The sequence below is a fragment of the Scyliorhinus canicula genome, chromosome 26, assembly GCF_902713615.1.
Source record: "Scyliorhinus canicula chromosome 26, sScyCan1.1, whole genome shotgun sequence".
Classification (NCBI taxonomy): Eukaryota; Metazoa; Chordata; class Chondrichthyes; order Carcharhiniformes; family Scyliorhinidae; genus Scyliorhinus; species Scyliorhinus canicula.
In genome coordinates, this window is record NC_052171.1 from 23,102,866 (window position 1) to 23,361,653 (window position 258,788).

The window sequence follows — 258,788 nt, forward strand, 5'->3', positions numbered from 1 at the left end:
TGTGAGGCCCTGTCAGCAGAGAAACAGGAGTCAGGCTCAGGCACAAATTGAGGAGCACTGGAACGTCCCTCACAGCGACTGATCATCACCCTCCTGCCTTGTACAGTGACCCGCTGACCATGTCCACACAGGCCCATCACCCTGGGGTGATGTCACACAGACCCTTGGGAGGGATGAACAGGGTGATTGGGGAGGGGGCGGTGTGACGGTAGGTGAGGGAATGGGAGAGGGGAAGGGGTTGGTGGGGGAGACTGGGGGAGGGAGGGAAATGCGGGCGTGTGGTTGAGCTGACAGATGCAGCCTCGTCCTCGGAGAATCTGGAGACGATGAAGGCCGCCCTGGTCCTCCTCGCATGTCGGACCCTCGCTGCTGCCTCTCCCCCATCTTCCGGCTCCTCCTCGGACTCATCCTCCAGCCCCTCCTGCACGGTCTCATCCTTCTCATCCTCAAACAAGGTTGCATGTTCCTCCTCCGCCTCCAGCGTATCGAACCGCTGCTGTGCCAGGTTCTGGCGGACACACCAGACCACCACAGAATGGGAGACCCTCTGTGGGGTGTATTGCAGGGCACCACCAGGGCGGCTACATCTTCAGCAGCCTGATGCACTGCTCAATAACAGCCCGGGGGGGGGGGGGGGGGGGCAGCGTGGGCCTGATCATAGCGGGTCTCCAGCTCGGTCTCAGGCCTCTGCACCTTGGCATCGTTAGCCATGACCCCAGGGTGGCTGTCATGTAGCTGCCAGGGCAGTGCGGACACAGGACACACATGTGCATGATCCAGTGGGTGTGGTCGCACACACAACTGAGGGGGTCGGTAGCGTAGTGGTGTTGTCACTGGATTAGTAACCCAGAGACCCAGGGTGATGATCTGGGGACAGGGGTTCCAATCCCACCACGGCAGCTGGTGGAATTTAAACTCAATAAAATATCTGGCATTAAAAGTCCAATGATGACCAGGAAACCGTTGTCGACTGTCGTAAAAACCCATCTGGTTCACCAATGTCCTTTAGGGAAGGAAATCTGCCGGCTTTACCCTGTCTGGCCTACATGTGACTCCAGACCCACAGCAATGTGGTTAACTCTGAAATGGCCGAGCGAGACACTACGCAAACACAATAAAAAAGGAAAGAAACTGGCCGGACCGCCCGGCATCGGAAACGACAACGACGAACCCAGCCCTGCCGACCCTGCAAAGTCCTCCTTACTGAATCTGGGGGCTTGAGCCAACGTTGGGAGAGCTGTCTCACAGACTAGCCAATAACAGCCTGACATAGTCATACTCACAGAATCATACTTTACAGACAATGTCCCAGACACCCCTATCACCATTCCTGGGTATGTCCTGTCTCACCGGCAGGACAGACCCAGCAGAGGTGGCAGCTCAGTGGGATACAGTCGGGAGAGAGTTGCCCTGAGAGTCCCCAACATAGACTCTGGACCCCATGAAGTCTCACAGCTTCAGGTCAAACATGGGCAAGGAAACCTCCTGCTGATCACCACGTACCAGCCACCATCAGCTGGTGAATCAATACTCCTCCATGTTGAACACCACTGGGAGGAAGCACTGAGGGTGGCAAAGGCACAGAATGTATTCTGGGTGTGGGGACTTCAATGTCCATCACCAATAGTGGTTTGGTAGCATCACCACAGACCGAGCTGGCCGGGTCCTAAAGGACAATCACTGCTAAACTGGGACTGCAGCAGGTAGTGAGGGGACCAAAAGGAGGGAAAAACATACTTGACCTCATCCTCACCAACCTGCCTGCTGCAGATACATCTGTCCATGACAGTGTCGGTATAAATAATGACCACACAATCCTTGTGGAGACAAAATCCCGTCTTCACATTGCAGATACCCTCCATCGTGTTGTGTGACCACCGTGCTAAATGGGATAGACTTCAAACAGACCCAGTAACTCCAGGCTGGGCATCCATGAGGCAGAATTCGACCCAATCACAATCTGCAACCTCATGGCCTGGCATATCCCCCACTCTACCATTACCGTCACCCACGCCTCCGCCACCCTTGGGTGTTCTGCCCTCTCTCAGAGTGGCATCCAGCAAGCCAGTAGTGCTGGCAAACCTCACCCTGCACACTCACCCCCCCCCCGGTAAGGGAGCCCCTGGACCCCAGTCTCTGCCGGGAACATTAGGGAGGCCGTGCTCAGCTATCCTCCGCTCAGCCATACACTCACCCATTGGCCGTGAGAGGGCCCACAGTGCTGAAGCCCTGCTCTTTACTGTTTGATTGTTGGCAGCTGCCTCTATGGTGCTGACGCTACGAGAGCTCAGGCGCCAAAGTCTGCCGGACATGCCGTGCGCTAATCATCCTCTGAAACAAGGCACCTGTTCCTTCCAGGAGGAAGGTTGAGAGTTGTGGAGCGTGGTGTCCCACAATGAACAAGGCTACTTCCTCATTTCCAATGGCCTTCAGCTGTGAAGCTGGAGGCTGCTCACAGTCAAAGGGAGTGAAGCTGAATTTCAGGATAGAAGCCACAGCCGAGCTCTGTCCTGGTGGGGGGGGGGGGGGGGGGGGGGTTGGTTGAACAGACAGACTGGACCTGCGGGTGCCCCGTTAGGGGTCTCCACAATATCTAAAGATGGCTTCACGGACACAAAGCCCCTCACCGCCCCCCCAGCCCAGGGACGACTCCTGACCTGAATCTGATTTTTCCCTCTCCCTTTGTTCACCCAGCCTATCCCAATCCGCGGCGGGTTCAACGCAGTTGCTGAATCCCCCCCCCCCCGGCTCGGGCAGCGAGGAAGGGAGTGTGTGTTCACTTTGGTCAGAATTGCCCTTGTCCTCACCGGAATGGTTGAGGTGCCGAGAAGGGGCCTCAGGAAGAGATGCCGGTGAAATGTGAGGGAATGACGTGTCAGCCACACTGGGTAGCGAGTTCCTGGGTTCAAGTCCCAGTTCACCGGCCCGGACAGATAATCAAGGCCATCATTCCCCTGTCCATTTATCTGCGGGATCACAGCCTGCGTTACTGTCCTGTAAATGGAAATGCTTTATCATTCCCGGCACATTGCGTGATAGCTCCGTTAAACAGCTGCGCCTGTTCAGTTATTAAAAAGCTGATGAAAATCAGAGCCTCCCTCCCCCACTTTATCACGCTGGGCCCTATCCCCCCCCCCCCCCCCCCCCCCCCCCCCCCACAGAGTGACGGCTCACTCCTAAACCATTCTCAGCACTCAGAGTTCAATTGTAAAAATAAAAAAACGCAAAGCAGAAGGATATTTTTCTCCCGGCCCGAGTGGACGGCCAGTTGAGTTTTATTGGGAACAATCGGCATGTTCTAATCCCCCCCCCCCCCCCCCCCCCTCCGGCCTACCTGCTGCATTACTGCCTGGCCTTTTGAATATTTCAAATATTCCCTACCCTCCCTCAGCCTGGGCCCCTGACTTAATTCAAACCACATTGGCTCCACCGAGATGTGATTTTTCACTCAGGAAAGCCTGTGTAGCAGTTTGGGCCCAGCGCTTTCTTCCCCGGACAGTTACATTCCGACACCTATTACTCCCGGCCCAGGGAGATTTACCAGCGCCATTTGAGAGCGCCTCTTTTACCACATGTCCTGTTAAAGTGTACCCTGTGAATGCATCATCTGAATCGTGCTCCTTTTTTTATAATAAACATTTTATTGAGTTTTTTTTGGCATTGTAACAGCAGCAATATAAACAATGTACATGAAAATATAAACATAGTGCAAATACCACCTCCCTCCCCAACAGGTCCCAAATTCTACGCTAACCTCACCCCCCCCCCCCCCCCCACTCTGCTGATGATTAATTCTCTACGAAGAAGTTGATGAACGGTTGCCACCTCCGGGAGAACCCTAACAGTGACCCTCTCATGGCAAACTTAATTTTCTCCAGGCAGAGAAAGCCAGCCATGTCCGATAGCCAGGTCTCCGACTTCGGGGGGCTTTGAGTCCCTCCAAGCTAATAGTATCCGTCTCCGGGCTAGCAGGGAAGCAAAGGCCAGCATGTCTGCCTCTTTCTCCTCCTGGATCCCGGATCCTGCGACACCCCGAAAATCGCCACCTCCGAACAAAGAACATACAGTGCAGAAGGAGGCCATTCAGCCCATCGAGTCTGCACCAACCCACTTAGGCCCTCACTTCCACCCTATCCCTATAACCCAATAACCCCTCCGAACCTTTTTGGACACTAAGGGCAATTTATCACAGCCAATCCACCTAATCTGCACGTCTTTGGACTGTGTGAGGAAACCGGAGCATCCGGAGGAAACCCACGCAGACACGGGAGAACATGCAGACTCCGCACAGACAGTGACCCAGCGGGGAATCGAACCTGGGACCCTGGAGCTGTGAAGCCACAGTGCTACCCACTTGTGCTACCAAGCTGCCCTCTGGACTCAGTGCTACCCTTGTATTTAATACCTTGGACATGACATCTGCAAACCCCTGCCAAAATCCCCTCAGCTTTCTGAATCGTGCTCCTTAACCCTTCCTACGCCTCTCAGCTACCTCAGTCAGAAGGTCCATGTGTGAGTCCTTCTACATTGATTCACGCAGCTAACCCAGCCCTTCGGAACTGAGGGAGTGCTGATTAAAGCCAGACTCCCATCTTCTCTCTCATGGTTTATAACAGTGTTTCCCTACCTGTGACCTGAGAGTATAGCAGGTGGACAGTGGGAAAAAGAATCAATTACGGGTACCTTATATATATCATAATCGATGTGGCATTATTATTCACAATGAAATTTCCTTCATAAACATCCCTATGTAATACATTCCACAATGTGAGTGAGCATTATAAACTATTAGAAAGAGCTGTGTTTTTAATACCCTTTGATACAGAAGTTTGACTCCAGCCAGCCATTGGCTTTGCAGCAAGTAATGTTTAAAATGGCTTGCGTACGCGGTAGTCTTCAGAAGCTTTGAATGATCATCTATGGTTCGCATAAGGGAAAATGTTGGGACCTGCTGGTTTAAGTGATCACTGTTTGAAGGAAAGGGGAGTTTCCACAGGGCTCCTGCAGCTCACGTCAATCCCTCCCATGACTACAACACACCTAGGTTCAGAGACGATGGGCAGAATGGTCTCCTTCTGAGTCTGTCACAACAGTGCCTACAAATCGGAAGCCCTTCATTGGTCAGAAAGCACTTTGGGTCATGTCCCGAGGTTGTACAGAAATCAAATGTAACTTTTGAATAAATCAGTTAGGAAATAGAAGCTGATTGTCCCACTTTCTCAATGCAATCCTCCAAACGTGGGAGAGGGTAAGAGTCTGTTCTTGTAACTACATTCACCTTTCGATAGTCCACACCGAACCGTTGGGTACCGTCTGGTTTAGGTACCATCACAATGGGTGAGCTCCATTGGCTGCAACCACCTTCAATTATGCCATTTTTAAGCATACTCTCAATCTGTTTGTTAATCTGTGCCAATTTTAAATGGTTAAGTCTGTATGGATGTTGTTTGATTGGAACAGCATTTTCCACATCTACATCATGTCTGGCCATTTTAGTACTTCCCAATTTAATCTCTACAAACTTGCCCATGTGATATCAATAACTCTTTCAGGTCAATTTGTTTTTGCTCTGGAAAGTAAAGCAATAATTTATCCCAATTTTTAAGAACATCCCCGTTTTCCAATTTAATTTGAGGTATGTCAAATTCATTTGGATTTGCTTTGTCACTTTGAGTTAGAATCATTAAAACCTCCTTTTTCTCTCCTTCCCATTCAAAGTACCTTTTAAGCAGATTCACATGACACACTCGGTGAGTCTTCCTTCTATCTGGTGTTTTTACCACATAATTCACCTCACTTAATTTCCTTTCAATCTGATACGGTCCACAAAACCTAGCTTTTAAAGGCTCCCCTACCACTGGTAACAAAACTAAAACTTTATCTCCACTGACAAAACTGCAGACTTTGGATTTCTTGTCCACTACCCGTTTCATCACATTTTGTGCAACTTTTAAATGTTGCAATTCACCTGCTCTATTTAATCGTTCCCTAAAATTTGACACGTAATCCAACAGTGTAATTTCCGATTTCTCACCCAACAATTTTTCCTTAATCAATTTAAGTGGCCCTCTTACCTCATGACCAAAAATTAGTTCAAAAGGACTGAATTTGGTAGATTCATTAGGTGCATCCCTAATTGCAAACAATACAAATGGAATTCCTTTATCCCAATCTGGATAATCTTGACAATACGCCCTCAACATTGTCTTTAATGTCTGATGCCACATTTCTAATGCTCCCTGCGATTCTGGAGGGTACCCAGTTGATTTAAATTGTTTTAATCCTAAGCTATCCATAACTTCTTTGAATAACCTTGAGGTAAAATTTGATCCTTGATCCGATTGAATTTCTGTGGTTAGTCCATATCTAGTAAAGAACTTAAGTAACTCCTCCACAATCTTTTTAGCTGTAATATTACGTACTGGAATGGCCTCTGGAAACCTAGTAGACACATCCATTATAGTCAAAAGATATTGATTCCCACTTTTTGTTTTAGGAAGCGGTCCTACGCACTCAATTAGGACCCTTGTAAAAGGTTCCTCAAATGCTGGAATGGGTATTAAGGGCGCTGGTTTTATCACTGCTTGAGGTTTCCTTATCACTTGACATCAGTTTTATTTCTATATCCTTTTGTTGTAACTGCCAATTTTCCTGAACTAAAAATATCCGCCTCATCCTCCACCTGTTCTTATTCTTTTTCAACCATCTGATCAAAAATCATTTCTGATAATTGCCCTTCAAAACAAAGAACAAAGAAAAGTGCAGCACAGGAACAGGCCCTTTGGCCCTCCAGGCCCGTGCCAACCATGCTGCCCGTCTAAACTAAAATCTTCTCCACTTCCGGGGTCCGAATCCCTCTATTCCCATCCTATTCATGTATTTGTCAAGATGCCCCTTAAATGTCACTATCGTCCCTACTTCCACCACCTCCTCCGACAGCGAGTTCCAGGCACCCTCTGTGTAAAAAACATGCCTCGTTCATCGCCTCTAAACCTTGCCCCTCGCATCTTAAACCTGTGCCCCCTAGTAATTGACCCCTCTACCCTGGGAAAAAGCCTCTGACTATCCACTCTGTCTATGCCCCTCATAATTTTGTAGACCTCTATCAGGTCGCCCCTCAACCTCCGTCGTTCCAGTGAGAACAAATCGAGTTTATTCAACCGCTCCTCATAGCTAATGCCCTCCATACCAGGCAACATCCTGGTCAATCTCTTCTGCACCCTCTCTAAAGCCTCCACATCCTTCTGGTAGTGTGGTGACCAGAATTGAACACTATACTCCAAGTGTGGCCTAACTAAGGTTCTATACAGCTACAACATGGCTTGCCAATTCTTATACTCAATGCCCCGGCCAATGAAGGGAAGCATGCCGTAAGCCTTCTTGACTAACTTCTCCACCTGTGTTGCCCCTTTCAGTGACCTGTGGACCTGTACACCTAGATCTCTCTGACTTTCAATACTCTTGAGGGTTCTACCATTCACTGTATATTCCCGACCTGCATTAGACCTTCCAAAATGCATTACTTCACATTTGTCCGGATTAAACTCCATCTGACATCTCGTCGCCCAAGTCTCCAAACGATTTAAATCCTGCTGTATCCTCTGACAGTCCTCATCGCTGTCCGCAATTCCACCAACTTTTGTGTCGTCTGCAAACTTACTAATCAGACCAGTTACATTTTCCTCCAAATCATTTATATATGCTATGAACAGCAAAGGTCCCAGCACTGATCCCTGTGGAACACCACTCGTCACAGCCCTCCAATCAGAAAAGCATCCTTCCTATGCTACTCTCTGCCTTCTATGACCTAGCCAGTTCTGTATCCACCTTGCCAGCTCACCCTGATCCCGTGTGACTTCACCTTTTGTACCAGTCTGCCATGAGAGACCTTGTCAAAGGCCTTACTGAAGTCCATATAGACAACATCCACTGCCCTACCTGCATCAGTCATCATTGTGATCTCTTCGAAAAACTCTGTCAAGTTAGTGAGGCACGACCTCCCCTTCACAAAACCATGCTGCCACTCGCTAATACGTCCATTTGCTTCCAAATGGGAGTAGATCCTGTCTCGAAGAATTCTCTCCAGTAATTTCCCTACCACTGACCTAAGGCTCACTGGCCTATAGTTCCCTGGATTATCCTTGCTACCCTTCTTAAACAAAGGGACAACACTGGCTATTCTCCAGTCCTCCAGGACATCACCTGAAGACAGTGAGGATCCAAAGATTTTTGTCAAGGCCTCAGCAAATTCCTCTCTTGCCTCCTTCAGTATTCTGGGGTAGATCCCATCAGGCCCTGGGGACTTATCTACCTTATATTTTTCAAGACGCCCAACACTTCATCTTTTTGGATCTCAATGTGAACCAGGCTATCTGCACATCTTCACTCTTTGATTTCTCCTCTTGTCTTAACCTGTGACTTTGTGACCTTATTACTACACAATCCAGAAAGATCCCTGGATATTCGTCCTTCAACGCTTCAGTTGTCTGATTTTCCACTGGCTTATCAACCACAGTAGGCATCACTCCCACCTGCGATTCAGCTATATCATTACCCAAGATAAACTGTATTTCTGGACAAGATAGTTTCTCTATTACTCTTACTGCCACTTCACCACTCTTCACTGGACTTTCCAACCTTACCTTATATAATGGAACACTACTCCTCTCACCCTGAATTCCACATATTACCACCTTTTCTGGCAACATTCTTCCCAACCTACATAACTCCTCATCTCTTACCTTTAAAGATTGACTAGCTCCCGTACCTCTTAAAATTGTGACTTCTTTACCTGCTCCTCCTGATACACATGAGTAAACTTTACCCACACAAATAAATTCTTTACAGAGATCTGGCACCTTCTTATCAATCACCTCTTAATCAGGCTGTACAATCTTTTGCACCTCCTTTACCACTCTAACAAACCCCACTGTCTTATCCTGATTTACCACATCAGCCTTCCCAGTGCTTTTCTTCAACCACCAACACTGTGACTTTACATGGCCTAGTTTATTACAGTGAAAACATTTGAAACTTTTCATCTCTTTTCCACCCTCCTGGATTTCCTTTTTAATCTGAGGTACACTCTCCTTATTATCTCCCATCAGATCACCTTTACCTTTACCACTTGAGTATTTCTCATGTCCCCAGTTTCTATCCCTCACCGGCTGACACTGATGTTGGAAAGCAAGCTTTGATTTATGAACCAATTCAGAATCGTCTGCCATTTCTGCTGCTAATCTCACAGTTTTAATCCTCTGTTCTTCCACATGAGTTCTCACTACATCAGGAATTGCATTTTTAAACTCCTCCAAAAGTATAATTTCTCTGAGAGCTTCATACGTTTGGTCTATTTTCAAAGCCCTTATCCACCTATCAAAATTATTCTGTTTGATCCTTTCAAACTCCATGTATGTTTGACCAAATTCTTTCCTTAAATGTCTAAACCTTTGTCTGTAGGCTTGAGGCACTAGTTCATTTTTTCATCTCCTCATACGTCCCAGATACCTCCTCCAGTAGGGATGCAAACACTTCACTAGCCCTACCTACCAGCTTTGTTTGAATCAGTAATACCCACATGTCCTGTGGCCATTTCATTTGTTTAGCTACCTTCTCAAATGAAATGAAAAAGGCTTCTACCTCCTTCTCGGCAAACCTTGGCAATGCTTGGACATATTTAATTAGATCCCCAACAAGCCTTTGACTATGATGCTCTTTCTCACTATCCTCATCACTATCATCCAACTGTACGTTTCCCTTTATGTCTGCCAATTTTAACTGACTGTCATGTTTCATGGCCATTTTCTGAAGTTCAAACTCTCTCTCTTTATCTTTTTCCCTGATCTGTATCGCCCTTTCTCTTTCGTTTTGTTCTGCTAGGGCTATTCTTTCTGCTTTCCTTTCTTCTCTCTCTTTTTCCTCTCTCTCTTTCTATCTCCTTTTCTTTTCCCTCTCTATCTCTTTCCGCTCTCTCTCTTTCTTTTTCCTCTCTTTCTTATTCAAGCTGCTTTAATTATTTCTCATGTTCAAGTTGCTTAATCTGCAACTGGCTCTTTGCCATTTCTCATGAGTCAGACTGTGTCTCAGGCAACTTTAAATGCTTAGCCACCGCTATAATTACCTCATCTTTTCACATTTTGTCAGGTAATGTTAACTGCAATGTTTTTGCCAAATCTAACAGTCTGCTTTTAGTCTCTGTCCATAAGGTACTGTGTGTGACCATCTCCACCCCCAAAAACTTCACAGCCTCTGAACGAGCCATTGTCCACATCACACTCCCTACTTAAACTAGAATACCACACCTGAAAAGCAACCACAATATGTTTATCCCTCACTGTCTTTGTTCACAAAGCCAGTCCAACAGATAGACTTTTATCCCGGACGAGCCCCCAATTTGTTATGGGCCAGGGTTTAGAGAACCCCAAAGTGCATCATGGAGTTCACCTGACCCACAACTTTAAATAGATTGTGATATGGGGAGCACACGGCCCACTCTACAGGTGTGGCACAGCAGAAATGGAAAAGTTTTTAAAGCAAAACAATGTTTATTCTATGAACTCAAGTTAACCTTTTTAAAACATACAGTGAACATCTTAGCAAACATTAATTAAAATACAACCCCCAAAGAGTACAACACTAAGTAATCCTTAATAACTTCCCAAACAACATCCAGAAGACAAAAGAAACACCTTTTAACAGAAGCACATTAGGTTTACATTCACTACTGAGAACATTTATAATTCTGAATTCACCAAATGATCAAGAGATAGTCTTTTGATGGCAGAGAGAACAGCAGTACAGCTCCTTTGTCTGGCTTCAGCTCCAACACTGAAAACGAAACTAAAACACACCCTGCAGCAGACAGCCTAAAACGAAAGTAAAAAGCCGACAGACAGTCCAGCTCCACCCACTCTCTGACATCACTGCAGTAGTAAACACCCATTTCTTAAAGGTAATCTTAAAATTCTGCTTCCTGGAATTTCCTTTTTCTGAAGGAGAAGCACCTCTCAGTTCGCGAGGCTGTGAACAGAGACCCAGAGGTGTTTGGTACACTCAGAGTGACTAGTGAAAGGCAGGGAGCCCACATCATAATGCACAGCATTCGCAAATAATAGTCTCATAAACTCACAACTCATGTGGAACATCAGGCAAAGATACAGAAACTAGTCTTAAACATGCAAATTAAAAGTGATTGGATTGAGAAGATACAACCTCTTCCCAGGGGCATATTTTGTATAAAACGCATTAAACACGACTGCAAGCAAGTTTCCGACATCTTTCAAAACATCTTTCACTGACCTAAAGTCCCCTCTGTTGTTAATGACCTGTTCGGCCTGACAGTACGTTGCAGATGTGTCCAGAACCACAATGTCCACTTTCCTGGATGCGTTGCCCCGTGACGTTGTGATGACACATTCCCACTCTCCACTGGCAAGTAGGTAAATGTTTGAGAGGATCAGTTCGCTGCAAGGCAAGGTCAATGGTCAGTTGCATCAGATGATTACCTTACAAAGACAGGCAAGTTTATTTCAGCTAGTCTGCATTCTCACTAGTTACAGATTGGACTAAGACGGGGGTCAATGGAGTTGGAGGCGAAGGCAGGGCGGGTGAATGGAAGGACTGATCCCCGGTGGGAGTTGGCTTTCCCAGTCACTGATGAGTAATGAGCTGGTGTGTCCCGTACCTGGTCTGTGGAGGGAGTTTCGTGTCCATTGTGTAGTTGGTGTTCTGAGTATCTGCTCCATTAGAGATCGTGTGCTGAGATGATGCCTTTTGAGGACAGAAGGAGCAGGAGTGGCCGTTCAGCCCCTCGAGCCCCCTCCGCCATTCAATACGATCATGGCTCATCTCATCCTGGCCTCAACTCCACCGTCCGGCCCGTTCTCCGTAACCCTTCAACCCATTACTAATTAAAAATCTGTCTAACCCCTCCTTAAATTTACTCTCTGTCCCAGCATCCACCGCACTCTGAGGTAGCAAATTCCACAGATTCACAACCCTTTGGGAGGAGTAATTTTTGCCTATCTCTGTTCTAAACCTGCTGCAACCCCCCCCTCTCTTCACCCCTCCCCTTCCCTTATCCTGAAAGATATGCTGGGAATACCTGGATATCAGGGTGCAGTCGTGAATCAGGCTGTCCACAATGATCAGGCCGCCCTTTTCCTCTGACTCCATGAGGATGCTGTTGTGGTACCAGAGGACCCTGGTGCTGTTGTCCAGGTAGGTCGCAGTGCACAGGAAGGGCAGCCGGTCACCCTGGAAAACCACTTGCCGAAGGGAAGGAATCAGCTGCAGAATCGGCAGCTCCAACGGCCCGTCTACAACACAAACAGACTTCAGCAATTCATTCACCTGTCACACATTGTCATCTTCTGTCTGCACAGCTGGAACATCTTCCAGCACAGTCAGTCAGTTCATTGTACCATTAAACACACACTCTCTCACTGCTCCTCCCCACCTTCTCTCTGCCAAGTCCCTCCTTCCCGGTGCCGTTCTGGTGAATCTCCTCTGCACCTCAGTGTCCGGCCCTGAATTGGCCGAATTAACGATCTGTCAAAGTTCAACCTAACTTGCTTCTGAACTCTGTGCCCCTATTCACAAGGACAAGGGTCTCATTCTGTTCCCAAGTTCTCTCTTAAACTCCTGGCCAAGATGCAAACAGGAGCTTCTTATCGGTTAGGCAAACCTCACTCAGAAAGTTTCCTCTCCGTCCAAATTCATAGAATCACAGAATTTACAGTGCAGAAGGAGACCATTCGGCCCATCGAGTTTGCACCGGCCCTTGGAAAGAGCACCCTACTTAAGGACATGCCTCCATCCTATCCTCGTAACCCCACCTCACCTGTGTGGACATTAAGAGCAATTTAGCACGGCCAATCCACCTAACTTGCACGTCTTTGGACTGTGGGAGGAAACCGGAGCACCCGGAGGAAACCCACGCACACACGGGGAGGACGTGCAGACTCCGCACAGATAGTGACCCAAGCCGGAATCGAACCTGGGACCCTGGAGCTGTGAAGTAACTGTGCTAACCACTGTGCTACCGTGCTGCCCATAATTGATGTTCCCGGCCACTTTGTACATCCTGCCCCAGGCTGCAGATGATGAACTCGATCAACCACGTCGCTGAGTTTTATTTTCACGGGGTGGGGGGATGTGAAACAGGCAACCCCTTGAGATGCAATGGTTTGAAGTCAAAATGCAAGGTTACTTTCAGAAAGCTTGCACAGGGTCAATGGGCCAAATGGCCTTCGTCTGTTCTGTGTGTTTCTTATATTTCAATAACTGGACAGGTTGCGTCACAAACAGTTTGCTGATAAATTGCCATCAATGGTCACTTGATAACTGGAAGTTTCGGATATTTCTGCGACAATTGGCAAGACAGCCAAAGCACGTCTCATGGTGCCATCCGGTGGACAGAGCCTGCATCTGCACCGTGACAGTTGACGTGGCATTATTCAAAACAGAAAATGCCGACGCCGCAATTTACAACGGGAACTGCACCATTTAGTGTCAGGGGAAATCCTAACCAATCCTGTGGTGGACAGGAAGCATGCTTCATTTCATCTTAGCAATGATTGTGGAGAAATTGCAGACAGCATTAAACAGGCCTTTGGCCCAGTCAACCCATACCCTCCATGTGAGCAAACATTGAGCTCAGAATCCAGACTGACACTCCCAGGTACTGAGGGACTGCTGTGCTGTTTCCTCCCACAGCCCAAAGATGTGCCGGTTGGAACGGTTGGCCGTGTTAAATTGCCCCTTAGTGTCCAAAGGTTAGGTGGAGGTACAGGGATAGGGCGGGGAGTGGACCTAGGTAGGGTGCTCTTTCCAAGGGCCGGTGCAGACTCGATGGGCCGAATGGCCTCCTTCTGCACTGTAAGGATTCTATGACATGGGATGTCCCCTCTGCCCTTTCAGACGGGCGTCAAGGATCCCAGGGACACTGTGTCAGAGAAAGGCAGACTAGGTCTCCCTGGCCAATACCTGTTCTTCAATCAATATTGCTAAAAAAAAGGTTGACCATTCCTTTATTCCATGGCTGTTTTTGGGATCTTGCTGTGCAGATGTTAGAACATAGAACATTACAGCACAGTACAGGCCCTTCGGCCCTCGATGTTGCGCCGACCTGTGAAACCCCTCTAACGCCCATCTACACTATTCCCTTATCGTCCATATGCCTATCCAATGACCATTTGAATGCGTTTAGTGTTGGCGAGTCCACTGTTGTTGCAGGCAGGGCATTCCACACCCTTACTACTCTCTGAGTAAAGAATCTACCTCTGACATCTGTCCTATATCTATCTCCCCTCAATTTAAAGCTATGTCCCCTCGTGCTGGACATCACCATCCGAGGAAAAAGGCTCTCACTGTCCACCCTATCTAATCCTCTGATCATCTTGCTGCTTTTCCCCACAGTGGCAATAGTGGCTAGAGTTTAACTTGCGATGCATTTTAGGACGTCCCGAGATGATCATTTCCTTCTTTCTCCAATACTGCTGATCAAACTCAGAAGACAACAGACCCTCTACCGACCCTCTTTCCTGTTGCCTCGCTGGACTGCAGATTCGGCAAAAACCATGGAAATCGCCCAGGAAAATCTCGTCTGGAAGTATCAAACTTGGGCTTCAAGGTTAATGGCTCCTTTGAGGCTCTTACAGAGGGCAAAGCAAGAGTTACTGGTAGGTGACTAACTGCTCTTGTGGTTTCCCTGTGCCTCTGACAGACCAACAATACCAGAAAATGACTTCCAGGAGCTTTGAACTGGCCTCGAAACATCTGCATTTTAACAGACGGCAGGGGAATGGTCTGAGATGAAAACGTTTTGAGAAACATGCATTTTGCCAAAAGTGGGAGCCAATCTCGAACCAGCATTCGTCAAAGGCTGGACTGTGAAAAAGCAATCGTTCAGGATCTTATCCCAACATCCGAATCATATTTACAGCCCTCACCATTTCCACTCATTGCGTTTTGCTTTCTGTTCCTCCCAAGACGGATCTGAATCATTTGAGTCTGAACTGTTACTCACCCGAGTCAGAGAAAGTTCCAGGAAATAATTCTTCTCAAACCTGAATCGGTGCTCCTCCATATAACTAATCCACTCCAATCAGAGTCTCCAACCCTGTCTCCCCGCACCCTTTAATATCCCACCCAGTCTAATCCCACTCTCCCCCTCACTCCCCGCACCCTTTAATATCCCACCCAGTCTAATCCCACTCTCCCCCTCACTCCCCACACCCTTTAATATCCCACCCAGTCTAATCCCACTCCCCCCTCACTCCCCACACCCTTTAATATCCCACCCAGTCTAATCCCACTCTCCCCTCCCCACACCCTTTAATATCCCACCCAGTCTAATCCCACTCTCCCCCTCACTCCCCGCACCCTTTAATATCCCACCCAGTCTAATCCCACTCTCCCCTCCACACACCCTTTAATATCCCACCCACTCTAATCCCACTCTCCCCCTTACTCCCGCATCCTTTAATATCCCACCCAGTCTAATCCCACTCTCCCCCCTCACTCCCGCATCCTTTAATATCCCACCCTGTCTAATCCCACTCTCCCCCCTCACTCCCGCATCCTTTAATATCCCACCCAGTCTAATCCCACACTCCCCCTCACTCCCGCATCCTTTAATATCCCACCCTGTCTAATCCCACTCTCTCCCTCCCTTTCCGCACACTTTAATATCCCACCCAGTCTAATCCCACACTCCCCCCTCACTCCCCGCACCCTTTAATATCCCACCCAGCCTAATGCCAACTCTCCCCCTCACTCCCCGCACCCTTTAATATGCCACCCAGTCTAATCCCACTCTCTCCCTCACTCCAAGCACCCTTTAATATCCCACCCAGTCTAATCCCACTCTCCCCCTCACTCCCCACACCCTTTAATATCCCACCCAGTCTAATCCTACTCCCCCCTCACTCCCCGCACCCTTTAATATCCCACCCAGTCTAATCCCACACTCCCCCCTCACTTCCCACACCCTTTAATATCCCACCCAGTCTAATCCCCCTCACTCCCCACACCCTTTAATATCCCACCCAGTCTAATCCCACTCTCCCCCTCACTCCACGCATCCTTTAATATCCCACCCAGTCTAATCCCACTCTCCCCCTCACTCCCCGCACCCTTTAATATCCCACCCAGTCTAATCACACTCTCCCCTCACCCGCACCCTTTAATATCCCACCCAGTCTAATCCCACTCTCCCCCTCACTCCCCACACCCTTTAATATCCCACCCAGTCTAATCCCACTCTCCCCTCCCCACACCCTTTAATATCCCACCCAGTCTAATCCCACTCTCCCCCTCACTCCCCGCACCCTTTAATATCCCACCCAGTCTAATCCCACTCTCCCCTCCACACACCCTTTAATATCCCACCCACTCTAATCCCACTCTCCCCCTTACTCCCGCATCCTTTAATATCCCACCCAGTCTAATCCCACTCTCCCCCCTCACTCCCGCATCCTTTAATATCCCACCCTGTCTAATCCCACTCTCCCCCCTCACTCCCGCATCCTTTAATATCCCACCCAGTCTAATCGCACACTCCCCCTCACTCCCGCATCCTTTAATATCCCACCCTGTCTAATCCCACTCTCTCCCTCCCTTTCCGCACACTTTAATATCCCACCCAGTCTAATCCCACACTCCCCCCTCACTCCCCGCACCCTTTAATATCCCACCCAGCCTAATGCCAACTCTCCCCCTCACTCCCCACACCCTTTAATATCCCACCCAGTCTAATCCCACTCTCTCCCTCACTCCAAGCACCCTTTAATATCCCACCCAGTCTAATCCCACTCTCCCCCTCACTCCCCACACCCTTTAATATCCCACCCAGCCTAATCCTACTCCCCCCTCACTCCCCGCACCCTTTAATATCCCACCCAGTCTAATCCCACACTCCCCCCTCACTTCCCACACCCTTTAATATCCCACCCAGTCTAATCCCCCTCACTCCCCACACCCTTTAATATCCCACCCAGTCTAATCCCACTCTCCCCCTCACTCCACGCATCCTTTAATATCCCACCCAGTCTAATCCCACTCTCCCCCTCACTCCCCGCACCCTTTAATATCCCACCCAGTCTAATCACACTCTCCCCTCACCCGCACCCTTTAATATCCCACCCAGTCTAATCCCACTCTCCCCCTCACTCCCCGCACCCTTTAATATCCCACCCAGTCTAATCTCACTCCCCCCTCACTCCCTGCACCCTTTAATATCCCACCCAGTCTAATCCCACTCTCCCCTCATTTCCCGCACCCTTTAGTATCCCACCCAGTCTAATCCCACTCTCCGCCCTCACTCCCTGCACCCTTTAATATCCCACCCAGTCTAATCCCACTGCCCCTCACTCCCTGCACCCTTTAATATCCCACCCAGTCTAATCCCACTCTCCCCCACTCCCCACACCCTTTAATATCCCACCCAGTCTAATCCCACTCCCCCCCTCTCTCCCCACACCCTTTAATATCCCACCCAGTCTAATCCCACTCTCCCCCTCACTCCCCGCACCCTTTAATATCCCACCCAGTCTAATCCCACTCTCCCCCTCACTCCCCGCACCCTTTAATATCCCACCCAGTCTAACCCCACTCTCCCTTCACTCCCCACACCCTTTAATATCCCACCCAGTCTAATCCCACTCTCCCCCTCACTCCCCGCACCCTTTAATATCCCACCCAGTCTAACCCCACTCTCCCCTCACTCCCCACACCCTTTAATATCCCACCCAGTCTAATCCCAATCTCCCCTCACTCCCCACACCCTTTAATATCCCACCCTGTCTACTCCCCCTCACTCCCCGCACCATTTAATATCCCACCCAGTCTAATCCCACTCTCCCCTCACTCCCCACACCCTTTAATATCCCACCCAGTCTAATCCCACTCTCCCCCTCACCCTTTAATATCCCACCCAGTCTAATCCCACTCTCCCCCTCACTCCCCACACCTTTAATATCCCACCCAGCCTAATCCCACTCTCCCCCTCACTCCCCGCTCCCTTTAATATCCCACCCAGTCTAATCCCACTCTCCCTCTCACTCCCCACACCCTTTAAAATCCCACCCAGTCTAATCCCCTCACCCTTTAAAATCCCACCCAGTCTAATCCCCCTCGCCCCTCACTCCCCTCTCACCCTTTAATATCCCACCCAGTATAATCCCACTCTCCCCCCTCACTCCCGCACCCTTTAATATCCCACCCAGTCTAATCCCACTCTCCCCCTCACTCCCCGCTCCCTTTAATATCCCACCCAGTCTAATCCCACTCTCCCCCTCACTCCCCGCATCCTTTAATATCCCACCCAGTCTAATCCCACTCTCCCCCTCACTCCCCGCATCCTTTAATATCCCACCCAGTCTAATCCCACTCTCCCCCCTCACTCCCCGCTCCCTTTAATATCCCACCCAGTCTAATCCCACTCTCCCCCTCACTCCCCGCTCCCTTTAATATCCCACCCAGTCTAATCCCACTCTCCCCCTCACTCCCCGCATCCTTTAATATCCCACCCAGTCTAATCCCACTCTCCCCCTCCCCTTTAATATCCCACCCAGTCTAACCCCACTCTCCCCCCTCACTCCCCCCACCCTTTAATATCCCACCCAGTCTAGTCCCAGCCAGTCTGGGGGACACAGTACTACCACTAGACTAATCTAGATGTCCGGGCTAATGCTCTGGGAACACGGGTTCAAATCCTTCTACAGCAGCTGGTGAAACCTAAATGTGGAAAATGAAGTGTATTTCAGTCATGCTGACCATGACTGGTTTGTCCATTGTTGTAAAAACCCATCTGGTTCATAATGTCCTTTAATGCGGGAAATCTGCCCTCCTTACCCGGTCTGGCCGACATGTGACTCCAGACCCACAGCATCTCTGAAATGCACCATTCAGCAAAGGGGTAATTAGGGATGCACAGCAAACACAGGGCCTGCTGTCGCACTGTGTCAATGCAAGTTGTTGTTATACTCACCACAGACCAATTGGCCTTCCTTCAAGTCTTTGAACAATTGTCCCCTCAGTGTCTTCGGATAAGCGCAGACGGTCTCCTCTGTGATTCGGACAGAGGTATTCCTCCTCCACTTCAGCACCCACTGCATGTTACAGTCACATATGAGGAACTCAGAGTTGAAGTCGCTGTAATGAAAGCACAGTGAAGTTGGAATCGGAGCTGAAAAGGTCATCAGCTGGGGTTGGCAAAGGGGATTGAGGAAGGATTATCCCAAGGGGCAGGGGCAATATCAAATTTGAAAATTAATATATGGCAGGTCAGAGGATTGGACAGAAGCTACAGAACAGCAAAGAATGACAATGATTAACAGGGAGGGTAATATTGCAGTCCGAGACAAAGCGAGCTAGAAATATAAAGACAGATAGGAAGAGTTTCTGTAGAGATTTAACAAAGAAAGGAATTAATAAAATGAGCTTTGTTCTTGTTGAAAGTGAGTCTGGGGAATGGATAATAAGGAGGGGGCAGATGAATTGAGCGGGTATTTTGCATCGGTCTTCACTTTCGAGATTACAATGAACACCCCAGGAATAGCTGGAAATCAGGAAACGGAAGGGAGGGAGGAACTCAGCCACCTGGGTACTGAGCAATGTGTTGGGCTGACCAATCCCCTGTAGCTGACGAATAGCTGACAGCTCCGAGGTGCAGAGGGATCTGGGTGTCACAGTGCATGAATCACAATTGGAAAATTATACAGGTACTGAAAGCCATGAGGAAAACCCCGTAAATATTCTCATTCATTGTGGGGGGGAATTGAGTGCACAAGTTGGGAGGTTCAGTTGTACAGGACATTGGTGAGACCACATCTGGAGTAATGTGCACAGTGTTGGTCTCCTTATTGAAGGAAAGATGTAAATGAGTTGGAAGCAGTTCAGAGAAGGTTTACCGGACTAATACCAGGAATGGTTATCTTCTGAGGAAATGTTGGACAGGCTCGGCTTGTTTCCACTGGAGTTTGGAAGAGTAAGAGAATACCCTGAAGGGTTTTGACAGGGTGGATGTGGGGAGGATGTTACCTTGTGTCGGAGATTGTAAAATTCCCATTTCAGACGGAGACGAGGAGAATCTCTCTCTCAGAGGGTGGAGGGTCTCGGGAACTCTCTTCCTCAAAGGGCAGGGGAAGCAGAGTCTGGGAATAGTTTTAAGGCAGAGCTGGAGAGATTGTTGATGAACAAGGGGGTGAAAGGTTATCGGGGGTCAGAGGGGATGTGGAGTTGGGATCAGCCATGATCTTATTGAATGGCTCGAATGGACCACTCCCAATTCATATGTTTGTACGTTTAGGGGCTGACCTTTCACCTCTGTGTTTGAACCCAATGATGGGGTCATGGTTCCTTCTGTTGACTATTAGGATCCGGTGTGAAATGAGTTGGGCAGCATCAATAGTTACTCTCGGGCACAAAACACCCTCTAACCTGGTGCCAACCTGGGTCATCGCACTCACACCACAATGTCTGATGTGGCATTGGAGTAACGTTCTCCCCAGACATGCGGCTGGGGCAGAGGGTGAGAGACTAATCTGTCTCCGATGGTGACCTACACGGTCTGGGAGTGCTCAGTGACAGTGGCTTCACCAGTGAATGGTGCCCATTACTCTTGGGAATCTGTCGAGTATATTGGGTTAGATTCACAGCAATGTTCCCTCTGCTTGGTCCGTGCACTGGAGCTGCCCACTGGGGACGCTCGACAGTCACAAAATACACACTCAGCCTGACTTCAAATCGGTTTGTGTTCACGTTCCTCCATGGACTTGCCCCCTCCCTCTCTCTCTCAAGATTAACAACTGGATTAAGTCAGCATCTTTGAGGCACAGATTTATACCCGCTGGGAGCTTAATAAAATTCAAAACTTAACTCAAACCCAACGAGAGACAGGGAGGGAGGGGGAGAGAGAGAGAGAGAGAGAGGGGGGGGGGGGGGGGAGAGGGGGGGACAGAGACAGAGATAGACAGAGAGAGAGAGACAGAGAGGGAGAGAAAGAGAGACAGAGAGAGAGAAAGAGGGGGAGAGGGAGAGAGAGAGAGCGACAGAGAGAGGGACAGAAAGAGAGACATAGAGAGAGAGAGGGAGAGGGAGAGAGAGAGAGAGACAGAGAGAGAGACAGAGAGAGGGAGAGAGAGACAGTGAGAGGGCGAGAAAGAGAGAGACAGAGAGAAAGAGAGGGAGAGAGAGAGAGAAAGAGGGAGAGAGTTAGAGAGACAGAGAGAGAGACAGGGAGAGAGAGATAGATAGATAGAGAGAGAGAGAGAGAGAGAGAGAGAGAGAGAGATAGATAGATAGATAGATAGATAGAGAGACAGAGAGAAAGAACGAACGGACAAGAACACACATGGGGAAGTATTTCTGATCTGATTTTAGATTTTATACTTTCTCTCTCTGACAGATTTCCTGCCCTGTTGCCCAGTATCACTTTCCCAGTTTATTGCTGCTCAGAGCTGTGTCTCACTGTAACCCACACTCTCTGACAGGCTAGCTGAGCCAGGAAGCTCACTGAATTCAGGGCATTGCTCTGAAAACTTTTATCAAAAGTTTTCCGTAATAAACATAATCATACAAAACAATTCACCAAAGTTACACAATAGAAGAACGGGATGAACAATTAATAGCACAAATTAACTTAACCCCACAGAACTAAACTGAACCCCCTCACAGCTGCCGGTGACCAGCTCCTTAAAGCAGGAAGTGAATGGCTGCCATGAGGTAGAATCCTCCTCCCCACTCCCTGATGGTGAACTTCACCTTCTCCAAATGTAAGAATGACGAGGTCACCCAACCAGGCCGAGGCACTGGGCAGAGTAGGAGACCTCCTTCCCAGGGGAACCCGTCTCCAGGCTATCAACGAGGTGAAGGCGAGGACATTCCCCCTTCACTCCGTCTGCAGCCCCGGTCAGTCTGACTCCCCGAAAATGGAAGCGAGCTCCTGCACGGTTTCCAGCCTTGGTGCCATAGTAACCACATCGTTGCCTTTCTCTCCGGGAAGCTTTCCCTGAATCCAGTGGTGGTGTCCACCCTGAGAATTTGGAAACAGATCAGGCAGCATTTTAAGCTCTGTTCCCTGCCTTCACTAGCCCCCCATCTGCAACCACCTTTCCCTGCCAGCCGGTTTACACTCGACGTTTAAGTCGTGGAGGGGAAGGGTTTGCAGAGGTTTGGAGACCTGTTTGTGGAGGGGAAGGTTTACCACTTTTAAGGAGCTGCCGGAGAAATTCCAAGTGCCTGGTTCCAGTCTTTTCAGATACCTTCAGATTCCCAAATTTTATTGTGCAGTACGATACTGTTTTGATATTACTACGAGTTATAGTAAAATACAGGCCGATTTGAAAGCACAGTGGAGTTGGAGAAAAGGCATGAACATAGAACAGTACAGCGCAGAACAGGCCCTTCGGCCCTCGATGTTGTGCCGAGCTTTATCCAAAACCAAGGTAAAGCTATCCCACTCCCTGTCATTCTGGTGTGCTCCATGCGCCGGAATGTGGTGACTAGGGGCTTTTCACAGTAACTTCATTGAAGCCTACTCGTGACAATAAAGAGATTTTCATTTCATTTTCATTCTAGTGCACTCCATGTGACTATCCAATAACCGCTTGAAAGTTCCCAAAGTGTCCGACTCCACTATCACAGCAGGCAGTCCATTCCACACCCTAACCAATCTCTGAGTAAAGAACCTACCTCGGACATCCCTCCTATATCTCCCACCCTGAACCTTATAGTTATGCTCCCTTGTAACAGCTACATCCACCTGAGGAAATAGTCTCTGAACGTCCACTCTATCTATCCCTCTCATCATCTTATAAACCTCTATTAAGTCGCCTCTCATCCTCCTCCGCTCCAAAGAGAAAAGCCCTAGCTCCCTCAACCTTTCCTCATAAGACCTATCCTGCAAACCAGGTAGCATCCTGGTAAATCTCCTTTGCACCCTTTCCAATGCTTCCACATCCTTCCCATAGTGAGATGACCAGAACTGCACCCAATACTCCAAATGTGGTCTCACCAGGGTCATGTATAGTTGCAGCATAACCCCGCGGCTCTTAAACTCAAGCCCCCTGTTAATAAACGCTAATACACTATAGGCCTTCTTCACAGCTCTATCCACTTGAGTGGCAACCTTCAGAGATCTGTGGACATGAACCCCAAGATCTCTCTGTTCCTCCACATTCCTCAGAACCCTGCCGTTGACCCTGAAATCCACATTCAAATTTCTTCTACCAAAATGAATCACCTCTCACTTATCAGGGTTAAACTCCATCTGCCTTTTTTTGGCCCAGCTCTGCATCCTGTCAATGTCTCTTTGCAGCCTAAACAGCACTGCACCTCATCCACTACTCCACTGACCTTGGTGTCATCAGCAAATTTACTGACCCACCCTTCAGCCCCCTCCTCCAAGTCATTGATAAAAATCACAAATAGCAGAGGACCCAGCACTGATCCCTGTGGTACACCGCTGGTAACTGGTCTCCAGTCTGAAAATTTTCCATCCACCACCACCCTCTGTCTTCAATGAGATAGCCAGTTAGTGATCCAATTGGCCAAATTTCCCTCGATCCCACACCTCCTTACTTTCTTCATGAGCCGACCATGGGGAACCTTATCAAACGCCTTACTAAAATCCATGCCTTGGTGGAGGGGGAGAAACAGTGGTGCGATAGCGTCATCACTGGAGGGAGGGCGTAATTACATTGTGACAGGTTTACATAGGCAATTCCCATTATTAATATGGGCTCAGGAATTTCTCACGGAAAGAGGTCGCTACAAACCCATTACAACAGGAATGAAGGTTTCATTGACAGCAAATGCACACAGAGGTAAGATTATTAACATATCAGAGATAGTTTTAAGCATCTATTCAAACCGTGAATGGAGAATGTTGTTCAACTGCAGGATATTTTTGTGGGTTCTGTAGGGGAGCAGTCACATTGAGCTTGTTCATTTGGGATTTACACTCTGCCTTGATAATCTCCATAAACAACAGCATGAGAGTTGTACCCGGATTTAGCACAATGCAGTAGGACCTGTACCTCTGGAGGCAGGAGGGAAAGTTACATTGGTTCCAGCAGCAAAGGAAGGAGAGTGAAAGGAGAGCACCATCATACTCACACAGCTTTAAGAGAAACCAAGGCAACGAAGAGTTCTGGGGAGAGGGTGGAGAAGATGTTCCCCGACAGATTCCTGTGTAAATAATCAGCTGTTAGAAATTCCCAGACCAATGCGCGAAACGCTGACCACTTAACAACAGAAATATTGATAACGCAGTGCAGGGTCCACCCCACTCCAAGCAGTTCCAACCCTCATCCCTGTTAGCTTTGCCTCTCCCTATCTCTGTAAACTCCACCAGCCCTTCAATCCCCTGAGATCTCTGCGTGCCCCCAGTTCTTGTGCATGCCCAGTTTTAATTGGCGGCTGTGTCTTCAGCTCCGGAATTCCAGAATTCCCAGCCCAAACCTCTCCTCAGACATTCCTCAGCACCAAACTTTTTAATCATCCTTTGGTCCAGAGGCCCTATCTTCTCATGTGGCACTGTCTCTAATTTTGCTTCCTAAGGTTCCTGAGTAGCACCTTGGCTTAAACGTTCTATATAAATACAAGTTATTGCTGTTGCTACTCAATACAATAGTCCGTTTTGAAGGGGATGTTTATTCTGTTGAGGAGGAGACAGAATAAGCTATTATTTTTCGTGCAGTGACAGAAGCAACAGGATGTACCAAGCTTGCGATACAGTAGCTATGACCGTACTCTGTGCAGACAACCAGAGTGGGTTCCCCCCCCCCCCCCCCCCCCTCCCCCCCCCCCCCCCCCCCCCTCCCCCTATGTTCCTCACTGGGCTGGAGATTGTTGTCTGTAAACAATGACGACACAGAGAGAGGGGGGACCTAAAGCGGTGGCAAAGATCAAACGTCGTCTCTTGCTCAGATTTAACTCGATCTGTCCACCAGGCCCGTTCAGCCGAGGTGAGAAATCGTAACGGTCAGGAGTCACATGTGGGAGCGGTTTATAGGCCCCCGACCAGTATCCACACCCCGGGACATGGTATCAAGGAAAAATTAATGGGGGGGCTTGTGAAAAACGCCGATAATCCTGGGCGATTTTAATCTGTGGGTTGGACAAATCAGATTGGCAAAGGGAGCATTGATGATGAGCTCGTGGCGTGTTTCCAGGATAGATTCCTGGAGCAGCTGATTTAGCACCAACCAGAGAGCAGGCTGTGCCAGATCTGGTCATGTGTAAAATTAATCAATGACCCATAGTGAAGGCTCCCTGGGTAGCAGTGATCAGAAGATGATTGAATTCCACATTCAATCTGAGCGAGGGAGGAGTGGATTTAAGACTAGCGTTTTAAACTTAATAAAAGGCAATCATGAGGACATGACAACGCAGCTGGCTAAAGTGAACTGGGAGATTAGGTTAAGGGACAAATCAGTAGAGATAAAGTATCAGACGTTGAAGGGGATATTTCAGATGATTCAGAAAGATACATTCATGTGAGAAAGAGAGACTCTATTGGAAGGACATATCTCTGGCTAACTAAAGAAGTTAAAGATACCATTAAATTGGGAGGAAAAGCATATAATTCTGCAAAGTGGCATGATGGTTAGCACTGCTGCCTCACAGCGCCAGGGTCCCGGGTTCAATTCCGGCCTCAGGTGACTGTGTGGAGTCTGCACATTCACCCCGGGTCTGTGTGGGTTTCCTCCGGGTGCTCCGGTTTCCTCCCACAGTCCAAAAATGCGCAGGTTGGGGCGATTGACACTGATCAATGCACAGGATTACGGGAATGGGCCAAGAAAGACTGGCTCTTTCAGAGGGTGGGTGCTTACTCGATGGGCCGAATGGCCTCCTTCTGCACTGTAGGGATTCTCTGGATTTACTGCAGAGGATACAAATAACATCCCAGAAATATGTCTGCTTCAAGAGGTGAAAGGGGGAGAGGAATTTAAAACAATTACAATTAGCAGGGAAAGGGGACTGAAAAAGTGATTTGGACCCCGAGGTAGCAGATCCACTGGTTTTAATTCTCCCAAATTCCCTCGATTCTGGGACAGTCCCATCGGATTGCATCACAGCCAATTTGACTCCTCGATTCAAGAAAGGAAGCAGACAGAGAGCAGGGGACGACAGGCCAGTTAGCTGAACATCTGTCACAGGGAAATTGCTGGATTGTGTAACGAAGGAAGTAATCACAATGGAATCAGGCAGGGTCAACATGGTTTTGTGAAAGGGAAATCATTTCGAATTTACTGGAGATCTAGCAACAAGGATAAAGGGGAACCTGCGAATGTGCTGTACCTAGATTTCCAGGAGGCATTTGGCAAATGCGTCAAGGATTACCACACAAAATAAGAGGTCATGGCGTTGGGGGTAACATGTTAGAGTGGATAGAGGATTGGTTAGCCATGAGGAAGCAGAGGGTCAGCATAAATGGGTCATTTCAGATTGGCAGGATGTGTTGAGTGGAGTGCTACAGGGATCAGCGCTGGGGCCTTGACCATTCACAGTTTCTTACCCATGACTTGGAGAAAGGGCCAAATTGTATTGGTTGCTAAAGTTTCTGATCAGGTAGGAGAGTAAAGGGGACATAAGGAGTCTGCAATGAAACAGACAGGTTGAAGTGAGTGGGCAGAAATGTGGAGTATAATGGAAATCGTTCGTTTCGGCAGGAATAATAGAAAGACGGATACTGTTTAAACAGAGAGAGTGCAGAACTCAGCGCTGCGGAGCGCCCTGGATGTGATGGTACTGAAAAATAAAAGGTTAGTCTGCAGGTAGATTGCTGGTGTTTCAAGCAAGGGGAATGGAATCTAAAATTAGGGATGTTTGGCTGCAGTTGTATAGGGTAAGACCACGTCTGGTGTATTGTGCACAGATTTGGTCTCCTTATTTAAGGAAGGATTTAGAATTTAGAACAGTACAGCACAGAACAGGCCCTTCGGCCCTCGATGTTGTGCCGAGCAATGATCACCCTACTCAAACCCACATATTCACCCTATACCCGTAACCCAACAACCCCCCCTTAACCTTACATTTATTAGGACACTACGGGCAATTTAGCATGGCCAATCCACCTAACCCGCACATCTTTGGACTGTGGGAGGAAACCGGAGCACCCGGAGGAAACCCGCGCACACACGGGGAGGACATGCAGACTCCACACAGACAGTGACCCAGCCGGGAATCGAACCTGGGACCCTGGAGCTGTGAAGCATTGATGCTAACCACTATGCTACCGTGCTTCCCGTGATTACATTGGAGACAGTTCAGAGAAGGTTAGCTGGACTGACACTGGGATTTGGGGGCGGAGGGAAAGGAAAAGGAAATGGAAAGGCTAGACAGGTTGGGCCTGTGCCCATTGGGGTTTAGAGGAAGGAGAGGTGATGAAACATCGAAGATTGTGAGGGGCTTTGACAGGGTGGATGTGGGGAGGAAGCTTCTCCTCGTAGGGCAGGCAACGGGGGGACACGGGTTCAAAAGAAGATGATGCCCAATTCAAGACAGAGTGACGTTGTTCTCTCAGAGGATTGCAAATCTTTGGCACGCTCTTCGCTGGACTGTCATGGAGGCAGGGTCACTGAGTGTTTTTAAAGCAGAGGTCGAGAGATTCCTGACTGACAAGGGAGCCAAAGGTTGTTCTAAGTGGGCAGAATGTGGGGCTGAGGTTACAATCAGATCTTATTGAATGGCGGAGCAGGCTGGAGGGGCCGAGTGGCCTCATTCTGCTCCTAATTGCTATGTGGGTATGAAGGTCAAAGGTCCCACTGTTAAATGGCCCACTGAGGGTGACCGCTTACCCAGAAACGTACCCTCTCTGAAGGTAAACACACAAAGAGCACTGCCTGAATAACGTCAGGGTGCCGGTATATCCCTGGTCATAACAGCTTGTTGGCTAAATCTTTTCCTCATCCCGTCGCCGGTCCCTTTGCCAATAAACTTCAATCTGGGGTGTCCTCTGCTTTACTGCCCCACCTGTCACCTGCAACAGTCCCTCACTCACTGCAGCAAAACCATTCAATTGGTTGAACTGCTGAATGGAATCTCCACCTGACAGTGTCAACTCTGAGAGGGACGAGCCCGTCACGGACACAGACCGGGGCTGCAAGTCAGCTCAAAGGGTACAAATACTCACAATTTAGTCAGACTCGTTAGGCTCTGGAACATAGCAGGATGCAGACATCCAATTCTGTTATTGGAAAGGTCCCTGCCATTAAAAACAGCAAGACAATTCATAAAAACCTGGCACGTGTGCAGAAGGAAATGTGTCCAATCACATCACAAAGGCTGACTCGCATCCCACGCCAACTTTACACCCCTGTCAACCAATCGGGTCAATCGTCAGCAAGTTTCCCGAGTGTATCTTATGGAGAAAGTGAATTCTTACAGTTCAAGGCAAGAGTTCATGGACGGCACAGCAGCACAGTGGTTAGCTCTGTTGCTTCACAGCGCCAGGGTCCCGGGTTCTATTCCAGCCTTGGGTGACTGTGCGGAGTCTGCACGTTGTCCCCGTGTCTGCGTGGGTTTCCTCCGGATGCTCCGGTTTCCTCCCACAAGTCCCGAAAGCCGTGTGACGGGGTTCTCCCATTCCGCGGCAGAGTGTTCACGCGGTCAGACACGCCGTCGCGTGTGACGATGGCGTGAACTGGCCGCTGGGAGTACCGATTCTGACCCCCTGCAGGGTGCTGGAGCGGTTCGTGCCGCTCCAGCCTCCCATCCCGGTGCCAACTGGGTGCCCTGGAACCCGCGCATGCGCGGTGGCCACCCTCAATGCGCCGGCCCCGACGTAACGTGGTGCAGGGATTGAGGGGCCGGCGGGCAGGAAGATAGGCCGGGGGAGCGAGAGGTAGGCCCGCCGATTGATGGGCCCTGATTGAAGCCCCTCACACCCGGGACCCTGCCTGCAGAGTTCCTGCCGACTGCGACCAGGTGTGGCCGACACTGGCGGGACTCTGCCTTTCTGGAGCGGCCACTCGGCCCACCTGGGCCGGAGAATTGGCGGGACAGCCGGGAGCAGAGGCCCGCAACCGGGGCCGCGCCAAATGCGGCGGCGACAATGGCGCCAATTCTCTGCCGGCGTCGGGGCGTCCTGGCCCGGTTGCGGGGGTTCTCCGGCCCGGCCCGGTTGCGGGGGTTCTCCGGCCCGGCCCGGTTGCGGGGGTTTCTCCGGTCGGGCCCGGTTGCGGGGATTCTCCGGCCCGGTTGCGGGGATTCTCCGGCCCGGTTGCGGGGATTCTCCGGCCCGGCCCGGTTGCGGGGGTTCTCCGGTCGGCCCGGTTGCGGGGGTTCTCCGGCCCGGCCCGGTTGCGGGGGTTCTCCGGCCCGGCCCGGTTGCGGGGGTTCTCCGGTCGGGCCCGGTTGCGGGGATTCTCCGGCCCGGTTGCGGGGGTTCTCCGGCCCGGTTGCGGGGATTCTCCGGCCCGGCCCGGTTGCGGGGGTTCTCCGGTCGGGCCCGGTTGCGGGGGGTTCTCTGGCCGGGCCGGTTACGGGGGGTCTCCGGCTGGGCCCGGTTGCGGGGGTTCTCTGGTCGGGCCCGGTTGCGGGGGTTCTCTGGTCGGGCCCGGTTGCGGGGGTTCTCTGGTCGGGCCCGGTTGCGGGGGTTCTCCGGCTGGGCCCGGTTGCGGGGGTTCTCCGGCCGGGCCCGGTTGCGGGGGGTCTCCGGCTGGGCCCGGTTGCGGGGGTTCTCCAGGTGGGCCCGGTTGCGGGGGTTCTCCGGGTGGGCCCGGTTGCGGGGGTTCTCTGGTCGGGCCCGGTTGCGGGGGTTCTCTGGTCGGGCCCGGTTGCCAGGGTTCTCCGGCCCGGTTGCGGGGTTCTCCGGCCCGGCCCGGTTACGGGGGGTTCTCCGGCCGGGCCCGGTTGCGGGGGTTCTCCGGGTGGGCCCGGTTGCGGGGGTTCTCTGGTCGGGCCCGGTTGCGGGGGTTCTCCGGTCGGGCCCGGTTGCCGGGGATTCTCCGGCCCGGTTGCGGGGGTTCTCCGGGTGGGCCCGGTTGCCGGGGTTCTCTGGTCGGGCCCGGTTGCCGGGGTTCTCCGGCCGGGCCCGGTTGCCGGGGTTCTCTGGTCGGGCCCGGTTGCTGGGGTTCTCCGGCCGGGCCCGGTTGCGGGGGTTCTCCGGCCCGGCCCGGTTGCGGGGGTTCTCCGGCCCGGCCCGGTTGCGGGGGTTCTCCGGCCCGGCCCGGTTGCGGGGGTTCTCTGGCCGGGCCCGGTTGCCGGGGTTCTCTGGCCGGGCCCGGTTGCGGGGGTCTCTGGTCGGGCCCGGTTGCGGGGGTTCTCCGGCCCGGTTGCCGGGGTTCTCTGGCCGGGCCCGGTTGCGGGGGGTCTCTGGTCGGGCCCGGTTGCGGGGGTTCTCCGGCTGGGCCCGGTTGCCGGGGTCTCTGGTCGGGCCCGGTTGCGGGGGTCTCCGGCCGGGCCCGGTTGCGGGGGGTCTTCGGGTGGGCCCGGTTGCGGGGGTTCTCCGGGTGGGCCCGGTTGCCGGGGGTTCTCCGGCCCGGCCCGGTTGCGGGGGTTCTCCGGCTGGGCCCGGTTGCCGGGGTTCTCCGGCTGGGCCCGGTTGCCGGGGGTTCTCCGGCCCGGCCCGGTTGCCGGGGTTCTCTGCCCGGCCCCGGTTGCGGGGATTCTCCGGCCGGGCCCGGTTGCCGGGGTTCTCTGGCCGGGCCCGGTTGCGGGGGTCTCTGGTCGGGCCCGGTTGCGGGGGTTCTCCGGCCCGGTTGCCGGGGTTCTCTGGCCGGGCCCGGTTGCGGGGGGTCTCTGGCCGGGCCCGGTTGCGGGGGTTCTCCGGCCGGGCCCGGTTGCCGGGGTCTCTGGTCGGGCCCGGTTGCGGGGGTCTCCGGCCGGGCCCGGTTGCGGGGGGTCTTCGGGTGGGCCCGGTTGCGGGGGTTCTCCGGGTGGGCCCGGTTGCCGGGGGTTCTCCGGCCCGGCCCGGTTGCGGGGGGTTCTCCGGCTGGGCCCGGTTGCCGGGGTTCTCCGGCTGGGCCCGGTTGCCGGGGGTTCTCCGGCCCGGCCCGGTTGCCGGGGTTCTCTGCCCGGCCCCGGTTGCGGGGATTCTCCGGCCGGGCCCGGTTGCCGGGGTTCTCTGGTCGGGCCCGGTTGCGGGGGTTCTCTGGCCCGGCCCGGTTGCAGGGGTTCTCTGGCCCGGCCCGGTTGCCGGGGTTCTCTGGCCCGGCCCGGTTGCCGGGGTTCTCCGGCCAGGCCCGGTTGCGGGGGTTCTCCGGCCCGGTTGCCGGGGGTCTCCGGCCCGGCCCGGTTGCCGGGGTTCTCCGGCTGGGCCCGGTTGCGGGGGTTCTCCGGCCCGGTTGCCGGGGGTCTCCGGCCCGGCCCGGTTGCCGGGGTTCTCTGGTCGGGCCCGGTTGCCGGGGTTCTCCGGCTGGGCCCGGTTGCCGGGTTCTCTGGCCCGGCCCGGTTGCGGGGGTTCTCTGCCCGGCCCGGTTGCGGGGGTTCTCTGCCCGGCCCCGGTTGCGGGGGTTCTCCAGCCGGGCACAGTTGTGGGGATTCTCCGGGTGGGCCCGGTTGCGGGGGGTTCTCTGGCCCGGCCCGGTTGCGGGGGTCTCCGGGTGGGCCCGGTTGCGGGGGTTCTCCGGCCGGGCCCGGTTGCGGGGGTTCTCCGGCTGGGCCCGGTTGCGGGGATTCTCCGGGTGGGCCCGGTTGCGGGGGTTCTCCGGCCCGGCCCGGTTGCGGGGGTTCTCCGGCCGGGCCCGGTTGCGGGGGGTCTCCGGCCCGGCCCGGTTGCGGGGGTTCTCTGGCCGGGCCCGGTTGCGGGGGTTCTCTGGTCAGGCCCGGTTGCGGGGGGTCTCCGGCTGGGCCCGGTTGCGGGGGTTCTCCGGCTGGGCCCGGTTGCCGGGGTCTCTGGTCGGGCCCGGTTGCGGGGGTCTCCGGCCGGGCCCGGTTGCGGGGGTTCTCCGGGTGGGCCCGGTTGCGGGGGTTCTCTGGGTGGGCCCGGTTGCCGGGGGTTCTCCGGCCCGGCCCGGTTGCGGGGGTTCTCCGGCTGGGCCCGGTTGCCGGGGTTCTCCGGCTGGGCCCGGTTGCCGGGGGTTCTCCGGCCCGGCCCGGTTGCGGGGGTTCTCTGCCCGGCCCCGGTTGCGGGGATTCTCCGGCCGGGCCCGGTTGCCGGGGTTCTCTGGTCGGGCCCGGTTGCGGGGGTTCTCTGGCCCGGCCCGGTTGCCGGGGTTCTCCGGCCCGGCCCGGTTGCGGGGGTTCTCCGGCCCGGTTGCCGGGGTTCTCTGGCCGGGCCCGGTTGCGGGGGTTCTCTGGCCCGGCCCGGTTGCCGGGGTTCTCCGGCCCGGCCCGGTTGCGGGGGTTCTCCGGCCCGGTTGCCGGGGGTCTCCGGCCCGGCCCGGTTGCCGGGGTTCTCCGGCTGGGCCCGGTTGCGGGGTTCTCTGGCCGGGCCCGGTTGCCGGGGTTCTCTGGTCGGGCCCGGTTGCCGGGGTTCTCCGGCTGGGCCCGGTTGCGGGGGTTCTCCGGCTGGGCCCGGTTGCGGGGATTCTCCGGGTGGGCCCGGTTGCCGGGGTTCTCTGGCCCGGCCCGGTTGCGGGGGTTCTCTGCCCGGCCCGGTTGCGGGGGTTCTCTGCCCGGCCCGGTTGCGGGGGTTCTCTGCCCGGCCCGGTTGCCGGGGTTCTCTGGCCCGGCCCGGTTGCGGGGGTTCTCTGCCCGGCCCGGTTGCGGGGGTTCTCTGCCCGGCCCGGTTGCGGGGGTTCTCCGGCTGGGCCCGGTTGCGGGGATTCTCCGGGTGGGCCCGGTTGCGGGGGTTCTCCGGCCCGGCCCGGTTGCGGGGGTTCTCCGGGTGGGCCCGGTTGCGGGGGTTCTCCGGCTGGGCCCGGTTGCGGGGGTTCTCCGGCTGGGCCCGGTTGCGGGGGTCTCCGGCTGGGCCCGGTTGCCGGGGTTCTCTGGCCGGGCCCGGTTGCCGGGGTTCTCTGGTCGGCCCCGAGCTGGCAGAATCCGGCCCGTGCTGAATTGGACATTCTGAATTCTCTCTCTGTGAACCCGAACATGAAAGTGGCGACTAGGGGCTTTTCACAGTCACTTCATTGCAGTGTTAATGGACAATAATAAAGATCATTACAATACGCGAGGTACAGCCGGTGGGCAGGTGACAAAGAGATGCTGCACAAAGTCAGCAGAGTTTCTGGGTAAATGACCATCCATGATGGAAACATGTCCGTGGGTTTTGAAATGCCACGAAGTAGGACTGGTCGTAAATCAAAGGAAAGGTCGGTGTAATAATATAATAATATTTGTTATGTGTGGGATTGGGGAGTGTGGGGTTGGGGAGTGTGGGGTTGGGGAGTGTGGGGTTGGGGAGTGTGGGGTTGGGGAGTGTGGGGTCCACGGGGAGTGTGGGGCTGGGGAGTGTGGAGTCCATTGGGAGTGTGGGGTTGGGGAGTGTGGGGTCCACGGGGAGTGTGGGGTTGGGGTGTGGGGTTGGGGAGTGTGGGGTCCATGGGGAGTGATGGGCTGGGGAGTGTGGAGTCCATTGGGAGTGTGGGGCTGGGGAGTGTGGAGTCCATTGGGAGTGTGGGGTTGGGGAGTGTGGGGTCCATGGGGAGTGTGGGGTTGGGGAGTGTGGGGTCCATGGGGAGTGTGGGGTTGGGGAGTGTGGGGTTGGGAAGTTGGGGTTGGGGAATGTGGGGTTGGGGAGTGTGGGGTTGGGGAGTGTGGGGTCCATGGGGAGTGTGGGGTTGGGGAATGTGGGGTTGGGGAGTGTGGGGTCCATGGGGAGTGTGGGGTCCATGGGGAGTGTGGGGTCCATGGGGAGTGTGGGGTTGGGGAGTGTGGGGTCCATGGGCAGTGTGGGGTTGGGGAATGTGGGGTCCATGGGGAGTGTGGGGTTGGGGAGTGTGGGGTTGGGGAGTGTGGGGTTGGGGTGTGGGGTCAATGGGGAGTGTGGGGTTGGTCCATGGGGAGTGTGGGGTTGGGGAGTGTGGGGTTGGAGAGTGTGGGGTCCATGGGGAGTGTGGGGTCCATGGGGAGTGTGGGGTTGGGGAGTGTGGGGTCCATTGCGAGTGTGGGGTTGGGGAGTGTGGGGTCCATGGGGAGTGTGGAGTCCATGGGGAGTGTGGGGTTGGGGAGTGTGGGGTTGGGGAATGTGGGGTTGGGGAGTGTGGGGTTGGGGAGTGTGGGGTCCATGGGGAGTGTGGGGTTGGGGAGTGTGGGGTTGGGGAGTTTTGGGTCCATGGGGAGTGTGGGGTTGGGGAGTGTGTGATTGGGGAGTGTGGGGTTGGTCCATGGGGAGTGTGGGGGTGGGGAGTGTGGTGTCCATGGGGAGTGTGGGGTTGGGGAGTGTGGGGTTGGTCCATGGGGAGTGTGGGGTTGGGAGTGTGGGGTTAGTCCATGGGGAGTGTGGGGTTGGGGAGTGTGGGGTTGGTCCATGGGGAGTGTGGGGTCCATGGGGAGTGTGGGGTCCATGGGGAGTGTGGGGTCCATGGGGACTGTGGGGTTGGGGAGTGTGGGGTTGGGGAGTGTGGGGTTGGGGAGTGTGGGGTTGGTCCATGGGGAGTGTGGGGTTGGGAGTGTGGGGTTAGTCCATGGGGAGTGTGGGGTTGGGGAGTGTGGGGTTGGTCCATGGGGAGTGTGGGGTCCATGGGGAGTGTGGGGTCCATGGGGACTGTGGGGTTGGGGAGTGTGGGGTTGTGGAGTTGGGGAGTGTGGGGTTGGGGAGTGTGGGGTTGGGGAGTGTGGGGTTGGGGTGTGGGGTTGCGGAGTGTGGGGTTGGGGTGTGGGGTCCATGGGGAGTGTGGGGGTGGGGAGTGTGGGGTCCATGGGGAGTGTGGGGTTGGGGAGTGTGCAGTTGGGGAGTGTGGGGTCCATGGGGAGTGTGGGGTTGGTCCATGGGGAGTGTGGGGTCCATGGGGAGTGTGGGGTCCATGGGGAGTGTGGGGTCCATGGGGAGTGTGGGGTTGGGGAGTGTGGGGTTGGTCCATGGGGAGTGTGGGGTTGGGAGTGTGGGGTTAGTCCATGGGGAGTGTGGGGTTGGGGAGTGTGGGGTTGGTCCATGGGGAGTGTGGGGTCCATGGGGAGTGTGGGGTCCATGGGGAGTGTGGGGTCCATGGGGACTGTGGGGTTGGGGAGTGTGGGGTTGGGGAGTGTGGGGTTGGGGAGTGTGGGGTTGGGGAGTGTGGGGTTGGGGAGTGTGGGGTTGGGGTGTGTGGTTGCGGAGTGTGGGGTTGGGGTGAGGGGTCCATGGGGAGTGTGGGGGTGGGGAGTGTGGGATCCATGGGGAGTGTGGGGTTGGGGAGTGTGCAGTTGGGGAGTGTGGGGTCCATGGGGAGTGTGGGGTTGGTCCATGGGGAGTGTGGGGTCCATGGGGAGTGTGGGGTCCATGGGGAGTGTGGGGTCCATGGGGAGTGTGGGGTTGGGGAGTGTGGGGTTGGGGAGTGTGGGGTTGGGGAGTGTGGGGTTGGGGAGTGTGGGATCCATGGGGAGTGTGGGGTTGGGGAGTGTGCGGTTGGGGAGTGTGGGGTTGGTCCATGGGGAGTGTGGTGTTGGGGAATGTGTGGTTGGGGAGTGTGGGGTTGGGGAGTGTAGGGTCCATGGGAAGTGTGGGGTCCATGGGGAGTGTGCGGTTGGGGAGTGTAGGGTCCATGGGGAGTGTGGGGTTGGGGAGTGTGGGGTCCATGGGGAGTGTGCGGTTGGTCCATGGGGAGTGTGGGGTTGGGGAGTGTGGGGTCCATGGGAAGTGTGGGGTCCATGGGGAGTGTGGGGTCCATGGGGAGTGTGGGGTTGGGGAGTGTGGGGTCCATGGCGAATGTGGGGTCCATGGGGAGTGTGGGGTTGGGGAGTGTCGGGTCCATGGGAAGTGGGGGTTGGGGAGTGTGGGTTGGTCCATGGGGAGTGTGGGGTTGGTCCATGGGGATTGTGGGGTTGGGGAGTGTGGGGTCCATGGGGTGTGGGGTTGGTCCATGGGGAGTGTGGGGTTGGGGAGTGTGGGATTGGGGAGTGTGGGGTCCATGGGGAGCATGGGGTTGGTCCATGTGGAGTGTGGGGTTGGGGAGTGTGGGGTCCATGGGGAGCGTGGGGTTGGTCCATGGGGAGTGTGGAGTTGGGGAGTGTGGGGTCCATGGGGAGTGTGGGGTTGGGGAGTGTGGGGTCCATGGGAAGTGTGGGGTCCATGGGGAGTGTGGGGTCCATGGGGAGTGTTGGGTTGGGGAGTGTGGGGTCCATGGGGAGTGTGGGGTCCATGGGGAGTGTGGGGTTGGGGAGTGTCGGGTCCATGGGGAGTGGGGGTTGGGGAGTGTGGGGTTGGTCCATGGGGAGTGTGGGGTTGGTCCATGGGGATTGTGGGGTTGGGGAGTGTGGGGTCCATGGGGTGTGGGGTTGGTCCATGGGGAGTGTGGGGTTGGGGAGTGTGGGGTTGGGGAATGTGGGGTCCATGGGGAGCATGGGGTTGGTCCATGTGGAGTGTGGGGTTGGGGAGTGTGGGGTCCATGGGGAGCGTGGGGTTGGTCCATGGGGAGTGTGGGGTTGGGGAGTGTGGGGTTGGGGAGTGTGGGGTTGGGGAATGTGGGGTCCATGGGGAGTGTGGGGTTGGTCCATGGGGAGTGTGGGGTTGGGGAGTGTGGGGTTGGGGAGTGTGGAGTTGGGGAGTGTGGGGTCCATGGGGAGTATGGGGTTGGTCCATGGGGAGTGTGGGGTTGGGGAGTATGGGGTTGGGGAGTGTGGGGCTGGGGTGTGTGGGGTCCATGGGGAGTGTGGGGTTGGGGAGTGTGGTGTTGGTCCATGGGGAGTGTGGGGTTGGGGAGTGTGCGGTTGGGGAGTGTGGGGTTAGTCCATGGGGAGTGTGGGGTTGGGGAGTGTGCGGTTGGGGAGTGTGGGGTTAGTCCATGGGGAGTGTGGGGTTGGGGAGTGTGCGGTTGGGGAGTGTGGGGTTAGTCCATGGGGAGTGTGGGGTTGGGGAGTGTGCGGTTGGGGAGTGTGCGGTTGGGAGTGTGGGGTTGGGGAGTGTAGGGTTGGGGAGTCTGGGGTTGGGGAGTGTGCGGTTGGGGAGTGTGGGGTCCATGGGGAGTGTGGGGTTGGTCCATGGGGAGTGTGGGGTTGGGGAGTGTGGGGTTGGGGAGTGTGGGGTTGGGGAGTGTGGGGTCCATGGGGAGTGTGGGGTTGGTCCATGGGGAGTGTGGGGTTGGGGAGTGTGGGGTTGGGGAGTGTGGGGTTGGGGAGTGTGGGGTTGGGGTGTGTGGGGTTGAGGAGTGTGCGGTTGGGGAGTGTGGGGTTGAGGAGTGTGGGGTTGGGGAGTGTGCGGTTGGGGAGTGTGGGGTTGGGGAGTGTAGGGTTGGGGAGTGTGGGGTTGGGGAGTGTGGGGTTGGGGAGTGTGGGGTTGGAGAGTGTGGGGTCCATGGGGAGTGTGGGGTTGGTCCATGGGGAGTGTGGGGTTGGGGAGTGTGGGGTTGGGGAGTGTGGGGTTGGGGAGTGTGGGGTTGGGGAGTGTGGGGTTGGGGAGTGTGCGGTTGGGGAGTGTGGGGTTGGGGAGTGTGGGGTTGGGGTGTGGGGTTGCGGAGTGTGGGGTTGGGGTGTGGGGTCCATGGGGAGTGTGGGGGTGGGGAGTGTGGGGTCCATGGGGAGTGTGGGGTTGGGGAGTGTGCAGTTGGGGAGTGTGGGGTCCATGGGGAGTGTGGGGTTGGTCCATGGGGAGTGTGGGGTTGGTCCATGGGGAGTGTGGGGTCCATGGGGAGTGTGGGGTCCATGGGGAGTGTGGGGTCCATGGGGAGTGTGGGGTTGGGGAGTGTGGGGTTGGGGAGTGTGGGGTTGGGGAGTGTGGGGTTGGGGAGTGTGGGGTTGGGGAGTGTGGGGTTGGGGAGTGTGCGGTTGGGGAGTGTGGGGTTGGGGAGTGTAGGGTTGGGGAGTCTGGGGTTGGGGAGTGTGCGGTTGGGGAGTGTGGGGTTGGGGAGTGTGGGGTCCATGGGGAGTGTGGGGTTGGTCCATGGGGAGTGTGGGGTTGGGGAGTGCGGGGTTGGGGAGTGTGGGGTTGGGGAGTGTGGGGTTGGGGAGTGTGGGGTTGGGGAGTGTGGGATAGGTCCATGGGGAGTGTGGGGTTGGGGAGTGTGGGGTTGGGGAGTGTGGGGTCCATGGGGAGTGTGGGGTTGGTCCATGGGGAGTGTGGGGTTGGGGAGTGTGGGGTTGGGGAGTGTGGGGTTGGGGAGTGTGGGGTTGGGGAGTGTGGGGTTGGGGAGTGTGGGGTTGGGGAGTGTGGGGGTTGGGGAGTGTGGGGTTGGGGAGTGTGGGGTCCATGGGGAGTGTGGGGTTGGTCCATGGGGAGTGTGGGGTTGGGGAGTGTGGGGTTGGGGAGTGTGGGTTGGGGAGTGTGGGGTTGGGGAGTGTGGGGTTGGGGTGTGGGTTTGGGGAGTGTGCGGTTGGGGAGTGTGGGGTTGGGGAGTGTGCGGTTGGGGAGTGTGGGGTTGAGGAGTGTGCGGTTGGGGAGTGTGGGGTTGGGGAGTGTGGGGTTGGGGAGTGTGCGGTTGGGGAGTGTGGGGTTGGGGAGTGTGGGGTTGGTCCATGGGGAGTGTGCGGTTGGGGAGTGTGGGGTTGGGGAGTGTGCGGTTGGGGAGTGTGGGGAGGGGGAGTGTGGGGTAGGTCCATGGGGAGTGTGGGGTTGGGGTGTGCGGATGGGGAGTGTGGTGTTCGGGAGTGTGGTATTGGGGAGTGTGGGGTTGGGGAGTGTGGGGTAGGTCCATGGGGAGTGTGGGGTTGGGGAGTGTGGGGTTGGGCCATGGGAGTGTGGGGTTGGGGAGTGTGGGGTTGGGGAGTGTGGGGTCCATGGGGAGTGTGGGGTTGGTCCATGGGGAGTGTGGGGTTGGGGAGTGTGGGGTTGGGGAGTGTGGGGTTGGTCCATGGGGAGTGTGGGTCCATGGGGAGTGTGGGGTTGGTCCATGGGGAGTGTGGGGTTGGGGAGTGTGGGGTCGATGGGGAGTGTGGGGTTGGTCCATGGGGAGTGTGGGGTTGGGGAGTGTGGGGTCCATGGGGAGTGTGGGGTTGGTCCATGGGGAGTGTGGGGTTTGGGAGTGTGGGGTTGGGAGTGTGGGGTTGGGGAGTGTGGGGTAGGTCCATGGGGAGTGTGGGGCTGGGGAGTGTGGGGTAGGTCCATGGGGAGGGTGGGGTTGGTCCATGGGGAGTGTGGGGTTGGGGAGTGTGGGGTTGGGGAGTGTGGGGTCCATGTGTGGGGTTGGTCCATGGGTTGTGTGGGGTTGGGGAGTGTGGGGTTGGGGAGTGTGGGGTTGGGGTGTGAGGTTTGGGAGTGTGTGGTTGGGGAGTGTGGGGTCCATGGGGAGTGTGGGGTTGGGGAGTGTGGGGTTGGGGAGTGTGGGGTAGGTCCATGGGGAGTGTGCGGTGGGGAGTGTGCGGTTGGGGAGTGTGGGGTTGGGGAGTGTGCGGTTGGGGAGTGTGGGGAGGGGGAGTGTGGGGTAGGTCCATGGGGAGTGTGGGGTTGGGGAGTGTGGGGTTGGTCCATGGGGAGTGTGGGGTTGGGAAGTGTGCGGTTGGGAAGTGTGCGGTTGGGGAGTGTGGTATTGGGGAGTGTGCGGTTGGGGAGTGTGGGGTCCATGGGGAGTGTGGGGTCCATGGGGAGTGTGGGGTTGGGGAGTGTGGGGTTGGGGAGTGTGGGGTTGGGGAGTGTGCGGTTGGGGAGTGTGGGGTCCATGGGGAGTGTGGGGTCCATGGGGAGTGTGGGGTTGGGGAGTGTGCGGTTGGGGAGTGTGGGGTTGGGGAGTGTAGGGTTGGGGAGTCTGGGGTTGGGGAGTGTGCGGTTGGGGAGTGTGGGGTCCATGGGGAGTGTGGGGTCCATGGGGAGTGTGGGGTTGGGGAGTGTGCGGTGGGGAGTGTGGGGTTGGGGAGTGTGGGGTTGGGGAGTGTGGGGTTGGGGAGTGTGGGGTAGGTCCATGGGGAGTGTGGGGTTGGGGAGTGGGGGGTTGGTCCATGGGGAGTGTGGGGTTGGGAAGTGTGCGGTTGGGGAGTGTGGGGTTGGGGTGTGGGGTTGGGGAGTGTGGGGTTGGGGAGTGTGGGGTTGGGGAGTGTGGGGTAGGTCCATGGGGAGTGTGGGGTTGGGGAGTGTGGGGTTGGTCCATGGGGAGTGTGGGGTTGGTCCATGGGAGTGTGGGGTTGGTCCATGGGGAGTGTGGGGTTGGGGAGTGTGCAGTTGGGGAGTGTGGGGTAGGTCCATGGGGAGTGTGGGGTTGGGGAGTGTGGGGTAGGTCCATGAGGAGTGTGGGGTAGGTCCATGGGGAGTGTGGGGTCCATGGGGAGTGTGGGGTTGGGGAGTGTGGGGTTGGGGAGTGTGGGGTAGGTCCATGGGGAGTGTGCGGTGGGGAGTGTGCGGTTGGGGAGTGTGGGGTTGGGGAGTGTGCGGTTGGGGAGTGTGGGGCGGGGGAGTGTGGGGTAGGTCCATGGGGAGTGTGGGGTTGGGGAGTGTGGGGTTGGTCCATGGGGAGTGTGGGGTTGGGAAGTGTGCGGTTGGGGAGTGTGGGGTTGGGGAGTGTGGGGTTGGGGATTGTGGGGTTGGGGAGTGTGGGGTTGGTCCATGGGGAGTGTGGGGTTGGTCCATGGGGAGTGTGGGGTTGGGGCATGGGGAGTGTGGGGTTGGGGAGTGTGCAGTTGGGGAGTGTGGGGTAGGTCCATGGGGAGTGTGGGGCTGGGGAGTGTGGGGTAGGTCCATGAGGAGTGTGGGGTAGGTCCATGGGGAGTGTGGGGTTGGGGAGTGTGGGGTAGGTCCATGAGGAGTGTGGGGTTGGTCCATGGGGAGTGTGAGGTCCATGGGGAGTGTGGGGTCCATGGGGAGTGTGGGGTTGGGGAGTGTGCAGTTGGGGAGTGTGCAGTTGGGGAGTGTGGGGTTGGGGAGTGTGGGGTTGGGGAGTGTGGGGTCCATGGGGAGTGTGGGGTTGGGGAGTGTGGGGTTGGGGAGTGTGGGGTCCATGGGGAGTGTGGGGTTGGGGAGTGTGGGGTCCATGGGGAGTGTGGGGTCCATGGGGAGTGTGGGGTCCATGGGGAGTGTGGGGTTGGGGAGTGTGCAGTTGGGGAGTGTGGCGTTAAGGAGTGTGGGGTTGGGGAGTGTGGGGTTGGGGAGTGTGGGGTCAATGGGGAGTGTGGGGTTGGGGAGTGTGCAGTTGGGGAGTGTGGGGTTAAGGAGTGTGGGGTTGGGGAGTGTGGGGTCCATGGGGAGTGTGGGGTCAATGGGGAGTGTGGGGTTGGGGAGTGTGGGGTTGGGGAGTGTGCAGTTGGGGAGTGTGGGGTTGGTCCATGGGGAGTGCAGGGTGAGGGGTTCAGCACTGCCATAATACCCACTCTCCAGTACAATGAGAATCACTCACAGTCGTTTGAGTGCCGGAAGGCCGTGGAACGCCCCGGGTTGGATGGTGCTGATCAGATTATTCTTCAGGTCCCTGCAGAAAGAAAAGACACGGAACAAATCAGCTGTGACCCTTCGCAAACCCAGCAGCTATCATCAAGCCACCTGCACCAGGAACTCAAATATCTGCTTCCTGCTTCGGTGTCAGATTCTCCTCTTTATGCTTCTCCAGCCCCTTGCTTTATGTGTTAAAACTGCTGTCGTTGGGCGAGATTGGAAAGGAACTGGAATAAATGTCTGGCTGTAAAACAGCAAGCCGGTACAGGTTATTAATTCCCCGTCACTTCAGCAGGATGTGATTTATCTTCAGTGTTTTCCTCTGGCCTCCACATTCTCATTGCCAATGAGGACAGATTGCTGGAGATTCCTTCACATCATTCCTCCTCCCCAGCCGCTCAAACAGCCCTTTATCTTCCCCTCAATTTTATTGGAATGAATGAGGAGTCTTCAAGCTAAAAAGACAGTTTTTGGATTGATTTTTGCTCACAGCCGTTTCCTACAGATTCATTTCTGGAAGTTGCAGGATAACACTGGACAGTTGGAAAGCCCAAGAATCTCTCTCCTGACAGCAGAACCCACGTTTTCTCTCACATGTCAACTGAGGCCTTCGCCTCTTTCAGTATTCACAGCATGCTTTACTTTCAGTCGATCGCTTATGTACTTAACCTAACCTGACCTCCGCCTGCACTCCGGGACTGCTTAACCTCTGACCCGCTGACCTCTCCAGCTACTGCAGCGCGGTGTCATCAGGATCTGCTCCTGTGTGTGTGTGTGTGTGTGTGTGTGCGCCGAGCTCCATGATCGCCAACACAAGCCCTGGACAGTAAGTCAGCTGACTGACATTGCTGCGTGACGATCTCACTGTGCAATCTGCTGCTACAGCTCCGAAGCCGACAGGTCACTTTGTGTCAAACCCTGACCGTAAACAGTGGGGCCGGAGGTCACCAGACGCTGGGGACTGGCTCTTGAGGGACAAGCCCATGTCTCCCAGTTCGCCCCAGTCTCTGAGGCACGGGATTCTTCAAGAATGATGCGATAGAATCTCCGGCAATCTGTCCAACCTGCAGCTGCTCTTTTGAGAAGAAAAGCAGGTGAATTCTCCAGCGTCCTGACCAATATTTAACCCTTAGATTATCCGGCCATTACCTCATTGGAGTAAATACGGTAGCACAGTGGTTAGCACTGTTGCTTCACAGCGCCAGGGTCCCAGGTTCGATTCCCGGTTTCGGTCGCTGTCTGTGCGGAGTCTGCACGTTCTCCCCGTGTCTGCGTGGGTTTCCTCCGGGTGCTCCGGTTTCCTCCCACTAATCCCGAAAGACGTGCTGTTGGGTGAATTGGACATTCTGAATTCTCCCTCTGTGTACCCGAACAGGCGCCGAAATGTGGTGACTAGGGGCTTTTCACAGAAACGTCATTGCAGAGTTAATGTAAGCCGACTTGTGGCAATGATAAAGATGATTATCATTGCTGTTTGTGAGACCTTGTTGTGCATTTCTGATATTACAGCGGCGACCACGCTTTAGAAAGTATTTAATTGTCTGACAACTCGCTCGGGTTACCCCGAGGTCGTGAATTGATAAAAATGCGACTTGTTTATTTCTGAATGACTCAAAGGGAATATTTTTCAAACAGGGGATACTGATGGTGTGAGTTGCCATCGATAGGCTAGCCCCCACTTTTGGAAGGTTTCAGGAGAGAGGTCTTCCTGCTGGGCCGGACTAGCAGACCAACAGGTGAGCGGCAAAGTTGATGTTCACAGCAGGAGGCTGGTGATGGAGGGGCTGGGGGCATAAGTTAAGAAATCCATTGTCCACGGAAAGCAGATATCCAGATAATGGCAGGGAGGGCCCCTGTTTCCCGACAGCCTGCTGATCACTCAGTGGTTCTGCAGAGCCGTCTCCCATTACAACACATGTCCCCACCAGCGTTTCAGCGAGGAGCTAGGGAGAGGGTGGGGCAGTGCCCTCTGTTCCGTAACCATAAGACCATAAGATATAGGAGCAGAATTAGGCCACTTGGCCCATCGAGTCTGCTCCACCATTCAATCACGGCTGATATTTTTCTCATCCCCATTCGCCTGCCTTCTCCCCATAACCCCTGACCCCCTGATTGATCAAGCAACCAACTCCATCCTCTGGGGAGGAGAGAGGCAAAAGGTTCCTGTTTATCCTCCATCACAGTAAGTGCCTTTCAAATGCAGTCACTGCCGAGATTCAGGAAACGCAGCAGCAAATCTGTGCACAGCAAGATCTCATGGACAGCAATATGATCATACCCAGAGAAACGTTATCAGAGGGGTGAATCGTCACAAGGACATGGAGCAGGAATCCCCCGCCCTTCTTCAAACCACGGGCCACGGGATGTGAGAGACCATCGCAGCTCTGACAGTGCAGCCCCCCCCCCCCCCCCCCCCCCCCCCCCCCCCCCCAACACAGTGTCAGCCCAGACGCCACACACAAGCCCCTGGAGAGTGTGACTGAACCTTCCCACTCCCAGCTGAAGGGACTTCCCACCAGCGGGCAGCATAAAGCAGCCACTGAATTAACCTGTTAAATGTCCAATGTTCCCGCAATGTCGGGTGTTTTTGTAACAGTGTCTGGGGGAGCAGGCAGCGGAGTGTTTGGGAGGTTGCTGAGGGTCATGATTGCTCCTTTTCCCCTCTCACTTCCTGACACAGATTGTTAATGCTGAGCAGAAACAGGACACCCTTTAAAAGCCAGACTCGCCAGCCCTTTAAAGACCAGTTTCAATGACTTCCAATTAAATTTAATGGTCACATTTTCATTGCTATTTCCCCCATGGGATTTATACATTATTAAACAGTGAAAGCACCTCGAACACTCACAGGTCCTGAGCAACAGTGTGAGGGAGTTGGATTAATATCAGTAGAGATACAGTCAGTAACACAGGGTGCTGGGGGAGAGGGGCCACTGAGTGACAGTGTGAGGGAGCTGGATTAACATCAGTAGAGATACAGTCAGTAACACAGGGTGCTGGGTGAGAGGGGTTACTGAGTGACAGTGTGAGGGAGCTGGATTAACATCAGTAGAGATACAGTCAGTAACACAGGGTGCTGGGGGAGAGGGGCCACTGAGTGACAGTGTGAGGGAGCTGGATTAACATCAGTAGAGATACAGTCAGTAACACAGGGTGCTGGGTGAGAGGGGTTACTGAGTGACAGTGTAAGGGAGCTGGGAGAGAGGGGTTACTGAGTGACAGTGTGAGGGAGCTGGATTAACATCAGTAGAGATACAGTCAGTAACACAGGGTGCTGGGGGAGAGGGGTTACTGAGTGACAGTGTGAGGGAGCTGGATTAACATCAGTAGAGATACAGTCAGTAACACAGGGTGCTGGGGGAGAGGGGTTACTGAGTGACAGTGTGAGGGGGCTGGGGGAGAGGGGTTACTGAGTGACAGTATGAGGGAGCTGGATTAACATCAGTAGAGATACAGTCAGTAACACGGTGCTGGGGGAGAGGGGTTACTGAGTGACAGTGTGAGGGAGCTGGATTAACATCAGTAGAGATACAGTCAGTAACACAGGGAGCTGGGGGAGAGGGGTTACTGAGTGACAGTGTGAGGGAGCTGGATTAACATCAGTAGAGATAAAGTCAGTAACACAGGGTGCTGGGGGAGAGGGGTTACTGAGTGACAGTGTGAGGGGGCTGGGGGAGAGGGGTTACTGAGTGACAGTGTGAGGGAGCTGGATTAACATCAGTAGAGATACAGTCAGTAACACAGGGTGCTGGGAGAGAGGGGTTACTGAGTGACAGTGTGAGGGAGCTGGATTAACATCAGTAGAGATACAGTCAGTAACACAGGGTGCTGGGGGAGAGGGGTTACTGAGTGACAGTGAGAGGGAGCTGGATTAACATCAGTAGATATACAGTCAGTAACACAGGGTGCTGGGGGAGAGGGGTTACTGAGTGACAGTGTGAGGGAGCTGGATTAATATCAGTACAGATACAGTCAGTAACACAGGGTGCTGGGGGAGAGGGGTGTGGTGAATGTGATTCACACCGGATTGTAATCTGTATATACATGTGTCTGTATTGTAAGTGCAGTTGCACTACCTGTCCTCCAGGGGGAGTAGCTCTGGGAATGCTCGAGGTGTACGGGGCTTCTCCCTTGGCTCTGCCCAGGACTCCTCCCCCGGAAGCTGCTGTATAAAGATCAGTGCCACATGGTCAGCCGGCCAGTTCACCGAAAGTTCAATGGCTAATAGATTGGCTCTGTTGTGAGTATATTAAAACCGCTATTCTAATCCTACAAGCACGTGTCCGTAGAATTGTTGGTTCCAACAATTTAATCTACTCAGGAAACAGTCGAAGAAATCATGGAAGCAGCCCTCAAGCCCGGACGCCTAGAACTCGACCCGCAGGATGCAGAGGCTAAGGAAATTTTTTCCCACTGGCTGAGATGTTTTAAAGCCTACCTGGCAGAAGCCAGCACCGCCGGAACAATGGAGGAACAAAAACTCAGCCTACTGCACGCGAGGGTAAGCCACAGAATCTCCACACAGCTAAATCCGACCGGTTCTTACACCGCAGCGCTGGCAATATTGGACAAAATGTACGTTAGGCCCATTAACGAGGTTTATGCACGCCACGTGTTTACGACTCGCCGTCAGCGGCCTACAGAAACGAGTTTGTAAGGGAATTGAACGATCTTTCCAATGACTGTAATTATCAAGCCGTTACCGCGGCTGAACATAGGGAGCTTGCTGTGCGGGGCGTTTTCGTGGCGGGCCTTAGGTCTAACTATGTGCGCCAAAGACGGCTAGAAAAGGTGGGCCCAGGACTTAGACACTACTGTGGAGGCTGCTACCACTATGGAAGTTTCCTTCCGCAGCCTCACCTCGTTTCCCGCGGACCCCGCGACCTCATCGTGGATCCCCGACCAACAGTCCCCCTGTGCCTGTGCCGCACAGCCCCCCAGCTACCGCGCTGCCAAAGCCAGTTACTCTGCTGCCCCAGCCAGTTACTCTGCTGCCCCAGCCAGCTACTCTGCTGCCCCAGCCACCTACTCTGCTGCCCCAGCCAGTTACTCTGCTGCCCCAGCCAGTTACCCTGATGCCCCAGCCAGCTACTCTGCTGCCCCAGCCAGTTACTCTGCTGCCCCAGCCAGTTACTCTGCTGCCCCAGCCAGTTACTCTGCTGCCCCAGCCAGTTACTCTGCTGCCCCAGCCAGTTACTCTGCTGCCCCAGCCAGTTACTCTGCTGCCCCAGCCAGTTACTCTGCTGCTCCAGCCAGTTACTCTGCTGCCCCAGCCAGCTACTCTGCTGCCCCAGCCAGTTACTATGCTGCCCCAGCCAGTTACTCTGCTGCTCCAGCCAGTTACTCAGCTGCCCCAGCCTGTCACTCTGCTGCCCCAGCCAGTCACTCTGCTGCCCCAGCCAGTCACTCTGCTGCCCCAGCCAGTCACTCTGCTGCCCCAGCCAGTCACTCTGCTGCCCCAGCCAGTCACTCTGCTGCCCCAGCCAGTCACTCTGCTGCCCCAGCCAGTCACTCTGCTGCTCCAGCCAGTTACTCTGCTGCTCCAGCCAGTTACTCTGCTGCCCCAGCCAGTTACTCTGCTGCCCCAGCCAGTTACTCAGCTGCCCCAGCCAGTTACTCTGCTGCCCCAGCCAGTTCCTCTGCTGCCCCAGCCAGTTACTCTGCTACCCCAGCCAGTTACTCTGCTGCCCCAGCCAGTTACTCTGCTGCCCCAGCCAGTTACTCTGCTGCCCCAGCCAGCTACTCTGCTGCTCCAGCCAGCTACTCTGCTGCCCCAGCCAGCTACTCTGCTGCCCCAGCCAGTTACTCTGCTGCCCCAGCCAGTTACTCTGCTGCTCCAGCCAGTTACTCTGCTGCTCCAGCCAGTTACTCTGCTGCCCCAGCCAGCTACTCTGCTGCCCCAGCCAGCTACTCTGCTGCCCCAGCCAGCTACTCTGCTGCCCCAGCCAGCTACTCTGCTGCCCCAGCCAGCTACTCTGCTGCCCCAGCCAGCTACTCTGCTGCCCCAGCCAGCTACTCAGCTGCCCCAGCCAGTTACTCTGCTGCTCCAGCCAGTTACTCTGCTGCCCCAGCCAGTTACTCTGCTGCCCCAGTCAGCTACTCTGCTGCTCCAGCCAGTTACTCTGCTGCCCCAGCCAGTTACTCTGCTGCCCCAGCCAGCTACTCAGCTGCCCCAGCCAGTTACTCTGCTGCCCCAGCCAGCTACTCGGCTGCTCCAGCCAGTTACTCTGCTGCCCCAGCCAGTTACTCTGCTGCCCCAGCCAGTTACTCTGCTGCTCCAGCCAGTTACTCTGCTGCCCCAGCCAGTTACTCTGCTACCCCAGCCAGTTACTCTGCTGCCCCAGCCAGTTACTCTGCTGCCCCAGCCAGTTACTCTGCTGCCCCAGCCAGTTACTCTGCTGCCCCAGCCAGTTCCTCTGCTGCCCCAGCCAGTTACTCTGCTGCCCCAGCCAGTTACTCTGCTGCCCCAGCCAGTTACTCTGCTGCCCCAGCCAGTTACTCTGCTGCCCCAGCCAGCTACTCTGCTGCTCCAGCCAGCTACTCTGCTGCCCCAGCCAGCTACTCTGCTGCCCCAGCCAGTTACTCTGCTGCCCCAGCCAGTTACTCTGCTGCTCCAGCCAGTTACTCTGCTGCTCCAGCCAGTTACTCTGCTGCCCCAGCCAGCTACTCTGCTGCCCCAGCCAGCTACTCTGCTGCCCCAGCCAGCTACTCTGCTGCCCCAGCCAGCTACTCTGCTGCCCCAGCCAGCTACTCTGCTGCCCCAGCCAGCTACTCTGCTGCCCCAGCCAGCTACTCAGCTGCCCCAGCCAGTTACTCTGCTGCTCCAGCCAGTTACTCTGCTGCCCCAGCCAGTTACTCTGCTGCCCCAGTCAGCTACTCTGCTGCTCCAGCCAGTTACTCTGCTGCCCCAGCCAGTTACTCTGCTGCCCCAGCCAGCTACTCAGCTGCCCCAGCCAGTTACTCTGCTGCCCCAGCCAGCTACTCGGCTGCTCCAGCCAGTTACTCTGCTGCCCCAGCCAGTTACTCTGCTGCCCCAGCCAGTTACTCTGCTGCTCCAGCCAGTTACTCTGCTGCCCCAGCCAGTTACTCTGCTACCCCAGCCAGCTACTTGGCTGCCCCAGCCAGTTACTCTGCTGCCCCAGCCAGTTACTTGGCTGCTCCAGCCTGCCATTTCTGTGGCCAACCCCAGCACCTGCGGCAGCACTGCCCGGCCCGTAACGCGACCTGCAGCAGCTGCGGGCGAAAAGGACACTATGCCAGAGTGTGTCTGGCGAAGAAAGCCCCAGCCTCTAACCCTCCCACAGCTCAAAGCACCCGTTCCCTGAATTCACAGGCCTGCAGGCCCCGAAATGCTGCAGCCTGTATGCCGACTCCGCCCCCACCTGACATAGGTGACGCATGGGGGCGGCCATCTTGGCAATCCTCCTCCATGCGGCCGGCCATGTGCGACTCATGGGGGCGGCCATCTTGGGATCCATCCCCTTCAAACTCTGAAACTCACCTCGACGACTACGAACTCAGAGGGCAATCATCACGGGGCCACTCCAGCACAGCTGATCGAGCCGCCGACTACCCGCAACTCAGCGCAGTCACCCTGGATCAATCCCGTCCCTTTATACATCCAGAGCTGGTAAGACGCTGTTCGCTTTCTATTTTTCCGGTGAGCCAAACTATCGCCCTCGCTTCGGGCTCCCACTCAGTCCAAATCCAAGGACGCACCGTCGCTACGCTCACAATTCGAGGCGCTAGTTATTCTAAATTTAAACTTTATGTCCTGCCTGACCTCTGCGTGCCACTCTTATTAGGCCTGGATTTCCAGTGCAACCTCAAGAGCCTCACCCTCAGCTTCGGCGGGCCCCTGCCCCCACTCACTATCTGCAGCCTAACCACGCTGCGCATCTCCCCCCTCCGCTCTTTGTCAATCTCACTCCAGATTGCAAACCAGTAGCCACCCGCAGCAGGTGGTACAGCCTGCAGGATAGGGTATTTATCCGATCGGAGTTCCGACGGCTGCTCAGTGAGGGGATCATAGAGGCCAGTAATAGTCCCTGGAGAGCTCAGGTGGTGGTCGTCAAGACCCGGGAAAAATTTTGCACGGTCGTCGACTATAGCCAGACCATCAATCGCTTTACGCTCCTAGACGCGTATCCCCTCCTCAGAATTGCAGACATGGTTAATCAGATCGCCCAATATCGGCTATTTTCCACGGTGGATCTGAAGCCTGCATACCACCAGCTCTCAATCCGCCCGGAGGACCGCCACTACACGGTGTTCGAGGCCGATGGCCACCTCTTCCATTTCCTCTGGGTTCCCTTCCAAATGATGACAGTAATAAAGATTATTATTATTTAGCACCATCACCGAGGACTACACCTATTCTTATCCATGAGTACCTTACACTTACTGAATTATGGTCACTGTTCCCCAAATGCTCCACTACAGATACTTCGACCACCTGGCCAGGCTCATTCCCCAATACCAGGTCCAGTACAGCCCCTTCCCTCGTTGGACTATCAACATATTATTTCAAGAAGCCCTCCTGGATGCTCCTTACAAACTCTGCCCTATCCTAGCCCCTCGCACTAAGTGAGTCCCAGTCAATATTGGGGAAGTTACCACAACAACCCTGTTGCTTTTACAGCTTGCCAAAATTTGCCCACATATCTGCTCCTCTACCTCCCGCTGGCTGTTAGGGGGTCTGCAGTGAACCCCCAACATTGTGTCTGCACCCTTCCTATTCCTGAGCTGTACCCATATAGCCTCGTCACACTCCCCGCCTGCTCGTCCTCTTGGTCCTACCAGCTTTAATGTCTAGCTCTCCCTCGGTTATTTCACCTGTTGGCATACATAGAACAAACATAGAACAGTACAGCACAGAACAGGCCCTTCGGCCCTCGATGTTGTGCCGAACAATGATCACCCTACTTAAACCCACGTAACCCGTATACCCATAACCCAACAATCCCCCCATTAACCTTACACTACGGGCAATTTAGCATGGCCAATCCACCTAACCCGCACATCTTTGGACTGTGGGAGGAAACCGGAGCACCCGGAGGAAACCCACGCACACACGGGGAGGACGTGCAGACTCCACACAGACAGTGACCCAGCCGGGAATCGAACCTGGGACCCTGGAGCTGTGAAGCATTGATGCTAACCACCATGCTACCGTGAGGCCCCCTGCTACCGTGAGGCCCCCTGGTTCTACCCTGGTTCCTACCAGCTCAGGAACAGGCAGTACTGATGGTTAACCTGCATCAACAATGATCTTGTGAAGTATTTCAGAAAGAAAATTGCCTGTTGCTCGATGACAATCTGATGTCATGTTGCAAGGGTGACTGAACTTCAGAACGATGTGATTGGACCTAAAGCACTTTGTCAAATCCTGGGGTTGGGAAAGGCGCTACAGAAATGCAAGTTCCTTCTTGCAGACTGGTTAAAAGCCTCACCACAGCAGCCAGGAGCACTGTGAGCGGACTAGGCAGCTTTCAGAAGCTTCACGTGTTTGGCAATGAGCAGCAAGTGCCTGCAATCTGCGAGCTCTACTCCCAACATCAAGAAGCGAAAGGCACAAAACAATTGGAAACATTTTATTGGGTGAAAGTTTAATGGAAAGCAGCTGCTTAGTCTAGCAGAAGATGTGTAAAGCTGCCTTGGCACGATGCACTCAAGGCAAGGGGAGTGGAGGCCATTCAGCCCATTTAACCTGTTGTATCGGAAGTAGAGAAGGCCCTTCATAATGATAATAATCTTTATCAGTGTCACAAGTAGGGTTACATTAACACTGTGATGAAGTTACTGTGAAAAGCCCCTAGTCGCCACATTCCGGCGCCTGTTTGGGTACACAGAGGGAGAATTCAGAATGTCCAATTCACCTAACAGCACGTCTTTCAGGACTTGTGGGAGGAAACCGGAGCACCCGGAGGGAACCCACGCAGACACGGGGAGGACGTGCAGACTCCGCACAGACAGTGACCCAGCCGGGAATCGAACCAGGGACCCTGGAGCTGTGAAGCCACATTGCTAACCATTGTGCTGCCGTGCCGCCCTTCTAGCCCCTTCCCTGTTGTGCATTCACTTTGATCAAGGCTCTGGCCCTCACCCCTTTTCTGCCGTTGGCCTATTTCCCTCGATACCCTCAGACAATAAAACTTTTCCAATGGCAGGACTGAGCAATAATTGACCCTGAGCCTCCACACCTTTTATTGATGGGGAGATGCGGGGAGAGGTGCTTCCTGACATTGTCCCACGGACCGGCCTTGTTGCAATTGTAAAGGTCCCCCTACCCCCCACGGCCAGAGTTTATCATGACCGACCCACTCCCCCGGCTTTTTAAACATCTCAGTTCCAACCCTACCCCTCAAAGCCCGTAAACTCAAAAGCAGGCACTCTTCACAGCCGTGTTAAATAAATCGCTGCCCCGAAGCGCTTTATGAGGCTTGAGATAACATCTGGAATACGCTGGTGTGAACTGACGTCCCTTCAACAAAACAAGGGGGCCTGCGGAAGGGAGGTGGGACGGTCTTCGTGCCGTCTTCCCGGTGCCTGCACGCAGTACGGATTTTGACAAAAAACAATCCTGTCTATGAAGAGCATCTGCGCCGAAAGCTTCCTGACAGTGGGGAGCAGGAGCCCTCTTTTCGGGATAAGTCTGGAATGAACAGCAAAGTTGTGCCCCAAGACAGCAAGGCCTTGTTGTCCTGGTAACAGAGATGGCGGGACATAATTGTGAGAGCCTCTTGTTTCCAGTCCCCACTCCCGTGTCAGGTGAGGCCTGCCATTACTCTGTGAGAACCCGGTCCGCCATCGATACTTTCCCTGTTGGATTAATGGGAAAAGCAGGAGTCCTGAAGTCGCCTTGGCCGGGGCCTAATCTCCCTCATTCCTGCTGTTGCCAGCCATCGTTAGAGGCCAAGATTAGCCTCCCATCAATGAGCCAGCCTGGCCTTGCATCCCCAGCCATTAAAGATGACAAGGTGTCAGGGATCTGGACTCCCCGTCACTGAGTGCTGCCAAACACAGGCAGAGAGAGGACACACACTGTCAGCTGCTGCCCACTGCATCTTCAGAGGGGCCTACAGACCGCTGCAGGGGCTCCCCTACTGTACAAACCACACACATATAAACACAGGGAGAAACCACCCCACATCCACATTCATAGATACATGGATACGTACACCACCAAAACACACACACACCAATAAACCGACAAACACATCCTTGTACACAGGCTGCATTCCCTGTTCGGGGAATACGTTCTCCCGCTGGAGGGGGGCCCAGGAGTGATTCGCTCTCCCTTACCATGCAGGGAACTCGGGCAATTCCATCGGAATACCGCTGTAGGACCGCCATATTCAATGTGCGGCCGGAAGCCGAGATTCAATGGTTGGCCACCCTCCCCGACAATGCAAATCCTGACCCCCTCCCCCTCCTGCTGGCAAGTAGGGGCACTCCCATCAGCTCACATCATCAGACCCCCAATCGAGAAGGCCGGCACGGCGGTGCAGTGGGTTAGCACTGCTGCCTCACGGCACTGAGAACCCGGGTTCGATCCCGGCTCTGGGTCGCTGTCCGTGTGGAGCTTGCACCTTCTCCCCGTGTCTGCGTGGGTTTCACCCCCACAACCTAAAGATGTACAGGGTAGGTGGATTGGCCACGCTAAATTTTGGTCGCCACACTACCAGAAGGATGTGGAGGCTTTAGAGAGGGCGCAGAAGAGATTTACCAGGATGTTGCCTGGTATGGAGGGCATTAGCTATGAGGAGCGGTTGAATAAACTCGGTTTGTTCTCACTGGAACGACGGGGGTTGAGGGGCGACCTGATAGAGGGCTACAAAATTATGAGGGGCATAGACAGAGTGGATAGTCAGAGGCTTTTCCCCAGGGTACAGGGGTCAATTACTAGGGGGCATAGGTTTAAGGTGCGAGGGGAAGGTTTAGAGGAGATGTACGAGGCAAGTTTTTTACACAGAGGGTAGTGGGTGCCTGGAACTCGCTGCTGGAGGAGGTGGTGGAAGCAGGGACAATAGTGACATTTAAGGGGCATCTTGAGAAATACATGAATAGGATGGGAATAGAGGGATACGGACCCAGGAAGTGTAGAAGATTTTAGTTTAGACGGGCAGCATGGTCAGCACGGGCTTGGAGGGCCGAAGGGCCTGTTCCTGTGCTGCACTTTTCTTTGTTCTTCGTTCTTAATTGCCCCTTAATTGGAAAAAAATAATTGGGTACTCTAAATCCAGTCACACCTCCTTGCAGACTTACACCAGCACAGTGATGGCCAGACACACAGTCACTGACGTGAACGGGGGTCTAGTTTCATGGCGATAATGTTTGGGTGTCAGAGGGGCAGTGAACGTTACATGCTGCATTGTAAATCCTTCATTTGTCTCAATGTCGGAACCGGGTCGGAAATCCTGGATTCAGGAAGCAGGAAAGTGGGCAGGAAGGCCCAATCAGAAAGGGTGCGGGGTGGCTGAATATTTCACCGAGCGGCTTGAGGTAGGCGAGGGGGGAAGGGAGGGGGGGGGGGGAAGGGACAGGGAGGAAACACACCTCATGAAGCTCCCGTCACTTCAAGATGGGTCAGCTCCTTGGGGGGGGGTATACTGACTGTGGGAATTTGAACTGCTTTGTGACTGCAGTTTGCCCCGTGCACTGCCCTCCTCCTGGTTTAGCATAGTGGGCCAAACAGCTGGCTTGTAATGCAGAACAAGGCCAGCAGCGCGAGTTCAATTCCCGTACTAGCCTCCCCGAACAGGCGCCGGAATGTGGCAACTAGGGGCTTTTCACAGTAACTTCATTTGAAGCCTACTCGTGACAATAAGCGATTTTCATTTTTCACTTTACCTCCTGCCCCCTCGTGGTCCCTCACCATTCCTCCGACAACCGCAACGAGCATTGAGAACAGTGTCACCAATGTGGAAAGGTACCTAAAGGGGCACATTGGCTATTGAGTCAAAGAGGGAGAAAGTCTCAGGAATTAACCAAATCTTACTCAGGGAGAGAGAGAGAGAGAGAGGTGAAGAGATTCAGAGAGGAGAGAGGGAGTGAATCCGCTCGGCTGAAGATATGTCAGCCATCCTGATACAGAGGGAAGAATGTCACGGAGAGTCTGGGTGAGGATGAATGGAGGGGGCAATCGTGTTGGTCAGGGGTCTGGTTATAGATCGTACACAATCATTCGTAAAACAAGGAACGACAATCGGGAGGGTGAAAAATCCGAGGTATTGTCAGAATGTGGAGTGCTCTTTTCACTCGCCTCTTCCTTGCTGTGGTGACACTTCCTGGTCAGGGGACAGGCTGCTGCATTGAGGTGGGGCAGTCATTAACACAATGCAGCAGGGGCCCATTCAGAAATCCCTTTTGTGGTTACATTCTCCCCAAGTGCGCTCGGCAAATCGCCGTCTACAACAGACACACTTATTACTGTGACAGCAACAGGCTCCCCACTAATCATTGACATCTGCTCCAAGTATTTCACTCCAACTTCTTTTACAAAACACACACAGAACCTTGTTAAAGAGGCAGTGGCCCCAGGGTGAAGCAGATTTAGTGCAGAGAATTTGCCCGGTGTTTGTGGATTTGTGGACTGCGGGGAATGAGGAAGCTCCTCCAATTTGTTTGATTCACGTTTCCAAACCTGGAATTGGAATTTGCCATGTGTAAATGTGCATGCGTGTGTGTATGCATGCGAGTGTGCGTGTGCATGTATGGATGTGTGTTTGTATGCATGAGAGATTGAGAGTGTGTGAGAGGGGAGGGAGTGCGTGTGTGGAGGATATGGATTCATTGCGAGTTTAGCATGCCCAGGAGGAACCAGGGACTTTGGAGTAATTGTTCGTAAAGTTCTCCTGGGAGATTTCCTGACCTCATTGGAATGAGAGAGGGGCTGAAGAGAGAGGGAGGGGGAGAGAGAGAGAAAGAGAGAGAGAGTATTGCAGTGGAAACTAAGAAAGTTAGATGGTGTACAGCGTGTATGTGACCAGTCCCTTCACATTAACCAGCGATGGGTCTGCAGTTACTGGGTTACAGGGATAGGCTGGAGGCTTGGGGTAAGTAGGGTGCTCTTTCCAAGAGCCACTGCAGACTCGATGGGCTGAATGGCTTCCTGTACTGTAAATGCGATGATGGGCAATGTGGGCTGGTGAGTGGGCCACATCAGCGTCCCTCCCTCCATTAAATATGTTTAATACATGCCAAATATTTCATAATGAGTCAGAGAAAATGCTGAATTATTTAGATATTGATAGAACCGTCATCAACTTCAAATGGTGAAAACAAAATTAATATTTCCACTTTGGACACAGGGGGAGCGCACGGCTCTCACGGTCAATGTTGTGAGCAATCAGCACACACCTCACTCCACTCACCCTCCCTTTGTCTGTGAATCAGTCAAACCGGCAGGAAAAACACGGCACGGACGGGAATCAGCGGAATTTGGCGATCCTGAGCACAGGTTCCTCCTGTACGGTCAACAACGTGTCTTGTGGGCCGCACTCAGAAATCAGATGGGAGGCAGGTTGACCAGCAGTGACCCTCACTGTCCCACATCCAACCCCCACCCTCTCTCACACACACACACACACACAATTCAGCAAAGCCCTTACTGGGAACTTCTCTCTCCATTTCCATCCACCGTCCCTTTCCATCAAGCACCTATCTACACTCAGCTGTGATGTTTCAACTGCTCAACTCTTAAATGTGAGCGCTCCCATCTCTGCCATCCCTTCAGGCAGCGAGTTCCAGATTCCCCACCACCCTCAAATCCCCCTCAGCCTCCTACCTCTTCCCTTAAATCCATGCCCCCTGTTTATTCAGCCCTCTACTTAGGGGAAGGTTCCTGCCGATGCACCCGACCCAGGTCCCTCATCATCTCCCAGGCCTCGATGAGTGACATCCCCATTAGGACTGCCCGTAATACTGCAGACAAAGAGGAAGAATCCCAGCCCCATTTGAAAGGTCCAGAGGACCCCAGCAGCGGGAACAGGGCAACACTCGGCAACACTCATTTCAGCTCAATGCTGATTCCATTCCAGATGCCACAGATCCGTCATTGCAAACAAACCCCTGCCCGCTCCAATCCATGTCTCAATCCGGTGACTCTAATTTGACACAAAGTTTTCTTTATGTCCCATCTGAAACCATTCTCCCTTCAGATAGAATCTCGCCTGGAATCACCAAGCTTCCTGCTGACATTGATTGAAATTCCAACTCCATCTCCAGATTCACCCCAATTCTCAAATAGCCCCTCAAGAAAGTCAGGATCTCCCATTAAATCTATAATCAGGGGCCTCCGTATAGTCCCAATCAAACACACCCAGGCCAGTACTGAGGGAGTGCTGCACTGTTAGACGGTCAGTACTGAGGGAGTGCCACACTGTCAGAGGGTCAGTACTGAGGGAGTGCCGCACTGTCAGAGGGTCAGTACTGAGGGAGTGCTGCACTGTTAGACGGTCAGTACTGAGGGAGTGCTGTACTGTCAGAGGGTCAGTACTGAGGGAGTTTGGCACTGTCAGAGGGTCAGTACTGAGGGAGTGCCGCACTGTCAGAGGGTCAGTACTGAGGGAGTGCCGCACTGTCAGAGGGTCAGTACTGAGGGAGTGCCGCACTGTCAGAGGGTCAGTACTGAGGGCGTGCTGCACTGTCAGAGGGTCAGTACTGAGGGAGTGCTGCACTGTCAGAGGGTCGGTACTGAGGGAGTGCTGCACTGTCAGAGGGTCAGTACTGAGGGAGTGCCGCACTGTCAGAGGGTCGGTACTGAGGGAGTGCCGCACTGTCAGAGGGTCAGTACTGAGGGAGTGCCGCACTGTCAGAGGGTCAGTACTGAGGGAGTGCTGCACTGTCAGAGGGTCAGTACTGAGGGAGTGCTGCACTGTCAGAGAGTCGGTACTGAGGGAGTGCTCCACTGTCAGAGAGTCAGTACTGAGGGAGTGCCGCACTGTCAGAGGGTCAGTACTGAGGGAGTGCTGCACTGTCAGAGGGTCAGTACTGAGGGAGTGCCGCACTGTCAGAGGGTCAGTACTGAGGGAGTGCCGCACTGTCAGAGGGTCAGTACTGAGGGAGTACTGCACTGTCAGAGGGTCAATGCTGAGGGAGTGCTGTACTTTCAGAGGGTCAGTACTGAGGGAGTGCCGCACTGTCAGAGGGTCAGTACTGAGGGAGTGCTGCACTGTCAGAGGGTCAGTACTGAGGGAGTGCCGCACTGTCAGAGGGTCAGTACTGAGGGAGTGCCGCACTGTCAGAGGGTCAGTACTGAGGGAGTGCTGCACTGTCAGAGGGTCAGTACTGAGGGAGTGCCGCACTGTCAGAGGGTCAGTACTGAGGGAGTGCTGCACTGTCAGAGAGTCAGTACTGAGGGAGTGCTGCACTGTCAGAGGGTCAGTACTGAGGGAGTGCTGCACTGTCAGAGGGTCAGTACTGAGGGAGCGCCGCACTGCCTGAGGGTCAGTACTGAGGGAGTGCCGCACTGTCAGAGGGTCAGTACTGAGGGAGTGCCGCACTGTCAGACGGTCAGTACTGAGGGAGTGCCGCACTGTCAGAGGGTCAGTACTGAGGGAGTGCCGCACTGTCAGAGGGTCAGTACTGAGGGAGTGCCGCACTGTCAGAGGGTCAGTACTGAGGGAGTGCCGCACTGTCAGAGGGTCAGTACTGAGGGAGTGCCGCACTGTCAGAGGGTCAGTGCTGAGGGAGTGCCGCACTGTCAGAGGGTCAGTACTGAGGGAGTGCCCCACTGTGGGAGGGTCAGTATTGTGGGTACTACGTACTGTTGGAACAAATAAATAAACCTATTCATTAGGAACAGGAGTAGGCCACTCGGCCCCTTGAGTCTGCTCTGCCATTCAGACCACTGATCTGATTGTAACCTCAGCCCCACATTGCTGCTGACCCACCGACAACCTATCACCCCCTTGTGAACCAACAATCTATCCACCTCTGCCTGAAAAATATTCAAAGGCTCTGTTTCCACTGCCCTTTGAGAAAAACTTCTTCACTTCTGTTTTAAATGGACGACCCCTTATTTTTCAACAGTTAACCCCTGATTCTCGATTAGAACATAGAACATAGAACAGTACAGCACAGAACAGGCCCTTCGGCCCTCGATGTTGTGCCGAACAATGATCACCCTACTTAAACCCACGTAACCCGTATACCCGTAACCCAACAATCCCCCCATTAACCTTACACTCTGGGCAATTTCGCATGGCTAATTCGGATTATTCCGGACGAGGAAGCAGCCTGTCCACATGCGCCCTGCTAAGGTTGCTGAGGATCCGAGGCGGATTGCCAATGACACAGCGCCGCATGTGGGGCTCCGTACACAGAGGTGACTGTGGTGTGGGACCACCAATCACAGCCCTGGTAGCTCTGAATTTGCCCATCAGCAGGCAGTACAGAACAATATCCAGCCCCGATTGGTGGTCCGCCCTTCCGAGCGGGATGACACTTTTCCGGGCTTTGAGAGGTGGCGGAGACTGGGAACCCTTTAGACAGGGAGTGAAGCCACTGATCTCTCACTGAGTCATGCAGCAGCCATGTCTCTCAGATCATAGATCATAGAATTTACAGTGCAGAAGGAGGCCATTCAGACCATCGAGTCTGCACCGGCTCCTGGAAAGAGCACCCTACCAAGGTTAACACCTCCACCCTATCCCCATAACTCAGTAACCCCACCCAACTACTAAGGGCAATTTTGGACACTAAGGGCAATTTATCACGGCTAATCCACCTAACCTGCACGTCTTTGGACTGAGAGAGGAAACCGGAGCCCCCGGAGGAAACCCACGCACACACGGGGGGAACGTGCAGACTCCGCACAGACAGTGACCCAAGCCGGAATCGAACCCGGGACCCTGGAGCTGTGAAGCGATTGTGCTATCCACAATGCTACCGTGCTGCCCTGATGGCCGACCTCACTGCGGGGTGCGAGCCAGCGAAGCCTCCAGCGGGGCGAGGGGGAAGCGCAGGGCCAGCAGCCATCGAGGGGAGCGGGGGGGTGGGGCGACTCTCGGCCAGTCCTGAGGAAGGCGGGCAGCCAGGACCCCGATCGAGCGAAGGGCGTGAGCCGTCGGGAGGTGCGACAGCCATGCAGGCACCGACCTTGTGGTTTTCAGAGAGCAGAGGGGGAAACCCAACCGGGAGGCCGGGCTGAGAGTGAAAGGGCTGGGCGCGAACCGGCGGCGCTTGGGAACATCGACCAGGAATTCAGTTAATTCAACACAAGGTCCAGTTGTTACTGTCCGCAAAGCAGCAGCTTCGCCCATTCTGTGATCCAACTCCTGGTGGGATCCCAGATGGAACTGCAGATTGACCTCCTCAGAGAAACCATCATGACTTCACACACATTGGAGGATCTTCATCACTGTGTCACGGTAGAATGCCAGTGATGAAGATCTTCCAATGTGTGTGAAGTCGTGATGGTTTCTCTGAGGAGGTCAATCTGCAGTTCCATCTGCTGGGGATTAACCACCTCAGACATTCAGGGCGGTTTAGTTACAGAAACATTGAAAAGTAGAGAATAGGAGCAGGAGTAGGCCACTCGGCCCTCCCAGCCTGCTCCACCATTCAATATGATCATGGCTGATCATGCAAATTCCGTATCCCGCTCCCGCGAGAGAAGAGGAGCTGGAGGACACGGCTGAGGGATACCATTCCTGATCCGGCACGTTTATGATTGGCTGTTCAATCTTTTTGACCCAGAGGGTGGTGCGAGTCTGGAACATGCTACCCGAAAGGGTGGTGGAGGCAGAGATAGAACATAGAACAGTACAGCACAGAACAGGCCCTTCGGCCCTCGCTGTTGTGCCGAGCAATGATCACCCTACTCAAACCCACGTATCCACCCTATACCCGTAACCCAACAACGCCGCCCCCCCCCCCCCCCCCTCCCTCCCCTTGACCTTACTTTTTTTTAGGACACTACGGGCAATTTAGCATGGCCAATCCACCTAACCCCGCACATCTTTGGACTGTGGGAGGAAACCGGAGCACCCGGAGGAAACCCACGCACACACGGGGAGGACGTGCAGCCTCCGCACAGACAGTGACCCAGCGGGGAATCGAACCTGGGACCCTGGAGCTGTGAAGCATTTATGCTAACCACCATGCTGCCGTGCTGCCTTGCTATAACATTTCAGAAGTACTCCGATGTGCACTTGCGATCCCGGGGCAGACACGGCTACGGGGTCAAGTGCTGGGAAATGGGGTTAGAATAGTCAGGTGGTTGTTTTTGACCGGCGCTGAGACGATGGGCCGAAGGGCCTTTTCTGCGCTGTAAGACTTGAAATATCAAATCCCTCAATCACCTCAAAACCACTTGCGTGCTTGGCAAGGGCGATGTATTGTGAGGCCTCCAGGTTTATCGATCACTGGCACACACTCCTGCGTCCGTTTCATTTCCCAATCTGAAAGCTGATGACAAAGTCAGCCTTTTATTGTTGAAAGCCGTGGTGGAAAGAGTGGAGGTGAGCTGTGCGGATTATTTTTCTGGGTATTCCCCCCCCCCCCCTCTCTGGGCTGTGCCGAAACAAAAAGGGCAGCGGTGAATTCTTGGCGAGAGGAAGGACAAGCCAAGCGAGCTGGATGGTGGTGTAATGAAGAATCCATTTCTCATTCTCAGGCAGTGTGCACGGAATACCATCAAGCTGTCGACAGGCTCTTGCTCTGTGTGTGTGTGTGTTTTGGCATGAGATGAAAAGGGGCTCGTGTCTTTGAACTCGCAAACGAGGGAAAATGTTGGCCAGGAGCATCGCTGGGATGAATCCATCGCTGGAAAACATATAAAAATCTGCTGGAATCCATCAAGGAATAGTCTGATAACAGCTGTGAATCCAAGGGTTGCAAAACCACCGAGGAGGCACTCACACAAGAACTCGAGGAGGGCGGACCTGCCAGATGGTGGAGTGCGGCGCAGTGCTTTCAAAGGGCTAGCAGGGGCAAGGCAGGACAAATGGCCTCTGCCTGGGTTGTAAGGTTCCATGAAGTAGGCGGAGTCCCAGCATTTACACTGCCTCCTCTCAGAGACCAGGCAAGCTATATGATGCACTGTCAATTCCGACGAGACAAGAGTAGAGGGTAATTGAGGCTTTATTACGCAGAGATGTGTGACCCAATGCAGCTGCTCCCAGAATGGGAGCAGCTCGGTGTGCACACATATTTATACTCCGCCCAGTACCAGCAGGCAGGGATCTACCCCCATGCCTGTAGTACAGGGGCCTTACCGTATTACCTCCATTATACAATCAGTGGTGACTACCGCAGAAGCTCAGCATTCCGATCGCACCTTCAGGGGGGTGTTCAAAAGCATTTTACAGATAATGAAATCCTCTGGGAAACGCTTTTGTGACCTTGTGTCACACCAGGAACGCAGCAGGCAAGCACAGCAGGATCCCACAAAATCAACCCCGCTGATTGAGAGATATCAGCGCAGGATGGGACATTACTCGTCGACCTCACTGTGTCGGCAGTGTTTTGGTTTAACTCAAAGGCAGCGAGTCCCTCTGACAGTGCAGAATATCACTGGGACTATCAGACAAGATCATGTGCTCAAGTGGTGGAGTGGGCTTTCCACCCACAACCTTCTGAGCCATTGGTGTGAGTGTTCCCTCCTGTTCCCCGTATGCTTCACCCCAATATTTCATCTGTTTACCCAATGCCTGAGCCGATGTATTTACTGTGTATCTATTGCCTGGCCTCTGCTTTCTCATGTACAGAATGCTCTGGCTGGACTGTAGGCAGAACAATACTTTTCACTGTGGCTCGGTACACGTGACACTAAACTTAAATCTACTGTGCCAAGGCCCCATTATCAGGGTGCAGTGATCAGGCCTGGATCCGTGTATGGATGCTCTGAACTCCAAGGGGACGGGTAGCCTTGGGCAGGTGACCAGAGGAAGAGGTCCCCATCTCTCCCCAGCCCCCTCCCCAGGAACTCGAATACTACCCCGGTTCCAGAAGGGCCAGTCAGTCACTTTGTGCCGGCCTCGCCAGTTACACTCACAGATTTGTGAAATAAGGAGAGCAGGATGTGGGCCTGGAGTCCGGGAGAAGGAGGAAAGATGTGAATGACCATTTGATCATCATTCCTATCTGGTGCCATTCAGCAGTTTGTTGTTCAGCGCGGTTTCACAACTTGGTGCTAGGTGGGTGTGAACTGCGACCACCTCTACACTGCAAGGCCCGGAGCCTAACCCAATAATATACCCCATAATATACCCGATAATATACCCGATAATATACCCTAAATACCCGATAATATACCCTATAATATACCCGATAATATACCCAATAATATACCCGATAATATACCCGATAATATACCCTAAATACCCGATAATATACCCTATAATATACCCGATAACATACTCAATAATATACCCTATAATATACCCCATAATATACCCTATAATATACCCGATAATATACCCGATAATATACCCTAAATACCCGATAATATACCCTATAATATACCCGATAACATACTCAATAATATACCCTATAATATACCCGATAATATACCCTATAATATACCCGATAATATACCCGATAATATACCCTAAATACCCGATAATATACCCTATAATATACCCGATAACATACTCAATAATATACCCTATAATATACCCTATAACATACCCAATAATATACCCGATAATATACCCTAAATACCCGATAATATACCCTATAATATACCCGATAACATACCCAATAATATACCCTATAATATACCCTATAATATACCCTATAATATACCCTATAATATACCCGATAATATACCCTATACTATACCCGATAATATACCCGATACTATACCCGATAATATACCCGATAATATACCCTATAATATACCTGATAATATACCCGATACTATACCTGATATTATACCCGATAATATACCCTATAACAGGGGTGGGCAAACTTTTCCGTGCAAGGGCCACATTCAGAAATTCACAATTCACAAAGGGCCGCATAGTATATTAAGTAAAATAATTACTTTACCCGGTTATGATTCTGGGCGCCTCATATAGAACATAGAACAGTACAGCACAGAACAGGCCCTTCGGCCCTCGATGTTGTGCCGAGCAATGATCACCCTACTCAAGTCAACGTATCCACCCTATACCAGTAAGTAACCCAACAGCACCCCCCCCCTCCCCATTAACCTTAAAAATAATTTAAAAAAAAAAAAAAAAATTTTTTTTAAATGTTTTTTTTTAATGACTTGGTGGGTCGCAGAAATACCTTTGGCGGGCCGCATGCGGCCCGCGGGCCGTAGTTTGCCCACACCTGCCCTATAACATACCCTATAACATACCCGATAACATACCCGGTAATATACCCGATAGCATACCCGATAGCATACCCTATAATATACCCTATAATATACCCGATAATATACCCGATAACATACCCGATAACATACCCGATAACATACCCGATAACATACCCTATAATATACCCGATAACATACCCGATAATATACACGATAATATACCCGATAATATACACGATAATATACCCGATAATATACCCGATAACATACCCGATAATATACCCGATAACATACCCGATAGCATACCCTATAATATACCCTATAATATACCCGATAATATACCCGATAACATACCCGATAACATACCCGATAACATACCCTATAACATACCCGATAACATACCCGATAATATACCCGATAATATACCCGATAACATACCCGATAACATACCCTATAATATACCCGATAATATACCCTATAACATACCCGATAACATACCCTATAATATACCGATAACATACCCGATAATATATCCGATATATATCCTATAATATACCCTATAACATACCCGATAACATACCCGATAACATGCCCTATAACATACCCTATAATATACCCGATAATATAGCCGATAATATACCCTATAATATACCCGATAACATACCCGATAACATACCCGATAATATACCCTATAATATACCCGATAATATACCCGATAACATACCCTATAACATACCCTATAATATACCCTGTAATATACCCAATAATATACCCTATAATATACCCGATAACATACCCGTTAACATACCCGATAACATACCCTATAATATACCCTATAATATACCCGATAATATAGCCGATAATATACCCTATAATATACCCGATAACATGCCCTATAACATACACTATAACATACCCTATAATATACCCGATAATATACCCGATAACATACCCGATAACATACCCGATAACATACCCGATAACATACCCGATAACATACCCTATAATATACCCGATAACATACCCGATAACATACCCGATAACATACCCGATAACATACCCGATAACATACCCTATAATATACCCGATAACATACCCGATAACATACCCGATAATATACCCGATAATATAGCCGATAACATACCCTATAATATACCCGATAATATACCCGATAACATACCCGATAATATACCCTATAATATACCCGATAATATACCCGATAATATACCCGATAACATACCCTCTAATATACCCTATAACATACCCGATAATATACCCGATAATATACCCGATAATATACCCTATAATATACCCGATAACATACCCGATAATATACCCTATAATATATCCTACAATATACCCTATAACATACCCTATAATATACCCTATACTATACCCGATAATATACCTAATAATATACCCGATAATATACCCGATAATATAACCCTATAATATACCCTACCATATACTCTATAATATACCCTATAACATACCCTATAATATACCCTATAGTATACCCTACAATATACCCTATAATATACCCTATAACATACCCTATAACATACCCTATAATATACCCTATAATATACCCTGTGATATACCCTGTAATATACCCGATAATATGCCCTATGATATACCCTATAATATACCCTATAACATACCCTATAGTATACCCTACAATATACCCTATAACATACCCTATAATATACTCTATAATATACCCGATAATTTACCCTATATTATACCCGATAATATACCCTATAATATAACACTATAATATACCTGATAATATACCCTATAATATATCCTGTAACATACCCGATAATATACCCTATAACACCTTATAACATACCCTATAATATACCCTACAATATACCCTACAATATACCCTATAATATACCCTATAATATACCCTATAACATACCCTATTATATACCCTATAATATACCTGATAATATACCCTATAATATACGCTATAACATACCCTATTATATACCCGATAATATTCCCGATAATATACCCTATAATATTCCCGATAATATTCCCGATAATATTCCCGATAATATACCCTATATAACCCTACAATATACCTTGACACAAATGTCCTTCTCAGCGTGACTCTTTAAGACAGGGGTGGGCAAACTACGGCCCGCGGGCCGCATGCGGCCCGCCAAAGGTATTTCTGCGGCCCACCAAGTCATTAAAAAAAAAAAAAAAAAATTTTTTTTAAAAGTTTTTTTTTAAATTTTTTTTTAAGGTTAATGGGGGGGGGGGGCTGTTGGGTTACTTACTGGTATAGGGTGGATACGTTGACTTGAGTAGGGTGATCATTGCTCGGCACAACGTCGAGGGCCGAAGGGCCTGTTCTGTGCTGTACTGTTCTATGTTCTATATGAGGCGCCCAGAATCATAACCGGGTGAAGTAATTATTTTACTTAATATACTATGCGGCCCTTTGTGAATTGTGAATTTCTGAATGTGGCCCTTGCACGGAAAAGTTTGCCCACCCCTGCTTTAAGATATCCCTTTCCATGGAAACTGTTGTCAGGTAGTCCCTATGGGGCAGCGCTCGAAGTCAGCACACAGGTCAATCACAGGCTAATGGTTGTTGTCGGAAGTGTCTCTTTACTGAGCATTCCCTGGGACACAGGCCGGGGAGCTGAGCAGAAGCAGCAATGAAGCACGGCCTTTTGTCACAAGGGTCCAGTTAGATGGGAATAAATCCCAGTTACAGGTCTGTGTTTGGGACTAACAGCAGCGACAACACAGGCATAGCCAAGGTGCAACACAGGAAATATAAACAAAGGTCAACTCCGACCCATGAAGACATGACAGGAGAGCAGGAGGGGGGGGGGAGGGAGAGGGGGTGGAGGAGGAGGTGGGGGAGGAGGAGGAGGTGGGAGAGGAGGGGAGGGGAGAGTTGAGGAATTAGAAAGGGATAGAGAGAAACCTGAGGGTTCAGACAGCAAAAGGCACAGCCACGATTGGAAGGCTGACAGCGACAGGGAGGGGTGTAGGGGTGGAGGATGTCTTGTTATGCTCCTGGCATAGCATAAGCTGCTTCCTTGATGTTCACTCTGACAAAGGAAGGTTCAGACGTGGAGATAACTTCAACACGTTTATTAAACTATTTACAATTCTCCTACTTGGATTTGACTCTCCCGTTAATCCTGCTACAGCTACTCAGACTGACGAACCAGTCTGCTACAGTCCACGTTGTGGGTGTGATGTGTTTCAAATCAACCCTGTGTACTCACTAAGGGCGCGATTCTCCGCCCCCCCATGATGGGTCGGAGAATAGCGGGAGGGCCTTCCCGACATTTTTCCCGCCCTCCCGCTATTCTCCCCCCCCCCGCCCAACTCCCGACACGAATCGCTGCCGCCGTTTTTTTACGGCCGGCAGCGATTCACAGCTGATAGATGGGCCGAAGTCCCAGCCCTTTACGCTGTTTTTACGAACGGCAAACACACCTGGTCTGGCCGTTCGTAAAAACGGCGTCACAAACTCGCTTTTTATAACCATGGCACCGATTGGCACGGCAGTACCACGGCCGTGCCAAGGGTGCCATGGGCCCGCGATCGGTGCCCACCGATCGCGGGCAGCGGGCCCGATGCCCGCGCACTATTTCTCCTTCCGCCGCCCTGCAGTATCCATTCGCGGGGCGGCTGAGGGGCATCCCGGCCCGCGCATGCACGGGTTCCGCGCAAATACGCGATGACGTCATCCGCGCATGCGCGGGTTGGAGTCTTCCAATCCGCGCATGCGCGGCTGAAGTCATATGACGCGTCAGCCGGCGCTAACTCCGGCAAGCGGGCTTAACGAAATTCGTTAAGCCCGTGATGCCGGAGCTTACGGCGTCGGGCTGCTAGCCCCGACCGGGGACCAGAATCGGTTCCCGGTCGGGAAGGGGGGGGGCTGGCGTCAAACCCGCCTGGGTTTGACGCCAGCCTTACGATTTCTCCCGTTTTGGGAGAATCGCGCCCTCAGTGTCTCCACTGGAAAGAGGAAGATCATGTGTGCTGTGTCCTTTTATATGGGTTGGTGTAATGCCCTCCTGTGGTGGTGTCACCTCTGTGTGTATCGTGAATGCCCATTGGTCGTGTCCTGGTTTAGCTCACTTAGCTAAATCGCTGGCTTTTAAAGCAGGCCAAGCAGGCCAGCAGCACAGTTCGATTCCCGTACCAGCCTCCCCGGACAGGCGCCGGAATGTGGTGACTAGGGGCTTTTCACAGTAACTTCATTGAAGCCTACTCGTGACAATAAGCGATTTTCATTTCATTTCATCTTACTGACCTGTGATGCATATCACCACAGAGGAGGTTACAGAGAATGGAGGGTTGTAGGGGCTGGAGAAGGTTACAGAGATAGGGAGGGTTGTAGGGACTGAAGGAGGTTACAGAGATAGGGAGGGTTGTAGGGTGATGGAGGTTACAGATAGGGAGGGTTGTAGGGGGCTGGAGGAGGTTACAGGGATAGGGAAGGTTGTAGGGTGCTGGAGGAGGTTACAGATAGGGAGGGTTATCAGGACTGGAGCAGGTTATACATGGATTTCAAACTCAATTAATTACACAGCTAATTTAAATTGGAATTGAATTGAAAAATAATCTGTATCTCAGAGCTGACTGGTACTGCCCCTACCGAGTAAACAAAAAGCTCAATTTCTCTCAGATTGCAAAGGGAAAGCGAACCAGGCCCTTTGCCAAGTTGGAGACATCTTTACTGAACCTCAAGACCGTCGGCACATTCTTCTTGTTCCAGATTGTGGTAGACCTACACCCTGCCACACCCATCACAGACCCGCCCTGTGCCAACCCAACTACATTTACACAGTATCTCCAACGTGATGTTCTGCATTGCCCGTCCGTCTGACTCTACACCGTTTGTTCTGTGAGAATTACTGATAAAAGACGGACTCTTGAAGCTTTTACATTTCACAGGAATATTAGTGCTAAAGAGAGCCAGATGAGAGGTGTGGGGGGGGGGGGGGGGGGGGGGGGGGGGGGGGGCAGTGAATCACGCGCACACGTTTTGTGGTTGTGATAAATTGGGAAGATTCTGGGCGGGAGTGTTCGCGGTCTTAGCCAGGATAGTGGAGGAGGGAGTGGACCCGGAACCTTTGGTGGCGATATTTGGGGTTTCAGAGAAGCTGGAGCCCATGGAGAGGAGGAAGGCCGATGTCTTGGCCTTCGCCTCTCTGATTGCCCGGCGACGGATGTTGCTGGAGTGGCGGTCGGCATCGCCACCGGGGGTAGCAGCATGGTTGGGTGACCTGTACGACTTCCTGCGGTTAGAGAAGATAAAGTCTGAGTTAAGGGGCTCAGCAGGGGGGATTGAGGAAAGGTGGGGGATGTTTGTGAACGTGTTTGAGGGGCTGTTCGTCGCAGGGGGGCGGGGGGGGGGTGAAAATGGGGTAAAATCTGTACAGACTGTATAGCCGATTGTAGGGAAGTATGTTTCCCGGGGTGTCTGTTCGTTGTAACCTGTTTTGATACATGTTTGCAATAAAATACATTTTTTTTAAAACTAAAGGGAACAACGGTTGATATTGCATGGAAAGAGTACGGATTGGTTGACAAATGGACTGTGATTGGTCGAACCGTTGCCACGGGGAATGCACTTGAGAACGGTTACCTGCCAAGGTTTTGTTAAAATTCAAACCAGGCCAGACAACTGTGATTGCTGAAGGTATTTCCATAGGGAATGAACCAGGGAATGGCTGCCCCCCCCCCCCCCCCCCCCCCCCCCCACCCCACTGAAACAGGAGCAATGTGTTGACATGCTCTTTCTGTCTGCCAAGGACAGGACCCTGTGCATGAATATATGTCACTTCTAGCAAGGTTGAGCGAGCCACACCGTGAGCCCAACGGATGATCTTAACTTGCTTTTCATCGTAATTCTGAGCCCAAGCAGGATTAATTAGCAAGCGTTGTCCAAATTCAGAATCACCATTGCTGTTGGACTTTGTTTTGCTCGTCGGATGCGCCCTATTTCAGCATCAAGCTTCCACGGGGGGCAAATGGCCCTATTTACAAGATGGTTGATAAGGTCATTCTCATACCGTGTGGAACAGTAAGAACCCCAGCCTGTACACTCACCAGTGACGTTCAGCCTGCGGTTCATACATCAAGGAAGAGCCCATTTGATTGCTCCATTTAAGAACCTCCTTACACACCTTAATAACGCTGAAATAGGTGCATCAAAGCCATCCAGCCACCCTGCTCGAATCAGTGCTCGCTGCATATCGCTCATGAACGGACCTGAGGCCGTCACTTTCGGCCCTGAACCACGCACAGTCTACCTTTCATTGCCCCAGAAGGGTAAAGCTTCAGCAACAGGTGAAGCTGGTCATTTCACACTGTTACCATGCAACAGCAACAGTGTTCTCCGCTAATGGGATGCTGCCGCCAAGCCGGCAGGGTAGCACAGTGGTTAGCCCAGTTGCCTCGCGGAGCCAGTGTCCCAGGTACAATTCCCGGCTTGGGTCACTGTGTGTGCGGAGTCTGCACATCCTCCCCGTGTCTGGGTGGGTTTCCTCCGGGTGCTCCGGTTTCCTCCCACAGTCCAGAGATGCGCAGGTTAGATGGATTCACAGCGATAAATTGCCCCGAGTGTCGAAAAAAAAGGTGAGGTGGGGTTACTGTGATAGGGTGGAGGTGTGGACTTAAGTAGGGTGCTCTTTCCAAGGGCCGGTGCAGACTCGCTGGGCCAAATGGCCTCCTTCTGTACTGTAAATTCTATGAGGCCAAATAGACACTCTGCCTGGCACACAGATGAGTACTGTGGTATATGAATGTCAATGCCTGTTTGATGCCAGCAAAGTAGGCTGTACATTCCAACAACCGGCTGATCCTATCAAACAGCACGTAACTTCGGCTGTTTTCAACTGGCAAGGTACTGACCGCGTCCAACCAGCCCCCGCTTGGAAAACTCAAAACACAGTGTCCAATATTAGATGTGATTTTGTGATTGGATAACACTTGCTGAATAATCCTGATTGTGTTGCAAATTGCAGTGAAAACCAAGTTAAGATAATCAGTCGAGCTCGCAGTGTGGTTCACAAGCTGGAAGCTTATACACGGAGCACCGTCCTTCGCAGGCAGAAGGGCCACCCCCACACCTTGTGGCTTTTTCAACCAAACAAAGACTTGAGGGTCAGCCATTCCCTGGTTCGTTCTCCGTTGTAAAGCCCTGACCAATCAGAGTTGACCGGCCTGGTTTGAATTTGAACTTGGCAGTTAACAGTCCCCTGGTGCATTCTCCATGGCAACACCACCACCAATCAGAGTCTACTTGCCAAACAATCAGCCGTCTTCTCCTGTAAATTGTTGATTTTGATGAGTGCATGATGTCGCCAGAATGTCAATTTCCCAGCGATACTCAGGTGTGTTAGTTTTCTAACTAATTTTACACTCCCTCTGCAATGCGATGTTTTGTGTTTTTCATAGTGCTTTGCTGACAATCTTCACCAACATCCTTGATGCTGTGTCGAGTGATGGTAATGTTGTTGGTCACACGTGTAGATAAGAAGGATTCTTCATTGAACCCCCTGAAGGGTCGGTCAATAACCTTGTGAAACCGCAGCGAGATTCAAATTCTTTCCTTTGCTCCCAAAGCAATATTCTCCTGCACGTTCAGTCCAGACTCTGTTCCTCACACTCCGATTCTGGAAATGATCTCCCATTATCAAGCCAGGGCCACGGGAAGCGTGTCTTCACCAATAGTGGGGAGCCTTGGTGAGGAGTCCGAAGCTGCTTCCTGGGAACATTCCCACTCGATTCTCTTTCCCAATCGGAGTCAGGGGTGTGCGGTTTGGCTACTTGTGACATCCCGCCTTCCCTCGTCTGGCCTCCACCATATTTAACGCCAAGACATTGTTGTTCACCGCACCCCCTCCAACGCCCAACAGCATCGATATGGTCTCCCAGGCTTTCGGCCGATTCAAAACCAACTTCCAATGGATCAGGATTTAATTCATCCATACTTTATCTCAGTCACATTTGACAAATGTGAGGTAACGCAGTCCAGATGGATTATACTTCGTTTCAAATCGTTTTAAAAAATGGTTAATCTTGATTTGATATAGTACAGCTCGCGTAAACCTGGATTTAATGAAACCCACATTTCACAAAAATGCATCAACAAAGCCCAGAGTTTTATCACTGAAACCCGATTCGTGTTCAAATCTACCGTTTATTAACCTGAAATCCAGATTTCATCTTTTACATTCAATAAATCACCATTAATCAGGGCGACTCTTGCTGGTTCTGGCAGTGATAAAACTCAGGCCGTGTTCGAAAAGATTCAAATTTTCGCTATTCCTCTGTTGATCTGCGTCACCACCTCCCGTATTTACGGACCCACTTTAAGCTCTTGGTGCAGCTACCTCTCAAAGACAGAATTCTCATCTTTGGTTCCAAAGTTCTCCATTGCCTCACACAGCAGCCCCCCTCCCCGCCCCCCTCCCGGTGCCGGCCCCCCCCGCAGACAATCCCCATCCTGACCAACTCTTCAAGATCTGAGCATTCCTTCCTCTGGGGGATCTGTAACTGCGGATCCACTCTGCGACACACCCTGAGCATCTGAGCCATCGGGAACATTGACGGGCAGAGATTGGCTCAGTGCAGGGCATCGGGAGGAATGCAGGGCAGGATTGTGCAGTGTGCAAACCTGATGATAATCACAGAGCTGGTGTTACAATACCCTCAACAGGGTTAACGCGCAACGCTTCCTCCTGTCATTGTCATTCAAAAGATCCAAACCCAAAAAACTCAGCAATGGATCAGACTGCAAGGTGCCACCGATCAGATTGTGGGCAGGTTAAGGCGGTCCTGTTAGAATCCCGTAGGCCGCAACCTGACGCACAGCAACAAGAATTGGCCACCTCGAAACTGACATCGACGCCAATTAGTACCTTGAGAAAAATTTCACATCGATATTCCCGAAGAAAACCCAGTGATCCCGGTCTGGGGGAAACGGGAGTGATCCCGGTCAGGGGGAAACGGGAGTGATCCCGGTCTCAGGGAAACGGGAGTGATTCCGGTCTGGGGGAAATGGGAGTGATTCCGGTGTGGGGGAAACGGGAGTGATCCTGGTCTGGGGGAAACGGGGGTGATTCCGGTCTGGGGGAAACGGGAGTGATTCCTGTCTCAGGGAAACGGGAGTGATTCCGGACTGGGGGAAACGGGAGAGTTCCCGGTCTCAGGGAAACGGGAGTGATCCCGGTCTGGGAGAAACGGGAGTGATCCCGGTCTCGGGGAAACGGGAGTGATCCCGGTCTGGGGGAAACGGGAGTGATCCCGGTCTCAGGGAAACGGGAGTGATTCCAGTCTGGCTGAAACGGGAGTGATTCCGGTCTGGCTGAAACGGGAGTGATCCCGGTCTGGGACAAATGGGAGTGATCCCGGTCTGGGGGAAACGGGAGTGATTCCGGTCTGGGGGAAACGGGAGTGATCCCGGTCTCAGGGAAACGGGAGGGATTCCGGTCTGGGGGAAACGGGAGTGATCCCGGTCTGGGGGAAACGGGAGTGATTCCGGTCTGGGGGAAACGGGAGTGATCCCGGTCTGGGGGAAACGGGAGTGATCCCGTCTGGGGAAACGGGAGTTGTCCCGGTCTGGGGGAAACGGGAGTGATCCCGGTCTGGGGGAAACGGGAGTGATCCCGGTCTGGGGAAACGGGAGTGATCCCGGTCTGGGGGAAACGGGAGTGATCCCGGTCTCAGGGAAACGTGAGTGATTCCGGTCTCAGGGAAACGGGAGTGATCCCGGACTGGGGGAAATGGGAGTGATCCCGGTCTGGGGAAAACGGGAGTGATCCCGGTCTCAGGGAAACGGGAGTGATTCCGGCCTGGGGGAAACGGGAGTGATCCCGGTCTCAGGGAAACGGGAGGGCTTCCGGTCTGGGGGAAACGGGAGTGATCCCGGTCTGGGGGAAACGGGAGTGATCTCGTCTGGGGAAACGGGAGTTGTCCCGGTCTGGGGGAAACGGGAGTGATCCCGGTCTGGGGGAAACGGGAGTGATCCCAGTCTGGGGAAACGGGAGTGATCCCGGTCTGGGGAAACGGGAGTGATCCCGGTCTCAGGGAAACGGGAGGGATTCCGGTCTGGGGGAAACGGGAGTGATCCCGGTCTGGGGAAACGGGAGTGATCCCGGTCTGGGGGAAACGGGAGTGATCCTGGTCTGGGGGAAACGGGAGTGATCCCGGTCTCAGGGAGACGGGAGGGATTCCGGTCTGGGGGAAACGGGAGTGATCCCAGTCTGGGGGAAACGGGAGTGATCCCGGTCTGGGGGAAACGGGAGTGATCCCGGTCTCAGGGAGACGGGAGGGATTCCGGTCTGGGGGAAACGGGAGTGATCCCAGTCTGGGGGAAACGGGAGTGATCCCGGTCTGGGGAAACGGGAGTGATCCCGGTCTGGGGAAACGGGAGTGATCCTGGTCTGGGGGAAACGGGAGTGATCCCGGTCTCAGGGAGACGGGAGGGATTCCGGTCTGGGGGAAACGGGAGTGATCCCAGTCTGGGGGAAACGGGAGTGATTCCGGTCTGGGGAAACGGGAGTGATCCCGGTCTGGGGGAAACGGGAGTGATCCCGGTCTCGGGGAAACGGGAGGGATCCCGGTCTGGGGGAAACGGGAGTGATCCCGGTCTGGGGGAAACGGGAGGGATCCCGGTCTGGGGGAAACGGGAGGGATCCCGGTCTGGGGGAAACGGGAGTGATCCCGGTCTGGGGGAAACGGGAGTGATCCCGGTCTGGGGGAAACGGGAGTGATCCCGGTCTCAGGGAAACGGGAGGGATTCCGGTCTGGGGGAAACGGGAGTGATCCCGGTCTGGGGGAAACGGGAGTGATCCCGGTCTGGGGGAAACGGGAGTGATCCCGGTCTGGGGGAAACGGGAGTGATCCCGGTCTGGCTGAAATGGGAGTGATCCCGGTCTGGGGGAAACGGGAGTGATCCCGGTCTGGGGGAAACAGGAGTGATTCCGGTCTCAAGGAAACGGGAGTGATTCCGGTCTCAAGGAAACGGGAGTGATTCCAGTTTTTGAGAAATAGGAGTGATCCCGGTCTCAGGGAAACGTGAGTGATTCCGGACTGGGGGAAACGGGAGTGATCCCGGTCTGGGGGAAACGGGAGTGATCCCGGTCTGGGGGAAACGGGGGTGATTCCGGTCTGGGGGAAACGGGAGTGATCCCGGTCTGGGGGAAACGGGAGTGATCCCGGTCTCAGGGAAACGGGAGTGATCCCGGTCTGGGGGAAACGGGAGTGATCCCGGTCTGGGGGAAACGGGAGTGACTCCGGACAGGGGAAACGGGAGTGATTCCGGACTGGGGGAAACGGGAGTGATTCCGGACAGGGGGAAACGGGAGTGATTCCGGACAGGGGGAAACGGGAATGATCCCGGTCTGGGGGAAACGGGAGTGATTCCGGACTGGGGGAAACGGGAGTGATCCCGGAGTCGGGGAAACGGGAGTGATCCCGGTCTGGGGGAAACGGGAGTGATTCCGGTCTGGGGGAAACGGGAGTGATTCCGGTCTGGGGGAAATGGGAGTGATCCCGGTCTGGGGGAAACGGGAGTGATTCCGGTCTCAGGGAAACGGGAGTGATCCCGGTCTGTGGGAAACGGGAGTGATCCCGGTCTGGGGGAAACAGGAGTGATCCCGGTCTGGGGGAAACGGGAGTGATTCCGGTCTGGGGGAAACGGGAGTGATTCCGGTCTCAGGGAAACGGGAGTGATTCCGGTCTGGGGGAAACAGGAGTGATTCCGGTCTGGGGGAAATGGGAGTGATTCCGTTCTGGGAGAAACGGGAGTGATTCCGGAGTCGGGGAAACGGGAGTGATTCCGGTCTCGGGGAAACGGGAGTGATTCCAGTCTGGGGGAAACGGGAGTGATCCTGGTCTGGGAGAAATGGGAGTGATCCCGGTCTGGGGGAAACGGGAGGGATTCCGGAGTCGGGGAAACAGAAGGGATCCCGGACTCGGGGAAATGGGAGTGATTCCGGACTGGGGGAAATGGGAGTGATCCCGGTGTGGGTGAAACGGGAGTGATCCTGGCCTGGGGGAAATGGGACTGATCCTGGTCTGGGAGAAAGGGGTGATTCCGGAGTCGGGGAAACGGGAGTGATTCCGGACTCGGGGAAATGGGAGTGATTCCGGAGTCGGGGAAACGGGAGTGATCCTGGTCTGGGGAAAACGGGATTGATTCCGGTGTGGGGGAAACGGGAGTGATTCCAGAGTCGGGGAAATGGGAGTGATCCCGGACTCGGGGAAATGGGAGTGATTCCGGACTCGGGGAAATGGGAGTGATTCCGGACTCGGGGAAACCTGAGTGATTCCGGTGTGGGGGAAACGGGAGTGATTCCGGAGTCGGGGAAATGGGAGTGATCCCGGACTCGGGGAAATGGGAGTGATTCCGGACTCGGGGAAATGGGAGTGATTCCGGACTCGGGGAAATGGGAGTGATTCCGGACTCGGGGAAACCTGAGTGATTCCGGTGTGGGGGAAACGGGAGTGATTCCGGAGTCGGGGAAATGGGAGTGATCCCGGAGTCGGGGAAATGGGAGTGATTCCGGAGTCGGGGAAATGGGAGTGATTCCGGAGTCGGGGAAATGGGAGTGATGTTTGTGTCTGTCACCACAGATTTATATTGGTTCATCATTAGGTTTGTTTGATTGATGGTTTGAGCATTTGCTGAGGAGATTGCTGTACAATCTCGAACTGAAGGTGTCCCAGATCAGCAAGGCCTCAAACTCCTGGTTTCCTGTCAGCCACTGGCCTCATTCCTCTGCCCAGACGTTGCATTTTCCATCTGCTGAAAATTAGACTCAAGAGGCGATTTGTTGACCTCAGGACATCCTGTGACAGTTTGCAGCTCGACCAGCTTTCCAGGGCATTTATTGGCTGTGAGAGGGACAGTGACTCAATCAGAGCCTGACCAACCGTATTCTGTACAGCATCGGCCAGAGCTGAACGGTCAGTTCACTGTCCAGCCCATCATCACATCTGACTGGGAAGAGAAATGTCCCTCCTCCCACTCACTCGGCCGCTCTCTCATCTCTGACTCACACGGATGCGGGTCTGAGTCTTGCTCCAGATACTCGCCATGCCCGGCCTGAGGGAGTGCCGCACTGTCAGAGGGTCAGTACTGAGGGAGTGCCGCACTGTCAGAGGGTCAGTACTGAGGGAGTGCCGCACTGTCAGAGGGTCAGTACTGAGGGAGCTCCGCACTGTCAGAGGGTCAGTACTGAGGGAGCGCCGCACTGTCAGAGGGTCAGCACTGAGGGAGTGCTGCACTGTCAGAGGGTCAGCACTGAGGGAGTGCCGCACTGTCAGAGGGTCAGTACTGAGGGAGTGCCGCACTGTCAGAGGGTCAGTACTGAGGGAGTGCCGCACTGTCAGAGGGTCAGTACTGAGGGAGTGCTGCACTGTCAGAGGGTCAGTACTGAGGGAGTGCCGCACTGTCAGAGGGTCAGTACTGAGGGAGCTCCGCACTGTCAGAGGGTCAGTACTGAGGGAGTGCCGCACTGTCAGAGGGTCAGTACTGAGGGAGTGCCGCACTGTCAGAGGGTCAGTACTGAGGGAGTGCCGCGCTGTCAGAGGGTCAGTACTGAGGGAGTGCCGCTCTGTCAGAGGGTCAGTACTGAGGGAGTGCTGCACTGGCAGAGGGTCAGTACTGAGGGAGTGCTGCACTGTCAGAGGGTCAGTACTGAGGGAGTGCCGCACTGTCAGAGGGTCAGTACTGAGGGAGTGCCGCACTGTCAGAGGGTCAGTACTGAGGGAGTGCCTCACTGTCAGAGGGTCAGTACTGAGGGAGTGCCGCACTGTCAGAGGGTCACTACTGAGGGAGTGCTGCACTGTCAGAGGGTCAGTGCTGAGGGAGTGCTGCACTGTCAGAGGGTCAGTGCTGAGGGAGTGCTGCACCGTCAGAGGGTCAGTACTGAGGGAGTGCTGCACTGTCCGAGGGTCAGTACTGAGGGAGTGCCGCACTGTCAGAGGGTCAGTACTGAGGGAGTGCCGCACTGTCAGAGGGTCAGTACTGAGGGAGTGCTGCACTGGCAGAGGGTCAGTACTGAGGGAATGCCGCACTGTCAGAGGGTCAGTACTGAGGGAATGCCGCACTGTCAGAGGGTCAGTGCTGAGGGAGCGCCGCACTGTCAGAGGGTCAGTACTGAGGGAGTGCCGCACTGTCAGAGGGTCAGTACTGAGGGCGTGCTGCACTGTCAGAGGGTCAGTGCTGAGGGAGTGCTGCACTGTCAGAGGGTCAGTGCTGAGGGAGTGCCGCAGTGTCAGAGGGTCAGTACTGAGGGAGTGCCGCACTGTCAGAGGGTCAGTGCTGAGGGAGCGCCGCACTGTCAGAGGGTCAGTACTGAGGGAGTGCCGCACTGTCAGAGGGTCAGTACTGAGGGCATGCTGCACTGTCAGAGGGTCAGTGCTGAGGGAGTGCTGCACTGTCAGAGGGTCAGTACTGAGGGAGTGCCGCACTGTCAGAGGGTCAGTACTGAGGGAGTGCTGCACTGTCAGAGGGTCAGTACTAAGGGAGTGCCGCACTGTCAGAGGGTCAGTACTGAGGGAGTGCCGCACTGTCAGAGGGTCAGTACTGAGGGAGTGCTGCACTGTCAGAGGGTCAGTACTGAGGGAGTGCCGCACTGTCAGAGGGTCAGTACTGAGGGAGAGCCGCACTGTCAGAGGGTCAGTACTGAGTGGATAGCACTGGGACTGCGGCGCTGAGAACCCAGGTTCGATCCCGGCTCTGGGTCACTGTCCGTGTGGAGTTTGCACATTCTCCCCATGTCGTCGTGGGTTTCACCCCCACAACCCAAAGATGTGCAGGGTAGGTGGATTGCCCCTCAATTGGAAAAATAAATAATTGGGTACTCAAAATTTTTTTTAAAGGGGGGTATTGTATCACAATCTATTTTTTTCATGTTTAATTTTTTTTAAATTCTTGTGAAAACCAATTAGCCGTCCTGTGATTCTGTTCCTCCATATTTTCACATTTTATTTTTAAATAAAGTGAAAGATGCGATCTTTTGAATCAGGGTTCCATTCTGGGATCTTCCGCTCCAGTTGTAACAACAACTGGGAAGGTAACAGGTGATATATTGAATTCTCTCTCTGGATTGCAGGATGTGTGGGTGGTGGGGCACTGAGCAGGAGGCAACGTTATCTCTGCTCTATAAAGTATTGTCATTTTCTGTCTAGTCTTTTATTTTTTTTTATTTTTTTATTTTAGATTACCCAATTATTTTTTCCAATGAAGGGGCAATTTAGCGTGGCCAATCCACCTACTCTGCACATCTTTGGGTTGTGGGGGTGAAACCCACGCAGACACGGGGAGAATGTGCAAACTCCACACGGACAGTGACCCAGAGCCGGGATCGAACCTGGGACCTCGGCGCCGTGAGGCGGTTGTGCTAACCACTAGGCCACCGTGCTGCCCCGCGACTATACATATTAAACACCTGTTCATTTGTGTCCTCTAGCAGTGTGCTCACAGTTCAAGTCATGTGACAGACAAGTGAGAAGAAAACTGCGAAATAGTACAAATTAAAACTGATGTTAAATTCATATTAAACACCACAATCAGACTGCGCCTCAATTTGGACTGCGGAAGGTTAAGACTGATGGATTTTGGTTCTGTGCGGATATCAAGGTTTAAGGAACTAAAGATGGGTCGATGGAGCTTTAAGGGCAGCCATGATCTAACAGGAAGGTAAACAGCTTGGAGGGACTGGATTTGTAATTCTTGGCATTTGTATGACCCAACCCCAATGGCCTTTGAGAAGGTGGCCTCTTCCTTTTCCGATATAGCAAGTTCACCAGTAGAATACCTGGTCATCCACATGTGAAGGTTTCTGATTGATCTCTGAGCAATTGATTGGATGTACACACACTAGAGAAAAAATGAAATGAAATGAAAATCGCTTATTGTCACGAGTAGGCTTCAATGAAGTTACTGTGAAAAGCCCCTAGTCGCCACATTCCGGCGCCTGTCCGGGGAGGCTGGTACGGGAATCGAACCGTGCTGCTGGCCTGCCTTGGTCTGCTTTAAAAGCCAGCGATTTAGCCCGGTGAGCTAAACCAGAGGTGGTGTGAACACCCACTGCCCACAGCAAGGGGGGATGCCTCTGAGGAACTCTGATTAACGCTCCCAGTCTCTTTTTGCTCCACAGCCCAGAAGGTACAGAAGTCTGAAGATCCCACACATTGAGACACAGGAACAGCTTCTTCCCCACAGCTACTAGACTCCTCAACGACTCCCCCTCGGACTGATCTGTTCCCTGTAAGAACACTATTCACGACGCCCTATGCTGCTCTTGCTCATGTATTTGCTTTGTTTGGCCCCTTGTTCCGCACTGTAACCAATCACTGTTTGTCGATGTACCATTTGTCAATGTACTGTGTCGATTATTCTTTTTGTCTACTATGTCTGTACTGTGTACATTCCCTCGGCCGCAGAAAAATACTTGTCACTGTACTGCCGTACATGTGACAATAAATCAATCAATCAATCCTTCCCCACCCTCTACGCTTCTTAAAACCAAGTCTCTTCTCACCTTGGCCCTGACTCATTCTAACACTGAAACTGTGGAGCTCCTCGTTCCAGCTTTCCCACCTCCCACAATCCGCAGGTTTTTAAATCATGCCCGGCCACCCTCAATCCCAATATCCTGGTTGACCTCCTCAGAACTGGCATACATGGAACCTCCAGCGCACACACCGGCCATTCGGTCCATTCCTCACAAACAACGGTTAGAATATAGAACATAGAACATAGAACAGTACAGCACAGAACAGGCCCTTCGGCCCTCAATGTTATGCCGAGCAATGATCACCCTCCTCAAACCCACGTATCCACCCTATACCCGTAACCCAACAACCCCCCCTTAACCTTACTTTTTAGGACACTACGGGCAATTTAGCACGGCCAATCCACCTAACCCGCACATCTTTGGACTGTGGGAGGAAACCGGAGCACCCGGAGGAAACCCACGCACACACGGGGAGGACGTGCAGACTCCGCACAGACAGTGACCCAGCCGGGAATCGAACCTGGGACCCTGGAGCTGTGAAGCATTGATGCTAACCACCATGCTACCCTGCTGCCCAATATCTTGGAGCTGAAACAAGGGATGGGTCAGGAAGCAAAACAACATCAAACCTGTGTTGAGGCAACGCCTTTCACAATCCCAGGACATCACAGAGCACTTTCTGGCCAATGTAGTAGTGCTGGAATGTGGAAACATGGCTACAATAAAGTCTGGAACTGTTTCATTCCCACCGCCAGTAGTTGCAGGATGAAACTGGAGCCAATCTTGAGACAGTTTAGATTTAGTCACAAAGTGAAACACGACAAGTATATCCTTCCTAACACGACTGCACCACTGTTAGTTAAGCGTCTCCACAGCTGACACCTAAGTAACATCACTAATGACGGGCAGACCACCTGCTTTGATTCATGTCACAGCTGAGGATAAACGTCAGGCAAGCTGATTGTTACAAGTAGGCTTCAATGAAGTTACTGTGAAAAGCCCCTAGTTGCCACACTGTCCTCAGTTTAATGTCATGGCATTTTTTGAGTTTAATTGAGAGAGTAGACAGGGCCTGGATTTCAAATTCAATCTGTAACAATGCCCCTCGCACAGTGCAGTACTCCTTCAGTCCGACACTGGGACTGTTTGCCTGGACCACCTGCTTAACTCAACGGAATGGAGATCAAACTCAGAACCTCGCAAATCGGAGAGTTCAAGTGCTGGTCAGAATTGAAGAGGAGGGGGCCAATCCTGAGAAGGAGGGAGCCAATATAAACTCTCCGTTTGCAAATCTCTAAGCCCATTACAAGATTCAACCAGAGCAAATCCTCAGAGCAGTTTAAATGAGAAGCAATACCTACCGAATGGTGAGGTGCTACATTCACATTCCTGGGCGTAGCTATGGCCACCATATACTTTGGCTCGACTACATTTGGATTATTACACGTGTTTCCTTCAATGTAGTTCACTCCTCACAATATCATCGCCACGACACTGGGAGGCTGCGTATGCAACACCCCTGTCCTTCTCTGACCTCTGCCTCCTTCACTACTCCAATGAGACACAATGGAAGCTCAGGGAACACAATTTCACCTTTCCCTGAAGCATTTCACCACCTTTCCAACTCAACATCAAGCTGAGCAGTTTCAGATCAGAAAGTCTGCTCACATCTCTGTTTTCAGGTACGACCGCAGGGTTGATAGCCCAGAGACATTAACTCTTATTTCCTTCTCCAGAGAGGTTGCCTGGCCTGCTGGCTGACTCTCACATTGGATTGGATTGGATTGGATTGGATTTGTCTATTGTCACGTGTACCGAGGTACAGTGAAAAGTATTTTTCTGCAAGCAGCTCATTCAGTACATGGAAGAAAAGGGAATTAAACAAAATTCAAGAAAATACATGAGAATACATAATAGGGTAACACAAGATATTCCTGATTCCTGATAACTCTGCGTAACATTGGTCTCTGAATCACAGGTCTTAGTGTGTGTGAGTGTCAGAGTGTGAGTGTGATCGTGTGTATGTGTGTAGCATGGTGGTTAGCATAAATGCTTCACAGCTCCAGGGTCCCAGGTTCGATTCCCGGCTGGGTCACTGTCTGTGTGGAGTCTGCACGTCCTCCCCCTGTGTGCGTGGGTTTCCTCCGGGTGCTCCGGTTTCCTCCCACAGTCCAAAGATGTGCGGGTTAGGTGGATTGGCCATGCTAAATTGCCCGTAGTGTCCTAATAAATGTAAGGTTAAGGGGGAGGGTGTTGGGTTACGGGTATAGGGTGGATATGTGGGTTTGAGTAGGGTGATCATGGCTCGGCACAACATTGAGGGCCGAAGGGCCTGTTCTGTGCTGTACTGTTCTATGTTCTATGTGTGAATGTGTGTAAGTGTGTGAATGTGTGAATGTGTGTAAGTGTGTGAATAATAATAATAATCGCTTATTGTCACAAGTAGGCTTCAATGAAGTTACTGTGAATAGCCCCTAGTCGCCACATTCTGGCGCCTGTTCGGGGAGGCTGTTACGGGAATTGAACCCACGCTGCTGCCAATATGTGTGAATGGGTGTAAGTGTGTGTAAGTGTGTGCATGTGCATGCGTGTGTGGAAGTACATTGTGTGTATGAGTGTATAGGGCTTCATTGTGGGTGTGAGAGAGTATGAGCGTATGTGTGAATCTGGGTTTGTGCACGAGTGTGTAAGTGTGTGTGAGAGTGAGTGAGTGAGTATCCGAGTGAGTGACAGTGTGAGTGAGTGTACGAGTGAGCGATTGAGCGTACGAGTAACTAAGTGTACGAGTGTATGGGTGAGTGAGTGAGTGACTGGGTGAGTGAGTGAGTGTGAGTGAGTGAATGCGTGAGTGAATGTGTGAGTGAGTGAATGTGTGAGTGAATGTGTGAGTGAGTGAGTGAATGTGTGAGTGAGTGTGTGCGTGAGTGATGTGTCATGTGAGAGTACCTTTATGAAATGGGTGCTTCAGAAATGTACCTTTGAGAAATGGGTGTTTATCAGTGATATCAGAGTGTGGGTGGAGCTGGGCTGTCTGTCAGCTTTTTACTTTCGCTTTTAGGCTGTTTGCTGCAGGGTGTGTTTTAGTTTTGTTTTCAGTGTTGGAGCTGAAGCCAGACAGAGCAGGTGTACTGTTGATCTCTCTGCCATGAAAAGCCTATCTCTTGATCATTTGGTGAATTCAGAATTATAAATGTTCTCAGTAGTGAATGTAAACCTGATGTGCTTCTGTTAAAAGGTGTTTCTTCTGTCTTCTGGATGTTGTTTGGGAAGTTATTAAGGATTACTTAGTGTTGTATTCTTTAGGGGTTGTATTTGAATTGATGGTTGCTAAGATGTTCACTGTATATTTTAAAAAGGTTCACTTGAGTTCATAGAATAAACATTGTTTTGCTTTAAAAAATACGTTTCCATTTCTGCTGTACCACACCTGTAGAGTGGGCCGTGTGCTCCTCAAAACAATATCTATTAAAAGTTTTAAAAAAATAATTTTTATTCAAATTTTTCACCAACAAATTTTCTCCCAACAGTAAAGTAAACAAGGTGTAGAGATAAACAGAAAGAGAAACACCCCCCCCCCCCAGTACACAGCGATAAATTAATAACTTAATAATACAAAAAAGAAGAAAATAGCAAACACACCGTCGCAAAAACAAACCCCTTATCCCCCCCCAGGTTGCTGCTGAGACTGATCACCCTCTAACCCTCCGCCAGGAAATCGAGAAAGGGCTGCCACCACCGGAAGAACCCTTGTACCGACCCCCTCAGGGCAAACTTAACCTTCTCCAGCCTGATGAACCCGGCCATGTCATTGATCCAGGCCTCCGAACTCGGGGGCTTCGCGTCCCTCCACTGTCAGAGACTCCTACGCAGGACTACTAGAGACGCAAAGGCCAGGGTACCGGCCTCTCTCGCCTCCTGCACTCCTGGCTCCGATGCTACCCCAAAGATCGCGAGCCCCCAGCCCGGCTCCACCTTGGACTAAGTCCCCGCCCCCTTCCAAAACCCCTCCAAGGCCGGACATGCCCAGAACATGTGGGTGTGGTCGCCGGGCCTCCCACACCTGTCCTCTCCCCCAAAGAACCGGGTCATCCTGACCCCCGTCATGTGCGCCCTGTGCAGCACCTTCAGCTGAATTAAGCTGAGCTGTGCGCAAGAAGAGGACGAGTTCACCCTCCCCAGGGCGTTCGTCCACGTCCCATTGTCGATCTCTTCCCCTAGCTCCTCCTCCCACTTTGCTTTCAGCTCTTCCACCGAGCCCTCCTCCTCCTGCATCACCTGATAAATCGCCGAGTTCCTGCCCTCACCGACCCACGTCCCCGAGAGCACCCTATCCTGCACCCCTCTAGGCGGCAGAAGCGGGAACTCCGCCACCTGCCGTTTAACAAACGCCCTAATCTGCATATACCTGAAAGCATTCCCAGGGGGGAGGCCCCACTTCCCCTCCAACTCCTCTAAAGTCGCAAACTTCCCATCGAGGAAAAGGTCCCCCATCCGCCTGATGCCTGCCCGATGCCAACTCAAAAACCCACCATCTATTCTCCCTGGTGCAAACCAGTGATTGCCCCGTATCGGGGCCCACACTGAGGCCTTCACTTCCCCCCCAATGCCCCCAAACATGTACCCACACAGGACGCCACCTCCAACCTCTTCCATGCGGCACCCTCCCCCTCCATCACCCACCTGCGAATCATTGCCACGTTCGCAGCCCAGTAATACCCACACAAGTTGGGCAACGCCAAGCCGCCTACCTCCCTGCCTCGCTCCGGGAATACCCTCCTCACTCTCGGGGCCTTCCGCGCCCACACGAACCCCAGAATACTCTTGTTAACCCTCTTAAAAAAGGCCTTCGGAATCAATATGGGGAGGCACTGGAAAAGAAACAAAAACCTCGGGAGCACCGTCATCTTAACTGACTGGACCCTGCCCGCCAAAGAGAGTGGCAGCGCGTCCCACCTCCTGAACTCCTCCTCCATCTGTTCCACCAGCCTCGAAAAGTTTAGCCTGCGCAGGGCCCCCCAGCTCCTAGATATCTGCACCCCAAGATATCTAAAGCTCCTCTCCGCCCTCTTCAACTGGAGCTCTCCTATCTCCCTCTCCTGGTCCCCCAGGTGCAGCACAAACACAGCTCACTCTTCCCCATGTTGAGCTTATAGCCCGAAAAACCCTCAAACTCCCCCAGTATCTTCAACACCTCTGGCATCCCCCCCCCGCCGGGTCCACGATGTACAACAGCAAATCATCTGCGTACAGCGACAACCAGTGCTCCTCCCCCCTCCCCCGCACAATCCCCCTCTAGTTCTTCGAATCCCTCAGCGCCATGGCCAAGGGCTCAATCGCTAACGCGAAGAGCAGGGGAGACAAGGGGCACACCGCCTCGTCCCCCGGGACAACCGAAAGTCCTCCGACCTCCTCCCATTCATCACCACACTCGCCACCAGGGAGCTGTACAGCAACCTCACCCAGCTAATGAATCCCTCACCAAACCCAAACCTCCTCAGCACTTCCCACAGGTAGCTCCACCCCACCCTGTCAAAAGCTTTCTCCGCATCCACCGATGCTACTATTTCCGCCTCCCCAGCCGCCGACGCCATCATCATAACATTAAGAAGCCGTCGCACATTAACATTCAGCTGCCTCCCCTTCACAAACCCCGTTTGATCCTCATGGATAACCATCGGGACCACATCATCCACCCTCCTGGACAGTATCTTAGCCAGCAGCTTCGCGTCCATGTTGAGGAGCAAAATCGGCCTGTAAGACCCACGCTGGAGGGGGTCCTTATCCCGCTTCAGGATCAGTGAGATTATTGCTCTAGACATCATCAGGGGCAGAGCCCCCCCTCCCTCGCCTCATTCAGGGTCCTCACTAGCAGCGGGCCCAGCAGATCTGAAAACTTCTTATAAAACTCCACCGGGAACCCGTCAGGTACCGGTGCTTTCCCTGTCTGCATGCTTCCCAGCGCCTCCATCAGCTCCTCCAACTCGATTGGGGCCCCAAGACCCTCCACCTTCTCATCCTCTACACTTGGGAACTCCAGCTTATCCAGAAAGCGGTCCATCCCACCCACCTCCCTAGGGGGCACCGCCCAGTACAGCCCCTCGTAAAAGGATCTGAACACCCCATTAATGTCCCTGCCACTCCGCACTAGGTTCCCTCCTGCATCTGTGACTCCCCCTATCTCCCTCGCTGCCTCCCGCTTCCGGAGCTGGTGGGCCTTCTCCCCATACTCATATACCGCCCCCTGCACCCTCCCATATCTATGACAACTTGTGGGTCAGGTGAACTCCATGATACATTTTGGGGTTCTCTAAACCCTGGCCCATAACAGATGTGTTATGCTCCTCGCTGGTCGTGTCGGTGAAGGGGTTAACACTTTCCACACAGAAATGTGAGTCGGGATGGGCTTGTTCTATGAGTCTATGATGTATAGGTAGATTCCGGGATGACTGAATTGGAGACATTCCCGTCACCCAGACGCTGTTCCTCAGGGAGATGAGTAAGGAGAAGTAACTGGCAGGAGCTGGGAGCTGGGGAGTGACACGGTTTGGAAATCAGGTCAGAACACAGCACACAGGAAAGCTGGGGATAAGACAGGGATAAGACGGGGATAAGACGGGGATAAGACGGGGATAAGACAGGGATAAGAGGCGACTTTCCAAACCCCACACTCGGTTCTGAGTGTGCGGTTCGGCTCAGCTGTGCTCACTGCAAACTTGCTATTCGCTGTTGGCCTTCAAATGTCACTCCTGCTAAGTGGTCCTTACCCCTCCCTCCCCTCAATTGCCCTCGGCTGTCTCTCACGCCTGTTAGACAACAGACATCCCCATAAACCACTTCATTTCTCGCATTGTGCCCAGGTGCAGAGAGCCTACAACGCACAAACAGGCCATTGGGCCCATCGAGTCGTTGGCTGCCTTCCCACTGAATCCACCCCACACCATCGATAAATCCTTCCAACTCCTTTCTCCCCTTCCGGCAACGTCCCAATAAATATTTCCAAACCCTTCAGCTCTGTTCTGGAGTTGCGGAGGAATTTGGGATTGGGGGGGGGGGGCTGTAAGCGAGGGTGGGGCATTGTTTGGGGTAGTATGAACGGGCAGGAGGGGAGGGAGAATGCCACCCTTACCCTGTGGTCTTGCTCCTGTCTCCCACTGGGCAAAGTGGCAGGTGCAGTTGGGAAACCTGCTTCTGAAACACAGCACAGAGCAACTCCAAACTGATCCACACTCTTCAGACAGAACCGAGAAATTCTAACCAGCTGCAAATTCTACACCAGCCCTTAGCACTGCTGCTGTGCTGGGGCCATCGCCCCTCATTGCCTCGCTGCCTCTGCCTCGCACCCTCACTGCCTCGTACCCTCACTGCCTCACTGCCTCGCCCCCCTCGCTCCCTCACTGCCTCGCTCCCTCACTGCCTCGCACCCTCACTGCCTCGTACCCTCACTGCCTCGCCCCCCTCGCTCCCTCACTGCCTCGCTCCCTCACTGCCTCGCACCCTCACTGCCTCGCCCCCCTCGCTCCCTCACTGCCTCGCTCCCTCACTGCGTCGCTCCCTCACTGCCTCAGCCCCTCACTGCCTCGCTCCCTCACTGCCTCGTGCCCTCACTGCCTCGCCCCCTCGCTCCCTCACTGCCTCGCTGCCTCTGCCTCGCTCCCTCACTGCCTCGCTGCCTCTGCCTCGCACCCTCACTGCCTCGTACCCTCACTGCCTCACTGCCTCGCCCCCTCGCTGCCTCGCCCCCTCGCTGCCTCGCCCCCTCGCTGCCTCGCCCCCTCACTGCCTCGCCCCCCCTGCCTCGCTGCCTCTGCCTCGCACCCTCACTGCCTCACTGCCTCGCCCCCCTCGCTCCCTCACTGCCTCGCTCCCTCACTGCCTCGCCCCCCTCACTGCCTCGCCCCCTCACTGCCTCGCCCCCTCACTGCCTCGCCCCCTCACTGCCTCACTGCCTCGCTCCCTCACTGCCTCGCCCCCTCACTGCCTCGTACCCTCACTGCCTCGCCCCCTCACTGCCTCGCCCCCTCACTGCCTCGTACCCTCACTGCCTCGTACCCTCACTGCCTCGCCCCCTCACTGCCTCACCCCCTCACTGCCTCACCCCCTCACTGCATCGCCCCCTCACCGCCTCGCCCCCTCACTGCCTCCCCCCTCACTGCCTCGCCCCCTCACTGCCTCGCCCCCTCACTGCCTCGCTCCCTCACTGCCTCGCCCCCTCACTGCCTCGTACCCTCACTGCCTCGCCCCCTCACCGCCTCGCCCCCTCACCGCCTCGCCCCCTCACTGCCTCGCACCCTCACTGCCTCACCCCCTCGCTGCCTCGCCCCCTCACTGCCTCGTACCCTCACTGCCTCACTGCCTCACTGCCTCGCCCCATCACCGCCTCGCCCCCTCGCTGCCTCGCACCCTCACTGCCTCACCCCCTCACTGCCTCACCCCCTCACTGCCTCACTGCCTCGCCCCATCACCGCCTCGCCCCCTCACTGCCTCGCACCCTCACTGCCTCACCCCTCACTGCCTCACCCCCTCACTGCCTCACCCCCTCACTGCCTCACTGCCTCGCCCCATCACCGCCTCGCCCCCTCACTGCCTCGCACCCTCACTGCCTCACCCCCTCACTGCCTCACCCCCTCACTGCCTCACCCCCTCACTGCCTCACTGCCTCGCCCCATCACCCGCCTCGCCCCCTCACTGCCTCGCACCCTCACTGCCTCACCCCCTCACTGCCTCACTGCCTCGCCCCATCACCCGCCTCGCCCCCTCACTGCCTCGCACCCTCACTGCCTCACCCCCTCGCTGCCTCGCCCCCTCACTGCCTCGTACCCTCACTGCCTCGTACGCTCACTGCCTCGCCCCCTCACTGCCTCGTACCCTCACTGCCTCGTACCCTCACTGCCTCGTACCCTCACTGCCTCACTGCCTCACTGCCTCGCCCCATCACCGCCTCGCCCCCTCACTGCCTCACCCCCTCACTGCCTCACCCCCTCGCCCCCTCACTGCCTCACCCCCTCACTGCCTCACCCCCTCACTGCCTCGCCCCCTCACTGCCTCACCCCCTCACTGCCTCACCCCCTCACTGCCTCACCCCCTCGCCCCCTCACTGCCTCGCCCCCTCACTGCCTCACCCCCTCACTGCCTCGCCCCATCACCGCCTCGCCCCCTCACCCCCTCGCCCCCTCACTGCCACACTGCCTCGCCCCCTCACAGCCTCACCCCCTCACTGCCTCACCCCCTCACTGCCTCGCCCCCTCACAGCCTCACCCCCTCACTGCCTCACTGCCGCCTCTGCCTCACCCCCTCACCCCCTCGCCCCCTCACTGCCTCGCCCCCTCACTGCCTCACTGCCTCGCCCCCTCACAGCCTCACCCCCTCACTGCCTCACCCCCTCACTGCCTCGCCCCCTCACAGCCTCACCCCCTCACTGCCTCACTGCCTCGCCCCCTCACTGCCTCGCCCCCTCACTGCCTCGCCCCCTCACTGCCTCTCCCCCTCACTGCCTCACTGCCGCCTCTGCCTCACTGCCTCGCACCCTCACTGCCTCAGCCCCTCGCTGCCTCGCCCCCTCGCTGCCTCGCCTCCTCACTGCCTCACCCCCTCACTGCCTCACCCCCACACTCACTCATGCCCTCACCCCCTCGCAGCCTCTCTCCCTCCCTCCCACACTAACAGCTCAGGATGCTGCTGTCTCACAATCGGTCACTCAGCAACAAGATCCCCACCAACAAATCTGAAAACAGCTTCCGAACAATACAGAACCCATACTTCCCAAAGCTTCACATAATGTTCAACAGGAAAACACACAGACACCCATCCCCAAACTTCCCAAGTAACTTACACCCTATCCAACAGTACAGTACTCCCTCAGTACTGACCCTCTGACAGTGCGGCACTCCCTCAGTACTGACCCTCTGACAGTGCGGCACTCCCTCAGTACTGACCCTCTGACAGTGCAGCACTCCCTCAGTACTGACCCTCTGACAGTGCGGCACTCCCTCAGTACTGACCCTCTGACAGTGCGGCACTCCCTCAGTACTGACCCTCTGACAGTGCGGCACTCCCTCAGTACTGACGCTCTGACAGTGCGGCACTCCCTCAGTACTGACCCTCTGACAGTGCGGCACTCCCTCAGTACTGACCCTCTGACAGTGCGGCACTCCCTCAGTACTGACCCTCTGACAGTGCAGCACTCCCTCAGTACTGACCCTCTGACAGTGCGGCACTCCCTCAGTACTGACCCTCTGACAGTGCGGCATCCCTCAGTACTCACCCTCTGACAGTGCAGCACTCCCTCAGTACTGACCCTCTGACAGTGCGGCACTCCCTCAGTACTGACCCTCTGACAGTGCAGCACTCCCTCAGTACTGACCCTCTGACAGTGCAGCACTCCTTCAGTACTGACCCTCTGACAGTGCAGCACTCCCTCAGTACTGACCCTCTGACAGTGCGGCACTCCCTCAGTACTGACCCTCTGACAGTGCGGTGCTCCCTCAGTACTGACCCTCTGACAGTGCAGCACTCCCTCAGTACTGACCCTCTGACAGTGCGGCACTCCCTCAGTATTGACCCTCTGACAGTGCGGCTCTCCCTCAGTATTGACCCTCAGACAGTGCGGCACTCCCTCAGTACTGACCCTCTGACAGTGCGGCACTCCCTCAGTACTGACCCTCTGACAGTGCGGCACTCCCTCAGTACTGACCCTCTGACAGTGCAGCACTCCCTCAGTACTGACCCTCTGACAGTGCGGCACTCCCTCAGTACTGACCCTCTGACAGTGCGGCACTCCCTCAGTACTGACCCTCTGACAGTGCAGCACTCCCTCAGTACTGACCCTCTGACAGTGCGGCACTCCCTCAGTACTGACCCTCTGACAGTGCGGCACTCCCTCAGTACTGACCCTCTGACAGTGCGGCACTCCCTCAGTACTGACCCTCTGACAGTGCGGCACTCCCTCAACACTGACCCTCTGACAGTCCGGCACTCCCTCAGTACTGACCCTCTGACAGTGCGGGGCTCCCTCAGTACGGACCCTGGAACAGTGCACTCCACTGCTCCTCAATGTGCTCTGTGAGGTATAAGTTTTCACCTGACCTGGAAAAACAAGGACAACAGCTACCTGGAACAACATCACCTTCAAATTCCCATCCAGGTCAGCCAGTTGGATATAGGCTCCTGTTTAAACAGCCTCTCCGACAGCAGCACTTTGTAAAGATACTTTCAGTATGTGCTCTGCTACTGTGCCGCCTTCTCCACTCAGGACAGAGTGTCCACTCAGAATGTTGGCCGTATTGTCTTTCTATCGGTCTGCGCAAACAGGAATAGAGCTGCGTGTGTTTCAGCACTGATGTGGAGATGCCGGTGTTGGACTGGGGTGGGCACAGTAAGAAGTCTTCCAACACCAGGTTAAAGTTCAACAGGATTGTTTCGAATCACTAGCTTTCGGAGCGCTGCTCCTTCCTCAGGTGAGTGAAGACTTCTTACTGGCGGGGAAATAACTTTCAAGGAGCTTGAATTTCAGCAGCCCGGGTATTTGTCTCTTGCTTTGCAGAGGACGCTGGGCAGACTGCAGCTGGGAGCTTGGTGCTGGTGAATTGTCAGTCAGCATACCGTCAGCTAGCCTTTGTTTCCCGCAGGCTGTGTGGTGATATGATCTGCATACTCGTCTGCCATTGGGCCAGAACGTCGGCTTACCATTGGCCCTGGTCGGTCATGTGCCTCTCGACCGATTGGCCGAGAGGCTGAGTTAACCACGCCTCTATTAACGAGGTATAAATGCTCAGACGCCTGACGATCGTCCCTTTCCACTGTAGACGATCGCAGAGCTGTGTTCTAGTCAATTAAAGCCAGACTTTGGTAAATCACTCGCCTCGCGTACAATCGATGGTCCATCAGGCTGATAGTTAGATAATGCTAACCAGTGCTAGTTACAGCGAGTGAACGCTGGGAGTGATTGGACAGCTTGTCCAACAGCCTCCTGCTGCACCATTCACTGGGGAAAAACTATCCCCACTGGATTTCACAGCACTACCTTCCTCGCCCCAATTTCCTGGACACTTCCAGCTGAAACTGCAGGTTGTGTGGGAGCCAGATCCTGATCAGGAGTGAATGATGGGAATTCTGGGACACACTTGTACACAGCACATTCACCTCTGCTCTGTGCCTGAATACAGAGCCCCTGTTAAATCTACAGCATAAATCATTCCTCACAAGGCGAGGGAGAGGAGGTGGGGGGAAAAGTGCTGAATAAACCGTGTGGAGCCTGGTGAAATGATGCAGTGTGCAGAGACCCAATCGCAGCCCCCGTTGCTTCTGAAAGCAGCTCTCTATTTTCTTAATTAGTGTATATTTATAGACTGTCTAGTCACCAGGACTAATGCTTCAGCTTCCTGTACGCCACTTTCAACTCCAAACAAACAAAAATATTCTCTGGGAATTGATAGAAAGTAGTTTCGCTGCTGACAGGGGAATGAAGGGGGGGATAGGTGTTTTGACTTTGTCAAGGCCACGGTTAGTAACAGGATCTATAGGGAGCTGCGTTGTCGCTTTTATCCACACTGTCTCCAAGTTGTTTTTCTTTCTTTCTCACTTGTGCAGATCTCCAGACATCCTGGCTGCCCCTGAGCAGCTGGGGAAGGGAAAGGGTTCCAGTGAGGCGCGGGTCACTAACTCTGCCAGGCCGGCAGAGCCACACTGGGCAGCGCAGAGCCTCCAGCTCCAGGCCCCGGGGTAGGCTCACTCTCATCGATTAAACAGGTCCGGGGTGCCTGACAATCAGGAATGCCACTCCCCCAGGAATTATCCAGGAATTATCGATTCACCTCCAAGAGAGTCAAACACGATCGATGTGCCCTCCCCACGCCCCCTGTGCTCTGGTCGCCCAACACACTCATCAATATGATGCCCTGGGGAGTGGAAACTATTCCCCCATCACCGTCAATCCCAGTGTGTTGTGTAACACAGCACGAGACTGAATAAAGCACGCTCTCTTTCACACCGCGATGGCTTTTCCACCTCGACCTGCCCACAGTAACGTCCTTGAGATTCACCTTGCAGACCTTAAAGACTGGCCGGGAACTTCGAGGGGTTGGTAACTCTGAAGAAAATTCCTTTTCCAAACAAAATAAAAATGTTTGTGTTAATTTCAGGAGAGTGTTGGCAGGGACTGGGGGGCGAGAGAGAGAGAGTTGGGCACATGTAATATTTCAGTGTTGATTTAATTCCGCTAACAGACAGTTTATGTTCCCCCAGCTCTTTAATCCACACAGGGCACATACTGCAACCTTTATGCACTGGATTCTGTGCTGTGTTTATCCAGCGTCCCCTTCCATTTACTACACAAACCATTCTTGGACCTCGGCACACCCACTCCATTCAAACCTCCCGATAAACCATAATATTTAGAATGGTTTTGAAACTTTGCGTGAGGAATGAGTGGGGTTTCAGATGTGGCTGGACGCATTTTAATATTGCCTCTCTGGAACCCCTTGCATGGGCCATCCATGCATTCAGAGTGCCTCACCACATCCTTCCTGAACTGAGAGGCGAGCATTGCTTAACACAGCTCCCTGTACTTAGTGCGCAGGAACCGTCCAAAATATTTCTCCGTTCCCCCCCAATCAATGCTGTTTCTCAAACTCGCATCACGAAGGGAACCTATTTCAGGGACCTCGAGGGCACCATTGATCTCACCGTTGTCAAAAAAATAGTTTTATTTTCCTCCTTCTTCACTTTTTCTCCCAAATTTACACCCACTAACAATTAACAATAATCAGTAACGAATGTAATGTCAAGTCCCATATCAATAACAACAATTTCATCCTCCCACCAAACCCCCAGACATTAGCCCGCATGTTAACATAAATCAGGAATCACCCATAGTCACCATTAACACATAGAATCTCCCTCCTCCCAACCCTTCCAGCCCCCAATCCCCCTAATGTTCGATGTGGTCCAATTCTCGAAAGTGCATCATGAATAACCATCCATGAATGGTAGAACCCCTCCATCCTTCCCCTCAGTTCAAATTTGACCTTCTCAAGGGTCAAGAATTCGTAACAGGTCCCCCCACCACGCCAGGGCACAGGGTGGAGTGGTTGATCTCTATCCCAACAGGATCCACCTTCGGGCGATCAACAAGGCGAAGGCTAAACATCTGCCTCCGCGCCCATTTCCAACCCCGGCTGGTCCGACACCCCGAATATGGCCTCCCGGGGGCCCAGGTCCAGTTTCACGTGCACCACTTTAGAGATTACCCTAAACACCTCCTTCCAGCAATCCTCCAGCTTTGGACAGGACCAAAACATATGAACGTGGTTTACGGGGGCCCGCCTGCAACATTCACACACATCTTCTACCCCCTCAAAGTGCCGGCTCATCCTCGCCCTTGTGAGGTGCTCTCTATACACCACCTTCAGCTGTATCAGCCCCAACCTCGCACACGAGGTGGAGGCATTCACTCTCCGGAGCACCTCACACCAAAACCCCTCCTCCATATCCTCTCCCAACTCTTCCTCCCACTTTGCTTTGATCTCCCAGCGGTGCCTTCCCCTCTTCCAAAATAGTCCCATAAGCCGCCGACACTACCCCCTTCTCCAGTCCCACTGTTGTCAGCACCTCCTCCAGCAATGTGGAAGCCGGCTCCACCGGGAAGCTCTGTATCTCCTTTCTGGCAAAGCCTCAAACCTGCATGTATCTAAACATTTCCCCCCCCGCTCCAGCCCATACTTCGCTTCCAGCTCCTTCAATCCCGCAAACCGACCCCCAAGAAACAAATCTTTTACAGTCTTAATGCCCTTCTCCTCCCAACTCCGAAAATTTCCATCCCACTTCCCTGGCTCAAATCTGTGGTTCCCCCGAATCGGTGTTTCCCTTGTCCCTGCCCCCAACCCGAAGTGTTGGCGAAACTGCCTCCAGGTTCTCAATGAAGCTATTATTGCCAGACTCCGTGAGTATTACCCGGAGCTATCGGGAGCGGCGCTGTTGCGCGTGCTTTCAATCCCGACCCCCTACCCAAACTCTCCTCCATTCTGACCCACTGGGAGTCAACCCCTCTGACCCAGCTCCGTACCTTCTCCACATTCGCCGCCCAGTAATAATACATCAGGTTCGGAAGACCCAAACAAGAAGGATATGGATTTTCATCCCGTCTTTCACAACCTCAGGATGTCCCAAAAGGATTTCCGACCAATCCTGTTGTCAGAGCGCGGTGGTGCAGTGGTTAGCATTGCGGTCTCACGGCGCCGAAGACCCGGGTTCAATCCCGGCTCCCAATCACTATCCGTGTGGAGTTTCCATTCTCCCCGTGTCTGCGTGGGTTTGGCCCCCACAACCCAAACATGTGCAGGGTAGCTGGATTGAACAAGCTAAATTGCCCCATAATTGGAAAAATTAATTGGGTACTTGTGGTAGTCACCACTGATGTATTGTACTGTATGGGTTTTATGGTAAGGCCCCTGTACTACAGTACGGGGGTAGATCCCTGCCTGCTGGCTCCGCCCAGTAGGCGGAGTATAAATATGTGTGCTCCCCGTACAGCAGCCATTTCACCAGCTGCTGTAGGAGGCTACACATTTCAGTGTAATAAAGCCTCAATTACATTCTACTCTCGTCTCATCGTAATTGATAGTGCATCAATTTATTACACAGAGACGTGTGGCCTCCTACAGCAGCCGCAATGCACGCGGTCGACGAGACGCTCCCCTTCCAAGTCGAGAGCGATGCATCAGACGTCGCTCTGTCCCCCACCCTCAATCAGGCCTGCAGACCCATGACATTCTTTTCACGCACCCTCCATGCCTCCGAAATTCGGCACTCCTCTGTCGAAAAGGAGGCCCAAGCGATTGTTGACGCTGTGCGACGTTGGAGGCATTACCTGGCCGGCAGGAGATTCACTCTCCTCACTGACCAATGGTCGGTTGCCTTCATGTTCAACAACACGCAGCGGGGCAAGATCAAAATGATACAATCTTGAGGTGGAGGATCGAGCTCTCCTCCTTCAATTACGAGATTTTGTATCGCCCCGGTAAGCTCAATGAGCCCCCCCCCGATGCCCTATCCCGAGGTACATGTGCCAGCGCACAAGTGGACTGACTCCGGACCCTGCACGACAATCTTTGTCACCCAGGAGTCACCCGTTTTTAACTCTTCATTAAGGCCCGCAATCTGCCCTACTCCATCGAGGATGTCAGGGCTATCACCAGAGACTGCCAGGTCTGCGCGGAGTGCAAATCGCACTTCTACCAGCCAGACCGTGCGCGCCTGGTGAAGGGCTCCTGCCCCTTTGAACGTCTCAGTGTGGATTTCAAAGGGCCCCTCCCCTCCACCGACCGAAACACGTACTTTCTCAATGTGGTCGACGAATATTCCCGATTCCCCTTCACCATCCCATGCCCCGATATGATGTCTGCCACCGTCATCAAAGCCCTCAACACCATCTTCGCTCTGTTCGGTTTCCCAGCCTACATCCACAGCGACCGGGGATCCTCATTCATGAGCGATGAGCTGCGCCAGTTCCTGCTCAGCAGGGGCATCGCCTCGAGCAGGACGACCAGCTACACCCCCGGGGTAACGGGCAGGTAGAGAGGGAGAACGGGACGGTATGGAGAGCCGTCCAGCTGGCCCTATTGTCCAGAAATCTCCCGGCCTCCCGCTGGCAGGAGGTCCTCCCTGACGCACTCCACTCCATTCGCTCGCTCCTGTGCACCGCGACTCATGAAACTCCCCATGAACGTCTCTTTGCCTTCCCCAGGAAAGCCACATCCGGGGTATCGCTCCCGACGTGGCTGGCAGCTCCAGGACCCGTTCTCCATAAACACGTGCGACTCCACAAGGCGGACCCGTCGGTTGAGAGGGTACAGCTACTCCACGCCAACCCGCAGTACGCTTACGTAGCGTACCCCGACGGCCGTCAAGACACAGTCTCCCTCAGGGACCTGGCACCAGCTGGTTCCCCACACACACATCCCCCCCCCCCCCTCTCCCACCCCCCCCTCCCCCCCCCTCCCCCCTCCCACCTCTGCCCCGGCACCACCCTCCCTTCCCCCGGCGCAGCCCCCTCTCCAGGACAATCCGTCCTTCCCTTGGTCCCACCCGGGGATGAAGAGGATTTCGACACGCTCCCGGAGTCACCGAAGACCAAGCCGACGCTGGATTCGCCACCAGCACTGCGGCGCTCCCGACAACAGATCAAGGCACTGGACCGCCTAAATTTGTAACATTCTCTGTGATTTTTGAAAGCAATTTGCATGTATATAGCTCTCCACTTCCCTGCCTGCTGGCTCCGCCCAGTAAGCGGAGTATAAGTATGTGTGCTCTCCATACAGCAGCCATTTCATCAGCTGCTGTAGGAGGCCACATATCTCAGTGTAATAAAGCCTCAATTACATTCTACTCTCGTCTCATCGTAATTGATAGTGCATCAATACTCTAAATTTTTTTTTTTTAAAGCAGAAACTGCAGCCTGCACACAGCACGATGCCACTGACATCAATGTGACAATCACCACATCATCTGCTTTAGTCAAGCAGGTTGAACCTGGACATCAGGGAGCACTCGCCTGCTCACTTCCGAAAGTGGCCTTGCCATTTATCTGAGAGGAGAGTCAGGGACCCTGATCAAAGCCTCAACCGAGACACAGCAGCTCTGACGGTGGAGTACTGCCAGCCGGGACTGCCCGGCAATCCGACAGTTCTTAGCCATGTCGGTGGCAAGGAGGTGGGAGGCTGGGTCTCGGGCAGGGTCTCGACACGGGAAGCAGAGGGGCCCCAGACAGGGCAGATTCTGTTCATGCCTTCCTCACACAGGGGGGGGGGGGGGGAACCTTTCACCCCGTGTCACTTCGTGTACAGAATGGCTCGCAGACAGAGCTGGTGAAAAACCAATTAGGACAGCTGTCAGCCAGCATTACCTTCCAAACTCCCCTCCCAGTCGGCCAGTCGAACAGGAACGGCAGCACTGGCTAAAACGTGACTCAAACCTGCCACCTTCGACAGGTCCAGCTTTGAATGCACTTTAAAGATTGGCTCTTTATGCACCGTCAGCTGTGAATTAGGGGCAAAAAACCCTTTGACCTCTCGATCAGACCCATTTCAGAGTCTTCGATCAATACTCCTGTTGCAGTAAGCAAGGCAAATGTTAGTTTTTAAATGAGGCAGTTAACTCAAATCACCAGAAGACAAGATCTGGTCATTCTCACGTTGCTGTTTTTGGGAGCTAGCTGTTTTTCGACATTCCAACGCTGGAAAGGTTTGCTGGGCACTTTGGGATGTCCTGGTCGTAAGGGAGGTGTATATAAATGCAAGTTCATTCTTACCTTCAAGCTACATTTTCCCCACACTGACTGATTATTGTGCAATATGTTTGAGAACTGGAGCAGAGTTTACAGCGTCAGCTACTCCTGATTAAAGAAAGCAATCACAACCTTGTTCTTCCCAGGGTGTGTGGCTGGTGAGGTGTTATATACTCTGGGATAACACAGGCTGCAACTGGATGCAGCTTTAACCAAAAGATACTCCCGACCTTGAAGTTAGTTCAATCTGATTTATTGAACCTGTAGCACAGTTAGCACAGTTCTCTGTGAGTTCAACTCTCTGCTAACCTAAATGTGGCTGCTCTGTCTGACTGAACCAGACTAGCCCTTAGCCACGTGCTGGAGGTGTGATCCTGTACATGCACCCTGACTCGCTCTGTCGATGTTCATCAGTGGAAAGAGGCGGAGTGTGAGGGCCTCGTGCCTTTTATAGTCAGATACCACCCCTGAGTGTCCTGCCTGCTCATTGGTCATGTCCTGTTCTCTGTGTTCATTAGCTGCCTGTCTGGATATCATTATGTGCATGTTTGCATACCATGTCAGCTTGCTGTACTTTCCCTTCCTGCATGGTGACCAGGCTGTACAGGCGGTGCAGGGGGCTCGAGGAGACGGTTCTGGGCAGATTCTGCAGCTTACAAGCAAGCTTGCCAAATCCGATTGAACATGTGATCAGAGCTTTAATCACATGATCTTCCCCCACACACCCTTGGCGTTGGTCAGCTGACATGTCAATCTTTGTCAGGCTCCGCCTTCACACCCTGACTGGAAACTGACAAGACTCTTTATTGCCGAATTGGATGATTTCTGATTCTTGCTCAGTCTTAGTTTGTCTACTGTGTACGTACATTCCCCCGGCCACAGAAAAATACTTTTCACTGTACTACGGTACATGTGACAATAAATCAAATCAAATCAAATCTGTTCCCCCCCCCCCCCCCCCCCCCCCAAAGTCAATCCCATTCCATGATTTTCCAACTAAGCCCAATAAACTAAACAATCCAGATTGTTCCATTCATTAATGGGCTAGGGTCTGGCAGATGGAATACAATGTTGACAAATGTGAGGTTATCCATTTTGGTAGGAATAACAGCAAACGGGATTATTATTTAAACGATAAAATATTAAAGCATGCCGCTGTGCAGAGAGACCTGGGTGTGCTAGTGCATGAGTCACAGAAAGTTGGTTTACAGGTGCAACAGGTGATTAAGAAGGCAAATGGAATTTTGTCCTTCATTGCTAGAGGGATGGAGTTTAAGACTAGGGAGGTTATGTTGCAATTGTATAAGGTGTTAGTGAGGCCACACTTGGAGTATTGTGTTCAGTTTTGGTCTCCTTACTTGAGAAAGAACGTACTGGCATTGGAGGGTGTGCAGAGGAGATTCACTAGGTTAATCCCAGAGCTGAAAGTGTTGGATTATGAGGAGAGGTTGAGTAGACTGGGACTGTACTCGTTGGAATTTAGAAGGATGAGGGGGATCTTAAAGAAACATTTAAAATTATGAAGGGAATAGATAGGATAGATGTGGGCAGGTTGTTTCCACTGGCAGGTGACAGCAGAACTAGGGGACATAGCCTCAAAATAAGGGGAAGTAGATTTAGGACTGAGTTTAGGAGGAACTTCTTCACCCAAAGGGTTGTGAATCTATGGAATTCCTTGCCCAGTGAAGCAGTTGAGGCTCCTTCATTACATGTTTTTAAGGTAAAGATAGATAGTTTTTTGAAGAATAAAGGGATTAAGGGCTATGGTGTTCGGAAAGTGGAGCTGAGTCCTCAAAAGATCAGCCATGATCTCATTGAATGGCGGAGCAGGCTCGAGGGGCCAGATGGCCTACTCCTGCTCCTAGTTCTTATGTTCTTATGTTCTTATTAAGACTATTTCAGGACATCTCAAAGTGTTTGACAGTCAGCGAATGACTTTGAAAGTCTGGTCTCTGGTATCCTCTTGGAGTTAGAGGGGTGCGGGACAGAGCAATGGGCTGTCAGTACCTGGCCCTGGCACCCTCTCCCTCCCACTGACTGTGTGCTTGAACCCATCTGGGGGAGCGTATCAACTCTGGGTCCACTCAGATGCTGGGAGGGGGAAGTGGTGAAGTATTTCTGTAGCTCTGGAAATGACTTCCACACAGGGATGAGAGGGAGGAGGTGACAGAATCTATTCGAGTGGAGGCCCAGAGTGTGCTGTTTATAGCCGTTAATGAGTGTAAGTAACAGGAGGAGTCAGATAGCTCTGCTGCCTGAACAGAGCCAAGTGTGTCCTCCAATTAGCTACTTGAGAACTGTAGCAGAGGCACGGCAATGAGGGATATTTGGCCGATTGGATCAGGAGCTGGCTATCACATAGAAGGGTGGTGGTAGATGGAAAATGTTCATCCTGGAGCCCAGTTACCAGCGATGTACCACAGGGATCAGTGCTGGGTCCTCTGCTATTTGTGATTTTTATCAATGACGTGGAGGAGGGGGGCTGAAGGGTGGGTCAGTAAATTTGCTGATGACACCAAGAGCGGTGGAGTAGTGGATGAGGTGCAGGGCTGTTGTAGGCTGCAAAGAGACATTGATCGGATGCAGAGCTGGGCCGAAAAATGGCAGATGGAGTTTAACCCTGATAAGTGAGAGGTGATTCATTTTGGGAGGGAAAATTTGAATGCGGATTGCAGGGTCAACGGCAGGGTTCTGAGGAATGTGGAGGAACAGAGAGATCTCGGAGTTCATGTCCATAGATCTCTGAAAGTTGCCACCCAAGTGGATAAAGCTGTGAAGAAAGCCTATAGTGTGCTAGCATTTATTAACAGGGGGATTGAGTTTAAGAGTCGTAAGGTTTATGCTGCAACTGTACAGGACCTTGGTTAGACCACATTTGGAGTATTGTGTGCAGTTCTGGTCATCTCATTATAGGAAGGATGTGGAAGCATTGGAAAGGGTGCAAAGGAGATTTACCAGGATGCTGCCTGGTTTGCAGGATAGGTCTTATGAGGAAAGGTTGAGGGAGCTAGGGCTTTTCTCTTTGGAGCGGAGGAGGATGAGAGGCGACTTAATAGAGGTGTATAAGATGATGAGGGGGATAGATAGAGTGGACGTTCAGAGACTATTTCCTCGGGTGGATGTAGCTGTTACAAGGGGGCATAACTATAAGATTCAGGGTGGGAGATATAGGAGGGATGTCCGAGGTAGGTTCTTTACTCAGAGAGTGGTTAGGGTGTGGAATGGACTGCCTGCTGTGATAGTGGAGTCGAACACTTTAGGAACTTTCAAGCGGTTATTGTATAGGCACATGGAGTGCACTAGAATGAAAATGAAATGAAAATCTCTTTATTGTCACGAGTAGGCTTCAATGAAGTTACTGTGAAAAGCCCCTAGTCGCCACATTCCGGTGCCTGTCCGGGGAGGCTAGTATGGGAGTAGGTTGATTTGATCTTAGTTTCAGACTAGCTCGGCACAACATCGTGGGCCGAAGGGCCTGTACTGTGCTGTACAGTTCTATATTCTACTTCTAGGCCAGCCTGCTGGTCACCAGATACTTGCTCTGATGATACATAGAACATACAGTGCAAAAGGTGGCCATTCGGCCCATCGAGTCTGCACCGACCCAGTTAAGCCCTCACTTCCACCCTATCCCCGTAACCCAAAAACCCCTCCTAACCTTTTTTGGTCACTAAGGGCAATCGATCATGGCCAATCCACCTAACCTACACATCTTTGGACTGTGGGAGGAAACCGGAGCACCCGGAGGAAACCCCACGCAGACACGGGGAGAACATGCAGACTCCGCACAGAAGGCAGCCTCTCCCACGCCCTACCTTCACCGTCTCTCCTGCCCACAGCCCCCATTCCGGGCACAGCCACTGTGCTTCCAACCCTCATCCTGTCAACTCCCACTGACCTTTCAAACCCTTCTGCCCAAGTCACTGTCCCCCCCTCCCCACCCACTTCCCAACTCCTCGCAGGAGTACAAGAAGCTCAGGAATTCCTTTCCCCTCCTGTCATTCCATGATTAACGAGCAGACGTTGGCCAGGTCTGGATGCCACCCCTCCGAATACCCATTCCAACACACAGCAACACTCACAGTTTCTCGAGTGCCCGGAGTCCAGAGAATGCCCCCGTCTTCAGCTTCACAATCTTGTTGTTGCTCAGAATTCTGTGGGATGACAAAAGAACAGAAATCCGCAGGTGAGGCCAGTTACGTGGGATGTGGAAAAATCAGAGCAGCTTCCTGCAAACTGGGTTTGTGAGATCAGATGGGCGGAGATTCATTCCCCACGTCAACGGCAAATATCATTCCGGTCTAAACGTCCCAAATTATCACTCGGTAAAGGAGAGCTGTCAGAGAGATTGTGAGAGAGGGAGTGAGAGAGGGAGAGAGCAAAAGAGAGAGGGGGGAGTGGGGGGGGGGGGGGGGGGGGGGGGGGGGGGGGGGGGGGGGGGGAGGGGGGGAGGAGAGATAGAGAAAGTGTGACAGAGAGAGGGAGAGTGTGAGAGAGAGTGATAGAGTGTGTGAGAGAGAGTGAGAGAGAGAGTGAGTGTGAGAGTGACTGGGAGAGAGAGAAAAAAGGAAAGGTACGGAGGGAAGTTGAGGTGGGAGACCGGCAGCTCAGAATAATAATCCCAAATATCCCATTGAAGTCTCCCAATTGCACCTGTGGAAGCAGATTCTGAAACGTCCTTAACCTGGAATATTCAAAGCTCAGCTTTCACATCTCCACTCTCCATACAGTGCTTCCACCTTCTGTTCATCAGGCTAGAGAATAATACACCCAGAGTGCCCCCGGGGTATATCACACACTCCCCCCCCCCCCCCCCCCAACCCCCAACCCCCCGGGGTATATCACACTCCCCCCCCCCCCCAACCCCCGGGTATATCACACTCCCCCCCCCCAACCCCCGGGTATATCACACACTCCCCCCCCCCCCAGGGTATATCACACTCCTCCCCCCCCTTCCCTCCAGGGTATATCACACACTCCTCCCCCCCCCCCCCCGCCCCCCCCCCCCCCAAGGTATATCACACACTCCCCCCCCCCAACCCCCGGGTATATCACACTCCCCCCCCCAACCCCCGGGTATATCACACACTCCCCCCCCCCCCAGGGTATATCACACTCCTCCCCCCCCTTCCCTCCAGGGTATATCACACACTCCTCCCCCCCCCCCCCGCCCCCCCCCCCCCCCCCAAGGTATATCACACACTCCCCCCCCCCAGGGTATATCACACTCCTCCCCCCCCCCCCCCGGGTATATCGCACACTCCTCCCCCCCCCGGGGTATATAACATACTCCACCCCCCCCAACCCCCGGGGTATATCACACACTCCCCCCCCCAGGGTATATCACACACACCTCCCCCCCAACCCCCCCCCCGGGTATATCACACTCCTACCCCCCCCCCCCCCGGGTATATAACATACTCCCCCCCCCCAACCCCCGGGTATATCACACCTCCCCCCCCCCCCCGGGGTATATAACATACTCCCCCCCCCAACCCCCGGGTATATCACACTCCTCCCCCCCCAGGGTATATCACCCCCCCCCTCCCCCCGGGTATATCACACTCCCCCCCCCCCCCCCGGGTATATCACACTCCTCCCCCCCCCCGGGTATTTCACATACTCCCCCCCCCCCCAACCCCAGGGTATATCACCCCCCCCCCCCGTATATCACAACCCCCCCTCCCTGGGGTATATCACACACTCCCCCCACCCCCCCAGGTATATCACACGCAACCCCCCCATCCCCCCAGCTTGTCTTCATATTCTATTGAATAGCAGAGCAGGTTTGAGGGGCCGAATGGCCTTATTCCTGATTCCCGGGTCGATCTGCAGCAATCCCACCGGCCCGCCGCAAACCCCCAGGGAAAGCCACAACAACAAATACTTTGGCCAAAGAGGATGCAAACCAGGAGATCCAGTCCCCAAGCTGCTGTCAGGACTAACACACAGGACCAGCAGGAGGCCATTCTGCCCCTTCACCTCCCACGGCTATGACCAATCCACACCTTAACCCCCTTTCCTTTTCCATTCCCAGCTGGCAGAGTGGGAGGAATGTGGAACTTAGAGCTGGAAACTCTGCCATTCCCAAAGGCGCTATTTCAATGAAGGTTGTTACAGTCGAATATCTGCAGTCCATTCACAAGCTCCTTAAAACAATGGAATCTGAGATTTTATATTTTAAACAAATCGACTACTGCAATATTTCCTCTTTTGATATCCTCCATTCTACATCAGAAGCCTGGACCATCCAAGTGCTGGAACAGTTAACGGGCAGGGGTATGATTCAGTGACGCTCTATTGGCACACTACGAGGATTGTGTAATCCCATCAACCTGCAAGTGTAGCTCGGGATTTAATAAAGTGCTCCTGTAACCAAGGTAACTAATGGCCTCCTGGGCTCCCCGTACTGTGATGTCCCCTCGGTCTCTGGCAGTAGGTGAGATGCGTCACTTTGGACACTGCCAATGTTAACCGCACCATTTACTGACAATTACTCTGTTCAACTTCCTCCATCGTTCTCTCCGGAATCTCATCCAGCCCGAGGATCCGGAGTTCTGCTAATTCCAGCCTCCCGCGGTGCATCCCTAATTTTCAGTGCTCCGCAGCTGCCGCCCGAGAGCTCCGGATTTCCTTCCCCGAACCCCTCTCCCTCCCGAAAAGCTAACTGTGAGAAAGCTTGAGCATCGCACCGTGCGCCCGTGCCACGTCCTATTTGTTAATGCCCCTGAAAACCTTGCTGGGCCATCGCGCCGGAGGACAGGCACTAAATAAATGGCAGCTCTTGCTGTCCGATACCTGTTCTCCCCTCTCCTTGCACACCTTGGCAACAGGGTTAGTGATGATGGGAGGGCTGTGTTGGGGGTGTGATGGAGCTGACACTTCCAGTGACTCACCAAGGGAGTGCTGCACTGTCACAGGCCAAGACGTTATAAATGCAGGGCCTGTCTTTTCAAGCTGACGGTAAAGGTTGTGGAGCAGAAGGTTTTGCCTTGGCTCAATAATACCTCCCTAACTAATACAGTCAAAACAAACCAGGAGAACTGATCATTTGAGGAAAGGCTGATGGACTTGAGGTTGTTTTTGTTAGAGAGAAGAAGGTTAAGAGGTGACTTAATAGAGGCATACAAAATGATCAGAGGGTTAGATAGGGTGGACAGCGAGAGCCTTCTCCCGCGGATGGAGGTGGCTAGCACGAGGGGACATAGCCTTAAATTGAGGGGTAATAGATATAGGACAGAGGTCAGAGGTGGGTTTTTTACGCAAAGAGTGGTGAGGCCGTGGAATGCCCTACCTACAACAGTAGTGAACTCGCCAACATTGAGGGCATTTAAAAGTTTATTGGATAGGCATATGGATGATAAGGGCATAGTGTAGGTTAGATGGCCTTTAGTTTTTTTCCATGTCGGTGCAACATCGTGGGCCGAAGGGCCTGTACTGCGCTGTATCGTTCTATGTTCTATGTTCTATTTGAACTGATTGATATTTGCGGGAGTTTGCTGGGAGCAAAAGGGGACAGTGACGATATTCCAGCTTGCTGACTACGTTGTGCTTTCAGTCATCGTGCAAGGCCGGGTACGGTATGGTGTAGCTTAATGTTCCTTCTTTGAGCTCTGGTCTGTCCCCACAACAGTGGCTGGCTGTTTGCTTTCAGAATGGGGTGGGGCAGGAGGAAGGGAAGGCGAAAGGGTCCTTTGTGGGCTCGAGGGATAAGGAATCCTGGGAGTACAAGCCTGGCCCACCTCCGACCCATCCTTCAAGGACCAGACAGGGTTCCTGCACTTGACTCCCGTCGTCTCCTCCTGCAAGGAAGATCAGAATCAAACCAGTCGTCAGCTCCGCAGGACCGTCCCGTAGTCTCCGGGAATTTGAAGACTAATCTCAACTAGGCTGTGGACGAAGATGGGGAGAAACGGGTCACAGCAGCGATCAGGAAGCCGCCAGAGGAAGCCCTCTGTCGCTGACACCCCCCTGAATAAGATGGCACAGATCAATCCTTCTGCAGAGTGATTTGGATAGTTTGTGAATGGGCTAGGGTCTGGCAGATGGAATACAATGTTGACAAATTTCAGGTTATCCATTTTGGTAGGAATAACAGCAAACGGGATTATTATTTAAACGATAAAATATTAAAGCATGCCGCTGTGCAGAGAGACCTGGGTGTGCTAGTGCATGAACCGCAAAAAGTTGATTTACAGGTACAACAGGTGATTAAGAAGGCAAATGGAATTTTGTCCTTCATTGCTAGAGGGATGGAGTTTAAGACTAGGGAGGTTATGCTGCAATTGTATAAGGTGTTAGTGAGGCCACACCTGGAGTATTATGTCCAGTTTACTTACTTGAGAAAGGACGTACTGGCACTGGAGGGTGTGCAGAGGAGATTCGCTAGGTTAATCCCAGAGCTGAAGGGGTTGGATTAGGAGGAGAGATTGAGTAGACTGGGACTGTACTCGTTGGAATTTAGAAGGATGAGGGGGGATCTTACAGAAACATAGAAAATTATTAAGGGAATAGATAGGATAGATGCGGGCAGGTTGTTTCCACTGGCGGGTGACAGCAGAACTAGGGGACATAGCCTCAAAATAAGGGGAAGTAGATTTAGGACTGAGTTTAGGAGGATCTTCTTCACCCAAAGGGTTGTGAATCTATGGAATTCCTTGCCCAGTGAAGCAGTTGAGGCTCCTTCATTACATGTTTTTAAGGTAAAGATAGATAGTTTTTTGAAGAATAAAGGGATTAAGGGTTATGGTGTTCGGGCCGGAAAGTGGAGCTGAGTCCACAAAAGATCAGCCATGATCTAATTGAATGGCGGAGCAGGCTCGAGGGGCCAGATGGTCTACTCCTGCTCCTAGTTCTTATGTTCTTATGAACAATGGTGTCCTTTGGAAATTTCAGGGTTGTTCACCGGGAAAAAGGATTTTCCAATCGGGGGAATGTGAAATGGATTGAGTTGACAATAATGAGGGGAGTGAGGAGAGATAAGAGTGTTGGGTTAACCGAGGAAGAGGGCAGCTGAAGCCACTCCGCCCAGGAGTGACAGCTCCCAAGCTGCTGGTAACATGTCCTCCCCTCTCTGAGCATTTGTCACCAATCTGAACCATGGGGCCTCCCTCGGCCTGAAGTTGTTAATGTTTCCTGAGCGGATCCCCTCACAGTCTCTGATTAGCACAGGACAAGCTTTAGCTGCAAAATCAAACTCAGGCCCTAATTGGCCATAAAGACCCACTGCATGAAAGACATCATTAGTTAAAGGCAGGATTTACCGTTCTATTTATCGCCGCCGCCTGCTGCAAAGGGGCCTGGAGGCACATGGGATTAATTTCCTCCTTTCAATTAATTCATTTACTCCACCACCCACCCCCCCCCACCCCCGGCCCCCACACATGTTTCAAGGGGCAATTGGGTCGAATGCCTCCCCAGCACATTTGCCGTGGCCTTCCTCATTTTCAGCCAAGCTGCCCTGCTCACTTGTAGGCCCCACGGTACAGGAGGGGACCATTCTGCCTCTGCTAACCCCAGGTCCCACACTGCAGAGAATCCCCTTGCCTATTGACGGGTCCTGCGGAATCTCCTTCCACAGCTCGGCCAGCGCAGGTCATGTAACAAAATGAGGCCCACTAGCCGTCGCGGCTGTTGGTGCATCGCAGGACGCCCCGAGATTCTGCCCTCGGCCCTGGGACCATTCTGGCAAACATGCTCTCCACGCCCTCTGGAAAATCGATGAATCTGGCGCCGCTGATTTCCTACTGCTGCCCCTTTCGCTCCTCCCATCAGGTCTCCTTCCATCTCACAGAATCAAATCCCCCCCCACTCGGGGGCATATGCTCATGTCTCCCAAACGTCTCTACGTTCCCCTCAAAGCGCAGGAAGCCAAGGGTGCGTTTGACTGGGGTGCTGGAAATGACGAGGGGTTTGGATGGGATTAATGAGGAGGAAGTGTTTCCCAGAGGGAGCGTCAAACTGAGGGAGAAGGAGGAGAGGTGAGAGGAGGGAAAACGCTTTTTACACAGCCAGCGGTTGGGATCTGGGAAGCTTTGCCTGGAAGAGCCCCGGAAGCAGATTCAACAACTTTAAAAATGAACTGGAAAAGAATAAAATTTCAGAGATTAAAGAGGAGGGGTGGGAGGGAGGGGAGAATCCTACTGAGCTGGCCCAGCTATGATGGGCCTCCTGTGTGATTATTCCTCCCGCTGGACACAAAGGGACAATGTTGGGAAAGCTCCCCTTGCTAACTCCCCACCCCTTCCATCATCCGAACAACTACCTTGGGAAGCAATCTGCTGAATGGAATTTATTCCCCAAAGAACTTCCGGGGCAGGCAAGATGCCTCATTAACCAACTCCAGCTGCTTGACCCCAAGCGTGGAGCTCTGACCCTCGGCAGCTGCCAGCACTAAAGGCTTGGGTAAACGACTAATTGCCCGCCTGCCCCCCCCCCCCCCCCCCCCCCCTTTCAATGCTGAAAGTGGCAGCCTCGACAGTATTTAATCATTCTTGTTGTTGAGAAAGATGAGCTTCACTGCATTCGTTCCAAAGCCACTGGAGTATTTTGTTGCTCCTCGAGCAAGGATGTTATCACATCTCTGTCAGTCTCGCTCATTTCCAGGACATTGGGGACAAGATTAGGCCGCTTGGCCCCTGTGATGACTTTGCCCCACCAGCTGGATATCAAACAGCTGAGATTTATTGACAACACACTGTCTTAGTCTCTCAGCCTCGTGGCTGACAGTCACTGCCCAGAATCGACCTGAGGCAAAAGCCCAGGCGTGCTGGGGTGAATCGCCCCGGATTGGGGCGTACAACCAGTCCTGAAGGGACCAGACACCACATCCCTCCAATGATAACCCACGACCACCACCATCGAGAAGGACAAGGGCAGCAGATACCTGGGAACCCCGCCACCTGGAGGTTCCCCTCCAAGTCGCTCACCACCCTGACTGGGAAATATATCGGCCGCTCCTTCACTGTCGCTGGGACACCATCCTGGAACTCCCTCCCTAACAGCACAGTGGGTGGACCTACACCACAGGTTCAAGAACAGTAAGAAGCCTTACAACACCAGGTTAAAGTCCAACAGGTTTGCTTCAAACACCAGCTTTCGGAACACTGCTCATTCACCTGAGGAAGGAGCTGCGCTCCGAAAGCTAGTGATTGAAACTATTGGACTTTATCCTGGCGTTGTTAGACTTCTCATCCCAGTCCAACGCCGGCAGCTCCACATCATGGCGGTTCAAGAAGGCAGCTCACCACCACCTTCTGAAGGGGCAATTAGGGCTGGGCAATAAATACTGCCCCAACCAGTGATGCCCACATCCTATAAAGGTATTAAAACAAAGTTAAGCTCTACATGAAGGGCAGCACGGTAGCATGGTGGTTAGCATAAATGCTTCACAGCTCCAGGGTCCCAGGTTCGATTCCCGGCTGGGTCACTGTCTGTGAGGAGTCTGCATGTCCTCCCCGTGCCTGCGTGGGTTTCCTCCGGGTGCTCCGGTTTCCTCCCACAGTCCAAAGATGTGCGGGTTAGGTGGATTGGCCATGATAAATTGCCCGTAGTGTACGGTTAATGGGGGGATTGTTGGGTTACGGGTATAGGGTGGATACGTGGGTTTGAGTAGGGTGATCATGGCTCGGCACAACATCGAGGGCCGAAGGGCCTGTTCTGTGCTGTACTGTTCTATGTTCTATGTTCTACATTCTCCAACAAATTGACCATTTAACCCATTCAGCCAGTCCACCATAGATTTAGTCTCTCCGGAGGTGTCTGCTTTCTGGCAGAGCGGCGTAACTCCAGCGACTTGGGAACCTTGTGCAGAAGCTCCTGCGGTCTCCTCAGGCCCTGGCAACGCGGCCTCACCCGTCTCCGTGGTGACGGCCGGTCCTCCTGTCACAGCCTGACTCCATGCTTCACTGCTCAGAAAGCCAACAACGTCTCCTGCTGGCCACCGGGTTTCAGGGTTGCGAGGACAACTCTCCTTCACGCAAGTGGTCCACCTGCTCCCTGAAAATCCCAACTGTACAGCCACTTGATAAAACAGCAATGCTGTCTTGGCGGAAACTCCTCCTGGGACCCAGCTTGGTCCACTTCGGAAATTTCAGAGACAAACTGGCTCAGTTACTGCAATCGGCCTTGCTGCTTTGCCTGGACTGCAGCTTGTCTCCTGACTGGCCTCTCTCAGGCGTAGCCTCGTCCGAAGACGTGGGCCCATCAATCATTCCACTGGCGCCACTCCTGATGTAGAATGCCGCCTGGTCCGGTATCGCATCAGAGATTCAGATGTTCTTCTTTCCAGAGTCGCACCTGACTGCTTTTTAAGACCTGCCTTGAAGGTTTGTCCTGCTTGTTGCGCCGGTCCATTGGAGGCCGGATCCGGATCCGCTTCATACCATTTGTGGAGGTGAAATTCGGCCATGTTGAAGGCCGTTCCATTATCCGATGCAATCACTTCAGGTATCGCAAAACACTGACCCAATTTCTCAACCGAGACACGCGATATCGTGGACGTCATTTGGAATACTTCCACCCTCTTCGAATGTGCTTTCAGCAGGAGCGAACCCATCGTACCCAAAAACGGTCCCACAGAGGCAACGTGGACACGCACCCAAGGCCGAGCAGTCCATTGCCAAGGATGCACAGGGGCAGTAACAGGCAGCTGGTGGAGAAACCGGCGCTGGTCGCAATGCTTCACTAACCTGTCAATGTCAGCATTACACCAGGCCACCAAACATAACTCCCGAGGGGCACCTTCATTTCGACACACCCCGATGGGAGTATGTAATTCAGCCAAGTTCACCTCCCTTCCTGGGGCAGGGGAAACTACGCTTGCTCCCCAGAGCATAATGCCGTCTTCACAACTTAACTCATCTTCCCGAAGACAACGTGGCTTCCATCCTCTTCAGACACTGGTTGGGTGGTCCATCCCGTTAATATTCTCTGCTTCTCTCTGGGGTCTCTGCTAGTAACGAATCCGAGAGGTTTAGAGGCAGCACTATTCCCTCTGGCACGGGGGGGGGCTACACTCTCGGGCAATGGCAGACGGCTCAGTGGAACCACATGCGCTGCCCGTGCTCCAGGCCGGTGTTTGGCACGGTTACTCGTTTGCTGCTCAGGTGAATGCCCAATGCTGAATCCTCACTGATGCGATTGCTGGATCAGTCCGGTCTGCTTGACAAAGACCCGAGAGTGGTTAAGTGGATAATTACAGAGGGAAAATGCCCTTTGAACCGCTTTGCTCCAAACACTCCACCCAACACTTTGTTTTCAGTCTGTCAGCTCTGAGAGGGTTCTGCAGACATGTCCTCTTGGTCTTTCTGGCCCATCACCCATTCTCGGAGACAAAACTGCTCCCACACCATGAGGAGAGACGCCACAATTTAATACCCATTTCCTGGGTGGGTCGAAGTGCTCCAACAAACAAGGTGACTGTAATAACTGATATTCTTTGTTAAAGCTTCTCTCGGAGGGTTCCTGAAAAACCAACACTGATCCTTGTTCCATAACACAGGTATGGGAGCCAAGAACGTCGTCAAATTCAGTGCCCCGTGAATAAACACGTTTGTTTATTTCATTTGTCAGGAAATCCTCTACACTGTGTACTGGCGATATTCTGCTGCCTTTAGCACTGAGCAAGCATGGCTTGTCTTACGTTTGACAGTACCTGTCAATCCGGTGCTTCAACTGCCCCTTCCTGTGGGGTGAATAACATAGAACATAGAACAGTACAGCACAGAACAGGCCCTTCGGCCCTCGATGTTGTGCCGAGCCATGATCACCCTACTCAAACCCACGTATCCGCCCTATACCCGTAACCCAACAACCCCCCCTTAACGTTACTTTTATTAGGACACTACGGGCAATTTAGCATGGCCAATCCACCTAACCCGCACATCTTTGGACTGTGGGAGGAAACCGGAGCACCCGGAGGAGACCCACGCACACACGGGGAGGACGTGCAGACTCCGCACAGACAGTGACCCAAGCCGGGAACCGAACCTGGGACCCTGGAGCTGTGAAGCATTTATGCTAACCACCATGCTACCGTGCTGCCCCCTACATTCAGCCTCCTGGTCTGGCAAGTTATTACCCCCCCCTCCCCCGCACCAGTAACACTCTGCTCCATCCTTACTGTTGCATTCACTCTCCTATATCTGCTTCCCGTTGAAAACAAGACTTCTGGCACCTCTGCTGACGGCAGATTCTCGCTATAACAGATTAACGGTGCCAACATTTTGTGCACCTTGAATCTCCTGTGCACCCCTCCAAACATTGTCCACCTCAGCGCTATCTCCAGCACCTATTCAAAATGATATCTGGTATACGATAAGAACAAACTACTTTCAGGGAGCCCCAGTTGACACCTCTCCCAAACATCCACCACTCGATCACGCGGCGGAAAAACAGGAAAATAGCAAACCATGGGGAGAAATTCAGAGAGGGTATTCGGGACAGATCCATAGAACAGCGGCCGTGTAACTGTGTCACTTGGGTCAGATAACCTATCATCAGTGTCAAGGTTACACCGTATTGTCAATGCCAGGGTAACCGTATTGTCAATGCCAGAGTAACCGTATTGTCAATGCCAGGGTAACCGTATTGTCAATGCCAGGGTAACCGTATTGTCAGCCCCAGGGTAACCGTATTGTCAATGCCAGAGTAACCGTATTGTCAATGCCAGGGTAACCGTATTGTCAGCCCCAGGGTAACCGTATTGTCAATGCCAGAGTAACCGTATTGTCAATGCCAGGGTAACCGTATTGTCAGCCCCAGGGTAACCGTATTGTCAATGCCAGAGTAACCGTATTGTCAATGCCAGGGTAACCGTATTGTCAATGCCAGAGTAACCGTATTGTCAATGCCAGGGTAACCGTATTGTCAATGCCAGAGTAACCGTATTGTCAATGCCAGAGTAACCGTATTGTCAATGCCAGAGTAACCGTATTGTCAATGCCAGGGTAACCGTATTGTCAATGCCAGAGTAACCGTATTGTCAATGCCAGGGTAACCGTATTGTCAATGCCAGGGTAACCGTATTGTCAATGCCAGAGTAACCGTATTGTCAATGCCAGGGTAACCGTATTGTCAGCCCCAGGGTAACCGTATTGTCAATGCCAGGGTAACCGTATTGTCAATGCCAGAGTAACCGTATTGTCAATGCCAGGGTAACCGTATTGTCAATGCCAGGGTAACCGTATTGTCAATGCCAGGGTAACCGTATTGTCAGCCCCAGGGTAACCGTATTGTCAATGCCAGAGTAACCGTATTGTCAGTGCCAGAGTAACCGTATTGTCAATGCCAGAGTAACCGTATTGTCAATGCCAGGGTAACCGTATTGTCAATGCCAGAGTAACCGTATTGTCAATGCCAGGGTAACCGTATTGTCAATGCCAGAGTAACCGTATTGTCAATGCCAGGGTAACCGTATTGTCAGCCCCAGGGTAACCGTATTGTCAATGCCAGGGTAACCGTATTGTCAATGCCAGAGTAACCGTATTGTCAATGCCAGAGTAACCGTATTGTCAATGCCAGGGTAACCGTATTGTCAATGCCAGAGTAACCGTATTGTCAATGCCAGGGTAACCGTATTGTCAATGCCAGAGTAACCGTATTGTCAATGCCAGGGTAACCGTATTGTCAATGCCAGAGTAACCGTATTGTCAATGCCAGAGTAACCGTATTGTCAATGCCAGGGTAACCGTATTGTCAATGCCAGAGTAACCGTATTGTCAATGCCAGAGTAACCGTATTGTCAATGCCAGAGTAACCGTATTGTCAATGCCAGAGTAACCGTATTGTCAATGCCAGGGTAACCGTATTGTCAATGCCAGGGTAACCGTATTGTCAGCCCCAGAGTAACCGTATTGTCAATGCCAGAGTAACCGTATTGTCAGTGCCAGAGTAACCGTATTGTCAATGCCAGAGTAACCGTATTGTCAGTGCCAGAGTAACCGTATTGTCAATGCCAGAGTAACCGTATTGTCAATGCCAGAGTAACCGTATTGTCAATGCCAGGGTAACCGTATTGTCAATGTCAGGGTAACCGTATTGTCAATGCCAGAGTAACCGTATTGTCAGCCCCAGGGTAACCGTATTGTCAATGCCAGGGTAACCGTACTGTCAGCCCCAGGGTAACCGTATTGTCAATGCCAGAGTAACCGTATTGTCAATGCCAGGGTAACCGTATTGTCAATGCCAGAGTAACCGTATTGTCAATGCCAGGGTAACCGTATTGTCAATGCCAGAGTAACCGTATTGTCAATGCCAGATTAACCGTATTGTCAATGCCAGAGTAACCGTATTGTCAATGCCAGAGTAACCGTATTGTCAATGCCAGGGTAACCGTATTGTCAATGCCAGGGTAACCGTATTGTCAATGCCAGGGTAACCGTATTGTCAATGCCAGAGTAACCGTATTGTCAATGCCAGGGTAACCGTATTGTCAATGCCAGGGTAACCGTATTGTCAATGCCAGGGTAACCGTATTGTCAATGCCAGAGAAACCGTATTGTCAATGCCAGGGTAACCGTATTGTCAATGCCAGAGTAACCGTATTGTCAATGCCAGAGTAACCGTATTGTCAATGCCAGGGTAACCGTATTGTCAATGCCAGGGTAACCGTATTGTCAATGCCAGGGTAACCGTATTGTCAATGCCAGGGTAACCGTATTGTCAATGCCAGAGTAACCGTATTGTCAATGCCAGAGTAACCGTATTGTCAATGCCAGGGTAACCGTATTGTCAATGCCAGAGTAACCGTATTGTCAATGCCAGGGTAACCGTATTGTCAATGCCAGAGTAACCGTATTGTCAATGCCAGAGTAACCGTATTGTCAATGCCAGGGTAACCGTATTGTCAATGCCAGAGTAACCGTATTGTCAATGCCAGAGTAACCGTATTGTCAATGCCAGAGTAACCGTATTGTCAATGCCAGAGTAACCGTATTGTCAATGCCAGAGTAACCGTATTGTCAATGCCAGGGTAACCGTATTGTCAATGCCAGAGTAACCGTATTGTCAATGCCAGAGTAACCGTATTGTCAATGCCAGAGTAACCGTATTGTCAATGCCAGGGTAACCGTATTGTCAGCCCCAGAGTAACCGTATTGTCAATGCCAGAGTAACCGTATTGTCAATGCCAGGGTAACCGTATTGTCAATGCCAGAGTAACCGTATTGTCAATGCCAGAGTAACCGTATTGTCAATGCCAGGGTAACCGTATTGTCAGCCCCAGGGTAACCGTATTGTCAATGCCAGGGTAACCGTATTGTCAATGCCAGGGTAACCGTATTGTCAATGCCAGGGTAACCGTATTGTCAATGCCAGGGTAACCGTATTGTCAGCCCCAGGGTAACCGTATTGTCAATGCCAGAGTAACCGTATTGTCAATGCCAGGGTAACCGTATTGTCAATGCCAGGGTAACCGTATTGTCAATGCCAGGGTAACCGTATTGTCAATGCCAGAGTAACCGTATTGTCAATGCCAGAGTAACCGTATTGTCAATGCCAGGGTAACCGTATTGTCAATGCCAGGGTAACCGTATTGTCAATGCCAGAGTAACCGTATTGTCAATGCCAGAGTAACCGTATTGTCAGCCCCAGGGTAACCGTATTGTCAATGCCAGGGTAACCGTATTGTCAATGCCAGGGTAACCGTATTGTCAATGCCAGGGTAACCGTATTGTCAATGCCAGAGTAACCGTATTGTCAATGCCAGAGTAACCGTATTGTCAGCCCCAGGGTAACCGTATTGTCAATGCCAGAGTAACCGTATTGTCAATGCCAGAGTAACCGTATTGTCAATGCCAGGGTAACCGTATTGTCAATGCCAGAGTAACCGTATTGTCAATGCCAGAGTAACCGTATTGTCAATGCCAGAGTAACCGTATTGTCAATGCCAGGGTAACCGTATTGTCAATGCCAGAGTAACCGTATTGTCAATGCCAGAGTAACCGTATTGTCAATGCCAGGGTAACCGTATTGTCAATGCCAGAGTAACCGTATTGTCAGCCCCAGAGTAACCGTATTGTCAATGCCAGAGTAACCGTATTGTCAGCCCCAGAGTAACCGTATTGTCAATGCCAGGGTAACCGTATTGTCAATGCCAGAGTAACCGTATTGTCAATGCCAGAGTAACCGTATTGGCAATGCCAGAGTAACCGTATTGTCAGCCCCAGGGTAACCGTATTGTCAATGCCAGGGTAACCGTATTGTCAATGCCAGAGTAACCGTATTGTCAATGCCAGGGTAACCGTATTGTCAATGCCAGGGTAACCGTATTGTCAATGCCAGGGTAACCGTATTGTCAATGCCAGGGTAACCGTATTGTCAATGCCAGGGTAACCGTATTGTCAATGCCAGGGTAACCGTATTGTCAATGCCAGAGTAACCGTATTGTCAATGCCAGGGTAACCGTATTGTCAATGCCAGAGTAACCGTATTGTCAATGCCAGAGTAACCGTATTGTCAATGCCAGGGTAACCGTATTGTCAATGCCAGAGTAACCGTATTGTCAATGCCAGGGTAACCGTATTGTCAATGCCAGAGTAACCGTATTGTCAATGCCAGAGTAACCGTATTGTCAATGCCAGAGTAACCGTATTGTCAATGCCAGGGTAACCGTATTGTCAATGCCAGAGTAACCGTATTGTCAATGCCAGGGTAACCGTATTGTCAATGCCAGAGTAACCGTATTGTCAATGCCAGAGTAACCGTATTGTCAATGCCAGAGTAACCGTATTGTCAATGCCAGAGTAACCGTATTGTCAATGCCAGGGTAACCGTATTGTCAATGCCAGAGTAACCGTATTGTCAATGCCAGGGTAACCGTATTGTCAATGCCAGAGTAACCGTATTGTCAATGCCAGAGTAACCGTATTGTCAATGCCAGAGTAACCGTATTGTCAATGCCAGGGTAACCGTATTGTCAATGCCAGAGTAACCGTATTGTCAATGCCAGGGTAACCGTATTGTCAATGCCAGGGTAACCGTATTGTCAGCCCCAGGGTAACCGTATTGTCAATGCCAGGGTAACCGTATTGTCAATGCCAGGGTAACCGTATTGTCAATGCCAGAGTAACCGTATTGTCAATGCCAGAGTAACCGTATTGTCAATGCCAGGGTAACCGTATTGTCAGCCCCAGGGTAACCGTATTGTCAATGCCAGGGTAACCGTATTGTCAATGCCAGGGTAACCGTATTGTCAATGCCAGAGTAACCGTATTGTCAATGCCAGGGTAACCGTATTGTCAATGCCAGGGTAACCGTATTGTCAATGCCAGAGTAACCGTATTGTCAATGCCAGGGTAACCGTATTGTCAATGCCAGAGTAACCGTATTGTCAATGCCAGGGTAACCGTATTGTCAATGCCAGAGTAACCGTATTGTCAATGCCAGGGTAACCGTATTGTCAATGCCAGGGTAACCGTATTGTCAGCCCCAGGGTAACCGTATTGTCAATGCCAGGGTAACCGTATTGTCAATGCCAGGGTAACCGTATTGTCAATGCCAGAGTAACCGTATTGTCAATGCCAGAGTAACCGTATTGTCAATGCCAGGGTAACCGTATTGTCAGCCCCAGGGTAACCGTATTGTCAATGCCAGGGTAACCGTATTGTCAATGCCAGGGTAACCGTATTGTCAATGCCAGAGTAACCGTATTGTCAATGCCAGGGTAACCGTATTGTCAATGCCAGAGTAACCGTATTGTCAATGCCAGGGTAACCGTATTGTCAATGCCAGGGTAACCGTATTGTCAATGCCAGAGTAACCGTATTGTCAATGCCAGGGTAACCGTATTGTCAATGCCAGGGTAACCGTATTGTCAATGCCAGGGTAACCGTATTGTCAATGCCAGGGTAACCGTATTGTCAATGCCAGAGTAACCGTATTGTCAATGCCAGGGTAACCGTATTGTCAATGCCAGGGTAACCGTATTGTCAATGCCAGAGTAACCGTATTGTCAATGCCAGGGTAACCGTATTGTCAATGCCAGAGTAACCGTATTGTCAATGCCAGGGTAACCGTATTGTCAATGCCAGAGTAACCGTATTGTCAATGCCAGAGTAACCGTATTGTCAATGCCAGAGTAACCGTATTGTCAATGCCAGAGTAACCGTATTGTCAATGCCAGAGTAACCGTATTGTCAATGCCAGGGTAACCGTATTGTCAATGCCAGAGTAACCGTATTGTCAATGCCAGAGTAACCGTATTGTCAATGCCAGGGTAACCGTATTGTCAGCCCCAGAGTAACCGTATTGTCAATGCCAGAGTAACCGTATTGTCAATGCCAGGGTAACCGTATTGTCAGCCCCAGGGTAACCGTATTGTCAATGCCAGAGTAACCGTATTGTCAATGCCAGGGTAACCGTATTGTCAATGCCAGAGTAACCGTATTGTCAATGCCAGAGTAACCGTATTGTCAATGCCAGAGTAACCGTATTGTCAATGCCAGAGTAACCGTATTGTCAATGCCAGGGTAACCGTATTGTCAATGCCAGAGTAACCGTATTGTCAATGCCAGAGTAACCGTATTGTCAATGCCAGAGTAACCGCATTGTCAATGCCAGGGTAACCGTATTGTCAATGCCAGAGTAACCGTATTGTCAGCCCCAGGGTAACCGTATTGTCAATGCCAGAGTAACCGTATTGTCAATGCCAGAGTAACCGTATTGTCAGCCCCAGGGTAACCGTATTGTCAATGCCAGAGTAACCGTATTGTCAATGCCAGAGTAACCGTATTGTCAGCCCCAGAGTAACCGTATTGTCAATGCCAGGGTAACCGTATTGTCAATGCCAGAGTAACCGTATTGTCAATGCCAGAGTAACCGTATTGTCAATGCCAGAGTAACCGTATTGTCAATGCCAGGGTAACCGTATTGTCAATGCCAGAGTAACCGTATTGTCAATGCCAGAGTAACCGTATTGTCAATGCCAGAGTAACCGCATTGTCAATGCCAGGGTAACCGTATTGTCAATGCCAGAGTAACCGTATTGTCAGCCCCAGAGTAACCGTATTGTCAATGCCAGGGTAACCGTATTGTCAGCCCCAGAGTAACCGTATTGTCAATGCCAGGGTAACCGTATTGTCAGCCCCAGAGTAACCGTATTGTCAATGCCAGGGTAACCGTATAGTCAATGCCAGGGTAACCGTATTGTCAATGCCAGAGTAACCGTATTGTCAATGCCAGAGTAACCGTATTGTCAATGCCAGAGTAACCGTATTGTCAATGCCAGGGTAACCGTATTGTCAATGCCAGGGTAACCGTATTGTCAATGCCAGGGTAACTGTACTGTCAGCCCCAGAGTAACCGTATTGTCAATGCCAGAGTAACCGTATTGTCAATGCCAGGGTAACCGTATTGTCAATGCCAGGGTAACCGTATTGTCAATGCCAGAGTAACCGTATTGTCAATGCCAGGGTAACCGTATTGTCAATGCCAGGGTAACCGTATTGTCAATGCCAGAGTAACCGTATTGTCAATGCCAGGGTAACTGTATTGTCAGCCCCAGAGTAACCGTATTGTCAATGCCAGAGTAACCGTATTGTCAATGCCAGGGTAACCGTATTGTCAATGCCAGAGTAACCGTATTGTCAGTGCCAGAGTAACCGTATTGTCAATGCCAGAGTAACCGTATTGTCAATGCCAGAGTAACCGTATTGTCAATGCCAGAGTAACCGTATTGTCAATGCCAGAGTAACCGTATTGTCAATGCCAGAGTAACCGTATTGTCAATGCCAGAGTAACCGTATTGTCAGCCCCAGGGTAACCGTATTGTCAATGCCAGAGTAACCGTATTGTCAGTGCCAGGGTAACCGTATTGTCAATGCCAGAGTAACCGTATTGTCAATGCCAGGGTAACCGTATTGTCAATGCCAGAGTAACCGTATTGTCAATGCCAGGGTAACCGTATTGTCAATGCCAGGGTAACCGTATTGTCAATGCCAGGGTAACCGTATTGTCAATGCCAGGGTAACCGTATTGTCAATGCCAGAGTAACCGTATTGTCAATGCCAGGGTAACCATATTGTCAATGCCAGGGTAACCGTATTGTCAATGCCAGAGTAACCGTATTGTCAATGCCAGGGTAACTGTATTGTCAGCCCCAGAGTAACCGTATTGTCAATGCCAGAGTAACCGTATTGTCAGCCCCAGGGTAACCGTATTGTCAATGCCAGAGTAACCGTATTGTCAGTGCCAGAGTAACCGTATTGTCAGTGCCAGAGTAACCGTATTGTCAGTGCCAGAGTAACCGTATTGTCAGTGCCAGGGTAACCGTATTGTCAATGCCAGGGTAACCGTATTGTCAATGCCAGGGTAACCGTATTGTCAATGCCAGGGTAACCGTATTGTCAATGCCAGAGTAACCGTATTGTCAGCCCCAGGGTAACCGTATTGTCAATGCCAGGGTAACCGTATTGTCAATGCCAGGGTAACCGTATTGTCAATGCCAGAGTAACCGTATTGTCAATGCCAGGGTAACCATATTGTCAATGCCAGGGTAACCGTATTGTCAATGCCAGAGTAACCGTATTGTCAATGCCAGGGTAACTGTATTGTCAGCCCCAGAGTAACCGTATTGTCAATGCCAGAGTAACCGTATTGTCAGCCCCAGAGTAACCGTATTGTCAATGCCAGGGTAACCGTATTGTCAATGCCAGGGTAACCGTATTGTCAATGCCAGGGTAACCGTATTGTCAATGCCAGGGTAACCGTATTGTCAATGCCAGAGTAACCGTATTGTCAATGCCAGGGTAACCGTATTGTCAATGCCAGGGTAACCGTATTGTCAATGCCAGGGTAACCGTATTGTCAATGCCAGAGTAACCGTATTGTCAATGCCAGAGTAACCGTATTGTCAATGCCAGGGTAACCGTATTGTCAATGCCAGGGTAACCGTATTGTCAATGCCAGAGTAACCGTATTGTCAATGCCAGGGTAACCGTATTGTCAATGCCAGAGTAACCGTATTGTCAATGCCAGAGTAACCGTATTGTCAATGCCAGAGTAACCGTATTGTCAATGCCAGGGTAACCGTATTGTCAATGCCAGGGTAACCGTATTGTCAATGCCAGGGTAACTGTATTGTCAATGCCAGAGTAACCGTATTGTCAATGCCAGGGTAACCGTATTGTCAATGCCAGGGTAACCGTATTGTCAATGCCAGGGTAACCGTATTGTCAATGCCAGAGTAACCGTATTGTCAATGCCAGAGTAACCGTATTGTCAATGCCAGGGTAACCGTATTGTCAATGCCAGGGTAACCGTATTGTCAATGCCAGAGTAACCGTATTGTCAATGCCAGGGTAACCGTATTGTCAATGCCAGGGTAACCGTATTGTCAATGCCAGAGTAACCGTATTGTCAATGCCAGGGTAACCGTATTGTCAATGCCAGAGTAACCGTATTGTCAATGCCAGAGTAACCGTATTGTCAATGCCAGAGTAACCGTATTGTCAATGCCAGAGTAACCGTATTGTCAATGCCAGAGTAACCGTATTGTCAATGCCAGGGTAACCGTATTGTCAATGCCAGGGTAACCGTATTGTCAATGCCAGAGTAACCGTATTGTCAATGCCAGAGTAACCGTATTGTCAATGCCAGGGTAACCGTATTGTCAATGCCAGGGTAACCGTATTGTCAATGCCAGAGTAACCGTATTGTCAATGCCAGAGTAACCGTATTGTCAGCCCCAGGGTAACCGTATTGTCAATGCCAGAGTAACCGTATTGTCAATGCCAGAGTAACCGTATTGTCAATGCCAGAGTAACCGTATTGTCAATGCCAGGGTAACCGTATTGTCAATGCCAGAGTAACCGTATTGTCAGCCCCAGGGTAACCGTATTGTCAATGCCAGAGTAACCGTATTGTCAATGCCAGAGTAACCGTATTGTCAATGCCAGAGTAACCGTATTGTCAATGCCAGGGTAACCGTATTGTCAATGCCAGAGTAACCGTATTGTCAATGCCAGGGTAACCGTATTGTCAATGCCAGAGTAACCGTATTGTCAGCCCCAGGGTAACCGTATTGTCAATGCCAGAGTAACCGTATTGTCAATGCCAGGGTAACCGTATTGTCAATGCCAGAGTAACCGTATTGTCAATGCCAGGGTAACCGTATTGTCAATGCCAGGGTAACCGTATTGTCAATGCCAGGGTAACCGTATTGTCAATGCCAGAGTAACCGTATTGTCAATGCCAGGGTAACCGTATTGTCAATGCCAGGGTAACCGTATTGTCAATGCCAGAGTAACCGTATTGTCAATGCCAGGGTAACCGTATTGTCAATGCCAGGGTAACCGTATTGTCAATGCCAGAGTAACCGTATTGTCAATGCCAGAGTAACCGTATTGTCAATGCCAGAGTAACCGTATTGTCAATGCCAGGGTAACCGTATTGTCAATGCCAGGGTAACCGTATTGTCAATGCCAGGGTAACCGTATTGTCAATGCCAGAGTAACCGTATTGTCAATGCCAGGGTAACCGTATTGTCAATGCCAGAGTAACCGTATTGTCAGCCCCAGGGTAACCGTATTGTCAATGCCAGAGTAACCGTATTGTCAGCCCCAGGGTAACCGTATTGTCAATGCCAGGGTAACCGTATTGTCAATGCCAGGGTAACCGTATTGTCAATGCCAGGGTAACCGTATTGTCAATGCCAGAGTAACCGTATTGTCAGCCCCAGGGTAACCGTATTGTCAATGCCAGAGTAACCGTATTGTCAGCCCCAGGGTAACCGTATTGTCAGCCCCAGGGTAACCGTATTGTCAATGCCAGGGTAACCGTATTGTCAGCCCCAGGGTAACCGTATTGTCAATGCCAGAGTAACCGTATTGTCAATGCCAGGGTAACCGTATTGTCAGCCCCAGGGTAACCGTATTGTCAATGCCAGAGTAACCGTATTGTCAGCCCCAGGGTAACCGTATTGTCAATGCCAGAGTAACCGTATTGTCAATGCCAGGGTAACCGTATTGTCAGCCCCAGGGTAACCGTATTGTCAATGCCAGAGTAACCGTATTGTCAATGCCAGAGTAACCGTATTGTCAATGCCAGAGTAACCGTATTGTCAATGCCAGAGTAACCGTATTGTCAATGCCAGAGTAACCGTATTGTCAATGCCAGAGTAACCGTATTGTCAATGCCAGAGTAACCGTATTGTCAGCCCCAGGGTAACCGTATTGTCAATGCCAGGGTAACCGTATTGTCAATGCCAGGGTAACCGTATTGTCAATGCCAGAGTAACCGTATTGTCAATGCCAGGGTAACCGTATTGTCAATGCCAGAGTAACCGTATTGTCAATGCCAGAGTAACCGTATTGTCAATGCCAGAGTAACCGTATTGTCAGCCCCAGAGTAACCGTATTGTCAATGCCAGGGTAACCGTATTGTCAATGCCAGAGTAACCGTATTGTCAATGCCAGGGTAACCGTATTGTCAATGCCAGAGTAACCGTATTGTCAATGCCAGGGTAACCGTATTGTCAATGCCAGAGTAACCGTATTGTCAATGCCAGAGTAACCGTATTGTCAATGCCAGGGTAACCGTATTGTCAATGCCAGGGTAACCGTATTGTCAATGCCAGGGTAACCGTATTGTCAATGCCAGAGTAACCGTATTGTCAATGCCAGGGTAACCGTATTGTCAATGCCAGAGTAACCGTATTGTCAATGCCAGAGTAACCGTATTGTCAATGCCAGAGTAACCGTATTGTCAATGCCAGGGTAACCGTATTGTCAATGCCAGAGTAACCGTATTGTCAATGCCAGGGTAACCGTATTGTCAATGCCAGAGTAACCGTATTGTCAATGCCAGAGTAACCGTATTGTCAATGCCAGAGTAACCGTATTGTCAATGCCAGGGTAACCGTATTGTCAATGCCAGAGTAACCGTATTGTCAATGCCAGAGTAACCGTATTGTCAGCCCCAGGGTAACCGTATTGTCAATGCCAGGGTAACCGTATTGTCAATGCCAGAGTAACCGTATTGTCAATTCCAGAGTAACCGTATTGTCAATGCCAGAGTAACCGTATTGTCAATGCCAGAGTAACCGTATTGTCAATGCCAGAGTAACCGTATTGTCAATGCCAGGGTAACCGTATTGTCAATGCCAGAGTAACCGTATTGTCAATGCCAGAGTAACCGTATTGTCAATGCCAGGGTAACCGTATTGTCAGCCCCAGGGTAACCGTATTGTCAATGCCAGAGTAACCGTATTGTCAATGCCAGGGTAACCGTATTGTCAATGCCAGGGTAACCGTATTGTCAATGCCAGAGTAACCGTATTGTCAGCCCCAGGGTAACCGTATTGTCAATGCCAGAGTAACCGTATTGTCAATGCCAGGGTAACCGTATTGTCAATGCCAGAGTAACCGTATTGTCAATGCCAGAGTAACCGTATTGTCAATGCCAGGGTAACCGTATTGTCAATGCCAGAGTAACCGTATTGTCAATGCCAGGGTAACCGTATTGTCAATGCCAGAGTAACCGTATTGTCAATGCCAGAGTAACCGTATTGTCAATGCCAGGGTAACCGTATTGTCAATGCCAGGGTAACCGTATTGTCAATGCCAGAGTAACCGTATTGTCAATGCCAGAGTAACCGTATTGTCAATGCCAGAGTAACCGTATTGTCAATGCCAGGGTAACCGTATTGTCAATGCCAGAGTAACCGTATTGTCAATGCCAGAGTAACCGTATTGTCAATGCCAGAGTAACCGTATTGTCAATGCCAGGGTAACCGTATTGTCAGCCCCAGAGTAACCGTATTGTCAATGCCAGAGTAACCGTATTGTCAATGCCAGAGTAACCGTATTGTCAATGCCAGGGTAACCGTATTGTCAATGCCAGAGTAACCGTATTGTCAATGCCAGGGTAACCGTATTGTCAATGCCAGAGTAACCGTATTGTCAATACCAGGGTAACCGTATTGTCAATGCCAGAGTAACCGTATTGTCAATGCCAGAGTAACCGTATTGTCAGCCCCAGGGTAACCGTATTGTCAATGCCAGGGTAACCGTATTGTCAGCCCCAGGGTAACCGTATTGTCAATGCCAGAGTAACCGTATTGTCAGCCCCAGGGTAACCGTATTGTCAGCCCCAGGGTAACCGTATTGTCAGCCCCAGGGTAACCGTATTGTCAATGCCAGAGTAACCGTATTGTCAGCCCCAGGGTAACCGTATTGTCAATGCCAGAGTAACCGTATTGTCAATGCCAGGGTAACCGTATTGTCAATGCCAGGGTAACCGTATTATCAATGCCAGAGTAACCGTATTGTCAATGCCAGGGTAACCGTATTATCAATGCCAGGGTAACCGTATTGTCAATGCCAGGGTAACCGTATTGTCAGCCCCAGGGTAACCGTATTGTCAATGCCAGAGTAACCGTATTGTCAATGCCAGAGTAACCGTATTGTCAGCCCCAGGGTAACCGTATTGTCAATGCCAGGGTAACCGTATTGTCAATGCCAGGGTAACCGTATTGTCAATGCCAGAGTAACCGTATTGTCAATGCCAGGGTAACCGTATTGTCAATGCCAGAGTAACCGTATTGTCAATACCAGGGTAACCGTATTGTCAATGCCAGGGTAACCGTATTGTCAGCCCCAGGGTAACCGTATTGTCAATGCCAGAGTAACCGTATTGTCAATGCCAGGGTAACCGTATTGTCAATGCCAGGGTAACCGTATTGTCAATGCCAGAGTAACCGTATTGTCAATGCCAGGGTAACCGTATTGTCAGCCCCAGGGTAACCGTATTGTCAATGCCAGGGTAACCGTATTGTCAATGCCAGAGTAACCGTATTGTCAATGCCAGAGTAACCGTATTGTCAATGCCAGGGTAACCGTATTGTCAATGCCAGGGTAACCGTATTGTCAATGCCAGGGTAACCGTATTGTCAATGCCAGAGTAACCGTATTGTCAATGCCAGAGTAACCGTATTGTCAATGCCAGGGTAACCGTATTGTCAATGCCAGGGTAACCGTATTGTCAATGCCAGGGTAACCGTATTGTCAATGCCAGAGTAACCGTATTGTCAATGCCAGGGTAACCGTATTGTCAATGCCAGAGTAACCGTATTGTCAATGCCAGGGTAACCGTATTGTCAATGCCAGAGTAACCGTATTGTCAATGCCAGGGTAACCGTATTGTCAATGCCAGAGTAACCGTATTGTCAATGCCAGAGTAACCGTATTGTCAATGCCAGAGTAACCGTATTGTCAATGCCAGAGTAACCGTATTGTCAATGCCAGGGTAACCGTATTGTCAATGCCAGAGTAACCGTATTGTCAATGCCAGAGTAACCGTATTGTCAATGCCAGGGTAACCGTATTGTCAATGCCAGGGTAACCGTATTGTCAATGCCAGAGTAACCGTATTGTCAATGCCAGGGTAACCGTATTGTCAATGCCAGAGTAACCGTATTGTCAATGCCAGAGTAACCGTATTGTCAATGCCAGAGTAACCGTATTGTCAATGCCAGAGTAACCGTATTGTCAATGCCAGAGTAACCGTATTGTCAACGCCAGGGTAACCGTATTGTCAATGCCAGAGTAACCGTATTGTCAATGCCAGGGTAACCGTATTGTCAATGCCAGGGTAACCGTATTGTCAGCCCCAGGGTAACCGTATTGTCAATGCCAGGGTAACCGTATTGTCAATGCCAGAGTAACCGTATTGTCAGCCCCAGGGTAACCGTATTGTCAATGCCAGGGTAACCGTATTGTCAATGCCAGGGTAACCGTATTGTCAGCCCCAGAGTAACCGTATTGTCAATGCCAGGGTAACCGTATTGTCAATGCCAGGGTAACCGTATTGTCAATGCCAGGGGAACCGTATTGTCAATGCCAGAGTAACCGTATTGTCAATGCCAGGGTAACCGTATTGTCAATGCCAGGGTAACCGTATTGTCAATGCCAGAGTAACCGTATTGTCAATGCCAGAGTAACCGTATTGTCAATGCCAGAGTAACCGTATTGTCAATGCCAGGGTAACCGTATTGTCAATGCCAGAGTAACCGTATTGTCAGTGCCAGAGTAACCGTATTGTCAATGCCAGAGTAACCGTATTGTCAATGCCAGGGTAACCGTATTGTCAATGCCAGGGTAACCGTATTGTCAATGCCAGAGTAACCGTATTGTCAATGCCAGAGTAACCGTATTGTCAATGCCAGAGTAACCGTATTGTCAATGCCAGGGTAACCGTATTGTCAATGCCAGAGTAACCGTATTGTCAGTGCCAGAGTAACCGTATTGTCAATGCCAGAGTAACCGTATTGTCAATGCCAGAGTAACCGTATTGTCAATGCCAGAGTAACCGTATTGTCAATGCCAGAGTAACCGTATTGTCAATGCCAGGGTAACCGTATTGTCAATGCCAGAGTAACCGTATTGTCAATGCCAGAGTAACCGTATTGTCAGCCCCAGGGTAACCGTATTGTCAGCCCCAGGGTAACCGTATTGTCAATGCCAGGGTAACCGTATTGTCAATGCCAGGGTAACCGTATTGTCAGCCCCAGGGTAACCGTATTGTCAGCCCCAGGGTAACCGTATTGTCAATGCCAGGGTAACCGTATTGTCAATGCCAGGGTAACCGTATTGTCAATGCCAGAGTAACCGTATTGTCAATGCCAGGGTAACCGTATTGTCAATGCCAGGGTAACCGTATTGTCAATGCCAGAGTAACCGTATTGTCAATGCCAGGGTAACCGTATTGTCAATGCCAGGGTAACCGTATTGTCAATGCCAGGGTAACCGTATTGTCAATGCCAGGGTAACCGTATTGTCAATGCCAGGGTAACCGTATTGTCAATGCCAGGGTAACCGTATTGTCAATGCCAGGGTAACCGTATTGTCAATGCCAGGGTAACCGTATTGTCAATGCCAGGGTAACCGTATTGTCAGCCCCAGGGTAACCGTATTGTCAGCCCCAGAGTAACCGTATTGTCAATGCCAGGGTAACCGTATTGTCAATGCCAGGGTAACCGTATTGTCAGCCCCAGGGTAACCGTATTGTCAATGCCAGGGTAACCGTATTGTCAGCCCCAGGGTAACCGTATTGTCAGCCCCAGAGTAACCGTATTGTCAATGCCAGGGGAACCGTATTGTCAATGCCAGAGTAACCGTATTGTCAATGCCAGAGTAACCGTATTGTCAATGCCAGAGTAACCGTATTGTCAGCCCCAGGGTAACCGTATTGTCAATGCCAGAGTAACCGTATTGTCAGTGCCAGAGTAACCGTATTGTCAATGCCAGAGTAACCGTATTGTCAATGCCAGAGTAACCGTATTGTCAGCCCCAGGGTAACCGTATTGTCAATGCCAGGGTAACCGTATTGTCAGTGCCAGAGTAACCGTATTGTCAGCCCCAGGGTAACCGTATTGTCAATGCCAGAGTAACCGTATTGTCAGTGCCAGAGTAACCGTATTGTCAATGCCAGGGTAACCGTATTGTCAATGCCAGAGTAACCGTATTGTCAATGCCAGAGTAACCGTATTGTCAATGCCAGAGTAACCGTATTGTCAATGCCAGGGTAACCGTATTGTCAATGCCAGGGTAACCGTATTGTCAATGCCAGGGTAACTGTATTGTCAATGCCAGGGTAACCGTATTGTCAATGCCAGAGTAACCGTATTGTCAATGCCAGAGTAACCGTATTGTCAATGCCAGAGTAACCGTATTGTCAATGCCAGGGTAACCGTATTGTCAATGCCAGAGTAACCGTATTGTCAATGCCAGGGTAACCGTATTGTCAATGCCAGGGTAACCGTATTGTCAATGCCAGGGTAACTGTATTGTCAATGCCAGAGTAACCGTATTGTCAATGCCAGGGTAACCGTATTGTCAATGCCAGGGTAACCGTATTGTCAATGCCAGGGTAACCGTATTGTCAATGCCAGGGTAACCGTATTGTCAATGCCAGGGTAACCGTATTGTCAATGCCAGAGTAACCGTATTGTCAATGCCAGAGTAACCGTATTGTCAATGCCAGAGTAACCGTATTGTCAGCCCCAGAGTAACCGTATTGTCAATGCCAGAGTAACCGTATTGTCAATGCCAGGGTAACCGTATTGTCAGCCCCAGAGTAACCGTATTGTCAATGCCAGGGTAACCGTATTGTCAATGCCAGGGTAACCGTATTGTCAATGCCAGAGTAACCGTATTGTCAATGCCAGAGTAACCGTATTGTCAATGCCAGAGTAACCGTATTGTCAGTGCCAGAGTAACCGTATTGTCAATGCCAGAGTAACCGTATTGTCAATGCCAGAGTAACCGTATTGTCAATGCCAGAGTAACCGTATTGTCAATGCCAGAGTAACCGTATTGTCAATGCCAGGGTAACCGTATTGTCAATGCCAGAGTAACCGTATTGTCAATGCCAGAGTAACCGTATTGTCAATGCCAGGGTAACCGTATTGTCAATGCCAGAGTAACCGTATTGTCAATGCCAGAGTAACCGTATTGTCAATGCCAGAGTAACCGTATTGTCAATGCCAGAGTAACCGTATTGTCAATGCCAGAGTAACCGTATTGTCAGTGCCAGAGTAACCGTATTGTCAATGCCAGGGTAACCGTATTGTCAATGCCAGAGTAACCGTATTGTCAATGCCAGAGTAACCGTATTGTCAATGCCAGGGTAACCGTATTGTCAATGCCAGGGTAACCGTATTGTCAATGCCAGAGTAACCGTATTGTCAATGCCAGGGTAACCGTATTGTCAATGCCAGGGTAACCGTATTGTCAATGCCAGAGTAACCGTATTGTCAATGCCAGAGTAACCGTATTGTCAATGCCAGGGTAACCGTATTGTCAATGCCAGGGTAACCGTATTGTCAATGCCAGAGTAACCGTATTGTCAATGCCAGAGTAACCGTATTGTCAATGCCAGGGTAACCGTATTGTCAATGCCAGGGTAACCGTATTGTCAATGCCAGAGTAACCGTATTGTCAATGCCAGGGTAACCGTATTGTCAGCCCCAGAGTAACCGTATTGTCAATGCCAGGGTAACCGTATTGTCAATGCCAGAGTAACCGTATTGTCAGCCCCAGGGTAACCGTATTGTCAGCCCCAGGGTAACCGTATTGTCAATGCCAGAGTAACCGTATTGTCAGCCCCAGGGTAACCGTATTGTCAGCCCCAGGGTAACCGTATTGTCAGCCCCAGGGTAACCGTATTGTCAATGCCAGAGTAACCGTATTGTCAATGCCAGAGTAACCGTATTGTCAATGCCAGGGTAACCGTATTGTCAATGCCAGGGTAACCGTATTGTCAATGCCAGGGTAACCGTATTGTCAATGCCAGAGTAACCGTATTGTCAATGCCAGAGTAACCGTATTGTCAATGCCAGGGTAACCGTATTGTCAATGCCAGGGTAACCGTATTGTCAGCCCCAGAGTAACCGTATTGTCAATGCCAGGGTAACCGTATTGTCAGCCCCAGGGTAACCGTATTGTCAATGCCAGGGTAACCGTATTGTCAATGCCAGGGTAACCGTATTGTCAATGCCAGGGTAACCGTATTGTCAATGCCAGGGTAACCGTATTGTCAATGCCAGAGTAACCGTATTGTCAATGCCAGGGTAACCGTATTGTCAATGCCAGGGTAACCGTATTGTCAGCCCCAGGGTAACCGTATTGTCAATGCCAGAGTAACCGTATTGTCAATGCCAGAGTAACCGTATTGTCAATGCCAGGGTAACCGTATTGTCAGCCCCAGAGTAACCGTATTGTCAATGCCAGGGTAACCGTATTGTCAATGCCAGGGTAACCGTATTGTCAGCCCCAGGGTAACCGTATTGTCAATGCCAGAGTAACCGTATTGTCAGTGCCAGAGTAACCGTATTGTCAATGCCAGAGTAACCGTATTGTCAATGCCAGAGTAACCGTATTGTCAGCCCCAGGGTAACCGTATTGTCAATGCCAGGGTAACCGTATTGTCAGTGCCAGAGTAACCGTATTGTCAGCCCCAGGGTAACCGTATTGTCAATGCCAGAGTAACCGTATTATCAGTGCCAGAGTAACCGTATTGTCAATGCCAGGGTAACCGTATTGTCAATGCCAGAGTAACCGTATTGTCAATGCCAGAGTAACCGTATTGTCAATGCCAGAGTAACCGTATTGTCAATGCCAGGGTAACCGTATTGTCAATGCCAGGGTAACCGTATTGTCAATGCCAGGGTAACTGTATTGTCAATGCCAGGGTAACCGTATTGTCAATGCCAGGGTAACCGTATTGTCAATGCCAGAGTAACCGTATTGTCAATGCCAGAGTAACCGTATTGTCAATGCCAGGGTAACCGTATTGTCAATGCCAGGGTAACCGTATTGTCAATGCCAGGGTAACCGTATTGTCAATGCCAGGGTAACCGTATTGTCAATGCCAGAGTAACCGTATTGTCAATGCCAGAGTAACCGTATTGTCAATGCCAGAGTAACCGTATTGTCAATGCCAGAGTAACCGTATTGTCAGTGCCAGAGTAACCGTATTGTCAATGCCAGAGTAACCGTATTGTCAATGCCAGAGTAACCGTATTGTCAATGCCAGGGTAACCGTATTGTCAATGCCAGGGTAACCGTATTGTCAATGCCAGAGTAACCGTATTGTCAATGCCAGAGTAACCGTATTGTCAATGCCAGGGTAACCGTATTGTCAATGCCAGAGTAACCGTATTGTCAATGCCAGAGTAACCGTATTGTCAATGCCAGAGTAACCGTATTGTCAATGCCAGAGTAACCGTATTGTCAATGCCAGAGTAACCGTATTGTCAGTGCCAGAGTAACCGTATTGTCAATGCCAGGGTAACCGTATTGTCAATGCCAGGGTAACCGTATTGTCAATGCCAGAGTAACCGTATTGTCAATGCCAGAGTAACCGTATTGTCAGCCCCAGGGTAACCGTATTGTCAATGCCAGAGTAACCGTATTGTCAATGCCAGAGTAACCGTATTGTCAATGCCAGGGTAACCGTATTGTCAATGCCAGGGTAACCGTATTGTCAATGCCAGAGTAACCGTATTGTCAATGCCAGAGTAACCGTATTGTCAATGCCAGGGTAACCGTATTGTCAATGCCAGAGTAACCGTATTGTCAATGCCAGGGTAACCGTATTGTCAGCCCCAGGGTAACCGTATTGTCAATGCCAGAGTAACCGTATTGTCAATGCCAGGGTAACCGTATTGTCAGCCCCAGGGTAACCGTATTGTCAATGCCAGAGTAACCGTATTGTCAGTGCCAGAGTAACCGTATTGTCAATGCCAGGGTAACCGTATTGTCAATGCCAGAGTAACCGTATTGTCAATGCCAGGGTAACCGTATTGTCAATGCCAGGGTAACCGTATTGTCAATGCCAGAGTAACCGTATTGTCAATGCCAGAGTAACCGTATTGTCAATGCCAGGGTAACCGTATTGTCAATGCCAGGGTAACCGTATTGTCAATGCCAGAGTAACCGTATTGTCAATGCCAGGGTAACTGTATTGTCAATGCCAGGGTAACCGTATTGTCAATGCCAGGGTAACCGTATTGTCAATGCCAGAGTAACCGTATTGTCAATGCCAGAGTAACCGTATTGTCAATGCCAGGGTAACCGTATTGTCAATGCCAGAGTAACCGTATTGTCAATGCCAGAGTAACCGTATTGTCAATGCCAGGGTAACCGTATTGTCAATGCCAGAGTAACCGTATTGTCAGCCCCAGGGTAACCGTATTGTCAATGCCAGGGTAACCGTATTGTCAGCCGCAGGGTAACCGTATTGTCAATGCCAGGGTAACCGTATTGTCAATGCCAGAGTAACCGTATTGTCAATGCCAGGGTAACCGTATTGTCAATGCCAGGGTAACCGTATTGTCAATGCCAGAGTAACCGTATTGTCAATGCCAGGGTAACCGTATTGTCAGCCCCAGGGTAACCGTATTGTCAGCCCCAGAGTAACCGTATTGTCAATGCCAGAGTAACCGTATTGTCAATGCCAGGGTAACCGTATTGTCAGCCCCAGGGTAACCGTATTGTCAATGCCAGGGTAACCGTATTGTCAATGCCAGGGTAACCGTATTGTCAATGCCAGGGTAACCGTATTGTCAATGCCAGGGTAACCGTATTGTCAATGCCAGAGTAACCGTATTGTCAATGCCAGGGTAACCGTATTGTCAGCCCCAGGGTAACCGTATTGTCAATGCCAGAGTAACCGTATTGTCAGCCCCAGAGTAACCGTATTGTCAGCCCCAGGGTAACCGTATTGTCAATGCCAGAGTAACCGTATTGTCAATGCCAGAGTAACCGTATTGTCAATGCCAGAGTAACCGTATTGTCAATGCCAGAGTAACCGTATTGTCAATGCCAGAGTAACCGTATTGTCAATGCCAGAGTAACCGTATTGTCAATGCCAGAGTAACCGTATTGTCAATGCCAGAGTAACCGTATTGTCAATGCCAGAGTAACCGTATTGTCAATGCCAGAGTAACCGTATTGTCAATGCCAGGGTAACCGTATTGTCAATGCCAGGGTAACCGTATTGTCAATGCCAGGGTAACCGTATTGTCAATGCCAGAGTAACCGTATTGTCAATGCCAGAGTAACCGTATTGTCAATGCCAGGGTAACCGTATTGTCAATGCCAGGGTAACCGTATTGTCAATGCCAGAGTAACCGTATTGTCAATGCCAGGGTAACCGTATTGTCAATGCCAGAGTAACCGTATTGTCAATGCCAGAGTAACCGTATTGTCAATGCCAGGGTAACCGTATTGTCAATGCCAGAGTAACCGTATTGTCAATGCCAGGGTAACCGTATTGTCAGCCCCAGAGTAACCGTATTGTCAGCCCCAGAGTAACCGTATTGTCAATGCCAGAGTAACCGTATTGTCAATGCCAGGGTAACCGTATTGTCAATGCTAGGGTAACCGTATTGTCAATGCCAGGGTAACCGTATTGTCAATGCCAGGGTAACCGTATTGTCAATGCCAGGGTAACCGTATTGTCAATGCCAGAGTAACCGTATTGTCAATGCCAGGGTAACCGTATTGTCAATGCCAGAGTAACCGTATTGTCAATGCCAGGGTAACCGTATTGTCAATGCCAGGGTAACCGTATTGTCAATGCCAGGGTAACCGTATTGTCAGCCCCAGAGTAACCGTATTGTCAGCCCCAGAGTAACCGTATTGTCAGCCCCAGAGTAACCGTATTGTCAATGCCAGAGTAACCGTATTGTCAATGCCAGAGTAACCGTATTGTCAGCCCCAGAGTAACCGTATTGTCAGCCCCAGAGTAACCGTATTGTCAATGCCAGAGTAACCGTATTGTCAATGCCAGAGTAACCGTATTGTCAGCCCCAGAGTAACCGTATTGTCAGCCCCAGAGTAACCGTATTGTCAATGCCAGAGTAACCGTATTGTCAATGCCAGAGTAACCGTATTGTCAATGCCAGAGTAACCATATTGTCAATGCCAGAGTAACCGTATTGTCAATGCCAGGGTATCAATCCCTAAACTATTCTCACTGCCCCACTCTCTCCCCATAGCCCTGTATCAATCCCCAATCTAATCCCAGTGCCGCGCTCTCACTCCATCCAGTCTGGTATTTTACTGTTTCGAATACCGATCCAATCGTCTGAGCCTCTGATTTGGAGATGGATTTTCAGGGAACACGGTGCCGGATTCCCCCAGGGAACACGGTTACGGATTCTCCCAGGGAACACGGTGCCGGATTCTCCCCGGGAACACGATGCCGGATTCTCCCAGGGAACACGGTGCCGGATTCTCCCAGGGAACACGGTGCCGGATTCTCCCAGGGAACACGGTGCCGGATTCTCCCCGGGAACACGATGCCGGATTCTCCCAGGGAACACGGTGCCGGATTCTCCCAGGGAACACGGTGCCGGATTCTCCCAGGGAACACGGTGCCGGATTCTCCCAGGGAACACGGTGCCGGATTCCCCCAGGGAACACGGTACCGGATTCTCCCAGGGAACACGGTGCCGGATTCTCCCAGGGAACGCGGTGCCGGATTCTCCCAGGGAACACGGTGCCGGATTCTCCCAGGGAACACGGTGCCCGATTCTCCCAGGGAACACGGTACCGGATTCTCCCCGGGAACACGGTACCGGATTCTCCCAGGGAACACGGTGCCGGATTCTCCCAGGGAACACGGTGCCGGATTCTCCCAGGGAACACGGTACCGGATTCTCCCAGGGAACACGGTGCCGGATTCTCCCAGGGAACACGGTACCGGATTCTCCCAGGGAACACGGTGCCGGATTCTCCCAGGGAACACGGTGCCGGATTCTCCCAGGGAACACGGTACCGGATTCTCCCAGGGAACACGGTGCCGGATTCTCCCTGGGAACACGGTACCGGATTCACCCAGGGAACACGGTACCGGATTCCCCCAGGGAACACGGTGCCGGATTCTCCCCGGGAACACGATGCCGGATTCTCCCAGGGAACACGGTACCGGATTCTCCCCGGGAACACGGTACCGGATTCTCCCCGGGAACACGGTACCGGATTCCCCCAGGGAACACGATGCCGGATTCTCCCAGGGAACACGGTGCCGGATTCTCCCAGGGAACACGACGCCGGATTCTCCCAGGGAACACGATGCCGGATTCTCCCAGGGAACACGGTACCGGATTCCCCCAGGGAACACGATGCCGGATTCTCCCAGGGAACACGGTGCCGGATTCTCCCAGGGAACGCGACGCCGGATTCTCCCAGGGAACACGATGCCGGATTCCACCAGGGAACACGATGCTGGATTCTCCCAGGGAACACGATGCCGGATTCCACCAGGGAACACGGTACCGGATTCTCCCAGGGAACACGATGCCGGATTCTCCCAGGGAACACGGTGCCGGATTCTCCCAGGGAACACGGTGCCGGATTCTCCCAGGGAACACGGTTCCAGATTCTCCCAGGGAACACAGTTCCGGATTCTCCCAGGGAACGCGGTGCCGGATTCTCCCAGGGAACGCGGTGCCGGATTCTCCCAGGGAACACTGTACCGGATTCTCCCAGGGAACACGGTGCCGGATTCTCCCAGGGAACACGGTGCCGGATTCCACCAGGGAACACGATGCTGGATTCTCCCAGGGAACACGGTATCGGATTCTCCCCGGGAACACGGTACCGGATTCTCCCCGGGAACACGGTGCCGGATTCTCCCAGGGAACACGATGCCGGATTCCACCAGGGAACACGATGCTGGATTCTCCCAGGGAACACGATGCCGGATTCCCCCAGGGAACACGATGCCGGATTCTCCCAGGGAACACGATGCCGGATTCCACCAGGGAACACGGTGCCGGATTCTCCCAGGGAACGCGGTGCCGGATTCTCCCAGGGAACACGATGCCGGATTCCACCAGGGAACACGGTGCCGGATTCTCCCCGGGAACACGGTACCGGATTCTCCCCGGGAACACGGTGCCGGATTCTCCCAGGGAACACGATGCCGGATTCCCCCAGGGAACACGATGCCGGATTCTCCCTGTATCAGTGATGCTCCCTCTACCACAAGGCAGCCAGAACCAAGCATGGCTATCACATTTAGACATGCCACAAGATGGTAACTGGGGGCAGGAACCCTGTCTAAACTTCTCCCTCTTCAACCCAGGGGGCGAAATGTCTCTTCCCTCGGCTCCCTCCCCAGTGTAGCCAAGACTTTCCTCGCTTGTTTGGTCAGAACCAATCCTCAGAGGTGCACACAACCACTGAGCCCTTGAGGCAATGTGGAAATGGAAAGGCAGCAAAGTAGATGCACGATGCAAAAAACAAATATGCCAAAAAGACATTTGAAGTCGTGGAGTTAATTTGAACATCTCAATTCAAGCCACTTTCTGCTCTATTTTCACTTGACACTTTGTTTTGCTGGTTACTAAATAGCCAGTGTGTGTTGAATACTGTGAAAGATTTGGAGATGAGGGGTAGAAGCTTCTGAAGATGTTGGTGAGGGGCCGGAGCACTGAAACTGGGTTCTTCCTGCTGACCCCGTGACCCTGCCTGTTGCTATTTCCCAGCTCTCTCTCTCTCCAAAGTGTTCCCAAGGACGCCCACGTCAGACTGTTATTTCAGTCAATTCCAGCTAATTGTTCCAAAAATTAAACGCCACCATGTTTTGGTTTTAACGCAAAGTGGATTCAGGGAAGCCGGAAGTTTGGCTCCCTGTTTGAGGCAGGGGTGGGGAGCAAACTCAAATCTCCACCCGTGGCGGGGTGGGGGGGTAACCAGGTCAGTGATCCCTCCTGTGAGAGAGCTTGCATTTCACCAGCTGTTATTCACATCTAACAGGCATCCCAAAGCGCTTCATTATCAATGAAGTATTGTAGGGCAGCACGGTGGTTGGAACTGCTGCCCCACAGCACCAGGGACCTGGGTTCTCCCCGTGTCTGAGTGGCTTTCCTCCGGGTGCTCCGGTTTCCTCCCACAGTCCAAAGACGTGCAGGTTAGGTGGATTGGCCGTGGTAATTCGTCCCTTAGTGTCAAAGAAGGTTAGATGGGGTTACTGGGTTACGGGGTTAGGGTGGTGTGGGCTTGGGTAGGGTGCTCTTTCCGAGGGCCGGTGCGGACTCGATGGGTCGAGTGGCCTCCTTCTGCGCTGTAAATTCTATGAACACACAACCCTTTGCCTCGACCGCCAAGGTGCTGCCCAGAGAGGCGGGGGGGGGGGGGGGGGGGGGGGGGTGGTCAGGAGGGGTTAGCTGACGAGGAGGAACGGCTGGAAGTTCGGAAGAATAAGGGGAGTCCTGGCAGGGTGGGTACTGAGAGGATATTTCCTTCATGGGAGACGAGAGGCAGGGGACATGGTTTAAAAAGGAGCGGGCTCCCACTTCAGTTGGAGATGGGAAGAATATTTTTCTTTAGAACCCTCTTCCGCAGAGCGTAGTGGGGGCAGATAGCGAAGTTCTGAAGACAGAGTAAGGTAAATTCTTGACTAACAAAGGAATCCAAAGCTATCAGGAGTAGGTGGAACGTGGAGTTCAGTCCGAATCAGACCCAGCTTTACTGGACGGTGGAGTAGGCCCGAGCGGCCTAGAGGGTGGGCAGACCATACTCCGAACTCGGATAGTCTTTGTTGGTCTAACTTTCAAGTCCTGGCAACGCAGTCCACAAGCCCATGGAAGTTAGCCCGACGTGGGCCAGGGCTGTCCTGGAGTTACCGGGAACTGGGAATTAACATCCAGGCTACGAGACCACTCCCAGCGACAGCTAACTCGGCCTTTTAAACGGCCGCTCGTCATTTCAAATTATATTTTGAAGCGTTGCCGTCTGGGGGAAGGAAAACAGCTATTTGGCTGACAGCGAAGAATCATCCAATTGGGAACAAGAGTGTGTTAGATTTTCAGTTGCCATGGGAACAGAGGCACCATGACGATAGGCCTGTCAGGGCCCAAAGTGGGAGAGTTCAGGGAGGGCGATGACAGCTCAAGATCATGTGGTCAAACCTCCAAGAATATGTCCAACAAACAGGAACTGAATGCAGATCCCTCACACGAGGGATCCCTGACCTGGATGAAGATCCCTCACACAAGGGATCCCTGACCTGGATGAAGATCCCTCACACAAGGGATCCCTGACCTGGATGAAGATCCCTCACACGAGGGATTCCTGACCTGGATGAACATCCCTCACACGAGGGATCCCTGACCTGGATGAAGATCCCACACACGAGGAACCCCTGACCTGGATGAAGATTCCTCGCACGAGGGATCCCTGACCTTAATGAAGATCCCTCACACGAGGGATCCCTGACCTTAATGAAGATCCCTCACACGAGGGATCCCTGACCTGGATGAAGATCCCTCACACGAGGGATCCCTGACCTGGATGAAGATCCCTCACACGAGGGATCCCTGACCTGGATGAGGATTCCTCACACGAGGGATCCCTGACCTGGATGAAGATTCCTCACATGAGAGATCCCTGACATAAATTAAAATTCCCTACACGAGGAATCCCTGACCTGGATGAAGATTCCTCGCACGAGGAATCCCGGACCTGGATGAAGATTCCTCACACGAGGGATCCCTGACCTGGATGAACATCCCTCACACGAGGGATCCCTGACCTGGATGAAGATCCCACACGAGGAACCCCTGACCTGGATGAAGATTCCTCGCACGAGGGATCCCTGACCTGGATGAAGATTCCTCACACGAGGGATCCCTGACCTGGATGAAGATTCCTCACATGAGAGATCCCTGACATAAATTAAAATTCCCTACACGAGGAATCTCTGACCTGGATGAAGATTCCTCGCACGAGGAATCCCGGACCTGGATGAAGATGTCACCTCAGCTACTTCCTCATTGGTGGAGAATTTCAAAAGCATGACACACTTCAAAGTGTACATTGGTTTGATCATTTTATAAATTGTTCTTATAAGCTCGGCCAGTATTATGACTTCAATTTAAAAATTCTCATCCCTGTCTTCAAAGCCATTCACGGGCTTGCCTCATCCTTGCTCTGTCACCTCCTCTTGCCCTGCTACTCTTTCAGATAGTTTCCCAACCCTCCCATCCTGCTCTCTAGTGCATCCCAATTTTCCTGACCCACAGTTGGCTGCCTGGGCCCGAAGCTCGGAAATTTGTGCTCTCAGCATCCGTTCCCTTTTACAAGATGCTCCATCCACCTCCCTCAGCCACTCTAACATGGTGGGCTGTCATATTGCTGCTGCTCAAGGCCCTGTGATCGTTTGGGGACATTTCCCGATGCTCTCGGTCTTGTAAATGCAGTGCTGTGAGCATTGTAATTGTTCCCTCCTGCAAGCCCGGAGTAATTACCGTGCGTTTACGGGGAGGGGAGGTAGCTTCTGTTCCAAATGTGGGCCTTCCAGCCCGACAGAGAGACACACAAACTACTCCATGCACGTCAGAGCGAGGATTGATTTTGCAGCCTGTGGGATCGACCTGTGCGTAGTCCTGTTTGCTTGGGGGACATGTGGGTGTGTGTCAGAGCAGAGGGTTTAGTCACGCTGTGATCAATCACCCACATCTTCCAAAGCAGCCGTCCCACAGCCGAAATCTGCTCGAAGAGCACACCCCCCCCCCCCCCCCCCCCCCCCCCCCCCGCCCCCAGAGCAAGCAGCCTGCAGCCCAGCTCTGTGCCTGCCATGCAGCAGTGGAACAAGCTGTGTGTGTGACGTCCCTCTCTGTAGACTGGGGCTGTTCAATTACTGTAAACAGGAAACGGTAGCTTTGCCAAGTCAATTATTTTCGCTGCAGTGTAGTTTGCACAGACAGCCTGTGAGACACACACCCAGGTACAGATTCACAGGCTGCTGAACTCCGATACAGTCAGAGAGGGCTGTTCCCGACACACTCACTGGGCCTGTGCCACATCTCTCATCCCATCGAGGTTGCACACACCGTCACGTGGCCCCAGTGGGTTACAGGCTGGACTCTAAGCAAGGGGGTGTGGCTGGGTTACAACCAGATTGATAGATACCCAGGGGCGAGTTACAGGCTGGAATATCAATGGTACCCATTTCGCCAACAGCCCCGCGTATCAATAAATTCTCTTCAACTCTCTCCTCAGCCCGCCATTGATCATTTCATGATCACAACCTCCTTCGTCACTTTGCTCAATGTATCTGATCACCGACATTATCAGAAAAACCTTTATTCAAATATTCTTGAATTGTTAGGGCATTGGGCATCAATACTAAGGCCAACAATTATTGCCCATCACTAACTGCCCCTCGAGAAGGTGGTGGTGAGCTACCTTCTTGAGCCGCTGCAACCCATGGGGCGTAGGTACACCCACTGTGCTGTTAGGGAGGGAGTTCCAGGATGTTGCCCCAGCGACAGTGAAGGAACGGCCGATACATTTCCAAGTCGGGGTGGTGAGTGACTTGGAGGGGAACCTCCAGGTGGCGGGGTTCCCAGGTATCTGCTGCTCTTGTCCTTCTAGATGGTAGAGGTCGTGGGTTTGGAAGGTGCTGTCTAAGGAACGTTGGTGAGTTCCTGCGGGTGCATCTTGTAGACGGTACACACGGCTGCCGCTGTGCGTCGGTGGTGGAGGGAGTGAATGTTTGTGGAAGGGGGAGCAATCAAACGGGGCTGCTTTGTCCTGGATGGTGTCGAGCTTCTTGAATGTTGTTGGAGCTGCGCTCATCCAGGCAAATGAATTTGTCGACACTTTACTTCAAGCAAAGTGAAGTCTCCACAGTCCCAGATTATCACTGCCTTCCCCTGCGTGGCGAGGGGAGCTGACTGGTGGTGATTTAACCTGGGAGTCACCACACCTCAGGCGAGGGGCAAGGTGGAGAGGGCGGTGCCTTCATGAGTAACCTCAGCCGGTACGGGGAATTGAACCCGTACTGCTGGTCTCGCTCTGCATCATGAACAGGCTGGCCAGCCCACTGAGCTAAACCCGGTCAACACCCTCATTAACAATGTCACTGTCAACATGAAGTGTGAAAAGCTGTTATCAATTTTCAAAAGAGAACTGGATATATATATATCTAAAATATCAAAAGTTTGCAGTGATATGAGAGAGTCAGCAGGGAGAATTTCCAATGAGCTAGCACAGCATTAATGGGCCAAATAGCCTCCGCCTGTGCTGTTTAATTCTCCCATTTCAAAACAGCCATTCACACATTTAGGAGGTCGCCAAGTGAATCAGTTAATGAATCGCTTTCTTGTAGCATGGCAAAATTTGTACAGAGCAAGATCCCAATGAGGTGGAGGGCCAGTTTATCTTTCAGTGGGGTTAACTGGCGGGAAGGTCTCCAGAGGCAGTGCAACCCCCCCATCCCAGTGCGAGAGGACCAGAGGCTGACGTAGCCAAAAGCTTTGGGCTTCGGAGGTAGTCAGAATCCGGAGGGGTCCGGACAGATCAGAAAGGAGGAACCTGTTTGAACAGCGAGAGAGTCAACAACAGGACGGCGCAGATTTAAAGTAATTGATAAAAGGCCGGGAGTGCGGCAGAGGACAGGCCCAACGAGCATCCAACAGGGAACTGGATGTTGTCGGTCGGGAAAATGGTGGGAGTGGAGCAAAGTGCATTGCTCATCCAGAGAGCTGGTGCAGGCATGATGGGACGAATGGCCTCAGTACATTCTAACAATTCTGTGATTCTGATCACTGACAGTGCGGCGCTCCCTCAGTACTGACCCTCTGACAGTGCAGCACTCCCTCAGAACTGACCCTCTGACAGTGCGGCACTCCCTCAGTACTGACCCTCTGACAGTGCGGCACTCCCTCAGTACTGACCCTCTGACAGTGCGGCACTCCCTCAGTACTGACCCTCTGACAGTGCGGCACTCCCTCAGTACTGACCCTCTGACAGTGCGGCACTCCCTCAGTACTGACCCTCTGACAGTGCGGCACTCCCTCAGTACTGACCCTCTGACAGTGCAGCACTCCCTCAGTACTGACCCTCTGACAGTGCAGCACTCCCTCAGTACTGACCCTCTGACAGTGCTGCACTCCCTCAGTACTGACCCTCTGACAGTGCTGCACTCCCTCAGCACTGACCCTCTGACAGTGCGGCACTCCCTCAGTACTGACCCTCTGACAGTGCAGCACTCCCTCAGTACTGACCCTCTGACAGTGCGGCACTCCCTCAGTACTGACCCTCTGACAGTGCAGCACTCCCTCAGTACTGACCCTCTGACAGTGCCGCACTCCCTCAGTACTGACCCTCTGACAGTGCAGCACTCCCTCAGTACTGACCCTCTGACAGTGCAGCACTCCCTCAGTACTGACCCTCTGACAGTGCAGCACGCCCTCAGTACTGAATCTCTGACAGTGCGGCACTCCCTCAGTACTGACCCTCTGACAGTACAGCACTCCCTCAGTACTGACCCTCTGACAGTGCGGCACTCCCACAGTACTGACCCTCTGACAGTGCAGCACTCCCTCAGTACTGACCCTCTGACAATGCGGCACTCCCTCAGTACTGACCCTCTGACAGTGCAGCACTCCCTCAGAACTGACCCTCTGACAGTGCGGCACTCCCTCAGTACTGACCCTCTGACAGTGCGGCACTCCCTCAGTACTGACCCTCTGACAGTGCGGCACTCCCTCAGTACTGACCCTCTGACAGTGCGGCACTCCCTCAGTACTGACCCTCTGACAGTGCGGCACTCCCTCAGTACTGACCCTCTGACAGTGCGGCACTCCCTCAGTACTGACCCTCTGACAGTGCAGCACTCCCTCAGTACTGACCCTCTGACAGTGCAGCACTCCCTCAGTACTGACCCTCTGACAGTGCTGCACTCCCTCAGTACTGACCCTCTGACAGTGCTGCACTCCCTCAGCACTGACCCTCTGACAGTGCGGCACTCCCTCAGTACTGACCCTCTGACAGTGCAGCACTCCCTCAGTACTGACCCTCTGACAGTGCGGCACTCCCTCAGTACTGACCCTCTGACAGTGCAGCACTCCCTCAGTACTGACCCTCTGACAGTGCCGCACTCCCTCAGTACTGACCCTCTGACAGTGCAGCACTCCCTCAGTACTGACCCTCTGACAGTGCAGCACTCCCTCAGTACTGACCCTCTGACAGTGCAGCACGCCCTCAGTACTGAATCTCTGACAGTGCGGCACTCCCTCAGTACTGACCCTCTGACAGTACAGCACTCCCTCAGTACTGACCCTCTGACAGTGCGGCACTCCCACAGTACTGACCCTCTGACAGTGCAGCACTCCCTCAGTACTGACCCTCTGACAATGCGGCACTCCCTCAGCACTGACCCTCTGACAGTGCAGCACCCCCTCTGATCCTCTGACAGTGCGGCACTCCCTCACTACTGACCCTCTGGCAGTGCGGCACTCCCTCAGCACTGTCCCTCTGGCAGTGCGGCACTCCCTCAGTACTGACCCTCTGACAGTGCAGCACTCCCTCAGTACTGACCCTCTGACAGTGCAGCACTCCCTCAGCACGGACCCTCTGACAGTGCAGCACTCACTCAGTACTGACCCTTTCACAGTGCAGCATTCCCTCAGTACTGATCCTCTGACAGTGCAGCACTCCCTCAGTACTGACCCTCTGACAGTGTGGCACTCCCTCAGTACTGACCCTCTGACAGTGCAGCACTCCCTCAGTACTGACCCTCTGACAGTGAGGCCCTCCCTCAGTACTGACCCTCTGACAGTGCGGCGCTCCCTCACTTCTGACCCTTTGACAGTGCAGCACTCCCTCAGTACTGACCCTCTGACAGTGCAGCACTCCCTCAGTACTCACCCTTTCACAGTTACAGCATTCCCTCAGTACTGACCCTCTGACAGTGTAGCACTCCGTCAGTACTGACCCTCTGACAGTGCGGCACTCCCTCAGTACTGACCCTCTGACAGTGCGGCACTCCCTCAGTACTGACCCTCTGACAGTGCGGCACTCCTTCAGTACTGACCCTCTGACAGTGCGGCACTCCCTCTGTACTGACCCTCTGACAGTGCAGCACTCCCTCAGTACTGACCCTCTGACAGTGCGGAGCTCACTCAGTACAGACCCTCTGACAGTGCGGCACTCCCTCAGTACTGACCCTCTGACAGTGCAGCACTCCCTCAGTACTGACCCTCTGACAGTGCAGCGCTCCCTCACTTCTGACCCTTTGACAGTGCAGCACTCCCTCAGTACTGACCCTTTCACAGTGCAGCATTCCCTCAGTACTGATCCTCTGACAGTGCAGCACTCCCTCAGTACTGACCCTCTGACAATGCAGCACTCCCTCAGTACTGACCCTCTGACAGTGCGGCACTCCCTCAGTACTGACCCTCTGACAGTGTAGCACTCCGTCAGTACTGACCCTCTGACAGTGCGGCACTCCCTCAGTACTGACCCTCTGACAGTGCGGCACTCCCTCAGTACTGACCCTCTGACAGTGCGGCACTCCTTCAGTACTGACCCTCTGACAATGCAGCACTCCCTCAGTACTGACTGACAGTGCGGCACTCCCTCAGTACTGACCCTCTGACAGTGCGGCACTCCCTCAGTACTGACCCTCTGACAGTGCGGCACTCCCTCAGTACTGACCCTCTGACAGTGCGGCACTCCCTCTGTACTGACCCTCTGGCAGTGCGGCACTCCCTCTGTACTGACCCTCTGACAGTGCGGCACTCCCTCAGTACTGACCCTCTGACAGTGCGGAGCTCACTCAGTACAGACCCTCTGACAGTGCGGCACTCCCTCAGTACTGACCCTCTGACAGTGCGGCACTCCCTCAGTACTGACCCTCTGACAGTGCGGCACTCCCTCTGTACTGCACAGGATGTGTCCGCCTGGAGTTTGTTGTCTTATCTCTGCAGTGAAGTTGGAATTGTGTGTCTTCTGATTCTGAGGTCACAGTGATACCCACAGAATGACGGCTGATTAAGCCACACCATACCCCAGCTGGGCGTGGACTGAGCCCTCACACACTTGTATGACATTCCTGCCCTTTCAATCTGTTTTAAATGGCGGAGAGAGAAATCTCGCGCCCAGATGTTAAATCTCCTCGTTCACCAACCTCACCGGCGGTCAGCTTCACATCGGGGTGTGAGTAAACACAAACTGATTCTGCTCAACACTGTGGGCTGATGATGCAGATTACCATTCTCCAAGAAGAGAGAATTAACATGGTGAGGGTGAAAGAGCAGGAGGGAAGGCCAGGGTGAATGGGCCGAATGGACGCTGTGATTTCCCCGTCCCACTCGAGGAACCAGGCGCGTCTCATCCTGCAGTCGTGAACATTTGCACGGGAACAAAATGTGGGACATGTCCCTTCTGAGGTGATGTATCTCTTTCTCTGTTTATGTATAAAGTCATCTATATGACCTCCGACCAGCAGGTGGCGATCGAGATCCAACATGTGACTTTGGAGATGGGGCAGTTGGTAGTAACGCGTACTGGAGGACAGTCACACGAGAAGTAACTCCAGGAGAATTCACTTATTAGTTACCGTTTGCATTGTAGTTCGTCAGTTATCGTTCCACATGTTCATTTTGTTAATAAACTATTACTAGTCAAAGAACTAAACGTTCATGTGCATCTTTACCATGGGCACAACACAGAGCATAACACTTATTCACATCCCATACCCAGGAGCCTTCACCATCACTGATGCAGCTCGGTTCTGGGACCTGAGGTTTCTAACCCTCTGTGTTAGTGGTTCGAAAGTTTGAAGGGCAGTGCTGGGCATCAAGCAAGGAGAGATGCTGCTACAACATGAACTGCAATGGCCAGTCTGGAGACTGGACCCACAATGCTGCTGTCATTCCACATCACACTCCAGCCATGGAGCCAACCAAGGTAACCTAGCCCCCGGTGAGGAGCCACGGACAAACAACAATCCCTCTCACCAGTATCCAACTCCCCAGTGGAGCCTGGGAAAGTTATAGAATTTACAGTGCAGAAGGAGGCCATTCGGCCCATCAAGCCCGTACCAGCTCCTGGAAAGAGCACCCCACCTAAGGTCCACATCTCCATCCTACCCCCATAACCCAGTAACACCACCCAACACTAAGGGCAATTTTGGACACGAAGGGGCAATTTATCACGGCCAATCCACCTAACCTGCACATCTTTGAACTGTGGTAGGAAACCGGAGCACCTGGAGGAAACCCACGCACACACGGGGAGGATGTGCAGACTCCGCACAGACAGTGACCCAAGCCGGGAATCGAACCTGAGACCTGGAGCTGTGAAGCAATTGTGCTATCTGCAATGCTACCGTGCTGCTTTGTGGATTCAGCACCTCAATTGTCAGTCATCTCCTACAGGAATTAAGGTAAATCACTGCCCTTTAGAGAGACCTGAATACATAAACCAGTCACTGAGGGCAGCATGCTGTTGCAGCCGCCGTTATTTTGCTGCTTCATTTCCCCGTCCAGCTGAAAGAGGGAAAAAGACACTCGCATGAAGCAACGGGCAGAACCTAGAAAGAAAGGCGAAGGAATGCTCTTGTTTATCACTCGCCTCTCTCAGTCACCCCATTGAAATGTAAACACGGAGAAGTTACGATCATGCTGCAGTTCACATCTTCCTGCCGAACACAAACAAGGCTTCAGGGAGAAACTGTGAGGAGGAAAATGGCAATTTTCCTCGGATTTCTGCAAAGGCAGAATCTGACCGAAGTTGGTGTGAGCAGGCAATCCAGGTCTAACAGCCGTGTTTGTCACAGTGGCTGGAATGAATCTCAGAATTGCTCCACGCACTGTGAAACATTCCATAGTGAGAGTGTCAGTCTCACAGTGACCCAAAGCCAGTGACGAGTGTTACGCCTCCTGTGGACAGCGGGTACCCACCAAGGGCAGCTCCATAACAACGCTTTATTTTTCCGACATCAATCGAGTGCTAAATGTTGGCCAGGTTACTGGCAGTGGGTCAGATTTAAAAGCATTGGCTAAACGTCACAATCAAAAGATACCAGCTCTGGCATTTCATTGTACTCAGTACTGACCCTCTGACAGTGCGGCACTCCCTCAGTACTGACCCTCTGACAGTGCAGCACTCCCTCAGTACTGACCCTCTGACAGTGCAGCACTCCCTCAGTACTGACCCTCTGACAGTGCGGCACTCCCTCAGTACTGACCCTCTGACAGTGCGGCACTCCCTCAGTACTGACCCTCTGACAGTGCGGCACTCCCTCAGCACTGACCCTCTGACAGTGCGGCTCCCTCAGTACTGACCCTCTGACCGTGCAGCACTCCCTCAGTACTGACCCTCTGACAGTGCAGCACTCCCTCAGTACTGACCCTCTGACAGTGCAGCACTCCCTCAGTACTGACCCTCTGACAGTGCAGCACTCCCTCAGTACTGACCCTCTGACAGTGCAGCACTCCCTCAGTACTGACCCTCTGACAGTGCGGCACTCCCTCAGTACTGACCCTCTGACAGTGCGGCACTCCCTCAGTACTGACCCTCTGACAGTGCGGGGCTCCCTCAGTACTGACCCTCTGACAGTGCGGGGCTCCCTCAGTACTGACCCTCTGACAGTGCGGCACTCCCTCAGTACTGACGCTCTGACAGTGCGGCACTCCCTCAGTACTGACCCTCTGACAGTGCAGCACTCCCTCAGTACTGACCCTCTGACAGTGCGGCACTCCCTCAGTACTGACCCTCTGACAGTGCGGGGCTCCCTCAGTACTGACCCTCTGACAGTGCAGCACTCTCTCAGTACTGACCCTCTGACAGTGCGGCACTCCCTCAGTACTGACGCTCTGACAGTGCGGCACTCCCTCAGTACTGACCCTCTGACAGTGCAGCACTCCCTCAGTACTGACCCTCTGACAGTGCAGCCCTCCCTCAGTACTGACCCTCTGACAGTGCGGCGCTCCCTCAGTACTGACCGTCTGACAGTGCGGCACTCCCTCAGTACAGACCCTCTGACAGTGCGGCACTCCCTCAGTACTGACGCTCTGACAGTGCGGCACTCCCTCAGTACTGACCCTCTGACAGTGCAGCACTCCCTCAGTACTGACCCTCTGACAGTGCAGCCCTCCCTCAGTACTGACCCTCTGACAGTGCGGCGCTCCCTCAGTACTGACCGTCTGACAGTGCGGCACTCCCTCAGTACAGACCCTCTGACAGTGCGGCACTCCCTCAGTACTGACCCTCTGACAGTGCGGCACACCCTCAGTACTGACCCTCTGACAGTGCAGCCCTCCCTCAGTACTGACCCTCTGACAGTGCGGCGCTCCCTCAGTACTGACCGTCTGACAGTGCGGCACTCCCTCAGTACAGACCCTCTGACAGTGCGGCACTCCCTCAGTACTGACCCTCTGACAGTGCAGCACTCCCTCAGTACTGACTCCCTCAGTACTGACACTCTGACAGTGCAGCATTCCCTCAGTACTGACCCTCTGACTGCAGCACTCCCTCAGTACTGACCCTCTGACAGTGCGGCACTCCATCAGTACTGACCCTCTGACAGTGCGGCACTCCCTCAGTACTGACCCTCTGACAGTGCAGCACTCCCTCAATACTGACCATCTGACAGTGCGGCATTCCCTCAGTACTGAACCTCTGATAGTGCGGCCCTCCCTCAGTACTGACTGACAGTGCAGCACTCCCTCAGTACTGACCCTCTGACAGTGCAGCACTCCCTCAGTACTGACCCTCTGACAGTGCAGCACTCCCTCAGTACTGAACCTCTGACAGTGCAGCACTCCCTCAGTACTGACCCTCTGACAGTGCAGCACTCCCTCAGGACTGACCCTCTGACAGTGCAGCACTCCCTCACTACTGAACCTCTGACAGTGCAGCACTCCCTCAGTAGTGACCCTCTGACAGTGCAGCTCTCCCTCAGTACTGACCCTCTGACAGTGCTGCACTCCCTCAGTACTGACCCTCTGACAGTGCTGCATTCCCTCAGTACTGACCCTGTGACAGTGCGGCACACCCTCAGTACTGACCCTCTGACAGTGCAGCGCTCCCTCAGTACTGACCCTCTGACAGTGCGGCACTCCCTCAGTACTGACCCTCTGACAGTGCAGCACTCCCTCAGTACTGACCCTCTGACAGTGCGGCACTCCCTCAGTACTGACCCTCTGACAGTGCAGCACTCCCTCAGTACTGACCCTCTGACAGTGCGGCACTCCCTCAGTACTGACCCTCTGACAGGGCAGCACTCCCTCAGTACTGACCCTCTGACAGTGCAGCACTCCCTCAGTACTGACCCTCTGACAGTGCGGCACTCCCTCAGTACTGACCCTCTGACAGTGCGGCACTCCCTCAGTACTGACCCTCTGACTGCAGCACTCCCTCAGTACTGACCCTCTGACTGCAGCACTCCCTCAATACTGACCCTCTGACAGTGCGGCATTCCCTCAGTACTGACCCTCTGACAGTGCGGCACTCCCTCAGCACTGACTGACAGTGCGGCACTCCCTCAGTACTGACCCTCTGACAGTGCAGCACTCCCTCAGTACTGACCCTCTGACAGTGCGGCACTCCCTCAGTACTGACCCTCTGACAGTGCAGCACTCCCTCAGTATTGACCCTCTGACAGTGCAGCACTCCCTCAGTACTGACCCTCTGACAGTGCAGCACTCCCTCAGTACTGACCCTCTGACAGTGCAGCACTCCCTCAGTACTGAACCTCTGACAGTGCAGCACTCCCTCAGTAGTGACCCTCTGACAGTGCAGCTCTCCCTCAGTACTGACCCTCTGACAGTGCAGCACTCCCTCAGTATTGACCCTCTGACAGTGCAGCATTCCCTCAGTACTGACCCTCTGACAGTGCAGCACTCCCTCAGTACTGACCCTCTGACAGTGCGGCACTCCCTCAGTACTGACCCTCTGACAGTGCAGCACTCCCTCAGTACTGACCCTCTGACAGTGCAGCACTCCCTCAGTACTGACCCTCTGACAGTGCGGCACTCCCTTAGTACTGAACCTCTGACAGTGCAGCACTCCCTCAGTAGTGACCCTCTGACAGTGCAGCTCTCCCTCAGTACTGACCCTCTGACAGTGCAGCACTCCCTCAGTATTGACCCTCTGACAGTGCAGCATTCCCTCAGTACTGACCCTCTGACAGTGCAGCACTCCCTCAGTACTGACCCTCTGACAGTGCGGCACTCCCTCAGTACTGACCCTCTGACAGTGCAGCACTCCCTCAGTACTGACCCTCTGACAGTGCGGCACTCCCTCAGGACTGACCCTCTGACAGTGCGGCACTCCCTCAGTACTGACCCTCTGACAGTGCAGCACTCCCTCAGTACTGACCCTCTGACAGTGCAGCATTCTCTCAGTATTGACCCTCTGACAGTGCGGCACTCCCTCAGTACTGACCCTCTGACAGTGCGGCACTCCCTCAGTATTGACCCTCTGACAGTGCGGCACTCCCTCAGTACTGACCCTCTGACAGTGCAGCACTCCCTCTGTACTGACCCGCTGACAGTGCGGCACTCCCTCAGTACTGACCCTCTGACAGTGCGACACTCCCTCAGTACTGACCATCTGACAGTGCTGCACTCCCTCAGTACTGACCCTCTGACAGTGCAGCACTCCCTCAGTACTGACCCTCTGACAGTGCGGCACTCCCTCAGTACTGACCCTCTGACAGTGCGGCACTCCCTCAGTACTGACCCTCTGACAGTGCAGCACTCCCTCAGTACTGACCCTCTGACAGTGCAGCACTCCCTCAGTACTGACCCTCTGACAGTGCTGCACTCCCTCAGTACTGACCCTCTGACAGTGCGGCACTCCCTCAGTACTGACCCTCTGACAGTGCAGCACTCCCTCAGTACTGACCCTCTGTCAATGCGGTGCTCCCTCAAATTTCCCTTTGCAAATGAACATCCTGGAGGTTACCATTGATCAGAAACTGAACTGGACTAGCAACATTAATACTGTGGCTACCAGAGCAGGTCAAAGGCTAGGAATCCTATGGGGAGTAACTCACCTCCTGACTCCCCAAAGCCTGTCCACCATCTACAAGGCACAAGTCAGGAGTGTGATGGAATACTCTCCACTTGCCTGGATGAGCGCAGCTCCAACAACACTCAAGAAGCTCAACACCATCCAGGACAAAGCAGCCCCGTTTGATTGGCACCCCATCTACAAAATTTCAAATCCTACACCACCGACGCACAGTGGCAGCCGTGTGTACCATCTACAAGATGCTCTGCAGTAACTCACCAAGGCTCCTTAGACAGCACCTTCCAAACCCACGGCCTCTACCATCTAGAAGGACAAGAGCAGCAGATACCTGGGAACCCCACCACCTGGAGGTTCCCCTCCAAGTCACTCACCACCCTGACTGGGAAATATATCGCCGCTCCTTCACTGTCGCTGGGGCAACATCCTGGAACTCCCTTCCTAACAGCACAGTGGGTGTACCTACACCTCGGGGACTGCAGCAGTTCAGGAAGGCAGCTCAATCCCACCTGCTCAAGGGGCAACTCGGGATGGGCATTAAATACTGATCTAACCAGCGACACACACATCCCGTAAACAAACTTAACATTTTTTAAAGATGCCTCCTTACAGACAGCACGTTTCAGATTAGAACTCTCTCGGTTAAAAGAATTCTCCGGTTTGCTCTGATCCATCACCAATATGGCCTCTGCTGGAGACCCTCCAGAACAGGGGCCCTCCCTTTGAGGGTATACTGTGTGGGGATCTGTAACGCCAGCAGCAATCAGAGACCCTCCACTCGCGATCTGCAAAGGTGGGTTCCAATTCCACCCAGGCAGCTGCAGTTTTGAAATATCGTTCAGTGAATAAAGCCAAATTAAAAAGTTAATTCTTTTGAACCCCCTGGAGGAAACCTCTCCTCGCCCTTCCCCGATTGAAGGAGAACGGGGCCCCTCCCCTCGATTCTCCCCCTCTCCAAGAAAACAAAGTCCCTCATCCTTGGAAACATTCTGACAAACCTTCTCTGCGTGGATTTGACATCCTTCCTGAAGTCTGGAGCCCAGATGCCAATCCTCCCCTCCACTGGGAAGAGTTTGAAGTTATAGTAGCTTGCTCTCAGTGCGGAGATATCGTCAGCGATACTGTACAGAGTGGCAACCCTTTGCATTGGGAACTCCTGGCTGACAGATAAACATGACACCGGCTCCACCCTCACCCTCTATTTTAACTTGGCCTGAGTCGAAACGTGGCTGACATCCACAAACATTGAGACCTCTTTCAACACAAGGATTACAATCAATCTTTCAACATCTGATAAACTCACACAGCGGGAAAAGGGAGGAGGATCAAAATTACTGTCAACTGCTGCTATCCTGTAACAGCTCAATGGGCCATCAAACACTTCCTTCCAGAGACATTACCCACAGGAGGCCATTCAGCCCCTCTCCAGCCTGTTACACAGGGACAGGAGGAGGCCATTCAGCCCCTCTCCAGCCTGTTACACAGGGACAGGAGGAGGACCATTCAGCCCCTCTCCAGCCTGTTACACAGGGACAGGAGGAGCCCATTCAGCCCCGCTCCAGCCTGTTACACAGGAACAGGAGCCCATTCAGCCCCTCTCCAGCCTGTTACACAGGGACAGGAGGAGGACCATTCAGCCCCTCTCCAGCCTGTTACACAGGGACAGGAGGAGGCCCATTCAGCCCCTCTCCAGCCTGTTACACAGGAACAGGAGGAGGCCCATTCAGCCCCTCTCCAGCCTGTTACACAGAAACAGGAGGCCATTCAGCCCCTCTCCAGCCTGTTACACAGGAACAGGAGGAGGCCCATTAAGCCCCCTCCTTGAGCCTGTTACACAGGAACAGGCCATTCAGCCCCTCTCCAGTCTGTTACACAGGAACAGGAGGAGGCTCATTCAGCCCCTCTCCAGCCTGTTACACAGGGACAGGAGACCCATTCAGCCCCTCTCCAGCCTGTTACACAGGAACAAGAGCTCATTCAGCCCCTCTCCAGCCTGTTACACAGGGACAGGAGGAGCCCATTCAGCCCCTCTCCAGGCTGTTACACAGAAACAGGAGGAGGCCCATTCAGCCCCTCTCCAGCCTGTTACACAGGGACAGGAGGAGCCCATTCAGCCCCTCTCCAGCCAGTTACATAGAAACAGGAGGAGGCCCATTCAGCCCCTCTCCAGCCTGTTACACAGGGACAGGAGGAGGCCCATTCAGCCCCTCTCCAGCCTGTTACACAGGGACAGGAGGAGCCCATTCAGCCCCTCTCCAGCCAGTTACATAGAAACAGGAGGAGGCCCATTCAGCCCCTCTCCAGCCTGTTACACAGGGACAGGGGGAGGACCATTCAGCCCCTCTCCAGCCTGTTACACAGGAACAGGAGGAGGACCATTCAGCCCCTCTCCAGCCTGTTACACAGGAACAGGAGGAGGCCAATCAGCCCCTCTCCAGCCTGTTACACAGGAACAGGAGCCCATTCAGCCCCTCTCCAGCCTGTAACACAGGAACAAGAGCTCATTCAGCCCCTCTCCAGCCTGTTACACAGGGACAGGAGGAGCCCATTCAGCCCCTCTCCAGCCTGTTACATAGAAACAGGAGGAGGCCCATTCAGCCCCTCTCCAGCCTGTTACACAGGGACAGGAGGAGGACCATTCAGCCCCTCTCCAGCCTGTTACACAGGAACAGGAGGAGGCCCATTCAGCCCCTCTCCAGCCTGTTACACAGGGACAGAAGGAGGACCATTCAGCCCCTCTCCAGCCTGTTACACAGGAACAGGAGGAGGACCATTTGCCCCTCTCCAGCCTGTTACACAGGAACAGGAGGAGGCCCATTAAGCCCCCTCCTTGAGCCTGTTACACAGGAACAGGCCATTCAGCCCCTCTCCAGTCTGTTACACAGGAACAGGAGGCCCATTCAGCCCCTCTCCAGCCTGTTACACAGGGACAGGAGACCCATTCAGCCCCTCTCCAGCCTGTTACACAGGAACAGGAGACCCATTCAGACACTCTCCAGCCTGTTACACAGGGACAGGAGGCCCATTCAGCCCCTCTCCAGCCTGTTACACAGGAACAGGAGGCGGCCCATTCAGCCCCTCTCCAGCCTGTTACACAGGAACAGGAGGAGCCCATTCAGCCCCTCTCCAGCCTGTAACACAGGAACAAGAGCTCATTCAGCCCCTTCTCCAGCCTGTTACACAGGGACAGGAGGCCTGTTCAGCCCCTCTCCAGCCTGTTACACAGGAACAGGAGGAGGCGAATCAGCCCCTCTCCAGCCTGTTACACAGGAACAGGAGGAGCCCATTCAGCCCCTCTCCAGCCTGTAACACAGGAACAAGAGCTCATTCAGCCCCTTCTCCAGCCTGTTACACAGGAACAGGAGGAGCCCATTCAGCCCCTCTCCAGCCTGTAACACAGGAACAAGAGCTCATTCAGCCCCTTCTCCAGCCTGTTACACAGGAACAGGAGGCCCATTCAGCCCCTCTCCAGCCTGTTACACAGAAACAGGAGTAGCCCATTCAGCCCCTCTCCAGCCTGTTACACAGGAACAGGAGCCCATTCAGCCCCTCTCCAGCCTGTAACACAGGAACAAGAGCTCATTCAGCCCCTCTCCAGCCTGTTACACAGAAACAGGAGGAGCCCATTCAGCCCCTCTCCAGCCTGTTACACAGGAACAGGAGGCCCATTCAGCCCCTCTCCAGCCTGTTACACAGAAACAGGAGGCCCCATTCAGCCCCTTCTCCAGCCTGTTACACAGGAACAGGAGGAGCCCATTCAGCCCCTCACCAGCCTGTTACACAGGAACAGGAGGCCATTCAGCCCCTCTCCAGCCTGTTACACAGGAACAGGAGAAGCCCATTCAGCCCCTCTCAAGCCTGAACAGGAGGAGGCCATTCAGTCCCTCTCCAGCCTGTTACACAGGGACAGGAGGAGGCCATTCAGCCCCTCAATCCTGCCTCCACTATTCAGGTTATGATTGATGTATTCCTTGATTCAATTTCCATGCCTTTGTTCTATCCCTTGGTCCTCTTCACTGCTCACTATCTGGCAGCCATACCTATTACCAGGTAGCAAATAATGATTTGCAAATCTCTAGATTCACAGTGAGTACTGATCTGTTTGGCTACATTCGTTTTAAATGAGTTGGAGAAGAGTTTGGGGTAGCACAGTGGGTTCGCACTGCTGCCTCACAGCTCCTGGGTTCCATTCCGGCCTCGGGTGTCTGTGCGGAGTCTGCACATCCTCCCCGTGTGTATGTGGGTTTCCTCCGGGTGCTCCGGTTTCCTCCCACAGTCCAAAGATGTGCAGGTTAGGGGGACTGGCCATGATACATTGTCCCTTAGTGTCCAAAAGGTGAGGTGGGGTTTCTGGGTACAGGGATAGGGTGGAGGCGTGGGCTTAAGCAGGGTGCTCTTTCCAAGATCCAGTGCAGACTCGATGGGCCGAATGGCCTCCTTCTGCACTGTAGGAATTCGGTGGTTCGAATGTGGAGGAGCAGAGAGATCTTGGGGTCTATGTTCATAGATCTTTGAAAGTTGCCACTCAACTGGATAGAGCTGTGAAGAAGGCCTATGGTGTGCTAGTGTTCATTAGCAGAGGGATTGAATTTAAGAGCCGTGAGGTGATGATGCAGCTGTACAAAACCTTGGCTAGGCCACATTTGGAGTACTGTGTGCAGTTCTGGTCGCCTCATTTTAGGAAGGATGTGGAAGCTTTGGAAAAGGTGCAAAGGAGATTTACCAGGATGTTGCCTGGAATGGAGAGTAGGTCTTACGAGGAAAGGTTGAGGGTGCTAGGCCTTTTCTCATTAGAACGGAGAAGGATGAGGGGCGACTTGATAGAGGTTTATAAGATGATTAGGGGAATAGGTAGAGTAGACAGTCAGAGACTTTTTCCCCGGGTGGAACACACCATTACAAGGGGACATAAATTTAAGATAAATGGTGGAAGATATAGAGGGGATGTCAGAGGTAGGTTCTTTACCCAGAGAGTAGTGGGGGCATGGAATGCACTGCCTGTGGAAGTAGTTGAGTCGGAAACGTTAGGGACCTTCAAGCGGCTATTGGATAGGTACATGGATTAGGGTAGAATAATGGAGTGTAGGTTAACTTCTTAAGGGCAGCACGGTAGCATTGTGGATAGCACAATTGCTTCACAGCTCCAGGGTCCCAAGTTCGATTTCGACTTGGGTCGCTGTCTGTGTGGAGTCTGCACATCCTCCCCGTGACTGCGTGGGTTTCCTCCGGGTGCTCCGGTTTCCTCCCACAGTCCAAAGATGTGCAGGTTGAGTGGATTGGCCATGAAAAATTGTCCAAAATTCTTTGATTAACCTAGGACAAAAGTTCGGCGCAACATCGTGGGCCGAAGGGCCTGTTCTGTGCTGTATTTCTCTATCTATCTATCTAAGAGAGGACCAAGTTTCACGGAAAAGTGACTATGGGATGTCCTGTTTTAGCTGGTGAATTTCAGATAAATTACAGTCGCTGCTGTTATGCCGGTAACTGCTTCATTTTCACATTCTCCAAATGTCATACATTATCATTGAAAGGAATTTCTCTGCTCCTTTACCCAGAGTGAAGGAAGAGGCTGGAGGAAGCTACCACACAAAAAAGCTGATGTCAATAATGTCAATGTACGGGAAGGGAAGCTGGATAAGCATCTGAAGGAGAAATGAAAAGAAGGATATGTTATCAGTGACCACAACATGTGGGAGCAGATGTGGGCCATTCAGCCCATCATGTCTGTTCAATGATATCATGGCTGATCTGATCCTCAACTCCTCTTTCCCACCTTCGCCCCATAACCCTCGATTCCCTTACAGAATAAAAATCTGTCTCAGCCTTGAACACACTTAACGCTCCGGCCTCTCCAGCTCTCTGCGGTGAAGAATTCCACAGATTCACTCCCCTCGGAGAGAAGAGATTCCTCCTCATCTCTGTCTGAAATGGGGCGACCCCCTCACTCTGAGATTCTGCCCTCTGGTCCTAGACTCTCCCACAGGGGGAAACAACCTCTCAGCATCGACTCTGTCAAACTCACCCTGAATCCGATATGTCTCAATAAGGTCGCCTCTCATTCTTCTGAGCACAGACCCAACCTACTCAACCTCTCCTCATGAGAAAATCCCTCCACACCCGGAGTGAACCTTCTCTGGACGGCCTCCAATGCCGGTATATCTTTCCTTAGATAAGTGGATCAAAGCTGTTCACAGCATTCCAGGTACGGTCTAACCCTATCCCTATCCCCTTGCCTTCAGCAAGTCTTCCCTATTTTTAGACTCCATTCCCTTTGCAATAAAGGCCAACATACCAGTTGCCTTCCCCATTACCTGCTGAACTTGCAAACCAGCTTTTTGTGATTTATGCAGGACAATCCCCAAATCCCTCTGTGCTGCTGCTTTCTGCCGTCTCTCCATTTAAGTAATATTCAGCTCCTTTATTCTTCCCAGCAAAGTGCAGAACTTCCCATTTTCCCACTTTGTATTCCATCTGCCGAGTTCTTGCCCATTCCCCTAACCTGTCAATATCCCTCTGTAGACTCTGTGTGCCACCCTCGCCACTTCCTTCCCACCTATTCTTGTGTCACCCGCAAAGTTGGCAACAGTGCGTCCACTTCCCTCGTCTAAGTATTAATGCCAGGAAAAGCTTTTATTGGTCTACCTCACCAAAATCATTTCATCATAGAATATCATAGAATTTACAGTGCAGAAGGAGGCCATTCGGCCCATCGAGTCTGCACCGGCTCTTGGAAAGAGCACCCTACCCAAGGTCAACACCTCCACCCTATCCCCATAACCCAGTAACCCCACCCAACACTAAGGGCCATTTTGGACGCCAAGGGCAATTTATCACGGCCATTCCACCTAACCTGCACATCTTTGGACTGTGGGAGGAAACCGGAGCACCCGGAGGAAACCCACGCACACACGTGGAGGATGTGCAGACTCCGCACAGACAGTGACCCAGCCGGGAATCGAACCTGAGACCCTGGAGCTGTGAAGCAATTGTGCTATCCACCATGCTACCCTGCTGCCCCTTAACAACTTGATCAGATTTCTCGTAACAACTTGATCAGATCTCCCCTCAGCCGCAATTCTCCAGCCTCCAGTTTCTCCAATCTAACCGTGCTGCTAACCCCCTATCCATGCTATCAAGTCAGTATTTCCTCTCCCCAATCCTTCTGGCATCCTCTCCTACTTCTCGGTATTAAATTCGACCTGTCGAGTGTCTGCCCATGCCCCTTTAGCCATGTCCTGCTGCAGTGGGTGAGGAGCATTCTCACTTTCTGCTCCACCTCCAAGCTTGGCATCATCAATAAATTTTGTAATTTTAGGGGCAGCATGGTGGTGCAGTGGTTAGCACTGCTGCCTCACGGCGCTGAGGTCCCAGGTTCGATCCCGTCTCTGGGTCACTGTCCGTGTGGAGTTTGCGCATTCTCCCCGTGTCTGCGTGGGTTTCGCCCCCACAACCCAAAGATGTGTAGGTTAGGTAGATTGGCCATGCTAAATTGCCCCTTAATTGCAAAAAATTAATTGGGTACTTTAAATTTTTTTGTAATTTTTGAAATTTGACTCTATTCCGATATCCAAGTCATTCCCTTGCACAGAGCCTAGCAGACTCTGCCTGTCCTCCATCCACCTATCTGAAAAAGTAACCATTTTCCACCACTCCCTTTCTTACTGTCCTGAATTTTATTTTAAATTCAACCTCACATTGCCCCTCCTATCCTATCCATTGGCTTCGATTTTGTAAGGTGCTCCCCTGCTCCATTTTCAAAGTTTCATCTGCCTGAGAGAGAGCAGGCATGCTTAACAACTGACGCTCAGAGCATCCGGCTGTGCGGCACTCCCTCTGCACTGGAGGTTACAGTCCGATATGTGGCAATGTCTCTGGAGCAGGTACTGAATGTAGAAACTTCTCACAAGCTATCCACTGAGCCAGGCTGCCAGAGTTATTATAAAGATCTACGGAAATCAGTTCCAAAATGCCCCAAGTTAGAGGCGGTGGAATTGGTCAGAGTTGCTGTTGCTTGTGATGACTGTTGCCAAGTGCAGCAGTGTGAGAGTGTCCGGCAGTGATGGGAAAGCTGGGCTGGAGAGTGGGTCGCAGGACTGGCTCTCCCTCCTTCATCTCAGTGGGCTACAAGAACATCAGAACATAAGAGCCAGGAGTGGGCAATTCAGCCCCTCGAACCTGCACTGTCATTCATTATGATCATGACTGATATCCTCCTGGCCCCAACTCCACCGTCTGGCCCGTTCTCCATAACCCTTCAACCCATTACCAATTAAAAATCTGTCTAACTGCTCCTGAAATTTACTCACTGTCCCAGCATCCACTGCACTCTGGGGTAGCGAATTCCACAGATTCACAACCCTTTGGGAGAAGTAGTTTCTCCTCAAATCTGTTTTAAATCTGCTCCCCCTTGCCCTAAAACTATGACTTTTCGTTCTAGACTGCCCCACAAGAGGAAGCATCCGCTCCACGTCTACTTTATCCAGACCTTTTATCATCTTATATACCTCAATTTGATCTCCCCTCATTCTTCTAAACTCCAGAGAGTATCGGCCTAAACTGCTCAATCTCTCCTCATACGACAAATCCCTCATCTCTCGTCAACCTCCTCTGAACTGCCTCCAATACAACTACATCCCCCTCCAATAAGGGGACAAAACTGTGCACAATACTCCCGGTGGGGTCTCACCAATGACCTGTACAGTTGCACCAACACTTCCCGATATTTATACTCTGTTCCTGTAGCTATAAAGGCCAAAATTCCCTCTGCCTTCCTTATTAGCTGCTGTACCTAGTTTTCTGTGATTCATACACAAGGACCCCCAGATCTCTCTACACCGACGCACTCTGAAGCCTGTCTCCATTTCGATAATAATGGATAACCACCCAGAATGGACGACCTCACAATTATACACGTTAAACTCCATCTGCCACATTTTGGCCCACTCACTGAACCTATCTATTCGTAAATTCCTTACTTCCTCGGTGCAACTTTCTGTCCCACCTATTTTAGTATCATCTACAAATTCGGCTCCAAAGCCTTCTATCCCTGCATCCAAGTCACTAATATAGATTGTAAATAGTTGGGGCGAAGGGCTGAACTCTGTGTGTCCCCCCCTCCAGTTACATCCTGACAACCAGAAAAGTCCCCATTTATCCCAGGTTCGATTCCCGGCTGGGTCACTGTCTGTGTGGAGTCTGCACGTCCTCCCCCTGTGTGCGTGGGTTTCCTCCGGGTGCTCCGGTTTCCTCCCACAGTCCAAAGATGTGCGGGTTAGGTGGATTGGCCATGCTAAATTGCCCGTAGTGTCCTAATAAAAGTAAGGTTAAGGGGGGGGGGGGGGGGGGCGGGGGGAGGGGTTGTTGGGTTACGGGTATAGTGTGGATACGTGGGTTTGAGTAGGGTGATCATGGCTCGGCACAACATTGAGGGTCGAAGGGCCTATTCTGTGCTGTACTGTTCTATGTTCTATGTTCTATCCCACTCTGTACTTTCTGTTGGCCAATCCTCGATCCAAGCTAATAAATCACCCTTGATATTGAAATTGGGCTTGTTCACTAACTGTGAACCTTCAATAAGATTGACATTTAAGTGGCATTTAATACATGGATTATTTCATGACAAGTTATAGAAAATGCTGAATCATTTATATATTAATAGAACTGTCATCAACTTCAAATGGTAAAAACAAAACAAATCTTTACACAGAGGGAGCGCATGGCTCTCACAGTCAATATTGTGAACAATCAGCACACTCCTCAATTCACTCCCCCTCACTTTATAATAATCTATAATCTTTATTGTCACAAGTCGGCTTACATTAACACTGCAGTGAAGCTATTGTGAAAAGCCCCTAGTCGCCACATTCCGGCGCCTGTTCGGGTACACAGAGGGAGAATTCAGAATGTCCGATTCACCTAACAAGCACGTCTTTCGGGACTTGTGGGAGGAAACCGGAGCACCCGGAGGAAACCCACGCAGACACGGGGGAGAACGTGCAGACTCCACACAGACAGTGACCCAAGCCGGGAATCGAACCTGGGGCTGTGAATTAACAGTGCTAACCACTGTGCTCCTGCGTGAATCAGACAAGCCGGTCAGGAAAACATCTATAGGAATGTGGCAATTCTGCGCGTGGAGAACAGTCAGCAAAACGTCTCGTGGGCCGCACTCAAATGGGCTATACAGATGTACATCGAAAGCTGGACAGGAGGTTTGCTGCTTCCTATGGCTGAATAGCGCACCGACATAAAGGGTTCAGCACTTGGGGAGAACTCAACTTTCCTGAATTTAAAGGGAGAAAGTACAAATGGACCTGATGTTCAGGGAGCTGGTGACCCTGGGGCTGGGTCTGAATAAAAACCTTCCACAGTGGATTCTGGCTCGAAAGACTGACTGCTAGAGTTTCCCCTTCAGGTCAGTTGGTGCCTTGGGACAGATCTCCAGTTGGAGCGGCTTAGTGAGCGGATATCTTGTCTTCCTGTCAGAAGGCTGCAGGGTCAAGTTCAACCCCAGAGCACTGCCCCATGACAGTAAGTGAGAGCTGCACCCTCACTGACTCTGTCCTTTTGAAGGAGACATTACATCGGGGCCCCGTTTGCTCTCTCTCTCTCTCAGCTTGCTGCACTTCTCCCCAGTGTCTTGACCGATATTCATGCCCCATCCAACACCGATCACCTTGGTGTTGCCTAATTCTGCTGTGAGCTTTCGTCTACACATTGACGACTGTTCTATAGGCCTTAATACAAATTGTTCAGCTGCGTCTCTGGGGCAGTCAGACTGGGGGAGGGGGGAGGGGGGCTGTGAGATGGGGTACCGTTTCCTCCGGTTCCCTACCCTGGTAACCTTTAGCCCTCCCACAGCTTGCTTGACCAATTGCTGTAAGGGGCAGTCACAGTCATGGGAGCCAATCTCTGAATTGAACACAAATTGTGATATTCTACAATTCAGCCTGAAGTGTAAAGGAATTCTGAGTCTATCAAACACTACTGTGTGCACCCCCACCCACCCCACCCCCATCACCCGCCCCACCCCCATCACCCACCCCACCCCCATCACCCACCCCATCACCCACCCCACCCCACCCCACCCCCATCACCCACCCTCACCCCCATCACCCACCCCCATCACCCACCCCACCCCCATCACCCACCCCACCCCCATCACCCACCCCACCCCCACCCCCATCACCCACCCCACCCCCATCACCCACCCCACCCCCATCACCCACCCCACCCCCATCACCCACCCTCACCCCCATCACCCACCCCACCCCCATCACCCACCCTCACCCTCTGTTCAAATTCTGCCTCTTTCTTCCTATTTAAATCACATTTTGAATTCTTTGTTGATTTAATGCTATGGGCGTTAATTATTTTGTTACTTTATTCTGAACACAGTGCAGCACTGGCGTTGCGATGCAGGATCAGCCATGGCCGTATTGAACAGAATGGGTTTGATGGGCCGAATGGACTCCGGTTCGCATTCTCTGTGTCTCTCTTGACGTTCAATTGGGATCTAATTGCTGATTTTATATTTTCAGCTTGTGTGTCCTCCTCAATGTCTGCATTTGCTCAATTGGTTTGTTGGGGATTGACACGGCCTGTATTTACTCCGGACGTTTCTGGATTTATTTATTGTCTCTGTTGGATGGGTAATTATTTTCCTGACTCGGTCCTTGCTGGTTTTATTCTCACTTTTATTCGCCCCTTGCAGTCCCATTAACTGGGAGCCCACGGCCAAACAACAAGGAACTGAGTGACTGACAAGCTGACAGCATGTCCCTCACAGACACACACACACAGACACAGACATACACAGACAGACAGACACACACACACAGACACAGACATACACACACACACACACAGACAGGCACACACACACAGATAGATACAGACACACACACACTGACAGACAGACACACACACACAGATAGATACAGACACACACACACTGACAGACAGACAGACACACACACACACACACAGATAGATATACACACACACACAGATAGACACACTGACACACACACACTTACACGCACAGATAGATACAGACACACAGTCAGCCACACACACACACACAGCAACACACACATAGACACACACAGACACTGACACATACAGACACAGACGCTGACACATACAGACACACACACACAGACAGACACACACAGACCGGCAGACACACAGATGGCCACACACACAGACAGACACACCAAGACAGACACACAACACAGGCAGACACCCCCACACACAGACAGACACACGCACGCAGACACCCCCACACACAGACAGACACAAACAGACACCCACACACTATTTTAGCATCCTTCCCTGGGACAGAAGAATAAAAAGCAGGCAGTAGTGACTCACAGATGCACAGTCCTGTTGGGCAGAAGGCTGGGCTGTGGGGTATCCACCAGCTCCTGTTTGCTGCACAGCACCCTCCTCCTGATGTGAGGGTAGGTGGGTCCCTTGGACCTGTCCTCAATGCAGACACAAGTGTTGGTGAGGAGCTCTGGGCAGCAGTGTGTGTGACAGGCCAGCAGAAGCAGGCAGCCCAGTAGCAGGATCATGGTGAAGTGTTCACTGCAAAAAGCTGCACATCCTCCACACTTCCCCTCGACACAGCAGCCAAGAAAACTTCTCCAAACTTTCCCCCCCCCCCCCCCTGTCACAAAGTTTGTGGGAGTGGGGAAGTGGGTTGCAACATGTTGCTGCTGCTCCCCTGTCGGCTCAGTCCATGTTTGCTGTTCAGTTCAGGCAATCTGCGTCCCGTTACTCTGCTCCACATCCAGCCCGGAGTCAGGCTCCTCCAGTCCGCCCCATTCCCCTGTCAGCCCCGCAACCCAAACAGACCCTTCTCCACCAAACAGGCGCAAATCCCCAAGCTGTGCTGAACTTTTCCAAACGCCCAAAAAGTGCCAGAATGCAGGAGCTCTTGCAGATTGCCTGTCAGTCCCAGATCTCACAGAGAGAGGCAGGACTACCCCCACCATTCCCAATCCCATTCCCATCCCGGGTCCTAGAGACAACATCTTCCACAGCATACTCACAGCAAACTCCCTACTCCACGCCAGTCAGAAACTTTTCTCTCCTTTCCAAACTTCAGGGAGTCGAGTAAAGAACATGTCAAAGGTGGAGAGGAAGGAGACTGGATTTAAAGGAACACTTTGCACCAGACAGGATTCTCTGGAAAGGTTCCACAAACATAAAAAATAAAAGCAAAATAATGTTTATTACTGTCACCAATCGGCTGACATTAACACTGCAATGAAGTTACTGTGAAAAGCCCCTAGTCGCCACTTTCCGGCGCCTGTTCGGGTCACAGAGGGAGAATTCGGAATGTCCAATTCACCTAACAGCACGTCTTTCGGGACTTGTGGGAGGAAACCGGAGCACCCGGAGGGAACCCACGCAGACACGGGGAGAACGTGCAGACTCCGCACAGACAGTGACCCAAGACTGGAATTGGACCCGGGAGCTGTGAAGCCACAGTGCTAGCCACTGTGCCGCCCCTGGTGTTTGAGAGATACTGCATGCAGAATTCCCTGAGGAGGTAGCTGAGGCATTCTGACTGAGCAGCACAGCCGCCTTCGCTGGGGAAAGTGTGGCAAAGTCTATTCCCCTTCATCGTAAAGCCTGAGGAAGGATATTTGCAGCTGACTGGGCAATGGGAGTGCAGAATTTGTTTTTTCAAAATCCCCCATTTTCCCAAAGCAATCCAACAGGGGGAGGGGGAGAGGATAGAAGGGCAGCATGGTAAGTGTGGGACGGTGGTACAATGACTAGCACTGCTGCTTCATATCACCGGGGATCCATGTTCAATGGAACGATCTGCCTGGACTGTACGCAGAACAATACTCTTCACTGTACCTCGGTACACGTGACAATAAATCAAATCAATTCCGATCTCAAATAACTGTCTGTGCGGAGTCTGCACGTTCTCCCCATGTCTGCGTGGGTTTCCTCCGGGTGCTCCGGTTTCCTCCCACAGTCCAAAGATGTGTAGGTCAGGTGGATTGGCCATGCTAAATTGCCCCCATGCGTTCAGGGATGTGCAGGTTAGATTATGGGGTTAGGGGGATAGGGTGAGGTGGACCGGTGAGTGGACAGGGGTCGAGTGCTCTTTCCAAGTTGAGAGTTGATGGGCCGAATGGCCTCCTTCTGCACTGTGGGGATTCTATGATTTGCTGGGAGACTGAGATGAAGAGGGATTGGAGGAGGCATTAACACCAGATGGACCATGTCAGCTGGCCTGCTTACTTCCTGTACAATCCGAGTAATCTCAACAGCTCCAACAACACTCAAGAAGCTCAACACCATCCAGGACAAAGCAGCCACAAACATAAGGGAATAGTGTAGAGGGACTTTAGAAGGGTATCACAGGACGGTGCAACATCGTGGGCCGAAGGGCCTGTACTGCGCTGTAATGTTCTATGTTCTATTCACTCCCTCCAGCACCGACAAACAGTGGCAGCCGTGTGTACCATCTACAAGATGCACTGCAGCAACTCACCAAGGATCCTCAGGCAGCACCTTCCAAACCCACGACCACTACCCTCTAGAAGGTCAAGAGCAGCAGATACCTGGGAACCCCACCACCTGGAGGTTCCCCTCCAAGTCACTCACCACCCTGACTTGAAATGAAATGAAAATTGCTTATTGTCACGAGTAGGCTTCAATGAAGTTACTGTGAAAAGCCCCTAGTCGCCACATTCCGGCGCCTGTCCGGGGAGGCTGGTACGGGAATCGAACCGTGCTGCTGGCCTGCTTGAAAAGCCAGCGGTTTAGCCCAGTGAGCTAAACCAGCCCCTACCAGACTTCCTGACTTGGAAATATATCGGCCATTCCTTCAGTCGCTGGGGCAACATCCTGGAACTCCCTCCCTGACAGCACAGTGGGTGTACCTACACCCCATGGACTGCAGCGGCTCAAGAAGGCAGCTCACCACCACCGCAACTGTACAAGGCATTGGTGAGACCCCATCTGCAGTACTGGGCACAGTTTTGGTCTCCTTATTTGAGGAGGGATGTAGTGGCAGTGGAGGCAGTTCAGAGGAGGTTCACTAGGTTGATTCCAGAGATGGTGGGTTTGTCGTATGAGGAGAGACTGAAGAGTTTAGAAGAATGAGGGGAGATCTAATCGAGATGTACAAGATGATGAAAGGTATGGATAAAGTAGACGTGGAGCTGATGCTTCCTCTTGTGGGGCAGTCTAGAACGAGAGGTCATAGTTTTAGGAGCAGAGGCAGCAGAACAGACATTGAGGAGAAACGACTTCTCCCAAAGGGTTGTGAATCTGTGGAATTCGCTACCCCAGAGTGTCACTGGGACAATGAGTAAATTTAAGAAGGAGTTAGACAGATTTTTAATCGGTAATGGGGGTGAAGGGTTATGGAGAACAGGCCGGACGGTGGAGTTGAGGCCAGGAGGGGATCAGCCATGATCGAATGGCGGAGCAGACTCGAGGGGCCGAATGGCCTAATTCTGCTCCTAAAGCTGATTAGACAGGGGCCGATAAAGCCCCTTCCTGAAAGAACACCAATCAATTAGTTGTAACAATCCAACAGCTCAATGGTCCCTCGGACTGACGTCAGATTTTTATTTACAGATTCTTAAAAGATAAATGGAAAATGCTGCCAAAGTTCATGCTGTGTGCTGGATGTGGTCCCAGGATTGTCTGTCCTGCTCTGTTCCTATTATTCTGCATGTGACAGAATCAATCCACTCGTTCCACAGCGAAACACCGACTGCCCAGGGGAGATCCTGCAGCGCTGCATTCTCTCCAGCAGGGCAGCTGGATTATTATTTCTTTATTAACCTGCGATATGTGGGCTGGGCCAGCACATTATCGCCCATCCCTGACTGCCCTTCAGAAGCTGGTGGGAGATTCTGGAAAAAAAACAATCCTACCTGCCGCCTCACTGGGTCAAATCAGTCAGCTGAAAACGTCCTTCTTGAGCCGCTGTTGTCCTTCAAGTGTAGGTACACCCACTGTGCTGTTAGGGAGGGAGTTCCAGGATGTTGCCCCAGCGACAGTGAAGGAACGGCCGATATATTTCCCAGTCAGGGTGGGGAGTGACTGGGAGGGGAACCTCCAGGTGGTGGGGTTCCCAGGTATCTGCTGCCCTTGTCCTTCCAGATGGTAGATGTTGAGAGTTGGGTGTGTGTTGTTGATGCCTCAGCAAAGGTTTGCAAAGCACCAGTGTGTCCGAGGTGGAGGAAGTGATGTTTTAGGCGACTGTAGCCATGTAATAGCGTGTAAATAACAAATTCTGTCGGCCCACTTTGAGAACTCATCCAGTGTTATGAGTACAGATCGTTAATCACTATCCCTGCCCACCTCAAAACGTGCACTGTGAAAGGAGATATTCTCAATGACATACTGCCTGACTCTGGGCAGCAACGTTAGACAACACATCATTCTCACACGCTGACACATCATTCTCACACGCTGACACATCATTCTCACACGCTGACACATCATTCTCACACGCTGACACATCATTCTCACACGCTGACACATCATTCTCACACGCTGACACATCATTCTCACACGCTGACACATCATTCTCACACGCTGACACATCATTCTCACACGCTGACACATCATTCTCACACGCCGACACATCATTCTCACACGCCGACGCATCATTCTCACACGCCGACGCATCATTCTCACACGCCGACGCATCATTCTCACACGCCGACGCATCATTCTCACACGCCGACGCATCATTCTCACACGCCGACGCATCATTCTCACACGCCGACGCATCATTCTCACACGCCGACGCATCATTCTCACACGCCGACGCATCATTCTCACACGCCGACGCATCATTCTCCCACGCCGACGCATTATTCTCCCACGCCGACGCATCATTCTCACACGCCGACGCATCATTCTCACACGCCGACGCATCATTCTCACACGCCGACGCATCATTCTCACACGCCGACACATCATTCTCACACGCCGACACATCATTCTCACACGCCGACACATCATTCTCACACGCCGACACATCATTCTCACACGCCGACACATCATTCTCACACGCCGACACATCATTCTCACACGCCGACACATCATTCTCACATGCCGACACATCATTCTCACACGCTGACACATCATTCTCACACGCTGACACATCATTCTCACACGCTGACACATCATTCTCACACGCTGACACATCATTCTCACACGCTGACACATCATTCTCACACGCTGACACATCATTCTCACACGCTGACACATCATTCTCACACGCTGACACATCATTCTCACACGCTGACACATCATTCTCACACGCTGACACATCATTCTCACACGCTGACACATCATTCTCACACGCTGACACATCATTCTCACACGCTGACACATCATTCTCACACGCTGACACATCATTCTCCCACGCTGACACATCATTCTCACACGCTGACACATCATTCTCACACGCTGACACATCATTCTCACACGCTGACACATCATTCTCACACGCCGACACATCATTCTCACACGCCGACACATCATTCTCACACGCCGACACATCATTCTCACACGCCGACACATCATTCTCACACGCCGACACATCATTCTCACACGCCGACACATCATTCTCACACGCCGACACATCATTCTCACACGCCGACACATCATTCTCACACGCCGACACATCATTCTCACACGCTGACACATCATTCTCACACGCTGACACATCATTCTCACACGCTGACACATCATTCTCACACGCTGACACATCATTCTCACACGCTGACACATCATTCTCACACGCTGACACATCATTCTCACACTCTGACACATCATTCTCACACGCTGACACATCATTCTCACACGCTGACACATCATTCTCACACGCTGACACATCATTCTCACACGCTGACACATCATTCTCACACGCTGACACATCATTCTCCCACGCTGACACATCATTCTCACACGCTGACACATCATTCTCACACGCTGACACATCATTCTCACACGCTGACACATCATTCTCACACGCTGACACATCATTCTCACACGCCGACACATCATTCTCACACGCCGACACATCATTCTCACACGCCGACACATCATTCTCACACGCCGACACATCATTCTCACACGCCGACACATCATTCTCACACGCTGACACATCATTCTCACACGCTGACACATCATTCTCACACGCTGACACATCATTCTCACACGCTGACACATCATTCTCACACGCTGACACATCATTCTCACACGCTGACACGGGTAGAATAGGTTCATGTCAGTCACACTGATGTTCAAAATAAAGAAAGTGTTTTGGAAAAGCAGGACATCAGGGAAGATGCGAGCTCAATGGAACTGTTTCAGTCCCTTATTCCTCCAGACTCCGCTGGCAGACAGGAGCTTTTAGCAAATCAGCCTGGCCTGGAGTCTGAGCCAGATCAGAATAATCTAAACCCACTCCATCACACATTCCCCCTCGACAGCAAGCTGCCTCCATCTCCTTGTATCATCACTTCGGAAAAATGTGAAAACATTGGCATTATTCTAAACACGTGACGGGAGGTGAAGCTTCCTTCAGCAGCGGGAACATCTCACTCTGACTCCATCCCATATCACTCCAAACCAATCCTGAAGGAGCACTTCAATGCTGAGGGTAGATCAGTACTGAGGGAGTGCCGCACTGTCAGAGGGTCAGTGCTGAGGGAGTGCCGCACTGTCAGAGGGTCAGTACTGAGGGAGTGCTACACTGTCAGAGGGTCAGTACTGAGGGAGTGCTGCACTGTCAGAGGGTCAGTACTGAGGGAGTGCCGCACTGTCAGAGGGTCAGTACTGAGGGAGTGCTGCACTGTCAGAGGGTCAGTACTGAGGGAGTGCCGCACTGTCAGAGGGTCAGTACTGAGGGAGTGCCGCACTGTCAGAGGGTCAGTACTGAGGGCGTGCTGCACTGTCAGAGGGTCAGTACTGAGGGAGTGCTGCACTGTCAGAGGGTCAGTACTGAGGGAGTGCCGCACTGTCAGAGGGTCAGTACTGAGGGAGTGCCGCACTGTCAGAGGGTCAGTACTGAGGGAGTGCTGCACTGTCTGAGGGTCAGTACTGAGGGAGTGCTGCACTGTCAGAGGGTCAGTACTGAGGGAGTGCCGCACTGTCAGAGGGTCAGTACTGAGGGTGCTGCACTGTCAGAGGGTCAGTACTGAGAGAGTGCTGCACTGTCAGAGGGTCAGTGCTGAAGGAGTGCCGCACTGTCAGAGGGTCAGTACTGAGAGAGTGCTGCATTGTCAGAGGGTCAGTACTGAGGGAGTGCCGCACTGTCAGAGGGTCAGTACTGAGGGAGTGCCGCACTGTCAGAGGGTCAGTACTGAGGGAGTGCCGCACTGTCAGAGGGTCAGTACTGAGGGAGTGCTGCACTGTCAGAGGGTCAGTACTGAGGGAGTGCCGCACTGTCAGAGGGTCAGTACTGAGGGAGTGCTGCACTGTCAGAGGGTCAGTACTGAGGGAGTGCCGCACTGTGGGAGGGTCAGTACTGAGGGAGTGCCGCACTGTCAGAGGGTCAGTACTGAGGGAGTGCCGCACTGTCAGAGGGTCAGTACTGAGGGAGTGCCGCACTGTCAGAGGGTCAGTACTGAGGGTGCTGCACTGTCAGAGGGTCAGTACTGAGGGAGTGCCGCACTGTCAGAGGGTCAGTACTGAGGGAGTGCTGCACTGTCAGAGGGTCAGTACTGAGGGAGTGCCGCACTGTCAGAGGGTCAGTACTGAGGGAGTGCCGCACTGTCAGAGGGTCAGTACTGAGGGAGTGCCGCACTGTCACAGGGTCAGTACTGAGGGAGTGCCGCACTGTCAGAGGGTCAGTACTGAGTGAGTGCTACACTGTCAGAGGGTCAGTACTGAGGGAGTGCTGCACTGTCAGAGGGTCAGTACTGAGGGAGTGCCGCACTGTCAGAGGGTCAGTACTGAGGATGTGCTGCACTGTCAGAGGGTCAGTACTGAGGGAGTGCTGCAGTGTTGGAGGTGTCATCATTAGAAAGATAACATAGAACATACAGTACAGAATGAGGCCATTCAGCCCATTGAGTCTGCATCGACCCACATTAAGCCCTCACGTCCACCCTATCCCCATAACCCCTCTTCACCTTTGCGGACACTAAGGGCAATTTATCATGTCCAATCCAATTAACCTGCACGTCTTGGGACTATGGGAGGAAACCGGAGCACCCGGAGGAAACCCATGCAGACACGGGGAGGACGTGCAGACTCCGCACAGACAGTGACCCAAGCCGGAATCGAACCTGGGACCCTAGGGTTGTGAAGCCACAGTGCTATCCGCTTGTGCGACCGTGCTGACCAAAGTTGAGGACCTATCAGATAGATATTAAAGGATCCAATGCCACAATTTGAAGAGAAGCAGGGGATTTCTGTCTGGCCACAATCAACATCACTGAAACAGATCATCTTTCATTAGCACATCACTGTTTATGGAAACGTGCTCGGCTCAAAATTGCTGCCATTTCTTCCATGATAACAGTAATAGCCGGGGCGGAGTGGGACAGAGGTCTGGATCTTTCTCAAAGACTCAGAGGTGTTAAACCCCGCACCTTCACCAGTCCCCCCCCCCCCCCCCCCCCCACCCCGTCCCACCAAGAGTGCAGCATTTTAATACCAAATCTCAGGTTACAAACAGCACTGGGAATCTCTATGGGCCGTTTGTGTGCGAGCTCCTCCCAGGGTCCACTTTTACAACAGTGCTTCTCAGGAAAACAGCGTTGTGCTCAAAGGATTTTCTGTTTTTATAACGGCTGCCATCAAATAAAAGATTGAAATGCCAGTCATAAATAATCGGAGCTTTTTGCAGCGCGGAGCACATCTGTAAAACATTTCCTCTAGACCGACTGCTCAACTGGTGGTGTTAACTCAATGCAGGAAAATTTCACGTCCTTCACAAAGGGCCTCTCTGAGCAGAGGGAAATGTGACAATCGTCAATCACAGGTTTACAATCTTCATATACACACTAATTATACACGTCTGTGTATATAATAAACACACGTCCAGGTACATGGTGTGCAGACAGACGCAGGGATATCAATGTACATGAATTTTTAATATACAAAACAAATTTAAAAATCACTTCCCGTTGTATTTGGCCTCAATTCCCCAATTTGAAATCCCATGGTCCAGATTTATGCTGGAAACGGCCTATGTAAACATGTCACGCTGCAGTGCTGTCAGTGGCAGGAGAGTGTAATTACAGCTCAATGCATTATCATTTCCACAATGCACGCGGAGATATGTATGTCTGTGTTTCACACATGCCGCCTCCCATCTGACCTTATTGACATAGTCCATATATCCGGCTCATCCTCCGTCCTTGTAGGATCTCCAACATCCATTTCAATGCATCTTATGACTCACTTTATACACCCCCTGTGACAGCGAGTGCCATGACCTGACCATTACACTCCATGATCCAAGCACACTATTAAATCAATAACGGTAACTCAGTAACACAGGTTGCTGAGGGGAGAGGGGTTACTGAATGACAGTGTGAGGGAGCTGGATTAACATCAGTAGAGATACAGTCAGTAACACAGGGTGCTGGGGGAGAGGGGTTACTGAGTGACAGTGTGAGGGAGCTGGATTAACATCAGTAGAGATACAGTCAGTAACACAGGGTGCTGGGGGAGAGGGGTTACTGAGTGACAGTGTGAGGGGGCTGGATTAACATCAGTAGAGATACAGTCAGTAACACAGGGTGCTGGGGGAGAGGGATTACTGAGTGACAGTGTGAGGGAGCTGGGGGAGAAGGGTTACTGAGTGACAGTGTGAGGGAGCTGGATTAACATCAGTAGAGATACAGTCAGTAACACAGGGTGCTGGGGGAGAGGGGTTACTGAGTGACAGTGTGAGGGTGCTGGGGGAGAGGGGTTACTGAGTGACAGTGTGAGGGAGCGGGATTAACATCAGTTGAGATACAGTCAGTAACACAGGGTGCTGGGGGGAGAGGGGTTACTGAGTGACAGTGTGAGGGAGCTGGATTAACATCAGTAGAGATACAGTCAGTAACACAGGGCGCTGGGGAGAGGGGTTACTGAGTGACAGTGTGAGGGGGCTGGGGGAGAGGGGTTACTGAGTGACAGTGTGAGGGAGCTGGATTAACATCAGTAGAGATACAGTCAGTAACACAGGGTGCTGGGGGAGAGGGGTTACTGAGTGACAGTGTGAGGGAGCTGGATTAATATCAGCAGAGATACAGTCAGTAACACAGGGTGCTGGTGGAGAGGGGTTACTGAGTGACAGTGTGAGGGAGCTGGATTAATATCAGTAGAGATAGTCAGTAACACAGGGCGCTGGGGAGAGGGGTTACTGAGTGACAGTGTGAGGGGGCTGGGGGAGAGGGGTTACTGAGTGACAGTGTGAGGGAGCTGGATTAACATCAGTAGAGATACAGTCAGTAACACAGGGTGCTGGGAGGAGAGGGGTTACTGAGTGACAGTGTGAGGGAGCTGGATTAATATCAGCAGAGATACAGTCAGTAACACAGGGTGCTGGTGGAGAGAGGTTACTGAGTGACAGTGTGAGGGAGCTGGATTAATATCAGTAGAGATAGTCAGTAACACAGGATGCTGGATGAAATTAACGCCTCATCTCTGAAACTGCACATATCTATATACATACACACACAGACACACTTGGCAACAGAACAAATATTTAACTGTACCTGTGTGAAATCAGCAAACAGCCATTGTAATACACCATCTTTCCTTAGTTTTATTTTTCTCTTCACACAAAACAAACTGCTGGGATTTTGATCTGATGCCAGCGGTAACAGCAATTTTCTCCCAAGTATTTTCACTGACATATTGAAATATGTCAGCCATTGATTGTAATTTGACTGTGGCAATGTCTGGCTCGCTTTGTGAGTCACTGCTGCCACCTGCTGGTGCTTCACAGTACACCAAGAGCCCAACATTCCTCAGCCAACATTAAAGTCACATTGTATACACACACACACACACACGCAGGGCACTTACTCTACAACAATGGAAAGAATCTGCAACATTCCCCAGTGGTGAATCTTGGGCCTGTATTACAGCTCGAAAACTCATTCACCCACCGACCTCCCTGAATCAAATGCCACAGCAGAGGCAGGAGTACAGGTCTGGCCTGACACCCCCATGGCAGTGCTGAGGGAGTGCTGGCCTGTTTGGAGGCACCAATTGTTGTAAAATGGGGACGGCTAGCCTTGCCCTCTCAGCTAGCTGAACACTATTCCAAGAAGAGCCTCCCTGGGAGATACAGGGAACGGTCTCCCTGCTACCCTGGGGCCAGCATTCAATGCTCAACGTGCTAGAGGACTGGAGGAAAGCAAATGTGGTCCCTTTGTTCAAGAAAGGGAGTAGAGATAACCCCGGTAACTATAGCCCTGTGAGCCTCACATCTGTTGTGGGTAAAGTCTTGGAGAGGATTATAAGAGATACGATTTATAATCATCTAGATAGGAATAATATGATTAGGGACAGTCAGCATGGTTTTGTGAAGGGTAGGTCATGCCTCACAAACCTTATCGAGTTCATTGAGAAGGTGACTGAACAGGTAGACGAGGGTAGAGCAGTTGATGTGGTGTATATGGATTTCAGTAAAGCGTTTGATAAGGTTCCCCACGGTCGGCTATTGCAGAAAATACGGAGGCTGGGGATTGAGGGTGATTTAGAGATGTGGATCAGAAATTGGCTAGTTGCAAGAAGACAGAGGGTGGTAGTTGATGGGAAATGTTCAGAATGGAGTTCAGTTACGAGTGGCGTACCACAAGGATCTGTTCTGGGGCCGTTGCTGTTTGTCATTTTTATAAATGACCTAGAGGAGGGAGCAGAAGGACGGGTGAGTAAATTTGCAGACGACACTAAAGTCGGTGGAGTTGTAGACAGTGTGGAAGGATGTTGCAGGTTACAGAGGGACATAGATAAGCTGCAGAGTTGGGCTGAGAGGTGGCAAATGGAGTTTAATGTAGAGAAGTGTGAGGTGATTCACTTTGGAAAGAAAAACAGGAATGCGGAATATTTGGCTAATGGTAAAATTCTTGGCAGTGTGGATGAGCAGAGGGATCTCGGTGTCCATGTACATAGACCCCTGAAAGTTGCCACCCAGATTGATAGAGTTGTGAAGAAGGCCTATGGTGTGTTGGCCTTTATTGGTAGAGGGATTGAGTTCCGGAGCCATGAGGTCATGTTGCAGCTGTACAAAACTCTGGTACGGCCGCATTTGGAGTATTGCGTACAGTTCTGGTCGCCTCATTATAGGAAGGACGTGGAAGCTTTGGAACGGGTGCAGAGGAGATTTACCAGGATGTTGCCTGGTATGGAGGGAAAATCTTATGAGGAAAGGCTGATGGACTTGAGGCTGTTTTCGTTAGAGAAGAAGGTTAAGAGGTGACTTAATAGAGGCATACAAAATGATCAGAGGGTTAGATAGGGTGGACAGTGAGAGCCTTCTCCCGCGGATGGAGGTGGCTAGCACGAGGGGACATAGCCTTAAATTGAGGGGTAATAGATATAGGACAGACGTCAGAGGTAGGTTTTTTACGCAAAGAGTGGTGAGGCCGTGGAATGCCCTACCTGCAACAGTAGTGAACTCGCCAACATTGAGGGCATTTAAAAGTTTATTGGATAAGCATATGGATGATAATGGCATAGTGTAGGTTAGATGGCCTTTAGTTTTTGACTTCCCATGTCGGTGCAACATCGAGGGCCGAAGGGCCTGTACTGCGCTGTATCGTTCTATGTGTAAAGAGATGGTCCAGTCGTCTCCTGTGGAAACTGGCTGCAGTCTTTCCAATAATACAACACAGTTTTGAGCCGTGAAGTGCTTTGGGAAGTCTCGTTAATGCGAAAGGCACAACACAATTTAACCTTTTTCTTTGGGACAGGTCACACAGGATGGTACGGAGGCGCAGTGGTTAGCACTGCTGCCTCACGGCACTGAGGACCCGGGTCACCATCCGTGTGGAGTTTGCACATTCTCCCCGTGTTTGCGTGGGTTTCATCCCAACCCAAAGATGTGGAAGTAGGTGATTGGCCACGCTAAATTGCCCCTTAATTGGAAAAAATGAATTGGGTACTCTTAAATTTTTTTTTTAAAAGTGTGACAGGTCACATTTCCCCCCCCGCCCTCTATTATTTGAAGGAGATGCATACACCTTCTGTCAAAATCATTTGAAGAGGTCAGAACTGGTACAAACTCACCGTCTCCTTCTCGCCCAGTCTCCTCCCGAGAATGAGCACTGGTTTCACATTCCCCCCCCCCCCACACTCCCTCCCAGCCACAATGGGGCTGAGATTGCCTGGGATGGTGCCGTGGAGAGGGGGTTGGGCGGGAGGGAGACAGCAGTCCATTCGGGATGCTGGCGGTGGAGGTGAGGGGGAAGATGTGTTTCGTTGTCGCACCCTGCTGAAGTTGGTGGAAATGGCGAACTTGATCCTCCAAATGTGGAGGCTCGTGGGGTGAAAAGTGGGATCCGATCATGGTTCCCGGAGGCAGAGGAAGGAGTGAGGGCAGAAGGTGTGGGAGCATCAAACACTCCCCGGACAGGTACAGCATGGGGCTAGATACAGAGTAAAGCTCCCTCTACACTGTCCCCATCAAACACTCCCAGGACAGGTACAGCACGGGGTTAGATACAGAGTAAAGCTCCCTCTACACTGTCCCCATCAAACACTCCGAGGGCACATACAGCACGGGGTTAGATACAGAGTAAAGCTCCCTCTACACTGTCCCCATCAGACACTCCCAGGACAGGTACAGCACGGGGTTAGATACAGAGTAAAGCTCCCTCTACACTGTCCCCATCAAACACTCCCAGGACAGGTACAGCACGGGGTTAGATACAGAGTAAAGCTCCCTCTACACTGTCCCCATCAGACACTCCCAGGACAGGTACAGCACGGGGTTAGATACAGAGTAAAGCTCCCTCTACACTGTCCCCATCAAACACTCCCAGGACAGGTACAGCACGGGGTTAGATACAGAGTAAATACAGCTTTATCGGGCAAGCTTCATCCTTTAACCTGTGCTACACAGAATAGGGGAATAGGCTGAGCCCGTGCCCCAACTGATCTCTCAATTCTTCTACTTTTAGAGACAAATCTTTTGTATTGGCTGAGCCTCGAACTAATGGGACCGGATGACAGGGTGATAGTAAAACCCATTGTGTGTTTGGATAGGCTCACCGGAGTTGGGGTATCGATATACAAAATTCCTTCACATAAACACAGAATGTACAGCACAGAAAGAGGCCAGTCATCCCAATGGACGAGCGCCTCCTGCTCACACGCTGATGTATTGTTTCCGATCTGTGAATGAACGAGATGGTCTCAGTACATTTCACTGCAGAGCCTCTTACCCAGTCATACAGAAACAGGAGGGAAAGTTTAGCCTTGCTAAAGGTGGCCAGTGAATGTCACTTTTTGAAGCAGAACTTGATCTACTTTATTCCTTTTAAACAATGCTCATGTCACTTTGAATCACCAGTAAAACAACATTCATTGAGCAGTGCGAGCCGAGAACTGTAGACGTTATGGTTAATCTGTGCTGCTGCGGACTGAGAAAGACCGAGCACCGAATGAAGTGCGTTCGACTGTCTCATACTCTCCGAGACACGGCGACGGTTCAGAAAATGCCAAGTTCCTCAGTGCACTGCTGGGGTGTGGGAAAGTTGTAGAACCCAACCTCTCCAACTCGATACAGCAGTGAGCCCTCACTGTGCACGCTCTCAAATATCCTGCCGTTGGCAGCTGAATCGCTTATTCCTCTATCCGAGACTTGACACACCAAACATTAATAGTTCTTTTATTCAACTTGCATTTGTACAAAGCGGTTAGCAGAGCAAAACGTCCCGAGGAGTTTAAAAAGTTCAGAGTTAGCTAAATCTCGACACGGAGCCACGAAAGGAGATATTCGGACAAGTGACCAACAGCAAGCTCCAAGCCTAGGCTTCCAGCAGCGCTTTGTAAAGACGAGAAGGGGCAGAGGGATTGTAGAGAGGGATCAAGTCAGAGCTGAGGGTGCAGGCAGCTGTCAGCATCGCTGCCAGTGATGAGGCAAAGGAAGCTGGGGATGCAGGACGCCAGGCCTGGTGGAGTGCGGAGTGCTCGGAAGGTTGTGGAGTGGGAAGGTGAGAGAGATTGGGAGGGTTGAGGCTGATAAAGAATTTGAGGACAGGGCTGAGAATTTTAAAGTTGAGGCAGTGTCAGACTCGAAGTGAACCTCTGTTAGCAAACACAGTGCTGCTGGGTGAACGGGCTGGTTCTAACTTCTATATCGGATAATATATTCTCCGATATTTTCTACATTCAGCTATTTTCAATCGCACCCTTTTCAGGTGAGGAAGTAATGGACTGCGGGCGTGCTGACATCTACTTTATAAGGATCCGATTAAGTGCAAGACTGTTGTGCCCACTCTCCTCTCAAACTGGACGTCAGTGAACTAGATGGGTCTTTACACCAATCGTGGGGTGGTCACCACGACAGAGACGAGCTTTTCAATTCCAGATTTTATTCACCGAATTTGAATTGCAACCAGCTGCCGGGTTGGGATTTGAACTCGGGCCCCGAGGAGCACTGGCCTGGGCCTCTGGGTTAGGAGTCCCGTGCCGTCACCGCTACGTCACCGCCATCCCCAGCCTCTGCTCCAGCAGATGCTTCAGACTAACATCAGCCCCGGCAACACAGGCTAAAATCAGGAGGGCGCACGGTTTGGGTGGGGTACTTGGAGCTGGTAATCCAACATACCCGCTACCCCGTCCTTCTAACTGGTGGTAGGTGCCACTCTGATCATCTCAATGCTTCACACGGGTTGTCAGAATCGGAGGGACTAAGATTTTGTTTCTAAAATCACTTTTGCAATGCGGACATTGGGGCTAAGATTCATTTCCCATCTCCAGCGTTCCCGTGAGAAGGGGATGGTGATACAATGGGGAGGCTTGCTAGGCTGTGTGCTGGTGTGGACTCACACATCAACCCCAGTTAGACAACAGATCTCCTCTCCTCAAGGAAGTTCAGTAATTAGCTCAGTTTCTCAGACAATCTGACAGATTCAGTCACTGAGACCATCGTTTCTAAACTTTGATGGATGTTTTTGGAAGCACGCTGAACTGAAATTCACAGCCTGGCAAGATGGGGGCGGAAGATGTTCTCGGGCTTGAGGAAATGAGGAGATGCAGTTTGCCCTTGGAGAGGGAAAGTTACTGAGACACAGATTGCCAGTGATCTGGAACAGAATTGCCCAAAAGGGCGCTGAAGCAGATTGAGAATTGGAAAGAGAAGTGCCAGTGAGAAAGGACAAGAGGGAGGATTCATGGGCGAGCCCTTCCAGAGGCAGCATAGACAACTGGCCGAATGGTCTCCGACTGCACTGAATCAATGTGAATTTATTAGTTCTAACCTTTGATTAGTAATATAACTTCTGCATTAGGCCGATTACAGCAACGACACAATTACATTGACATCCGACAGACATGGCAGGAAAAAAGGCAAATTCCTCTGGCAGAAATGATTGAAAGATTCCGCGGGTCGCTGAGTGGGTCAATTAAAGGACACAATCCCAATGTGATTTCAGCAGTCGACCAGGATCCAGGTGCTCTCTCTTCTGTCCAGCCTCGGAGTCAAAGTGCCTTTGCAGTTACTCCCGCTAGCTCACCCACCTCCTTCGAGCTCTCGTCCGAGCCCTGCTTGGCCGGGTACGTCCGTTCTCCAAAAATGGTGCTGCCAACCCTCACGTTAGTAGCCCCCACTTCGATCTGCCAGTAAAAGAAACAGTGTACAGTGTCCTGTGCTCGATAGGCTGAGGACCGGCTGCTCAGTGACCGACCGCCTTCCCGCCCATTAAAATGTGCTCAAGCTCTTTCCCACAGGCCCCAGCACCAAACAGTGGTCTTCACACAGAGCCCTGCAAAACAGCCCCAACATTTGCGTCAGGACTGTCTGCCCTGTTGAAGTACACTCGCTAATAAAGAAACCGCAGAGATGTCCATCGTTAACAGGAAAGGCTAACATATCGGACCATATTCAACGATTGCACAGCTCGGAGAAGACTGCCCAGCAGATCATGACTGAGATCAACTCCAACTAATTTCACATCCACGACCCCTTCTCCGCCCAATACCAATGCCATTGCCCCCTTTTCAAATAATCATCATTGAAGCTGCTTCCACTGCCTTTTCAGGCAGGCTCCCCAGATCACAACAACATCGACAGTTCCCGTCTCGGTTTCTGTTAATTAATAGAAAGCAAAGAGTTGGGATTAATGGGTGCTTCTCTGGTTGGCAATCAGTAGCTAGTGGTGTCCCTCAGGGATCCGTGTTGGGCCCACAATTGTTCACAATTTACATAGATGATTTGGAGTTGGGGACCAAGGGCAATGTGTCCAAGTTTGCAGATGACACTAAGATGAACATAGAACATAGAACAGTACAGCACAGAACAGGCCCTTCGGCCCTCGATGTTGTGCCGAGCAATGATCACCCTACTTAAACCCACGTAACCAGTATACCCATAACCCAACAATCCCCCCATTAACCTTACACTACGGGCAATTTAGCATGGCCAATCCACCTAACCCGCACATCTTTGGACTGTGGGAGGAAACCGGAGCACCCGGAGGAAACCCACGCACACACGGGGAGGACGTGCAGACTCCACACAGACAGTGACCCAGCCGGGAATCGAACCTGGGACCCTGGAGCTGTGAAGCATTGATGCTAACCACCATGCTACCGTGAGGCCCCTATGAGTGGTAAAGCGAAAAGTGCAGAGGATACTGGAAGTCTGCAGAGGGATTTGGATAGGTTAAGTGAATGGGCTAGGGTCTGGCAGATGGAATACAATGTTGACAAATGTGAGGTTATCGATTTTGGTAGGAATAATTTCAAAAAGGATTATTATTTAAATGATAAAATATTAAAGCATGCTGCTGTGCAGAGAGACCTGGGTGTGCTCGTGCATGAGTCACAGAAAGTTGGTTTACAGATCCATCAGGTGATTAAGAAGGCAAATGGAATTTTGTCCTTCATTGCTAGAGGGATGGAGTTTAAGACTAGGGAGGTTATGCTGCAATTGTGTAAGGTGTTAGTACGGCCACACCTGGTGCATTGTGTTCAGTTTGGGTCTCCTTACCTGTGAAAGGACGTACTGGCATTGGAGGATGTGCAGAGGAGATTCACTAGGTTAATCCCAGAGCTGAAGGGGTTGGATTACGAGAAGAGGTTGAGTAGACTGGGACTATACCCGTTGGAATTTAGAAGGATGCCGGGGGGGGGATCTTATAGAAACATATAAAATTATGAAGGGAATAGATAGGATAGATGCGGGCAGGTTGTTTCCACTGGCGGGTGAAAGCAGAACTAGGTGGCATAGCCTCAAAATAAGGGGAAGTAGATTTAGGACTGAGTTTAGGAGGAACTTCTGCACCCAAAGGGTTGTGAATCTATGGAATTCCTTGCCCAGTGAAGCAGTTGAGGCTCCTTCATTAAAAATGTTTTTAAAGATAAAGATAGATAGTTTTTTGAAGAATAAAGGGATTAAGGGTTATGGTGTTCGGGCCGGAAAGTGGAGCCGAGTCCACAAAAGATCGGCCATGATCTCATTGAATGGCGGAGCAGGCTCGAGGGGCCAGATGGCCTACTCCTGCTCCTAGTTCTTATGTTCTTGCGACGACAATAAGCGAAACAGTGAAATATTTTAACTGGGGGACAGCAAGGGGGTGAAATCTCACCGTCGGACTGACAGGGATTCCCAGGCCAAGGTTCAGCACTGGCATCGAAAGGCTACTCTGGCAACAGGGAGACCACTTAAAGGGAAGGAGTGGAAGGTCGGGTCAGATCTCAATCTTAGACCGGGAAAGTGAGAGATGGACATTCAAAGTTGCCCTGGTTTAGGTTACAGACGCAGGAAAATATTTTTAATGCTGCGGTTTGTGGGATCTTGCTTTGTACACACTGGCTGCTGTTTTTTTGATTACATTACAACAATGACTACACTTTAGGAGCACAGCATTTAATTGATTGTAAAGCACATTGGGTCGTCCAAAGTAAGTATGACGGTGCAAGTTGTCTTGTTTCTGCAACAGAAGGTCAGGAATTTGAGGACGGAGTCACAGTCACACTTTAAGAGCAGCCAGCTGGGACAGCACGGTGGCACAGTGGGTTAGCACTGCTGCCTCACAGCGCCGAGGCCCCAGGTTCGATCCCGGCCCTGGGTCACTGTCCATGTGGAGTTTGCACATTCTCCCCGTGTCTGCGTGGGTTTCGCCCCCACAACCCAAAGATGTGCAGGGTAGGCCACGCTAAATTGCCCCTTAATTGGAAAAAAAATAATTGGGCACTCTAAATTTGATAAAAAAGGAGCCAGCCCCACTACCCCACTCTGGGCTTTCTGAGCTGCAGGGATTAAGGAAAATGGCGTGCCCGCCACTCAGAGATCAGCTGTCACGGCATAGGATCTGGGAAGCATTGAAGTCAAAACTAAAAATATTTATTTGTGCGAGGTAACGGGAGGTTAGAAACCCACTGCGCAGGATATGGGGGGGGGGGGGGGGACCCAGAACAATTAGAGACTTACAGCGTGCTCGTAGTCTGTGGACATCCCCATGCTGAGTTCCACCGATTCCACAGGCAGGTTTAACTGATTGCACAGTTCCTCACGACGTGCTGCCAGTACCTGAATTAGAAAAGAAACGAAACGATGGTCAAGAGCTGGGCCCAACCAACGCTCTCGATGGTAACCAGTGAGCACCAATCACCCCTATGATACTCGAGCAACCACCCAAACGCCACCAGTTCCAGTTACCGCAGTGGCAATTTGACAGCCTGAAGGCAGAAAACCGGGAGTTAAAAACTGGTTTCAGTAAACGCTGAGCCAGGCTGACTCTCCTTCAGCAGCGAGAGGGTGCTGCACTGCCAGAGGCGCAGCTTTCCAATGGATCATTTGAAGAGGCCCCGTCTATTCCCCCGAGTAGATAGAACTGACCCCATGACACGGCTTGAAGATCACCGGAGGCTCTCCCTCCGGTTACCTGATCACGATCACAGTGGGATCTTACTGTGCATAAATGGGCTGCCACCTCTCCTATATTACAAAAGAAGAAACAATTCAAAAATACTTGGCTGGCTTTTTTGGGGATGTCATGCAAATTAGGAGTAAGGCCATTCGGCCCCTCGAGTCTGATCTGCCATTCAATAAGATCGCGGCCGATCTGATTGTAACCTCGACCCCACATTCCTACTGACCCCCCGATAACCTTTCACCCCCTTGTTAATCAAGAATCTCCCCACCTCTGCCTGAAAAATATTCACAGACTCTTCCTGAAAAGGCAGTGGAGCAGAGAGTTCCAGAGACTCTCCACCCTGCGGGGAAATGTTTTTCTCAACTGTTTTACATAGCAATCCCTCTAAACAGTGACCCTCTAGTTCGAGACTCGCCGTATCTGGAAATCCAGCTGTACCGCAGCCACTGTTCCCTGTTCTCCATCGCACTCGCAATATCCTCAAAGAACTCTCATTAATTGGTTAAACAGGATTTCCCGTTCACAAAACTGGCCTGTAGCTTCCTGCTCTCTGTCTCCCTCCCTTTCAGAATAAAGGAGTTACATTTGGTATTTTCCATTCTAATGGAACCTTCCCTGGATCTAGGGCGTTTGGGAAAATTAAAACCAACGCATCAACTATCTCATTTGCCATTTCTTTCCAGACCTCAAGAGTGAAGTCCATGCGGACCAGGGGGTTTTATCCTGAGGCTGCAGAGGCGCTACGTCAATGCAAGTCGGTGGTTTATTTACCTGGAAGTCAGGATTGGGCCCCAGACTCGTGTCGAAGCCGTATCGCCCGATGGTCATCAGCCCAACAAACTCCAGGTTGGGACAGCTGCTGAGGATGTGCCTGACCATCTCCACCGTCTCCTCCACAGACAGCCCGTGCTTGCCTGAGGAAGCAAAACAGAAATACCATCAGGCCAATGGGAAGGCGGTTCCTGCACCTGCACAACGTGGTGCTACCCGTATCATAACCTGTTCCCCATCACCCCCTGTGCTCGATCAGCTGCACCATCAAATCCAACATTCCACTTCTCACCTTCATTTCCCTCACCCCTGCCGATCGTGGGAATGTCCTCCAGCCCCGATCGACCCGGTCATTTCTACACTCGTCCAATACGTGGGGGCCTCACGGTAGCATGGTGGTTAGCATCAATGCTTCACAGCTCCAGTGGTCCCAGGTTCGATTCCCGGCTGGGTCACTGTCTGTGCGGAGTCTGCACGTCCTCCCCGTGTGTGCGTGGGTTTACTCCGGGTGCTCTGGTTTCCTCCCATAGTCCAAAGATGTGCGGGTTAGGTGGATTGGCCATGCTAAATTGCCCGTAGTGTAAGGTTAATGGGGGGATTGTTGGGTTACGGGTATACGGGTTACGTGGGTTTAAGTAGGGTGATCATTGCTCGGCACAACACCGAGGGCCGAAGGGCCTGTTCTGTGCTGTACTGTTCTATGTTCTATAATACTGACCTCTTCAGCCTCTCCCATTTCAACTGCTCCATCTTTAGCAGTTGCACCTTCAGCTGATTGGACCCCAAGGTCTGAAATTCCCCCCAAAACCTCTCCGCATCTCTCTCCTCCTTTAAGTCACACCCTGACACCTTCATAGGTTCGTAAGATCTGGGAGCAGAATTAGGCCATTTGGCCCATCGAGTCTGCTCCGCCATTCGATCATGGCTGATGCCATCTTGGCCGTTCTCCATAACCCTTCAACCCATTACCAATGAGGTATGAAACCCGACATCTCCTCTGTTGACCTACTCCAAGAACGGCAGAGCCACACTTATCCTTCAACTAATATCACAGAAAATGATTACCACACCGCTATTTGTGGCAGCTCGCTGTGCTCACGGCAGCCACCTTGGTTCCCCCCCGACACTGTCTAAACGGGGCTGAATTGACGGCGAACTGCTGACATCTTGAGGACGGGAAGGGCGCTATAGAAACACAAGTTCTTTCCTTGCTTCGAGAACTGCAGTTTTCAATTCTCCTGAAATTAAACATTCGGAGGGCCCTGCAAGCACACTCGACCCCACTTCACAAACAAACACTGACAAATCTCAAAGAGCCAGTGGGAAGTTTGAGACAGCGGAGGGAAAAAAGGACCCACACACACCTTCCTTTCTCCAGGGAGATTGCAAGCCTGGTCACTCATTGTGACCCCGTACTTACTGTCCTCTTCACTGGTGTTGACTTGTACCATGACCTTCAGCTTCTGTGAAGTTTTCTTCTTCTGCCAGGACAGGTTGATCTTGTCAGCTAGTTTTATAGAGTCGATGGTCTCGATCATGAACAGGTTGGGGGCAACTGTCGAGGCAGATGTATATAAAAAAAAAGGAGAAGAAATAACACTGTCAACAGAGTGATTTTTGGAAAGATTTTTGCACTCAGTAGCAGTGTGAGGCTCGCTCGTGACGAAAGCTGCACAATTTCCCCCTAACTGCTTGTACAAATTAAACGGAGCTGCTCAGTAATGTCACGGAGCAGGCGCTGTGTGTGTTGTTGGGGGTGTCGCTGTGTGTGTGGGTGGGAGTGTCGCTGTGTGTGTGGGTGGGAGTGTCGCTGTGTGTGTGGGTGGGAGTGTCGCTGTGTGTGTGGGTGGGAGTGTCGCTGTGTGTGGGGGTGGGAGTGTCGCTGTGTGTGTGGGTGGGAGTGTCGCTGTGTGTGTGGGTGGGAGTGTCGCTGTGTGTGTGGGTGGGAGTGTCGCTGTGTGTGTGGGTGGGAGTGTCGCTGTGTGTGTGGGTGGGAGTGTCGCTGTGTGTGTGGGTGGGAGTGTCGCTGTGTGTGTGGGTGGGAGTGTCGCAGTGTGTGGGGGTGGGAGTGTCGCAGTGTGTGTGGGTGGGAGTGTCGCTGTGTGTGTGTGGGTGGGAGTGTCGCTGTGTGTGTGGGTGGGGAGTGTCGCTGTGTGTGTGGGTGGGGGAGTGTCGCTGTGTGTGTGGGTGGGGAGTGTCGCTGTGTGTGTGGGTGGGAGTGTCGCTGTGTGTGTGGGTGGGGGTGTCGCTGTGTGTGTGGGTGGGAGTGTCGCTGTGTGTGTGGGTGGGAGTGTCGCTGTGTGTGTGGGTGGGAGTGTCGCTGTGTGTGTGGGTGGGAGTGTCGCTGTGTGTGTGGGTGGGGGTGTCGCTGTGTGTGTGGGTGGGGGTGTCGCTGTGTGTGTGGGTGGGAGTGTCGCTGTGTGTGTGGGTGGGAGTGTCGCTGTGTGTGTGGGTGGGAGTGTCGCTGTGTGTGTGTGTGGGTGGGAGTGTCACTGTGTGTGTGGGTGGGGGAGTGTCGCTGTGTGTGTGGGTGGGGGTGTCGCTGTGTGTGTGGGTGGGAGTGTCGCTGTGTGTGTGGGTGGGAGTGTCGGTGTGTGTGTGGGTGGGAGTGTCGCTGTGTGTGTGGGTGGGAGTGTCGCTGTGTGTGTGGGTGGGAGTGTCGCTGTGTGTGTGGGTGGGAGTGTCGCTGTGTGTGTGGGTGGGAGTGTCGCTGTGTGTGTGTGTGGGTGGGAGTGAGTGTCGCTGTGTGTGTGGGTGGGGGAGTGTCGCTGTGTGTGTGGGTGGGTGGGAGTGTCGCTGTGTGTGTGGGTGGGAGTGTCGCTGTGTGTTGGGGTGGGAGTGTCACTGTGTGTGTGGGTGGGGGAGTGTCGCTGTGTGTGTGGGTGGGAGTGTCGCTGTGTGTGTGGGTGGGAGTGTCGCTGTGTGCGTGGGTGGGAGTGTCGCTGTGTGTGTGGGTGGGAGTGTCGCTGTGTGTGTGGGTGGGGGTGTCGCTGTGTGTGTGGGTGGGGGTGTCGCTGTGTGTGTGGGTGGGAGTGTCGCTGTGTGTGTGGGTGGGAGTGTCGCTGTGTGTGTGGGTGGGAGTGTCGCTGTGTGTGTGTGTGGGTGGGAGTGTCACTGTGTGTGTGGGTGGGGGAGTGTCGCTGTGTGTGTGGGTGGGGGTGTCGCTGTGTGTGTGGGTGGGAGTGTCGCTGTGTGTGTGGGTGGGAGTGTCGGTGTGTGTGTGGGTGGGAGTGTCGCTGTGTGTGTGGGTGGGGAGTGTCGCTGTGTGTGTGGGTGGGAGTGTCGCTGTGTGTGTGGGTGGGGAGTGTCGCTGTGTGTGTGGGTGGGAGTGTCGCTGTGTGTGTGGGTGGGAGTGTCGCTGTGTGTCTAAATCAGCTGCTGTGTTTCCCGAGCGAGTGGTGCTTTGTGCTGCGCTGCTGGACCATTACCCATCAGCTTGTTGACATTGTTCTTTTGCAAGTGCCCAATGAAGTGCCACTTGATGTCGGGGCAAGTGGAGAGAATCTGTAACCAGAAAGAGATAGAGGGGTTTCGATAAACTGACCAGGGCAGCGGCTTTGTACATCAAATATTCCTGAACCGCCGAGAAGACCGAGGGAAGTAAGCGGACATTAACAACATCCTCATTTGGAAATGTCAGTTTTCCCTCCACTGTCGTGGGGTAAAAATCCCAGAACTCCTTCCCGAACCGACACAGCGAGAGCACCTTCACCGTGCACGGCAGTGCTTCAATAAGACAACTTACCGCCAGATTCCCATCAGCATTTAGGGGTGGGCATTGAACAATGCCAACCATGCCCACATACCAAATTATTCTTTTCAATTACAAACGTTAGCATATCGAAATACATGCCAAGATCTGGGGAGACTTTGTAATGTTGATCGGGGATGTTGGGATGAGCTCTTGCTCTAGACTTGAGATCCCAGGGGGTTTTGGGGTGGGGGGGGTGGGGATTTTCAGTTTCTGCACCACACCACATGAATGATCTGATATTTCTGCCCCCGTCCCTCCCAAACCAGATAGGTTTGTGGCCAAACACCGTCTCCCCCACCCCGTACCACCACAGTGAAACTGTGTTGAGCAGAAATATCTCAAGTTTGTGCACTGCTCTGCTGTCAACGCAATTAGCCAAAGAGTGGGAAAACGATATGCTGACCAGGGTGGGTGGGGGAGCAAGGGGGGAACTGGGTTGCTGGGGATGAAACAAACGGGGTACGCCAATGCCTGGAGAGTGACTAAGAACGGATTTACTGTACCTGACTGTCAGAGGCTTTCTCCACCAGCTCTTGCACCTGTGAACATGAAAAGCAGGTTTGAACAGAGATCATCATGAAGCTCGACAGCAGCCAGGACACAGCAGCTAACTCTTTGCCCATCCACTCCCTCTCCCACCTAGAAGGCCACAGGCAGCAGATGCATTGGGAACATCACCAACTCCCAAGTTCCCTCCAAAGTCACACACTTGGACCCGGACCGAAATTGGACAGAGACGGCAGATCCCCAACAGGCAGACCGGGGAGCACGGTAACACAGTGGTTAGTGCAATTGCTTCATAGTTCCAGGGTCCCAGGTTCGATTCCCGGCTTGGGTCACTGTGTGGAGTTTGCACCTTCTCCCCGTGTGTGCCTGGGTTTCCTCCGGGTTCCTCCCACAGTCCAAAGATGTGCAGGTTAGGTGAATTGGCCGTGATAAATTGCACTTAGTGTCCAAAATTGCCCTTAGTGTTGGGTGGGGTGACTGGGTTATGGGGATAGGGTGGAGGTGTTGACCTTGGGTAGGGTGCTCTTTCCTAGAGCCGGTGCAGATTCGATGGGCCGAATGGCCTCCTTCTGCACTGTAAATTCTATTAAATCTATGAACATGAAAACCAAAGCAAAATGTAGCGGGTTCTGGGAACCCGAAGCTGAAACGCTGGAAAAAAACATTTTGCATCGGGAAATTTTTTGTTATTTAATCGTTCTTGGCCTTCATTCTATCACACACGCTTACCCTTTGTTCTTCCTGTCCCTTCCCATGGCTTAAAAACTCTTGACATTCCCATCTTTTATCAGTTCTGATGCAGGGCCTTCACCCTGAAATGTTAACTGTTCCTCTCCACAGACACCGCCTGACATGGGTTTTTATTATTCCCCCACAGCAGAAGGGGAGCCACTTTGCCAGCAGCAGTTTAAGGCGGCCCGTCACCACCACCAATTTACTCTGACTCCCGTCAAGCATCTCTCCGATCTCCAGGCCAGAGAGCAAGAGCCTCAGATATTCTCAACTCCCCTCTCAGTACAAACTGGTCACGGATAGATCCTGAACCCAAATAAACTGCGAGATTCAGGAGTGCAACCGTTAAATATTTAATACAATTACCGTATTCGGCAGATCACGGTTTGGTTTAATTATTCAAATTATAGATAATTAAGTTTGAAAGCTTGTCACTTTGCTTAAATATATAAATGATGTGGAGATGCTGGCATTGGATTGGGGTGGGCACAGTAAGATACTTACAACATCAGGTTAAAGTCTAATAGGACAAACCTGTTGGACTTTAACCTGATGTTGTAAAACTTCTTACTGTACATAGAACATAGAACAGTACAGCACAGAACAGGCCCTTCGGCCCTCGATGTTGTGCCGAGCCATGATCACCCTACTCAAACCCACGTATCCACCCTATACCCGTAACCCAACAACCCCCCCCCCCCCCCCCCCCCCCCCATTAACCTTACTTTTTTTAGGACACTACGGGCAATTTAGCATGGCCAATCCACCTAACCCGCACATCTTTGGACTGTGGGAGGAAACCGGAGCACCCGGAGGAAACCCACGCACACACGGGGAGGACGTGCAGACTCCACACAGACAGTGACCCAGCCGGGAATCGAACCTGGGACCCTGGAGCTGTGAAGCATTGATGCTAACCACCATGCTACCCTGCTGCCCCCAATGTAAAAATTTTGTAAAAATACAAAAACTGCTATCCATTCGTAAGGCAGTTAACAAACGACACTGAATTGTGCTAATTATGGCCGGGAAGGGGGGGGCCCCACTAATTTGTTAAGCGGAGCTTTGTGTTAACCGAGAAGAGACATTTCCCACATGAATGCATTTCTTGTGGGGTGGCACAGTGGTTAGCACTGCTGTCTCACAGCTCCAGGTTCCCGGGTTCGATTCCCAGTTGGGTCACTGTCTGTGCGGAGTCTGCACGTCCTCCCCGTGTGTGCGTGGGTATCCACCCGGTGCTCCGGTATCCTCCCACAAGTCCAAAGATGCACAGGTTAGGTGGATTGGCCATGCTAAATTACCCCTTTGTGTCATTGTGTGGCGTTACTGGGATAGGGCGGAGAAGTGGCCCTGGGCCGAGTGCTCTTTGAGGGTCAGTGCTGACTCGATGGGCTGAATGGCCTCCTCCTGCATTGTGCGATTGAGAACCGTGGGTGCGCCAACTCCACAGCTCCGCTGCTCCTTCTCGGGAGAGGAGGGAAAGGGCCGGATACTCACGTAATTTTCCCCAAAGTGCCGCTGGCCATGGCGGTAAGCTTCGATCAGCAGGGCTGGCGGCTTGGTTTTACCCACAGCGACGAGGCGAGGGGAGATGTCAGGGAGAGCCTGAGGGACACAGAGAGAGGGTTAGAGAGAATAACACACATCACACCTCCCTCCTCGCACGCACTCGCCCCACATGGGGAGGGAAGGCCATTCGGCCCCTCAGCCTGAGGGACACAGAGAGAGGGTTAGAGAGAATAACACACATCACACCTCCCTCCTCGCACGCACTCTCCCCATGGGGAGGGGAGGCCATTCAGCCTCTAAGCCTGAGGGACAGAGAGGGTTAGAGAGAATAACACACATCACACCTCCCTCCTTGCACGCACTCGCCCACGGGGAGGGAAGGCCATTCGGCCCCTCAGCCTGAGGGACACAGAGAGAGGGTTAGAGAGAATAACACACATCACACCTCCCTCCTCGCACGCACTCTCCCCATGGGGAGGGGAGGCCATTCGGCCCCTCAGCTCCAGTCTATCCCCGGCTGAGAGGGCGGCCACTCGGCCCGCCGGCTCGGTGCCACTCGGCCCGCCGGCTCGGTGCCCCCCGCCCCCCGGGTCTCCCTCCCCCGGGCGGGGCTCGGCCTCCCCCCTCTCCCGGGCTCCCCCGGGCCTCGGCCTCACCGCCGGTCTCCTGGCCGCTGCGCCCCGGATTTTCTCGCTGACGCTCCGGAGACTGCGGCCCACATCCACCGCCATCCTCACCCACCAATCAGAGCCCCGCTCGGCCTGGACCAATCGCAGCCCACGCTCGGCCTGGACCAACCGTTTCGCCGCTCTGCCCCGGCCGGACCAATCACGCAACCGCCGAGCCCGGACCAATCACAGCTCACTGCCGAGGCCAATCAAAACGCCGCTCGGTCTAGACCAATCACAGCGCCTCTTCGATCGGACCAATCACAATGCCGCTCCTCCAGAACTGGCCAATCACAGCCCCGCTTGGCCCCAACCAATCACCGCTCCGCTCGGACCAATCAGAGCACCGCTCCTCTCGGGACAATCACAGCGCCAACCCTCCCGGACCAATCACAGCGCCGCACCGACCGGGTGGACCAATCACAGCGCCGGGCGACAGCTGCCAATCAGAGCACGGGAACCGGATTCAAACAATTCGGCCCGAAGGCACCTGAACCAATCAGAGCGCGACAGGAGTGAGGGGGCGGATCCCCGGGTTGATTGGCAGCTGCTCAGGGGAGGGGCAGGAGGCGGGGGGGGGGGGGGGGGGGGAGTGGTTGGTGTGGGGGAGGGGCTGAGCAGGGCGATGCCAGGCAGGGGAGGGGCTCCAGGTGGGGGGAGGGGCTCCAGGTGGGGGGAGGGGGCTCCAGGTGGGGGAGGGGGCAATGCCCAGTGGGGGAGGGGTGGTGTTTGGGGGGATGCCAGGCGGGGAGGGGGTGATGCCAGTCGTGGGCGGGATGGGGTTTGGGGGGGATGCCAGTCGTGGGAGGAGTGGGGTTTGGGGGATGCCAGGCGGGGGAGGGGTGGGGTTCGGGGGGGCGATGCCAGGCGGGGGAGGGGCTCCAGGTGGGGGCGGGGGCAATGCCAGGCTGGGAGGGGTGGGGTTCGGGGGGCGATGCCAGGCGGGGGGGGGGTGATGCCAGTCGTGGGCGGGATGGGGTTTGGGGGGGATGCCAGTCGTGGGAGGAGTGGGGTTTGGGGGATGCCAGGCGGGGGAGGGGTGGGGTTCGGGGGGGCGATGCCAGGCGGGGGAGGGGCTCCAGGTGGGGGCGGGGGCAATGCCAGGCTGGGAGGGGTGGGGTTCGGGGGGCGATGCCAGGCGGGGAGGGGGTGATGCCAGTCGTGGGCGGGATGGGGTTTGGGGGGGATGCCAGTCGTGGGAGGGGTGGGGTTCGGGGGGGGCGATGCCAGGCGAGGGAGGGGTTGATGGCCGATGCCAGGCTCAGGCACAGATGTGGTATTCGTGGGGATCCGGGGCAGGGGGGGGGGGGGGAGGGGTGGGTGAGGAGCTGGTTTTGGGGGTGGGGGAGATTTGGGAGCCTGGAGGAGTTGAAGGAGCCTGGAGTTTCCAATAATCCCGGTGGTGCCACCGTCCTCGTTGGTGCAGAGGGTCCCGTCACTGGCAGGGGTGGAGGGGACGTCTGGGATTGAGTGTAGGATTATGGAGGAGGCCGCAGTGTCGATGGAGAGGGTTAAATGGGAGGAGGAGCTGGGGGAGCTGGAGGATGGGGTGTGGAGCGAAGCCATGTGGACAGTGAACGCTACATCATCACGTGCGAGGTTAGGGTTGGTGCACAGGGCCCATTTGACCAAGTCCAGGATGAACAGGTTGTTTGCGGGGGTTGAGGATGAGTGAGGGGTGGGGGAAGGACCCAGCTAACCACGTCCACACGCTCTGGCCGTCCTCGGCTCGTGGGCTCTGGGTCTCCTTTAGCACCATGTCGGGGCTCCTACAAATTGACAGGAAGCCCTTAGGGTCATGTTTGGGGCGGCGGACCTCGGAGCTGCAGACTGGGGTGGGGGCCGACGTTCCGGCCTTCACCTTGCTGATTGCTCGAAGGCGGGGGCTGATGGGGTGGAGGGCAGCCTCTCCACCCAGTGCCTCAGCGTGGGAGGGTCTTATTGGAATTTTTATATCTCGAGGGAGTTAAGTACACCATGAGGGGGGGCAATTGAGAGGTTTTAATGGAGATGGTGGCTGTTTATCCTGTACTGTTAGGTGTTCAGTGGAGGAGGGGGGAGGTCTGTGGGGGTTGTCCCGCACGAGGGTCAGAGGGTCTGTACTGAAATAAATAGCACCAGACACATGAAGGGGAACCTGGATAATTATTTGAGAAAGGCAGAAGTAAATAGAACGGGAGGGAGCTCACCTAAAGCCGGTGTTACTGTGTCCCGGAACGGTCAACTTCTCATTTCAAATTTCCAGCTGATTGGAGGCTGGTGGAGTTGGAGCTGCAGCACCGCCGATCGCCAGGAGGGGGTGGCGCTGAGACAGGTCGTCTGCCCTGAATACTGCCAGATGAGCAGTCACCTCGCTAGCGGGGCTGTGCAACAAGTCTCTTCACCCACAAAGCATTTCAGAATGGCCTTCTCCAGACCAGGTCGTGGGGTGGGGATTTACCATTCTTTAGTTGGATGGACTGCGTCTCTAGTCCTCAGTCTGAGGGAGCACTGGATTGCCGGAGGGGCAGTACTGCACCCTCTAGTGTTTTAGTCGGTGCCATATCACCAGGGGAGGGGTCTCCCTGACGTCCTGGGTTCAATCTTCATCTGGCAGCCAGCAACAGTGAAAAACCCTCAGATAATTTGGTTTGATTTGATTTATTGTCACACGTACTGAAGTACAGTGAAAAGTATTTTTCTGCGGCCGAGGGAACGTACACAGTACGGACATAGCAGACACAAGAATAATCAGAGAACATTGACAAATGGTACATCGACAAAGTGATTGGTTACAGTGCAGAACACGGGGCCAAACAAAGCAAATACATGAGCAAGAGCAGCATAGGGCATCGTGAATAGTGCTCTTTTTATTTTTAATATTTTTATTCTCCATTTTCACATTTTCTCCCGAATTTACACCCACCAACAATAAACAATAATCAGCAACAAATATGTCAATCCCCATAACAATAACAACGATCCCATCCTCCCACCAACTCCCAAACATCAGCCCGCATGTTAACATAAACAAATGACAAAAAGGAATCTGGGATTACTCATAGTCCTCCTTAATATACACAGCCCCCCTCCCCCAGTGAATAGTGTTCTTACAGGGAACAGATCAATCTGAGGGGGAGTCGTTGAGGAGTCTAGTAGCTGTGGGGAAGAAGCTGTTCCTGTGTCTGGATGTGCGAGTCTTCAGACTTCTGTACCTTCTGCCTGATGGAAGGGTCTGGAAGAAGGCAATGCCTGGGTGGGAGGGGTCTCTGACAATGCTGTCTGCCTTCCTGAGGCAGCGGGAGGTGTAGACAGAATCAATGGGAGGATGGCAAGCTTGTGTGATGCATTGGGCTGAGTTCACCACACTCTGCAGATTCTTGCTTACTTGGGCCGAGCAGTTGCCATACCAAGCTGTGAAGCACCCGGATAGGATGCTCTCTGTGGCACATCTGCAGAAGTTTGAGAGAGTTGTTACAGACATGCCAAATTTCTCTAGCTTCCGTAGGAAGTAGAGACGTTGTTGGGCTTTCTTGACTGTTGCATCAACGTGAATGGACCAGGACAGACTGTTTGGTGATGGTGACCCCCAGGAACTTCATTAGGATGTAGTTGTTGGTGGGAACTTGCTGCACACTGATTGCCATGACGACAGTAACTGCACCTCGAAGGGTTGGCTTTGGAAAAGCGAGGTGGTGAAAGGGAGTTCTTTCATTTCACACTTGCCCTATTTTCACTGAATCTCTTGTGAGGCTGTTGAAGTCGCGTTGACTCAGGTGAATATGCCACGAGGTGGTAAACGGGGGCACTGTCGCTGTATTCCTGCTGGTTAAAAACAGCTTGAAAACTGGGATCAAGAGATTTTCTTGGGTTCAGATGTGAAGAGAAATGGCTGAAAAAAATGAGATAGAGCTCAGCGCTGCACTAGACAGTCGAATAGCTTTGAGGGGTCGTCGCCCGTTCCTAATCTTCCTTCCGAAGCACAGAGGTCGTAACCTCTGGGGCTGGAATGAATCTTTACAGACAAAGAACAAAAATATCCTTTTGAAACTCATCCAAATGAAAACTCCGAGAAACGAGGAACATTATGAGACTTGAACTAAACACATTCAATGCCAACAAAGCTCACAACAGACTGGGCTTTCTTTGTCAACAAGCTGTTTCCCATTACTGTTCCTGAAAAAAATCTTTCCTGTAAAATCATTGTATCCCTGATGTGGCCGGAGCATGTCGCAAAATAGTAGCCTGGAAAAATTATCCATTGGACTGTGTGACGACTGGAAGACATTGGGTTCCAAATAGTGGGCATATTGAGGGTTGAGAGCCTGGGGTTAAAGTGTGTTTGACTGCAGTGGGCATGTTTTTAAAAAGTAATAATTCTGTTTTGCAGGGTCTGGGTGCTTTTAGCAGCCAGAAAGTGAAATTGACAAAGGAATGTGTTTTTCGGTCTGGGATAATGGACTGTGGTTTGACTGGGAGAGTCCCTGGGAGTTTTTTGGAATATTTTTATTCTCCTTTTTCACAATTTTTCTCCCGAATTTACACCCACCAACAACAAACAATAACCAACAACAAGTATCTCAAACCCCATAACAATAACAACGGTTCCATCCTCCCACCTACCCCCCAGACTTCAGCCCGCATGTTAACATAAACAAATGACAAAGAAAAAAGGAATCAGGGATTACCCATACCCATAGCCCCCCTCCCCCACAACCCACCCACTCATCCCCCTCCAACTAATGTTCGATGTTATCCAGTTCTTGAAAGTGCATAATAAATAGTGCCCATGACTTGTAGAATCCCTCCGAGCTTCCCCTCAGTTCTAACTTAACCTTCTCAAGGGTCAAGTATTCCAACAGGTCTCCTCGCCACGCCAGGGCACAGGGTGGAGAGGCCGCTCTCCATCCCAGCAGGATCTGCCGTCGGGCAATCAACGAGGCGAAGGCTACAACATCTGCCTCCTTACCCGTTTCCAACCCCGGCTGGTCCGACACCCCGAATATGGCCTCTGGGGACCCAGGTTCAGCTTCACATGCACCACCTTGGAAATTACCCTAAAAACCTCCTTCCAGTACTCCCCTAGCTTTGGACAGGACCAAAACATATGAATGTGATTAACGGGGGGCCCCTGCAACGCTCACACACATCTTCTACCCCTTCAAAGAATCGGCTCATCCTCGCCCTCATGAGGTGCACCCTGTACACCACCTTCAGCTGTATCAGCCCCAACCTCGCACACGAGGTGGAGGCATTCACTCTCTGGAACACCTCACACCAGACCCCCTCCTCTATAACCTCTCCCAACTCTTCCTCCCACTTCGCTTTGATCCCCTCCAGTGGTGCCTTATCCTTTTCCAACAGAGCTCCGTATACCGCTGACACTACCCCTTCTCCATTCCCCTTGTCGTCAGCACCTCCTCCAACAATGTGGAAACTGGTTCCTCCGGGAAACTCTATCTCCTTCCTGGCAAAGTCCCGAACCTGCATATATCTAAACACTTCTCCCTGCTCCAGCCCATACTTCGCTTCCAGCTCCCTCAATCCTGCAAATCGACAAGTCCCTGGGGAGTTAATGAGCTTTGCAGCCTGCAGAGGTCATTTGTTTTTCAGCTTGGGGAGATGAGGTTATTGCTGGGTGGAGCCAGGGAAGGCAGAGAGACATGTTGAGAAGCTGTGGCGAGAGGCAGTTTTGAAGAAAAAGCTTTTGGAAGTCTGATATGGCAACTCTTGTCTTGTAAATGCAATTTTCTTTCCTAGTAAGAGAGTTTAAAAACAAAAGAGTAATAGTATTTTAAAGCATAGTAGTGTTGTCTGAAGACAAGGAAGCGACTGAAACAATCCAGTCGAGGCAACTATTTGAAGATAATCAGCCAGAGTCTGAAGGGGTTCCAACCAGAGTCAAATCTGTTTTATAAAGCAAGTATTATTCTCTACCATGCTGATTTTATTATTGATTGAGAGCTGTATGTTTGTTTTCTTGTTGTTTAATGGGAAATTGCATTGCTGTGTTAAGGGTTAATTGTAAAGTGTTATTTTTGGGTGTGAAGTTATAGAGTTTAATATTGTATTCATAATAAAATTCTCTTTTGGAAATACCCAATCCCTATTTTTTTACTGCAATCTCTCCTGGGGCAAATCATTCTTCCCGCGCAGTCTGAGAAAATAAACTAAAAGGTGGGATTTGGGTCCAGTATCGGAGCCACTGTTGGGGTCTGGTCTGGCATCGTATTAACTCTCATCCATCCCACTCATAAATTCAGCTTTGATACCGAACCCCCCAGTGGGCAGCTGTGACACAGCTCGAGAAAGTTTTAACCTCGGCACAGAGGCTATCACTTCGTTCACCAGGGATAGCTTCTCAGAATTCCCACGAATTACTGGACTGGAGTCACTTGGCTTTGGGACGCCAGTGATTAGAAACCATGGACCTGCCGGTTAAAGCCGAGACATGTTGCATTGTCAACTCTATAGCAGGGTCCCGGAATTGAAGGCCGATTGCCCCCCACGTTGGTCGGAAACTGCGGGGTCGAAAATACCGCATAAAACAGGAGTGAAGAAAAGTCTGCTCCATTCGATGGATATGAATCAGTTTGAGTGGGATGAGAGGGTTCAGTTAACCACAGTCACTTAGGAAGTCATGTGTGAACTGTGGGAGCCAGGAAGAGGCGGTGCTGGATTTGGGAGGCAGCTTCAGGTGAATATACCATTCCAACACAGTATTCCACCCTCTCGCCAGACTACCAAGCAGGCTTGGGGTCGGGAGGTTACCCAGCAGACACCTCAGCCCCGCCTCGATGGCCAGGTGCAAGTGAGTCCCTGGTTGGATATATTTCTGGCAAGTTAATCAGATGAACTCACGCCTTCACCTGATCCAAAAAGAAACAATTACCCCGCAATCTTCAACATTTCATGAACGAAAGAGTTAGGATGTTGATAAGATTGTGTCGTCTGCCTGTCATCAAGCCAGGGTGGTCTGGTTGTTAGAGATTAAAGGAAGCAATTTAATTGGGAAGAAGGTGTAAGATGTTTACCCCGAGAGACAATGGCACAAGTCTGTGCACAAACAGTGGATAAACTGTGAGTCTCCAAAGTCTCAGAAAGTGTTGGGTTGTAAATATTTGTGCTTTATCCTGTCTATTTACTTCCAAGATAGAATGGGGGTCTCAAGGGTATTTCTACCTGGATACAAGGCTCATGTGATTCATGTTGCCATGGAGATGGACTTTGAGAGCTGCTATGATCCCAGCTGATGTTAATGCTGGACAAGTCAGATCCCACAGTGAAACATGACTTGATAGATTCCCTAACTCTTTTTAGAAACTGGAGGAAGTTACTGAACAAATTCATAAGAGACTGATGGACTTTCAATAGAAATAATCAAATATTAAACAAGAAAAAAAAAAAATCTATATTACCCCAGACAAAAAGGTTGACAAGATCTCAATACAGACCCAAGAAATTATTCAAATATTCACTATTCTTTCACCCCAGCCATATCTTTGCAGACACACACAAAATATATTTGTCTGGTATGAGGTTCATATAAATTAACAGGCAAACTGTAGTCAGACACACGACACTCTAAGGTAAGTGACAAATGTGACCAATGCAGATTCCATGGATTTCTCACCTCCCACCCACATTTTGAACCAACCAATCTCAATAGCAGTGCCTTTCTCACAAAGGTTTCCAATCTCCTTGTTTGAAGGTATTGGATGGGATTTACCGAGCAACCCGCCACGTCATTTTCAGCGGCAGAGGCGGCCTGGCAGCGGTATCTTAGGTCCCACTGTTGTCAACGGGATTTCCCATTGAATGCACCTCTCGTCACGAGGAAACCCAAGGTGGGGGTGTGCCGTTGGTGGAACTGGAATATGTTGCTGCCGTAAACAGCCAGTAAATTCCGCCCATCACCTTGGATTCCCTCCCAGATGGTGCTATCCCACCCAAACGGCTTCAACAAAGATCCACCTCCAGGGTTTCAATCTCTTCTTCAGAGACTCCTTTCCTCTAGATCTCAAAGTAAACTCAAGCTGCACCTTCCAAGCAGACTATGACTGCTCCCCAAAAAGGCCCTTTGTCCCTCGAAGCCAGAGCACAGAATCACCAACCTTTCTGCTGCCCTCTCGGGCCTTCAGACTTCAATTAAACCTACTTTGCTTCAAGTTTGTCAACTCTTTGGAAAAATAAATTTAGGGCCTTTTTCTCTGGCCCTGTCTATCTTGACTCGATGGGATCTATCTCTGATCCCGGTCTTTGTCCCTGCCTGTGAATTTCTTCTGGGACCTCTCCTTCCGTAAGATGTAGGAGCAGAAGTAGGGCCATTCAGCCCATCGGATCTGCTCAGCCAATCAATAAGATCATGACTGATCTGTCAATCCTTTCTGTCCAACTCACTGGTTTAGGACCTTCTCACGGACCCACCTCTCCGTGTCCTGCTCCCTGGGAGACCATCGCTCTTGAGTACTCTGGTTCACCAAGAAGTGGAGTTCCGGACTTCAGATTAACGTAGAGGTTTCAGTTTCGTTACAGATTGGAAGGTGTTTCTAAGATATCCCATAAAAGTCAGTCAAGGTTAGACTTCCAGGATCCAGGGGAGAGAGAGAGAGAAAGAGAGAGAGAGAGGGCAGCGAGAGGTGACTCAAGGTACAGGAATGAAGGTGTGAGTTGGTGCTGGGACCAGAAAGACCGACTTCAGGATTCTCCGTCGGTGGGATCCTCCTGCCCATTGGCAGCGCACCCACATCTGTGCATTTCCCAACGGCGTGGGGCGGCCACAGTGGGAAACCCCATTGACCGGCTGCGGGAACCGGGAATCCTGCTGCCGGCGGGAGCATGCCACACCAAAAAACCGGGCTGGCTAGAAAGAGAATCTCGCCCCAAATTCATGAGGAGTTTAAACAAGGTTGGAGGATTTGTCTAACTTTAGTTGGAGAGACAGAGAGAGAAGTCTCCGGGAACACTCATATCGTGAAAGACAGTTCTGGAGTTAAATGTTTTCAGTTTGGGAAAGAAAATGGTCGGAAGTAAATCTGCTCGGGGGCTGAAGGATCATCCTGGATTGATTTTGGAGGAATGTAAAGACCAGTGTCATGTATACCTGGTTGTGAGCTTCCTTGCTATTAAAAGTTCTGTTCTGTTGTTTGAGGTATAAATTTGTTTACAAAAATAGTGTTTAGTCAATACGTAGTGCATTTAGTCTGTTACAGTGAATGTCTTAAATTGGTGATGGGCAACCTGGACTGCATGACTGTCCCTCCCTCCTTCATCTCAGTGGTCGCAAGGTTGAAACCGGGATTATTCACTAACCCTGACCCCATCATTAAGATTAAATATATTTAAAATGACCTGGAGGAGGGCGTAGAAGGTTGGGTGAGTAAATTTGCAGATGACACTAAAGTCGGTGGAGTTGTGGACAGTGCGGAAGGATGTTACAAGTTACAGAGGGACATAGATAAGCTGTAGAGCTGGGCTGACAGGTGGCAAATGGAGTTTAATGCAGAAAAGTGTGAGGTGATTCATTTTGGAAGGAAGACTGATTCTTGGTAGTGTGGACGAGCAGAGAGATATCGGTGTCCATGTACATAGATCCCTGTAAGTTGCCACCCAGGTTGAGAGGGTTGTTAAGAAGGCGTACGGTGTGTTAGCTTTTATTGGTAGAGGGATTGAGTTTGGGAGCCATGAGGTCATGTTGCAGTTGTACAAAACTCTGGTACAGCCGCATTTGGAGTATTGCATACAGTTCTGGTCGCCGCATTATATGAAGGATGTGGAAGCTTTGGAACGGGCGCAGAGGAGATTTACAAGGATGTTGCCTGGTATGGAGGGAGGATCTTATGAGGGAAGGCTGAAGGACTTGAGGTTGTTTTCGTTAGAGAGAAGAAGGTTCAGAGGTGACTTAATTGAGGCATACAAGACGATCAGAGGATTAGATAGGGTGGACAGGTTCTATAAATCTATAAAACACGCAGAATATTTCATGACGAGTTGTAGAAAATGCTTAAATCATTGATAATGTGATGTGACAAGGGGCTGGGGATTGTGTTGGGCGGTGAGGACTTTACTCTGTTCAGAAGCTCACACAGGTGTCCAAATACAAAAAAATTACATTTACTTCGAGGTCTTCCGATACTCAGCAAACACTGAGAGGAAAGGAAATACACACCTCGCTCACCTTTGAGCCGAACTTTATACCTTTAAACAAGGATGTCTATCCCGTTTCCCAGGGAAATCTCACCCCAGTGTATAACAGCGAGGTTAAGGCAGAGGCAAGGACATGGGCGAAGAAAGTGAGTTGACCAGAGCGGCTTCTCATTCAGACCAAAGTTCAATCCAAATCGGGGTTTTCATGGAATCCAAGGCCAGCGACAAACACACGGCAAATTCTTCACTCACCCAAGGCACCTTCCTCACATTTACCAAGTTGGCTTCTGTGTTGTTACTCGTGTCTTAATAAAGCTCGTAGTCTCAAATGTGGAGAAGATGCTTTATTGTGAGTTCGTTCTCTCTTCAGAGCTGTTACCTATGGCTACCTTCAGTGTTCCTAGCTGGCGTGTGTCCTGCTCCAAGTTCTGCCCTCTGTGAAGTGTCCTCACTTCCTGTCCCCGTCTATTTATGTGGCTCTCCCGTGCCCCCTCTAGTGTTTGCTCAGTTGTATTGCATCTAGTTAACTTGTGATCACCACAGCTTCCATTTTTAACAGGACTCGGTGCTCTGCTTATATAGTCTGGTAAGGCTACACAGCTGATCCCTCATTGCACTGATTCCCAATATTCCCCTCAGTTTTCCACATGACTTGTGGGTTGACTTCCTGCAGCCATCTTGACGTAGAACTGTCACCAACTTCAAATGGCAAAAACAAAATAAATTCCCGGAAGGAGAAGTCATTTAAAAAGTGCAAACTCCCCAATGCACTGGTGTTGTAACCAGGACAGTCTCCTGTGATAGGGTCATTCTGCTCACTGCCCTGGTGTGTCTGGAACGTGTTTGATGGCCAATTGAACCATAGCGGCACTTTGATAGCACACAGCACGGCTCTCACAGTCAATGTTGTGAGCAATCAGCTCGCTCCTCACTTCACTCACCCTCCCTTTACGGGTGAATCACTTCAGTCAAACCGGCAGGAAAAACCTCCACAGACAGACAGAAGCCAGTAGAGTCCGCCAACCCAGCGAGTGGGCAACGGCCTAAACACTGCCTCGCAGGCAACACTCCTGATAGGCCACATGCAGCCTGCAGGCTTAAACCCTGAATTCTGCTGTCTTACCCAAACAGCTAGTAATTGGCAAGTTCATTTCCTTCTTCCGTCTATCGTGCCTGTGCCGGTCAAAAACAGCCACCTAACTATTCTAATCCCATTTCCCAGCACTGGGCCCAGAGTCGTGTCTGCTCTGGGATCACAAGTGCCCATCTAAATGCTTCTGAAACGTTATGAGGGTCTCTGCCTCCACCCCCCTTTCAGGCAGCGAGTTCCAAACTCCCACCACCCTCTGGGTAAAAAGGCTTTACCTCACACCCCCTCTAAACCTCCCGCCCCTCACCTTAAATCGGTTTCTTCCTGTCTACTGTATCAATGTCCCTCATAATTTTAGGAAGAAGTCTGACAACACCAGGTTAACGTCCAGCAGGTTTGTTTCGAATCATTAGCTTTCAGAGCACTGCTCCTTCCTCAGGTAAAAGGAAGGGGCAGCGCTCTGAAAGCTAGTGATTCAAAACAACCTGTTGGACTTTAACCTGGTGTTGTAAGACTTCAACACCGGCATCTCCACATCATGGCTTATAATTTTCTACATCTCAATCCTGTCCCCCCCTCAGCCTCCTCTGCTCCAAGGAAAACAACTTTCACTACAATACATTTCCACCTCGTGGTCAACCACGTAATGCGCACAAACAAGATGCACCTAGGGTAACGTTCCAACAAGACAGACCCAGACTTACGTACCGAGATTCTAAAACCTCCCAACCTTATCCATGTGGGGAGGAACCTTATCCACGTAGGGAAGAACCTTATCCATGTAGGGAGGAACCTTATCCACGTAGGGAGGAATCTTACCCATGTAGGGAGAAATCTTACCCACATGGGGACGAACCGTACCCACGTAGGATTCTACACGATGATAACAATGCTATGAATGAAATGTTAAACAGCTGTCCTCCAGCTCAAAGACGTCCTCTGTGTGATAATTCAAAAAACTGCTAGACCCCACTCTTTTTTTTTTTTTTTTTTTAAATAATTTTTATTGAAAGAGTTTTTCCATACAGACATTTACCCCTACTAATTTTTAAATTATTTACAACACAATCCCTCTAGGCAAATGTCCCTCCCTCGCCCGCCCTCTCGCGCGCACCAGTCCTCCCCCCCCCCCCCCCCCCCCCCGGCAACCTTAACAACCAAGGCAGCCTACAGTTTCAGACATGAGCAGCGAGCAGGCTTGCCCGCGTTACAGTCGTGCGTGTCCCCCCACGACCCTTGCTGCCCCCCCCTCCCCTCCCCTCCCCCCCTCCCTCCCCCCCCTCCCCCCCTCCCCCCCTCCCCCCCCCCCCCCCGGGTTGCTGCTGCCACAACCCCGAACGTCTATCTCTGATCTAAAAAGTCAAGGAAAGGTTGCCACCGCCTGGCGAATCCCTGTACCGACCCTCTCAGGGCAAATTTGATCCTTTCTAGCTGAATATAGCTAGCCATATCGTTAATCCAAGTTTCAACGCTTGGAGGCCTCGCGTCCTTCCATTGAATTAATATCCTTCGTCGAGCCACTAGGGACGCAAAGGCCAGTATTCCGGCCTCCCTAGCCTCCTGTACCCCCGGTTCTACCCCGACCCCAAAGATCGCAAGCCCCCATCCTGGTTTGACCCTGGACCCCACCACCTTCGACACCGTCCTTGCCACCCCCTTCCAGAACCCTTCCAGCACCGGACATGCCCAGAACATATGCACATGGTTCGCTGGGCTTCCCAGACATCTGACACACCTGTCCTCACCCCCAAAGAACCGGCTCATCCTTGTCCCCGTCATGTGAGCTCTATGCAGCACCTTAAATTGAATGAGGCTCAGTCTCGCACACGAGGAGGAAGAGTTGACCTTCTCCAGTGCATCCGCCCACGTCCCGTCTTCTATCTGCTCTCCCAGCTCCCCTTCCCACTTGGCTTTCAGCTCCTCCCCCGATGCTGCTTCCGCCTCCTGCATTATCTTGTAGATGTCTGATATCTTCCCCCCTCCGACCCAGACCCCCGAGAGCACCCTATCACTCGCCCCCTTACTGGGGAGCAGGGGAAACCCCTCCACCTGCCGCCTAGCAAATGCCTTCACTTGTAAATATCTGAACATGTTTCCCGGGGGGAGCTCAAACTTCTCCTCCAGCCCTCCCAGGCTCGCAAACCTCCCCTCTATAAACAGGTCCTTCAGCTGCCGTATGCCCACCCTGTACCAGCTCTGAAATCCCCCGTCGATGTTCCCCGGGATGAATCTATGGTTCCCTCTTATTGGCGCCGCCAACAGACCTCCCATTTCACCCCTATGTCGCCTCCACTGCCCCCATATCTTGAGGGTGGCCGCCACCACCGGGCTCGTGGTGTACCTCGTGGGGGGGAGCGGCCATGGTGCCGTTACTAGGGCCCCCAGGCTTGTGTTGCCACAGGACGCCCTCTCCATTCGTTTCCAAGCTGCCCCCTCCCCTTCCATCATCCACTTGCGCACCATTGACACATTTGCCGCCCAGTAGTACCCCGAGAGATTGGGCAGTGCCAGCCCTCCACTGTCCCTACTCCGCTCCAAAAAGACCCTCCTCACCCTTGGGGTGCCATGCGCCCACACGTAGCTCATGATGCTACTCGTCACCTTTTTGAAGAAGGCCCTAGGGAGGAAGATGGGCAAGCACTGAAATAAAAACAAGAACCTTGGGAGGACCGTCATTTTGATTGACTGCACCCTCCCCGCCAGCGACAACGGTACCATGTCCCACCTCTTAAACTCCTCCTCCATCTGTTCCACCAGCCTGGAAAAGTTCAACTTGTGGAGGGTCCCCCAGTTCCTTGCCACCTGCACCCCTAAGTACCTAAAGCTCTTTCCTGCTCGCTTGAAGGGGAGTCTCCCAATACCCTCTCCCTGGTCCCCCGGGTGTATCACAAAAACCTCGCTTTTGCCCAAATTTAATTTGTACCCCGAAAAGTCCCCAAACTCTGCTAATAGTTCCATTATCTCCGGCATTCCCCCTTCTGGGTCTGCCACGTACAGCAGTAGATCATCCGCATACAGCGATACTCGATGTTCCTCCCCTCCCCTAGTCAGTCCTCTCCACCCCCCTGAACCCCTCAGTGCCATCGCCAACGGTTCAATCGCCAGTGCGAAAAGTAGGGGGGATAGGGGACATCCCTGCCTGGTCCCTCGGTGGAGCCCGAAATACTCCGACCTCCTCCCGTTTGTCACTACACTCGCCGTCGGGGCCGAGTAGAGCAACTTCACCCACTTAATAAACCCTTCCCCAAACCCAAACCGTTTCAACGTCTCCCACAGGTACTCCCACTCCACCCTATCGAATGCCTTCTCCGCGTCCAGCGCTACCACTATCTCAGCCTCCCCCTCCACTGCCGGCATCATAATTACATTCAGCAATCTCCGCACGTTCGTGTTGAGCTGCCGCCCCTTCACGAACCCCGTCTGGTCCTCATGGATTACCCCTGGCACACAATCCTCTATTCTAGCTGCCAGGACTAGACCCCACTCTTGATGATTCTCTCCATTTCTCTCTACATGCACTTTTGCAGCAGAAAAATGATGGATTATATATTTCATTAAGAGTGGAAGGTATTGATATCGATTTTCTATTTGATACTGGAGCTGAACTTACCCGTGTTACTGAACAGAATGCTGCTTTCTTTCCCCTAACTTCAGAGAAAATTGAAGCTTTGGCTGCAGGAGGAGACTCTGTCCCTCTTCGGAAGACTATACCCCTGCTCTTAGAATTTGGACCACATCAACTGATAGCGTCAATATGGGTAGGTCCGGTAACACAAGCACTTCTAGGTATGGACATCTTATCACAACTAAATTCTTCACTTAATTTCAATAATGGGAAAATTACCTGGTCCATTAGACACATAAAAAAAGATGAAATACAACATCATCCAATTTGGGCGATTGACAAAAATGATTGTGGTCTTTTGAAAATGGAACCAGTTACTTTCATGGGATCAGCTCCACCTTGTACCAAACAATACCCCATTAGCAAAACGTCAATTCAAGGTATTCTACCTATAATAAAACAACTTGAAGAAAGGGATATTTTAGTGCGTATTCACAGTTCATCAAACAGCCCTGTATGGCCTGTGAAAAAGGCTAATGGTACATGGCGCCTTACTATTGACTACAGAAAGGCAAATCAATTCATTGTCAGAAAAGCTCCTTTAGTGGCAGATCCGTCTACAATTTTTAACTCTTTAACTCCTGACCTTCAGTGGTTTTCAGTCATTGATATGGCAAATGGCTTCTGGTCAATACCATTAGCTAAACAAGTACAACCATGGTTTGCTTTTACAGTTAATCAGCAACAGTACACATGGACTAGACTACCGCAAGGTTTTCACAATAGCCCAACTGTTTACCACATGGCTCTGCAGAATCACATCAGGGAACTGCCTGATCTGCCTTCAACCATTATTCAGTATGTAGATGATGTTCTGTTAGCCTCCATCAATAAAGATGACCATGAAAAGGACTTACAGGTGGTCTTGAACCACCTCAGTGCAAATGGTCACAAAGCTAGCTTTGCAAAAGCACAAATTACCCAGGAAGAAGTTGTTTACTTGGGACAGAAAATTTCCAAAGGCAAAAGGGAACTTACTCAGGACAGAACAGCTGCCATCAAAGCAGCTAAAGAACCCTCAACTGTACAGGAAGTCAGATCTTTCTTGGGACTCTGTAATTTTAACAGAAATTGGATTGATTCTTATACTCAGTTATGCCAGCCATTGAATGATCTTCTAAAAGGAAACAGAAAATCAAAAGATCGAGTTAAACTCAATTCTGAACAAAAACAATCATTTCTGAATTTGAAAAAGGTCCTGTGTTCAGCGCCAGCCTTAGGTATTCCAAACAACGGAAAACCTTTTACCATGTTTGTTCATGAAAGAGATGGTTACATGACTGCAGTACTAGCTCAAGAACATGGTGATCAGTTAAGACCAGTTGGGTACTATTCCCTTAAACTTGACAATGTGGCACTAGCATTTGGCAGTTGCTTACGAGCCATGGAAGCTACATGTCGAGCTGTAATGATTACATCTGGACTTGTTCTAGACCAAAAGTTAATCATTAAATGTCCACATTCAGTCCATTCTCTACTATCCATGAACAGAGTGTCACAAGTTACATCAGCTAGATGGACTAGATGGACAGCAGTTTTGGAAGCTCCCAACCTATATTTTCACAAAGCCAGTCCTGTAAACCCATCGTCCTTGCTCCCGCTTCCCGAGGAACAAGGGGAGGGAGAGAGAGAAGTGCATGACTGTGTGAAAATAATAGAGGAAATGGAAGAAGTACGCTTAGTAGAAGAAGAGCCACTACAGAACCCAGATTTAATACTATTCACAGATGGTTCCTCTTATATTGACAAGGGTATCAGGAAAGCTGGGTGGGCAGTCACAAGCCCATACGAAGTATTAGCTGAAGGAAGTTTGCCCCCAGCTACATCAGCTCAGCAGGCCGAATTAAAGGCACTTACAGAAGCATGTCATGTGGCAAGAGATAAAACTGCTAACATCTATACTGACTCCAGATATGGTTTTGGAGTAGCACATGATTTTGGCCAACTGTGGAGAAAAAGAGGATTTCTCACAACAGCAGGTACACCTATCCGAAATGGAAAGGAAGTACGAGATCTTCTAGAAGCTATGACCTTGCCCAAAGAAGTATCAGTTCTAAAATGTAAAGCCCATACTCATGAGGACACTATGGAAGCAAGAGGAAATGCTCTTGCGGACCAAGCAGCAAGGGAAGCTGCCTCCCTTTGTGCCTCTCATTGGCATCAGGAATCCAGTCACATTTACAAATTGGGAGTAACCACCTTATTACATGATTTACGTGAAATGCAGAGTGATTGTACAAAGGAAGAAAAATGGAAATGGTTAGAATCAGGTATTCAACCGTATGATGATGAAATTTGGAGAGAAGTTCAAACTTGTAAACCAGCCGCACCGCAATCACTAATGCCCTTCTTAGCTCAACAAATTCATTCATGGGGACACATATCACCTCAACAAATGATGGATCGATTCCACAGAAGTTGGTGTGGTAAAGGATTCAAAAAACATGCACAATTGGTAGCAAACCGATGTGTAACCTGTCAAAAGAATAACTTGGGTCCTATAACATCAATGCCTCAATTAAGAGCTCCTGCTCCTGCAGGTCCATTCCAGGACTTACAAGTAGATTACATCACTCTTCCTAAATGTCAACAGTACAATGACGTCCTTGTAATAGTGGATAAATTCTCCAGATGGGTGGAAGCTGCTCCAGCTAGAAGAGGGACAGCTGCCCATACAGCCAAAGTGCTATGCCAAGACTTTATTCCCAGATGGGGAGTACCAGCTAGCATTGACTCAGACAATGGAACCCACTTTACAGGAGCTGTTTGTAGGGAAGTCTGTAAACTACTAAACATTAACTGGAATTTACACTGTCCTTATCATCCACAATCATCAGGACAAGTGGAACGTATGAATCGAACTTTGAAAGAAAGACTGTCTAAATACAGCCAGGAAGGCATGAATTGGGTCCAAGCTTTGCCAATAGTATTATGCAGCATTAGAGCAACACCAAATAGAACAACAGGCCTGAGCCCTTTTGAAATCATCACAGGCAGACCAATGTCTCTGCCAGGAACTATTGACTTGAGGAAAGCAGACTGTCATTTAATGAGTGATGCTTTGCTGTCTTACTGTCAAAATCTAACAAATGCTGTTAGCTTTGCTTCTCAACAGGTGTTGGCTGCGTGGGGTGATCCTCCGGAGGGTGGACACGACCTGGTGCCCGGTGAAGAAGTGTACGTCAAAAAGCTGCAAAAGGAACCTTTGGGATCAAAGTGGGAAGGTCCTTTCGTAATCCTTCTCACCACCCAATCCGCTGTTAAGTTAAAAGGAAAGAAAAGTTGGATTCACGCATCGCACGTGAAGCGCGCGTACAAGTAAAATGTTTGCCGCAATTTTAATTTTCAGTTATTTGATTGACTTCGTGAATGTTGTATCAGAAATGAATAAGAACACATTCCTTTACACATCTAAGATATATGCTGAAAACTTTAACATTTCTAATTGTTGGGTATGCATTGCAACCCCTACAAACTCAGGGGAGGGTATTCCCTTTCTAACTATTCCCTTTAATGCTTCAGAACCAGCAGAATGGTACATCTATCAAAGTGTCCCTCGCTCTGTGGTGACCCGTTCTGGAGCATATACATGTGAAAATGGGAGGTACCAGGTTGACATCCAAAAATCTATTAACTTATGGAAATCTGCAGGCTATCCACTAAACACCTTTTCAGGATGGCACCAACTTCAATTTAACCCTGACAAAAAACCTCAACATCTTAACCTCCCAACTAATATTAAACAAAAAGGATCAATTTGCCTCATCAGTAAGGACCCTAAAGGGATACCAATGGGTAATAGTAATTGTACTAACTATGTAGATGTTAACACAGCTTTTAAATGTACTAACGACCGCTTAGAAAGAGTTATGCGGTCCTCAAGGATAACAGGCATACCTAACCTCAGAAATAATAAAACATTCGAAGACCAATGGCTCTTAGAATATATTTACTCATATTCTGCTTATAATGGAACTTATTTTATTTGTGATGATAAAGCATATCCCTGGCTCCCAAGATCCTGGTCATGATCTTGCTATTTAGGATACATGGTACCTGCCATTCGTCATGTGACTAATCTCCTGCATATTTCAGAAATGACTGTTCAAAGAAGAAAACGTTCTATCACCTTTAGAGATGCAATTTTTGCTAGATTCATTCCTTTCTATTGGGAAGTAAGGATGGAGAATGAGTTAAATAAAATAACAACCATCATACAAGATGTGGCAGAATACACTGCCACTGTCCTAGACAAAATCTCTGACGAAATGCGAACAATTCGAACCGTGGTATTGCAAAATCGAATGGCACTTGACTATGTGCTAGCCGAAAACGGTGGCACGTGCGCCCTGATTGGTGCAGAATGTTGCACTTTCATTCCTGATAACTCTGAAGAAGTTAAAGATTTGGTATTACATATCCAAAAAGAAATCAAAAAACTTGACCCATCCCAAGTTCTCTCTCTCTGGGATAGAATTTGCGGGTGGTTTGGATACACAGGAATGTCCATAATGAGAATAATCCTATTCTCCTGTGCAGCTGGATTCATCATTTATATGACATACCAGTGTGCTACGTGCATCAAAGAACTATTCGCTAAACGCAGGGGGCCAACTGTCAGAATGATTCACACTAACCCTATTGCACCCCCAATTGATGAATTTGAGGTGAAATACTTTTGTTAAAATGTTAACCGTAATATCAATCAATTATTTGTATAATCTATTAATACTGAATCTGTAGCATCAAATTTGACTAATTCATTAATTGTTATTTTGTAATAATGATTCTTTAAGAATTTTAATGATTATTGTTGAAATACTTGTTGCAATACTAAGTTTCCATTCTATTGTTTAAATCTGCAATGACAATATGAATGAATTATTCTTTGCGCTTTTACCTATCCTATCGCTTTAATGATATCTTTTATCTTATTCTGATATATCTCACTTGATCTTTCGATTTATCAAAGGGGCGACTGTAGAAGTCAGGTATTTTAAATACACTTAATATAGGTAAGAAGACTGTTTAAGACAGAAATATTAAATCCCAGTTTTAAAATGAAAGAAATATACAACTTCCAAACTCAGACATGTGTTTGGGAAAAACAGAACCACTGATAAAAACATCACATTCTTTCAAGGGCAGCAGCAAAATCCCATGGGTTTTAAGGTGATATAATCAAAGGACCCATTGTTTTGAATTCTGGCCACTTGTGATAACAGCCTGAACCACATTCCATAACGTATGCAAGCTGAAACATTTTAGACTGTGTCAAAATACAGTTTCATTTATATTTTCGAAATAATAGCATGATGAGATGACATAATGTTTTAATTGTTGCAGATAAGCAACAATTGGAAGTGGCGTTGCATTGGGAGGATGGATGGCTTTTTATCAAATCAAATGTGTTTTGAATATAGCTTAAACCAATTAGGATTATATTGGGGTGTGATCGGATCGCTTAAGACAGATATCAAAGAGTATATCCATGGATAATTTGGCCACCATTTTAGACTAGAGACAAGAGACTAGGAGGCAAGAAGACAGACAAGTCAGAGAGACAAGAGAAAAGACAACAAGACAAGTCAGAAAGACAGACAGAAAGACACAGAGGCGAAAAGAGAAAAGGCAAGAAGACAGACAGAAAGAGAGAGAGAGAGAGAGAGTAAAGGAAGAGAATTAGAAAAGAGTTCTGTATTCCTATTTCATTTTCATACTTTGACTTCAGCCTTTGACTTTTAAAGTTGTGTTCAGGCTATTGTCTCAGAAGATAATTCCTGTGATTCTTTGAAGAAAATCAAATTGTCTACAAACTACCTTTTAAATCATTTTCAAGTTGTAACCAATGAACTTCAATAAAACAATTCTTATTTGCACCTGACAAGTTTTTAACTTGAATTTCTACTGAGTTTCAGCAATGTCTCACCAACAACCGGCAACCGTAAATTAAATAAAACTGGATTCAAATCCTAAGATACTTCACCCAGTCTATCCAATCTCTCTTCATAAATCAAACTCTCCAGCCCAGGCACCATCCTGGTAAATCTCCTCTGCACCCTTTCCATTGCTATCACCTCCCTCCGATAATGTGGATTCCAGAACTGCCCACAATACTCTACCTGTGGCCTGACCAACGTTTTATACAGTTCCAGCATAATCTCCCTGCTCCTAAACTCTGCCTGGGCTAATAAAGGCAAGAATACCATCTGCCTTCTTAACCTCTGTGTCCACCTGCTCTGCTACCTTAGGGGACCGGTGTACATGCACAGCAAGATCCCTCTGATCCTCGCTGCTTCCCAGGGTCCTGCTGTTTATCATGTCTTCCCTTTGCCTTGTTTGTCCTGCCCAAGTGCATCACCTCACATTTATCCCGATTGAATTCCATTTGCCACTGGTCAGCCCATCTGACCAGCCCGTCTATATCCGCCTGTAATCTCAGGCTATCCTCCTCCTCACTATTTACCACCCCACCAATTTTCATATCATCCACAAACTTACTGATCAACCCTCCTGCATTCATGTCTAAAGGCCCACTCCAGGTCCCAGGTTCGATTCCCGGCTGGGTCACTGTCTGCGCGGAGTCTGCACGTTCTCCCCGTGTGTGCGTGGGTTTCCTCCGGGTGCTCCGGTTTCCTCCCACAGTCCAAAGATGTGCAGGTTAGGTGGACTGGCCATGATAAATTGCCCTTAGTGTCCAAAATTGCCCTTAGTGTTGGGTGGGGTTCCTGGGTTATGGGGATAGGGTGGAGGTGTTGACCTTGGGTGGGGTGCTCTTTCCAGGAGCCGGTGCAGCTCGATGGGCCGAATGGCCTCCTTCTGCACCGTAAATTCTATGATCTATGATCTAAATCATTAATATAAACCACAAACAGCAAGGGCCCAACACTGATCCCTGCGGGACCCCACTGGACACAGAAAAACACCCCTCGACCATCACCCTCTGCTTCCTGCCACTCAGCCAATTCTGGATCCAATTTGCCAAATTTCCTTGGATCCCGTGGGATATCTTCGCTATCAGTCTCCCATGTGGAACCTTATCAAAAGCCTTGCTGAAGTCCAGGTAAACTACGTCAAATGCATTTCCCTCATTGACACATCTGGACACCTCTTCGAAAAATTCAATCATGTTGGTCAGACATGACCTCCCCTTAACAAACTCACTCTGACCAAGTTATGATCACTGTCTGCAAAATGCTCCCCCATTGATACTTCCACCACTTGTCCAGTTCTCCTGGATGCATTTGAAGAATTCCTCTCCCTTTAAACCTTTCACACTATGACTTTTACACTTCTCTGAAATTAGCCTACATATCTGCTCTTCTATTTCTATCGGACTGTCAGGAGGCCGGTACAATACTCTCAGCGATATGGTTTTCAACTTCTACCCTGTAGGTTCAGCCTTCTAAGCTGTTGCCCCTCCTTACTGCTGCGATTGATTCCCTGATCAATTCAAAGTCTGCCCACACGTTGCCATGGCCACAGACATGACGTTCCTTGTTCCCACTGAGGAATATTAACTCAGGAACAGGCAGCTATTGCTTCGTTTGGCTGGAGAGTTACCTGGCAACCTCCCCGGAAGATCCCCGGGGGAATTTGGGGAATTATCCAAAACCCCCAGGATATGCGAATTAATATTTTCCAGTTGTTTCCCACAGAAGCCTGGACAAGTCGGTTATTGTGTGAGGAATTAACCTCTTGCAGTCATTGTGAAATGGTGGGTTCAAGGCCCACTCCAGAGGTTTTAGCACAATACTCCCAGTGCAGTGCTGAGGGAATGCTGTAATCCTGGAGGTGCTGTGCTTCCGATGGGATGTTACAATGAGGCCTTGTCTGTCCCCTCATATGGACAGAAAGCCAACATCACGGGAAACAGATTATCTGATCATTGTCAGACTTGGAAATATATTGGCCGTTCCTTCACTGTCGCTGGGGCAACATCCTGGAACTCCCTCCCTAACAGCACAGTGGGTGTACCTACACCTCATGGACTGCAGCAGCTCAAGAAGGCAGCTCACCATCACCCTCTCAAGGGGCAATTAGGGATGGGCAATAAATGATGGCCTAACCAGCGACATACACGTCCCAGGAAGGAATTTCAGAAATTAGAGCTAATATTCATCTTTCAGCTCCAACCTTGGATCTTCGCGGAAAGATCCAAATGTATTCCATACTCTGACAAGTCGAAGTTCAATGAGTGTGTGCCCTTCCTGTTAATTTCCTTTGAAACCATTTCTTTGATGTTATTTTATTATTTTGGAATGTGGCTTGACGCAAACGCTGAAACAGACCGCTTTCCAAGACCCTGTGTTCCCAGGTTTTGTGTTTGGCAGAGGAGATGCCAGACTCCTCGGCACCGAGTGCATCTTATGAAGCAGCCTTGGATGGAGTCGGTTCGATTGGTTAACTGGCAACCGGTGGGTGGGCCAGGTAGAGTAGTCTACCTGGCAACAGTCATGATTGGCTCCTGGGTGATGCCTTCTGAGAGAACTGGGCAGAAGTGTTTAGTCCTTGGACGTGAGAGGAACGCTCCCTCTCTCTCTCTCTCTCCATCCTGCTCACTGAAGTGAAAGAGCTGCTTTATTATTCTCAGATCAGAGTGCCTGGCACATCCAGGTGGCTGTTTAGCACAGGGCTAAATCGCTGGCTTTGAAAGCAGACCAAGCAGGCCAGCAGCACGGTTCGATTCCCGTACCAGCCTCCCCGGACAGGCGCCGGAATGTGGCGACTAGGGGCTTTTCACAGTAACTTCATTGAAGCCTACTCGTGACAATAAGCCATTCTCATTTCATTTTTCATTTCATCCTTTGGAATGATGCTGAGTCTGTGGAGAAAACAGGCAACCTTACCAGAGAAAACCATCTCAATCCTGAAGGAAGAAGTATCAAAACAAAAGCCTGAACTCCAGAAAGACATTAACTGGGATTCATCCCTGCGCATCAAAGATCTTTATCCTTTTATTTTCTTCATATTTTCTTTTCTTTTCCACCATCCTTTCCCTACTGTGTTGTTTGTCTGTGTGTGTGTTGTTGCTCGTTCTACTGTTAGTGTGATTAACACGCCTCCGTTTAAAGGACATGTGCTTAACACTGGTTTGGCTCTATATCTATATTTATGCTCAAGAGTCGCCAGGTGCCGTTAAAGACACCGTCACAAGTTATCAAGGTCAAGTTCAAAGCAATAAGTCTTAAAACCGATCAGTAAGTCTAAACAATTAGTGTTTATTATAACAGATATAATAAATACTCATGCACACGCTAAAAGACTAATACTTATTTCTATTATTAAACGACTAAATACTTATCTAAGTAGGAACCAGCAAGGTCAGGGGACAAGGCCTTTGCTCCTTTCTGGACTGCACCTTCTGTTCACTAATAGTCGGCAAGAGTACAAGCAATGCCTGGGTCACGTAGCGATTGTTGTTTGGCACTTACTGAAAGATGGCTGATGCTCAACGGCCGGGGTAAAGACAGGAGTCTGGATGCTGGATTCGTAGGCTGGAGTCAGGAAGCAACAGACCGAATCATGTGCTTGACCTTCTCTTTATAGGTCCTAGAGGTCCGTGCCCCTTGGGGCAGGCTCTTTCACCTGCTAGGTATCGATTGGGTCTTTCCCAATCGATATCATTCGAACCCCCCTATCCTGGAGTCGTTCCTCGATGGCGGGGGAGGTTCCTAGGGGTCATTGACCTGGGTTCTCTGGCGCCATTCTGTCTGGGTAACTATAGAAAGTATCAATCGATACTTAAAATGTTTTTATTGTATCTGGGACTGGGCCAGTATCATCTCATTAATATGCAGATCGTTTTCCTATTTGCACCTTTCGCTGAGTCTCTGCACCTGCCTTGAAACCGGTTTTTACGAGTGTCTCACTGTTGAAAGCTTCTGCAAGCTGTTTGTCCTCACTATGGCTGTTTTTCCCTGCAGTCTTAGCAGTTCTCCATTTTGTAGACTGGTGTCCATTTTAGAGAGCTACAGTGTGTGTGTGTGTGTGTGTGTGTGTTAGAGAATAGGCTGAGTTAGAAAGAAGGTTTGGGAAAGGGGTAATAGATTGTCAGTTACATTTTCATTAATTAGAATATTGTGCACCATAAAAGGTTTCTTGTGTTTTAAAGTTACAAACCAGGTGACTGCAGTTTATTGGGCCTCGGATATTTTAAATAAAATCTAATTTCCCTTGTGTTGCTACTCTGGGTCAAGCGGGACTGGAATTGACCGCCTGCTGGCCCAGGGGGTTGTGACATGAGATACAAACCATTAACAACTTCAGTTGAATTAGGAAAGACAACTGAACCACATGAAGTGGCATCAGAGCAGACAGCCAGAAAACTGGTCAAAAGGGACATGGGAAGTCTTAAAGGAGAAAATGGGCAGCACGGTAGCATGGTGAATCAAACGGATTCCTCAGGGTTCAGGGCTAGCCCCAGAGGAAGCTCAACCTGGTCGGCTTCGGGCAGGGAAGGAATCTTGATCAAATGGTCTCAATCCTTGTGATAAAGACGTCTATGAGCTCATACACGTTTGTTTTGGATGTGAACGGTGGAGGAGGCAGGGGAAAGAGGTTGAAGAAGACGGTTTGCAACAGGGAAAATCTCCAGGAATACTTTGTACCAAGATTGGCAACCTGGGGGAATGGGGTAACGCAGAAAGGGAATGCGTGGCTTCAAAATGCTGACTCATCTGAAAGCGACGATGCACGTTCCACTTCCAAATGATGTGGAGGAATGAGGGGAGATCTGTGGGCAGGGCCTCGGGTCCGTCCGTGAGATCTTTAACTTTGAAGACCATCGATGTGATGAGTGTCTGTGGAGGCCCCGGTCAGTCAGTAGTTTCATGGGGTCAGAGCCATATCAATGAGCGATTCAGTTCTTACTGTTGTTCCATCGTGTCCAGTTTCACCATGTGAGGAACCCTCAGACGCACTTGTTCATCATTCCCACGTTCTCTCGCTCGCTGTTCCTCTGCCTGTCTGTCATTGGACTGTCCTGCAGTAAAAAATAGACCTTGTGTTTTGATCACACTTTTAACAATTGCAGCAAGTCCCAAAGTGTTTGGCAGTCAGTGAAATGGTTGGGGAGTGTAGTCACAATTGTAAGGCCTAATTTGCGTGCAACAAGTTCCGTTGCAATGTTGCGTTGGTCTGATTTTAGTGATATTGGTCGAGGGACAGAGGTGGGCATCAGTAGCAGCTAATCACAAAGGGGGTGATATTATTGGACCAAATGTTTTCTTGGGATATGTCTGAAAACATTTTCCTCTTCTGTTTTACTTTCTTTCCGTTTCAGTCTCTCGTTCTCTGACAGTCTCTTATCAGTTTCTTCCCCTCTCAGTTTCTCTGTCTCTGGGAATTAGGGCAGCATGGTAGCATGGTGGTTAGCATAAATGCTCCACAGCTCCAGGGTCCCAGGTTCGATTCCCGGCTGGGTCACTGTCTGTGCGGAGTCTGCACGTCCTCCCCCTGTGTGCGTGGGTTTCCTCCGGGTGCTCCGGTTTCCTCCCACAGTCCAAAGATGTGCGGGTTAGGTGGATTGGCCAGGCTAAATTGCCCTTAGTGTCCTAAAAAATAAGGTTAATGGGGGTTGTTGGGTTACGGGTATAGGGTGGATACGTGGGTTTGAGTAGGGTGATTGTTGCTCGGCACAACATCGAGGGTCGAAGGGCCTGTTCTGTGCTGTACTGTTCTAATTCTGTAGCCTTATCAATTTCTCACAGTCTCTTTCAATCATCCTATCTTTAAAAGTCAGTCTTTGCCAGCGTCTGTCATTGTTCCGCTTGTTGTGACAGTCTCTCTATCACACTCCCTCTTTTCCTGAATCTCTGACATAATCTCTCTCTGTCACTGTTTCTGTCGCAGACTCTCTTTCTTTCTCTCTGTCACATTCTTTCCCTCACAACATGGAACATTTCTGGGGAAAATCCCAGCAGGTAAAGAGTCAAAATCTTTCTTGAAGACCCAGTGGGTGTCAGTGACTGTGGCTCAGAGAGTCTTCATGGAGGGAATTCAGTCCCGCTCAATCCTACCTCACTGACCGTACCGTACGACTGACTTCGCCTTCACCCCAACAAACGAGTCCTTTATCATCCCCTGAGCCACTCCCTCACTTGGCATTGCCACCAACATTTCCCCCCCCCCCTCCCCCGCGCTCCCCGATTCGGGTAATGCAGCCACACTTACCTCTTGAAGGCTTCTTGTAGGTTCCAAAGAGTTTGTCCAAATAGGTGAAGTAAGGAGCATAATTACATCGAGACCTCTGATGATGCAGGTCATGGAAAGGGGCTCCCCCCAGGATGCCAAACGGGACGATGTTGTGCGCACACCAGGGCAGGTCGTAGCCACAGTGGTCCTCAACGGACAGCCACACGTTGAGGAGGAAGAAGGTCATCTCAGTCAGAGGGTGGCAGGACAGGAGATAGGGGATGGAGGCTGCCAGGAGCTGCAGGCACACGATCTCCCAGCCACTGGCATACTGTGCAGAGAGCGCAAAGGGGCTGCTATGCTGGTGGTGGAGGCTGTGGAGATAGCGGTAAAGCAGGGGTACCCGGTGATGCAGCCAGTGCCAGAAGAAGACGAGGAGGTCAAAGAGGAGCAGACACACAATCACATCCCTCAGCAGCTGGGATGTGGATGGAGCTTCCAGGGTCCCAGGCTCCGATCTCACTCCCCGGAACAGCAAGGTGGCTGGGAAGATGAAGAGTCCGTGGTTGTAGCAGATCCTGGACAGAGACCTCACCACAGTGTCCCGCTCAAAGCTATGGGATGGCTTCAACTTGTAACAGTGGAAGAATGGCCAGCGGGGTCCCATTGTGTCCAACAGTAGGTAAGGGGCACAGGCCACCAGGTTGGCAGTGAACGAGAACACCACCGGGAAAAAGGGGGAGGCCAAAAGGTCCCGGTGAGAACGCAGCTTGTCCCAAATGGGTTGAAGGTGCCGGTCCTCACCACACTGATAGCTCCCGTTCATACTCCTAACCAAAGTCAGACTCAGTCCTGTGAGCAATGTTTCAGTCTCCCTCCCCCTCACTCTCCCAGGAGAGGAATACAGAACTCCAAACAACACTCCCCTCTAATACTGGGAAACATATCTCCAGACATCGAATCATCGCAAACTCTCCCTGGCTGTTGACAACTACAACTGGTATATTCTGAAAATATGCAAACGTTTGGGGATGTGAGTGTCGCTGGGGGACAGAGCTGACAGTTAAAAAGGCAGCAGCCAAAGACAAGGAAAGAATGACCTCGTTCAGCTCCCCATTTACCGGCTGTGCTGAATTTCCCAGATCAGATCCAGGCGATATTCACCATTCCTAAACTTGATTTCCATAGTTACAGAAGTAAAAAGTCAGTTGTTATTTTTTCCAAGTGTGTTCACGGAGATTTGAAGTTGTTTAATTTTGTTGTCAACTTTTTGAATGGTTTCATTTTTAGGTCAGTTCTGGTGCATGATGTTGATGATGTTATTGATCTTCTGGCTGAGTGTTGGTCTCTCTTTAACCAGTTCCTCTCAATATAGGATAGATATTGGCAGTACATTAAAAAAAAATTCATTTCCAGGATTTGGCCATGACTGAGTCGGCCAGCATTGATTGGCCATCATTAGCTTCCCTTCAGAAGGGATTAATATCTGGGAGTTCCTGTGGGGAAATGGAGGTGGGGGTCGCACGTTGGGTGGCTCCCACTAAAGTTCTCATTTTTTTAAGCCCTTTTCACCCAGCTGTGGGGGGGGGGGGGGGGGGGGGGGGGGGGGAGGAGAGAGAGAGAGAGAGAGAGAGAGAGAGAACTTTCTTCAATAAAGTTGGGGTGTTAGGAGGATTTTGTAAACCCAACAAAAGAATACAGCACGAAACGGAACGAGCGCCAGTGTGGAATTCTGTGGGAGGAAGGTGGCCAGGCAGGGCTGCACCAATCACCATGGATACACTGGCCAAGGTGATGGTGATGGAATTGGAGCGGTAGTTTGCTCAGCATTTTGAGCGGCATTGGGAAGGAGATGATAGGAACGCTCAGTCAGTGGGAGACACGCTGGCCCCGATAACGGACGGTGCGGAGCAGGGAGAGGTGTTGAAGGGGGTGAAGGGATTACTGTCGCGGCACAGCGACCAGTTCGCCTCGATGGGAGAGGAGCTGCGGAAGGTGGAGGAGAGCAATAACGGGCCAAGTCCAAGTGGAGGACCTGGAGAACAGAATCGGCAGATCGTGGGGTTGGAGGGCCAGAGGCCGGCCGAGTGTTATTCAGGGATGTTCGCCAAGTTGGAGAGGAGGAGAACTCCTCCCTCTTTGAGAGGGAGCTGGCGAGATAAAGGGCAGCCTCTAACAGGGCAAAGGCAGAGCTGTACAAGAGTGGTGTGCCGTTTGGAGTGGTTTACCTGGTGAAGCTGCAGGTTGTGTATAACTCCAAGGACCATTTCTTCAATACGGCAGAGGTGGCGGAGGTGGTGACTAGGGGCAGGGCCGGGGGTCTTTATGGGTGGACGGTGGGCCTGAGAAGTTGGTGGGGAGTTGGGGGGGTGGGGGGGCAGGTATGCTCCGTGGGGAGGTCATGGCCGATGGGAGGGGGAGGGGGTGTGAGAGACCCACAGTCCGAATGGTAATGGTGAGGGAAAAATTATTCAGCTATTTGACTGTAGTGTACTTCACCCTCACTCTCATGAGAGACCAGACGATGACTCTTGGGAGTTAAAAACTAGTCTTTATTTAGAGGCTATAGCGAGGGCACTCGCCATTCCGATTAGGACCAAAAAAAGCCCAGATTCAAGACTGTTATACTTTGAGATTCGATTACAAGAAATTAGCATATATCAATCGTTTGTAACTCATTATTGATGTCCAATCATGACTATTGATTAAGGTTACATCATGCATAGTATATGAGAATACGTAAACAATCACATTAAAGGCCCACGTGCTTAATTAAACTCTCCAATCATTACAAAGGCACATATGTTGTCTTGCAATTACTGATATTTGTAGTCTGATATCTGGGTGTAGCCATGCACACCCCTGTCAGAATCAACGGGGCCGAGGTGGAGATGGTGAGCAGTTTCAAATTCCTAGGGGTACACATCATCAAAAATCTGTCCTGGTCCACTAACATCGATGCTATCACCAAGAAAGCACAACAGCGTCTAAACTTCATCAAGAAACTAAGGAAATTCGGCATGTCCACATTAACTCTTACCACCTTTTATAGATGCACTATAGAAAGCATCCTATCGGGCTGCATCACAGCCTGGTATGACAACTGCTCGGCCCAGGACCGCAAGGAACTTCAGAGAGTCGTGAACACAGCCCAGTCCATCACACAAACCTGCCTCCCATCCATTGACTCCATCTACACCTCCCGCTGCCTGGGGAAAGCGGGCAGCATAATCAAAGCCCCCTCCCACCCGGCTTACTCACTCTTCCAACTTCTTCCATCGGGCAGGAGATACAGAAGTCTGAGAACACGGACGAACAGACTCAAAAACAGCTTCTTCCCCACTGTCACCAGATTCCTAAATGACCCTCTTATGGACTGACCTCATTAACACTACACCCTGTATGCTTCATCCGATGCCAATGCTTATGTAGTTACATTGTATATCTTGTGTTGCCCTGTTATGTATTTTCTTTTATTTTCTTTTCTTTTCATAGAATTATAGAATTTATAGTGCAGAAGGAGGCCATTCGGCCCATCGAGTCTGCACCGGCTCTTGGAAAGAGCACCCGACCCAAGGTCAACACCCCACCCTATCCCCATAACCCAGTAACCCCACCCAACACTAAGGGCAATTTTGGACACTAAGGGCAATTTAGCACGGCCAATCCACCTAACCCGCACATCTTTGGACTGTGGGAGGAAACCGGAGCACCCGGAGGGAACCCACGCAGACACGGGGACAATGTGCAGACTCCGCACAGACAGTGATCCAAGCCGGGAATCGAACCTGGGACCCTGGAGCTGTGAAGAAACAGTGTTAACCACTGTGCTACCGTGCTGCTCGCAGAAAAATACTTTTCACTGTACCTCGGTACACGTGACAATAAACAAATCCAATCCAATCCAATCCAAATCATCTGCCTTTTGCTATCAGGACACTTACTGGGGCCATCATAATGGTACCTTGTTAACACATTATAGAATAGACCTTGAAACGGGCATCTCAGACACACTGGGCAGGATTCTCTCAGCCCACGCTGGTTCGGAGAATCGCCGGGATGGCCGTGATTAGCGCGACGCCGCCCCGCCGATTGTCCGGTGACCGGTGCGGTTAAACTCTCCAGTTTGTACGACGCCGTCAGATGGGAGAATCTCGCCCATGTGTCCTCCGAATATCTGGGACATGTGGCAATTCCATCGTCTGAAATTGGAGAATTCATATTCCCCAGAAAAATGGTGGGACTGTAGGTTTTGAAATGGTTGCAGTCTAAGCTTTCCAATCTGAGGACACTCAAATTGTCCTCTTCCCTTGGCGATGGTTGATTCAGATCGTGCTGCGCACCTGCTGGATGGGGTCTCGGAGGAGGGATGGGTGTGGTCGATGGACGTAGGGCTTTTGCAGATCCAGATTTTTGCGTGAGAATGGCAAGGGGATTGACGATGGTGCGGGTTTAATAAAATGGGGAGGTCTCGCCATCAGTGCTGAAGGTGGGGGTAAGGGGCGAGGTCACCTCGCTTCAGGCTCAGGTGGAGAGGGAGGCAAGGGAGGGGCGGCAGCGGCTGGTGGACAACATTTTGGAAGTTGATGGGAATTCTGCGGAAGTTTCCACTCTGGAACATTTGGCCAGACGCTGTTTGACCTTTCTGTCCACAGGAAAAGCCAGTTGAGGTGGGTAAAGGGTGTGGTGTAAGAGTGCGCCAGTCGCTCTGCAGCAGGCAATGTCTCCCGAGAGATTGTTCAGGTCCGGGATGGGATGAGGGGGCTGGTGGTTCCTCAGGAAAATTGGGCATTTGAGGAGCTTTCTAAAAGGTGGATAGGTTTGGGGGGGGGGGGGGGGGGGGGGGGGGAAGTCAGATATGAGGGTTTTTTTGGAGGGGCTGGAATCTCCCACAGTGGAAGACGAGGAGAGGGCAGGATTGGAGGAGCCAGTGGAGATTGAGGAGGTTCGGGTGGCGATCTGGAAAATCTAAATGGGTAAAGCACCGGAGTCGGGTGGGTTCCCGGTGGAATTCTATTCGGAGTTTTCGGACAGGCTGGCACTGCTGTTGGTGGAGATGTTTGTGGGCCTGGTAGCTAGGGGGCGCTTCTGGAGACGATGGGGCAGGCATCTATTTCGCTTTTGTTAATAAAAGATAAGGACCCAGTAGAATGTGGGTCATAACGGCCAATATCCCTGTTTAATGTGGATGACGATTCTTGTCAAAGTGTTGCTGCTTAAGCTGGAGGAGTGTCTCCAACAGGTGATTGGGGAGGATCAGACATAGAACATAGAACAGTACAGCACAGAACAGGCCCTTCGGCCCTCGATGTTGTGCCGAGCCACGATCACCCTACTTAAACCCACGTAATCCGTATACCCGTAACCCAACAATCCCCCCATTAACCTTACACTACGGGCAATTTAGCATGGCCAATCCACCTAACCCGAACATCTTTGGACTGTGGGAGGAAACCAGAGCACCCGGAGGAAACCCACGCACACACGGGGAGGACGTGCAGACTCCACACAGACAGTGACCCAGCCGGGAATCGAACCTGGGACCCTGGAGCTGTGAAGCATTGATGCTAACCACCATGCTACCGTGAGGCTGGGTTTGTAAAGGCTAGGCAGTTGTCCTCAAATGTGTGGCGCTCGCTAAATGCCGGGTGCTCTCCTTGGCTATTGCACTGAAGAGCTTGGATAAGTGCATTGAGGTGCTGAGGAGTGGGGTTGGAGCATAAGGTGTCCCTGTATGCAGATGACCTTTGTTGTATATTTCTAACCAATGTCCCACGGTGGGGGGTATAATGGGGGTCAAGCGATTTGGGGCTTTTTCGGGATGCAGATTCAATTTGGTGAAGAGAGATTGCTTTTTGGTTTTCTCTCTGGGGAAGGAAGCGGTCTTGTGACCACTCACTTCATAGAACATAGAACATAACAGCGCAGTACAGGCCCTTCGGCCCACGATGTTGCACCGTCCTGTGAAACCCTCCTAAAGCCCATCTACACTATTCCCTTATCGTCCATATGCCTATCCAATGACCATTTGAATGTGTTTAGTGTTGGCGAGTCCACTACTGTTGCAGGCAGGACATTCCACGCCCTTACTACTCTCTGAGTAAAGAACCTACCTCTGACATCTGTCCTATATCTATCTCCCCTCAATTTAAAGCTATGCCCCCTCGTGCTGGACATCACTATCCGAGGAAAAAGGCTCTCACTGTCCACCCTATCTAATCCTCTGATCATCTTGTATGCCTCAATTAAGTCACCTCTTAACCTTCTTCTCTCTAACGAAAACAGCCTTTCCTCATATGATCTTCCCTCCATACCAGGCAACCTGGGGGTGCAGGTGACTCGAGATTGGGCCCTGCTCCGGAAGTTGGATTTCACGAGCCTGGTGCGCAGGGTCACGGTGGGTCTGTTGAGGTGACACAGCCGCCCCCTGTCATTGGCAGGCTGGGTACAGTCAACAGAGATGAATGTTTTTCCATTTTAATTTTATTCCAGTGTGTAACGATCTCCTTGCTGAAAGCATTTTCTTACGGGGTGGAACGGTTGATCTTGTTGTTTGTCTGGGCAGGTAAGTGGCGATGATTTGGAAGATGGTTCTTCAGAGAGGGTGACAGTCGGGGGCAGTTTGCTTCTGCCAGATCTGATGTATTATTATTGGGCGGCGAACACAGAGAAGGTGCGGGGCTGGGGGCGGGAGCGGGAGGTCATGTGGGTGAGGATAGAGGCAGGCGCTGGTTAGGGGTCGGGATTGCGGGCACTGGCAACGGCACCACGCCCCAGGAAATATTCCAGTGGTCCGGTGGTGGTGGCCACGCTGAAGATAGGGAGACAATTTCGGCAGCATCAGGGGCGGGGTCAGTTCATGCCAATGTGAGAGAATCACTTGTTTGAGCTGGTGAGATTGGATACCAGGTTCCGGGTCTGGGAGGAGCAAGAGGTGGTGCAAATGAAGAACATATTTCTGGAAGAACGGTTTGCGAGCTTGGAGGAGTTGGCGGACGGGGGTGTCCTTCAGGTATGTGCAAGTGCGGGATTGTACAGGGGCTGGCTTAGCACCGGACTAAATCGCTGGCTTTGAAAAGCAGACCAACAGCACGGTTCAATTCCCATACCAGCCTCTCCGAACAGAGGCCAGAATGTGGCGACTAGCGGCTTTTCAGTAACTTCATTTGAAGCCTACTTGTGACAATAAGCGATTTTCATTTTTCGGAAAAGGTTTCCCCAACGTTTCCAGTGACACCTCCCGCCTCGTGATTGGAGTGTTGTTGGTGATGGGGTTGGATGGGGGGGGGTCATATCGGCGATTTATGGGGGGATTCTGCAGGATACGGAGTCGTTGGAGGGGGTTATGGCCATGGGAGGAGGGGCTGGAGGATTGACTGTGGTGTGAGGTGTTGCGGAATGCCTTAACTAGTGTGTGAGGCTGGGTTAATACAGTTAAAGATGACGTACAGGGCTCAGCTGACCAGGTCAAGGGTGAGCCAGCTGTTTGAGGGGGTGGAGGACACTTGCGAGCGATGTGGGAGGGGCCCGTCAACCATGTATACATGCTCTGGTTGTGTCCGAAGTTTTGGGGGTCGTTCTTCAGCACTGTGTCGGCGATCCTGCACATGGACTTGCAGCCCAGTCCCCTGTGGGCCATATTCGGGGTGTCGGACCTGCAGTGTTTGGTTGAGGTGACTGGGCGGGCGGGCGGGGGGGGGGGGGGGTTTGTGTTGTTTATTCCTTGCTATGGTGCGTGTTCAAGATGATAAAATATCAAAAACCTGAATAAAAATATTTTCATAAAAATACTTTCAGATTTACCTCTTTGACCAAGTTTTTGGTTGCTGTTCTAATATCACCCTGGTGTAATACTTTGTTTAATAATCATCCCGAGAAGTCCTTGGGACATTTAAATAGAAGTTGTTCTTGTATGAATCTCGGAGCTGACCAGTTTCGGCGATGCTATTGAAGAAGCCTGTGACTTACTTCAGTGCTGCACTGCACTGTAATATTAAATGTATCATTTTATTACTTGAATTTAATTAGAATTTCCCTGTTTGAATTCCAGAAGCAATGTTTAAAGCTCGCGGCTATTTACCTCGGATTAGAATTCTTGCTGTTTCCCCCCTCCCCCCAAGTTCCAGGGTGCATAACTGTAAATAGTGAGGAAAGGCTTGTGGGGAGCAGACTAGACTAGGCGGGTGCCACACAGAGATCGCTGTGTCTCATGATTAGATAGACAACTCCTGCCTTGCGATGGAAGGTCAGTTGAAGATGGTTGGGTTGAGGACACTGCCTGACGAACTCGAGAAGTAATGTCGTGGGACTGAGGTGATTGACCTCCGACAAACACAACCATCTTCCTTTGACCTTGGGAGGACTCTGGACAGCGAGCGTTCTCCCCAATTCCCATTGACTGCAATTTTACTCGGCCTCCATGAGGCCAGTCAACTGCTACCTTGAAATGAAGAGCAGTGGCTCTCACCTCACCCACACGAGTCAGCTCCTTTATCTGTGCCTGACTGGTGAGCAGGATATCAGTGACAGAGTGCCACACACCTTGCATAACTTTGCTGATGATCACAAGGACACCATTGCCGTTGTAATTGGCTGGGTCGGACTTGTCCTGCTTTTTGGAAAGACGAGATGCCAAGACAATTCTCCCAATTTGTGGGGCAGATATCTGTGCTATAATTCTACCAGAACAGCTGGCAAGGGGCCATTTCTGCAGCAGGTCTTCAGCACCATGGCTGGTATTTTGTTACTCGATAGCACATGGAGTTAACTTAATTGGCTGAAAGTGCACATTTAGCCGATTCCCGGCTGGGTCACTGTCTGTGTGGAGTCTGCACGTCCTCCCCGTGTGTGCGTGGGTTTCCTCCGGGTGCTCCGGTTTCCTCCCACAGTCCAAAGATGTGCGGGTTAGGTGGATTGGCCATGCTAAATTGCCCGTAGTGTCCTAATAAAAGTAAGGTTAAGGGGGGGGGTTGTTGGGTTACGGGTATAGGGTGGATACGTGGGTTTGAGTAGGGTGATCATGGCTCGGCACAACATTGAGGGCCGAAGGGCCTGTTCTGTGCTGTACTGTTCTATGTTCTATTTATGACGTGGACCTGAGCAAGAGGCGAGATCATCTGCTTAATTCATTCATGGGATATGTGCTTCGCTGGCTAGGCCAACATTTATTAATGTCAGGGCCATTCCTGTCGATTCCCTTATTTCCCATTTCTTTTACTTAGTCACCATCATTTTAACCCATGGATGTTTAACGGGCATGTACCTTTAAACCGAGCAGAGGAAGTGAGGAACTCAAAAGCTACCAAATAGTACACAACGCTATGAGGTTTAACGTCTGAACAGAAAAACTCAGACTTTCTGGCACCCAAGAGATCGGAGGGATTCGATTCAACTGGATGGCTGGTGGACAATGAATTGGCTAAAGGCCGTATTCTGCCTGGTGACAGGCAGTGATTGGGTCCTAGCTGCATGGGGTGGTTTTCAGATAACCCAGGAAGGGATAGGCTGGTCCTGGACACTGAGAGAAGCAGCTGTGAGCTGTTGACTCTCTCTCTCTCTTTCTCCAGATTTGCTGCCTTCCTGCTATTTCTGAACCTGCAGGGAGGTTTTGACATCTGGATGAATCTACAGTGAAATCCATTACAGACTGGAAGCAAAAACCTCCATCTGGAGGTCTAGGCTGAAGAAAAGTGGACTGGAGGATACTGAGACAAATACTTTTATTCTTTTTATTTTTTATATTATTTTCTCCACACCCCTCTTTCTCCTTTGTGTTTGTCTGTCTTGTGTAGGGGGGGGGGTTAGGAATTAGCTAATAGTTAGGGGCAGCATGGTGGTGCAGTGGTTAGCATTGCTGCCTCATGGCGCCGAGGTCCCACGTTCGAATCTCGGCTCTGGGTCACTCTCCGTGTGGAGTTTGCACATTCTCCCCGTGTCTGCGTGGATTTTGCCCCCACAACCCAAAGATGTGCCGGGTAGGTGGATTGGCCGCGCTAAATTGCCCCTTAATTGGAAACATTTTTCACAAAAGAGCATCAGTGGATTTGGAGCAATGATGAGCAAGTGGAGGTGAGATTCAGATCCAGCCAACGGGCAGAATGGTCCGGCCCCTAGTCCATCCATCGTCCCGCAAGTGATTTTGCCACTTGTGCAATTCAAACACTTAAGAGAGATATTGCTGACAGGGCAAAGCCTCAGCGTTAATTCTGGTGTAGATCTCACAGCCCATGGTCTTCGAGACAGAGTCTGGCATAGATGAGGTGTCCTGGAGTCGCCATGCTGACCATTTTCAGCTCTGAGTGAAGTTTCCTGTACAAAGACTAGAAGGGGATGTGTGAAACGGGATCTTGCTCCATTATGCAGACTGCTCCTGTTAATTGAACTTGTTCCTAAACACATACCTCCCAGATGTTCAGCCCACATTCAGATGGGCAAACAAACATTCAACAATTGAAATGATTTGTTTCAAAAGGAAAAGAGACTGAATGTTTCCACCAGGATTAATTTGCATTTAAAATAGTCCCCTTCACAACCTCAGTATGACCTGGCTTATTCTCAACCTCGCCCCTTGACTGAGGTGTGGCGACCCTCAGGTTAAACCCCCACCATCAGCTCCCCCCCCTCAGGGAAAGCAGCCTGTAGTCATCTGGGGCTCCATGTCCCAAAGCACTTTACAAAACGGCTTGCATTTATGTAGCACCTTGAATGTTCCGGAGCCTCTGAAGCCAATTGACGTAGCTCAGCGGTGTCATCATTTTTCTAATATAGGCAAACACAATAGCTCACACACCCACAGCCAGCAATAAAACAAATGGACAGCTTTTCCTTCACTGCTGGCTGAGGGATAAGGATTGGTTAGAATGCCAGAATAGACCTTCTTTGAAGGGTTTCGGTTTAACGTCTGACCCAAAACACAGGAAATGAAAATGAAAATCGCTTATTGTCACGAGTAGGCTTCAATGAAGTTACTGTGAAAAGTCCCTAGTCGCCACATTCCGGCGCCTGTCCGGGGAGGCTGGTACGGGAATCGAACCGTGCTGCTGGCCTGCCTTGGTCTGCTTTATAAGCCAGCGATTTAGCCCGGTGAGCTAAACCAGCCCCAGGGCGTCAGACAGTGGAGAATTCCCAATGGACAATGAACTATAGACAAACTTCCTGGATTATACGCTGTCATTTTAGGAAAGGAGTTTGAACCAACAACCTTCTGACCCAGTCCAACATCCCACCAAACAAGGTTCTTAATTTCGCCTTTTGAAGTCTACGTGTATTTGAGAAATAATCTCCAGCAGTTTGACCGTTGTTACAGGACAGGAGGCATCATGGGGAACTCTGCTTTTGGGAGGCAGTGTGACAGGAAGCGGTCCCTGGTAAATAAAGGATATTCCCTGCAGAATGCCAGTTGGATGGCTATCAAAAGGGAGATATTTATCGTGTATCAAACTCCAGACACAAGCTGGGTGGGTGATCAGCATACGGAGGCTGCGGTGTGTAATATTCACAGGATGCACCGCAGTAACTTGCCAAGGTTTCTATGAAGCTACCCAAGTAACTAGTCACCCCACCTGACAGTCATGAATAAACTCAATTAGAAATTCAGAAGCTTTACGGAGAGTATGAGAACATGGTACTCACTCCCACACGGAGCAGTATAGGGACACTCAAGGGGCAGTTAGGGATGGGCAATAAATGCTGGCCTAACCAGCGAAGCCCACATCCCAGAAAAGATCGAAGGAGAAACCAGGTGAAGACACGATGAAGTAAGAGCAGATTCAGTACCGATGGAACACTGAGGGAGTGGAAAGTGAGCTGGGCAGAGGGAGCTGGAGGAATAAAAACAAAATCTGTCAGAACAAGTGAGTGAAACAAATCACAGATTTCATTGGGTGGGGGAAAGGGTCTGTGCTCCCACGCCCCAGAAAGCCATTGTCGTCGCGGACCGCGGAGATAAACCTGCTGCCAAGCATCGACACATCGACTGTTTTATTGTACAGTATCAGGACACTGAAAAATCAACAGGTCAGGTTTGATGAGAAAAAAATCCCAAAACAATTCAACATTTCAAACGCAAAGGAGGAATAATAAAGAAACTAAATCACAGTTGGAATGAAACTAGACAAGACCATCACCTGAACAGAATTTCAATCATTTCCAAAGCACACGCATTCAGGTTGGATTCAATTAGCTTCTTACAGCAAATAATCGTGAAGCTCCCAAAATGGCACCTTGCTGCATTGAACTGGTCTACACGCCTTCGTCAGGCCCCGTTTCCTCTCAAAGAATCATCGGCAATGTCATGATTTGGTTTTCTTTGAGGATAATATAAACTAAATTGGAAAAATGACACCAATCAGACTTCTGTGAGTTTCAATCCCGACGCTCGTGGCCCAGAGGTGGATGAGAGACAGCACCTTAAGGTGGGAGTAATCATTGTGCAATGGCCGATGCTGTGAAACGGACAGCATTAGGCTCTACACGTGCTCTCAGAGCAGAACTCATCTGTGTCTGCACAGCCTAACAGAAACGCAATTCGGCCTTGCTCTGACCAATCTGTGGTCATTGTCAGTAAAGTTAAGACACAGCCCACAGCCCCCCTCCACCCAGTGAGCCTCTGGGCAGTCACCAAAAGAGTCAGGTGTTTGAAATGAAGCCGTGTTGGGCTGGTGTGGGTGGCAGAATAACAGACTGAAGCCAACAGGCAGAATAGTCCCTGGTTTAAAGCAAAATTACTTCTTTAGATTTCCATTCTTGATTCTGTTGTCCACATTTGTATTGGGGACAGCCTATGTAAACATGTCACGGTATGATTTCACCCTCCCAGCCAATGGAAATACTGGAGTTGTTGGGACATGTTTACAAAGGCACTTCCTACAGTATTATCAAGGTGGATGTGGGGCTTTAAAGCAGGATTTGAATCTACTTGAATCACATTCTTAAAAAAAAATTCAATATTTCCTGATGAGGGAGCAGGGCTATCGAATCCAACTAACTATTTGCGTTTCTAGTTAGCGAGGTCAGGGATATAAACGCAATGATTTGCCTCAGATTCTAATGACCACAACCCAAAGTGCAGCATGTGCCTCTGAACTGTGCTCATGCTCTGGAAACGCAAAGGTAATCGTTTTTATATTCATCTGCTAAAAAAAAAGGGGAATCTGTTCTAAAAATGCCTTCAATGGCCGTCATTGACAGAACGATGTTGCAGTCACCTTGACATGCCTTGAATGTTGTGCTAAGTTGATGAAATGCCGCCCCTTTGCCTTTCAATCAAGCCCGTGTGCATTCAGTCTGGCTGATGCGGCCTGCTGGGTATCTGGTACACAGAACGAGAAACTGCATGGCTCTGATGGTGACACTGGTCATGAAAATCAGCAGAATAACTGGGCTCAGACAAACAAAGAAGGGAAGGGAGAGGAGGGATCATGGCCGAGTGCGAGGTTGGACAACATGACGTGCACAGTCCAGGGAAAGAACGTCTGTCTTGTTGCTGCCACTAAGTTGCTGTGGCCAGTCAAGGCTGGAGCATTTTCAGAGAGAACCATCACAGGTTTGATCACACAAAAGTGTGTTTCAGAGGGATCTGACCCGTCTGGAGGTATCAGGAAATAATGGCTGCATCGAGCGAGACGTCTGTCCCCGAGTATTCTGAACAACAACCTCACTTCAGTCATTCTTAAAGGAGAACCCATTCCCCTCCCTCCCAAAGCTTGGCCCTGGACAGATTGAGTGAAGACTGTAACCCAGAAATGGGAGAAGCCATGCAGAGGTCGCAGAGGTCACCGATATCTCCCCCTCCCCCTAATCCACTTTATCACACGTGAATCAGAGCAGGCGGGTGAAACACGGAGCATCTGCAGTCCCCTCCTTTCCGCACTGTGAGGGCTGAAGGCCACACAGTCCCACTGATGGTGGAGTTTGTAGAGAAATGGCCAGTCCGGTACTGTTCAGTGTATTGGATTATTACTGCGTCGTTAACCTGCTTCGGGAGGCAGGAAAGTCATAGCTTACTGGATTCTAAATATATTGGTGTTTATCAAATCTGAACACATCTCAAAATAGTTTTCACATGATTGCCCACTGCTGCAGACAGATAGGAGGCAGTGAGAGACCCAGAGGTAGCACCAAGTCACTTGTGGCAATAAGCAGCTAATGGTTATGCTCGCTGGAGAAACAGATCACCCCAAAATTCACTGCACCCTTTCTAAGTCAATGCAATGTTGGTTCAAGTCATCTCCTGCAAGAGGGTCAATGGGACACAATGGAAGAATGAGGCTGTCCAAGATTTAGTGTTTGTTACAGCAAGAGAATATTTACAAATACAGTGCACGCTGATATTCGAAGAGCTACAGTTTGGACCCCTTCAACAAGACCTACTGGTGGATGGGGTCCTTCAAACGGACCTGGGCAGACTGACAAAAGAATCTCAGGTGACAACTTTAATGTGACACAAAAAAACGTCTTTGTCTGGCCAGACTACAGTGTGATCAGCAACTTATCTACTAAGTACAATGTCACCTATCAGTCTGCCACTCACACAATCATTTCCACAAGGACTCTCCCTCACACACACACCCTCACACACACCCTCCCTCACACACACCCTCCCTCATACACACACACACACCATCCCTCACACACACACACACACACCCACCTCACACACACACACCCTCACACACACACACCCTCCCTCACACACACACACCCTCCCTCACACACACAGCCCTCACACACACTCTCACACACACCCTCCCTCTCTCACACACCCTCCCTCTCTCACACACCCTCCCTCTCTCACACACCCTCCCTCTCTCACACACCCACCCTCACACACACACACCCTCACACACACACACCCTCACACACACACAACCCTCCCTCACACACCACACACCCTCCCTCACACACACACCCTCACACACACTCTCACACACACCCTCCCTCTCTCACACACCCTCCCTCTCTCACACACCCTCCCTCTCTCACACACCCTCCCTCACCACACACCCTCCCTCACACACACACCCTCCCTCACACACACACCCTCCCTCACACACACACACACACCCTCCCTCACACACACACACACACCCTCCCTCACACACACACACCCTCCCTCACACACACACCCTCACACACAACCCTCACACACACTCTCACACACCCTCCCTCACACACACACCCTCCCTCACACACCCCCTCCCTCACACACACCCCCTCCCTCACACACACACCCTCCCTCACACACACACCCTCCCTCACACACACACCCTCCCTCACACACACACACACACCCTCCCTCACACACACACACACACCCTCCCTCACACACACACACACACCCTCCCTCACACACACACACACACACCCTCCCTCACACACACACACACACCCTCCCTCACACACACACACACACCCTCCCTCACACACACACACACACCCTCCCTCACACACACACACACCCTCCCTCACACACACACACACACCCTCCCTCACACACACACCCTCCCTCACACACACACCCTCCCTCACACACACACCCTCCCTCACACACACACCCTCCCTCACACACACACCCTCCCTCACACACACACCCTCCCTCACACACACACCCTCCCTCACACACACACCCTCCCTCACACACACACCCTCCTCACACACACACCCTCCCTCACACACACCCCTCCCTCACACACACACCCTCCCTCACACACACACCCTCCCTCACACACACACCCTCCCTCACACACACACCCTCCCTCACACACACACCCTCCCTCACACACACACCCTCCCTCACACACAACCCTCCCTCACACACACACCCTCCCTCACACACACACCCTCCCTCACACACACACCCTCCCTCACACACACACCCTCCCTCACACACACACCCTCCCTCACACACACACCCTCCCTCACACACACACCCTCCCTCACACACACACCCTCCCTCACACACACACCACCCTCCCTCACACACACACACCCTCCCTCACACACACACACCCTCCCTCACACACACACACCCTCCCTCACACACACACCCTCCCTCACACACACACACCCTCCCTCACACACACACACCCTCCCTCACACACACACCCTCCCTCACACACACACACACCCTCCCTCTCTCACACACACACACCCTCCCTCACACACACACACACACACACACACAACCCTCCCTCACACACACCCTCCCTCACACACACACCCTCCCTCACACACACACACACACCCTCCCTCACACACACACACACACACACACCCCCTCCCTCACACACACACACACACACACCCTCCCTCACACACACCACACACACACACACCTCCCTCACACACACACACCCCCCTCCCTCACACACACACACACCCTCCCTCACACACACCACCCCCTCCCACACACACACCCTCCCTCTCACACACACACCCTCCCTCACACACCCTCCCTCTCACACACCCTCCCTCTCACACACCCTCCCTCTCACACACCCTCCCTCTCACACACCCTCCCTCTCACACACCCTCCCTCTCACACACACTCCCTCTCACACACTCCCTCTCACACACACTCCCTCTCACACACACTCCCTCTCACACACACTCCCTCTCACACACACTCCCTCTCACACACACTCCTCTCACCACACTCCCTCTCACACACACTCCCTCTCACACACACTCCCTCTCACACACACTCCCTCTCACACACACTCCTCTCACACACTCCCTCCACACACTCCCTCTCACACACACTCCCTCTCACACACACTCCCTCTCACACACACTCCCTCTCACACACACTCCCTCTCACACACACTCCCTCTCACACACACTCCCTCTCACACACACTCCTCTCACACACACTCCCTCTCACACACACTCCCTCTCACACACACTCCCTCTCACACACACTCCCTCTCACACACACTCCCTCTCACACACACTCCCTCACACACACTCCCTCACACACACTCCCTCACACACACACACTCCCTCACACACACACGCAAACTCCCTCACACACACACACTCCCTCACACACACACACCCTCCCTCACACACACACACCCTCCCTCACACACACACACCCTCCCTCACACACACACACCCTCCCTCACACTCACACACCCTCCCTCACACACACACACCCTCCCTCACACACACACACCCTCCCTCACACCACACCCTCCTCACACACACACCCTCCCTCACACACACACAACCCTCCCTCACAACACACACAACCCTCCCTCACACACACACACCCCCTCCCTCACACACACACACCCCCTCCCTCACCCTCACACACAGACCCCCTCCCTCATACACACACACCCTCCCTCTCACACCCCCCCTCTCACATACACCCACCCTCCCTCACACACACACACCCTCCCTCACACACACACACCCCCTCCCTCACCCTCACACACACACACCCTCCCTCTCACACCCCCCCTCTCACATACACCCACCCTCCCTCACACACACACCCTCCCTCTCACACGCACACCCTCCCTCTCACACGCACACCCTCCCGCTCACACGCACACCCTCCCTCTCACACGCACACCCTCCCTCTCACACGCACACCCTCTCTCTCACACGCACACTCTCTCTCACACGCACACTCTCTCTCTCACACGCACTCTCACACACGCACACACTCTCTCTCACACGCACACACTCTCTCTCTCACACGCACCACTCTCTCTCTCACACGCACACTCTCTCTCTCTCACACGCACACACTCTCTCTCACACGCACACTCTCTCTCTCTCACACTCAGCACTCTCTCTCACACGCACGCACACTCTCTCTCTCTCACACGCACTCTCTCTCTCACACGCACACTCACTCTCTCTCACACGCACACTCTCTCTCACACGCACACTCTCTCTCACACGCACACTCTCTCTCACACGCACACTCTCTCTCTCTCACACGCACTCTCTCTCTCACACGCACACTCTCTCTCTCACACGCACTCTCTCTCACACGCACACTCTCTCACACGCACACTCTCTCACACGCACACTCTCACTCTCTCTCACACGCACACTCTCTCTCTCTCACACGCACTCTCTCTCTCTCTCACACGCACACCCTCCCTCTCACACGCACACTCTCTCTCACACGCACACTCTCTCGCCCACACGCACACTCCCTCCCTCACACACACTCTCTCTCTCACACGCACACTCTCTCTCTCACACGCACACTCTCTCTCTCACACGCACACTCTCTCTCTCACACGCACACTCTCTCTCTCACACGCACTCTCACACACGCACACTCTCTCACACGCACACACTCTCTCTCTCTCACTCTCTCTCACACGCACACTCTCTCTCACACGCACACTCTCTCTCTCACACGCACACTCTCTCTCTCACACGCACACTCTCTCTCTCACACGCACACTCTCTCTCTCACACGCACACTCTCTCTCTCACACGCACACTCTCTCTCTCACACGCACACTCTCTCTCTCAACGCACACTCTCTCTCTCACGCACACTCTCTCTCTCACGCACACTCTCTCTCTCACGCACACTCTCTCTCACACGCACACTCTCTCTCACACGCACACTCTCTCTCTCACACGCACACTCTCTCTCTCACACGCACACTCTCTCTCTCACACGCACACTCTCTCTCTCACACGCACACTCTCTCTCTAACACGCACACTCTCTCTCTCACACGCACACTCTCTCTCTCTCACACGCACACTCTCTCTCTCTCACACGCACACTCTCTCTCTCTCACACGCACACTCTCTCTCACACGCACACACTCTCTCTCTCACACGCACACTCTCTCTCTCTCACACGCACTCTCTCTCTCACACGCACACTCACTCTCTCTCACACGCACACTCTCTCTCACACGCACACTCTCTCTCACACGCACACTCTCTCTCACACGCACACTCTCTCTCTCTCACACGCACACTCTCTCTCTCTCACACGCACACTCTCTCTCTCACACGCACTCTCTCTCACACGCACACTCTCTCACACGCACACTCTCTCACACGCACACTCTCTCTCACACGCACACTCTCACTCTCTCTCACACGCACACTCTCTCTCTCTCACACGCACTCTCTCTCTCTCTCACACGCACACCCTCCCTCTCACACGCACACTCTCTCTCACACGCACACTCTCTCTCTCACACGCACACTCACTCTCTCACACGCACACTCTCTCTCTCACACGCACACTCTCTCTCTCACACGCACACTCTCTCTCTCACACGCACACTCTCTCTCTCACACGCACACTCTCTCTCTCACACGCACTCTCACACACGCACACTCTCTCACACGCACACACTCTCTCTCTCTCACTCTCTCTCACACGCACACTCTCTCTCTCACACGCACACTCTCTCTCTCACACGCACACTCTCTCTCTCACACGCACACTCTCTCTCTCACACGCACACTCTCTCTCTCACACGCACACTCTCTCTCTCACACGCACACTCTCTCTCTCACGCACACTCTCTCTCTCACGCACACTCTCTCTCTCACGCACACTCTCTCTCACGCACACTCTCTCTCACACGCACACTCTCTCTCTCACACGCACACTCTCTCTCTCACACGCACACTCTCTCTCTCACACGCACACTCTCTCTCTCACACGCACACTCTCTCTCTCACACGCACACTCTCTCTCTCACACGCACACTCTCTCTCTCACACGCATACTCTCTCTCACACGCACACTCTCTCTCTCACACGCACACTCTCTCTCACACGCACACTCTCTCTCTCACACGCACACTCTCTCTCTCACACGCACACTCTCTCTCTCACACGCACACTCTCTCACACGCACACTCTCTCACACGCACGCACACTCTCTCTCTCACACGCACTCTCTCTCTCACACGCACACTCTCTCTCTCACACGCACACTCTCTCTCTCACACGCACACTCTCTCTCTCACACGCACACTCTCTCTCTCACACGCACACTCTCTCTCTCTCACACGCACACTCTCTCTCTCACAAACGCACACTCTCTCTCTCACAAACGCACACTCTCTCTCTCTTTTTCTCACACACACTCACTCCACACCCACTAACTGAGACCTGAGACAGGAGACATTTTTCCCCAGTTTTGGCTGCATATATACTGCCCACCGGGTGGGATTCACTCCTGGAGGGACTTTAGTGGGTCCCGTAATCTCATGAGTTAAGTTACCACCTTTGGCGGGTGATGTACATTCCAACCAGCAGACGGAAGTGGCAGTATAACTGCAGTTATAGAGTAGACGGAAGTGGCAGTATAATTGCAGTTATACAGCAGACGGAAGTGGAGGTATAACTGCAGTTATAGAGCAGACGGAAGTGGCAGTATAACTGCAGTTAAAGGAAGCTAAGGAGCTCAGTTTAAGGGACAAAATGAGCTTGACAGGAAACAAAGAAAGAGGGTGATGTCCTTTCTGAAGCACCTCGGTACTATTAGAGCTAGCTCACAGTGGTTTCTACCAAGCTGGACTCACCGTCCAACCACATCATCACAGCTTACGCTCAAACTCCTACAGGTTGCTGTCAATCTCGGGTGACACGTTTCCTTCGCCAGGCGTCTTGCCCACTGCGCCAGGTGTAATTGTGCTCAAGTCCAGGAACATTTTGGGGATGTCCTTCCCAAAGTAGATCTTGCTGTTTGAGGCGATTGCCCGGTACTTCAGTAGCTGCAGATACTCTGGGCTCAACTTCAGCTGCAAGGGGGTGAGCAAACCAAGGTGACAACATGAAATGTCGGGGCGGCCTCTACAGAAAGAGCTACAGCAGTGTACACACCCTCCGCACGTTCCAGCAACTCTCCTGCATTTTGAAATTAAGTGTCCAACTCTAGCAGAAGGATTTAGCAGCTATTGAGAGGTTACAATGGGCAGCAAGCAGAATGCGGTATGGAAGGGCTGAAATACAAGCAAACTGGACACACTGTCATTGATAAAGGGAAGGCAGAGAGGTGACACGATTGTTGCTTTGACATTCGAGATAACGTCACCACCGTGATCTGTCTTACCTGAGACACAATAAACAATAAAAGCAGCGAACACGGCCTGCGCCTGGGAAATCACAAACCCCCCCCCCCCCCCCGGGTCAATCTAGCCAACCGGATTTGTATTCAAACGCACATCTCTTTTGGAATGCGGATTTTGGTTTTTGATACATGGCTTGGGAAGGTGATTTGGATCCACGATTCCTCAAGCTCTCCCTTCCCGGGAGCTGTCCGTCCCTCGGGCACGATCTGCCAGCGCGTTGCACCCTCGCCCGGTCGCACCACAGCTGGTAGATTCCGGGAGAGGTCTCCCGCCGGATTCCCAAGTATCACACAGTGTGTCAGAGCAGAATCCAGCCCAAATGGCAGGGCCTATGTTGGCTTTGACCCTACTTCGGCGAGTTCACCCAATATCTACCGGCCTCCCGGGATCTACAACCTTTCCCGGGAGGTGGCTGCCGGACATCGATCAGCGCTGGTCCACACAAACATGGACCAGGCCGAACGGCACCCAGGGGAGTCTCTCAGGGCATCGGTGGCCCCTGGGTGGTCAGGGTCAGTGCAGGGTGGCTCCCTGGCCCTCCCCCTGGAAAGCAGGCACCTTGGCACTGCTGCCCTGGCACTGCCAAGAGTTAGTGCCCGAGGGGGGGGGGCATGCCCATGAAGAGAGGGTGAAGGGGGGTTTTGAAGGTGGGAGGGGTGCCGGGAAGTAGGGGCCTCTGGAGGTTGAGGGGGGGTTGCCATGTGGGGTTCCTACCATCCTGTAAGAGGATGTAGGGATGGGGGGGCCCAGGGACATGGGAGGGCCCCCAAGGGGATGTGCAGAGGGAGGGGGGGGAGGGGTGACGCTTCCCTTGAGGGGGGGGTGTGGAGGACCCACAAGTTCCCTCAGAGGTCGGGGCACCCTTTCAAAGTGGCGCCCGATCTCGGCGTTCAGCTCCCCAGCGTGGGCAAAACTGCTGAGAAACTCCCCAGCACCCAACCAAGTGACTGAGTGACATTGAAAAGCGGTGGGGAATTCACCGACAGAGCCGACGGGAAACCCCCTGAAAAACACGCCGCAAATTAACTTTTTCCCGTTAAATTCCGCCCCAGATGTCTGGGTCTGTTGTAAACCCATTGCTCTGATTTGTCAATGACTCGATTATTATTGGACTATCCATTAACCAGGAAGGTAAACGGTTAACTCGATGGAACTAATTATTTCTCTAAAAATGCCCACCATTAATAATAATAATAATAATAATCTTTATTGTCACAAGTCGGCTGACATTAACATTGCAGTGAAGTTACTGTGAAAAGCCCCTAGTCGCCACATTCCGGCGCCTGTTCGGGTACACAGAGGGAGAATTCAGAATGTCCAATTCACCTAACAGCAAGTCTTTCGGGACTGTGGGAGGAAACCGGAGCTCCCAGAGGAAACCCACGCACACACGGGGAGAATGTGCAGACTCCGCACAGACAGTGACCCAAGCCGGGAATCGAACCTGGGACCCTGGCGCTGTGAAGCAACAGTGCTAACCACTGTGTCGCCCCAGCAATATGACCACATGTAACAGGCATCATGACAGGGAGTGCATGCGGCCAGTACGAGGATCGAACCAGCCACCGTGGCGTCATTGACACCACGCACTAACCAGCTACCAGCCAAATGGGACAAAACAATTATTGCTTTAGCTGTGCAGGACTTTCAGATTGGAGTTGGAAAAATCTCTCACCCTGTTCGCTTCAGCAACGCGTTGTGCAGTGTAAAACTCTGCATCTGCTCGAGCTTTCTCCCTTGCTACAAACACACCATCTATAGGAGAGAGAGACACACAGAGAGACAGAGAGTGAGCGTTAATTACAATGATGCTTTTTAAATATGCATGTGGGTTTAACTCTACTCCCTCTGCTGGCTTTGATCCCTTGTGACACCAACTCTTGACCCCCCTCTCCTGCTCTCTGCCAAGCCCTTGTTCCATCAAAGTGGCTGGAGGGATTGGCAATGAGAAAATCAAGCAAAACTACAGGGGAACTCTGCTGCACCATGCGGCAATCAGGCAATGTGATGTCTCCAAAGGCAAATATCGGCTCAATATTACCAGGCTGCAACTTCTCTTTCAGGGAAGCTCAGGAGAAATATTCACTCACCTTCAATCTCCGAAATCCTCTTCTCTGTTTGCTTCTCCATGACCATCTGCGCATATTTAATCTCCGCCACTTGTGCAACTTTCTCTGCTTCTGCAATATGTCAAGAGGTCCCATTAGTCCCATGACTACCTCCTTGAAACCTGCACATTTACACCAACATTGAGCTAAACGGCAAAACCAAGTTACCATTTGGACAGGAGGAAGTGAGGGAATGAAGTCAGAAGTAATATATTTACAGAGCAATAAAATCAAAGGAAAAAACTGCAGATGCTGGAAATCTGAAATACAGACAGAAACTGCTGGAAGATCTCAGGAGGGAGAAACAGAGGCAACATTTCCAGTCTGCATCACTAGCTCAAATTTGGAAAGACACTGTGAAACAAAGGGTGAAGACGACAGATGGTATGTTGGCCTTCATTGCGAGAGGATTCAAGTACAGGAGCAGGGATGTGTTGCTGCAGTTATACAGGGCCTTGGTGAGGCCACACGTGGGATATTGTGTGCAGGTTTGGTCTCCTTCTCTAAGGAAGGATGTTCTTGCTCTAAAGGGAGTGCAGCAAAGGTTTACCAGACTGATTCCTGGGATAGTGGGACTGATGTACAAGGAGAAATTGAGTCGATTTGGAGTTCAGAAGACTACGAGGGGGATATTATAGAAACCTATAGAATTCTAACAGAACTAGACAGTTTAGATGCAGGAAGGATGTTCCCCATGGTGTGGAGGTGTCCAGAACCAGGGGTCACAGTCTGAGGATACGGGGCAGACCATTTAGGACAGAGAGGTGGAGAAATTTCTTCAACCAGAGAGTGGTGAGCCTGTGGAATTCGTTACCACAGGAAGTAGTTGAGTCCAAATCACTGTATGCTTTCAAGAAGCAGTTCGATATAGCACTTGGGGTGAAGGGGATCAAATAATATGGGGAGGAAGGCGGGGTCAGGCTACTGTGTTGAATGATCAGCCATGAATGGCGGATCAGGGTCGATGGCCTCCTGCTCCTATTTCCTGTATTTCTAAACACATCAGGATACACATCAAACAGATATAACAGAGGACAAGAGCAGTGTTTTTCAAAAATATTTTTCCCGGGATCCACTTTTGCCAACCTTTGCGACCCACGCCGTACGTATTTCCTTCTGGTTTCCTTTAATGCGAATGGGGAGCCTGCTGGGTCCTCACGATCTCACTCCAATCAGGTTCACAGGTGAGGGCAATGTGCACATCGGGTGCAGACGCGGTTCCTTTGTGCCGTCTTCATCCAACCTCGCACATGTAGGTCGTCGTGAAGGGCAATAGCAACAAAATGCTTGCTTCACTCAGCACCAGATATGCCTGGGAGACGCTGCTCCAGAATGCTGACAGTCTCTCAACCTTGTGGTGTGTTACGGTGCAGTAACAGATCAGGCGCAGCAGTCTAGTCTCCTCTCAAAAGAGAAAATGCTGGACAATCTCAGCAGGTCTGGCAGCATCTGTAGGGAGAGAAAAAAGCTAACGTTTTGAGTCCAGGTGACCCTTTGTATCTGGGACTCGAAACTTTAGCTCTTTTCTCTCCCTACAGATGCTGCCAGACCTGCTGAGATTGTCCAGCATTTTCTCTCTGGTTTCAGATTCCAGCAACCGCAGTAATTTGCTTTTATTTATAGTTCAGTCTCCTCATTTGGAGTCAGCTCTAAGTTCATAACTGAATCTGGCATCTCAAACCCGAAGAGAATATTCACCCAACTCTTCTCTTTCAAAATCTGAAACTTGTTCTCTGGAAAGTAGCGACAAAGACTGTTGATTGGCGCAGTCGGATGCGACGTAATAAAGTTTGACGATTCCCTTACCAACACTGTTTCCTTCGATGTGCCATAGCAGTGTGGGGAACATGTTGTAGTGCTGGCTTTGTATTTGTACTTGCCAAACTTCTTTGTTGGTTGTTCACCAGAGGGCCTGGAGCTGTGTACAGAGCTAACACCAGGACTGCTGCGTCCTGCTCTGGACTCTCCTGCGCAGCTCTCTCCAGCAGATACCAATGAGAGATCCTGGCCAGTACGATCCATCTTCACCGTCCTCTTGCCTTACTTGTTAGCAACTGGAAAATGGAAGAAGTTCGCCTCTGCGATTTTACGCCAAAAGCACAGGCATACAGGACGCTTGGCGTTGAAGTGTATGTGCAGAGCGTGTGATCTGCTCACTGTTGCCTCTTCTGGTTGGAAGACTGCACAGCTGATAATCAACCGGTCTCATTTTAAATGGCGGTAGCGGCCGTTGGATCCGTCTTTTGGGATCGGGAACACCGCGGCCGATCCATCCACAACCCTTCCGACACCAGACGGCGACTTGCACTTGGGAACACCCTGGAACAGAGGAATGGGTTTCGATGGGAGGGTCAGTTTTACAGGATGTGGGTATCGCTGGCTCGGCCAGCGTGAATTGCCCATCCCGAGCGACCTTTCAGAAGGTTAGTGGACTAGAGGAATGGGTTTCGATGGATACTTTGGGGAGTAGAGGAGTAGATTTCAGCAGGAGAGTTAGGCGCTGTGGTGGAGGGATGGGTTTTGATGGGAGAGTTTGGGGAGTACAGCAGTGATGGTTTGCTTTTGTCACCAGTAAGAGTGTGTGCAGGATTCAGGGGAGTGGGGTGAAGGAAGATAACTAAACCATGAAGAAAACACCAGTGGTCAACCAGAGGGACCAGTCAAGAACACCAAGAACACCGGTCAACATGAGTGGAGTTTCTCGGAGTAACAAAGGCTGTGTTTTGGAGCCAGGAAGATGGTTTTAAACACAAACCATGATCTTTATGTTGGAGCTACATAGCAGTTGCAAATATCCCTCCCTGAAATGCACAGCCAGTTCCAGACAGGAATGTGCGCTCACAGGCCAAGGAAAACAGAGAAAACCGCGCACAGCCTCCAACAATCCATCTGGCAGGCCAGCCTACTGAAACAATTAGAAATAACTGGAGGAAACAAGACGTTTACTGTCATCTCACTGTTTTCACAGTTTTGAGAAATCTCCGAGACCCTGGGGCCTGTTAGATTAAGATCTCCAGAATCTCCAGAAGAGGAAGTACCATAGAATTCGCAGTGCAGAAGGAGGCCATTCAGCCCATCGAGTCTGCACCGGCTCTTGGAAAGAGCACCCTACCCAAGGTCAACATCTCCACCCTATCCCCATAACCCAGTAGCCCCACCCAACACTATGGCCAATTTTGGACACTAAGGGCAATTTATCATGGCCAATCCACCTAACCCGCACATCTTTGGACTGTGGGAGGAAACTGGAGCCCCCGGAGGAAACCCACGCAGACACGGGGAGGATGTGCAGACTCTGCACAGACAGTGACTCAAGCCAGAATGGAACCTGGGACCCTGGAGCTGTGAAGCAATTGTGCTGTCCACAAGCTACCGTGCTGCCCAAAGTACAAAACATATTTGATCAGTGTTCGGGCTGGTTGTTCAGTGATGGTGGGTTACCATAACCAAGTAGTTACTTTATAAAGTGCCAAGCATTCTTCGAGATTTGAACTCAGTCCTAGGAGCTGTAGACATATCTGAAAGGATGTGCATTTGGCACAGCAAATGTAGAACCAGGAAATACATCATTAAACGATAAACTGACTCGACCATAAAAGCAATTAATAGTAAGAGGATGTTCAACTCCATTTGTTTTCCATTTATTGGTTCACAGGGTCTGGTTGTCACTGGGCCCATCCCTAGTTGCCCCTTGGGAAGGTGGGGGCGAGTCCCTGAGGTGTAGGTACACCCACCGTGCTGTTAGGGAGAGAGTTCCAGGATGTTGCCCCAGCGACAGTGAAGGAACGGCCGATATATTTCCCAGTCAGGGTGGGGAGTGACTTGGAGGGGAACCTCCAGGTGGTGGGGTTCCCATCTGTCTTCTTGGTGGCCAATCAAGCGGGGCTGCTTTGTCCTGGATGGTGTTGAACTCTGGAAGTGTTGTTTGAGCTGCACTCACCCAGGCAAGTGGAGGAGTCGCTGTAGATGTAACGGCTCTTTTTACATAGACTCTGTCGACTGTTTGCTGTTAAATACTCAGTGGATTTTTTGCGGTGGCATACTCTTTCAATAGACTGTTGTTGTGAGATGTAGTCCAAATGAACTCTGTTTATTGTAGTGTTAAGTTTAAATAGACTTTGTTTGTTGTTTGCTATGATGTGCTGTTTAAATGCACTTCGCTTTGAGGCTCATTAGATCTCCAACTCAACTCATATTGGTGCTAAAAGTGACTCCTTTCTTTAATGCTCTCCCTCTCTGATATCTAAACCCTTCTATACAGTGAACAAGTTCCTTGGGGTCCTTCACATGCTGGAAAACCTCAAAAGCTCCACAGAAAAAAGTGACAAGTTCCTTAACCTTCTCATGATTGATTGCATGATTGAACGGCAGAACAGACTCGATGGGCCGAGTGGCCTAATTCTGCTCCTTTGTCTTAGGGATTCCCAAGAACTGCTAGCAGGAATGATTTTCAGCAGAATCATTGCGACACAGTGAGACATTCAGTCCATGAAGAATTGTAAAGTCAGACTGTGATGAAAAAGGGGGTGGGGTGGTGTAAAAGGGGAGATTTACTGATTGGGAACTGACCTATCAGTGCTTTCTTTCGTTCAGTCTCAGCTTCCTTCTCCACCACTTTCTGTCTCTGTGCCGCAATCAGTAACTTTGTCTTTTCACTCTCCCTGCAGAGGAACAAAGGAGAAGCTACAATTATCAGCTGCACTCTGTACCAACCAATCTGAACATCAAAGGGGTATCACACTGCAGGGTGTGGACCTGCAATTGGACATTGTAATGATTAATAAAACAGAAAAGAATTCTCATATAAATGTTCTCCGTGTACACTATATAGATTGAAGGCTGGGCTCGTCAAGGTGCCCAAGATGATAAAGGGATTTAAGATCTCAGCAGTGCCTTCATACCTTTATATGGGTGGCACGGTAGCAGTGGTTAGCACTGCTGTGTCACAGTACCGGGGACCCAGGTTCGATTACCGGCTTGGGTCACTGTCTGTGCAGAGTCTGCACGTTCTCCCCGTGTCTGCGTGGGTTTCCTCTGGTCTCCTCCTGCGAGTCCCGTAAGACGTGCTGTTAGGTGAATTGGACATTCTGAATTCTCCCTCTGTGACCCGAACAGGCGCCGGAATGTGGCGACTAGGGGATTTTCACAGTAACTTCACTGCAGTGTGAATGTAAGATCACTTGTGACAATAAAGATTATTATTTGAAGAAAATATTATAGATAAACTACTTCCTCTGCTGAAGTGTGAACAACGAGAGGATGTAAACTGATGGGAGATGGTGGCAGAGCTGTAACACAAACGGAAATCCCACCAGAGGGGAAAATTATTCAGCTCAATGAATGAATAAATCTGGAATGAACGGCTCATCTCATTTGGAGTGATCCTTAACTTCTAGATTGTCACACAAGTTCATCCGGTTCACCAATGTCCTTCAGGGAAGGAAATCTGCCGTCCTTACCCGGTCTGGCCTACATGTGACTCCAGACCCACAGCAATGTGGCTGACTCTCGCCCTCTGAAATGGCCGAGCGAGACACTGAGCTGGAGGCTGCCCGCCACCATCTACTCGAGACCAACTTGGGATGAGCAATAAATGCTGGCCTTAGAGGTGAGGCACGGAGCCCAAGAACCAATTTGTAGAAACAGAGAGAGAGCTTGGCCATTCAGCGGTTAATGCCAGAAAGCTCTTCTTCCCCAGAGGAGGCAGGAGATATCTGGGACCCTCTTCCCCAAGCCGCCGAGGCTGAGGGGCAATTTGAAACTGTTTGGTGTACATTCTCACCCTGGGAAGCGTTTCAAAACTGAACATAAATCCCGTAAACGACTGGAGTACGTTAGTGAGTGCGTGCCTCTGTTACTGGAGATGGCGGAGTGGGTAAAACACACAGCTCTGAGCCAGGAAGTCTCCCTCCTGACACTGGAGAGTGTAACTTCTGCTGACACTATCTGGTATCGTGCGGTCTTTCAAGTGAAGCAATAAACCTGACCCTTTCAGTTTGGGCATTAAGCATTTCATTATGTGAAGAGGAGCAGGGAAAGTCTCCCTGGTGCCCAGGCCGGGATTTATCCCCGTGACCAACAGTTAACACATCATCCGACCATTTACCACACTGGTGTTTTGTGGGGCCTTGCAGCTCACAAGCTGCGACATTTCTTGCATCACATCTGTGATTACACTTCAGAAATAGATCACCGGCTGCAAACATTCAGTCTCCGCTAAGGCCCAACGTTGGGGCTGGTTGGACACCTTGGCCTGAAGAGGGCCAGGATCAGCTTTCGGAAAATCCAGACACATTCTCTGAGCTACACCAATGAGTAAAGTCGAAATGAATTTCTAACTTTGTGTGGCGTTCCCGAAACTCACATCAATTCGTAGTTCCTCCGGATGGTTTCAGGAATGTTCGGCTTGGTTACACGCACTGCCTGTGGAGACACAGGAAACGAGAGTTAGGAGACTACCAGAAGCTTCCAGTGGCAGGGATTTTCCTGTTGAGAGCGGCAAGGGCTGTGATATTGGGATAGCTGCTCTCAAAAGGAGAAGGAAACACTGAGACTTTGTCGTTGTCCGACACTGAGCCCAATCCAGGTTTGATGCAAGGTACGAAAGAGCCAGTTTGTTAAAGCTCCTCACACAAACGGCTCTGATTTCTGATAACGCTGAGCCGGACTCTGCACACTGCTTACAGCAGCGTTCATTAGTGAAGAGAAACTCACATGGATAATCAGTCCGGGAGCCATGCCTGTTAAATCCTGTTGTAGTGCCAGCTTCAGGTCTTCGTCTATCCGATCTGACAAGACAAGAAAGCGGGATTACTCTCGGTAATAACTGTACCTGCTGCCTACCCTCACCCCAATTCCTTCAACATCCTCCTCCATCAACATCAGCCAACACTGTGGCGATATGCATCACTGTAAATACACAAGGGGTTAATGTAAATACACGTAGACTAGATAGACACTAGAGGGAGCACCAGAGACATGACACACAGGCACTCAACCAATAGGTCAGTTAGATAGGACACGACCAATGGGCATTCACGATACACACAGAGGTGACACTACCACAGGGGGGCATTACACCAACCCATATATAAGGACACAGCACACATGATCTTCCTCTTTCCAGTGGAGACACTTTGTGAGTAAACAGGGTTGATTTGAAACACATCATACCCACCACGTGGATTGTAGCAGACTGGTTCGTCAGTCTGAGTAGCTATAGCAGGATTAACACGAGAGTCGAATCCAAGTAGGAGAATCTGAACCTTCCTTTGTCAGAGTGAACATCAAGGAAGCAGCTTATGCTACGTCAAGAGCATAACAAAACAGACACCACTTACCAAACAGTTCAATGTAGACTTCCTGGAGGGTGTGCACACTGCAGAACTGGTTCAGCTCATGATGGATTTTGTTGAAGATCAATGTCTTGTCGTAGTCTGCTGTGTAGTTCCTCACAATGTCATAGACTGAGGACAATAATTTAAACAGAGGTGAGTATCCAACTCCATCACTTTGACAAGAATGCAGCAATCGCCCTCGCACATCCATCGCTGATATATCGAGACTCCAGAGACACTGCGGCAGAGGCCAGGCAGGTTCACGGGGACCATCCCAGAATGGGGAGAGGATAACTAACAGGGGAGATGGTTGATCAAAGGTTTGGTCAAACACAGTGTCAGAGTTCAGTGACAGCCTGAACAGGAGGAGAAACGGAGAGGCAGGGGAGGGGTACAGAGCTTGACGGGTAGGCTGCGTCAGTGAGGATTCGGAGGCACGCAGGTATCTCGGGGGTTGTAGGGCTTGAGGAGATTACAGGGATAGAGAAGGGTGAGGCCATGGAGAAATCTGAAAAAAAGGATGGGAATTTTGAATTCAGGTCCTGTCGGTCTGCAAGTCAATGTGGGCAGCACGGTAGCATAGTGGTTAGCATCAATGCTTCACAGCTCCAGGGTCCCAGGTTCGATTCCCGGCTGGGTCACTGTCTGTGCGGAGTCTGCACGTCCTCCCCGTGTGGTGCGTGGGTTTCCTCCGGGTGCTCCGGTTTCCTCCCACAGTCCAAAGATGTGTGGACTAGGTGGATTGGCCATGCTAAATTGCCCGTAGTGTCCTAAAAAAAAGTAAGGTTAAGGGGGAGTTGTTGGGTTACGGGTATACGGTGGATATGTGAGTTTGAGTAGGGTGATCATTGCTCGGCACAGCATCGAGGGCCGAAGGGCCTGTTCTGTGCTGTACTGTTCTAAATCTAAATCTAAATCTAAATGTAAGTCAGCGAGATGTGTGAACCAGACTCGGTGTGGCTTCGGGCACGGGTATGGGATTAATGATTGTGTTGAAGTTTATGGAGGGTATAAGCTGGGAGGCTGGTAAGGATACCATTGGTATCGTCAGGTGTGGAGATGGCAAAGACACGGGATGAGCTTTTCCGCAGCCCACGGGAGGAGATAGGAGTTGTGGTGCTGATACAGGTACAGCGAGCTTCTTACCTGCTGTTGGAATGAGGAAGTTTACCACTTCAATTCGATCAAAGTAGATCATTACACCACCACTGACAGAGAAAAAGAGGGAGAAGATTAGTGCCACTGCAATTTGGTTTGTGATCTGACCCTGATTTTGGGCTGGTTACGCAGGAGCCGTCTTTACTGTGGCGCTTTGGAGATCGTGTGACTATGAACCTTCACCTCTCAGCAGAAGCAGCTGCACGGAGAACCAACATGCTGAAAGGTCAGAGGCTCCTCTGCAACTTTTAGCAATGTAAATCAGAGTGACATTGGACTGTGCAGACACAGGAATGGAAACCTCCATCCCCAGTGTTCCCACACGGTTTGTAGTTGACACCACTTGCAGCACAACTCCAAGAATGCTGCCCCAGGTTTAAAAATCACACACACATACATGCGCACTTTAAAACGGCCTGGAACTAAGTTAACGGTCTATGCCGAGAAAAGCAGCTTCCCCATGAAGAGAGGCTCCCAGGAACGAAATCCAGATTCTTCTATGTGACTTTACTGAGACACGCTGCCCCATCACCAACAATTACACATTAACAATGGGCATTGGAGGCCATGAAACTCAACACTGTACCACAGGAGCCTGCAAGAACTCAGGCTGAAATACATAACTGGGATTTATTCACATTCTGGGCCATTACACAGAAGCAGCAAGTCCTGAGGGCACAAAACATTGGAAAGGATAAAGATGGAACCAGACCGTGCGGAATGGAAAGTGCTCCTTCTCCGGACTCGGCACGACCCGTGTTTTTAGCACCCTGGACATTGCCTGAGCAAAAACCCTGCCAAAACCCTCCCAGCTTCGGGCATGCCCAAAACATGTGGGCGTGATTTGCTGGGCTTCCTGCGCAACTATCCTCTACCCCGAAAAACTTACTCACCCGGGCCACAGTCATGTGGACTACCTTAAATTGTATCAGGCTAAGCCTGGCACACGATGAGGAGGTATTAACCCTGCTTCGGGCATCCGCCCATAGACCCGCCTCTATCTCTCCTCCTAGCTCGTCCTCCCACCTTAAGCTCCTCCACCGGAGTTTCCTCCGTCTCAGAAAGCTCCTGGTAAATATCCGATACCTTCCCCTCTCCCACCCAGGTACAGGAGACTGCTCTGTCCTGTATCTCCCATGGTGGCAGCAGCGGAAAGGCCGGCACCTGTTTTCTCAGGAAGTCTCACACCTGCAAATATCTAAACCCCTTCCCTGCTGGCAATTCAAATTTATCCTCCAAGACTTTCAAGCTGGGAAAGCTCTCATCTATAAATAGATCCCCCATCCTTCTAATTCCTGCCATCTGCCAACTCAGGAACCCACCATCTAAATTGGGGTTCAAATCGATGCTCCCTCCACTCTCTTATATCTCCTCCATTGCCCCCAGATCCTCAGAGCCGCCACTATCACCAGACTTGTTGGGTATCGGGCCGGTGAGAACGGCAAAGGTGTCTTTACATGACGCCGCCTCCATCCGCTCCCATGCCAACCCCTCCCCCACTACCTGATCATGGCTATATTAGCCGCCCAGTAATAATTGCAGAAGTTCGGCAGCGCCAACCCATCCTCCCTCAGACTGCGCTCCAGCAACACTTTCTTCACTCGTGGGGTTTTACCCACCCACACAAAGCCCAAAATAACCTCATTCTCCCGCTTGAAAAAGGCCTCAGGGACGAAGAGGGGGAGGCACTGAAAGACAAACAGAAATCTGGGGAGGACAGTAATTTTCACGGTCTGTACCCTCCCCGCCAGTGACAGCGGGAGCATGTCCCATCTCTTAAAGTCCCCTTCTACCAACCGGGATAGGTTTAACTTGTGCAGTGCCTCCCATTCCCGGGCCACCTGGATTCCCAGATACCGAAAGCTCTTCCCTACCATTCTAAGCGGCAGCTCTCCCAGTCTCTTCTCCTGTCCTCTTGCCTGGATCGCAAACAAGTCGCTTTACCCCATGTTCAATTTATACCCCGAAAAACTGCCAAATTCCCCCAGGATTTGCATTACTTCCCCCATCCCCTCCAACGGGTCCGAAATGTACAAGAGCAGGTCATCTGCGTAAACCCGGTGCTCCACCCCCCCCGAACCAGCCCGTTCCAGTTCCTAGAGGCTCTTAACGCCATGGCCAATGGTTCTATGGCCACAGCAACCAGTAATGGGGAGAGGGGGCACCTTTGCCTCGTCCCTCGGTGTAGTTTAAAATACCCCGACCTCAGCCGGTCCGTACGCACATTCGCTACTGGTGCCTGAGCAACCATACCCTGTCAATAAAGCCCTCACCAAACCCAAACCTTCCCAGTGCCTCCCACAGGTAATTCCACTCCACCCGATCAAAAGCCTTCTCCGCATCCATCGCTACCACCACCTCCACCTCCACCCCTTCTGAGGGCATCATAATAACATTTAGAAGCCTTCAAACATTGGCCTTGAGTTGCCTGCCCTTAACAAATCCCGTCTGGTCTTCCCCTATCACCCCCGGGACACAGGCCTCTATCCTTGTGGCCAGTATCTTAGCCAGCAATTTGGCATTCAGGAGAGAAATTGGCCTGTATGACCCGCATTGCTACGGATCCTCCTCCCGTTTCAGGATCAATGAAATCGAGGCCTGCAACATTGTTGGGGGGAGGACTTCCTGCTCTCTCTCGCTTCATTAAATGTCCTCACCAGCAGTGGGCTCAATATCTCTGAAAACTTCTTATAGAATTCCACCGGGTAGCCGTCAGGCCCCGGGGCCTTGCCTGACTGCATGCCCTCCAGCCCCTTGATTATTTCCTCAATCTCAATTGGGCCTCCCAACCCCTCCACCCTCAGGAACCTCAACTGATCCAGAAATTGCCTCATATCCTCCACCCCAGCCGGGGGTTTAAGGACTGTAAAAGTCCTTAAACACCTCGTTCACCCCCTGCTGGGTCCAGGACAGTATTACCGTCTCTGCTCTTTACTCTAGCTATCTCTCTGGCCGCCTCTCTTTTCCTGAGCTGGTGTGCGTAGCAGTAGTGTTAAGAAGGAGAGGTATCAAGTGCACAACACACACACACACACACACACACACACTTACCTTGTGCCACACGGAACATTTTTTACTTCATCTGTTTGCACAGTATTCTGAAAAACAAATGGTGATATTAAAACCTGAATCACCATGGAAAAATAAGAGAGCGAGTTGGTCACTGGATACATCAGGCATGAAACGACCTTAATGTCTTCAATCAGTGTTAGGAAACAGATCTTCAAGAACTGTATTTTTTTTTAATTTGGAAGGACATTTAAATATTTGGACACTTGGATTTTTAAAAAATAAACATCATAAATTCACTGGGGGCTGGGGGGAAACATGTCTTTTCCAGGAATTTACCTAACCTGCATGGCAACTGAGGATAAGACTATTTGCTTCTTTGAACAGTAATGGCTTCAATGGCTGGAATGAAAATTGTTTCAAGGCAGAGGCCCTGATGATGTGCTGAAAATCACACGAGGAAGCTGAAGTTTTGAAGCTTGGAGAAAAGTCGGCCAGCTCACGCTCTCCTCGAACCCCATGACATACAATTTGATTATCAGGTACCCAGCTAGAAATCCTCATCAAAGTGGAATTTGCCTGTGTTTGGAAACCCGAGGGGCTGAGCTGAGAGGGAGATCCCAAGGGCCGATTGCCTCTATTCTCCACCACGCTGAAGCTCCATTGGTGAGAACTTCCAAACATCTACTGGGACTAGCATTCTGTCTTCATAAGGGAAGACCCGGTCAACAGTGTCAAAACTCTGCCAACTTTATACTCTCCAGAAAATCTGCCAATCTCGGCACAGACCCTATTTGTTTCTATGAGCATTTTAAAGGGATAGATAGTTAAGACTTCCAGATTACAAATTGTCTATGAGCCAGTTTTTGCAACTTGTTTCAAAAAGTTTCTTTTCACAATAAATCAATCATTCAGAGTTTATTGAAAGAAGCTTTGCTGAAGTCTCTTAGGCAAACAATTGGTCATTTCCGTGAGTAAATGAAACATTTATAGTAATAGTGCCACCTGCAGTTTGGTGGGGTTAGATCAACTGTGTGCACCTCCCAACCCGGCGGTAACATCAGACAATCCCTGTCAGCATACCGAGACACCAACAAACTCAATATGCTCAACCAGCCTTGGAGAAGGTGCAGCGATTTATCACAATGCTCCTGTGGTTCAGGGGCTTCAATTATGTGGATCTCCTTTGCGCAGTGAAGGTGGAGGGGAGGTCAAACAGAGGTGATAGAAATAGTAAAGCTTTTGACAGTGAACCGGGGGAACTATTTCCACTGACAGTGAGGTCAGGAACCAGAGGGCACAGACTTTATAAAATAAAGACAACCATCGGTGAGGAGGGAAATTTTAGACACACAGCGAGTTCTGATCTGAAGAGGTGGAAGCAGATTCAATGGTAACTTTAAATATTTGAAAAGGAAAAATGTGATTTTAGCCAGGGCACGAGGTAGCTGAGAGTTTTGATACAATGCTTGTCGTGGAGCTCAGCGTGATTCAAATGTTATCCATTCCTGGAGGACCCACCTGTACGGCTTTGAAGGTGGTGATAAAGGGGAGCATCAGATGGAATCCTGGGCCACTTGTTGCCTTTAATAACGCACCACCCCTAGGAAGCAATTCAACAGGTCAATTAGAGAGCAGATGGTAAGTGGTGTCATTCTGTGGAACTCATACAAAAATATTAGCGAGGAACTTCTTTTCCAAAACTCAAAGGCAGCCTCAATGTCTCACTGCAGGTCTCCCTTCTGACATTAACCTCACCAACATCACTGAAGCAATTTTAAACACCGCCCCCCCCCCCCCCCCCCTTCCTCTGGTGAAAGAAAATGGAGGAGGTATGTGAGAGCAGCGGGTAGAGATTAAATGACACAGCGGTGATGGTGCAAGGCGAAAGGAGGGGTAATGGGACAAAAAAAGAAAAAGCTGAGACTCGAGATGCAAATGGAAATGTGGGATCAGCACAATCGGGACGGGTCAGGGTGGGAGCCGGGTGGAACATTTTAATAACTGGAGACTGAGCGACAAGGTGGCCACCCAGTCTGAGTTTGGTCTCCCCCAAAGAGCACACTATGAACAGAAAACTGACAATTAAATCACAGCTTTGCCTGAAGAAGTGTTTGATATGCTGGACGGTGAACAGGGGAGGGGAAGGGGGGACTAACCCATGTTCATATGCAGCAAGACATGCAGCAATATTCAGGCTTGGGGTGATAAGTGACAAGTCACATTCGGGCCACACAAGTTCCAGGCAATGGCAACATTCCAAGAGAGAATCACATCATCGCACAATGACATCCAATAGCATTCCCATCGCAGAATTACCCACTTTCAACATCCTGGGCTTACCACTGACCAGAAACTGGACCCAGCCATATAAACACTGTGGCTACCAGAGCAATAAAAGGCTGGGAATCCTGCAGAGAGTAACTCACCTGACCCCCCCAAAGCCTGTTCACCATCTCCAAGGCACAAGTCCGGAGTGTGATGGAATACTCTCCACTTGCCTGGATGAGCGCAGTTCCAACAACACTCAAGAAGCTCAACACCATCCAGGACAAAGCAGCCCTGTTTGATTGGCTCCCCATCCATCACCCTCACCTTCATTTTTTAAAATCCAGAGTTTAGGTATATGCACGGGAGAATGGAGGACGTTTCCCCAGTTACCAGAGTGCACGTTGTTGGAGCATCTGCTGCTACCGGACAATATAGGGGAGGGGATTGGGATGTTGGGGGAGCAGGGTAAAGGGTAAGTGGGAGGAGGAGTTGGGGAGGGTAAGTGGGAGGAGGAGTTGGGGAGGGTAAGTGGGAGGAGGAGTTGGGGAGGGAAATAGGACGACGACTCTGGAGTGAGGATGCAGCCTCCTCTTGCGCGAAGCTCAGCTTAATTCGATTGAAGGTGGTGCACAGGGTACACATGACTCGGGCGAGGATGAGTGGCTTCTTCCACGGGGTGCCAATGGGTGTGAGAAGTGAGGGCGGGGGTCAGTGATACATGTTCACGTGTTCTGGGGCCGAGAGAAGTTGGAGAGATTTTGGGAGGCAGTTCCGGAAGTTGTCCAGGAGAGTGGGGGCGGAGGTCAGATTGGACCCGATGGCGTTTGGGAGGAGCCGAAGCTGCCGGAGGGGAAGGGGGCTGATGTTGTGGCCTTCGCCTCTCTGATTGTCCAGCGAAGGACCCTGTTGGGCAGCAGATGGGCGGCACGGTAGCACAGTGGTTAGCTCTGTTGTTTCACAGCTCCAAGGGTCCCGGGTTCGATTCCCGGCTTGGGTCACTGTCTGTGCGGAGTCTGCACGTCCTCCCCGTGTCTGTGTGGGTTTCCTCCGGGTGCTCCGGTTTCCTCCCACAAGTCCCGCAAGACGTGCTTGTTCAGTGAATTGGACATTCTGAATTCTCCCTCAGCGTACCCGAACAGGCGCCGGAATGTGGCGACTAGGGGCTTTTCACAGTAACCTCACCTTTGCAGTGTTAATGTAAGCCTACTGTGGCAATAATAAAGATGATTATTATTATTGTTGAATTGGAGGTCAGATACGCCACCAGGGGTGGCACCTTGCTGGGGGATTTGTACTATTTTCCCCGACTGGAGAAAATTAAGTTTGAGTTGAGGGGGTCAGAGGAGGGTTTCGAGGCTATGGAGGCCGTACATAATTTTATTTGAGGAGCTGTTCGTCGTGGGGTGGTGGGAGTGTTTAACTCATCCTTTACAAGTGAGAAAGGGTTCTCCCCATCAGTCTGTCAAACCTCATGAGTGTGAACGTCTCTATCAAATCCCCTCTCAGCCTCCTTCTCTCCAAGGAGAACAGTCCCGATCTCTCCTCAATCCTCGGCCAGGGTCTTTCCTCGTAACTGACGTTTCCCATCCCTGGAACCATCCTTGTGAACTTCTCCTACACTCTCTCCAATGTGTTCACATCCTCCCTATAGTGTGGTTCCCAGAACTGTGCACAATATCCCAGCTGAGGTTAAACTAGTGTCTTGTATAAGTTCAGTATAACCTCCTTGCTTTTGTACTCGAAGAACATAGAACATACAGTGCAGAAGGAGGCCATTCGGCCCATCGAGTCTGCACCGTCCCACTTTAGCCCTCACTTCCACCCTATCCCCGTAACCCAATAACCCCTCCAAACCTTTTTGGACACTAAGGGCAATCATGGCCAATCCACCTAACCTGCACGTCTTTGGACTGTGGGAGGAAACCGGAGCACCCGGAGGAACCCACGCAGACACGGGGAGGACGTGCAGACAGTGACCCAAGCCGGGAATCGAACTTGGGACCCTGGCGCTGTGAAGCCACAGTGCTAACAACTTGTGCTGCCGTGCTGCCCAAGCCTCTATCATAAAGGCCAGAATACTATCTGCTTTATGAACTGCTCTCTCCACCTGTCCTGTCACCTTCAGTGATCAATGCACATGTACACCCAGCTCCCTCTGCTCCTGCTCACCTTTACAACTGTATATCTGATTTGATATTGTCTCTCCAGGTGCCTCCGCGTTGTGTTTGTCTTTCACTCACCAACACACTCCACACTTGCTCTACTTTTGTCCAACTGGATCTGTGACAACATACGTGTGTCCCTATGGAGCTGGAGTATTCACTCTGTAACTGGGGGGCAGATAGAACCTCACCTGTAGTAAACGGCGATGTGACCCTCTTCAACTTTGTGCACAGAGGAGAAGATCATGGCAAACAGGATGGCAGCAGCAACTGCTAGGATCGAGCTAAGCTGCGCCATCCCCAGCAATCTGCAGAATAGACAGAATCACATTGAGTCTACAGCAGAGAAACAGGCCATTCGGCCCAAAGGGTCAGTGCTAGTCGTCATGCTGCTCGGAAGCTACCCAATTGGTATGTCCTTCTGTTCATTTCTCTCGGTTGTTTAATTCCCCTTCAGTATATCTATACCATTCACCTCAACTACTCCTTGTAGCAAATTCTGCCTTCCCAGCACCCAGTGTAGAAAGGAGCCTTGTCGGATTCATCGATATTGTCCTTATACTCGTCAGAAACTGGGGACAAGTTTCTCCTGAATGTCAAACCCTTTCATAGTTTTAAAACTCCTCAGCATCCCATTCTAGAGGAAAGAGCGGGTATCACCTCTCATCGTTATCAATCTGTTTGCAACTCCTCCAGCACCACAACACCACGGAAATAGGGAGACCAGAGGTGGGATCCTCTGGTCACTGACACCAAAATCACATTGGGCGATCGGCCGGAGAAAGTTCCCCACCAAATCGGGGGCGGCGTTGCCTTCGCGATGCTCTGCCCCCTCCAAAGCTCCGTACTCTGCGAGTACGCCACACGGCGTATCGATGGTCTCAGCTTGTCTCCTGAGGCTCAAACCCCCATATGCTCCTCCCCTGACCAGCCGAGTTCCCGACGCCGTGGGTCTCCCATCGGGAATTTGCCGTGGCGGCTGCGGACTCAGTCCAGCGCCGCCAGTCGGGGGAGGGC

The 258,788-nt window shown here is 51.6% G+C and overlaps 4 protein-coding genes across 5 annotated transcripts; all 4 read right to left on the reverse strand.

Annotated features, from left to right (window-relative positions):
• Window positions 1–11,168: 11,168 nt before the first annotated feature.
• Window positions 11,169–164,626, reverse strand: LOC119957293 (adhesion G protein-coupled receptor A2-like). The gene is made up of 8 exons (XM_038785130.1): window positions 164,048–164,626; window positions 102,476–102,547; window positions 41,286–41,357; window positions 28,142–28,213; window positions 24,121–24,192; window positions 18,992–19,155; window positions 12,104–12,317; window positions 11,169–11,463 (listed from the first exon to the last, which is right to left on the reverse strand). The coding sequence occupies exons 1-8, from the start codon at window positions 164,248–164,250 to the stop codon at window positions 11,169–11,171; spliced, it is 1,164 nt and encodes a 387-aa protein (XP_038641058.1). The 5' UTR covers window positions 164,251–164,626.
• Window positions 164,627–178,501: 13,875 nt separating this feature from the next.
• Window positions 178,502–191,789, reverse strand: LOC119957400 (pyridoxal phosphate binding protein). Its single transcript, XM_038785435.1, has 8 exons — window positions 191,659–191,789; window positions 190,991–191,098; window positions 188,758–188,793; window positions 187,929–188,004; window positions 185,921–186,055; window positions 184,501–184,643; window positions 183,285–183,383; window positions 178,502–180,466 (listed from the first exon to the last, which is right to left on the reverse strand). Exons 1-8 carry the CDS (start codon window positions 191,731–191,733, stop codon window positions 180,332–180,334), a joined length of 807 nt encoding a protein of 268 aa, XP_038641363.1. The 5' UTR covers window positions 191,734–191,789; the 3' UTR covers window positions 178,502–180,331.
• Window positions 191,790–216,472: 24,683 nt separating this feature from the next.
• Window positions 216,473–219,762, reverse strand: LOC119957322 (cholesterol 25-hydroxylase-like protein). The gene is made up of 2 exons (XM_038785207.1): window positions 218,685–219,762; window positions 216,473–217,494 (listed from the first exon to the last, which is right to left on the reverse strand). Exons 1-2 carry the CDS (start codon window positions 219,469–219,471, stop codon window positions 217,379–217,381), a joined length of 903 nt encoding a protein of 300 aa, XP_038641135.1. The 5' UTR covers window positions 219,472–219,762; the 3' UTR covers window positions 216,473–217,378.
• Window positions 219,763–230,606: 10,844 nt separating this feature from the next.
• On the reverse strand, window positions 230,607–258,699 carry LOC119957321 (erlin-2-like). Of its 2 annotated transcripts, none has more exons than XM_038785204.1 (12): window positions 257,963–258,699; window positions 254,860–254,941; window positions 253,381–253,427; window positions 250,318–250,379; window positions 249,175–249,300; window positions 248,549–248,622; window positions 248,199–248,257; window positions 246,404–246,495; window positions 241,817–241,906; window positions 241,402–241,481; window positions 239,178–239,396; window positions 230,607–232,875 (listed from the first exon to the last, which is right to left on the reverse strand). In XM_038785204.1, exons 1-11 carry the CDS (start codon window positions 258,067–258,069, stop codon window positions 239,214–239,216), a joined length of 1,002 nt encoding a protein of 333 aa, XP_038641132.1. In that variant the 5' UTR covers window positions 258,070–258,699; the 3' UTR covers window positions 230,607–232,875; window positions 239,178–239,213. The 2 variants fall into 2 exon arrangements, with proteins under 2 accessions (XP_038641132.1, XP_038641133.1); XM_038785205.1 differs by having other exon boundaries at window positions 230,607–230,968; window positions 257,963–258,697.
• Window positions 258,700–258,788: the final 89 nt, after the last annotated feature.

Bases quoted from the DNA above. Each gene is read 5' to 3' on its own strand.
- LOC119957321 (XM_038785204.1), bottom strand. From the start codon at position 258,069: ATGGCGCAGCTTAGCTCGATCCTAGCAGTTGCTGCTGCCATCCTGTTT. The intron at 250,380-253,380 runs GTAAGTGTGTGT...TTTCTCTGTCAG, and splicing joins AATGTTCCGTGTGGCACAAG to TGGTGGTGTAATGATCTACT. The intron at 241,482-241,816 runs GTGAGTGAATAT...TCTCTCCTATAG, and splicing joins GAGGATTTCGGAGATTGAAG to ATGGTGTGTTTGTAGCAAGG.
- LOC119957400 (XM_038785435.1), bottom strand. From the start codon at position 191,733: ATGGCGGTGGATGTGGGCCGCAGTCTCCGGAGCGTCAGCGAGAAAATC. The intron at 188,794-190,990 runs GTGAGTATCCGG...TCATGTTCACAG, and splicing joins GGCACTTTGGGGAAAATTAC to GTGCAAGAGCTGGTGGAGAA. The intron at 183,384-184,500 runs GTAAATAAACCA...TTTCTAATTCAG, and splicing joins GGCCCAATCCTGACTTCCAG to GTACTGGCAGCACGTCGTGA.
- LOC119957322 (XM_038785207.1), bottom strand. From the start codon at position 219,471: ATGAACGGGAGCTATCAGTGTGGTGAGGACCGGCACCTTCAACCCATT. The intron at 217,495-218,684 runs GTAAGTGTGGCT...TTTTTACTGCAG, and splicing joins CTACAAGAAGCCTTCAAGAG to GACAGTCCAATGACAGACAG.
- LOC119957293 (XM_038785130.1), bottom strand. From the start codon at position 164,250: ATGATCCTGCTACTGGGCTGCCTGCTTCTGCTGGCCTGTCACACACAC. The intron at 41,358-102,475 runs GTGAGTGTTGCT...TTCTTTCTGCAG, and splicing joins CTCCGGGCACTCGAGAAACT to GGACCTGAAGAATAATCTGA. The intron at 19,156-24,120 runs GTGAGTATGATG...CTTTCATTACAG, and splicing joins TTGGTTTCTCTTAAAGCTGT to CGACTTCAACTCTGAGTTCC.